The sequence below is a fragment of the Myxocyprinus asiaticus genome, chromosome 14 (genome assembly GCF_019703515.2).
Source record: "Myxocyprinus asiaticus isolate MX2 ecotype Aquarium Trade chromosome 14, UBuf_Myxa_2, whole genome shotgun sequence".
In the NCBI taxonomy this organism is placed as follows: domain Eukaryota; kingdom Metazoa; phylum Chordata; class Actinopteri; order Cypriniformes; family Catostomidae; genus Myxocyprinus; species Myxocyprinus asiaticus.
In genome coordinates, this window is record NC_059357.1 from 8,225,920 (window position 1) to 8,478,580 (window position 252,661).

The following is a 252,661-nucleotide window of genomic DNA, read 5'->3' on the forward strand; positions in this document are numbered from 1 at the left end:
ATTAAGTGAACTTCTGAGATATTATATTCCGTCACGTTCATTACGATCACAAAATTCTGGCTTGGTAATAATTCCAAGAATATCAAAATCCACAAGAGGTAGATCCTTTTCATATTTGGCTCCTAAACTATGGAATAGTCTCCCTAACAATGTTCGGGATGCAGACACACTCACTGAGTTTAGACTCATCTATTAGCCAGGAATACACCTAATTTATACATCAACTCACAATTTGGTTGCTTTAGTTAGGTCTGCCGGAACCAGAAACAGTGATCGTGATCTATAACTCTGCATAAAATTGAATGGCATCTGTGCTAATATTCTTTTATTTGTTTCCATTTGTTTCCATTCCATATCCCGAGGTAACCAGAATAGGCCAGATCCAGCTCCGTTCCTGCTTGGTGTCGGACTCCACTGCTACATGTCTCTGAGTGATGACGACAAACTACAGCTGGTGCTAGCCAGACATCACTTCAGTCTTTTGACTTCAGAGGATGAACTGATGCCAACTCCAACTGTAAGACATGGGATACTTCATATACCACTGCCTGAAACTTGGACTTATGACGGTTCCCACCGAACCTCACCGAAATGACTTGAACTGCGATGCACCTCACTGATCTCTGCCTGCATCACCTTTGTCTATTGATAGACTACACTCTTTAAATGGAATACACAGACTATCAATTAATTGCCAACAAAACTCTTCATCAGCCAACTAACAAAGGACAATGCATTTATGTGAACTTCTGCAGTTAATCCAGGATGGACTTCAAAGACATTAGTCATTAATCTTAAAGTTCATAAAAAATATATTTTCTTTTTTTTTTTAAACACTGGACCTTAATGCTTACTTAATTTACACATTTTAAACCATGACTTGCACTATACATAAGTAATATTGGCATTATATTCATGCTCTTAGCTAGGTGGGAACTGGCCCCCACAGTGAGCCTGGTTTCTCCCAAGGTTATTTTTCTCCATTAACCAACATCTTATGGAGTTTTGTGGTCCTTGCCACAGTCGCCTTCAGCTTGCTCACAGGGGTTCTAAATACAATTATTATTTAATTTTTGTACTCAATTTACAATCATATTTAATCAAACTACACAATGATGACTCTAAGACTTTATAGATATTACAGTTTCATTTATTTATTTTTTTGTTAATGCAGAATTTTCTGTAAAGCACTTTGAAACGTTGTGTGTTGTGAAAAGAGCAATACAAATAAAAATGACTTGACTTGACATGTACAATCTATTTTATGTCCAAAAATGCATAATGTGCAAAAATTAAGCTTTGAAAAAAAAGCTTGAAAAAATCCATTCCAACCAATCTAATGATACAAATAAGTAAAAACATATTCTTTAAACAACGACCAGGGTATTCATTATCTAAAATTTTCTTTACAATATGTCTAGAATGATGGCATTACAGTTAATGTGCCTGAAGCACTAAAGTGCATCTAGTAATGGTATAGCAAAAGGAACCAAAGGGTTCTGGCATATAACTCCTTCTGATTAACTTATTTTCACAACAGATTTGTCATTGTGTTTTCAATGTAATTTTTGTTTGTCAATCAGCGTACCAGTGATCAACCATAAGAACTTGCATTTTCCTAATTGATTGCAGTTTTTCTCCATTAAAAATATTATGAGCATAAAAATTGGTATATTGGAGCACACACCTTAATGAATAATGACAGCATGCACTGGACTCCACAAGTTTGTGCAAAACCTGGCAATCAATGCTATTCCAGCATGACTTGAAAATGCTCCAAAGAGCATCTTGTGTGCTTCAGAGAGAGCAAGGAAATCTGACCTATATGTCATACGTACAAAGAAGTTTGTCTAGTCAGCTGCAAATCTGCTTACTTGATTAGCTACCTAGAAATAGGGCAGAATCTTACATATTTCTTATTCATTTTGTCATTGCATTCCTTTGTTTAAAATTTTTAAAAACACTAAAACTTTGCTTACTTCCAGGTTTAAATTAGATTTTGATTCCGATTTGATTGTCAATGTGGATTAAAGACTTTTGACTGCCACTGATATCCTCCTGAGACCCAAGCGTGACTGCTGTGTCCATATTCCATTTCCCTTTTTGATTTGTAACTAGTCATACCTAATAAACTAAGTAAAATTAAAACATTATTCATTTCTAGCACAAATAGTTTTCCTAAAAATGTATGCCCTCATATGTGGACAGCGGGACTATGTTTTGAAATGTTAAATAATACCAAGCTTTAGAAAGTCATATTTAATTATTTTTTTTCAACAAATTGTTTATGTTTCCAGGAGTGTTGGTTATTCATGTTTTTGAGACATTACAGCTGATTTTCTGTAAAGCTGCTTTGGAACAATATGTATTGGGAAAAGCACAAATAAAAAAACTATATAAATAACAATTATTTGACTTGATTTTACAATGTTTTTTTTTCTACTTTGGCAAAAAAATCTCAATGTTCTCTCTTTGCACTCTCAAACAAACAAGTGAAAGCCAGTGCTGAAGCATTTTACCCATCAGAAATTGGCATAATTATTTCTGATACAAGTAATGGTCAGCATCGTCCAATCACTGCCAACCATGTTAAAATAAAATTATACATTATAAATTTTGAATCTAAGTACTGATTGTCCCAAGTCTGCCAAACATGTTAAAGGTGCACTCAGTAATTTTTTCCTCATTAAAAAAAGTTTAACTCCAAAAGACATGAATTGTAATTTTGACCACTCACATTAAAATGAAGACTCCAGTCATATCAGTAACCTTATAAAAGCTGTTTTATTCTACATGGAGAGGGTCTGCACATGGGGGCTGCCATGTTTGAATCACATGACCAGCCGAATACTACTCGCTTAATCTCAGTAACCCTCCTGTTATTTGACACTTTCACTCATTGATTATGTAATCATGGCTAGCTGTGAATACTACATTTCTACAATGGTACTGTATCTGCAACTGAAAACTATTGATTTTAAATGATGCTGCATCCAAGCCGCTAGGTGTCAGTGTAAGTCTAAGATGACACAAAGACAAACGTTACTGAGTGCACCTTTAAATGGTTCATCTGCAGCCTGAAACTTAACTTTTGTTCGGAAGTTTGGATTGAATGCACTTGGCTTCATAGGAAAGCTATAGGATTCTTCCTTGCTCCCTATTTAGTGAATGACTTGACCTCCAGTGTGCTGTCTGTCTGCACTGGTCTCAGAACAGTTTGAAATGAGCCGTATTTTTATCCTAACTCCATACAAAGCCTCTGAAAGCAAAAAAATTTTTCTCAATTTTCTTAAATGCACAGTAATATATAGGATTTCTAATGAAAACCTTATGCTATTGTACATATTAGTGTACATTGTGTTTATCAGTGTGCCGTTTTGCGATAAATCACTAAAATTTTTAAAATGGTGTATCTAATTAAACTAGAGACTCTGATCTTTAGATTCAAACAAGTTTCAATGTAAAAACATAATTAGGTTTCTTACCAGATGTAATTTTGTTGCCGTTTCTCCTCAAAACAAACTCCACTGTGATCGGCGCCATGTTGTTTTGTCATATGACTCCGTACAGTGAAAAATTAACCCTTTACTGACAGCCCAGAGTCTCCTGAACTGAGATCAGTCGGTTTTTAATTAAATTAAATTATGCGTGGCATATAGTGAAGCCAAATTACAACATCCAATCATGTGTATGTGGGGTCGCACAAGGGTATAATGCTATATTTCTCATCTTTAATCTACTACAACTGGATAAACAATCTATGACCAATGCTAAGAACGTTAAATCATTTCATTCAGAAAACAGTTTTAACTGAGTCAAAATTTCTAGGCCTACGAAACTGAGCTTTTAGTCGACACCAAGATGTGAATAAACTCTCCATAATGCGCATTAAAAACTTGCACGTTCGTTTGAGGTGGATAATGTTTTTATTGGCTAAGAAAGCGCTTAAACTACAATGGAAACACACAGAATTTATTTAAAGAATATAGATGCTCATCAAAAAAGTCATGTGACTCTGCTTCAACAAGCCATGTGAATACATAATTTGCACAGAGAATATCATCAAAATCATCATATAGCATCTCAAATGTTGCTCTGGGTATTCTGAATGCCAAAGCCAATCATCGAAATGATTTTCTACTATTACCTCCCTGAACTACCTGACACACTTTCGCTCCCAGACATTAGGCATCTGCCACTGAACGCAAGCAAACATAATGTTTTTAGAGTGTTTTATCTGCACGCTCTAAACCCTAAGTAATTCATTACATTTAATTAATTAAAGAGCCACCATGTCTTCAGCTTCCATTTTCATTTCTATTTTGGGCCAATTTCCCAAGAGGTGATGATTTTATTTTCTTAAACATATGGGATTGAAACGCTGTTTTTTTTTTTTTTTTTGCACAAATTAAATTTGTAACTTTGATGGAAACATAGGTGCATCGATTACTAATCCAGCCGATTCATATGCATCGATCTAGAAGTAGGATTTTTTTTAATCAAGAATCGTTAGTTTTGGTCATTAATCAGTTTAAAATGCTCAAAATCGATGAATCGCCATTCGGCAAAACAGTGTACAATATTTTAAAATGTATAAATATTAGTTACAGGTGCTGCATGGTTCTCTAATGCACCTCTACTGCTGCACTCTTCCTTCACCCTTCAAGGGATCGCAGCCACTCTTTGTTCTGTCCGTAACTCTAATTGAAACTTTTTCTGAGTAGCTTTCGAGCACCGATCTCTCCTTAGGCCAGCCACTGAGAATCACATCAGCAAATGTCAGCTCACAACGCTCTTGTCTCGAGTCAAATGCGCTCAAACCATTGATACAGCTGCAAGTCATTGCTTGGCCACTACTGGAATAAAATTCTGTCATTGTGGGGAAACTTAACAGTTATTCTCTATAAGATAAAATGGTGCTATTTAACTGCTTTCATTGTTTAGTTGGGGACTTGGCGTGCACAAAACATTCAAGCTTAAGTCATTTTCATTTTCAAGCTTTCCTTTAATTGCATATGAGGCCTTGAGGAAACTAAATGTAGTCAGATGATTTTACTTTAATGTTGTAATATTTGGATTTGTTTTCTGATTCAGGGTTCCCACTGACCTGGAAAACCTGGAAATATTAGGGAATTGTAAAATTTTCCAGGCCTGGAAGTGTCATGCAAATTAATAAACTCTTAAAAAATCATTGATATTCTATAAATAAAATATAGAATTCTTTCGTAGTTATGCTCAGCTCTAAATATTTTATAAGCATATTGCACTTCTTTGTTGTTTTTCAAGTAACCTGTGCATTTACTGTTTTTAATATTACTTAAGTTATAAACAATCCTTTTTTGTTTGTTGATATTTAAATTTTATTGATTCACAAAACAGGACTATCAAATTGCTTGAAACAAGAGAAGAGTATTTCTATAGGGAGAGATTGTAGCAGGTAGTTGAATTTTGGAATTCAATTCATTTTAAAAACATTAACCTTCCCAGTCAATGACAAATGTAATGAAGCCCACCTGCCCACATCGCATGAAAACCTTTTTATTAAAGGGTCAAAATTAACTAACTAAATCACACAAATTTGCTGGGAATAAAATATCCAAATACTTAATGCCCTGTTTGGGCCACTGGAAGGCGCCTGGCTGAAAAGCTTCTTACCAGGCAGTACACTGTCAGAGCCAAAGCTTCGGATTTAGACCAATTGACTCTGTATCCTGAGAATGTAGAAAAGGAATTAATAATTCTATGGAGGCAAGACATAGACCTAGTAGGGTCGGAGATGAATAATAAAATATAATCTGCGTAAAGCAAAAGCTTATGCACCACACCTCCCGCAATCACCCCTGGAAAATCATCCTCCTTTCTTATTGCGGCTGCTAATGGCTCCAGGGCAAGACAGAACAATAATGGGGAAAAAGGGCAACCCTGCCGGGTGCCCCTATTCGGAGTAAAATAATCTGAAATTAATCCATTTGTTTGTACCGTTGCTGCCGGGTGTCTATAAAGTAACTTAATCCATTGAATAAAAGTATTCCCGAACCCGTACATTTCCAAAATCTTAAAAAGATAATCCCATTCTACCATATCAAACGCCTTTTTGACATCAAGTGAGATGGCAGCGACCGGAGTCTGATCATTCGCCCCTGACTACATGATATCGATGAAACGCCTAATGTTATCAGAAGAGCTACGGCCCCGAATAAACCCCACCTGTTCTATTAGATCTATTAATTGGTTAGCCAAAATTTTTGTCAATATTTTAATGTCTAGCTGGATCAGGGAAACTGGACGGTAACTCGCTTGGATCTTTGTCCTTTTTAAGAATCACACTGATCCGGGCTTGTATCATAGTTGGCGGAAGCTTTCCATTCATTAATGATTCCGTATAAACTTCTAGCAAGAGTGGAGCCAGTTCTGTAGCATAAGATCTAAAAAAATTCAATATTCCCTTTCAATTCCACGAGTTCTTGTGTTTTGGATTTTTTTGGTGAATGAGGCATACTGTATAATCTGGCCCCTAAGAACCACCTTAAGTGCCTACCAAGCCACACCCACAGAGGATACTGAGGACCAGTTGGTCTCCATATAGACATTGATTTCAGCCTTTAGCATTTGTTGGAATTCAGGATTTTGAAAGAGGGATACATTAAAGCACCAACTATATGATTTCCTTTTCTTCATGTGGCAACACCTCTAAACACACCAGGGCATGATCTGAGTCTAAAATGTTTCCGATTGAACAATCAACAACAGATGAAATGAGGGACTTCTATTCTAGAGTAAATCTTATGGACTGATGAAAAAAATGTATAGTCCCCACTAGATGGGTTCAAAAGCCTCAAAATGTCTAAGACAAAAATTTTTATACATCCTGTGAAGCGTCAATGTTGCTCTAGGGGGCTTGCACACTTTTGCTTCACTATGATCAAGGACTGAGTCCATCAAAACATTAAAGTCTCCTCCCAATATTATATCATGAGGGGTGCCAGCGGCTTGCAACATCCCTTCGAGATCTATTAAAAAGCCCTGATCATCGATGTTAGGTGCATAAATATTAGGCAAAATAAGACTTTGTCACTGAATTTCAGCTAAAACCATAATGACTCTTCTTAATTTATCTTTACTCTGTTTGAGAGATTTGAATTGTAGATGTTTACTTATCAGTGTAATGACTCTTCTGCTCTTACTCGAGCCAGCACTATAAAAGAGAATGTCCACCCCATATCTTTCCAAATTTATCAGCTTCCTGCGGAGAAAGGTGCATTTCTTGAAGAAACACTATATCATATTTCTTACGCTTAAGAAGAGAAATAACCTTCCTTCTTTTTATGGGGTGCCCCAACCCATTCACATTCCATGTGGAGAGAGACAATCCACTCATATTAACAATTGACATTATTAGTGTAACAATCAAATCCCAAACATCCCTTAGAACAAAAAAACAAAAAAAAAAACAAAAAAAAAACAGAAAAAAGAAAATGTGTGCATTAACCCCACGCACGACAGCGCCAGCTGGCGTCCATCCCTCCAAACTCAAATAGTCCATGTACGCCTTCGAGAACCCCTGCGACAACTTCGCTGTCTGATTGCTCAAGTCTGGTGTTTCTATACACATTTAGTGAGACAGAATTATACAGCAAATGATCATCTATAAAACAAACTCCAACCAATAGGCAGAATAAACACAAAGAGCATGTAGATCATCCATAAAACTGTCCTGAAGGTGTGTTATTCTACAAAATAAACTCCAGCTGCTGGGTGGAACCAGCACAAAAAGAACACGCAGATTATTCAAACAGTCAAAAGAATGTTCAGTGAACTAGTCCACACGGCTGCAATGTGAGTAGAAGTAAATGACTTACTCCAATGACTTTGCAAGAAATACTCCACAAGATAAACTCCAGCCGATAGGCGGCACCAGCACAAAAAAAAAACATGTAGTTTCCTCTAACTGTCAAGCAGATGTTCAGTGAGCAGGCCCATTCGGCTGCAACATGATTGTAAGCAAATGACTTACTCACTCCAATGACTTTGCCAGAAATAGTCCACAAAATAAACTCTAGCCGATAGGTGGAACCAGCACAAAAAGAGCGCATAGAATCTTCAAACAGTCAAGCGAATGTTCAGTGAGCCAGTCCATTCACCCGCAACGTGAGCACCACAACACGACCCACTCACTTCATTGACTTTATGAAGGACATCGCTTGCTGTGGGCATGTGAATGTTTTACGGCCATCCTTAGCATCTATTCTCAATTTGGCCGGGAATATCAGTGCAAAAGCAACCTTCTGTTGATGTAAAAGTTTCTTGCATTCCTTGAATCGATCACATTTCTCTCGTTGAGTTTTTAAAGTCTGGGAATAAGAAAACTGTGGTTCTTCCAAGAAAGCCTTCCTTTACTCCTCGCCTCACATAACACAAGATCTTTATCGGATGATTTCAGAAATTTGGCCAGAATTCATCGGGGCCTGTCTCCCTCAGCGGATCGCCGGAACACTGTGAGCTCGCTCGATTTCCAGCATATGCACACGTCCGATCCTCGCAGGGCGTGACATGACATTTACAAATTTTGAATTTGTACAGCAGTAACTATTTTAAACGCTTGAAGTCAGTGTTACATATTGCTCCTTTAATTAGTTTGTCTTTCTTTTTCTTGCCTACTACACATTAGGGGAAGTATTTAAAGAATCCTATAAATGCATAAAAAATACAAAATCAAATTGTTAATTAAATCAGTAATTGAATCAAATAGAATTTCAATGTGTATCGAATCCAATCGTTCTGAATTTGCAAAAATAGTTTTGAATCAAAAACCTATGAATCGTAAATTGATTCGCATTCAACCCAAAGATTCACACCCTTACAAATTTGTTTTGTGTCACTTTTGCTTTGATCCAATGTGACAAGTGACAGAAACTTATCAGAATCAGAATCAGCTTTATTGCCAAGTATGCTTACACATACAAGGAATTTGTCTTGGTGACAGGAGCTTCCAGTGTACAACAATACAAAAACAATACAAAAACAGCAGCAAGACATAGATAATAATAAAAAATAATTATACACATACGTTCAGACACACACACACACACATACATACATACATACATACATACACATGGGTAGTGCAAATCTAATACAATCTGTTATGTACAGTGCAAGTTTTTTTTGTTTTTTGTTTTCTCAGAGGAATGAAATGGCGGAAGAGGTTGGATAAATATAAAAAAGACTAAACTGTGTATTGCACATAGTTATTGCTCAATGGGGCAATTTAACTGTTCATGAGATGGATAGCCTGAGGGAACAAACTGTTCCTGTGCCTGACGGTTCTGGTGCTCAGAGCTCTGAAGCGTCAGCCAGAAGGCAACAGTTCAAAAAGGTAGTGGGCAGGGTGAGTGGGGTCAAAAGTGATTTTTCCAGCCTTTTTCCTCACTCTGGAAGTGTATAGTTCTTGAAGGGGGGGCAGGGGGCAACCAATAATCCTCTCAGAAGTCTGAACTGTCCTTTGTAGTCTTCTGATGTCTGATTTCGTAGCTGAACCAAACCAGACAGTTATTGAAGTGCAGAGGACAGACTCAATGACTGCTGAGTAAAACTGTATCAGCAGCACCTGTGGCAGGTTGAATTTCCTCAGCTGGTGAAGGAAGTACAACCTCTGCTGGGCCTTTTTCACAATGTGGTCAATGTGGGTCTCCCACTCAGGTCCTGTGAGATGGTAGTGCTAGGAACCTGAATGACTCCACTGCTGCCACAGTGCTGTTTAGAATGGTGAGGAGGGTCAGTGTTGGGGTGTTCCTCCTAAAGTCCACAATCATCTCCACTGTTTTGAGCGTGTTCAGCTCAAGGTTGTTTTGACTGAACTAGACAGCCAGCTGTTCAACCTCCCTTCTATATGCAGACTCATCATCATCTCGGATGATGCAGATGACAGTGGTGTCCTCTGCAAACTTCAGGAGCTTGACAGAGGGGTCCTTGGCGATGCAGTCATTGGTGTAGAGGGAGAAGAGTAGTGGGGAGAGCATACATCCCTGGGGGGCACCAGTGCTGATTGTACAGGTGCTAGAAGTGAGTTTCCCCTGTCTCACAAGCTGCTGCCTGTCCGTCAGAAAGCTGGTAATCCACTGACAGATAGACGTGGGAACAGAGAGTTGGTGTAATTTATTCTGGAGTATAGCTGGGATGATGGTGTTGAAAGCCGAACTGAAGTCCACAAAAAGGATCCTTGCATATGTCCCTGGTCTGTCCAGATGTTGCAGGATATGATGCAATCCCGTGTTGACTGCATCATCCACAGACCTGTTTGCTCGATAAGCAAATTGAAGGGGATCTAGAAAGGGTCCAGTGATGTTCTTCAGGTGGGCCAACACTAGTCTCTCAAATGATTTCATGACCACAGACATCAGGGCGACAGGTCTGTAGTCATTTAGTCCTGTGATTTTTGGTTTCTTTGGGACAGGAATAATGATTGAGTGTTTGAAGCAGCATGGGACTTCACACTGCTCCAGTGATCTATTGAAGATCTGTGTGAAGATGGGGGCCAGCTGGTTAGCACAGGATCGAAGACACGCTGGTGAGACACCATCTGGGCCTGAAGCTTTCCTCGTCTTTTGTTTCCGAAAGACACAGCTCACATCATCTTCACAGATCTTAAGTGCAGGTTGAGTAGCAGGAGGGGGGAGGAGGGGGGTTGCAGGAGGTGTTGGTGTTTGTGTGAAGTGAAGGTCAGAGTGGGTGTGGGGTGTGAGATTGGGCCTTACAAATCTGCAGTAGAACACATTCAGGTCGTCAGCCAGTTGATGGTTCCCTACAGGGTTGGGGGTAGGAGTCCTGTAATTTGTGAGTTGTTACATGCCACTCCACACTGATGCAGGGTCGTTAGCTGAAAACTTGTTTTTCAGCTTCTCCGAGTATCTTCTTTTAGCCACTCTGATTTCCTTGTTCAGTGTGTTCCTGGCCTGATTGTTCAAGACTTTATCCCCACCCCTGTAAGCATCCTCTTTGGCCTGACGAAGCTGCCTGAGCTCTGCTGTAAACCACGGTTTGTCATTGTTGAACTTTAAATAAGTCCTAATAGGAATGCACATATCCTCACAGAAACTGATATATGATGTAACAGTATCTGTGAGCTCATCCAGGTCTGTGGCTGCAGCCTCAAAAACACTCCAATCCGTGCAATCGAAGCAGGCTTGTAGTTCCCACTCTGCTTCATTGGTCCATCTCTTTACAGTCCGTACTACTGGCTTGGTTGATTTTAATTTCTGCCTGTAGGTTGGAAGATAATGAACCAGACAGTGATCAGAGAGTCCTAAAGCTACTCTAGGGACAGAGTGATATGCATCCTTTATTGTTGTGTAACAATGATCCAGTATGTTTCTGTCTCTGTTCCTGGGGCATGTGATGTGCTGTTTTGTATTTGGGCAGTTCACGTGTGAGATTTGCTTTGTTAAAATCCCCAAGAATAATAATAACTGAGTCCGGGTATTGTTGTTCTGTGTCTGTGATTTGATCAGCCAGCTGTTGCAGCGCTGTGTTCAAACGCGTTTGGTGCGATATACAGGTGCATCTCAATAAATTAGAATGTCGTGGAAAAGTTCATTTTTTTCAGTAATTCAACTCAAATTGTGAAACTCGTGTATTAAATAAATTCAATGCACACAGACTGAAGTAGTTTAAGTCTTTGGTTCTTTTAATTGTGATGATTTTGGCTCACATTTAACAAAAACCCACCAATTCACGATCTCAAAAAATTAGAATACATCATAAGACCAATAAAAAAAACATTTTTAGTGAATTGTTGGCCTTCTGGAAAGTATGTTCATTTACTGTATATGTACTCAATACTTGGTAGGGGCTCCTTTTGCTTTAATTACTGCCTCAATTCGGCGTGGCATGGAGGTGATCAGTTTGTGGCACTGCTGAGGTGGTATGGAAGCCCAGGTTTCTTTGACAGTGGCCTTCAGCTCATCTGCATTTTTTGGTCTCTTGTTTCTCATTTTCCTCTTGACAATACCCCATAGATTCTCTATGGGGTTCAGGTCTGATGCGTTTGCTGGCCAGTCAAGCACACCAACACCATGGTCATTTAACTAACTTTTGGTGCTTTTGGCAGTGTGGGCAGGTGCAAAATCCTGCTGGAAAATGAAATCAGCATCTTTAAAAAGCTGGTCAGCAGAAGGAAGCATGAAGTGCTCCAAAAGTTCTTGGTAAACGGGTGCAGTGACTTTGGTTTTCAAAAAACACAATGGACCAACACCAGCAGATGACATTGCACCCCAAATCATCACAGACTGTGGAAACTTAACACTGGACTTCAAGCAACTTGGGCTATGAGCTTCTCCACCCTTCCTCCAGACTCTAGGACCTTGGTTTCCAAATGAAATACAAAACTTGCTCTCATCTGAAAAGAGGACTTTGGACCACTGGGCAACAGTCCAGTTCTTCTTCTCCTTAGCCCAGGTAAGACGCCTCTGACGTTGTCTGTGGTTCAGGAGTGGCTTAACAAGAGGAATACGACAACTGTAGCCAAATTCCTTGACATGTCTGTGTGTGGTGGCTCTTGATGCCTTGACCCCAGCCTCAGTCCATTCCTTGTGAAGTTCACCCAAATTCTTGAATCGATTTTGCTTGACAATCATAAGGCTGCGGTTCTCTTGGTTGGTTGTGCATCTTTTTCTTCCACACTTTTTCCTTCCACTCAACTTTCTGTTAACATGCTTGGATACAGCACTCTGTGAACAGCCAGCTTTTTTGGCAATGAATGTTTGTGGCTTACCCTCCTGGTGAAGGGTGTCAATGATTGTCTTCTGGACAACTGTCAGATCAGCAGTCTTCCCCATGATTGTGTAGCCTAGTGAACCAAACTGAGAGACCATTTTGAAGGCTCAGGAAACCTTTGCAGGTGTTTTGAGTTGATTAGCTGATTGGCATGTCACCATATTCTAATTTTTTGAGATAGTGAATTGGTGGGTTTTTGTTAAATGTGAGCCAAAATCATCACAATTAAAAGAACCAAAGACTTAAACTACATCAGTCTGTGTGCATTGAATTTATTTAATACACGAGTTTCACAATTTGAGTTGAATCACTGAAAAAAATTAACTTTTCCACGACATTCTAATTTATTGAGATGCACCTGTACACACTCACCAGAATAAACGAGGAAAACTCCCGCAGCGAGTACAAAGGCTCACAGTTAATAAAGAGCACTTCCAAATTAGGACAGCACATCCTCTTTAACGCTGTTACATTTGTACACCAACTTTCATTGATATAAAAGCATGTTCCACTGCCTCTTGTTTTCTCCGTTAATTCCGCGATGCGATCCGCTCTGAACAGCTAGAAGCCAGGCAGGTGTAACGTACTGTCCGGAATGGCTTCACTCAGCCAGGTTTCTGTGAAGCACAAGGCAGCAGAGGTTGAAAAGTCCTTGTTTGTGCGGGTGAGATGTAGTTCGTCTGTTTTGTTAGGAAGAGAGTGGAGATTTGCTAAGTGAATACTCGGCAGCGCTGTTCGAAATCCGTGCCGACGGAGTTTGACCAGCGCACCGGCTCGTCTCCCTCGCCTGCGTCTCTTCAACAGCAGAGCTGCGCCTCCAACTAAAATGTCTAGCAAAACGTCTGAATATTCGAAAACCAGGAAAAGATTGTCTGGTATATGCTGTTGAATGTTCAGCATTTCTTCTCTGTTAAAACTGACTGGAAAAAGATTACTAAACACAGGACAAACAAACAAAAACTACAAAAGAACTGAGGAGCTCCACACCGAGGCAGCCATCTGCGGCACCATCATGATGCTATCTTATACATTAACTTTGTAAACTCACACAGTATTTGAAGTCCCTTTGGACTGAGCAGCAATAGTAACAGGGTGGGTGTTATTATAACGCTTTTCTGAAATTGTGATAAGGTGTTTATTTGCTGCGGTTTTCAAAAGTGACAAATGTCAGGCTCATTTGGACACACCCTTGCCCTCCATTTCCTTCAGCAGCTTATGCAGTTGTTTCTCAAGTAAGTTCTGCTCTGTCCACTTCACTGCAGGAGAAGAGAAGAAATATGGCTTGGTTAAGTGATTTATTAAGCAAAGACAATTATTTTCTAATATTTAAAGTCTGCTTTTTAAAACTGATTTTGAAGATGTGAGTGGCATTTGCCCATTTCAAAACACACCACTATGAGGCTAGGGTGTTCAGAATGGTTGCCAGAGCGTTGCTTTAAGGTTGCTGTGTTCTGAGTTGTTACTTACAGGCCCAAGTCAAAAGAACCCACCCTCAAGTCTCAATGGCTATGTTCACAATGCAGATTAATGTGGCTCAAATCTGATTTTCTGCTAAAAGAATGTTTTTGTATGGTTGTTCACATGCTGGTGTGAGGCTTCTTAACTAGCTTAACCACCGGTCAACCAACTTCACCAGTTAGGTTTTGCCAGAGAAAAACATGGCTATGCTGGTCCACCAGCTAGACTAGCACCAAACCAGCACTAACCAGTATTAGCCATTTTAGACCAGCATGGAAATTGACCAGCAACAAAACCTGGAATGTAGATCATTATAATATTAATGATTAGCCTACTGTAAATAAATTATAATAAAAATTACAACTAACCGTAATTGCTGCTAATGTAATACAATTACAATGCCTTAGTTACATGAAAGGTTAGTAGAAGAATTATTTATAATCAGTGCTGGGTAGATTACTTCTGCACTGTAATCTGAAACCGATTACAAACTACTCGACTAAAATTGTAGTCAGTAACCTAATCTCTTGGATTTCATTTAAAATGTGATCTAATCTGATTGCTTTTAGATTACTCCTGACCTAATTCTTGTTTATTTGATGTCACATGCATTTGAGTAAGATAAGATTGTACCATTTGTACATATTTCACATAATGTTTAAGAAAAATATTTAAAAAGAAGAATTATTAGAGGGCTCAATAAATTATGAACAGTTTACTGCCTCTGACAGATTAATATGTAGTCATGTAATCGACAAAAAGAAACTGTAATCTTATTATAAGTATTTAAAAATGTAATTTAATCTAATTACAAGGACTTGAGTTTTGTAATCTGATTACATAATCCATATTACATGTAATCTGTTACTACCAAGCACTGTTTATATTTTTTTCAAATTTGCACCGACTTGCTTGTATTGATATAGTTTGAAAAATATACAAACTTAGTTTTCTGTGCGAATGACAACAGTAAGAGCACTGTTACATAAATCCACCTGTCAGGTATCTTTATATGCACATATTTTTCTATTTATGTGTAATCCAAACTAATTGCTAAACTCAACATTTATTATTTTATTTCCTTAAAAAGGAACTGAATTTATTATTTATAAAAGTTTTGATCCACAACAGGCCTACTGTATATATGGGTCAATCAAGGGCGCAAATGACAATAGCTGAGTTAGATTGATGTAAAAAAAAAAAAAAAAAAAAATCACATTAAATCTGACCTGGCTGTTCAGATTGAAAGCATATTGGAAAAAAATCAGATATGTATCCAGTTTATTTCCACAAATGATGGTGTCCCAGATCAGATTTGAAAATGTCAGAATCATTCAATGCGCTTGTGGCTGTTTACACGGTAAAGATCTTTGTCACATGTGAGGGGAAAAAAATCTGATTTGGGCCACAGTCAGCTGTGCTGTGTACGTAGCTTCTGATATTCATGCCCCTTCCTCAGTGTTAGTCGATTGGATTTTTTCTCCCATTTTATTTTCTGCCAGGTGAAAGTCGCAAATCTTGTGAACCTCTCCTCAACAAGCCACATGACTGGAGGTCTAATTCATATTGAGAAAAGAGCTGAACTACTGTAATAATTTATAATTAATTTTTTTTTTTTTATATAAGTATAATTAATAATGTTTTTATAATTATATTTATATATCACACATTATACATTTGCACATATACAGTGAAATTCTTTTTTTCACATATCCCAGCTAAGCTGGGGTCAGAGTGCAGGGTCAGCCATGATACGGTGCCCCTGGAGCAGATAGGGTCAAGGGCCTTGCTCAAGGGCCCAACAGTGGTAACTTGGCAGTGCTGGGGCTTGAACCCCCGACCTTCTGATCAGTAACCCAGAGCCTTAGCCGCTGAGACTTTTGAATCATTGTGGCAAATCTGAGAAACCACAGTAGTTCAGATCATATACCAGCTTGAGCTTCAATTCCATTTATAGAAAGAGACATAATAAGAAACATGTTGAGAGATGAGTCAGGCAAAAATCTTGAAAAACCAACCCAAGTAATCGGTTTTATGGCCGTGCCAGTGCTCTGGATCATGAACAAAGGCTGATGGGGGATGTCGAACATATGAATCCTTGACCAGAGATGACCACACCACAGGAGGCCCTGTAATAAACATACAGTGCAAATTGGCAGAATTTATACAGTGGTTAGGAGCCAATTTTGCAGTTCTGCTTGAAATAAACATATTTGGGATTTGATTTTGGTTGTGGTGAACATGTTTACGTAATACACTAAAAAAATGCGGTTTGTGCACATGTGTGACATGCACCCGGGAAGATGTTTGCACGCTGATAGTGGCCCATCATGCGATAAGATCTGTGCTTATCTGTGTAAACTGAACCTGTATCTGAGTAATGTGGAGCACAAAGCGGAGGAACCTGCGGGCAGAGCACTCTGCTCACCTAAAACACATTCACACAAAAACACAGTTACACAACCATAGAATGAGCATGCATATGTATGTATGCACAAAGATGCACTATTTCGAAAACAATTCCAATGCATCTTTGCAAACAGTTCATATATGATACAATTTGTGAACACTGCAGTATACATAATCCTGGGAAGTGCAGAACTGACCTGGTTCTTGCTGTTTACGTCCTTTGAATGGTCGTTAGTGCTCATCCTGAAATATTCCTTTGGTCCAGCCTTCTTATATCTTTAAATAAACACGATAACCAGAGATAACTAGCTAATTCAGAGGTAGCTGCATTAACCTCCGAAACAAACTTTGTGCAAGTAAACAAATAATGCAGATTCGAATCTTCGGGGTGAATGTTGTTTACAGGTTATTTCAAAAGCAAGTGACGATTAAAAACTGCGAGAAAAACAAAACAAAAACAATAGCAGACCTTTTGAAAATATAGTTCAAGTGGGAGGAAGTCCGTGCCTGCTTTGGTTGGCATGTGGGTGAGACTCAACCTGCGCTTAGCGTCGACATTAATAAATCATCGCGCCGAGACGCCGACACATACCAGCGGTTACTGACATTTCATAAACAAACTCGTGTTATTCAGCAAACAGTCTGAAGGTATTTAAAGGAATATTCCGGGTTGAATACAAGTTAAGCTCAATCGAAAGCATTTGTTGCATAATATAGATCATCACAAAAATAATTTTCACTTGTCCCTCCTTTTCTTTAGAAAAGGCAAAAATCTCGGTTCCAGTGACACACTAACAATGGAAGTGAATGGGCCAATCCGTAAATGTTAAAATACTATTTCAAAAGTATAGACAGAAGACATAATATCAACAAGACATAATCATGTGTTAACATGATTTAAGCATGATAAAATCGCATACTAACCTTATATGTGTACACTTATTCCCAATTTTACAACTTTTTTGCCATAACGATTTAATGTCAACAAACCTTAAAACTCTAAAACGACTGTTATGATGATTTAAACAAAATTATAGCTCAAACAATACATGAGATTTAACTGAAGAATTAAGGTAAGTGCTTTTATAAACTTATAAGCTTCCCATTTCTGCCTTTTAACAGTCCAAAAAGCATCCCCATTCACTTCCATTGTAAGTGCCTCACTGTAACCCACATTTTTGCTTTTTTTTTTTTTTTTTAAATGAGGGAGAAGTCCAAATACATTGTTGTGATAATGAATGTTATGCCACAAACGCTGTCGATTGAGCTTGTATTGAACCCAGAATATTCCTATAAAACATTGCTGAGATAGCGAGATAATACGATGATTGCGAAAAATATACAGTGTTTTTGGATTGTACGCATTATTAAATAAAAATGTATGCTGACATACACAAATAAGCAATGCTTGAATTAACCGCTTTTCTGTTTTATTCAAATAATTCATACACTCATCACATATATATGGCCACACATATGAAATGTCATGAAACAGTAAAAAAGTAAATAACTTTCATAATGTTTATATAGGCTATATACAAAAACCCTTTATCAATTACATCTTTGCTCTGGGTAAAAATGGTTCCATAGCGACTGAACTTTAACCAGTTTCATCAATAATAATAATAATAATAATAACCTTCACCATCACGTTATGTAACAACACTTGTAACAGATCAGTCAACATCAACATCGGTCTTCATTTTCTTTCTTTTAATTAAGTGCTGAAAACCAATCAAATCTTTATTTACACTCAACAACTGCAATTTTGGGGTTTTTATTTCGTGCTGAACAATTGGCTGGGCACAGGCTGTTAGATTGTGCATCTGCTGCTCTATGTTGGAGCGAATCTCTTAGCTTGTGCCCGCACACGCTTTTCGTAGTCCATCCTGTTTTGACTGCAGGAGAAAGAGAGAGAGAGACAGAGCGACAGAGAGAGAGAGAGAGATAAGCATGATATCAGATATGGCTTTATCAAAGTTGTGGGTTTGGTATATGTCCACATCTTTGTAGTAAAAATATTAAAGCTGTGCATGCAGGATTTGGCTATGTGTCTGTGCTTACCAGTATATCGTATAGGCCTCTGCCTGTGCTGGATCCTGAATGTTGGGCTCATTCAGGAGCTCTTGGATGCCCAGTAAAATCTACAACCACAACAATACAATATATCACAGTTTCTCAGTGAATTTGCATTCAAAAACCCCTGCTGTTTGTGTAAGTTTTATAACATATCTCCAAGTGATCCTACAATTAAAGGGATAGTTCTTTCTTTCCATTTTTAACGCCATACCAGCTTCTATGGCTATATTCATGGCGAGAGCCAACTTAGTTATTCAAGAGTAAAACTAAAAAGGTTTTAAGATTCAGTGTTCAGCAGAAGAAAGTCATACACATCTGGGATGACATGAGGGTGAGTAAATGATTAAATGAATTTTCATTTTTTGGGTGAACTATCACATTAATATTTAAGTGTGAAATTTCTGTCCCACTAGCGGTGCCAAACAGAATTGCAAAAATGATGTCTGTTTCCCCTCTGACAATCTATTTGTTGCTGCTAGTGGTGCTGCTTATTTACACAATTACACACTACGCCTTTAAAGACAGATATATGCAAATGTGTATGTGTGGGTGTATATTAGCTTACTTGTTTAATAGTGATGGCTGGCCTCCAGTCCTTTTCTTCCTCCAGAATGGAAAGACACACTGTACCTGAAGGATAAACGTTTGGGTGGAAGATCGGAGGCTCAAACTTACCTGAGAATAAATGATAAGGGGTAAAATCAACGTTCTACAAATAAAAGCTTTTATGATCTTCCAACTCAATCAGAAAAACTGTCTGTTAACACACGTTTTCTATTCTCTTAAATTAATGTAAATGTAAAACTGTATTTAAAAAGTGAAGTGAGCTGAAATTAGTAATTTGTTTAATTGCAGTAATAAGTGATTAACTTATTACATACACTTTCTGGCCGCAAAATGCCTCCTCTCGTTGAAAAAAGCAAACTTACATTTTGGTGGGGAAGATGGGTAATCATCCTTAAAGAGCATTCTCAGTTTGTACAGACCTCCTTCCCAAAGAGTCTACAGAAAACAGAAAGACATTTTCAAACAATGAACAGAAGTTTTTGCAATATTTTACAGGTAGGGATACACCAATGTATCGGCCACCGATATTTATTGGGCAATTACTGACCAAATAAAAAAAAACAATGGTTTAATATATAAATAATTACATACATTTATTTGGTCGTATAAAGTTTATAATTATTTCTGTGCGTAATATAAAGAAAAATCTACCAAAATAAATGAAATCTGAAAAAAACAAAAACATGTAAAATATGCATTATTGTTTTTTTGTAATGTTCTATCATAATGTCAACTGTTCTATTGTTCAGAAGTGCCATAATGAGTGCAAACATGTTTTAGAAATACAAAATAACCTTTTTCCCCCCATCAATTGTCCTGTCAGCATATTATTATTTTTTTTTATCTTTTTTTTTTTTTTATTATTATATTTATCTTTCATTTTGGCTGTCTAAATATTCTGGCCTGTCATGTGTTGCAAACAGATCCACTCCATGTTCAGTAGAAATTTATGATTAGGACCAGAAAATAGCTTTTGCAGCTCTTTGTACATTTTTAAAGTATAATTTCTAAGCAAAAAAAGTAAGTGACAAAATATCAGCATCGGCCTGCATTTTAAAAATTTATTTTATTTTTTTTAATTTTTTTTTAAATCGGTATCTGCCAAAAATGTTCATATCAGTGCATCCATAAAATTTTGCATAATCATAGACATTTCTGAAATAGTTTAAAGGCATACTAAAATGAAAATTCTCTCATCATTTACTCACTCTCATGCCTTCACAGATGTTTCTGACTTACTTTCTTCTGCTGAACACAAAGATTTTTAGAAGAATATTTCAGCTCTGTACGTCCATAAAATACAAGTGGATATTGATCAGGCCTTTAAAACCCCAAAAAGCACAGGCAATCATAATAAAAGTAATCCATACGACTCCAGTAGTTAAATTAATATCTTCTAAAGGGATAGGATCGCTTTGTGTGAGAAACAGATCAATATTTAAGTCCTTTTCACAAAAGTTTTGTTTACATTCTGTCGCTCTCCAAAGCGCATCCACGAGGGGGCTTCTCGCGTGAAGCAAGCGCGCTGGAATGTTCAGATGAAAGCAAAACCAATGAGGCTTATGAACAGCATTCTCTTGTAAACAAATTGATCTGCACTTCTGGTTGTATCGTGTCAGTTCTCACGTGAACATGCCAACGCGAGAGGTGGCATGAACAGAGTCCCCTTGTGGACGAGCTTAGGAGTAGAGGCCTGCCCGCAGGACCTGACGCAACAGAGTGCGACTCAGGACAAGTTTTGATTGCCGAGTGCTGGTGCGGGCGGAAAGACACCGATGTGTGTGTGGGAAAATGGAGAAATAAATTATTCATGGGACTCCCACAAAATATAAATATCTAAACATAAAATAAAAATGACTTCAATTTCATTTATGTTTTTAAGGTACAGAATGTTATTCGTGTTAATCTTCGAAGATTTTGCAGGTGGAAGTGGGACAAAAATATGATTTTTTTTGCAGAAGCAGGACAGAATCTTACAGGAGTGGGAATGAAAAAATTAGTGTAGACTTCTATCTGCGGAATTTTGCATGTGGGAGTGGGACAAAACTTGAAAGTTGCGGGTGGGAGTTTGACAAAATATAACATATTGCAGGAGCAAGATAGAATCTTACGGGAGCGGGACTGAAAAATTAATGTAGACGCCTACCTGGTGGATTTTGCAGGTGGGAGCAGGGCAAAATGTGAAAGTTGCAGGCGGGAGCTTGACAAAATATAAAATATTTTTTACGGGAGCGGTACAGAATCTTACGGGAGTGGGACTGAAACATTTGCGTAGACCTCTACCTGCGGGATTTTGCGGGCAGGAGCGGGACAAAATGTGACATTTTTTGTGGGAGCAGGACATTATCTTATGGGAGCGGAACAGAAAAATTTGCATAGACCTCTACCTGCAGGATTTCAAGGGTAGGAGTGGGTCAAAATGTGGAAGTTGTGGGTGGCAGAGGGACAAAATTAGACTTTTTTTTTTTTTTTGTGGGAGCACGATTGAATCTCTTGGGAGCGGGTCTGAAAAATCCATCCCGCACAGACCTCTACTAGTATTGATCCGTTTCTCACCCAAAGCGATTGTTTCGCTTGAGAAGACATTAACTTAACCACTTGAGCCTTATGGATTACTTTTATGCTGCTTTTATGTGCTTTTTGGAGCTTTAAAGTGTTGATCACCATTCACTTGCATTGAAAGGACCTACAGAGCTGAGATATTCTTCTAAAAATCTTTGTTTGTGTTCTGCTGAAGAAAAGAAATTTATAAACATTTGTGATGGCGTGAGAGTGAGTAAATGATGAGAGAATTTTCATTTTTTGGGTGAACTATCTCTTTAAGAGACAATCGTGGTTTGTGCAGAGGGATGTTTGAAAGTTGATATATACACTTATTTACCCCCTTTTTTCCTGGTATTGCACACTCCCAGTTCATTAGATTCATGGTGCCATCTGGGTTCTTGGTTGGTACAGCCACAAACCCCTACAGAAAAAAACAACCAAAAGTACAAGTTACATTGCACTGAATTCACACTAAAACAGACAATTTAACTTAAGACAGCCAAAGAGATTTATGACTATTTTATTCATACACATTGCAGACTAACTGAACAGTTTGCAAGCTCAGCTTTCGATCATCGTGTGTTAGTGTGTCCCTTACAAAAGGATGATCTTTTCTCCAGGCTTTGCGCTCCTGTGACAGTCTACTCAAAGCAATTCCAGACATGGTTCAACAACGCCGCCCTGTGAACAGATGTGTTTACAATCAACCATCAAACGTTTCGTTAGTGCATCCATAAAGCAAAAATAAAGATAACAATATGAATATTCTGGATGGACACAGTGTAAACACTTTTAGTGAACTAATTTCAACAGGATAAAGCGTTAACATGAAACTTGTTTTGCCAAGCTTACGCATGTTATTTTATTAGCATTATGTGGCTAGCTGTCACATTACAGTTTCTTGCTTACTTACCTTCAAACAATGTTCAGAAATACCTTTCCCAGTCAATAAAAAACGTCTTAATAAAAATAAAAACCTCACAAATAAGAAGTCGAACGCTTAAAAAGATAAAACTGTGTCACGAGAATGCGTTGCCACCCAGCTAATTATGGCTAGTGTCTGATATATCAATGTTTTGAATTTTGTGGAAAGCCCGTGAATATGCTAAACTGGTGATAAAATGTTTGCAGATCTTACAACGGGTTTAAATAGCGTCCATTTTTATGAGAGTACTAAAGAAAAACAGGTCGTGAATGTAGTAGAATGGAGAACAGCGCTTGTTTGTTATTGCTCACAGGACCCTCAGGCAGTATCCGAGGCGTCTATCAGCGTCCATCGTGTTCGGCCATTTAAAGTGTGGCAGAGGAAAACACGTTCAATGGCAGATAAAGATGGGTCATTTTCAAAAAATCTTTACATTCCGACTTACAAAATATTGACATTTTAAACTCAGTTCAGATCAGTTTTCGCCCATAAATGTTGAGTATTTTATTATTTAAAGGTGCACTCAGCAGTGTTGGGTGTAATGCATTACTAAGTAAATTACTGTAATTAAATTATTTTTAATTGAAAAAAAGTAAGGGATTAATTTACATTTTTCTGTAATTTAATTACAGTTACTTCTAATGTAATTGTGTTAAATACTTTATAGACTATAGACAGGGTTGGGAGGGTTACTTTTGAAATGTATTCCACTACAGATTACAGAATACTTGCTGTAAAATGTCATTTGTAACGTATTTCGTTAGATTACTCAAGGTCAGTAACGTATTCTAAATACTTTGGATTACTTCTTCAGCGCTGGTAGATTTTTTCACTTCTTTTGACTCTGTCAGTATAGTAAGACAAAATACACATGTTAAAAATACATTCTCTGAAAAACCTAAATATCTTATGCAGTGTTGTTTCTAAAACAAGATAAATCAAATTGATCTTGTTTTAAGGATTTTTAGATATTTTTACAGGAAAACAATACAAAAATTTACATTTACATTTATTCATTTGGCAGACGCTTTTATCCAAAGCGACTTACAAAAGAGGAAATCACAAAGTTTCAATAGCATCAGAATAGTATTCAAAACAGAATAAAGTGCAACAGGAATTTTTTTTTTTTTTTTTAATGACTGGTTAAGTGCTCATGGAAAAGATGTGTTTTTAGTCATTTTTTGAAGACAGAGAGTGAGTCAGCTTCACGGATGGAGTTGGGAAGATCGTTCCACCAATGTGGTATGATGAAGCTGAAAGTCTGGGAAAGTGTTTTGGTGCCTCTCTGTGTTGGTACAACAAGGCGACATTCCTTAGCCAACCGCAGGCTTCTAGTGGGCGCGTAGCTCTGCATAAATGATTTTAGGTGTGCTGGAGCAGATCCAGTGACTGTTCTGTATGCCAGCATCAGAGCCTTGAATTTGATACGTGCATCAACCGGCAGGCAGTGGAGAGAGACAAGGAGTGGTGTAACATGCTCTCTTTGGTTCATTAAAGACCAGACGTGCTGCTGCATTCTGGATCTTTTGCAAGGGTCTAATTGCACATGCAGGGAGGCCTGCAATGAGAGTGTTACAGTAGTCCAGTCTAGTTATGACAAGTGACTGGACAAGCAGTTGTGTGGGATGTTCAGAGAGGAAGGGTCTTATCTTCCTGATATTGTAGAGTGTAAATCTACATGATCTTGCGGTCTTTGAGATGTGGTCTGTGAAATTTAGTCTGTTGTCGATGGTTACCCCTAGATTTCTGACCGATTTGGAAGGCGTTACTGTAGTTGCACCCAGCTGCATGGTGATGTTGAGTTCAACAGCAGCGTTGGCTGGAAAGACAAGGAGTTCAGTCTTGGCTGAGTTGAGTTGCAGGTGGTGCTCCTTCATTCAGGCTGAGATGTCTGCCAGGCATGCAGAAATTTGAGCAATCACTGTGGTGTCGTTGGGCTAGAAAGACAAGTAGAGTTGCGTGTCATCAGCGTAGCAGTGGTAAGAGAAACCATGTGCCTGAATGATGGGTCCCAGTGACGTTGTGTATATAGAGAAGAGAAGTGGCCCAAGCACTGATCCCTGAGGTACCCCAGTAATTAGCTGATGTGGCTTGGATACCTCACCTCTCCAGGCTACCTTGAAGGACCTACCTGAGAGATAGGAGTTAAACCAGTCAAGCACAGTTCCTGTGATACCCAGCGAGGAGAGGGTAGAGAGTAAGATCTGATGGTTGACTGTGTCAAAGGCTGCAGAAAGGTCCAGCAGAATCAGGATGGATGATCTGGATTCAGCTTTCGCCTGTCTCAGCGTCTCAGTGACAGAGAGCAGTGCAGTCTCGGTGGAGTGTCCAATTTTGAAGCCTGACTGATTGTCATCCAGCAGCTTGTTCTGTGAGAGACAGGCAGAGATTTGATTGAAAACTGCCCTTTCAAGTGTTTTTTTCCATGAATGGGATGAGAGAGACTGGTCTGTAGTGTTCTACTTGTGTGGGGGTCACTCAAGCCTGCTTAAATGTAGTGGGAAATGTGCCTGTAAGTAGAGATGTGTTAATTATGTGTGTGAGTGCAGGTAGGATGGACAGAGAGATGGCCTGGAGAAGGTGAGAAGGAATGGGGTCAAGGGAACAGGTGGTGGGGTGGTTGGAGAGGAGGAGTTTAGAGACCTCAGTGTCAGTCAGAGGAGAGAACATAGAGACAGAAGAGTTGCATACAGGAGACAGGTGTTTGACAGGGTGTGGCGCTGAGAATATATTGCTGATGGTTGTAACCTTATTAGTAAAAAATGTGGCGAAGACATCTGCTGTCAGTGATGTGTCAGGTGGTGGAGGGGGAGGGCAGAGAAGTGTGTTGAATGTTCTAAACAAGCTGCGAGTGTCTGTGGTGCTGTTGATCTTGTTCTGGTAATAGGAGGTTTTTGCAGATTTAACGTTATCTGAAAAAGTTGCAAGCAGAGACTGATATTTACCTAGATCTGATTTCCGCCATCTCCTCTCAGATGCCCTGAGGTCAGTCCGATGTTCATGAAGGACATCAGACAGCCAGGGGCTGGGTGGTGTAGCACTTGTTGGTCTAGAGGAGATAGGACAGATGTTGTCTAGACAGGTTGTTAAAGTAGAGCTTAGTGTGTCTGTGGCAGTGTTTACATTAAGTGTGGTAAATACATTTAGTGTGGGTAGAAAAGGTAGAGACAGCAGTGGAAAGGCGTGAGGGTGAAAGAGAACGGAGGTTACAGCGAAAGGAAACCAAAAGTGGAGACTGTTTTAATGTAGATGGGAGGGTCATGTTGAATTGAACAAAGTAGTGATCAGAGACATGTAAAGGAGTAACAAGAATATTTGAGTTGGTACAGTTACGTGTAAAAATAAGGTCCAGCTGGTTGCCCGATCTGTGAGTTGCTATGGTGTGTAGTCTTTCCAAGTCAAATGAGGCCAGGAGAGTATTCAGTTCAGTTGCCTGGGGTTTGTCTTGGTGTATGTTGAAATCTCCAAGAACCACAAGTGGCCTACCATCCTCCAGCAAGGAGGACAGCAGGACATCCAACTCTTCAAGAAAGTTTGTCAGCTGACCTGGAGGGTGATAGATGACAACAACATGTATTTTTGTGGGTTGCATTGTAGTAATAGCATGGAATTCAAAACTGGTATTGTTACATAGTGAAGAGTGTGGTGAAAAAGTCCAGTTGTTATGAATGAGCAAACCTGTTCCCCCACCCCTACCTGTGTGTCGAGGGGTGTGAGAGAAGGAGAAGTTGTTGGAGAGAGCAGCAGGTGTTTCTGTCAGTGCCAGGATGCTGAGGGTGGACTGTGTGGCAAAGGCTGGAATGAAGTCAGCTTTGTTCACAGCTGACTGGCAGTTCCAGAGTCCCACTGAGAAAGAGAGCGGAGCAGGTGCTGAATTGCAAAGTGGCCGTAGGTTGATATTCTTATCAAGAATAAGATTTTGGCCCTAATATCAAAGGTCTTACTAGAAAAAAACAAAAACAAATTATGATCCAATGTGAATTTTCTTGATCAAAAAATATGATTGTGCCTGGTAACGTGCATGTAAAATGGCTAGAAATGGCATTTTAGCTTAGCATAAAGCTGACAATTTACACAAGGTTAATTTCTATTTCTTTTGCACCAAACTTCAAACTTACTTCTCTGTCTGCTCGTATGAATGTAACACATTATAAGAAAGTGTTTCACCGCTGTTCAAATGCACTTTGGATTGCATCATTCATATGTTTTCCATCTGAAAGGACTAAATATTAAATGAAACAAATGACAATAAAATGCAAAGTAATCTCTTCAGTAATCAAAATACTTTTTGATATGTGTACCAATGATTTAAATTGTAACTGTAGTGGAATACAGTTTCTTATATTTTTTATTTTAAATACGTATTCCTGTTACATGTATTCTGTTACTCCCCAACCCTGACTATAGAACAATTCTCTATAAAACAATAGTGAATTTAAAATCAAAATTTAACATCTAATGTTAAAATATGTTTTCTGGGGGGCCTGGGTAGCTCAGCGAGTATGGACACTGACTACCACCCCTGGAGTCGCCAGTTCGAATACAGGCTTAGTGACTCCAGCCTGGTCACTTTTGTCTTTGTGTCATCTTGGACTTACACTGACACCTAGTGGCTTGGATTCAGCATCATTTAAAATCAATAGTTTTCAGTTTCAGATGCCATTGTAGAAATTTAGTACACAGTCAGCCATGATTACTTTAATCAAAAAGTGTCAAATAACAGGAGGGTTACTGAGATTAAGTGAGTTGTTTTCGACTGGTCATGTGACTCTAACATGGCAGCCTCCATGTGCAGACCCTCTCCATGTAGAATAAAACAGCTTTTATAAGGTTACTGATATGACTGGAGTCTTCATTTTAATGTGAGTGGTCATGATTTCCTACAAATATTGCAAAATTACTATTCATGTCTGTAGGAGTTCCAACTTTTTTATGAGGAAAACAATTACTGAGTACACCTTTAACTTTGTTGGACGAAGCAAGCAATGGTTGTAAAACCAGTGACACATTCTCTTAAAATTTTAATTTTCTAAAGTACACAAGTGATCAGACTAAAATCAATTAATCATACCACAGAATATTTTTTTTTCAATACAAATCTTTAACATGAACATTAAACAATGTAACGACAATGACACATTTAAATGAACCATGTGACAAAATTACAGTTAAGACAGTTAACTTTTTTCAGCATGGCGGGAAAATCACTATAAGCACATTTGAGGAGCCTCTTCAGAGATTCTATTATTAAAACATCCATTACGAGAGAGAGCAACGGTCAACTACAGCGTTACGACAGTAAGTCACCGTTTGCGGATACCACACAAACAAATGGGGAGAGCCGTAAACTGACAGCTACAGGTCGCAAAATTGCCCGTGGCTTCTCTTACAAAACAGCAATTTTATCGTAGTAAACTCCACAAGGCTTTGTGTGTGTAAAACTGTTGAAGATTGGCGTACAGGTGGTAAATTCATTAAGTGATGAGCTGTTTCCTCACAAAAGCTGTTTATTCAGCATACTGAAGCATCTCCTCCATAGACATCCATTAGAAAAACGGCCTTTTGTCTCACCAGTGTACTGCCCACAGAATGACTATGGGACCGCAGCGTTATGCTGTTCTATGTAGAAAGATTCTGACCTCTTCTTCCTCTGACCTTGGAAGTTCTTTTCCACACAAAGTTTTTAACATTGATAACAGCAATGACATGACATGTCATCAAGGGACAAACATTCTTTTTTAATTATTTAAATGATTAAGTACTTATTTTGCTTTGCATTTTTGCACACTTTGGTCTTGCACTAATGCATGACCTGAGAAAGTTAAATGAGTACAAAATAAACACCTAAATAACTGAAAATGTCACAGAAGTGGTGTACCAGATGAAGTGTTTTTGAGGGCAATTGCCTGAAATTGAAAAAAAAAAAAAAGGTTAAAAGTTTATAGAATGATACCTTTTAAATGGAGTTTCTTGACTATTTCATGACTGAAAAGTCAAGTGACATGTTTGTCATCATATTCTGATAATGACCCAGGTTGTGATTAATATTTGTCGTTAATAATTATAAATATCTGTACATTCTATAAGATGGCAGTGAGAACAGTATTCCCAATGAATAAGTTGAGACAAATGCTTTTTCATGTGGGATGTGTTGGGAAATTTGTATATTTAAAGAACATTGCATTCAGAAATATACAGTAGAAAATTAAGTGTCGAATTCAGAACTTTGCATGCTAATCCTTTATTAGTTAAGATGAATACAGTGACAGATCAAATGCTTAATTTGTCAAAGTTGGGTAGTTTATACATTTCTCCTACATGGGTATGTATGCAATATCAAATTAATATTGTGTCTATTACATTCATATAAAAATATCAAATAAACTGCATATTGATTCTCATTGTATGTGGTTTTAATTGCATTTTAGAAGCTTCATGAAAATATTTAAAATGGCTGAGTTTGGAATGGCATACTACCATACTACTCTTTATGGCAGAAATGGTACGAATAGTATGTTAGTATGCCATTCTGAACTCACCCACTATCTCTAGGGAACATGCAGGGCTATTGGCAGCTCATGGCTGTTTTCCTTTTCCCTCAGAAATTACATGTTCTGGTGCAGCCTTGGTGAACCACTCAGCCCACGCCCCATCGTACAAACACACGCCCGGGTGGCCGCACAGATGAGCAGCGAGGGCGATGTGACAGGCGGTCACACCTGAGCCACAGGTAACCCAGAATGGCTTCTGCAGGTCAACCCCAGCCTGTTGGAAGAGCTTGGTGAGTTCCTCTACAGGAAGTTCCAGACCTGATGTTGAGTCCATGAAGCTGGTAAAGGGCATGTTAACAGAGCCAGGGATATGACCAGGCTCTGTGTCTGGGATAAAAAGAAAGGGAGATAAAAGACCTGAAGGGTTAGTTCACCCAAATATTTAAATTCTCTCATAATTTACCCACCCTCATGCCATCCCAGATATGTATGACTTTCTTTCTTCTGCTGAACACAAACGGAAATGTTTAGAAGAATACAGTATCTCAGCTCTGTAGGTCCATAAAATGTAAGTGAATGGTGGCCAGAACTGTGAAGGTCCAGAAAGCACGTAAAGGCAGCATAAAAGTAATCCATATGACTCCAGTGGTTAAATCCATATCTTCAGAAGCGATGTGATAGTTGTAGATGAGAAACAGATCAATATTTAAGTCCTTTTTACTATCAATCTCCACTTTCACATTCTTCTTTTGTTTTTGGCAATTTGCATTCTTTGTGCATATCGCCCTCTACTGGGCAGGCAGGAGAATTTATAGTAAAAAAGGACTTAAGGCCGAAACATACTCTACGCAAGTACGTTAATGTTGATGCGATCACTTGGCCAATGCATTGTCAATAAGCATTCTGGCTGAACATGCGTTCTTGCTTTACAATGGTGGGAATAAACCTCAGTGCTCAAGGGGGCTATACAGTTACCTTCAAACATCTGTGCCATTAAACTGGATGTGTAGTTATGCAGGTAAGTTGCTATAAATATTTTGACTTTAACTTACTTGCTCAGCATTATTCTCTACAAACTGTTGCTCAGTCATGACAGTAGTTGAGCTTAAAGAGAAAACTCAACATAGAAGTGGACAATCTTGCTATAGCGCCCCTTGCGGCAACATTCAGAATGCAATGCGTACTTGCGTTGAGTTATGAATTGTGCTTTGACACATTTCAGAATGCAACGACATGTGAAATCGAGCTTGCGTTGCATGATGCATCTGCGTTCACGTACTTGCATAGAGTATGTTTTGGCTCTTAAATATTGATCTGTTTCTCACCAACACCTATCATATCGCTTCTGACGATATGGATTTAACCACTGGAGTCTTATGGATTACTTTTATGCTGTCTTTATGTGCTTTTTGGAGTTTCAAATTTTTGGTGCATTCACTTGCATTGTGAGGAACTACAGAGCTGAGATATTTTTCTAAAAATCTCCATTTGTGTTCAGCAAAAGAAAGAAAGTCATACACATCAGGGTGAGTAAAAGATCATTTTTGGGTGATCTATGCCTTTAAATAGTTCTGCGGTATGCTTTTTATGAACTATCAGGTCATAAAATATAGGTGCATAATAATCATAAATTGTGATAATACATTTGTACAAATTTCATAATTTGTAAAATAATAATAATTACAAATACAAGAATTAGAAACTTTTTGTTTAAAATGGTTTAAGATTAAGTATAGCATGTCACACTGCAGAAATCAGCTACTACTACTTGAAATGTCAAGTAAACTACCCATTGTGCTGTATTACTGCAAAGAATAAAAAAGGCTATCACTAGTTCAACTAGAAAAAGATGAGTATGCACTGTTTGTTAACAGTGCAAAGTCCTTGCAAAAGAGGAAAAAGGGGTAAAGTGCATGTTTTCCCAGACTAAAGAAACAACTTTATTAAGAATTAAATATCTTGATGGCCATTTTTGCTGCAAGTATGGAAAATATCAATCCATACTTACTTGCCCTTGGCTCAGGTTCAACTCCACGAAATCTCCCATTAGCTCTAGCGTCAACAACTTGACATTTCTGGGTTTTTATGTTGTTCAGAACGTCCTCGTAAGTTTTGACCCATGACCCGTTTAAGCACGCCTTGAACTCGGTGCGCTCTGGTTTAGTGTACTGCTCGGTAACGGGATGACCATCCCGCAGCCAGTTCTTGAACCCTCCGTCCAGAACTGACACCGAATTGTGTCCAAAGACCCTAAACATCCACCATACCCGTGGTGCAGAAAACGAGCCAAAATCGCTGGCATCGTAAACGACCACATGCGTGTTGTTCCCTATGCCCAAATTACCGACGTAGTCTGCAAACTCGCCCTCGGTGGGCATCATGTGATCAAACTCGGAGCTTTTGTCACAGCACCCGTCGATGTCGAAAAACGAGGCTCCGGGGATGTGGGTTTGTTGAAACTCGGCCCTTGCATTACGTTTCATTTTAGGTAAATACCAAGACGTGTCTAATATTCGCAAATTTGGTCCCACTCGGTTGTTTCTGACGGCGTCTGCGAGCCATCGCGCTGCTACGAGAGCTCGTGCCTGGGCAGCCATGGCACTTACCCGCTCCCCTCCGGTACAACCGGGTTACAGCAGTTCAGGTTGCAAAAAGAGTTAAATAAACCAGCCTTCTGTCCAGATAGATCCCGCTAGTGTGGTATTTCGCGATTCAAAAAATGAAACCACAAACGTTTGTTTTTAGCAATTGAAATTAACATTTATGCTCTTCGATATAAATAGTGTGAATAACTTGTAAATGTCATGATTATTATATATCGTGAAGTTCATCTACGCTTCCGCATGGGGGTATAGCTCAGTGGTAGAGCATTTGAGTGCAGCTAAAGCGGTCAATAACGTTTTCTGTGTCAGGTAATAGCCAATATGGCATAATGTCAACAAACCCTTAATCTCTAAAATGACAATTCAAACAACTTTACAGCTCAACTAATACATGAGTTTTAACAGAAGAATTAATGCAAGTGCTTTTATAAAATTATAAGCTTAACTTTTCTGCCTTTAAACCCTCCAAAAATTGGCCCCCATTCACTTCCATCATAAGTGCCTCACTGGAACCCAGATGAGTCAAAATTATATTTTGTGCTAATCAACATTATGCCATAAATGCTGTCGATTGACCTTAACTTGTATTGAACTGGAATGTTCCTTTAAGCGTGAACTTGAAAATATTAAGAAGAATCAAAAACACAGGACGAGATGTTAGAACTGTCCCGTGTGCCAGTAGGTGGTGAGCACTTTTCTGAGATTTGCCTTGCTGTTGGGAGTGGTAGACGATCAACTGGTGGGGATTCTCCGAGTTGTGTGGGAGGTAAATCTTGGCCAGGGTACCATTTCGGGTCAATTAAATTCTACAATGAAACATGTAAAAATTAATGCTCTTGTCTGGCTGATAAATAAATACAATTTATGATTGTTTGTTATCTTTTGTTGAAAACCTTGTCATATTTATTTGCTATTTTGAGTAAATTGCACTGGTAAATAAAATAAGTAAATTGTACTTAACTTTTTTAAGGTTGGTGTTCCCAGCATGCACTGGGCTTGCATAATGAATAAGTTTGCCTGATTTCACTTTTTGCAAGTTTATTTACACCATTTTTATTGTAAATTTTGTTGTTTGGTAAATTCCTTTTTTTTTTTTTTTGTCTGAAATTCATTTTCTACTTAAATTTGCCTGTTCATGATCAACTTGATCATGTTTTGTGCACCAAGTGTTGAGTAACTCTTGTTTCTATCACCAGTTTTGCAAGAGAATGTTGTCTCATAGACCACATAGCATGCATTAAGATTCTCTGTGGGAGAGTTCTTTGTGTCATATTATACATGATTAAACATGTGTTTGAAGGGGAAGTTAATAATGTGACCAAGCTTTACAAAGTTAATTTAAGTACCATGTAAATCATTCAAGTAAATCAAGAAAGTCACTTTGGATAAAAGCATCTGCCAAATGAATAAATGTAAATGTCATGTAAATGTAAGTCATATTTGTAAGTAAAAGTTACTGTTTTACTAAAATGTTTAAATTAAATTTACTCACTTTAATCAATTTTATGTCATGAAGTAGATTTTACTTAATTTTGTACCATTAAGATTTGCTTAAAAACAATTGTGAGCAAAAACGGAAAAAAAATAAAAAATCTTTTTTTTTTTTTTTTTATTTATTTATTTATTTATTTTTTTGTCTCAGTGTAGAGCAGATTGACAACAAAATGTAACTCAGTTCACAGCACCCACAGAATTCAGTTCTCCCCAGTAGAACTTACCTTAAGGGGATTCTTGCAACGAGCTGCTAGTAAATTTTTTTGTTGAATTTATCAAAAGCAGTCTTGATGGTCCTGGGTAGCTCAGCGAATATTGACGCTGACTACCACCCCTGGAGTCGCAAGTTCAAATCCAGGGTGGGCTGAGTGACTCCAGTCAGGTCTCCTAAGCAACCAAATTGGTCCGGTTGCTAGGGAGTGTCCTCCCCCACCCAGATTAAGGTCAGTAACCGTGCCACCACGAGGACCTACTAAGTAGTGGGAACTGGGCATTCCAAATTGGGAGAATAAATTAATTTTTTCTCTCCAGAGCTCTCATGTTACCACTACAAGGGCTATGAGTTTATGTGAGATTTGTCTACATGGTGGTTGTGTATGAATATGTGATTATTTATGGGCAATATTTATACACTTATATCTAAAATATATTGAAATATGGCATGTCTAGGCTTAAATTTGGGATGGTTGAATAGTGTTAATGAAATGAATCATCAAAATATATCCTAAACATCAATTTAGGAAGTGGCCCCTTTACCTGAAATTAGTGCTCCTTATCTACTATTTCCTGGTAAAATGGTCCAGCAACTAAATAGCCTATATATAAATGTCAATTAGGTTACTTTGCAAATCACAGCTAATTTTCTTATAGAGACCATTAAATTATAATTCATTATACATCATTATACATATTTGTCTTATTTAAACCTTATTGAAAATTAGCCTGTATAATGTCAGGTCACTTATTTACAATTTTCTCATCCAACCTCTGTAAAATAAATTGGTAATGCCAAAGTTCCTACATGTCAAGTTTAAAATTATTTACCATGATTGGCTGTTCTTACAGGACCTTATCTGGCCCATTTTACCTGATGGCCCAATTTAACTGATTCACCCTACATTAATGCTCTATTTAGTAAAGCACTGAAAATGAATGAATGAAATATATGAGCTAATCTTTTACACATTTTTACTGGGCTGGATGGGTTCTTTGATCGCTGGCACCTCTCAGTAGATCAGACATGACAATAGAACTTTTCAACAGACCTCTGTTTCATCCATTTATCTGAGCATTATAGCAAAATCTGGCCTCTAAAACAGGAGAGATGTCTGCTATGTTGAAGAAAGAGACAATGTTTTTGTCAGTTTGTGAAATATTTTTTAAGTAGCTTGTCCCACGTTATTGTATTCTATGAGAGTGTTTGTTCTGGTCATGAGAATAAAATGACATAGTCAATGCTGAATATTTTTGCCCAGCCCAATGATTTGATTTTCATGCTGTTATGAATTAGGTTTTTCATGGCAACCTCAGTGCTAATGTTGATGATAAACAAATTAAAAGACATTCAAGGTCATTTATTCTGCATTTTATTATTATATTTTGAAAAACATGTATTGAAGTAATAATGAAAAAGGATCTTATAATTAGATTTTTAAATATTAGCAAGACTATTTGAATTCATATAATGTTCAAAGAAAAAGTGTTAAAAAAAGAAGAAGTAAAGAAATAGAGAGAGAAAAAGAAAGGCAACAATGTTTTGATGAGTGCAGTATTTAAACTCAGTAATACTCCCAAAAGACTATCTGTTCCTACAAAATGTTTTCTCTTAAGCCAAAGCAAAGAATAAAGAATAATAACTGTAATAGATACTAATTTACACCAAACAGTGTATCAATCAAATCTATATCAAGGCCAGCTCAAATCTAGGCAAACTGTAATCGTCAGACAATTATAAAACATTTAACCATCTTTAGTGTAGCTAAAATTATTTACACAATATCAAAACTGATATATCCTTATGATTACTAAAACTTCTTGATTTTATTTGGTATTGACTCCATACATTATATGTCAAGCTATAACCCTGCAAGTATTTCAAAATATAAATACCTTGGGCCTCATTTATAAAACGTATGTACGATCAGATTCGATCCTAAATTCAATAGATATGATCCTACATCAAATTGAGGAAAAAATCAGGATTTATAAAGGCAATAATTGATGTAAAAATGTCCTTATGCGTACATCAACTGACAATCGTGCGTATGAAAGTTTTTTTGTGCTCATGCTCCGGTGTGCTAACTTGATTTTTTTTTACTTTTAGTGATGAAAATACAAATAGTCAGTGACTTAATGAATTTATTAATAAATGAGTGAGAACAATTTACATGAACAAGAACGTTCCAATATGAGTCAGAATGTGGTCATATTTAGATTATGCATGCGTAATGTATTTTTATTGTGGATATCTGCTGTAACAGAATATGTATTCAAAATAGCCCTTTCTGCACGTTTCCATACTAAATACATTTTGAGACCTACGAGATAACAGGTGGGTGTAATATATGGTATGTGTCAAGCACATTTTTGGACCGAGGAGGGGGAGAGATTAGAGTTAACAGCCCTTTAAACATATCTAAATCAGTATACAAAGATGGGGGGAAAACACCACAATAGTCTGAAATTTAAAACTTGCCTACATTTTTTAATCAATTCATCCCTCAGTTTACTGTTGTTGAGGACATACTGTAAATAAAAATGAATGATTTGACTATAATACTAAAATGCAGTGTAATCAATGGCAAGAGTAAGCCGAGGAGAATAGCGGGAAAAGAATGTGAATGTTGTTTATACAGAATGTATAATTGAGGCCCCTTGTTTTTGTAGAATGTCCTTGTACATTATATAAAATATGACCAAGACCCTTTAAGGCATGTACTTTTTGGCCTTTAGTCTGGGTATAATTTGCATGTCCCTGACATCACTGTGCTGCAGAAGCCAGCATAAGTATCTCTCTGTGCCCATACCCCATCCACTTGTTGAAAGAGGGATGACTTTACGCATGTTGATGTACCATTTGTATGAGTCTTCAGGTACTGCATGATGATGTAAGGCCTCTCGAACCATGTCAGGTGTGGAGTGACGTTCTCCAAGTCCTACTGTCTCCCCTAATCCAAAGAGAAGGTCAGCTGCCTTGGCTTTGCTCCTGCTTGAACCTTCTACATATGCCTGGTAGAAGGGCACTCCAAGATGATCCATTTCTGTCAGCCAAACAGCACCTCCATACTTCTCAATCAGGACTTTTTCTCCTTTACGGGTTAGTTTTCTGCCAAAATGGGGTTGTCCCTCCTGAACCCACTCGAGGCAATCAGATGAAGGCATTATGTGAATGGCTTGGTCCAGGGTTACTCTTGGAAGGGGTCTATCTAAACTCCTCAGCAGTTCTTGAGCATGGGATAGTGTACCAGCTGCATTTAAGATAATGTTGGAATGTTCCTTTAGCATTGCCTGAGTCAAATGGGCAACATAGTTTTCAGCTATACTCATAGCAGCATCCATGTCACCAAGGAGCTCACACTCAACATGGTAGAACTGGTTGAGATGAGTAGCATCAGGATCCTCCCCTCTGAAACTGGGTGACACATAGTAAGCCCCGGGAAGACCATCCTGAAACCTCAGAAAGTACTCTAATACAAATTGCATCGAGTCAGCCAAATATACATTCTGGCCCAGCATGTTGACAAACACAGGCTCAGAATCTGACCCCAGGCCCATTGGAGAGGAAATTGTGTCAGTTGTGATTGGTGTCAATGCATAAGCATACTTGCATTTATTGTGGAAATACTCTACTGTGCTATGAAACAGAGTGTTTTGGATTTGAAAGAGATTGCGATACCATTTGCTCTTGATGGCTGATGTAGCGTGAGTCTGGGGGTTTTCCCAGGACCGAGAGGGAGTAATTTTTGTGATCTTCATGTAGATCTCTGTAAGGTCCTCTGTGCTGGCAGGGGGACCATCTATAGATGTTACATATCCTGTATAAGTTGAGCAGAACTGAGAAGCCACAGCTGGAGGCTTTAGGCCATTGGACTGAGGTACTAATGGAATCAATTTAGCATGGGCATAGTCGATTTCAAAGCCTTCAAAAATGAGAGCTACACCACGAGCATTTATTCCTCCTTGCACAAGATGAGCAACCTTTCGTGTTGCCACAATTAGGGCTGTGTAATCACTCTCATCCAGACGAAAGATGTCACTGGTAAGTGGTTTTCTTGGTACTAGAACAGTAAGGCCTGGTGCATTTGGAAATGGAGTAAGGAATGCTACATGTTCACTGTCTTCCCAAACACGCCACTGTTGCTCTTCACCGCGGATGATGCGGGGGAAAAGGCCACTATTAGAGGGTTCTCCATGGAAATCAAAGCAAGAAGGGGCATTGGGTGTTGGGAGTCGAGAGCGAATCTTTGCCTGCAACTGGTCAAGATAGGTATCTTCACAACGTGGACCACTTTTGGAGCTACAGTAACCAGGGTCATAAGAATTGAACTCTATTTCCTCTGCTAGGTGAGGCTTCCAGTTGGGTTCTAGGCCATGTAGAGGCAAGACTTTGATGTAAGCAGGCTTGTCAAGTTCTGGCATGGACACAAGGGCACAGCGATGCACACCAAGCTTCTCACATAGTAGATTAGAAACTGTCTTTGCCCCCTGCATCATTGTTATGTAGTCAGGTACCACTAACTGAAAGATGCTACTAGGCCCATTTAGGGTCTTTCGAGTGAGGACCGTGGCTCCTGGGGTCCAAGGATTAGACTGTAAGTGAGCTACCAATTCATCTGTCTCCCAAATTACATTTGAAAAGCTCTTCATAGGCCTCAAAACCTCAGTTCGAGGAATGCCATTGACCATTGAACCAACAAACATCACCCCAGCATTGGTTTCAATAACGGCCTCACCTTGATGTTCAACTGCAATAATTCCAGCACACTTGTTTTCAAGATCATCATGGATTACTTCCCGACAAGCCTGTCTGAGACTGTAACCTCTGAGGTTGTATAAACTGGCTACCTTGTGAGCAACTGTTTGGCGCAAGAATGCATCACCATCGCCAGAGCATGTTACTGCAAGTTTCTCATCAGCATATATTCCTGCCCCCACTATAGCCGTGTCACCTACTCTGCCTTTCCACTTGCCAACTAAACCTCCAGTGGATGTGGCTGCTGCTAACTTGCCCCACTTATCCAGTGCAACTGCACCAACAGTTTGAGGATGGTTATTTTTGCCAGCACCTGACTTCATAATCAACTCCTTGTATCTCATATCAGTGTCAAAGTACTCGGATTTCAGTGTCGTTTCTTTCTCTCCAAGACTGTCCAGAAACTCCTCTGCACCTTCTCCCATCAGTAATGAGTGCATGCTCTTTTCCATAACACAACGGGCTGCTTTTATTGGGTTTTTCACTTTACGAAGGCAAGCAACTGATCCAGAGTTCTTCCCATGTCCATCAACAATAGTGGCTTCCATTTCGTGCTCTCCATCCTTGTTATATACTGATCCCTTGCCAGCATTGAACAAAAAGCAGTCCTCCAATGCAACCACACTTCTTTGAACTGCATCCAGACTACTACCTCCATGACTAAGCACTTGTGCTCCAAGAGTTAGAGCTGTTTGAAGGGCAAATTCGATGACCCCAGTCACCTTGTGATTCAACATCATTTCCTCACCTGCCCCACCATGAATCACCAAAATGAAATCTGGCTTGATTTCATGAGTACTGTCTGAAGCCAGAGAGGCTTGGACCATTGTTTTGTTTTGTTTTTGTCTTTGTTTTTGCTCTGCAACTCTTGCTACATCTTCCACTGGAGATCTGTCTTCGTTGTCTTGCAGTAGACATTCAATGGCTCCCATCTGACCAGCAATGGCGTACCTTAATGCCAGGAGCAATACTACTTTTAGATTGAGCTCAAGTCTTTCTTTGAGGTTTTCCAAGACATTTGCAAAAGTACCCTTTCCATTAAGCACAAGACGTACTTTGTCCTTCCTGCCTAGGTATGTGACAGCCAGCTGATCTGTAGCGTACACGTTACCAACAGCACACTCAACTCCCTCCATCAGATCGGATCCAGTCAAGTAGATGGATGGGCATCCAAAAGGATCCAGAAATTTCTTGAGTGGGTTGTCTTGAGACATACGTCTGCGCAGTGCTGCTATATGAGGCCCTACACCAAGGCCAACTTTTGTGGCTTTTATGAGATTTTTGTGCTCTAAAAAAGCTAGATGAAAGAGATGAAAAAGCTTGTTTGTGTACAGCGGAATGTTGTCTGGACCAATGCAGGATGCCAAAGCTGTAACAAGCTGGAAAGATCCCACAGTGGTTGAGTAAGTGGGATCACAGCGACCATGTTTGAAGTGACGCATGTGAGTTGGTGTCACCATGATAAGGCTAGTAGCTACTTCCCCAAGTGTTTGCCTGAGGGACAGCTGCAAAGTGAAATTAATCCATGCATCATATAAACCTCTGTGACCCCTTAAGGTGGTGAACACATCTGGATAAGATGAAACTTCAAAAGTCAGGACAGATTGGGTTGTATGTAGTAAGCTAGAAGGAGACTGATCTGGTAAGGTTATGCCTTCAAGTGGAATTTTCAGAGGCTTAGGATGAAGCGAACCAGCATTTGAAGGGGGAGATAACTCATTGGTCTGGGTTTTAATTGTTTCTATGTTTTGGGATTCTGAAAGCTGCCATAGACGTTCAACCACAAGTCCAGCTACCATTCCATCCAGGGCACTATGCTCGAACAACATTCCTGCTTGACCATCTTTGAAAACCACCAAGTTTACCACCTGTTGATGAAGAAGTTCAATAGTTTTGTCATCCTGCCATTCTTATCTGAATATTACAGTCAATTGTTTTTTAATCTATAAATCTTGATTTGTTTTTATCTTATTTAAAAAGCATACAAGTATTTTTTGACAAATTCACAAATTATGACGGCAACCTATCAGCAACTTCTAAATGGGGACAGTTCACCCAAAAATAAATGTGCTTTTTCTCATTTACACACCCTCATGTTCCAAATGAAAGTCACCTGTAAATCACTAAAGGAAATGTTAGGCCAATTGTTAGCCACATAGGAAATGATGCAATGAAACTGAATGGAAAGTGAATGGTGAATTAAAAGTGAATCCATTTGTAAGTTGCTTTAGATAAAAGCATCTGCTAAATGACTAAATATAAATGAATGGTGACTGAGGTTAACATTCATTCGAGATTGAAATAACATGAGTACATGATGATAGAATTTTCATTTTTGGATGAACAATTCAGATATAACTACACTGTAATAATTTTCAAAGTGCTAATCATAAAAATCCCCCTTTTTACATACCTTATCATAGTATCTCAAACATTTGCCTTCTCCTTCTCCTAGGCGGACAGCATTGAGTATATCTGCAAGATTAGCTGGTGCTGGGCAATCTTCCAGGGACAGGGCCAGAACTGCGCTCTCCAATATTTGCAGCGATGCTGCTGCTTCGCCCTTTTCTTTTAAGATATTCATTCTTACAGCATGCCAGGCTTGACGATGAAGAGAAGACAGACCACAAATAATAGATGGGTCTTGATCAGGGCTTGCTGCTGGGTGACTCAGTGCATGGACCAATTGGGCATAGATGTTATTGAGAGGTAAAGGAGACAGAGATTCCCCTGAACTTGGTTGCCTTAAAATTTGGATTGGAAATATACCCCCTTGACAAGTCAATATGGCATGAAGGCTGTCTTGGTATATCTGGAACATGAAGGTAAGTAAACATTTCATTAAGGTGAGCAAGTACATCTAAAAATGACTTCATCCTATTGGGAAACAAGTTTACATTTACATTAATGCATTTGGCAGATGGCTTCATCCAAAGCAACTTACAGTGCATTCAGAGTATGCATTAGTTCAGGAGTTTTCAATCTTTTTAATGCCAAGGACCCTCATTTATGATGTTTCCTTTGCGAGGGACCCCTTTTCTAAACTATAAAAGCAGCTACAGTATAAATTTTTATGTACACTGACCCATTTTTACTCTCTGAGGAAAAGTTTTTTTTTCTTTCTTTTTCTTTCTTTCTTTCTTTTTCAAAATTTTTTATTTTATTTTGTAAAATCTTTTAATATTCCCTTTAAAATGTTCTGCAAACCCCATATCATCTTGCGGGGGTGATCCCAGTTTGAAAGCCCTTCCATTAGTTAATAGTTAACAGTTGCATGTGTTGTTGTACACTGTTACATTTACAATAGAGCTGTTTATAAAATCATTACATCAATTTTTAGGCCAACCAAGAAGGCTAATTCACCATGGGTTCTCTCTGGAATTTCCATTGGGCTTTAGAATAGTGTTTTTTAGGTAAAGTTTTTAATGTTAAATGAGACAAAAAAAAAGGTTTGTGGTTAACATTAAATTAAAAGTCATATGGTCATACTTAAGATGTGAATTTTGAAGCTGTTGTGTGCTTTTTAAATGTTATTTGCTAACAAGGTGGTACAAAAGACTACAATGACTACAGCGAATCTCAGATTCGACAATCACGTAAACTTACATCACTGTGGTAGTTGCAATCATTATTTAGTAATTTGTTAGCAACTTAAAAAAAGCTAAGCGGTTTGGAAATTTTAGGTATGACTGTGTATAATTTATGTTGCAGAACAACAACGTGAAAGTCTCAAGTGGCTTGAATTAGAATTATTTTTCAGGTTTAAGAATTACAAACTTAACAGCTCTACTGAAAAAAAAGAAAAAAAAAAAGAAAAAAATCAGGAACATAGTTTCACCTTTAGCTCATCTTGGCTCTTGCCTGGTAGGCGACTAGCCGCGAAAGCCTGTGACTGTTGTGTTCGCTCAGTTGGGACATCACCTTCCACCAGCCAAGGTTCACTGTACAGCTTACCGACCGCCCACAGTAGAGCTGTAGCCCTCTCTATCTGTATGCACTCCCCCTTTAGATTAGTGGAGGGCAGGACGGAAGGGATAGCTGTGGAAGTAGGCAGGGGATCATAGCAGGAAAGCAGTCGCTTTTTGAAATCCTCAGTCACCCAGTTCTCACGTCCAGAGGCATGTGCCTTCAGATGTTCTTGGGCTTGCTCGAGTGCATCTCTCTGCTGATAGAGGGCATATTTAAAGTGTTGGTACTGCTCGGGAATTAAAGTGAGCTGAAGCACCCGGCTAGCCTCTTGCAGAGTAACATCCAGTTCTGGAATGGGATAATCAAGTAGCACCATCCTGAAAAAAAAGAGGACAAGATACAAAAATTTAGTCAATATGATAAAGCTGAATAGACTGTTTTCGAAGACAGTATATGCACATGTTGTTAGTGTATAATACAATGAATAAATGCAAGTGGTATAACTTTAAGCTAAGACTGAAAGATCTCAAACACAAATGTTTATACAGTGTATTGCATTGGATGGGTGTGTAGTGCAGTTCATAAGTCATGTGCAGGGGTGTAAAGTAATTGAGTAAAATACTTAAGTACTATACTTAAGTATTATTATTATTAATTTTTTTGGATTTGTACTTTACTCGAGTGCAATTTAAATGGAATACTTGTACTTATACTTAATTACATTTCCAAAGAAAAAATAGTACTTTTTACTCCTTACAATTTTATTTAAACTTGAAAAGTACTCACTACATTTTTGCAGATAATTTTTTTCATCTTACTGGACTGAAGCTGTCTTTTCACTGCATCCAACAAACGACAGATGACAGACCAAAGGTCAGTCATTTCAAATGGAGTGGGTTCATTTCTGTGTGGAGTTCCGACCATCTGCAGAGGCAGAATTTCGGATCTGATTTGAGCTTCGGATATGTTGAAATATTTGTGCGACTAGACCGTTTGTGACTGACCGACTGAATGTGATGTATTCATTCAAAACTATGAGCACGAACTGAGAAACACTAATGGTTTTTGTCCTAAACTTTATTCTAAACACCTGCTACAGATTGGACAGTTATGAAGTCAAAAATGATCATTCACATAGCAAATATACATATATATAAAACAAAAGGCTTTTGTAATCAAATATGTACATGTCATTTATTTCCTATTTGACTTAATATTTAAATCATCTCTATGAATTTCTACTCCCTATTTGCTGAATTATTATTGTTGTTGTTGTAGTTGTTAGGCAACTATTAATTATAATAATAACTACAAAACCAGCAATGATGATGATGATAATAATAATAATAATAATGGAATCTGAGTAAATATGAATTATTTTATTGAACAGCAAGGTTTGGTAGCAAACCTCAGAAAACAATTCACAAAACCAGCAACATTACTAGCTTTCTCCAAATCTTATTTTGATATTTATTTATTTTTTATTTATTTTTTTATCTTTCTCTATGTCTCAAGGGGCTGGGTGCTCTAACATTGCAATTCGTGAGTGCATTCTTCCATGCAACGAACTTTGCGTGACTGGCAACATTTTTCGAAAATAACATTATGTGGTTCATTACGCGTCTCAGGGCATTTCAGAAGTAAAATTTCCACTGTGTGGCACTAAAAGCGAATGAAATGTTCTCCCAAACAGATGAGGTTTTTAAGGTTAATGTTCTATCAAGATTTAAATCAACAAAGCCGACCTCCCTACCCTAAACCTTAAACATAAACCTAACAAATGTGAGATGAAAAACACAATTTCTGAAGCAACTATGTGATTTTGTGGTGCTTGTATAACACTTTCGGCTCACGTGTGGACTTGTGTGCTCTTCAGGACTCATACCCCAGTGCTTTGTATCGCATATGCAACACTATCAGTTGAGCTACCGTGCAATTTGATCACACTTAAACAAGCTTGTAAAAGTAGTTGGTTTTGTAATGCAATCGTTAAAATGAGTCATGCGCTATAGTAAAAGTGTTTATATGTTTTAAGATAGCATTGTGTGAGGAACAGAGCAAAAAGTAAGTGTTTATGAACGGATAATCTGCCGTTTTACTTGTGATTTGAGTTAAAGGGGATAAAAGTAATTGTTGCTTTAGCGCCTCTAGTGTTCATTTCACCAGGAAATTCATTTAGCAAAAGTGTAGTTATTGTAACATGATTCTTTGACCAGGTTGCGAATGCCACTGGGGGAGAAATATGACAGTCGTTGGAGACAGTAAAAAGGCGACTTAACAAACCAATCGAATTTAACAACATCCTCTCTCACACAGTCTCTTCTCTTGATTTCATTGTAGATGGGAAAAAATTTACTTTTTATTTTTTTAATACTTTTATGTATCTATGTAAAATCCAGGGCCGATTTCTCTTCCCAATCCGCCCCTGTTTAGTACTATGTTTGAATGATTACCACCAGTGCATTGTGGCACATGATTTTTTTTTTTTTTTTTTAAGTTGTAATCAAATAACTTCATTACGTTTCCTTTTCCAGCACAAAAAGTAAGTGGTGATGGAGTGGACTTTGACTTTGCAATCATGTTTCAAAGGAATACAATATATCTAAGGATGAGCACCATGATGTCCCATGCACATACTCCAAATTAACTTCTGTCTCGCTACTTTTTACCATGTGGCCATAATGAGTATAGCATGGTATTTCTAATGCCAGTTGTCATGGGAGTATGTCTCATGCTGCATGACCCTAGTTGTATAATTTGATTTTGGCTAATTTAACCACATCATGCCTCTGTAATTCTGGCCTTTCTTTCTTACATTTATGGGCCCTGATCAAATGGAAGTTCACCCTAAGTAGCTACCTTGATTAGGTGATTAGTGGTCTGCTGAATTTGTTCACTTTGAATTGGTGCAACACCTAAGCAAATAGGTTTTCCAGACAGATAGTCTTTAAAATAAATTCAATGAATAGTGTTACACACAGGTCTGGACTCTGGAGTAATAATATAACACAAAATAAAAAATATGAGATAAAAAAACACAATATCTGTCTTTGCAGATTTACATAATGACATTTTTTTTTTATTTTTGCATTATTAATGACCTGAGAAACATAACTGCTTAGAAATAATACATGGTACATGGACAGCCTCTCCAAAAATATTTTAAGAAATGTTATATTTAGAAATACAACTTTTTTTTATCCCTTTCACTGAGGCAAGGGTTTATTTTTATTAAACTGTATTTGTAAAATGTTCTTTAACAAGTTTTACAGCATTTAATTTTTTTTTTTTTAACAAAAATATAGAGAAAAACAATACAACAACATAATATGTGTATGTATTCTGTTTCTGCTGCATATGTTGAGATTTTAAAATATTTGTGGACCAAAAAAAAAAAATATTTTTTTTAAAAAGTGCTATTATTTTCAGTGTAGCTCTTAGAAAAATCCATTACATTTTCATCTTGAAAATACTGAGTTGGGAGGTGAATGTACTGTTTAAAAAAAAAAAAAAACATAAATTGGAAATATTTACTAAAAGCAAAGGGTAAAATCGTTATATAACTTTATTAGGTGTTAACGACATAGACATAGGCTTACACAACTGTCTGTATCTGATTCATAGTGGAAATGTTCAGGCCATTATCCAATAATATATATTTTACTATACATAGTACTTTTGTTGTACACTAACAAACTAGTGCATTTCTGTGAGTGGTACACTGATTTACAGTAAAAACCTTTTTACTTCATTTCAATGCTATAAAAATAATCATAAAAAAGGTATTTATGTGATATTTTTATTTATCAATACTGTACAAGCCACCGAGTTATTCAAAGTTGAACTGCTTTGGCAGTCAGGTACATATGGTTACACCATTTAATCCATATCAAACAAACATTACATATAAGTTATGAAATATTAAACAACATGAAATTACCAGTATGGAAAATGTTCAACTTACCTCAGGGCTGTAAAGACTTCTGAAGTATGTGTAGATTGGTCAATGTGGTGAGAGCTAGAGTGCAGCAGGTTTTTGTTGCAGTGAATAAACAAGAGGGCAGTAATCTGGACCTAGTGATTCCAATTAAGGAATTTAATTTCCTGTCTCCCAATAGAGGTTGACTGTGTAACAGGCAGATTGCCACACTGACATTCCTTTTCTTTACATGCTAGAAATTAATTACAAAACTTAGTTCAAGACCTGTGATACTACAAGTGTACTTATCTTATTGCTTAGTAAAATCATTAATTCTTTCAAATTTCAGATTTTTGATAATTCTATTTAATTCTAAATATTTGTTCCTAGCATACTTATTTTAGAGCCATTTCTGTATAAGTTGAGCTTTCTAGACTCTCTACATGGAGGCTGCATTTGATTCTTACTAGTATCCTCTTAACATTTTTTGAAACTGTGCATAAAAATGTTCTTGTTATCTACAGTATATTTATCTTCCCAAAAGGAAACTGCAAAATTATTAATTCAATGTATCTCGTGATATCATGCGTTAGTCATGCACATCTTCTTTCTGAATTCACTTCCTAAAATCATTCAAATACCTGCTTCATGTGAATCTTGTCCTTGCACTGCCAGTTGTTAGGCTTAAAGTTGAATTAGCACATTATTGCTTTATAATCTCAAGCATTAGTTTAGGATATCAAAGTATAACAGTTTAGTGTAACTGAAGCATTTGGGTTACTTGTAATGTTTCTGGTGCTCACTGTTATCAGGTTACCTGTAAAGGCTGACATCAGTTGGTGGGAGAGTAATGAGGATGAGTAGTTCACTGACATGGGAACCTACAAAATGTCATGTGACTTATTGTGTGGTGTGGATGTCACTTAGCCTTTGCTTGAGCTTTTGTCATATGTGAGTGTCTCATGGTATCTGAACAAAGAGTGTATTGAGTGTGTTATTCATATGTATCACGTGAGCAAGGTCTAATTGTTTTTAGTGAAATTGCATGTGCTCTTGGTGAACAATAACTGTGATTTATATAGTGCTGCTGGTCACACGTGATCTCAGTGGATGATGCTATAATATACTGTATGTATATATATATGTGTGTGTGTGTGTGTGTGTGTGTGTGAGAGAGAGAGGAACATCTTTTTTAATGGTTTTCAACCAGAGGTCTGTGGATCTGTTAAGATACTGTAGGGGTCCCTGGAAGGATGTAGTTTACACTGGAAAAATGATTTTGTGATGAAGTAAATATAGCAGAAAAGATTAAGTAGGCCTACTTTCTACATTGAATAAGTTAGTTTTAGTGTGAACTTGAAAACATTTCTACAATTGTACTCAATTCAAACATGTGAAAATTAATTCTCTAGTTTATAAGTAAATATTATTTATGATTGTTTGTTATCTTCACAATGCATAATCATGTACCAATCCTAAAGTAGAAAACCATGTCATATGTATTTGCTGTCTGAGTAAATTTCACAGGTAAATGAAATCTTTTTCAAAGCTGGTGTTCCCAGCATGAATAATTAATGAATAATTAATGAGCTTGCATGGTTTCACTTTTTGCAGGTTTATTTACAGCGTTTTTATTGTTAGTTTTGTTGTTATGTTTAAGAACTTCTCGTTTTGTGAATTCTGAAGTTCATTTTCTTCTCAAAATGAACCATTCATGATCAAAAAAATTATCTGTTGATTCTTGCTGTCATTGTGTTTTGTGCAACGTGCGTGCGCAGCTCTGGATCTTTATTCTATCACATTAAAGCAAGGTGATGTTGTCTAATAGATTAAATCTACTGCTACCTAGCATGCATTAAGCTTTGCTGTGGAAGGCTTCTTTGTGTCATGTGCTACATTACTAAGTAGCCTACGTTAAAGGTGTACTAAGTAATTTCTTCCTCATTAAAAAGGTTTAACTCCTAAAAACATGAATTGTAATTTTGCAATATATGTAGGAAATCATGACCACTCACATTAAAATGAAGACTCCAGTCATATCAGTAATCTTATAAAAGCTGTTTTATTCTACATGGAGAGGGTCCGCACATGGGGGCGGCCATGTTAGAATCACATGATCTCAGTAATCCTCCTGTTACTTGACACTTTCACTCATTGATTAAAGTATCTCATGGGTAAATATTATTTTTTCATATAGCTTTATTTAAATTATTCATATTGTTGAAAGAAACAACCTCTTATTATTTTTGGTTTAATACAATTGCTTCTATAGTGTTAAACCATCATTAAACCAATGTAAATAATAATAATAAAAAAAAAGATTAAAGATATTATACAGATTTTACAGAGCATTTTAAACCCTTCGGGACATTTTTGTCTTTTTCATTTTTGTTTTTTTGATCATTTTGTCTGTGTTAATGCCAACAGCATAAATTTAGCAAAAGGTGTGTATTTTGGGGGGATTTTTGATTTTTCAACCTCAGTTCCTATAATACATCTTAATACACTGTGTACACAAAATAGTTACACTCAGGACCTTCAGGACAAAAATGTCCCCATTGAAACCCATTAAAAGTGCAATATTTGATCCCAGTGTCATTAAAGCATAAAATCAAATTCGATGATATTATGCTTTCTTTCTGGAGTCCTGGCTTCAAAATTAAATTTTTTTAAATATTTTCCACAAGATGGCGCCATTTTTCTCATGTTTAGCCTATGGAGCAAATACATGCTTTTTCCCTGTTATCTGTTTGCTGTATTAATAGAGCACTGCAGGCCAATTGAATAAATGGTATGGATGTCAGAGTGTGTTTTGTGTGTGTGTGTGTAAAAAACAACAGTGGCATTATGTAAACAAACTGGGATTTAAAGTGATAAAATCCTGAAAATGAATGAATATTTGGTAGTTATGGTCAGGACTGATGTTGGTTAAAATATCTAAGTCAGTGAAAGTGGAAAATAATATTAATAAATAATATTTTTATGGCCGTTTTTTGACGGGGACATTTTTGTCCTCTGAGTAACTTTTTTTTAAATTATTATTATTGACGCACAAGTGTTAAACACCCTGGCAGTGTCTCGAAACCAAACGAGGTTTCTAGCTGTCTAGACAACATTAGTATAGGAAAGCTTGGAAATATAAGTGCTCAAATATGCTGTCTAGGTAGATAGCTTACTAGTGAATGAACGCTTTGATAGTGCGTGTGAGAGTAAAGTTTAAAATATGTCTTGAATGGCCTTTCATATACTAGACTTCCTTAATACAAACTGAAGGGCGGTCAGTCCGGAAGTAAATTACGTTCTGTTCCGGAGCGCCGTTGAGTGTTCTGCACTGAAGGCTAATCAACCTCCACCCTTGAACTGCTACACACATTCAAACGTGAGTTATGGTGTTTATTAAACATTAGCATGAGTTTATAAAGCCTTTGGGACTCCAGAGGTTTAGAGTATTCAAATATATCCACATTTATAAAAGGTCATTGGAGATGTGGCTAGCTAACCGGTAGCATGTCAATAGCTGCAGCTCTTTTTCATGAATGTCTCTTTTTTATTTATTTATTTTTTTTAATTTTTTTTTTTTTTTACCGATTTACTTGAACTGTTCCCTGTTGGGCATGTTATAAGTCCAAAGTGTAATATATATTCATTTAGACTGATTTGTATAAACATTAGCTGTGGAATAGGCTTTATTGAAGAGAAAATCAGTCGCAGGTGGTGTATTGAAAGCAACTGTCTCCTCAGTGCATCCATTTATGCCAAAAAAAAAAAAAAAAAAAAAAACGTCATGTGTGTTTAAGACTTGAATAAACCACGTGGTCTATACTAAACAGTGGTTTACCCTTGACACCTTTCACAGAGGGACATGAGACATTATTGGTTCAAATAACTTAGTATATTCTGAAGAAAGCAGACTTGCATGCATTGGTTTTGTTAAATTTGTGGTTTTATTTGTATTGTAATAGACACATGTATATGTGGATCATTCCTTGTTTAAAGAGAATTGAAAGGAATTTGGGTGTGACAGCTTTTTTGTGTGTGCTATTTACATATTTGATAACATTAAGACATCATTAATAACCAGAGCACTCACTGCTGTCAATCTCCTTGGTTTCTTATTAGACTTTTTTTTTAAAATAATTATTATTAATAACTGAAAGACATGGATCATGGATTTGCTGGGAAACTACATGGAAACTAGATGGTGACTAAAGACTATTGACTATTTAAAAAAGAAAAAGAACAAGCCCTTTGATATACTGTACCTCGTCCCAACATCCTGATCCCTATACGTCATCTTATAAGCCATTTAATCACATTTAGTTTGTTAGCTATGTAATCCTAACAGTGATGTTGCCTGTCATATTTGGTATTTTTTAATTGGTAAGACATTGTCTTTTTCCAGGTGTGTGCGAGACGTCTTTCTCTGTCTGCTCTGAGCTCTCCCTGATGGGCGTCTGGTCCCGTAGTGCCGTGCTGCAGCTGTACAGAGCGCTGCTCCGTGCAGGGCGACACCTACAGTACACCGACCGCGACTACTACCGGCGCGCTGTGACTCGTGAGTTTCGCCGCTGTCAGACCTTCAACGCCCTGGAAGAGAGGGAGGACGCGCTGAAGAGAGGCCAATTTTTCCTCAGCAGCGGGCTGGGGGGTTTGGTGTAGAAGAGGAGGTGGGTCAAGGCCTTCTGCGTTCATCGTTACCGGACGGTTTGACCACTAGCGGGTACAGAGTGTTGTCTAGGGATGTGGTTTTACTAATTATTTTGTAGTCGAGGACTCTAACCCACAAAAAATGAGTAATTGATTTTCATAAATTAAAAGCTTAGAAACATAGAAACCAATGCTGAAATACTTCCATTTTGACACGAACGCTCAGCGTCTCATACAGTCGAACGCGAGCCTGACAAAATATACTCCATATAACTGTGCACGTATACACAGGTGGTTGGCGCATGCACGCTACTACTGCTACGAGACACCGTACTTTCTCTTCAGGAGTTTCGACCCATAAAGATGTCTTTATATTCCTTCAGACTCGAGTTATACAAATGCAAGTATCTCCAGACCTCCTCATACAAGAGCGCGTGCTCTTGACTTGCACATCCACTGTGGTTGTTTAGAAAGAAAGTCATACACATCTGGGATGGCATGAGGGTGAGTAAATTATGGGAGAATTTTCATTTTTGGGTGAACTATCCTACACACACACACACTGGTCTGATAAGCTTCTGAGTTTCTCGTACTGCTTCGCAGTTTCTTTCCAGCATAAAAGCAGATCCTCGTCCACTGGTTTGCATGACTCCAACAAGAACCGAATATCAATAGAGTAGAATTAAAAAAGAATCAAAATATTACAAGTATTGCTAGTGGAACACTTGGCTTTGCTTTCAAAAGCATATTTTAGCATATCATCTTCTCTCATCTAACACCTCTATGACACACATTAACAGCGCCCCCCACTGGACTCAATTGTAACTGAGATTTGGTTAGAGATTCAGAGGGAAAGTACAGTATTCAGCACTGCTCACGGCCGGCAAATGCATAAAGAAAAATCTATTTGCTTTATTCGAGTAGTGTTTTTAATAGTCGACTAGCTGGTGCAGAATGAGTACTCGTTGATTACTTGTGCAGATCCCAAGTCTTGTCTGTCTTATTTTGTTGTCTAGTTTTTGAGAAATGGTGATCGGTTGGTTTGTGTACCTTGATATTTTATATAAAACTAGGGAATATACACTCACTGAGCACTTTATTAGGAACACCGTGGTCCCAATAAAGTGCCCGACGTGGTGTTCTGCTGTTGTAGCCCATCCGCCTCTAGGTTTGACATGTTGTGCATTCTGAAATGCTATTCTGCTCACTACAATTGTACAGAGGGGTTACCAGAGTTACAGTAGCCTTTCTATTCAGCTCGAAACATTCTGGCCATTTTCTGTTGACCTCTCATCAAGGTGTTTTAGTCCACAAAACAGCTGCTCACTGGATGTTTTTTGTTTTTGTCACCATTCTGAGTAAACTCTAGAGACTGTTGTACTTGAAAATCCCAGGAGATACAGAAATACTCAAACCAGCCCATCTGGCACTAACAATCATACCACGGTCAAACACTGAGATCACATTTTTTTCTCCATTCTGATGGTTGATGTGAATATTAACTGAAGCTCCTGACCAGTATCTGCATGATTTTATGCATTGCAATGCTGCCAAACTATTGGCTGATTAGATAATCACATGAATACGTTTGTGTACTGGTGTTCCTAATAAAGTGCTCAGTGAGTGTATATATAGGGTTCAGTTCAGGATGTTTTGACAGTTGATATGTGATAATATCAAGTGGATTAAGGTAAGCTGTTTGTTGATATAACGTGTTATGGGACTCAGTATGCTGCAGATAAGCTCCATTGGTTACCAGTTTTAGGTGATGAGAAAATCAATTTCTCTCTCTTCCCCCTTTCTTGCTCTTTAGTGAGGGATTGAAAGATCGATGGCAGGAGTGAACGGAGATCGTAAGGGGAAGAAAGATGATAATGGGCTTGGCACGGCGATTGACTTTGTTCTCTCCAATGCAAAGCTGGTGCTGGGAGTCGGGGGTGCAGCCATGCTTGGTATCGCCACTCTGGCAGTCAAAAGAGTGAGTACTGGAACATGTTTAAGCCCGATGGCTCAGTGGGTAGCACTGTCACCTCACAGCAAGAAGTTCCCTGGTTTGAGTCCCAGCTCACCCAGGGCCTTTCTGTGTGGAGTTTGCATGTTCTCCCTGTGTTTGCCTGGGATTCCTCCGGGTGCTCTGGTTCCCCCACAGTCCAAAAACATGCAGGTCAAGTGAATTGGAAACTATAAATTGCCCGTAGGTGAGAGTGTGAATGTGTATGTCTGTGTGTGTTAGCCCTGTGATGGATTGGCCACCTGTCCAGGGTGTTTCACTGCCTTCGGCCCGAGACAGCTGGGATAGGCTCCAGCTCTACCCACGACCCTACATAGGACAAGCGGCCACAGAAGATGGATGGATGAATGTTTTAGTGCAAATAAACTTTACTAACATTATAACTAAATTCTTTGTTAACAGCACTGTAGCTGTAGTTATGTTATTAGTGTATATTTGAGTATGGTTTGTTTTAGATGTACGACAGAGCTCTTAGTGCTCCATCCAGCCCCACTAAAGCCGACCAATCAGGACGGAGAAGTTGGGAGGAGCCGAGCTGGCTGGGGTCATCACCACGAACACTGAACCATGACATGAAGCAGAACGTCAGCCGTTCTCTCCAGACGCTCCCCACCTCCTCCAGCTCCTTCAAGCCAGGTAATGAATCTCTGATGACCTGTTGCCAAAACATTCTGTGCTTTTGGATTAATTGTATTCTGCATTAATTGATCTCAAATATTCGACATGCTGTCCTGTTCTGTCTCTGATATTTACGATCTCTGTGCTTGTCTTTGGAAAGAGGGGGGTGCGTCTAATTAAACGGCTAAGTCTAGTGGAAGTTCTAGAGCAGCTATCATCGCTTACATCACCTTTAAATATCACTGTTGAAACCAATAATTATTTTAAAGAACCATTATTTTCGGGGGGCCTGGGTAGCTCAGTGAGTATTGACGCTGACTATCCAGGGTGTGCTGAGTGACTCCAGCCAGACTTGTCCTCCGCCACCCGGATTGAGGTGAGTAACCGCGCCACCGCGAGGACCTACTAAGTAGTGGGAATTGGGCATTCCAAATTGGGAGAAAAGGGGATTAAAAAAAGAAAAAATAACCATTATTTTCCCTTACTTCAATGATGTCTTTGAGGGATTATTATTTGTACACATTATTGTTTTACGTTATTGTTATATTCATCCTGGGCCACAATGGACATGGTTTATCCCTTGTTGATCCTAACCTGTGTCCTATTCTATTACCAGGCTTGTTCATAACGGAGTGTCTGTTCTACTTGCTCAGTGCGTATTTAAACCCTTCATGTTCTAACACACCGTAGGTTTCTGTAGCCTTCCTGTGAATGTATTTACATGTACCAGTAGTGTGAGATTTTGGGCATTAGGAATGTGCAAAGCTGTGCATTTTTAAGTTGACTCAAGGTGGTTTAGGATTATGTCTACTAGTGGTCGACTAGTATGGGTTTTTTAATGGCCGATGTCAAGAGAGCAATCAAATCAAATCACTTTTATTGTCACACAACCATATACACAAGTGCAATAGTGTGTGAAATTCTTGGGTGCAGTTCCGAGCAACATAGCAGTCATGACAGTGATGAGACATATACCAATTTACAATAAACTTCAGATTTACACAACACAATTTAAAATCTAATATAGACATAATTACACACAACACAATATACAAATAATAACATACAAAAAGGGATGGCTACAAATCCCTCCCCCGCCCACCATTTGGAAAATCGGACCACTCTTCCATTCTGCTTCTGCCCGCTTACAGGCAGAAACTGAAACAGGAAGCACCCACCCTCAGAACGATCCAGTGCTGGTCGGACCAATCAGACTCTACGCTACAAGACTGTTTTGATCGCACGGACTGGGAGATGTTCCGGTCCGCCTCTGATGACGACATCGAGCTTTACGCTGATAGCGTAATGTGCTTCATCAGAACGTGTGTAGAGGAAGTGATTCCGACCAGAACTGTGCGAATCTATCCGAATCAGAAGCCGTGGATCAACAGCGATGTTCGCGCAGCACTTAATGTGCGGACCTCCGCTTTTAATTCCGGGAACGCGGAGGAGCATAAACAAGCCAGTTATGCCCTCCGAAAAACTATCAAAACAGCAAAACGCCAGTACAGGAGTAAGATTGAGGGACAGTTTAACACCACCAACTCTAGAAGCATGTGGCAGGGAATTAACATCATCACGGACTTTAAAGGGAATAAAAACTCCGCCATGAACACCGCTGCCTCTCTCCCAGATGAGCTAAATACTTTTTATGCTCGCTTCGAGGGAAATAACACCGCCCTCGCGGAGAGAGCTCTCACGGCCGAAGCTACAGAGGTTAGTTCACTCTCCGTCTCTGTAGCGGATGTAACCCGATCATTCCGACGGGTGAATATCCGCAAAGCCGCGGGTCCAGACGGCATTCCGGGCCGCGTCATCAGAGCGTGCGCGAACCAGCTGGCTGGTGTTTTTACGGACATTTTCAACCTCTCCCTCTCTTTGTCTGTAGTCCCCACATGCTTTAAAACATCCACCATTGTGCCTGTTCCAAAACAATCGAAAATAACTTGTTTAAATGACTGGCGTCCTGTTGCTCTGACCCCCATCATCAGCAAATGTTTTGAGAGACTAATCAGAGATTACATCTGCTCTGTATTACCACTCAATCTTGACCCGCTGCAGTTTGCTTACCGTAACAACCGCTCCACTGATGATGCCATTGCATCTACAATACACACTGCTCTCTCCCACCTGGAAAAAAAGAACACTTATGTGAGAATGCTGTTTGTAGACTACAGCTCAGCATTCAACACCATAGTGCCCTCCAAGCTAGATGAGAAACTCCGGGCTCTGGGCTTAAACAGCTCGCTGTGCAGCTGGATCCTGGACTTCCTGTCAAGCAGACGCCAGGTGGTTAGAATAGGCAGCAACATCTCCTCATCACTGACCCTCAACACTGGAGCCCCGCAGGGCTGTGTTCTCAGCCCACTACTGTATTCCCTGTACACACATGACTGTGTGGCAACACATAACTCCAATGCCATCATTAAGTTTGCTGATGACACGACGGTGGTAGGTCTGATCACTGACAATGATGAAACAGCCTACAGAGAGGAGGTGCACACTCTGACACACTGGTGTCAGGAGCACAACCTCTCCCTCAACGTCAGTAAGACAAAGGAGCTTGTGGTGGACTTCAGAAGAAAAGACAGAGAACACAGTCCCATCACCATCAATGGGGCACCAGTGGAGAGAGTCAGCAGCTTCAAGTTCCTGGGTGTCCACATCACAGAGGAACTCACATGGTCCGTCCACACTGAAGTCGTTGTGAAGAAGGCTCATCAGCGCCTTTTCTTCCTGAGACGGCTGAGGAAGTTTGGAATGAACCGCCACATCCTCACACGGTTCTACACCTGCACTGTGGAGAGCATCCTGACTGGCTGCATCTCCGCCTGGTACGGCAATAGCACTGCCCACAACCGCAAAGCACTGCAAAGGGTGGTGCGAACTGCCAAACACATCATCGGAGGTGAGCTTCCCTCCCTCCAGGAAATATATACAAGGCGGTGTGTGAAAAAAGCTCGGAGGATCATCAGAGACTCCAGCCACCCGAGCCATGGGCTGTTCTCACTGCTACCATCAGGTAGGCGGTATCGCAGCATCAGGACACGCACCAGCCGACTCCATGATAGCTTCTTCCCCCAAGCAATCAGACTTCTGAACTCTTGATCTCCCACGATCAAAATACATCATCCCTGCACTTTATTACTCTTTTATCTCACACCGGACTGTCATAAATTATATTACTGTCATTATATTATGTCTCTCTTAACAACTGACTATCAACCGACAGCCTGAATGTCAATACAGTACAATACTGTACATTCTATATATATACTTTTTTCATATATATTTTAATTTTTATTGAATAATGTGTATCTATATAGTATCTATATAGTAAAAAACAAAACAAAAAAAAAACAAAAAACAAAAACAGCATATTGTATACTGTGCAATGTATGTTATTATTGTATATTGTTGAGTGTAATTGTGTATAACAGATGTTTAAATTGTGTTGTGTTAATTTGATGTTTTAAGTTGTGTAATTATGTATAACAGATGTTTAAATTGTGCTGTGTTAATTTGATGTTTTAAGTCGAGTTTAATTATGTATAACAGATGTTTAAATTGTGCTGTGTTAATTTGATGTTTTAAGTCGAGTTTAATTATGTATAACAGATGTTTAAATTGTGTTGTGTTAATTTTATGTTTATTGTAGATTGGCGTATGTCTCATCACTGTCACGACTGCTATGTTGATCGGAACTGCACCCAAGAATTTCACACACCATTGCACTTGTGTATATGGCTGTGTGACAATAAAGTGATTTGATTTGATTTGATTTGACAATGCACAGTAAACAATACACACAATATAGAATACACATTATACAACAAAAAATAGTATATATAGTATATATAAAATGTACAGTAGTTTGTATTGTACTGTATTGACATTCAGGCTGTCGGTTGATAGTCAGTTGCTAGTGTGATGTTAAGAGAGAATATAATTTGTGACAGTCCAGTGTGAGATAACAGGGTGGTGGGCCAATATAAAACCGATATATCACACAATTTAATATAATAAATTACATGTACAGTTGAAGTCAAAAGTTTACATTAATTTAGGTTGAAGTCATTAAAACTCATTTTTTTAACCACTCCACAGATATTAGCAAACTATAGTTTTGGCAAGTAGTTTAGGATATCTACTCTGTGCATGACATGAGTAATTTTTCCAACAATTGTTTACAGACAGATTGTTTCACTTTGAACTGACTATAATCACAATTCCAGTGGCTCAGAAGTTTACTTACACTAAGTTAACTGTGCCTTTAAGCAGCTTGGAAAATTCCAGAAAATGATGTCAAGCTTTTAGACAATTATGCAATTAGCTTCTGATAGGAGGTGTACTGAATTGGAGGTGTACCTGTGGATGTATTTTAAGGCCTACCTTCAAACTCAGTGCCTCTTTGTTTGACAGCATGGGAAAATCAAAAGAAATCAGCCAAGACCTCAGAAAAAAAATTGTGGACCTCCACAAGTCTGGTTCATCCTTGGGAGTAATTTCCAAATCCTGAAGGTCCCACGTTCATCTGTACACACAATAGTACGCAGTTATAAACATCATGGGACCACGCAGCCATCATACCACTCAGGAAGGAGACGCATTCTGTCTCCTAGGGATGAACGTACTTTGGAACAAATCAATCCCAGAACAACAGCAAAGGACCTTGTGAAGATGCTGGAGGAAACAGGTAGACAAGTATCTATATCCACAGTAAAACAAGTCCTATATCGACATGACCTGAAAGGCTGCTCAGCAAGGAAGAAGCCACTGCTCCAAAACTGCCATAAAAAAGCCAGACTACAGTTTGCAAGTGCACATGGGGACAAAGATCTTACTTTTGGAGAAATTTCCTCTGGTCTGATGAATCAAAAATGTAACTGTTTGGCCATAATGACCATTGTTATGTTTGAAGGAAAAAGGGTGAGGCTTGCAAGCTGAAGAACACCATCCCAACCGTGAAGCATGGGGGTGGCAGCATCATGTTGTGGGAGGGACTGGTGCACTTCACAAAATAGATGGCATCATGAGGAAGGAAAATTATTGAAGCAACATCTCATGACATCAGGCAGGAAGTTAAATCTCGGTCGCAGATGGGTCTTCCAAATTGACAGTGACCCCAAGTATACCTCCAAAGTTGTGGCAAAATGGCTTAAGAACAACAAAGTCAAGGTATTGGAGTGGCCATCACAAAGCCCTGATCTCAATCTGATAGAAAATTTGTGGGCAGAACTGAAAAAGCATGTGCGAGCAAGGAGGCCTACAAACCTGACTCAGTTACACCAGTTCTGTCTGGAGGAATGGGCCAGAATTCCTTACTGACCTAAGACATGGAATGTTTTCTAGGATTAAATGTCAGGAATTGTGAAAAACTGAGTTTAAATGTATTTGGCTAAGGTGTATGTAAACTTCTGACTTCAACTGTACATAAAATTGCTAAAAAAAATGTTTTAACTTTTATTTAGCATTATATTTACTAATAATTTTACACAGAACTTTAACTTTGAAAATAAAAAGCATGTTTAAGGTAGCAGTCTCTCCTGGTTTTTGATTGGTAATCCAATTTTAGTCATTTTATTGTACATAAAGAAATTGTTAATATATTAGGAAGAAGGAAATAACATTTGCGCATTAGCAATCACTTTTTCTCACCGAAGACCGAATCAAACTAATTATACATGCAGTTTACAGTGAATATGAAGTTTACTTGTGAAGTGAAACGCTTTTACTTTGAAATTGTTCTCACACGCTTGTGCGAATCCTGCGAGAGCAGCAATCTGCTGACTGCTTTCAGATTACACAGCCTGGATCACCTGCTTGGAGTGTCACGGACTGAATGTCATGCACCCATTCGTGAAACAGATGAACAGAATTTCTCAGACTGATAGAATACATGCTTCATAGGAAGATTTACTATATGAGCGCTCCACAGGAAGAAAACTAAAGTTTTGTGAGTTTTGTGAATTAGATCTGTTTAAACAAGGTATCTGCATATTTTCAGACAGAATATGATAGAAGTATTTTTTATATTTGCCTTTTTATCATTAGACAAGACAGTTATCAGTTACAGGAAACTGTTGAGGAAAGAGAGAGAATGAAACATGCAAGCACTTTAAACGTTATGAGCTCCTGCACTTCTGTCTCTGATACACTGGACAGATTAAATGAGATGCAAGCTGGTCTATTATTGTAGTAACAAGATGGTTCGTAACAACAAACAAACTGTAATTGGTCACATACCTGTCTCAGATGGCTCCTTCACATTCAAGCAGGTGATTAATCAGTGCCCTTAAAGTTTGAAATACTGATCGGCCAAATGCGAAAATTTATCGGCAGATTTATCGCCCTCTGTGATATATCGGCTGAACACTAATGTCCACTCGACACTGATCAGACTACTTCTAAATAATTAATAATCGCAAATAATAAAAATCTGCCTAGTGAACTAGTTAACCATCCTGTGACATCCTTGCTGGAAATGGCAGCTCTCCTTCTCCATAGTCCACAACTAGGGTTCATCTGTGTTTGGAAAACTCTACATTGTGTTTTAGACTGTGTGGTTTCTATTTGTAAGTAGAATTATTCTAAAGAGTGTTGTAAGGAAGGTCTTTGAATTTTGCTCTCTTGAAACACATGCTAAATAATTGCCTTAATATCTATTTTTCTGTTTGATTCTGCTTACTGTCAGATTCTTTGCGTCGTGTGATGTGTCGTGGCAGTGGTAAGGCTGAGCTCCAGAGGGCACGGATGCGTCTGTCACTACAGGAACACCTCTGGGCCTTCTTTCATGAGCGAGTGATGATCCCCTCTGAAGAGCAGGCTGTGGCTCGACGTGCTGCATTGGATATCTGTGCCGAGCTCCGAGTCTTCCTCCATGCCAAATTACCTGATATGCCCTTACGAGAAATGTACCTCAGCGGCAGTCTTTATGACGACCTCCAGGTAAGGACAAGGGATTTTTCTAACCACGTGTACTCTGAACGAGCAGTATGCGCATGTGCATAGAATTATTTGCACTAATTAGTGGGTCCACAACGTGGCAACACTCACATTTAAGCCACTGCTGTGATGAAGAAGCACTAGAAGATGTAATCGCCGGTAAACAAAAGGAGACAAGGTGGAAACAACAACAACGGTGGATGTGCACTGTTTACGTGCGCACAGTCAAATTGTAATTTGAAAGGCTAGCGTTTGACTGTATGCAAATGCCAAGAATTTGCGGCAAAACCAAAATATTCTTTGGGCTTTAGGCCATGTGCACATGTTCATATTATCCTTTGAAAACACATGAATTTCGCTATGTTTACTCCTCTTGTCCACACTAGAACATAATGTTCCTCCACCAAAAGTTTCGAAAACGCTCTCCATTACCGCATACTTTTGAAAATGATGACGTTTAGAAGCTGAAAATGGAGTTTTTAAACTTAAAAAGGATTCGTGTGGACGTGGCCTCAGTGTTCAATGCAGTCACTTATAAGGTTCCATTTTGTTAGGATCTTGCCTTGGAAGGTAGCTGCCTAAGTAAACAGAAAGCACTGGGGTTTGGAATAGAGACTTTTTTGGAATTTTGAAGTGTTGTTAGCATCTCAATGTAGAGAATACAGGAAAGAAAGTGCTTCAGGTATATTTCATCGCTACAGGGCTGACCAGACAGAACAAGTTAGAATGAAAAGAAAAGAATGCAGGTGTCTCGAGACATGTTTTTGAAAGTTTACATTCTTTTTAACCTGACAAAGTGCCTAAAAAAATGCTGCGCTCCTGCGCGAGATGCTAAAAACACAGCTAGACACGTCGCAACGGTCAAAGATGTCTGTCAAGCGCATGTTTGCATGGAAAAATGATTGAAAAATGGTGATCGGGAACGTGTTTGGTGCGAACGACTTGTAATTCTTCATTTTTCATGCTTATTTTTAGGTAGTGACTGCAGACCATGCCCAGCTGATGGTACCCATGATTCTTGAGAAGAATCTCTGGTCATCTATTCCTGGTGAGGACACCATCATGAATGTTCCCGGCTTCTGGCTGGTCCGTCGGGAAAACCTTGAATACTTCCCTCGTGGGAGCAGCTACTGGGACCGTTGCATGGTGGGCGGCTACCTTTCCCCAAAGAGTGTTCTGGAAGTCTTTGAGAAGCTTGTTGCTGGCTCCATTAACTGGCCCGCAATCGGTAGCGTTTTAGACTACATAATTCGTCCCATGGTTCCATCGGAAACGCTAACGTTGGAAGTGCAGTACGAAACAGACCGTCACCTTTACGTAGACTTCCTCCCGTTGCTTGTTATGGAAGATGGAGCCTCGCTGATCGCCAAACCGCATCGATTGGCCGCCGAACGCCACGAGAATTTATGGCGGCAGAGTTTTCGAGTGGCAGAGACGGCAAAGTTACGTGCTCTCGATCAGGAAGATGGTGGGTGTCGTAGCGCTTGTCTCAAAGTTGTTAAAGCGGTGTGTAAACTAAATCCCGCGCTGGCACGATTAAACGCAAGCCAGCTCACTAATGCAATCCTTCTCCTAAGTGAACAGGAGGGCGATTGGACTCAGGAAGCGCTGGCTGACCGTTTTCTGCAGCTGCTTCGTGCACTAGTGGGACACCTAGAGGCTGGGAGGCTACCCTGCACCCTAAATCACAAAGTCAATCTATTCTGTGAGCTTACTCCACAGGAAATCGATGAACTGGGATACACACTATACTGTGCATTGTCCGACCCAGAGAACCTGCTGAGAACTGTTTAACAAATATACGTATGCTCACACACTACCGTTTGGCCCCTGTGCAAAGCCAAGACCTGTGGTTCCCAACCCTTTTCCTGGAGGCCCCCCCAACACTACACATTTTGGATATCTCCCTAATCAAACACACCTGTTTCAACTCATCAGCTCATTAGTGGAGACTCCAAGACCTGAATTGGGTGTGTCAGAAAAGGGAGATATACAAAATGTGCAGTGTTGGGGGGCCTCCAGGAACAGGTTTGGGAACCACTGGCCTAAACAAACATACAAAAAAATATTTTCTGATGTGTCCTGGTAATACCTGCAAGTAATACCACCGAATCTTCTTCGTCATATTATATATGACCCTTCGTATATCATTAAGGTATATGTGGCTCTCCTAGGGATGTTTTGAAGTATCAATCAATTTATTTAGTTGAGAATCAGAGACCATCAGTGCTCCAAACACTCAAATTTTTAAGATTTACACAACTTAATCTCATAATACATTTTTGTTTTATTATATATATATATATATATATATATATATATATATATATATATATATATATATATATATATTATTAATATGTTTTTGTATTTTTTTTGTAAAAGATTACTCAATTCAATTTGATCGAATTTTGTGATGAAATTTAAATGCGTAAATCTTTAAATAATTGTTTTGATTGTCAGTATTTTTTAATGTTACGTTCTGAAGTTATTTGTTGTGTGAAACATGGTTCAGTATTTCTTCAGGTTTAGCTCCTGGATTCATTTAAAATACTTGCATCTGAGTAAGCTGCCTTTGGGTTACTTATGTGACAGAAATTTCAGATTATTCAAATTGTTTGGTTGGGTAAGCAAATGCCTCTGACCATCAAAACAGAATGTTACTCTTAGTTACCTTTTAAATTTCAAGTGATGTTTAGGCACATAATTGAATCTCTTTTAAGAACTAAGTTTCTGAAATATATATATATAAAGATTGAAATACTTCACAAAAAATTGATATTTTGTAATTTGTTAAAAAATGTACAATTATTTCTCTGAAACCTTGTTCTTTCCAGTTTGTCTGTCTATTAATCAAAATTGGAGTTAGTGAATGCGAAGAAAAACATTAATAAAGTAAAAACAAAAACATGTTTTACCATCCGTGCTGTTAAAACATGCAAATGACCTAGAATTGAAGCTGTGCTAATGGAGTAACATTATACTTTTTTGTTTGTTGAAATTATTGCAAACATTGCTTGTTTTCAGCTACATTCTGATCTTTCTAAAGTTGGTCATACAGATGTTTCAGGAGAGAGTGGTGGATGTTAATTGTTAAAACGGGTTACTATCACTCTGAGTACTAAGTATTTATCTGAATTAATGCATCTTATTTAAATGGCTAAACAAAGATTAGAATACTGTATGTATTAAAGATGGCTAATAAACCCAAACAGCCCATGCAGTCCTCTAGGAAGACTTTGTTTCCATGTAAACCGTAAATGTAAAACCGGTTCCCATCTCTTATTTTTCAGTGGATGTGTGGGTTTTAAAGTATGTTTGAATGAACTGAGTGTGCAAAGACATGTAAATGAGCTTAATAAAACATGCTTCATAAAAATCATAGAGACATTGTAGTATTTTTCTATTGATTGTACAGATGTAACCAAAAAACAGTAGAGAGTGTCGATTGATAGAACAAAATATCAAATAGGCTAGGTCTCTATAATGCCAAACCTTGCAGGAGATGATGTGTTTAATTGAAGCATTTATTTAGCTTGAATAACCGGAACACCTGTGTCCACCTGTGTTATGTCGCAGATACACATTTACCCTGCAAATTATATTTATACGTCTGAGCAGCAACAAATCCAAAGTACTGTAGACTTCAACTTCTATCTTGTGGGTTTATAGCTTGGCCTAGTACTTTGCATGATGTTTGTGTATTTGTTTCTTCATTTGCAGGTGATTATTTTTATTAAAGAGCACTTTGTATCATTTATAAATGTTCTAAAGAGTTTTTCTGTGCTGCTATACAGAGCACAGTGTGGAAATAAAATAGAATGGAGTGAAAATGGTATCGTTGTTTTGGTTTATTTATAAATGTGTTTTTCTGAATCTGTTTGTAGTCATTGTATTCAAATCTATGCTGTTATGATTTTTTTTTTTTTGTCAGTCCCCTCTGTCAAAACACAGCAAAAACATGCACATAGTATTGCACTTACAGTGGAAGTCTACGGTATGCAATTGGGTAAATTAAAATAGACAGTTTCAAAAGTATAGCTAGCCTACAAGAACAGTAGTCCAACTGCTAAAGTGTCAATTTATACAACTTATCAGTTCAAATATTGCTAATTTGATTTTAAACCCTCAAATGCCTTGCCCCATTGACTTGCATTAAATTTGCATACAGTAAACACATTTGTTTGTCCATAGAGCTTAGCTTTTATTGAAGTTGGAACAATATATTTGAGATAAAATACAATGTACAGTGACATCTCTGATTTGAATTACATACCTTCATAGCTTTTTTTATATTAAATTACAGAGTTTTCTACAAATCCAATCAGTTTTGCTGATGTCAAAAATTAGATCTTTATTTGGGTGAAAGGCAAATCTAATTTGTTTAAATGATATGCCGTTAAAGTTCATCCAAAGGTAAATATATTAGCACCATTTGGTGCAATCTATTTGAAATTTGTTTAATATTGACATGTCTGATTGGTCAAATTAAATGAACAGGAGACTAAACTGACCCAAAGTCTAAGTCCATTGGGGGCCATCACTGGAACGCTCTAAGCCATCTATTTTTCTGTTTAAACAAGCAGCATGCAAGAGCAGCTCCTATCTCCATGAATGGGGAAAAGACCAAAATCTCCAAAACAGTTGGTCAAGATAATGATCAAAGAACATATTTTAAATCAGTAGTAAAATCTGACAACACTGGAATCATAAAATGTGCTTCTCTACCTCCAGTAAAAAAAAATGTAAAAATTACCGTAAAAAGTTTACAGCTCAAATAATACGAGTTTTAACAGATTAATGTTGTAAGAGCTTTTGAAAATTATAAGCTTCACATTTCTACCTTTTAAACCCTCCAAAAATTGGCCCCATTCACTTCCATTGTAAATGCCTCACTGCGACATCAATTTTAGCTTTTTTTAAAGAAAAAGCAGGACGACTCAATTTATCGGGGTACTTCATAAATGGCTTCAGCGACAACCAATGGACACTTATTAGATTAGGTTATTCACCTATGTTCTTACTGGCTTATCCAATGTGCGCAAGTGTTGTGCGCATGCCCGTTTATGTTTTGACGTAAAGCAGTGAATAATCCAAAGATGTACAATCGCATGTAAATGCGGGTTTCTTGCGTCGTTGGATTTGATGTGCAGGCTAAACATAAGCACAAACAAGCTACAAAGAAAACTTTTTATCTCAAGCTTTGAAAGCCTTCATACAAATCCTAGTACCATTGTTCAAAATTACATAGATAGTAAAGAAACAGTAAAGTAGTCATGATAAAGTTGGAGTTCCCTAGTAACAGAAACCCCATTAACTGACTAGAATACACCAGTGATCAGAATGGTTCAACCATACATTCAAAGTCAAACACAGCAACACAACCACAGTAATACATATAGACCAGTAATAATTCTTCTTTCAAAAACTAACTTCAATCTTTATTAAATGTATTACAAAATAATTAATAGCTTAAAGTATAAAATAAAAAAGCATAACTATTTAAACTCAGTGCAAAATAAAAACCACACATATTTCAAGGCTTCAACCAAGTACAGAGAAACCCCAGCTAAACAATATGTTCCCAGTTCGGTTTAACTTTTGTACTTTGGAAAATCCCACTTAAGGCATATTGTTAACTTCCCCAGTATATCTATCTTGCATATTTCAACTGTGAATTAATTGAACAACTTCAATGAAAACAGTGGTTTCTTTACTACTAACAACTGTCCACTATGTCCAGATACAATAGGACGATTCACTCTCTCTTCACTTAGCTGGAGCAAAGCCCACCCTATCAGCATCCCTGTCAAACACAGTGTAATAGCGGCCGATGAACACATCTCCCAGAATCCACAGGGGACCAGCGGGGGGCGGGACATCCAAAGCCATAAAGCCAGACAGACAAACGCTCATGCCCATTTGAGTCACCTGAGAACAAATTGAAATGAGATGAACTTCAATCACTAAATGACTCAAGTCAATGCTGCATTCTCTGCTGACAGTTTGGTTCAGTCCAGAAATACTGGTAGACTTATAGCCTTGCTATCCTATTGAGGTTCTAGATTATGAGGTTCTACTTTGTACCAAGTTCCTCTACACTGTTATATAAAAAAAAAAAAAAAAAAAAAAAAAACACACTTAAAATGAAGGCAGCATGAACACTTAAGTTGTGTCAACATAAGAGGGAAAGTTTAAACAATTTTTACATGGATCAATACAAGTTGTTAAAATGATCTTAATGTCTTAAGTGAACTTGACTTTATTGGTTCAATCAACTTCATTCTAATTAAATTCAAACTGAATATAGAAGTTCAATTACTTCTATTATAATGTCAAATTATTGATAACCATAGAAGCAGTTAGGACTTTCCCATTATCAAAGGTCAAATAATCTGCCACGTGATGTTAAATGGCCAGTTGATGATCATAGACTATCATCTGATCTTATTTTACTCAGACTTAAGCAAGAAGACATGCATGGTCCACAACACTTCACACGCAAATCACAATAATGGTGACGATCAACAAACACATAATTTAGTAAAAAGACGAGTAGTGCGGTCACGATTATGATATTTGGCTGACGATTAATTGTCAAACAATAATTGTGATTATGGCGATTAATTGACTTTTAGGGCTTTCACGATTTAATTGTTATATAAATTGTCATATTTCTTAAGGTCCATGTGTGCTTCATGCACCTTAAGAAGTCATTTTTACATATTTAACTTCAAATATATAAATTAAATAATAAAATAGGGATGTAGGATTTCCTTTTAGGGCTTTAAAAACGTGTGAAAGACAAGAAAATAATGTTTTAAATATCAAAACATTTCCAAATACTCAATTTTACATTTACACTGTTTCTGGAACTCATCTGATGTATTAAAAAAAATAATAATAATAATAATAATAATAATAATATATATATATATATATATATATATATATATATATATATATATATTATGCAAAAGTAAAATATTTCTGTCCTAATTTCTTCACTTTGACAAATTAATGCTCTTTGATTTAATGAGCCATTATTTCTCACAAAGCAAATCTTTTGAGACTTCGTTTCATAATTTTATCACTCCAAAGAAATAGAGTAAGCGTGCGTGCGTGTCCTCTGTCACTGCGTGTCATTAACACTGCGTATATGAACCCGTTATGACCAGGAACATTTACCATTACACGACTATTTAAAGTGAAGTCGGATCGCTTTGCGTTCACTATCAAAAGTTTATATTTGTTTGTTTATATTTTCTTGGGAGTTTGGCGCAAGTCTCTGCTGATGGCGCACACATCCGAGTGCTTCACGTGCTCTTCAGGACAGCAGCTGCTCTGGTTGACATCCGCAGTGCGGCTCAGTGACACTTGGAGTTCAACTGAATGACACACAAACGTTCCGTTGATGGCATTTATATATTTGCTTACAATTCCCTTATTTGGGCATAATAAATGTGATTAGAATTTGATGTGCACAATAATTAGATCAATAGTTAAATCAAATAACCACGATCAAATGACTATTTAATAATCACGACAGGCCTAAAGATGCGTATTAAATTATTACAACAAACACAACAACCAACAGCATAAATAAAAGCAGCAAACAGTAAAAAATGTAATACAGTAACACTGCAATTTGCATACTTTACTCATGCTGCAGTGTATGTTGGGAATCCAAATACTTCAGCGTGATGCGTGTTGTTCTCTTGAGATTTTTTTTATTTCAGCTGAATAGTTTTTTTTAAAGTTCAGTAACTTACAATTTCAGCCAACAACAACTTGGATAATTGAGTTGTCTCAACATCAATCCATGGCAGTTATTTTAACTCTACAATTTAAGTTAACTGAGTAACTTAAAGGCAAAATCATTTTTTACAGTGCATAATGTCCCTCTCTAACCTCTCCAGACTGAAAAGGAAACTCCACAAGACTGCAAAGAGAAGGACAAACCTTCATAACATATTCTTCTCCAGTTAGGTTGAATATCTTCCCTCCCAGGTTGAAAGAAACAACAGGAAGTGACGGAATCTTCTTACAGTCAATCCAGTACTGCAGAGATAAATTTTACAAGATTATTCACTTTATGGCAGAAAACTAAACACAGTAAGAGGGTCTTCACAGAACATCCATAGCATCTTTCTTGGTAGTGCATGCAGGTACAAATTGAATACCATGAACACATGAACAACTACAATAACAGGCAAGATAAGAAGTTATTTTAGCTGGAGTTCTCCTACCTCTCCCATAAGCAGTGGAATTGCTCCGATGGCTTTCTGCAGTGCTCTAACCTCTTGAACAGGCCCAGTGATCAGTGATGTTCCCGTGTCAACAATTGCCTGGCAACCACTTTTGCACAGGGTAAGAGTGCCACCCACTTGAACTCTGTAGAAAATTGAGACAAATCCTTCATAACTTTTTTTGCATACATTGATCAGATACCAAAATGTTTGGTGATTAAAGTAATAAGCCACAAGAGACCATTTTACCTCAATTAAGGGGTGTAAAACCTTCTTACCCAGGGTAAAATCACTGTAATGCATGGAATTGAGTGGCTTATTGCTTTTGTAAAATGGAGGCAACCACTACACCAATGTTAAAAGACACCAATGTTCTAATAACTTTGTTACATTTATTAACACAGTTGCAATCGAAATTATTCAACCCCCCCAAGACAGTAAGGATTTACAAAGGTAAGCTTTTCTGATGACCCAGAATTTTTTAACTTTACATCTATATCAGTTGAGTGACACATTCAAAGTCATAGTGTGAATATATAAGCTAATATTTCTAAACAGCAGGTTTTTTTTTTTTTTTTTTTTTTAAATACAGCCATGTCATAATTATTCAACCCCTATTGCTTGTAGCTGTTCCTTAAATATGTAAGGCTACACAAGTAATTGTTTTAAAACAAAATTAAGTCATCAATCTGCAATGGCACTTATTTATGTTTTAAAATGTAAGTTTAGCGTTGTAAGCAAAAATGTATTTCTATGCAGAAAGTGCAATTAAAAATAAGCGGTCTCAAAAGCTAATAAGAGGAGATTATTTCATTACACAAGAAAGGTCATGGCTAAAAGTACATTTCCAAGGCACTTCAATTTCCAGTAGACAGAGTTGGCAGCACCATTCATACATTTTTTTAAATATGGTACAACAGCAACCTTCTTGGGGTGTGGAAGAAAGCAAAACTTCACGAAGGGAAATGTTGACTTGAATATTCAAGAAGTAATTAGAAAAGACCTGTGGAGTCCTGGAAGAAGGATTTAGAGACGTATGACACTAAACTGAAAATGAGTTTTAGACCCATGGGTCAGCAGTATGTCTGGAGTAAGATGACAAGGTGATGACAAGAACGATACCATCCCCACAATCAAGCATGGAGGTAGGTCAGTCCTGTTATGGGGGTGTTTTGCGGCTGCAGGAAACGGCTATCCTGACAACGTGACTGACACCATTGATTCTTTCAGGTATCAGGCCATTTTGGCATGAACAATGAGATGGCTTCAGTGTGTAAATTGAAGCTCGGTGATCACTGGACTTTCCAGCAAGACAATAACACCAAGGATACATCCAAGTTGTCCAAAATCTGGTTCAGGGATAGGTCGTGGAATGTCCTTAAAACGGCCCTTTCAGTCCATCATTAAAATCCCATTGCAACCCTTTGTTGGGATTTCAAGGAAGCCGTGGCAGCACAGAAACCAAAGAATGTCAATGAGCTGGAAGCTTTTGCTCTTGAGAAACGTGTAAAAAAAAATTCTAATAGAGAGGTGTCCGAAGCCTGAGAACACTTACCTGAAACATTTATTTGCTGTTATTAAGGATAAAGGATGCTCCACAAATGATTGACTTTGGGGGTTGAATATTTTTGACATGACATTTGTGGAGGGAATTAGTTTTTTTATCTCAAAATCACTCAAATGTGTATTAAAAACTTACTTTGTTTACTGAGGTTTTAGTTGATGTGTTTTAATTCACATCACCAGAATGTATTGCTGGTCAGGGGGGTTGAATAATTTTGATTGCAACTGTATATATTAGAGCTAAGAATAGATTAAAAATTAACTAATTAAATTGCATGGTTTTCTGTGATTAATCGCGATGAATCGTAGTACATGGTACATTAAAATACTGTATAATTGCACTGCAACATGACACCATAAGACAAAATGTTCAATAAACAGTTACATTTATTATTAATAAATATTAGGGCTATGAATAGATTAAATTAACTAATTAGTCACACAGTTTTCTGCGATTAATCGCGATTAATCATGGTACATTAAAACAAACATTGAAATACTGTATAATCAAATATATTTTAATTTGTCTCTTGAAAAAGAACTTGCAAGAATCATCATTTATTTTAATTATTTAAATATGTACATGTTAAATGTTCAGTTTTTTGTGGATAGTTAAATAAGAAATTTTTATTGGTATAAATCTTTGATACAAGTATATGTATACATGCCACAAAATTAGTGGACATGCTGTAATTAATAGTTTAACAAACTCTTCTAGTGTTTTCCAGTGGACTTTTTTTAATATGATAAAATGGACGGATTCAATTCATATCAAGCTTCATTTCCAAGATAAACTAAAATGTAGATTACCAATGCATTAAAACAGATACAAACCAAATCGAATGCTGAATTTTAATTGGCTGAAGTTTCAAATCTCAAAACTATTATTTACTCTGGCTGCCACTCAGTCTCTATCACCACATGCTGGGGCTCTCTCGTGCGGTTTCAGTTTTAACACTTGTTCAGATGACTGTGAATGAGCTTTGTTTGGGCGATTAAAGAAATATGACAGCTTGCCTGCATCTCTCCCACACCTGGCTCACCACTTACGATTGGATCCAGTAAATCTTCTCCCGTGTTTATTATGCCCGGGACATGTGTCGAGTGTTATGAATAAGCATGCACTGCTCCACACAATCAGTTTCTGTACTAAGATGTGCAGTTGAGTCAAGAGTGTACCTCCTGGAAATGTATATTTATGCCAACTTTAGCAACAGGAAGTGGGGAAAAACATTAGTGAAGTTTTAGGAAGTGAAAAAAACAAATTCTGCAATAATTGCGTAAATTCTATTAATGCAATAAATTTCCCAGCCCTAATAATTATCACATGGAACAAGTAATATAGTTCATTTTCACAGCTCATCAAGTCAGAATTTAGAGTCTGAACTAGAGGTCTTCACATGTCCACTCGGATCCAAAAACCCGAGGTCCGACCCGAAACCCACACAGGTTCGGGCCCAAAACTTTGACAAGTGCATCGGGACACGGGTCAGGACATATATTGGTAGCCTCGGGTCTTGGGTAATTTTAAATAAATGTGCTTTTACTGAATGTACCTAAGACCAAAATTAGTTTCAAATATGCCAACTTTCCATTATTCGTTTCAGGTGTTTAATAATTTAAAGGTGCAGTATGTAACATTTTTCATGTAATATTCACCTTTTTTTGCCAATGTGTGAACGGCTTGTAACGCAACTTAAAAAATGAGCCCTTCCCAGACTTCCTAGTTGCCTATTAAAGCCTGTAGACTGATTTTCATGCGAAGGTTGCAGGTCGCTTTTGCCGGGAAAATCCAAAGGATGTGACGTTTATGTGCGCTCCCGAGAGCCTTGCCCCAGTGCTGGCTTCTCTTACGCTATTCAACAGCGACAACAAACTGCAACACTAGGTAACGTTATCTTCGAGGTGGAATCCAGCAAACGTCCGCCTCCCAGCACAACACCGACTCCTACATAAACTCTGAGTAAGTCAAAAAATAAAAATAAAAATAAAACATTTACTGAATCCCGTCTGGCTAAGCGGGAACGTGATCGTGATCGAGCGAAAACTAGAGTGAACTTCGGCAGGACATTTGATTACTGGAGGGACCTTCGTTTGGTTTTGGGGATCAAAACAGACCCTGAATTGGCGTTCTTCTTATTGGACAGGTAAGATTAAATAACTGCAAAGCATGTGAAATATAGTGCCATAAGGATTGATCGGTGTAATTTTAGCTAACTTGATCTTGCCTGCTAACGCTGACGAATGGCAAGCTACCTTGCTTCGTAACTTTCAAATAATTTCAACAATCTTCTCTTTATACTAAAAGTCAGGTATGGTGATTCACAGTAACTGACATAATGTTAATATGTAATTATTCAGCAAGGTAAACTACAATAATACATTAAATGAATGCTAGACGATGTTCAAGATAATGCAAAATGCTCTATTCATTAGTGTAACGTAACTTGGTTATACAGAAAATATATACAATCTATTATTATAAAACAATAGTGCATCGATATAGCAAAATGACAGTGTGATGGAATCACATAAATACTGAATTGTGTCAACATATTTATAATGTACAGTCTATTTTATAAACAGCTACTGTCATCATCCACCAAATTTAGCTAACAGCTATTGATAAAGCTGGCTAGCTAGCTAGCACCGATATAGGCTATCGTATAAATGCAGTCAATGTATCATGCAAAGAAAAGTGATTACTTTAATCTACATTCTCGCAGGATATAGTCAGACCTATATCCACACTTTGTTTTAGCCCTGTTCCAGCACTGGAGAGTCAAATATAATATACAGTCTCAAAGTTTGTAGTAAAACAATCATAACTGTGTAATTTTAATTATGCTACCTCATCTGTCATCATGATGTTGGTGAATCACGTTCAGTCTCGCTTCCCTATGGAGTCATGCTCGCTCGCATCCCTATAGAGTGTGTGTGCGCGATCACGAGCAACAGGTAGCTAGCTGTAGTTCACTTAACGGCCACAAGTGTCATTAATAACAAGGGTTTCTGAATCTTACATACTGCACCTTTTAAACAAATACAGTACATATTAAATAATTCTATGGCAATCTGATTCTCACTTTTTCTCTATCCTCTGACAATCCGCACTCCTACGTGCAATTTACCAAATCCCCTGCTTATGCCAAGAACTCTTGCACCACTGTGTGATTGTAAAAACAAAGACATTGCACTTCAGTAGGGTTTAACAGTCAGTCATTTTAATACAAAATCACAAACGCTATTATCCCCCCTCTTCTCCGTCAATCCATACTTCTATGTGTAAATTACCAAACCCTCCTGGATACTGGTGCGTGCAGGCAGTGCAGATGTCACCGCCTTTTACATTGGGGTCCAGCTGGGTTCGAAAAAAATTGCCGTCGGCTAGGACTCGGGACTAATTTGATCAGGTCTGTCTCAGGTCAGGTTTTTCCTTTTTTTTTTATTCTTTTTTTTTTTTTTTTTTTAATGCACGCCGGGTTTGGGTAAAAAGTGATTTGGGTCGATTCGGGTCGGGTACAGATCTTAGAACCTGAGAAAACCTCTAGCCTGAACCATCTGTTTTACAAAGCTTGGTAAATCGAAATCACTCGATCCATCCATCTTCTATAGCCGCTTATCCTATGTAGGGTCACGGGTAGTGCTGGAGCCTATCCCAGCTGTCTCGGGCCGGAGTCAGGGAAATGACTCAATCGATTATTGTAAAAAGAGATCATTACACAAATCACTATAAAGCCACAATTTATACTGCTAAAAGATGGCTTCTATAGAAGTTGCACAAACAATTTAGTACATACTCATCCATCTTGATCTGCCAGTAGGCTTTCCTCGTAACATTAACATAATGCAGATCACCGTCGAAATACTGCTGGTCGAAACCTCCCAGCATCAGCTCACCTCCAACCCCACCTGCAGGGTCCCTACAGACAGCACACACACATGTTCATTTCTCTATAAATGATGGGAACTTTCCATTGACTGCTACTGTATTTATACTGAGCTAATATAATATTCCCTAACCCAACCCCTTAGCACTTTTACATTTTCATCATTTAATATGTTTATTAAGCATTTTTCCCTGTGGGGACCGTTGGCTAGTACCCACGATGCTGGTGATTTCAGGGTTTTTTTTACCCAATAAAAGTCTTTTATATATTAGTTAGAACAGAATAATTTTAGTCACAAATCAGTCAGCCCATGTAAGAGGCTTTCTCCACAGACAGTACGATTCACTATAATATGATAAATTGGCCATAAAATGCACATACATTTAGCAAAAATAGAAGCCATTGAGCTGTGCAAGCAGTAATCTAAGTCATGCGTTACTGTTTAACACAAAAACAAGTAATTCTTTCATGGTTAAGGTCACAGACCAACTTTCTACATTCTTAGCCACATTCTTCAACTTTAGAAACTGAAAAGCAGCAAATAATAAACTTCAGATAAGGGGAAACAATGGCATTTCCCAGTTCTTTAGGGGACAAATGACTTCAATGCAAGAACAATTTTCTTAATCAGTATTTTTGCCTTGTTCACCAGTAAAAATAAATAAAAACATCCTTTAAACAAGATACATGTACTAGAGTAGGAAAACTGCAGATTTAAAGACTTGTTTTCAGAAACTCTTGAATTAATTTTTTTTTTTTTCCTTACACATTGGATTTTATATATATATATATATATAAAAAGGCATAAATTCAACAAAATTTAGTGAGGTTTATACTTATAAATAATAGCCAATGCGGCAAGAAAAACATTTAATTAATATATTCTCTGAAAATGACTGTAGTATTGCATTTTATGCTTTTGCCATTTTGAGTCAAATACATTTATCTTGTTTTAAGGATGCTTAGATATTTTTTACCTGAACATAAGACAAAAGTACTGATCAAGAAACTGATTTTTTGCATTGTTGAGAAAAAGTGAGCAAGTTATTGCTTTAAGTAGAGACATTACACCTGTTATGTGTGTATATCAGAGAGATGGCACTCTGCAAAAATAAAAATATATATATATTTTTTTGCCTAAATCTGAAAAATCTGTCAAATAAACCTTGAAATTGAGTAACGCAAAGAAGAGAGAAGAAGAGTCTTTAAACTCACCTGTTGATGTAAAAGGAGAAGATATTCTGGGGCAAGATTCTGGCAGCCATGGCAGTGTCAAACACTGGTGTGATGCCATCTACAGAGATTGCAGGATATCCCATACCCAATACGCCATCGAAACGCGCCACCGCAAACACAATCCCAGGCTGCTTAACAGCCTCACCAAACTGCTGGTCTGTAACCTTTAGCCCTGCCAACTACAGACAGCAACAAATATTTGACTCTTCTGATTGAAAACTGAGCGTAAAATGAAATCATGCTAATATTACTGATTTATAGGAAGAAATTTAGAGAAACAACCTGTAAGCACACATTTTAAAACACATTTGTTGTTTATTTGATAATCAATAATGTATTATGATTGATTCCTTCTAATCTTTTCTGACTACAGTTACAGGCACGCAAACAGTTGAGCTTCATATAAGCATACGAGTTGAAGTCATCATGAAGACATCATTCACAGGATATTCAATTGGAAAATAGTAGTGTGGACCAACACGATCACACAGGAAGACGGCAAGTTTCCGAGTGTTTCAGTACCCTAGGATTGGCCACATTATGCCGACTCACTGAAAAGCACCAACACCCCTCAGACAATTTTGCATCGGCTCATGCATGTTCACTTTCCCTTGTGGCGGGACCGGAAATGTATTGCATCAGCCGCGTGGGAGACCCGTGTTCATATCCCGCGTTAAAACTAGGAAATAACTGCGTTCACATAATCAGTGATAAGTGCTTTTCGGAGGTTGCATTTTTTTCTCAAAAATTACATTTTTACTCCACTGATGGTTAGGTTTGGGTGTTGAGTTAATAAAATATGAATTCCTCTTCACTGTATTTCAGTCTGTTCAGATAAAACAACTCACTTCAGAACTCGCTTTTGGCGCCCCCCTGTGGACATTTCACCTCATACCTGCCCATACTCATACGCACAACAACACTTAATGCTTTGGCCACTGGAAGCAGTGTTTGGAATTTCAGTGAGCACAGACCAATTTTAGCTAAAGAAAAGTAATCCTGCGGTTTCAGATTTCACTGTGAGATCAGTCTGGTGGGACTTCATTTCATCCATCTGGAATATGACATGTGATTAGAGGGGAAGGATTGAAAAATAAGAGGGCTTGGTGACCTCAGCCAAAAAGGAAAATTGTTTCAGGGGTGGATGGAGCAAATTATTGCATTTTGATGAAACAAATAAATTTGATTTTGTTTCATAATGTGTAATACATAGGTAAATGGGGTCAATTTTTATTCCATGTTGACTTTCAGCTTTGACAGAACAACGTGTTTCACAATAAGTTATTAATGGAGGTCTGGTGTCTTTACTCACAGTGACTGTATCCTGACTGATAAAGCCAGAAAGACTCCCTCTACCATACTGGATTGAGAACTTGGTGCCATTCTGAACATAAGTGCTCGATTTCTTTGAGTTGTAGCGATGGTGCATCCCTGAGAAACAGAAAGCCAGAAAATGCATTTAAGAGACAAAAATAATTTTAAAAAAATGTTAAAAAAAAAAAATACATTCGAGATGTCATGCATGGATTAATTAAAGTTTAATGCGTAAATTTTAAGATTAACGGATTTACCATTAATACAGCATAAACCAGCATAAACACTGGTTGGGAGGGAGGAACCTTTGCAGTGTGTAGATGTGTCCACCTGGAGTCATTACACTGACGCACACACAACAGTGATTCAGTGGCTGTGTCTCGTTTCAAAGGCTGTGTCCTCCGGAGGTCGCATTTGTTGGCCGCATACGTCATCGAGGCTGTCTCATTTCAGAAAAGCAAGGAGGACACTCTGAATGCAGCATTCAAATGCAACCTTGTTTCACGGGAATTCGGAGGATGCATGAGGTGTATCCTTCATGGGCAATCACAACCCACAATTCTTTGCTTCAACAAAAATTGACATCATTTGTCTGAAAAAAATTACGCCAATTTGCCCGAAAATATGATGTTCAAACGCAAGTAATGCTAATTGCTAAGTTGAATTATCTCAGTAGAATATGGGTGCAGAGTATATAATATGTATAATTATAGAAAAATATAATTATTATTGACTAAACATGAACCTGTAAAATTCATTTTCTTTTCTCTCTACATCATTATAACTCTCCTAAAATTTACCTCATGCATTCCCTTCCAAAGGGACTTTGTTCCCTTTTCACTCAAAGCGCTCGTGCTTGTTAAAGAGTGGCGTGCTGTCATAGCAACCATGATAAGTTCTGTTTCCGTTTGTCCTATGAAGGCCGTTTCGTTAACAAGTCTTGTTTAAAGGAGGACCCTCAGTATACCGCTGCCTTCAAAGGACGTGTCCTAGCTAGCACGCAGCCTTCGAAATGAGACACAGCTAGTGTCAGTGATAGTGATGGAGAAAGGAGCTCTTAACACTATCTGATGTACAAAACAAGCCCAGATGGGACTTCTGATAGAAATCAAGTATTTTTCAGCCCAAGTAAGGTGCATTTGAATCACCACAGAAGCACAGCAAGGCTTAACTATAACCAAAATGAGACATTTTTGTCTGCAAGTGCTTTTCATGTGGAGTTTAAAGCGGTGCTTGATGCTGGCGTTAACGCAAATCATGAACGCGGCTTCACGATGGCTGTAACAAAGTGGATAGCCACAGTCTGCCAGCAGATTAATATTGTGGAGGATGAGAATTTGAGATTTAATGCCCATTGCAATGAATATTCAACCTATGGGGAGACTAGATCTTTCAATTAGTCAATCTCCCACTTAGACTTTGGAAAACATTTAATGTTACTTGAATTGGTGCCATTTTAGTGTATTTCTATCTTTTTACTGTGGAAGGCTTTGTTTGGAAAATGTTAAAGCACTATATTGTTACATGTTGTTTTGTTTTTCTTTCCCAAGTAGGAAATAAATGCATTTTGACAGGAAAAGCAGTACATTTAGAATAGATATAAAAAAATGTTATATTTACATTACATACGGCTGCTGGGGTGTTGTGGGTTGCTTACTGGTCCAAGTCAAAATTCTCAGCAAACACCACTAATTAGACCATGGCCAGATTTCTACACTTTTTGAATAATTTGTGATTTTAGAGAAATCGCTCTCACAACGGTCAGTTTTTAGCCTAATAAATACTTAGCCTTGCATAACTAAAAAAATTATGCAATAATTTTATTTACACAACTCTTACAGGTTATCACAATTTAAAAATTCCCAAATTTTTCCAGGTTTTCAGTGACTGTGCAAACCCTCTATTTCACAGTATCTAGTGTTGGCCTTTAAATAAGTAAAATTCAGAAGCACAGTAGATTGTCATTAGATTGTGTGTTTAAAACAAACCAGTGCTTCCTTAAAAGCTATCCTTATGCCAAACCGCACTTTACAGCTCCGCACTGACCACATCATTACAATACATCTTTACTCACAGCAGGCAATATCCAGGTAGGAGCAATGGACAGATGGAACCCAGAGGTTGGATGATCCAGTGTCGAACAGCACAGTGAAGTCCTGAGGAGGGGTACCAATACTGATCACTCCAAAATACTGGGCCTGGAGAAACAGACAGACCTTTGTAGACCTTGGTAACCACGTATGCCATGCGAGTCATTCCTTTTGCAAGAACCAAAGAGCAAAAAACAAGGGATTTGATGCCACATGCTTACATCCATGAAGTTGGTGAGTTTCTCCACAGGTGGTGGTTGATTGGGGAATGCAGTTGTGTGGGCTGTCTGTCCAGATAACTTGGCCATAGATTTGATCTCTTCAATAGTCATGCCATTGTCTGCCAACATGCGGCGCACAGTGCGTATCTTGTGCAGAGGAATTCTAGACAAACAAGCGTTTAATAAAGCGATATGCCACCTGAGGCCGTGCTTTACAGCTGTTACACAGGTAAAAGATTATTTTGTTGCATTCAAGTCATGTCGGAATTATCGTATTTACGAGTTAAGTGCACATGAATGTCACTGCAAAATCATATTTGAGTGGGATTTTCTTTGAGCCACGACTTTCCGAGTTGGGGACGAGTCAATTTAAGAATCATGGCGGAAGCTAATTGTTATTGGAAATAATTTAGTTTTACTTGAGGAATTTGACTGTGCAGTTTAGTTTGTGCGCATTTTTGAACTGTTAATGAAGAATAACGACAAAACCTGCCAGAAGATAAGACTCATTTAGCTAGTTAATGCAGTGACAAGCATTTGCAACAAAACTACATTTCCCATCATTATATGCGGCCACACAAGAATGATAAAATAGGTAGATAAAGCATTATCCCTAATGCGTGGCTTTGCTCTTCATTTTGTTGCACTGGTGCTAAAAAAAGCTTTCTACCTACGCTAGTATGTGAAAAACAGAGAAAGAGATCTGACCTTGCAAAACGGGTCTATTCATTCTGACTAAAACCACTTGATTGAGGGGCCTGGGTAGCTCAGCGAGTATTGACGCTGACTACCACCCCTGGAGTCATGAGTTCGAATCCATGGCGTGCTGAGTGACTCCAGCCAGGTCTCCTAAGCAACCACATTGGCCCGGTTGCAAGGGAGGGTAGTCACATGGGTTAACCTCCTCGTGGTCGCTATAATGTTGTTCTTGCTCTCGGTGGGGTGCGTGGCGAGTTGTGCGTGGATGCCGTGGAGAATAGCGTGCCACACACGCTACATCTCCACGGTAACACACTCAAGCCACATGATAAGTTGCGCGGATTGACGGTCTCAGACGCGGAGGCAACTGGAATTCGTCCACCGCCACCCGGATTGAGGCGAGTCACTACGCCACCACGAGGACCAAGAGCGCATTGGGAATTGGGCATTCCAAATTGGGGAGAAAATAAAATTAAAAAAAACACTTGATATCACATCGTATTTATAATTTCCAACCTCATAAATATGAAATTTTCAGGAGGACTTGAATGCATCATTTGGCACAACACAAAGCTCTGCCTTAAAGAAATAGTTCATCCTAAATGAAAGTTAATAAATTAAATAATTTATACCAGAATGTCCAAGTTGGCTCTTTTCCAACTGTCAAGCAAGAAAAGTGATCGATGACTTGGGCTACGTCCACATTAATCTGGATACATTTGAAAACTGCATTTTCGAAACACTCTCGGTCCACACTGCCATTTTCAAGCATTTTCCAAAAGCTGCTCATCCACACTGAAATGTATGAAAATGCTTAAATCCCCTTACTGCGCATGTGAAAAAAAATTGCTGTTCCACGTACGGTATCTAAAAAGCAATTGTCCTCGTGTTCCGTCGCCGGACCGCAATTCCGAGTTAACTTCCGGTCGCCTTTGAAGGATTGCAATGTGAAGGTTGCAGTAAGTAACATTTATCTTTAACAACATTATCAAAGTGGACAAAAGGCACAACAATGCCGCTCCAACATGGGCCATCATGTTGAATGACTGAATCGCATGACTGCATCACATGGCAAATACATATTCATAGTTTTCAGATATCTCGGTTTTCCCTGTCCACACTAGAACGCGAAGACGGCATTTTCAAATTTATCCACTTGGGAGAGCGTTTTCAAAAAGCTCAGTCTTCTGTCAAAAACGCTTTCTCAGTGTGGACGGATGGCCAAAACGTAGAGAAAAGGATGCGTTTTCAAACGAAAACGTATTAGTGTGGACGTGGCCTTAAATTTTAGTCCACACCTCAAACAAACCTATTGTATGGCTTCAGAAGACATGGAATATAGTGCATGAGTCCTATTGACTACTTTAATGACGCTTTTATGGTGCTTTTTGTCCTTTTGGGAGTTTGACATCCACTTTCATTGGATCTAAGAAAGCAGCACAGAGATTCTGCTAAAGTTTCCTTTGGTGTTCAACAGAAGAAGAAAATAATCATGTGGCTCTGGAACAGCATGAGGATCAGTAAAGGATTGCAAGATTATATTTGAGTAAACGGCTCCTTTAACCAGTAAAAATGACTGTAACACACGGCCTTGAGTGTCGTTTGCTTCTGCAAAACGCACCTTTACAATAAAAGTTATATAAAAAGTTGCATTTATTTAAAGTAGCCAAATAATCTGAACAAACAATTATTCCACCAATTAAAATAGCTCATTAGCGTAACTGTGAGACAAACAACGTAGCAGAATTCATTCAAACGATGTGCGACGGCACCGAAGACGCCTCATCCAATCGGACCTTTAAGGGGCCGTTCACACAAAAAACGTTTTTGCGTTTATCTGCGCTCGGTTATAATCGTTTTTTCTCAGTAAACATGCGCTAGACGGATTTTTCTTAGACTGTTGCGCCACGTCTCACGTAGGAGTTTTTAGACGCCGTGTCAGGTTAAAACGTACATTTTTTAAATCGCGTTTAGAGACATGCGTAATATCGTTGCGCTGCTTATTTATAGGCTAAGAACGCGTTAGGTCTGAACGGCCCCTTAGCCGCGACGCGACAAAATATTCAACAAAGCTGCCTACACTGCAAGCGTGCGTCAACTTCGTTAATTATAATAACAGGAGCGTTTTATCGTTGCATTGTAGATGGGGCGAGTTTCACAATGTCGCACTTCAACCACAGCAGTTCACACAAGCAACTGTTTACTAGCAAGACTCGCAGTCAGTTGGTGCGATGCGTACTTCCTGAACAACAACACCAATTAATGCTGTAATAAGCTTTTACGCATGAATAAATGTGTGTTGCAACCGGTCAATATTATGAGAGATTGAGCCTGATTTGTTCAGTGAAGAACAGATTTGTGATCAACTGCCATAAACGCTGAAACAATTCATACATAGTAAAAGACATCGTGTAAAATTATAAAATGGGGATAATTTAAGATTTGGTATGCTCACTGCGTAATGAATACACACATTTAAAAAAAAAAAAAAAAAAATTCGTTGATAAATAACATAATTGATGCATTTTACCTGATTATTGCTTTGCTGTCCGCAATTAAATACCAAATTAAAAACGCAAACAGGTGAAAGCGATTCATGCTGCGACGCTTAAAAACAAAACAAATTGATTTATTTCTGATCCAAAACAAGATTCACTACTTGCAGGCTCAATTCAAAAGTAAAACTGCCATAAACGCCTCTCATGCGCACTTTATATATCCGGAACAAAATGCGTTTCGGAGAGCTTTGTGACGTTTCGTCCTACTTAAAACTGATTGGCTGAAAAAATTGATGCAGCAATTCGATTGGTTGTAGAAAAAGTCAATCAATTTAAATTTTACGCTTGCTTCCTCAACAACTGGCTTCTGAATTGTGATATAACGGGTATGACAGACTGTCTGTATGTGTGTTAGTAAATTTACACATTTAAATTTACATATATATATATATATATATATATATATATATATATATATATATATATATATGTGTGTGTGTGTGTGTGTGTGTGTGTGTGTGTCCTTTTATAAATTAAAATAACTTAATACATTTATGTGCAATCAAGCACTTCGCAGTGAACACATTTATTTACCTGTAACCATCAGAAATGTCAACAACAAACACATTACCTATGTTTTCCACCATATGTCAGGTAAACGTAATGAAGTAAATTAAAACTATTAAGTAAAGTCAAATAAAATATAAAGTCTTCCTGCTTTTGTTTAGCAGAAAAGCCATTGAGGAAAAGTGCAATGCACATAGGAGGAAGTCGAGCAACAAAATCTCCTCTATACCTGTGGAAAGATTCTCCAAGTTAAAGGGATAGTTCAACCAAAACTGAAATTCTCTCATCATTGACTCATCTTAATGCCATCCTATGTGTATGACTTTCTTTCTTCTGCTGAACACAAACAAAGATTTTTAGAAGAATATCTCAGATCTGTAGGTCCATACAATGCAAGTGAATGGTGGGCAGAACTTTGAAGCTCCAAAAAGCATGTAAAGGCAGCATAAAAGTAATCCATAAGACTCCTGTGGTTAAATCCAAATCTTCAGAAGCGATATAATAAGTGTGGGTGATAAACAGATTAATATTTAAGTCCTTTTTTTACTCTAAATCTCCACTTTCACTTTCACATCTGAAAGACACATGTGCCTTTTTAGTTTCACTTTCACATCTGAAACTGAAAGTGGAGATTTATAGTTAAAAAACGACTTAAATATTGATCTGTTTCTTACCACAGCTATCATATTGCTTCTGAAGACATGGATTTAACCACTGGAGTCATATGGATTACTTTTTGCTTCTTTTATCTGCTTTTTCAAAGTTCTGGCCACCATTCACTTGCATTTTATGGACCTATATAAGTCTGAAGTTCATTGTCTACTCAAAATTACCTTTTCATGATCAAAAAAATGTCCTTTTTATTGTTAACCATCAGTGTTGAGGTCTGTGTGCACAACAGTCTGTCTTGTTTCTATCGCCAGTAATGCAAGGAGATGTTGTCTAATAGACTAAATAGCATGCATTAAGCTTCCCTGTGAAAAGCTGTCATATGCCATTTGATACATGATTAAAAATGTGTTTACAAGGAATATAAAAAATGAAATGGTCCAATAAAATTCAATTTTATTAAATTTAAATACCTTGTAAATTAGTATTGTAAGTAAAAGTTACTTAACTCTATTAACTGAAATTTTTACTGACTTTAATCAATATTATGTCATTATGTAGATTTTACTTAATTTTATACCATTAAAATGTACTTAGAAAAACTGTGTGCAAAAACTTGTGAAGTAAAAAATTAAGTAAACCTTACTAGTCTTTTTTTATTTTTTATTTTTATTTTTTTTAATTCAGGGAGAGAGAGAGAGTGGGGTACAAACTTAAGTGGGCTATAGTTGTAACACACATGGTTTAAGGGTTTCCACAAAAACTGGCATGACTAACCTTAATTTGTTTATTGCAATATCAATACTGTGTATAAAGAAAAAACTGTGCCAAAATTCAAAAGCCTTAGGAGAAATCGCAAAAAGTTCATTTAAGAGTAACAAAGATAAAATTTCACATGAAATTTAATTTTCATCTCTGTTTTTGTGCTTATTTAAAATGAAGCAAACTTGGTATCATTTTATTCTCCAATCTGTTAGCTAGCATCTTGCATAGACCCATTTATGCTTAGCTAGCCAATTAAGTGGCTAGCCAGGTTTAAATTTCAGTTACGTCGCATAATTTGTTCTAATAGGGGCTCGCCAAATTAGAACAAACAATGCATTCCATGCAGTCATTTATGTGTGTGCTGTGTTGAGTCTTCATCTATTTGCTTGCTTCAGTTTGGCCTATTCTGTGGCTTTGTTGTGTGTTCACTATTAAGTGTCAAAATTAAGTCATATTTTATATGGCAATGTTAATAAGTGAGTAAGAGAATTGTGTAAAGGTGTTTGTTGTTTATTTTTTATTGTCATTTCTAAAACTGCAACTGGACCATTTGATCCAACTTGTTCTTTTTCCAAACACTTGAGCTTGGGAAATCTATATAAATATTGTCTTGTCAGGATTTTTGGTTTGTTTGTGTTGTTCAAAATTCTGTTCTTCACTGCATGTACAACAATAATTTTCTCACCCAGAACAGAAGGTTAGCTGTGGTCATACAGTATTATCAAGACCTTACAGTTTGTATAGAGATTTAAAGTTTCATTTGACTTTTGTTGTGATAGTGCAACACCGCCCCATAAAAATCACAGTTCTCTGAATGTAGATCCATTCTTTCAATCTCCAAATTTTGCTTTTGAGAATGAGCATTATGTTGGACAGTGATAAACAGAAAGCCACATGCTATTGCCAACAAATATAACTTTTTAAAGTATTTATCATACTGTATGTTTCTTAAAGAATTCTTATAATAGTGTTCTTATTATATAGTGTAATGTTCTTCAAATTACCATATGCCCATAAGTTAACCCTAAACACACACCCCGGGTCTTTAGAGACCCGGGACCTCATTCCACACCCTGTACCTCATCCATTTTTTGGAGTTGTGCCCACACCTCTTTAGTATTCCTCAATCTATCTCTTATAGTGTGACACACACAAAAAATGCCAAAATTGCAAAAAATATATATACAGTATACATATATATATATTATAATGGTTTAAGTACCAGAAGTGTATAGGGTCTCTAGAGACCCGAGGTATGTAAGAGTGTCGTTTTTTAAAAATAATTATTTAATATCTATTTAAGTTTACTATCACAGGATATCTATTTCTTTGTGTATTACAAGAGAAATGAGTACTATATTCATACAAATAAAAATTGTATCACACTGACTTTCTGTGCAACAATGAACTATCATTAATGGTGAATTATCAGTATTTCACTGTATATGCATGTACACATACATAATATACATGTTATTTCTTTCTCAAGGTGGCACTGATGTTTCAGTGATTGACTTGATTTACATTTGACATTGCTATTTGATGAAGTAACAACATCGAAGTAAACTTATAGCAAGTACAACACATGAAAAGTATGATATGACTATTGACATTTGGGTGTACTACTGAAATTATGTAAGTTGTGAATGTATTTAGACTCAACAAGTGCCTGAGATAATACACATAAGATACACATAAGCTACACAGTACATTACACGTGTAGATTATGTGTTATGTGTAGTTCAATATGTGTTTGACAGCCAGTTGCATCTCATGAAATTTTAGTGAGAAAATAATGAATGCTGTTCTTGATTTGTCCTGATTTGTTGCATTATCTCTTTCATTTATGAAAAATAAAACATCAAAATATATTTTATTTTATTCTTTTCTAATTGACTTGAAAATAGTTGTAAAATTTTACACTATCTGTGCATTTTGTACATCAATTTTTAATAGATATAAGTGCCCGGTCTCTAAAGACCCGAATATGTAAGAGTGTTTGGGAAAATCTATTTAAGGTTTAATTTATAAAATATTCAAATAATAATTTCTTATTTAAAATTAAAGCAATATAGTAAACTTTATTATTAGTTTGTATTAGTAGAATTAGTAAAATTAGAAGTAGAAACAACAAATAATTATAACATAACAACTCTGTTTAATGAGAAATCAAAGAAATTGGACTTAAGCCTGAGTTGGATTCATTCATTTGAATTTTACGCCAAAACTTTGTTGAGATAACACACCGGCCCTTCAAGAAAACTATTTGTCTTTCAGCAATCATTGCGTCACAATGCGATGAGAGTTTGTTCTGTTGTCATACCGCCAGCCTATTGGAATTGTTACGTCATAAACACGAAGTTCCATCGCCCGCCTACAAGCCACAGCGAGTTCCAGAACTCTTATTTGCAGTTTACTGATCGCATGCTTTTCGCAAAGGTGAGTACATTTATATCTTTTTACCGCAGCTACTTTTCACAATATATACGGTAATATAATCAGATTATATGGAATAATGGGAAAAGGCCATATTTATATTTAATTTGAACCTGTAGTAAAATAATGCACGAAATTTACAATCAAACTGCTTTGCCAAGTCCGTTCATTAGACAGTAATTTCGGTAAAGCTTTAAGTAGCCTAATATTTTAAATGGTCCCGTTTGCATTAGGCTACTGAAGACTAACGAAACATATCCATCATCATTTTTCATTATCTTTTAGATTATTCTTATTTTATAACTATTTATTAGAACAGACTGAGTACAGTTGTAACATTATTTTGCTATACTGCACAAATATTGACCAGAATGAGCATGTCAATTTTTTCACATGTCTTTTTATGTCTAACAATAAAATAAATGTCTAAAATCTACATACATAGTTCCTACAACTATCTATCTATCTATCTATCTATCTATCTATCTATCTATCTATCTATCTATCTATCTCTCTATCTATCTATCTATCTATCTATCTATCTATCTAATCAATATGTATAATGTATATCTGTCTATTTGGCTTTTTCAATTCATGTCTTTGTCATGCTTACTTATTTAAGCATTTCTTTTTTATTATTATTTAGTTAAAGATTACTCAATTCAAATGTGTTATGAAATTGAAATGTGTAGGCTAAAAGAGTGTAATAGTTACAAAGAAAAGTGACAACAATAGTATTATCTCTCTCAGTTCTGTTATTAACCATTAGAAATATTTTACGTTTTTCAGATAGCAGCTACAATGTCTGAAATTGAAATGGAGGTGATGAAGATTGTTGCAGAGACACTCAAACTTGTGAGAGAATGTCCAAGTCCTGATATCCAAAGCAATCCTGATATGTCAGACTGGCTTTCCATCATTGAGGCTTGGCCCAAGTATAGAGAGGTCTCGACACCAACAGATGAAGTGAAAGAAATATACATTACCACTCCCCGAGTGACCCCCGTTGCAAATGACCTTGTAGAAGAGGCCTTGAGTAAAGTTGTCTCTGCTTTGTGCAGTGAGGGTATTTTGCCCTCAGACCGTGCAAGTGTGAGCCAATGCTCAAGTGTGGATTCTTGGGAGCTAATACCACAACAAGCCAAAAGAGTCATTAGCGAATTACTTCTGGGGATCCAGAGTAAAATTGCCAGTGGGAATCTTGAGGTCGAGCGGGGAATCTCATCAGAGGACCAAGACCTCATGCAGGATATAATAACAGATATGCGGAGACACATGGAGTCTTCCAGCCCCATATCCTGCGCCTCACCTGAAGGTATTGCTGTGGTGCATAAAGACACAATGAAAGATATAATCAGCATCACCCTCTGCCATATCCTGCAGATGGATTTCACAGCTGACCTGGAAGATCATTCTTTCATAGAGGATCTGCTAAAACAGCTCCCTGAAAACGTCCAGGTGAGAGTCACCGACAGGTGGGAAGAAGTCAGTTCCCACCATGATTCTGAAGAAATGTCTGACGTGGCACTGTCCGTTTTTTCAAAGCTCCAGTTGCTCTACGGTGACTGCAAGACTATGGAGAGTGAGATAAGTGCACAGTCCAACACGTTCCTGCGGGATTTTTCAGACTTTCTGTCCTTGGAGATCCTCAAGGCAGAGTCAAAAAAAGAGAGCTATGAGAATCGGACTCCAGAAGATGAGCCCAAAGAAACAGCGGAAATCTCCAATAGTCCTTCAAAAACAAAGAAGAAGAAAGGAATAAAGACCTTTCTGAGAAGAACCTGGAGGGCCATAAAAAGAACATTTACCTGCTGCTGTCGATCCAAAGTTGCCCCCGAACTCTGAATGCACTGCTTGTGCACTCTCTGTTCTCAAACATGCATACACACATTCTCTTTGAGAGAAAAAAAATAATAATCTGTGTGCAAAAAAAAAAAAAAAAAAAAACTCCCCAAATAAATCAAAACTCCGATATTCCTCCAAAAACAGAGAAGAACGGAATAAAGACCTTTCTGAGAAGAACCTGGAGGGCCATAAAAAGAACATTTACCTGCTGCTGTCAACACAAAGTTGCCCTGAACTCTAAATGCACGTCTTGTGCATTCTCTGTTTTCAAAAATGCATACACACATTCTCTTTGAGAGAAAAAAATGTATCTGTGAGCAATGAAAAAAAAACCCCTCCCCAAATAAATCAATAAATCTCTGCGCAAAACAAATTCTGTGTGAAAATATTTATGAATGCATTATTAATAAATACAAGTCTCATTCCAGTCATGCTTGACTTTTTTACTTTGTATCTTTGTATCATAGGATGTGATAGGATTTGATGACCCAGTACTTTTGCCTTGTTCATAAACTGTGCATCATCATTTTACAGGACACATCTGACTCTTTTGCACTGCTATTCATTGCACTACTGACAATATAACATTCATACTATCATACTAGCTACTTTATGGTGCTTTTAAGCTGATCTGTTCACAACAAAACGTCCTCCTCATTTACATTTTCTATTTTAAGCCTGGCCTATAATAAAATGTGTATAGTAACAAATTCATGTAGCCTATTTATATAGCCTGAATACAGGTAAAGCAAAATCTCCAGGTTCAAAAGAAGTTAAGCTCAATTTTGTTGATTACCACAAATATATTTTCAACTCGTCCCCCCCAAAAAATCGAGGTTATAGAGAGGCACTTACAATGTAAGTGAATGGGGACAATTTTAAGCATTTAAAGGCAGAAATTGGAAGCCTATAATTTCATAAAAGCACTTACATGAATTCTTCTGTTAAAACTTGTGTATTATTTGAGCTGTAAAGTTGTTTACCAGGATTACAGGATTCAGACATTACATAAAATTGGATATAATTTTACACAGAAAAGGTTAGTAAGCAATTATATCACACTACAATCATGTTACTTTACACAAATTTTTTTTACGTCTTGTGTTAATATTTAAGTCCTTTTTTTAACTCTAAATCTCCACTTTCACATCTGAATGTGAAAGTGGAGATTTAAATATTGATCTGTTTCTTACCACAGCTATCATATTGTTTCTGAAAACATTAATTTAACCACTTTAGTCATATGGATTACTTTTTGCTTCTTTTATCTGCTTTTTAGAGCTTCAAAGTTCTGGCCACCATTCACTTGCATTTTATGGACCTATATAAGTCTGAAGTTCATTGTCTACTCAAAATTACTTTTTCATGATAAAAAAAAAAAATGTCCTTTTTATTGTTACTGTCAGAGTTGAGGTCTGTGTGCACAACAGTCTGTCTTGTTTTTATCGCCAGTAATGCAAGAAGATGTTGTCTAATAGACTAAATAGCATGCATTAAGCTTCCCTGTGAAAAGCTGTCATTTGATACATGATTAAAAATGTGTTTACAAGGAATGTAAAAAATGAAATGGTCCAATACTCTTTTGTTGCAGAAAGTGGAGTTTTGGTTATTCAAGGCAAGACAGTCATACTTTGAGTCGGGGGACAAAGCAGGGAAACTTTTGGCTAGATATAGATAAAGCAGAGAGAGTCTTTTTCTACCATTCCTTCAGTAAAATCTGCTGGGGGTGAAATTTTTACCTCAGCCATTAATATTAATAACGCTTTTAAAGAGTTCTATCTTGATCTTTATAGTTCTACATCTTCGTCTACTGATGAAGATATTTAGAAACTTTGTGGTACCATTAGAACTCCCCAAATTGACAACTGAGCAAAAAAATTATCTTGATTCTGAGATAACCTTGGAGGAGCTTGACGAGGTAATTAAGGCCTTGCCTACAGGGTTTATTCGGGGCTGTAGCTCTTCTGAAAACATTAGGCGTTTCATCAATATTATGTGGTCAGGGGCGAATGATCAGACTCCGGTCGCTGCCATCTCACTTGATGCCGAAAAGGCGTTTGATATGGTAGAATGGGATTATCTTTTTAAGATTTTGGAAATATACAGATTCGGGAAGACTTTTATTGGATGGATTAAGTTACTTTATAGACACCCGGAAGCGGAGGTACAAACAAATGGATTCATTTCAGATTATTTTACTCTAGGGGCACCCGGCAGGGTTGCCCTTTTTCCCCATTATTTTTCTGTCTTGCCCTGGAACCATTAGCAGCCACGATAAGAAAGGAGAATGATTTTCCAGGGGTGACGGTGGGAGGTGTGGCGCATAAGCTTTTACTTTACACAGATGATATTTTATTATTCGTCTCCGACCCTACAAGATCTATGCCTTGCCTCCACAGAATTATCAATTCCTTTTCTAAATTTTCGGGATACAGAGTTAATTGGTCTAAATCCAAAGCTTTAGCTCTGACTGCGTACTGCCCAGTAACGGCTTTTCAACCAGGCGCCTTTCAATGGCCCAAGCAGGGCATTAAGTATTTGGGCATTTTATTCCAAGCAAATTTATGTGATTTAGTCAGAGTTAATTTTGACCCTTTAATAAAAAGGTTTTTGAGTGATGTGAGCAAGTGGACTTCTTTACATTTAACTATGATTGGGAAGGTTATGTTGTTAAAATGAATTGTATTCCAAAATTCAACTACCTACTACAATCTCTTCCTGTAGAGGTCCCCCTCTCTTATTTCAAGCAATTTGATAGTACAGTGAATTCCTTCATTTGGAATGGAAAGCGTCCCAGATTAATTTCAACAAGTTACATAGGCCGATTGACATGGGTGGGCTAGGCCTACCCAAGATTTTGGTTTATTATTATGCATTCGGTCTCAGATATTTGGCTCATTGGTCGCTTCCACCTGAGAGAGGCCCTCCCTGGATTGGAATTGAACAGAAAGAAAACAGAACCCTTTTTTACTATTACAATGCCTTTCTATTAAACTAATTGGAGAAGTTAAGTCGCACCCCATTATCTCGCATCTGCATGCACTATGGACAAAAGTGTCCAGAGTGTTTAATTCAGACATTCATTTAAATGTTGCTTCAAGCATATGGCTAAACCCAAAATTGCGTATTGGTGAGTCCGCTTTCTGCTGGTCAGAGTGGATTGTGAGGGGTGTTGATATGCTCGGTGACCTACGTATATGGTAGTGGTGGGTTGAGATCATTTGAAAATTTAGTCCAACATTTCAGGATTCCTAGATCCCAGTTCTTCAGGTACTTACAGCTGTGCCACCTGCTCTGTACTATTTTTGGTAGTAGCATACACCCCCTTAAAAGGGCAGATACTCTAGAAGTGGTGATTACTGCTTTTGGAAAAGTATCAGTGTATTACTCCCTGCTAATACATATGCATCGGTAACACTTTACAATATGGTTCCATTTGTTAACAACATTAGATGCATGAACTAACAATGAACAATACTTTTACATAATTTATCATTCTTAATTTCATACCAAAACATTTCTTTTTGAAATCAAAAGTTGTATGTTAACATTAGTTAATGCACTATGAGCAACAATGAACAATTCTATTTTTATTATTATAGCATTACATATAACATAGGTTTAATAAATGCAGTAAAAAATAAAAAATAAATAAAAAAACTATATGGTTCATTCATGATACCTAATGCATTAACTAATGTTAATGAATGGAACTTTATTGTAAAGTGTTACCTATGTATCAGAGGTGCATTATGGAATGTTTACAATCAACATGAAAATTCAAGAAATGGAAAAGATCAAGATAATTGTTGCATTGAACATTTTTATAACAAAAAAATACATTTTCTACATTAGAAAATATGGACTAATTGCATCACATAACATTTCTTTACATTACTGTAGACAGTCTTATCTGACATGGTATTTTTCATCACTCCACCTGTAAAAAACAAATATATGTCTTAGAATATAATGGTCTGAAATGTCAAGCATTATCTTTGACTACACAATGTCAATATTTATATAATAAAAAAATAAATAAATAAAAAACCCTGTAGAATGTAACCCCAAAAAACAAAGGCAGCAATTTGCAATCACTTGCTTTAAGTAAATTTGATTGTTTTTGTAGTCAAGTTTACCCCATTATATTGAGAAAATGTATTTTTAGCATGCAATATAGGTTAAGTATATCAGGTAACGTCTACCTAATATTAATTAGATTGTAAGTGCAGTTTACCTTTGTAAAATAGGTAGTTTATGTTTAAAAAGATTTGGTAATATGAACTCTGAATTGTAAGTATATTTCTTTACCCAATTTCTTCATTTTAATTATTTTACATTTTTTAGACTACACTTACAAAATGTATTTAATCACTCACAGTATACACAACATTAATTGTAAAAATACAAATTAAAAAAGTGACACACTGAATTTGTATTGCCCGAAAGCTGATATCATGTTGAAAACCCCGACAGAATCGAATTGAAGAGACCTGCCCTATCGTAAATTGTATACCCTTATAAATTAATTGAACACATACCAGACAGTCTTGGAAAATGTCATGGTTACTTGCATAACCTCCGTTCCCTGATGGAGGGAATGAGATGTTGTGTCGATGTAGTAACACTAGGGGTCACACTTGGGAGCCCGAGACACCTCTGGTCTTTGATAAAAGGCCAATGAAAATTGGCGAGTGGAATTTGCATGCCACTCCCCCGGACATACGGGTATAAAAGGAGCTGATATGCAACCACTCATTCAGGTTTTATGCTGAGGAGCCGAGACAAGGTCCGGCCATTTCAGCGGGTAGTTCAGCGTTGTGGCAGGATGGACACAACGTCTCGTTCCCTCCATCAGGGAACGGAGGTTACGCAAGTAACCATGACATTCCTTATCTGTCACTCACTCGACGTTGTGTCGATGTAGTGACACTAGGGGTCGCTATATGAAATGCCACAACTGGCTGAACTGTGTTATGTGAACTGTCGATGTGTGATGGGCAGACTACCGGGGGCGGCATGTCCTGGACGTGATATGCCATAGCTATGGCGTCAATGAGCCAGTGGGTGATCCTCTGCTTGGAGACAGCGCTTCCTTTCTGCTGTGCACCAAAGCAGACAAAGAGCTGCTCAGAGATTCTAAAGCTCTGCGTGCAATCCAAATAGATGCGTAAAGCGCGCACCGGACACAGCAACGATAGGGCTGGGTCTGCCTGCTCCTGGGGCAGCGCTCGCAGGTTCACCACCTGATCCCTAAAAGGGATCGTGGGAACCTTAGGCACATAGCCCAGTCGGGGTCTCAGGATCACGTGAGAGTAACCCAGACCGAACTCCAGGCACGTTTCGCTGACAGAGAACATTTGCAGGTCTCCTATCCTTTTGATGGAAGTGAGCGGAGTCAGGAGGGCAGTCTTCAAGGAGAGTGCCTTAAGCTCAGCTGACTGCAAAGGCTCAAAGGGGGCTCTCTGTAGACCCTGAAGAACTACAGAGAGGTCCCATGAGGGAACGAGGCACGGTCTGGAGGGATTCAGCCTCCTGCGCCTCTTAGGAACCTAATGATCAGGTCGTGCTTCCCTAAGGACTTACTGTCGACTGCGTCGTGGTGTGCTGCTATGGCGGCAATATACACCTTCAAGGTGGAAGGGGACAGCCTCCCTTCCAACTTCTCCTGCAGGAAGGAAAGCACTGATCCGACTGCGCATCTCTGGGGGTCTTCCCGTCGGGAAGAACACCACTTAGTGAACAGACGCCACTTAAAGGCATACAGGCGCCTCATAGAGGGGGCCCTAGCCTGAGTGATCATGTCTACCACCATGGGTGGTAGACCGCTTAGGTCTTCCGCGTCCTGTCCAGGGGCCAGACATGGAGATTCCAGAGGTCTGGTCGTGGGTGCCAGATGGTGCCCCGTCCCTGAGAAAGAAGGTCCTTCCTCAGGGGAATTCGCGGGGGGGGGGCTGTCGCGAGGAGCGTGAGGTCCGAGAACCACGTCTGGTTGGGCCAGTAGGGTGCTACCAGGATGACCTGCTCCTCGTCCTCCCTGACCTTTCACAGGGTCTGAACAAGTAGGCTCACTGGGGGAAACATATATTTGTGCAGGCCAGGGGGCCAGCTGTGTGCCAGCACGTCTATGCCGAGGGGGGCCTCGGTCAGGGCATACCAGAGCGGGCAGTGGGAGGATTCTTGGGAGGTGAACAAATCAGCTGGACCACCTGAGGGTGGAGTCTCCACTCTCCCCTGAGGGTAACCTGCCGTGACAGCGTGTCCGCTGTAGTGTTGAGGTTGCCCGGGATGTGAGTGGCTCGCAGCGACTTGAAGTGCTGCTGACTCCAGAGGAGGAGATGGCAGGCGAGTTGTGACATACAACGAGAGCGCAGACCACCTTGGTGGTTGACATATGCTACCGTCGCTGTGTTGTCTGTCCGAACTAACACGTGCTTGCCCTGGATCAACGGCCAAAACCTCCGCAGGGCGAGTAGAATTGCCAACAACTCGAGGCAGTTGATATGCCAATGCAGTCGCGGGCCCTTCCACAGGCTGGCGGCTGCATTCCCATTGCAAACAGAGCCCCAGCCCATTTTGGAGGCGTCTTTCATGACCACAATGCACCTGGAGACCAGTTCTAGGGGAACACCTGCCCGTAGAAACAAGAGGTCGGTCCAAGGGCTGAAAAGACGGTGACAGACCGGCGTGATGACCACGCGATGTGTCCCGCGGTGCCATGCCCATCTCGGGACTCGAGTCTGAAGCCAGTGCTGAAGCGGTCTCATATGCATCAACCCGAGCGGGGTGGCTACCGCTGAGGATGCCATATGCCCCAGGAGCCTCTGCAAAAGTTTCAGTGGAACCGCTGTTTCAGTGAACGCCTTCAAACAGGCCAGCACCGACTGGGCACGCTCGTTTGTGAGGCGCGCTGTCAAAGAGACTGAGTCCAACTCCAAACCAAGGAAAGAGATGCTCTGAACCGGGAGGAGCCAGTTGACCCGAAGCCCTAGTCGGCTGAGGTGTGAGAGTCCCTGTGTGTCCCTGTGTGTGCACAACATGTCCCGAGAGTGAGCTAGGATTAGCCAGTCGTCGAGATAGTTGAGAATGCGAATGCCCACTTCCCTTAACGGGGAAACCAATCCTCAAGCCGCGAGGGTTCAGGGGAGAGCGGAGGGTTCCACTCTAACCCGACGCTCACGGCCGCCCGAGAAAGCATGTCCATCATCTCTGCATCAGCCTGTGACTGGGCAATCATCCCCGAGGGGGGGAGCCCAGCTGAGGCTTCTGCGTCCAACTGGACAAGCCCACTCTCCGATGCTGCGCTCGAGAGCTCATCATCTTCGCGGGCTCCGAACAAGAGGCCAGACTCGCCGTGAGACGAGCCGGCGGACTCATCCGGAAGCCCGATTGGGGCAGACGAGCGTGCTGGGGAAAGGGAGGTCCGCGGGGGGATACCCAGTGGAGGCGATCCCATTGGGGTCCCTAAATCGCCCCCAGTGCTAGCCGCACTGGCCTCAAACCCATAGGTAGAAGGACCAAGGCGGGGAGCCGCTGGGGTGGCTTGCTTTTCGTTGCGACCACAACGTTGCCATGGTCATATTCTCGCAGTGAGAATATGAACCATCCACGAACGCTGCCTCCGTGTGGGACGCGCCCAGACACGAAAGACAGCGATTATGACCGTCCGAAGTTGAGAGATAATGACCGCAACCAGGAATAACACACAATCGGAAAGGCATTTTTAAAAAGACGTTCCGTGTGTGCCGCTCTTTTAGAGAAATAAACTCTTTCAGAAAATATACTCTCTTTTTCTGCCGAAGCACCCAGGGGCGTTCTCTGCAGTGCACCAGTGCAGAGGAGGGAGAAGCCGCTGAAATGTGCCGTCAGATCCAGCAGAGGTGAATGAACAGTAGTAATTCAGCTCAGTGAGCATGACCATTCGGCTCCGAAGAGAAAGTCTGAATGAGTGGTTGCATACCAGCTCCTTTTATACCCGTATGTCCGGGGGAGTGGCATGCCAATACCACTCACCAATTTTCATTGGCGTTTTATCAAAGACCAGAGGTCTACATCGACACAACGTCGAGTGAGTGACAGATAGGGAAGCTCCTCTCTCTTTTCCCCATGGTACTCAACGAGGTATGTCAAAGCATCCCTTCTGCTCTCAACATCGCTGCCCTGTTAGGACATCTGAACAACAAGTTTTAAAGATAAAATATATTAAATATATATACTCAACATCAACAGATATAATAATCGACATTATGAAACTACCAAGTGAATTATGTGCTCAGTCAAAACATACCTGATTTTGAGTGTCCAGTATTGGTCTTGGTGCCAGTCACTCCTTCCAGGTGTGTGTAATGCAGGTGTGTGTAATGGTCTATTTCTTTATAAATGTTTGGTCCAGATGGCTGTTACTATTCTGCTCCTATTGAATCTAGCGAGTAAAGAGCTGTGATTAGAATAGTGGAGTGGTGATGGTGTAGTGGACTAAAGCACTGACCTGATAAGTGGAAGTTGTTGGTTCAATCCCCACAGCCACCACCATTGTGTCCTTGAGGAAAGCATTTAACTCCAGGTTGCTCCAGGGGGATTGTCCCTGTAATCAGGGCACTGTAAGTTGCTTTGGATAAAAGTTTTTCTACTTACCAGTGACAACAAAAAGCATCTCATCTGTCAATATTTCTGGTCTCACTTGATCTGAATTCCAAATGGCAGCAAAATCTGAAATACTCTGATTCAAAATGTGCATCTCACAATAATGTAAAGCTTAGTCACACTTCAATAACAAAAACAAATTTAATATTAAAGGAGTAGTTTGCCCAAAAAATGAAAATTCTCTCATTATTCACTTACCCTGATGTCATCTCAGATGTGTATGACTGTCTTTCTTCGGCAGAACACAAATGAAGATTTTTAGAAGAAGACAGAGCCCTGTCAGTTCCTTATAATAGCAGTACATGGGTGCCAGCACTTTGACGGTCCAAAAGTCCCATTTAGGCAGCATAAAAGTAATCCATACGACTCCAGTCGATCAATGAATGTCTTCTGAAGCAATTCAATAAGTATATGTAAGAAACAAATCGATAATTAAAAAGTTTTTAACTTTAAATCGGCACTTTAATCCAGGGCTCTGTTGGTGTTTAAAATGGTCGAACTCTCGCATGACTTATATTCTTATGTAGGAAATAAGCCCCACTTCCGAATTCTCGCTTGAACTCGCCGAAGTACTTACGTCACATGACAGCTACGTGATGCATCTACTACTGGCAAGAATCGCTTTTTAAAAGTTAAAAATGTTTTAATTATCAATTTATTTTTTACACAAACTTAGTGATTTGCTTCAGAAGACAGTAATTGATCGTCTGGAGTCATGTGGATTACTTTCATGCTCCCTAGATGTGACTTTTGGATTGTCAAACTTTCGTAAAGTTGAAGTCAGAAGTTTACATACACTTAGGCTGAAGTCATTAAAACACATTTTTTAACCACTCCACAGATTTCATATTAGCAACCTATAGTTTTGGCAAGTCATTTAGGACATCTACTTTGTGAATGACAAATACATTTTTGAGTAATTTTTGAGTGAGTAATTTTTCCAACAATGTTTTCAGACAGACTGTTTCACTTTTAATTGACTATATCACAATTCCAGTGGGTCAGAAGTTTACATACACAAAGTTAACTGTGCCTTTAAGCAGCTTGGAAAATTTCAGAAAATGATCTCAAGCTTTTAGACAATTAGACAATTAGCTTCTAATAGGAGGCATACTGAATTGGAGGTGTACCTGTGGATGTATTTTAAGGCCTACCTTCAAACTTAGTGCCTCTGGCCATGGCAGGCATGGGCGCTGACAATTTGTGAGGTAGGGCCTTCATGGCCCTATGCAACGACATCAATGGCAGATCATTCAACTTGGAGACAGGGGCTGTGGAAGGCTTCGAGCAAGGAGTCGCGGAAGGCTTGGCTGTGACACGGCATGGAGCAGACTCAGATTTGGCTGTGACATGATGTGGAGCAGACTCAGGCGTGGCTGTGACATGGTGTGGAGCAGACTCAGGCTTGGCTGTGACATGGTGTGGAGCAGACTCAGGCGTGGCTGTGACATGGCTTGGAGCAGACTCAGGCGTGGTTGTGACATGCCGTGGAGCAGACTCAGGCATGGCTGTGACATGGTGTGGAGCAGACTCAGGCGTGGCTGTGGCATGGTGTGGAGCAGACTCAGTCGTGGCTGTGACATGGCTTGGAGCAGACTCAGGCGTGGTTGTGACATGCTGTGGAGCAGACTCAGGCACGTCATGTCACAGCCAAATCTGAGTCTGCTCCATGTCATGTCACAGCCAAGCCTTCTGTGACTCCTTGCTCGAAGCCTTCCACGGCCCCTGTCTCCAAGTTGAATGATCTGCCACTGATGTCGGGCCATGAAGACCCTACCTCACAAATTGTCAACGACAAAACACGGCCAACGAGTCAACGGCCACGGCTGCCTAAGCCAACAAGCCAATGGCCACGCCTGCCACGGCCAACGAGCCAACGGCCACGCCTGCCACGGCCAATGAGCTAGAAGCCTCGTCCGTCCCAGAGCCTGCATTGCCAGACTCGTCCGTCCCAGAGCCTGCGTTGCCAGCCTCGTCCATCCCAGAGCCAGCGTTGCCAGCCTCGTCCGTCCCAGAGCCAGCGTTGCCAGCCTCATCCATCCCAGAGCCAGTGTTGCCAGCCTCGTCCATCCCAGAGCCAGCGTTGCCAACTTTGACCGTCTGGAGTAGGAGGAGGAAAAGAATGGCTTCCGTTCCCAAATCTCTACCCATGTTCACGACCACAGAGGTTGTCCAGTGCTCTTTGTCTCAAGCCTTCCACAGCTCCGCCTTCCACGGCTTCGTCCCTCGAGCCTCTCACGGCTCCGCCTTCCACGGCTTTGCTCCTTGAGCCTGCCACGGCTCCGGCTTCCACAGCTTCACCCCTTGAGCCTCTCACAGCTCCACCTGCCACGGCTTTGCCCCTCGAGCCTCCCACGGCTCCGCCTGCCATGGCTTCACCCCTCGAGCCTACCACGGCTTCACCCCTCGAGCCTCCTATGGCTCCGCATTCCATGGCTCCACTCTCAGAGTCTTCCACGGTTCCAGTCTCTAGTCTGTGGCTGCCTCCTAGGCCTCCTGACCCTATCTTGATCCTGTGGACGCCACCCAGGCCTACTGACCCTGTTTCAGCCCTGTGGCCGCCAACTAGGCCTCCTGATCCAGTTCCTACCCTGAGGTGGTCTTCTGGGTCTCCTGGCCATCTGCCTGATCTGCTCTGGTCTTCTGGGTATCTTAACCATCCGCCTGATCTACTCTGGTCTCCTTGGTCCCATGGCCGTCTGCCTGATCTGCTCTGGTGTCCTTGGTCTCCCGGACTTCCGCTTGATCTGCTCTGGCCTCTTTGGTCTCTGGCTCCATCTTGGCCCTGCCTCCCTTACCAGCCTTCCTTGGGCATCAGGAGCCACCCATTGGGGGGGGGGGGTTATGTTATGATTCACTGTTGTTTTGCCTTGTGTTTTGCCCCTGTCATCTGTTTCCCCTGTACTACACTTCCCATAGTTCCCTGCCCTCATCACTGCCAGCTGTTCCCTATTGTTCTCACCTGTGTTGCATTCACTCATTAACCCCTGTGTGTATATAATGCCCTGATTTCTACCCAGTCGTTGTCAGTTGTTTTGTGTTTCTCTCCCGTTCTTTTGTACCGAGTTCCCATCCTGGATGTTTTGTTTGTTTATTCCCCAGTTCTTTGTTCTACCATTTTCCAGAGTTTTCTGTGTTTATTATTGTGGCACACTTTGTTTCTTTATTAAACTTTTTAAGCCGCACCTAGATCCTGCTCTTGTGATTCCCTTCAAAACGTTACAGATGCTATCTATTTTGTGAAGTGCACCAGTCCCTCCTGCAGCAAAACACCTCCACAACATAATGCTGCCACACCCATTCTTCAAGGTTGGAATGGTGTTCTTCGGCTTGCAAGCCTCACCCTTATTCCTCCAAACATAATGATGGTCATTATGGCCAAACACTTCAATATTTGTTTTTAATAGACCAGAGGACATTTCTCCAAAAAGTAAGATCTTTGTCCCCATGTGCACTTGCGAATTGTAGTAAGGCTTTTTTATGGCGATTTTGGAGCAGTGGCTTCTTCCTTGCTGAGCAGCCTTTCAGGTTATGTCAATATAGGACTTTCTTTTATTGTGGATATAGATACTTGTCTACCTGTTTCCTCCAGCATCTTCACAAGGTCCTTTGCTGTTGTTCTGGGATTGATTTGCACTTTTCGCACCACAGTACGTTCATCTCTAGGAGATGTGTCTCCTTCATGAGTGGTATGATAGCTGCATGGTCCCATGGTGTTTATACTTGCATACTATTGTTTGTACAGATGAATGTGGTACCATCAGGCATTTGGAAATTGCTCCAAAGGATGAACCAGACTTGTGGAGCTCCACAATTTTTTTTCTGAGGTCTTGGCTGATTTCTTTTGATTTTCCCATGATGTCAAGCAAAGAGGCACTGAGTTTGAAGGTACTCGGCGTGGCTGTGACATGGCGTGGAGCAGACTCAGGTGTGGGAGGCTCGGATGCCGGGATGGGGACAGAGAGAGGAGGATCCTCAGAAGCGAGAGTTTCGTAGGTTACCCTCATATACTCCCTCCATTTGTGGTCTCCCATCTAAGGCAGTTCCTTCCATCGGTGAGCTGTTAAACCAATCCAGGTATATTGCCTTGAGATGGGAGTCCCCAAAGGCAGGCAATGGTGCAGAAATGGCGGGAATACTCCATAATGGGTAAGTCTTCCCGGCTCAATTGAATGTACATAGCCGCTATATCCATTTGTGCAGTCAGTTGTTCTGTAACATTTCGAAGGGAATCACAAGAGCAGGATCTTGATGTGGCTTAAAATGTTTAATAAAGAAACAAAGAGTGGCACAATAATAAACATAGAAAACTCTGGAAAACGGTAGAACAAAGAACTGGGGAATAAACAAACAAAACATCCATGATGGGAACTCAAAAAAGAGCAAAAGAATGGGAGAGAAACACATAACAACTGACAACAACTGGGTAGAAATCAGGGCATTATATACACACAGGGGTTAATGAGTGAATGAAACACAGGTGAGAGAAGTAGGGAACAGCTGGCAGTGATGAGGGCAGGGAATTATGGGAAGTGTAGTCCAGGGGAAACAGATGACAGGGGCAAAACACAAGGCAAAACAACAGTGAATCAAGACAGCATCATGAAGAAAGACAATTATGTGTATATATTGAAGCAACATCTCAAGACATCAGCCAGGAAGATAAAGCTTGGTCACAAATGGGTCTTCCAAATGGACAAAGACACCAAGCATACCTTTAGAGTTGTGGCAAAATGGCTTAAGGACAGCAAAGTCAAGGTATTGGTGTGGCCATCACTAAGCCCTGACCTCAATCCGACAGAAAATTTGTGGGCAGAACTGAAAAAGCATGTGCGAGCAAGGAGGCCTACAAACCTGACTCAGTTACACCAGTTCTGTCTGGAGGAATGGGCCAAAATTCCAGCAACTTATTGTGAGAAGCTTGTGGAAGGCTATCAAAAATGTTTGACTCAAGTTAAACAATTTAAAGGCAATGCTACCAAACACTAACAAAGCGTATGTAAACTTCTGACTCACTGGGAATGTGATGAAAGAAATAAAAGCTGAAATAAATCATTCTCTCTACTATTATTCTGACATTTCACATTCTTAAAATAAAGTAGTGATCCTAACTGACCTAAGACAGGCAATGTTTTCTGTGATTAAATGTCAGGAATTTTGAAAAATTGAGTTTAAATGTATTTGGCTAAGGTGTATGTAAACTTCTGACTTCAACTGTATATACATATTATATATACACTATATGGCCAAAAGTTTGTGGACACCATATGTGCTTGATGAACATTTGATTTCAAAACCTTAGGCATAAATTTCCCCCTTTGCTGTAATAACAGCTTCCACTCTTTTGGGAAGGCTTGCCACTATACTGTATGTAGTAACATGGCTGCAGGGATTTGCACTCATTCAGACACAAGGCTATCAGTGAGGTCAGGAACTGATGTTGGTCGATGGGGCCTGACTTACATTTGCTGTTCCAGTTTACACCAAAAGTGATCAGTGGGGTTCAGGTCTGGGCTTTGTGCAGGCCAGTCAATTTCTTCCATGCCAGACACAGTAAACCATTTCTTTATGCAGCTGGAACAGAAAAGGGCTATCCTCAAACAGTTGCCACAAATTTGGAAGCACACAAAGCCCAAGCCATTGCATAAAGAAACATTAAGATTTTTCTTTACTGGATTTAATGGAGTAATCAAACTCTTTAATAAGAAGGGGGTGTCCACAAACGTTTGGCCATATAGTGTATATATATATATATATATATATACTAATGAAGACCTTTTTAAATGAAATGATTGAAAGAGGTTGTGTATATTTTCCAGTGCAACACAAAGAACAGACAATAGAGTCTGTTTCATGTTCGCATGTGGTACTAAGCTATTAGTCCTATAGTCATAGCCTGTTTACAAAATGAGCCAGAAATAAAGAGTGAAGCAGAATAATCACACCTAAAGTTATGAAAATTGTATTAATCACAGATACTTCTGCAGGTTTAATTTAGTCGTTGTTGTTAATGATAAAAGATATGAAAGAAATTAAAGATATGAAAGAAAAACAATGCATGATATCTGTAGACTTTTCTAATTTAGCCTAATACCTACTTCAGTAAATGCTGTATTCAGTAACACAAATCTAATCAAAACATATATTGTCCTTATAAACTGCAAACTGTTACGAAAATCTGAATATTGTAATTATTACATACTTCGTTCGATGCTGAAACTTAAATATCTTTTCATAATAATTAAAGTTGAACTTTAATCATGATGGTGGTGCGCTAACATTTCCCATACAGTACAACAACATGGGCAAGCCTATGTGGTACCCACATTACTTAACCAATATGACACCCGCATAATATGCCCAGTTTCAGCCCATGCCCACTCGGAGCCCATGCAGCCTGGATATAACCCACATGGGGCCCAGATATACATGCTGGCTGGGATTCTGTGACTTTGTTGTGTGTTCACTATTAAATGTCAAAATTAAGTCATATTTTATATGGCAATGTTAATAAGTAAGAGAAATGTGTAAAGGTGTTTGTTGTTTATTTATTTATTGTCATTTCTAAAACTACAATTGGACCATTTGATCCAACTTGTTCTTTTTCCAAACACTTGAGCTTGGGAAATCTATATAAATATTGTCTTTGTGGTTTGTTTGTGTTGTTCAAAATTCTGAAAATTCTGAAATTGATGACTTTGACCAAATAATAAAGAAAAGCAGTCAACAAGTGCTCAACATAGATGGGAACTCCTTCAATACTGTTTAAAAATCATCCCAGGGTGATACCTCAAGAAGTTGGTTGAGAAAATGTCAAGAGTACATGTCTGCAAATTCTAGGCAAAGGATGACTGCTTTGAAGATGCTAAAATATAACACAGTTTTGATTTATTTTGGATTTTGTTTAGTCACAACATAATTCCCATAGTTCCATTTATGTTATTCCATAGTTTTGATGACTTTACTATTATTTTAAACTGTGAAAATAATAATAATAATAATAATAATAATAATAATAATAATAATAATAATAATACAAATTATAATAAAGAATGAGTAAGTGTTTCAAAACTTGAAAAGTGCCCGGTCTCTAAAGACCCGAATATTTAAGAGTGTTTGGGAAAATTACCATGCATTTAAGGCTTAAATTATCAAATATTAAAATAATAATTTCTTAGTTAAAATTAAAGCAATATTTTAAACTTCATTATTAGTTTGTAGTAGTAGAATTAGTAAAATTAGTAGTAGAAACAACAAATAATAATAACATAACAACTCTGTTTAATGAGAAATCAAAGAAATTGGACTTAAGCCTGAGTTGGATTCATTCATTTGAATTTTACGCCAAAACTTTGTTGAGATAACACACCGGCCCTTCAAGAAAACTATTTGTCTTTCAGCAATCATTGCGTCACAATGCGATGAGAGTTTGTTCTGTTGTCATACCGCCAGCCTATTGGAATTGTTACGTCATAAACACGAAGTTCCATCGCCCGCCTACAAGCCACAGCGAGTTCCAGAACTCTTATTTGCAGTTTACTGATCGCATGCTTTTCGCAAAGGTGAGTACATTTATATCTTTTTACCGCAGCTACTTTTCACAATATATACGGTAATATAATCAGATTATATGGAATAATGGGAAAAGGCCATATTTATATTTAATTTGAACCTGTAGTAAAATAATGCACGAAATTTACAATCAAACTGCTTTGCCAAGTCCGTTCATTAGACAGTAATTTCGGTAAAGCTTTAAGTAGCCTAATATTTTAAATGGTCCCGTTTGCATTAGGCTACTGAAGACTAACGAAACATATCCATCATCATTTTTCATTATCTTTTAGATTATTCTTATTTTATAACTATTTATTAGAACAGACTGAGTACAGTTGTAACATTATTTTGCTATACTGCACAAATATTGACCAGAATGAGCATGTCAATTTTTTCACATGTCTTTTTATGTCTAACAATAAAATAAATGTCTAAAATCTACATACATAGTTCCTACAACTATCTATCTATCTATCTATCTATCTCTCTCTCTCTCTATCTATCTATCTATCTATCTATGTATCTATCTATCTATCATCTAACTGTCTGTCTGTCTGTCTGTCTGTCTGTCTATCATCTAACTGTCTGTCTGTCTGTCTGTCTGTCTATCATCTAACTGTCTGTCTGTCTGTCTGTCTGTCTGTCTGTCTATCTATCTCTCTATCTATCATCTAATTGTCTGTCTGTCTGTCTGTCTGTCTATCTATCATCTAACTGTCTGTCTGTCTATCTATCTATCATCTAACTGTCTGTCTGTCTGTCTGTGTCTATCTATCTAATCAATATGTATAATGTATGTCTGTCTATTTGGCTTTATCAATTCATGTCTTTGTCATGCTTACTTATTTAATATTTCTGACTGAATAAAAGCTAATAAAAATCTATAAGGAGCATTTGTTACCATGTTTCTTATGGATACATTTGTAACACAGTTTTGGTAAATCAAAAATTTGATTAACCTAATATTATAAATAGTCCCAATAGCGATTATGGACGTATCCATTCATTACATTTCCTTTAAACTGAATTTTGTAGCCTAATCTCAAACAAAATGAAATGAATAAAACTTTTTAAATGTACTTTTTTTATTATTATTTAGTTAAAGATTACTCGATTCAATCTGATGCGAATGTATTATGAAATTGAAATGTGTAGGCTAAAAGTGTAATAGTTACAAAGAAAAGTGACAACAATAGTATTATCTCTCTCTGTTCTGTTATTAACCATTAGAAATATTTTATATTTTTCAGATAGCAGCTACAATGTCTGAAATTGAAACGGAAGTGATGAAGATTGTCGCAGAGACACTCAAACTTGTGAGAGAATGTCCAAGTCCTGATATCCAAAGCAATTCTGATATGTCAGACTGGCTGTCCATCATTGAGGCTTGGCCCAAGTATAGAGAGGTCTCAACACCAACAGATGAGGTGAAAGAAATATATATTACCACTCCCCGAGTGACCCCCGTTGCAAATGACCTTGTAGAAGAGGCCTTGAGTAAAGTTGTCTCTGCTTTGTGCAGTGAGGGTATTTTGCCCACAGACCGTGCAAGTGTGAGCCAATGCTCAAGTGTGGATTCTTGGGAGCTAATACCACAACAAGCCAAAAGAGTCATTAGCGAATTACTTCTGGGGATCCAGAGTAAAATTGCCAGTGGGAATCTTGAGGTCAAGCGGGGAATCTCACCAGAGGACCAAGACCTCATGCAGGATATAATAACAGATATGCGGAGACACATGGAGTCTTCCAGCCCCATATCCTGCGCCTCACCTGAAGGTATTGCTGTGGTGCATAAAGACACAATGAAAGATATAATCAGCATCACCCTCTGCCATATCCTGCAGATGGATTTCACAGCTGACCTGGAAGATCATTCTTTCATAGAGGATCTGCTAAAACAGCTCCCTGAAAACGTCCAGGTGAGAGTCACCGACAGGTGGGAAGAAGTCAGTTCCCACCATGATTCTGAAGAAATGTCTGTCGTGGCACTGTCCGTTTTTTCAAAGCTCCAGTTGCTCTACGGTGACTGCAAGACTATGGAGAGTGAGATAAGTGCACAGTCCAACACATTCTTGCGGGATTTTTCAGACTTTCTGTCCTTGGAGATCCTCAAGGCAGAGTCAAAAAAAGAGAGCTATGAGAATCGGACTCCAGAAGATGAGCCCGAAGAAACAGCGGAAAACTCCAATATTCCTCCAAAAACAAAGAAGAAGAAAGGAATAAAGACCTTTCTGAGAAGAACCTGGAGGGCCATAAAAAGAACGTTTACCTGCTGCTGTCGATCCAAAGTTGCCCCCGAACTCTAAATGCACTTCTTGTGCATTCTCTGTTCTCAAACATGCATACACACATTCTCTTTGAGAGAAAAAAAAAAATCTGTGTGCAAAAAAAAAAAAAAAACTCCCCAAATAAATAAAACCAATATTCCTCCAAAAACAGAGAAGAACGGAATAAAGACCTTTCTGAGAAGAACCTGGAGGGCCATAAAAAAAAAGTTTACCTGCTGCTGTCAACACAAAGTTGCCCTGAACTCTAAATGCACATCTTGTGCATTCTCTGTTCTCAAACATGCATACACATTCTATAAAAATAATCTGTGAGCAACGAAAAAAAAACCCTCCCCAAATAAATCAATAAATCTCTGCTCAAAACAAATTCTGTGTGAAAATATTTATGAATGCATTATTAATAAATACAAGTCTCATTCCAGTCATGCTTGACTTTTTTACTTTGTATCTTTGTACCAGAGGATGTGATAGCTGGTTATTCGTAAAGGTTTGTCAAGGATTTGTTGACCCAGTACTTTTGCCTTGATCATAAACTGTGCATCATCATTTTACAGGACACAATTGACTCTTTTGCACTGCTATTCATTGCACTACTGACAATATAACATTCATACTATCATACTAGGTACTTTATGGTGCTTTTAAGCTGATCTGTTCACAACAAAACGTCCTCCTCATTTACATTTTCTATTTTAAGCCTGGCCTATAATAAAATGTGTATAGTAACAAATTCATGTAGCCTATTTATATAGCCTGAATACAGGTAAAGCGAAATCTCCAGGTTCAAAAGAAGTTAAGCTCAATTTTGTTGATTACCACAAACATATTTTCAACTTGTCCTTTCTTTTCTTTAAAAAATCGAGGTTATATTGAGGCACTTGCAATGGAAGTGAATGGGGACAATTTTAAGGAATTAAAGGCAGAAATGGGAAGCCTATAATTTTATAAAAGTACTTACATTAATTCTTCTGTTAAAACTTCTGTATTATTTGAGCTGTAAAGTTGTTTAATTGTTGTAATTTTAAACAGAAATGGTTAGTAAGCAATTATATCACACTACAATCATGTTACTTAACACGCATTTTGTTTACGTCTTGTGGCGATACTTTTGAGTTTTGAAACTGTGTGTATTTTAACATTTACAGATTGACCCCATTCACTTCCATTATAACACTGGTGGGAAAAACTGTGTTAAGTAAAATGAACAAATGTTCATGTTATAAATGTTATAAAAATGGGTAGTTTGTGATTGCGATATATTTTGATCTAGGATAACATAGTGAATCAGATTTTTCTTAGATGCGACCTTGACACTGTCCCAGTTTGCCAAGAGTGGTAGCCATTGAGGTTAATTTAATAGAGGTAGGGGGTAATAGAATAAATTATATTATAATATAATACATTCTATTTGTATTTGCTGATTATACATGTAAATTGTTGCACTAATGTTGGAATGTGGTCTTTATAGTCTTGTTTTTGACACACTTTATTTTTTTCTATTATATCAAAATGTCAGATGTTAATATGAGTGGATTATCTCTCCCCACGTGAAATGTGAATGGGTTGGTGCACCCCATAAAAAGAAGGAAGGTTATTTCTTTTCTTAAACATAAGAAATATGATATTGTGTTTCTTCAAGAAACTCATCTTTCCCCGCAGGAAGCTGAAAAATTTGGGAAGATATGGGGTGGACAAGTTTTTTTAGTGTGGGCTCAAGTAAGAGCCGGGGAGTCATTACATTGATAAGTAAACATCTACAATTCAAATGTCTCAAACAAAGTAAAGATAAATTAGGAAGAGTCATTATTGTTTTAGCAGAAATTCAGGTTGATTTTGGCTAATATTTACGCACCTAATGCTGATGATCAAGGCTTTTTTATAGATCTTGAAGGGATGTTGCAAACCGCTGGCATCCCTCATGATATAATATTGGGAGGATTCCCCATTATTGTTCTGTCTTGCCCTGGAACCATTAGCAGCCACGATAAGAAAGGAGGATGATTTTCCGGGGGTGGTGGCAGGAGGTGTGGCACATAAGCTTTTGCTTTACGCATATGATATTGTATTATTCGTCTCTGACCCCACTTGATCTTTGCTTTGCCTCCACAGAATTATTAATTCCTTTTCCAAGTTCTCAGGATACAAAGTCAATTGGTCTAAATCCGAAGCTTTGGCTCTGACAGCATACTGCCCAGTAACAGCTTTTCAGCCAGGCACCTTCCAGTGGCCTAAACAGGGCATTAAATATTTGGGTATTTTATTCCCAGCAAATTTGTCTGATTAAGTTAGAGTTAATTTTGACCCTTTAATAAAAAGGTCTTCAAACGATGTGGGCAAGTGGGCTTCATTACATTTATCAATGATCGGGAAGGTTAATGTTATTCAAATTAACTGTATTCAAAAATTCAACTACCTGCTACAGTCACTACTTATAGATGTCCCCCTCTCTTATTTCAAGCAATTTGAGAGCATAGCGAAGTCTTTCATTTGGAATGGTAAGCATCCCAGTTTACATTTTAGTAAGCTGCATAGGCCGATTGACAAAGGTGGGCTAGGCCTACCCAAGATTTTGTTTCATTATTATGCGTTCGGTCTCAGACATTTGCACATTGGTTGCTTCCACCCGAAAGAGCCCCTCCCTGGTTCTGTATTGAAAAGGAATTTCTTGCCCTTATTTCGCCACTGCAAAGCCTTTCTATCAAACTAACCGGAGAAGTTAAATCACACCCCGTTATTTTGCATTTGCGCTTGTTATGAACAAAAGTGTCCAGAGTGTTTAATTCGGATAGTTATCTAAATATTGCCTCAAGCTTATGGCTAAACCTCTATAACTATATTATTAATATAGTTAATAAACTAAACTATGCATTAATAAGTCCCCTTTCTGCTGGTCAGAGTGGATTGTGAGGGGGGTTAATACACTATTCAATGTGACCTATATGAGAGTAGTGTGATGAGATCCTTTGAAAATTTGGTTCAACATTTTGGGATCCCCAGATCTCAGTTTTTTAGGTATCTACAGCTGCGCCGCTAGCTCTGTACTATTTTTGGGAATAGCATACACCCCCCTAAAGCAGAAGATACTATGAGAGTGGTGATTACTGCTTTTGAAAAAGGTCATGGGGCATCAGTGTATTACTCCTTGTTAATTCAGAGTCTGGGGGACGGAGCCTCAACCACTCTCAAGAGATTATGGGAGAAAGATTTAAACTTGGAATTGGAGGAGGGAGTGTGGGCTAGGATTCTAAAAAACATCAAAACTGCATCTAGAGATGCAAGGGTGCGCCTTATGCAATTCAAGAAGGATCAGCTAGACTGTAAGGTGTGTGAGAAGTGCCCAACAAGACAGCCACATCTATGGCAAGTGCTACAGGAAGTGTGGGGTGAAATGTCACCTGAGCATCTGGACAAACTGACAGCTAGAATGCCAAGGATCTGCAAAGCTGTCATTGCTGCACGTGGAGGATGTTTTGAATGAGAATGAGAGTAGTTTAAGAAGTTCTGAACATTTGTTTCAAATTGTAATAGTAATTTTTCACGTTATTAATGTCCTGGCTATACATTGTGATCAGTTAAATGCCACTTTGGTGAATAAAAGTACCAATTTCTTTCCATAAGAGCAAAATCTGTACATTATTCCAAACTTTTGGCCACCGGTGTATATAAATATATTATAATTTTGAAGCTTGACAGCCCCAGTCCCCATTCACCTTTTTATGTAAATTTAAATAAAAATTGCAATTAATAAATCTTGAATTTGTCTTAGACTTAAAAGTGTTTAAAAGTACTCATTTGTGTACACTGTTCCTAGTTACACTGTTACAGGCAGATGCACAGTCTTTGACACTCACAGCTCCATACAGTCCTGATGGACCTTCGTCTGAAGGTTTGTCCTAAATTCCTACAGTTCCTCTGTTTTAGCTTTTAGAATTAAGCTTTGGAGAGGGGAGGATGGAAAAACTGAGAGCTCTGCATAGGTGCTGACTGTCATAGTCTCTCCTTGTCTTTTAGAATTTGCTATCTGAAAAGCTCAAATACCGAAGTGTCTAGAGGTATAAAGGACAGTATATCTTGGTGCACCTCAAATGTTTGTGTTTTGGATTGCTTAACTCATGAGGATTTGAGGAAACCAATAAAAGAATTGTTGTGTCAGAGGTAAGTTATATTTTATGTGTTTCTACATCTGTTTCTATGTAAATACGTAATGACAAATGTAAAAGGTCATAGTTGCCTAATCACAAAATAATGGTTTTAACAATTTCCTCTAATGCACCCTTATGTAAAACACTTAACACTTCGAATTTTGGAGTCTGTTTAATTTCTCATCTCTCATCATTTTCCATTTTAAAATAAGACTTTGTTGTTCTTTTCTGAATGTTTTTCATTCAGTAGCAATGAACTCCCTGGAGAAGCATGGTTATTTATAAAAATGTAAATAATTATTAAGTTCTCTGCCTTTCCCCATTCATGTACAAAAAGTCTCCAGTGTTAATTTGTATGGCACTGAATGGGATCAGAGGTCAAAAAGCAAGAATTTAACAAATCTGTTTGTGACGAGGAAGAGGGCGTGGCCTAGCTGTGAGGATGCATGCCTGGCCCTGAATTGTTCTTATCAGCTGGGAGGGGGATATAGACAAGCTGGAGGTGCCAGTTCGAGAGAGAAAGAGACACACGTGGTCGCTGTGTGTGTTTGTCTGTGTGTTTAAGTTGATTTATGTCATTAAAAGTTTTGTTGACTACTCTGCCGGTTCCCACCTCCTCCTTGCCCATCCTTACCCATTACATTGGTGCCGAAACCCAGGAAGGAGGAGAGATGTGCTGTCGTGGAGTCCTCGCCACTGCCGTCCGCCAGGGGAGGAGCCGCGGCTGTCCGCCAGGGGACGGAGGAGTCACTGCAGGGAGTCGGAGGAAATGCTGCTGTCCGCCAGGAAGGGGAGGAGCCATTCCGTCCACCAGGGTTTGAAGGACTCACTGCCATCCACCAGCGGAGGAGCGGCTGTCATCCGCCAGAGGGTGGAGGAGTGGCTGAGGACCAGGCAATGGCGTGTCTGGGTCCGGCCAGCAAGTTTTTCTCTCTCTCTCTATCTCTCCTCCTTACTCTTTCCCTCTCCCCTCTCCCTCCCTTCCTTTCTCCCAGGGCTCTAGAGAGGCGGGGAAGACCTACCGGCAGAAGGACAGCCGGAAGGGCAACACGGAACAAGGGAGTAAGGAACAAGGGAGTACGTCATGCTGGAGGTTTCCCCAGCCTGGGTCAGGCTGTGGAGGAGTGTGACGAGGAGGACGGCGTGGCCGGGCCGTGAGGACGCACACCCGACCCTGAATTGTTCTAATCACCCGGGAGGGGGATAAAGATGAGCCAGAGGCGCCGGTTAGAGAGAGAGAGAGACACATGTGGCCGCTGTGTGTGTCTGTGTGTTTAAGTTGATTTATGTCATTAAAAGTTTTGTTGACTGCTCACTCCTCCTTCTTACCTATCCTTTCCTGTTACACTGTTCTAAGTAAAATCTCTGCAAACTGTTGTGTTTCAAGAATAAAAAATTTCTAAAATAATTCTTTATTGCTCATTCGTTAATTTTGTTTACAGAATATTAACCATGTTTACTAGTCAATATAGTTGTAATATTAACTGTTATTGTTCATTTATGATTTCAAGGAATTTTCATAAACATATAAAGAAATGGGCAGACCCTAGGCGATATTTGACTCACTATTGGCCATTATATAGCCCTTTCTGTTATGTTCAGTGGCAAATAATAATAATTTTTCATTGCAGCTTTTTAGTTAGAGGAGGTCACAGCCATGAGGCTGATAGTATTGCTGTTCGTAATTACCTCTGTGCCTGCAGGTCAGACTGCGAAGCGCCCGTGTGCCTGCGTCTGTGATGACACAAAGCTCACTGTGACATGCGTAGGGAAGAATCTCACGCACATTCCACCTACCATAAATAAGGTGAGAGAAAGATAAAAAAAACCACAATATACACCAATAAAATGTATGACACAAAACAAAGGCATCAAAGTGTATTCTTAAAGGTAGAATTTGGCATTCTAGGCTGTGATAACTCTAGCATCTCATGCTGCCATTCAAAAAAACTACAGCACACTGAATTAAGTGATAATGCTTTGGAAATTACTCAAACAAGAAATTTTCAAACATGCAGTATATGATCTCTTTGGTAGTGTTGTTATGATAATCAGGATCAACAATACATCTTTATTTGCAGTTTTCTTTCTGTCTCTCAGGTCACATCGAAATTGGACCTCAAGAGGAATAATCTTGGGCAACTGCTTAGAGGTGATTTTAAGCACAGCCCCTACCTGACCCAACTAAACCTGCAGGGATGCAAGATCCGCTCTGTTCGGGAGGGTGTTCCCGTTTGGTGCAGCTTGACCTCACCAACAATAACACTGACCTCCTCTATCAAGTATGTCCCAGGCATCCACTTGCTGATTCTGTGTGGCTGTCTTAATTGTAGATGAATAGAGCGACAGTCTTTTTAAATCTTTCCAAATCTGACTGTTTAAAATTTTGTGCAGGATCTCATTTCTATTCTTTTACCATCTTCCCCCAACCATTTGATGGTTTGAAGAGATCCATCCTGGAGCTTTTGCACCATTGAACTGTTTAAATCTGTTCTCCCTCTCTCATAACCAGCTTGTCTACCTTCCCAACATGCCATTCCAAGTACAGATCATCACTTTCCTGTGAAGATTCCCCAGCACTTTTGATAGTTATTCAATTTTGAGCTGGTTTTGTTGGTTGTTTTGGAAGCGTAATATGACTCTCTCTTTAAGCCATGTTATTTATGTTGACATATGAATCTTATTCCTCTTGAATATTCCTCAAATCCCCCAAATCTGTCTCTCAGGAAATGCTGAATATCCAGTGGTTGCATTTGAGTCATAACTCCTTGAATAATTTGGCAACGGAGGCCTTTCCTGGTCTTCTCGCACTTACTCACTTAAACCTGGACCACAATGAACTCCAGTTCTTTCCTACCAAACTATGACCAGATAACATATTCAAAACTCCCCAAAACAGTATTAAATAGGCCTACTGTTTTAATCATTAATCACTGATGTTTGATTAAAAAGAAAAATTATAATAATAACTATGAATATTCCAGACACTTTTTATATTGAGAGTCAAAGAGGATCAGGCTGCTAATCTAGTTTTTGTTTCAAAAGTATATAAAATCTATTTCTGTTCTTTCTAATTCTCACTTTCCCTCAGGTTATTGGAACTGACTCACCTCATCATGAGTTTTAACCCCACGACGTATCTAGTGGACGAGAGTGTGGCATTGCCAAAACTCACACATCTGTCCTTGAACCACATGGCCTTGCAGGACATTTGTGAGTTGGCGTTGTCTCTCTGTCCCTCCATATCTCACCTGGATCTGAGCTATAACCAGATCCCTTACATACAGGCCCTCACAGCATGAAATACAACATTACCAATGTTCTCAGAGAATTTAGTTTGTTTGTTCCTAACCTGTTCTGTCAACTGCACCCATGTGACCTAAATTATTTTTAAAAATCCCCTGAAAAGTTTAAATAATGTTAGCATTACAATAAATATAATATATTTAACAAAAAACTGTTAATTTTCATCACAAATAATTAAAACAGCTTTTTTATGATCAGTGTTCTATTTTAATTGTTTTACTTTTACTTACTATTTTATTCTTGAATAATTTATAATAATAATACAATGATATTAATACATTTTTCATATTTAATACTATGTTTTATTGAATATATTGATTACGTAATATATTTGTTAAAAATATTATAAAACATATTTAAGTTTGTGTTATTATCATCACAGTTAGTTAATAATGATAATAATAATAATTTAAGTTTAAATATTAAACAACTAATTTTATTATTTCTTAAAGTATGCTTTTTATTTTATTTTTGCTTTTACTTGCACTTTTATTTTTGAATAATAATAATGACACTAATACATTTTTCATATTAAATTTGTCATTTTCCTGAATATATTAATATATGAAAATATTTAATGGTTAGTATATTATTTAACATATTAAGTTTTATATTATTATTATCTTCAATTTTATTTATCATCATAATAATAATTTTTTAGATATTTAATTTTACATTTACACTCACTGTGCACTTTATTAGGAACACCTGTACACCTACTCATTCATGAGATTATCTAATCAGTCAATCCTGTGGCAGCAGTGCGATGCATAAAAGCTTGCACATACTGGTCAGGAGCTTCAGTTAATGTTCACATCAACCATCAGAATGGGGAAAAATTGTGATCTCAGTGATTTTGACTGTGGCATGATTGTTGGTGCCAGACGGGCTGGTTTGAGTATTTAAGAATAGCATCTCAGAATGCAGAAGGTTGGCACTGTTTTGGCAGCATGAGGGGGACCTACACAATATTAGGCAGGTGGTTGTAATGGTGTGGCTGATTGGTGTATATATCGTTTGTCTGTCTTAGCTGGCAAATAGCGGTTCCCTGCCAAACAATTACTGTGGTTGACGCTTTAAAAGTGCACGCTCATAAAACTTGACATCATCAGTAGCAACGAGGTCAACTCCACCTTACTCTAACCTTAAGATTTCCTTCCTAAAACTTGCTCTTAGCAGTTTTGAGAATAGGTTTTAAGCAAAAACTCCTAGTGGTAAGATAAAAATCTTTGTGAATACAGGCCCAAATCTGTGGAGACTGGAGATACCTCAAAATTGCTGTCCATTGCCAATCCCCAACTAACTTGGTACAGCTTTAACAATTTTGCAAGGAGGAATGGGCTAATATTGCTTCATGTTGTGCAAAGTTGACCGAGACTTACCCAAAAAGACTGATGACTGTGGTTCAACCAAGTATTGAAGTAGGGGATGAATACTTATTAATTCTTGACATTTCGGTTTTTGTTTTTTATTGTTATTTAATTTTAATTTTTTTGGGCTGCACTGTTGCAGTTGAGTGATTCACAAATTTAAAAAAAAAAACAGTTTAATTACGCAATCTCAGGTTATGCAAATCAATTGTGTGAAATAATGGTTGGGGGCAGAGTACTTTTTCAAGGCACTGTATGTTAATTAACATTAACCAAGATTAATAAATACTGTAAAAGTATTACACATTGTTAGTTCATGTTAACTAATGTAGTTAACAAGTTAACGAATGTTACTGAATTCTCTCTACTTTTATTTTAACTTTTTAACAGTGTAATGAAACACTTAAGCACATGCTTTGAGATTAAGCAGCGCCCTTTTTAATTCTTATAAAGAACAAATTTGATTTCTAGTAAACAGCAAATATTTGAGTTTGAAATATTCTGTTACTAATTCCATGCATATTATAGTAATATAGGAGCTTACTGTTAATCTTGAAAAATGAACCAAACCAGCTGGACACAGAGGAACTTTATTCATAATTTACAGCTTTGTATGCTGCACAGCACAGAAATAAAATAAAAAAAATGTATAACTAACATTTAACAATTCAACGGTGATCACATTGGTCTCAAAAGGGGAAGGGTAGTGGCATCTAATAGAAAGTAGCTCAGAAAAGAAAATCCTGAATCCAACGCATAATCACTGGGCAATCCAGATGTCGCTAATGGCCGTACCTGAAAAACAGAGCAATAACAGATCAGCAATAACAGAAGCGTGAGTATAAACAAGCAACAAATATCAGAACCAACCAATTAAACAAATAACAAATAATTTAAGCATTTTTTTTAACCCTCAATTAACGAGTCAACACATTTAACTTGGATTAAAAATGCAAAATACTTATTTCAAAGATTATTCCACATAATTAAACAATTAAACGGGTGAGAACAATGTAGCATTAATTCAAATGTACCATTTGAAATAACATGAGTCAGAAATGGAGTCCAAGAGACCTAGACTAAATGGTTAAAACTAAACTGGGATTCTTTAATAATATATTTTCTTAACCTAAACAGGCCTACAGTCTCTTGGTCTAACTTTTCACTTCAACAATCAGCAGCACAAGCCACTTACTTCTGAAACTCCCACTCTCTGTTGTCCAGGGGACACACCTGTCTGGTCTTCAACCAGCGAGAGATGCAGTGGAAATGAAAAGCATGCTGCAGAACCAAACACACAGTTACAAACACCATTCTACAGACCCGGAGCTCAGATTGTGTGTGGTCATACTCACATTGCAGACTCCCCAGGCCACTGTGCACTCTTCTGATGTAGCTGAAGCCTGATTGGCCTGACACTCTATACCTGAAGGAAATAAAGGAGTTCAACGTTCAGATGGACAAACCAATATTTAAATGACAATGAGAGCTCATACCAAATAATGATAAAATAACATCTGAAAACATTCAGGGTAGATTCAATTCAGATAATGTGTTACAAAACAGAGAACTGTGAAAATTGTGAACAAAATGTGCAAAAAGATTAGGCCACGTTAAAAGATAATGAAGACTAAATGAGAGTCGATACTTACAGAGGTCCATAATGTGATTTCTGCAAATAGCACAGTTGTCTACAACAATGTCCCAAGCCCACAGCGCCACGGCATTCCACTGCAAGACAAAGAGAGCTCTAGGCTTAATTCAAACACCAGATATCCCTATCAACATCACCTTGTTTTTCAGAACTAAAACTATCACAGATTAGCACTCTATATGTATTTAATGGGGTTCTGGGTGTTACAGAATGTATAATGTTATTAAGGGAGACAATTTAATGACTTCATAAAAAAGTACTACTGTGGCACTCAAAAGTCACCAAAACAACAAGGTGCTACATACATTTTAACGGTCTCATCCCATGTCAATTAAATTGCAAAATGACCGAGTTGTTTCACAAAACTTTGTGAACTACCTAGATCGCATTTTGAGCAGTTCAAAAATATTGAAACGTTCAGAAAAAAATCTAGTTTGCTAATATTAAATCTGTGGAGTGTTTAAAAAATGAGTTTTAATGACTTCAATCTAAGTGTATGTAAACTTCTGACTTCAACTGTAAATAAAACATGGTAAGACCTGTGGCTTGGACTCCAATGTGTTTTTAGGTTGTGACAAGGACAGTGTCATATAGGCCTATTTTTAATAAGAATACTATTTGCAAATAATTTACAATAGATTAAAAACTATTTTCTTTATGACTTTAATTGATTCTGACATTTGGACAGCAATCTTCTAATTAGACCAGGGTTCATGAACTGCAACCATTTTTTTTTAGTTCACCTCAGATTTGAAAAATGTGTAATTTAAATGCCATTTACATCCTAATTCTTTTTTCTATCACAATACATACATTTTTCAGTTATTGCCGTATTGTTTATCTCAGGTTATTTGGTGATTACCATTTTAGGCACTGCTTAAATCTAGTTTGTGGCAAAGAATGTGTGAAGTGTGGACATTTCCTGTTATTTTATACAAGTTAGCTGAATGTACCAAAATGCTGTCTAGTTAGGCAGGTTTGAAGATATCTAGACTTCCTTTCTCTAATGGCCTGCTTTAATCTCTCGGATTACGCTGCAGAATTTACCAGAAGCAACGAAAACAACTAGGTTATATTATCTCCCTGATCTACGATTACAGATATTACTGGGGCATATTAAAAGCAGTATGTAATAATAATATTAAAAAATAAAAAAAAGTTAATGGGCAGGTGATTTAACCAAAAAACGATGTGAAGGAGCAGCACAGCTAATGCTAACTGGGGATTATAACAAACCATTCTAAAGAGTCTACATTTTAAAGAGACTGCGCGATGTATAATTATAATTTATTTATACTCATTTTACAACCGATTACCTTTTTCACTTCAAAACGCTTCTTACTGGCTCCACTGTTGGCTCCACCTGGGGTGTCCACATCCATCGCGGCCGCCATGACTGCTGATGATCTGATCTCGCGAGAATGATCGAGATTACAGCACACAGCGTCATCCATGTAATAAAGCAGGCTGAAGTGTTGGCTGCCATTCTACGTTTTAGTTGTTTATTTTGAAAAAGTCGGCAAGCTGTTGACAGTTTTTCCGCAACATATTGATAGAAAATTCAATTGAGCTAATTTGCCTTCGAAAGAAGAAAAAAAAGCAGGTTCCACCGAGATTTGAACTCGGATCGCTGGATTCAGAGTCCAGAGTGCTAACCATTACACCATGGAACCAGTTGACTATTCGTTGAAATAGTACGGTATATAAAGCTCTAAAAATATATATTATATAAAGTTTTCTTGATGATTTCTGCCTCAACACTAGGAAGTGTAACCGAGCCTGAAATCATGATTGTGACTACAATGGCAAGGTATACAGTAAAAAAAAAATTACATTTTGGTCTATTCTCACCCAAAACTGATTGGATCGCTTCAAAAGACTAGGATTAAACCACTGGAGTCACACAGATTATTTTTATGATGCATGTATGTGCTTTTTGGAGCTTCAAAGTTTTGGTCACCATTCACTTGCATTGTATGGATCTACAGAGCTGAGATATTCTTTAAAAAATCTTAGATTGTGTTCTGCAGAAGAAATAAAGTCATAGACATCTGGGATGTTATGAGGATGAGTAAATGATGAGAGAATTTTAATTTTTGGGTGATTTATTCCTTTAATGTGGTATACTGAACTGTTTGCAATACCAAAATCTGAACAAAATATTTTCACTCAAGTTCTGCATATTACAATTATAAGTTTGGCAAAACAGCAGTACAGGCCTATTTTATCTTACAGTACAAGAAAAGGTCTTAACCATCATTGTAATAAATAAATAAATAAATAAATAAAAGACTTACTGTAAAATTTCAATTTGTGCACCTGACACATTTAGCAGATTATACACTTTGAAAGCTCCATGGCTCTTGTCTCAATTCTTGGCCTTCTTTTTCTTGGTTTTTTTGTTTGATCTGGTTGTTTTCAGGGCTCGCACTGATTTGAGTCCATCACAAGGTTTGTGTTCCATCTGTCCCATTGTCCATTTGGCCTTTGCTGGTTTAGGACGAGGTTTGGTTTGTGCAGGCCTGTCTTTAGCTGTGCTCTGTGTGGGTTTGAGTTTGTTGGGTTTAGGGGCATTTATTGGGATGAAGGACTATTTAAATGAATCAGCATTTTCTCCAGAGCAGTTTTTGAAGTTACCTGCCTCCATCACGGTCTGACCTTGCAGCTCATATGGGTAACCACACACATCTTTAACTGTAAGACTTGTGTTTTCCAACCATCTGAATGAATGAATGCTACATTTACATTTGAATGAATCTGAAAGAGAGAGAGTTGGGACATTGCGAGATATTTTGTCATGTAAAACAGAATAACATCTTCTCTACCTTTTGAAGACCCATTCTATCTACACTACCGGTCAAAAGTTTTGAAACACTTGACTGAAATGTTTCTCATGATCTTAAAAATCTTTTGATCTGAAGGCGTATGCTTAAATGTTTGAAATTAGTTTTGTAGACAACAATTTAATTGTGCCACCATATTCATTTATTTCATTATAAAACTAAAATGTAATAAAAAAAAAAAAAAAAGTTTTTGAAATTGATGACTTGGACCAAATAATAAAGAAAAGCAGCCAATAAGTGCCCAGCATATAGATGGGAACTCCTTCAATACTGTTTAAAAAGCATCCCAGGGTGATACCTCAAGAAGTTGGTTGAGAAAATGTCAAGAGTACATGTCTGCAAATTCTAGGCAAAGGATGACTACTTTGAAGATGCTAAAATATAACACAGTTTTGATTTATTTTGGATTTTATTTAGTCACAACATAATTCCCATAGTTCCATTTATGTTATTCCATAGTTCTGATTACTATTATTCTAAATGTGGGAAAAAAAATTATAATAAAGAATGAGTAAGTGTTTCAAAACTTTTGACTGGTAGTGTATATACAGATGCTTTAGACTCCCAGCCACCACCCGAAATGCTCTTGGCCCAATCCAGCGAATTGGATTGCCTGATAGGCGGACCTTAGTCAATAAATAGGTGTGGCCTATTGTATAACTCGTCACTTCTGTTCATTTATTGGCTCCAATATAAATGATGTCCAGCTTTTGGGCAGGATGCAGAGCTTTTGACGCTATGGTTTCAATGGTGTTACTGGTGAGATAGAGGCCTGTCAGCTGAGGGATAGGGAAAAGAAGCCCTGCAGGTTCTAGTTTAGCTATAAAGTTTCTCTCCAGATTCAGCTCAAGGAGATTGGGGATGTGGTCCAGCATAGCTGCAGAAGGACACTGGGAGAGTTTATTGTCTTCTAGGTGAAGGTACATTATCTCCTGGGCACCTGAGAAGGCTTTTGTGTTCAGGGAGGAAAGCTGGTTGTCAGAAAGGTAGAGGTACATTAGCCCCTTCATGCCCTGGAAAGCTCCACCCTCGATCTCATGGATCTTACAGCTGTCCAGGTGAAGGGAAACCACCGCTGGGACCCCCAGAAAACTGTTGCTAGTGAGATAGTGGAAGTGGTTGCCATGCATGTCCAGCAGGAGAGTGTTGTCAGGGAAACTAGTTGGCACTTTAGTGTGGCCACACTCCTTGCAGGTAGTGTGCTAAGCTTCAGGCTAGAGAAGAGAGGGAGAGGGAAACAATAGAAAAGGGAAAGAATAAGGAAATTAGAAAATAAGGAAGAGAATAAGGAAGAATAACTACATCTTTACATAAAAAAAAATAAATAATCATTTTCAGAAGGTCGCATGTCATATGTCGTAGATGTTCTAAGTGTTTTTTTATCATGTTGCTATGCGGTTTCTACGGTATTCACTAGAGAGTTGCTATATTGATTATTGGCCCAAGTCAAAACAGCCCATCCCCAAGTCTCGATGTTCTGGTCCCTAGATAGTGTATGACTCGGGTATTTCCTTCAGTGTAAGTCTTTGAGATTTTTTGTTCATTTTTGGTCCATCAGGTGAAAATTGCTTGTAAAATTCAGGGCCTCCTCAACAAGCTACATGATTTGAAATATCATTCTTGCAGCACAAAAATACAAGATGAATTAAATGTTGAAATTTAACACCTATAGGGGACACCTAGAGGTTTATTCAAATAACTTGGCAAGCATCACAAATAAATACACGTACAAAAAAGTACAAAAAAGTACCATGATACTACCATTTTGGACATGGTACCATAGTACTACCGTTGTTTTTTTAACATGTACAATGGTAGTACCACACACACACAAAAGGATTTTTGCTGCTTGTTCAGTTTACTTAATTAAAATGAACTAAAACAACACAACATCTTGAACATTTTGTCACAACTTGATTTTATTGCGTTCTATCCATTTAAATGTGTGAAACTGAAGTTTACTTAATCCGTTTGAGTTGGGACTACATGAATACTTTTTGTAGCATTGATAAAACTGGGCAGGGGATTTCCATTTCACAGCATGCTTTGCATGGGAGAACAAGTGTTGAAATTAAGTGTTAGTTTAGGCTTTTTTGAGCAAGATTAGAACAGGAGGAAAATTGTTAATGTTGAATGTTCTTTTATATTGGTATTTAAAAAGAGAGTGTGTTAGGCATGAGTTTTTGGGGTTACCGTTTGGGTAAAGATTGGGCTTGTGCTTAGGTTGAAGATGGACTTTAATTTTCAAGTGATAAGTGATTCAAGTTCTTCTTATCTCCATAAGCGATTGCTATCAAATTGACAGTGCAACAATTTCACAGTCCTAACACTTGTTCACCTGGCATATACTAATGATTAATAAAATAAATTAAGTTGGACCAACATAAGAAAATTAATTAAATTAAAGGTGCTGTAAGCGATTTTAGCCATTCTAGAATTTCCACAAACTGAGCCATTGGATAAGCCACGACCCCTCTTTCCAAAACCCTGCACTCCAAAGATACCAAATTAGCTTTATTGAGACCGACACGAGCAGAAACGGTTGTCAAAAACAACAGCAGCAAAATAGCTTTCTCAGCTGACAACTGTTATGAGCAACATACAATACTATGAGAATGTGCAAAATAATTGACAGGTAGAAATCGTCATTAAAATTTTAGTAAAATTGTTTGCATAAATTTCCATGAAAAAAATCGCTTACAGCACCATTAAACATTATTAAATTGAGTTTGACAAACAAGTTAAGACTACTATAATACACTGATTTGGCCTAATCGAACTAAATTATGTTAGGTCAATGAAACTGACTTAATATGAATGAAAGACATTAAATAGCTTGTAAAAACTTTCTCAAATTCATTTAAGTAAGGGTATTCTTTGAAGTACCTTGGAGTACCATGTAAATATATGGTACAAGAATTTCAGTACCATGGTATAGAGCAATGTACCATAATATTATCATCATTGTCCTGTAGTACCATAGTACAATTAAACTCAACTCTATCAACCTGTTTCATTCAATCTGTCCTTCTCCACTCCTCCAACCTGTTCTCACTTCACACAGGCAATTTTTCCTTTTCTTTGGCTTGGATGTTCGCACAGTCTTTTCTTCCTCTCCACCTTCTTCCTCTCCTTTCTCTGTCACTTCTGGCATCATCTCATCCTGTGGTCTGCAGCGGAGGTCTTGTTCCTCAACATTCTCTAGAGGTTCATCTGACAGATGTGGTGGCCAAGCACACGCCCCATGGAGCTTGATTGCCGAGCTCTTTGTCCAGAGCTTCAGCCCATGTAGAGAACATGTACATTTGATGGGATTCCCTGAAGAACAATGAATGAGAGAGATCACATCACGGTCTAATTTGAAAATCCATGGGTTTTAAGACAGTTTTAAGACATAAATCGTATTTATTTGTATATATGTCCAGATATGAAACTATACAGATAAAATATATTTTTTAAAGATTGCGGCAGTAATTCTAATGCTAAATGAAATATACACTCATTGAGCACTTTATTAGGAACAATATGGTCCTAATAAAGTGCCTGACGTAGTCTACTGCTGTTGTTGCCCATCCGCCTCAAGGTTCAACATGTTGTGTATTCTGAGATGCTATTCTGCTCACTACAATTGTACAGAGTGATTATCTGAGTTATGACCTCTCTCATCAACAAGGTGTTTCCATCCACAGAACTGCCGCTCACTGTTAAACTGCTGATCTCCTGGGATTTTCACACAAAACAGAATTCTCTAGAATTTACTCTGAATGGTGCCAAAAACAAAAAACATCCAGTGAGCGGCAGTTCTGTGGATGGAAACGCCTTGTTGATGAGAGAGGTCAACAGAGAATTGCCAGACTGGTTCGAACTGACAAAGTCTACAGTAACTCAGATAACCGCTCTGTACAATTGTGGTGAGAAGAATAACATCTCAGAATGCTATTCTGAGATGCGGGTTGGTGCTATTTTGGCGGCACGAGGGGGACCTACACAATATTAGGCAGATGGTTTTAATGTTGTGGCTGATCGGTGTATATATGTATGTATTTGCCACATACTGATTTCTATGTTTTTGTGTATATGTCATACTAAATTGTTTCAAAAATTCAAAAAAAAAAAAATCTAACATAAAACAAAGGCAATCTGAGTAAACACAAAATACAGTTTTTAAATGATAGTGTTATTTATTGAAGCAAAAAAGTTATCCAATACCAGCTGAGCCTGTTTGAAAAAGTATTTGCCCCCTTAGTTACTAAATCACCAAATCTATGAAACTACATTTATAATGGGGTTCAGCTGGACTTGACACACCCAGGCCTGATTACTGCCCGCCCTCTTCAATCAAATCAACACCTAAATAGAACTTTTTCAGCAGCATGAAATTGGCTAAAAGTTCTCACCCAGTAGCACACTATGCCAAGGTCGAAAGTAATTCCAGAAATGATGAGGAAAAGGGTGATTTAAATCGTCAAAACATCAGTCTGGAAAGGGTTACAAAGCTATTTCAAAGGCTCTGGGACTCCAAAGAACCACAGTGAGAGCCATTATCTCCAAATGGAGAAAACTTGGCACAGTAGTGAACCTTCCCGGAAGTAGTCGACCTCCCAAAATTCCTCCAAGAGCACAGCGACGACTCATCTAGGAAGTCACAAAAAAGCCAAGGACAACATCCAAGGAACTGCAGGCCTCTCTCGCATCAGTAATGGTCACTGTTGAACAGAGGCGATTTTGGGTGGACGCCATGCAAGGAGCAGATGTGTGAGCGACGAGCTCTGCGCACTTTGCTGAATTTTCGATTATTTTCATATTATAATCTGGTGAAATTTGTTACACCCAGTTACACATTTGCCCTTTGTTGCAAAACATGGCAAAGAAGTCAAAATCCTCGGGCTCGGGAGACATTAAAAGACACTTATGTGTTCAGGATGAAAGCCCCGACAGGCCTACAGACCGGGGACTCGATTTGGATGGCACGGCGAGAGAGAAGATCCAGCGTCAGTTGTCCAACATGTCGGTGATGTTGACGAAGATTCTTGCTGACTTGGAGGATCTCGCTGTAATACGTCGATCGATCACGGCAATGGAAGTAAAATTCTCTGAGTTAGGTACAAGAGTGACTGATGTTGAAAAACAAATCGATTTTCTGGAATCTTCGGAGAGGGAATTAACCGCTAATCCACCCGCGACCAAAGTTGATCTGGAACATCTCCTTGAAAAGCTTGAAGATCTTGAAAATAGAAGCCGCAGGAATAACGTTCGAATTGTTGGAATTCCTGAGCTTGAGGAGGGCAGAGATATGGTGAAATTCCTAGACGAGTTTTTCCCGAGTCTGCTCGACATAACAGGCCACAAGCTGGAAATTGAGCGAGCTCACAGAGTCCCGTCTCACAGATCTGCTGAGGGAGACAGGCCGAGATCGATTCTGGCCAGATTTCTGAGATCATCCGATAAAGATCTTGTGTTGCGCCAGGCGAGGATCAAAGGGAAGCTTTCTTGGAAGAACCATAATATTTTCTTGTTCCCGGACTTTGCGAGTTCGACAAGAGAGAAACGCGATTGGTTCAAGGAATGTAAGAAACTCTTACATCAGAAAAACATCTCGTTTGCTCTGATGTTTCCTGCCAAACTGAGAATAGAAACGACGGTCAGTCGCAAAGTATTCACATGTCCAAATCTGGCAATGTCTTTTATAGAATCAATGACTGAGTAAACCATTGGATGTTTCTCATGTGAGTGGGCCTGACTCGCTGTACTAACTCTTGAGGATGCTGGGCAACATTTTGGATTTTTTGCGTTGGCTCCGCCGAGCGGCTGGAGCTTGTTTTGTGATTAACACTTTTCCTTAAAGAAACTTTTGCATTGATGAAATATTACTTTTGCATTGAAGTTCCCGGACAGTTTGAGAGTGGACACTAAGGATGACCGCAAAATATCTACATGCTGCTCACACAAAGGATGTTTTTTATGAAGCCGACGGATTATGTAAGTCATGGTATATACTTTTATACAGCCTCCGAGTGAAGTGACTCGACCATCCGGGGAACCGGGATGCCGGTGTTGTTTCTTTTTGTATTGGTTCCGCCTAGCGGCTGGAGCTTGTTCTTTTGAATAACACTCCTTGGAACAGCTGTGGATTAATCTGTTCGTTCTTCGTGCTTATTCCTCCTGCTGGATGTAGTTTGTTTTGTTGAGTTTTTTTTATTTTTTTTATGGGACATTGGAATGATTACGTCATCCGCTGAACTCATAACAGCCGGCTCACTGAACATTCGTTTGTCTGTCCGAGGAATGTGAACGGTTTTATATCAGCTGGAATTTGTCTTGTGGAAGATCACACCTTTAAAACAGTTCTGTGAATGAATCTACACGTTCTTAGTGTTCATTCTTCCTATTGACTGGGTTTATTTTACAAAGTATTTTCTGTTATGTAATTTTGCCTCACAAATTTGTGAGGCAAAATTGAGCAATCCGATGGCAAAGTTGTCGTGGGGACTCGTGGGCGTTCATGGACCTTTTGAGTTTAGAGGGATTGACGCCGGTTGGCGCTGTCGTGCGCGGGGTTAATGCGCACGTTTTTCTTTTTTCTGTTTGTTTTGTTCGGGGGTTGATTGTTTCACTATTGGGGAATGTGGTCTATATAATTTTGTTTTTGACACACAATTTATTTTTTTTACTATATCAAAATGTCAAATGTTAATATGAGTGTACTATCTCTCTCCACGTGGAATGTGAATGGGTTGGGGCACCCCATAAAAAGAAGGAAGGTTATTACTTTTCTTAAACGTAAGAAATATGATATAGTGTTTCTTCAAGAAACACATCTCTCCCCGCAGGAAGCTGAAAAATTTGGGAAGATATGGGGTGGACATGTTTTCTTTAGTGTTGGCTCAAGTAAGAGCAAGGGAGTCATTATATTGATTAATAAACATCTACAATTCAAATGTCTCAAACAGAGCAAAGATAAATTAGGAAGAGTAATTATTGTTTTAGCTGAAATTCAAGGGCAAAGGTTGATTTTGGCTAATATTTACGCACCTAACGCTGATGATCATGGCTTTTTTATAGATCTTGAAGGGATGTTGCAAACCGTTGGCACCCCTCATGATATAATATTGGGAGGAGACTTTAATCTTTTGATGACTCAGTGCTTGATCATAGTGAAGCAAAAGTGTGCAAATCCCCTAGAGCAACATTGATGCTTCACAGGATGTGTAAAAATCTTGGTCTTACAGACATTTGGAGACTTCTGAACCTATCTGGTAGGGACTATACATTTTTTTCATCAGTCCACAAGATTTATTCTAGAACAGATTTTTTTTTTAATATCCAAATCCCTTATTTCATCTGTTGTTGATTGCTCAGTTGGAAATATCTTAGTCTCAGATCACACCCTGGTGAGTTTAGAGGTGATGCCACATATAGAGAAAAATAAATCTTATAGTTGGCGCCTTAATGTGTCCCTTTTGCAAAATCCTGATTTCCAACAAATGTTAAAGATTGAAATCAGTGTTTATATGGAGACCAACTGGTCCTCGGTATCCTCTGTGGGCGTGGCTTGGGAGGCACTTACGGCGGTTCTTAGGGGTCGGATCATACAGTTTGCCTCATTCATCAAAAAATCCAAAGCACAAGAACTTGTGGAGTTGGAAGGAAATATTAAAAGTGCAGAGGCAGAGCTGAAGCACCATATGTCATCTGATGGCCTCAGAGAATTGACTCATTTGAAATACAGATATAATACTATTCTGTCGCAGAAAGTGGAGTTTTGGTTATTCAGGGCAAGACAGTCATCCTTTGAGTCAGGTGATAAAGCAGGAAAACTTTTGGCTAGATATATAAAGCAGAGAGAGTCTTTTTCTATCATTCCCTCAGTGAAATCTGCTTGTGGTGAAATATTTACCTCGGCTATTGATATTAATAATGCTTTTAAAGAGTTCTATCTTGATCTCTATAGGTCCACGTCTTCATCTACTGATGAAGATATTAGGAACTTTGTGGAACCATTAGATCTCCCTAAACTGACGAATGAGCAAAAAAACTCTCTTGATTCTGAGATAACCTTGGAGGAGCTTGATGAGGTAATTAAGTCCCTGCCTACAGGCAAGGCTCCAGGCCCTGACGGCTTTGCCGCTGAGTTTTTCAAATCTTATGCTACAGAACTGGCACCACTTTTGTTAGAAGTTTATACTGATTCATTAAAGAATGGAAAGCTTCCGCCAACCATGACACAAGCCCGGATCAGTCTGATTCTAAAAAAGGATAAAGATCCAAGCGAGTGTAAAAGTTACCGCCCAGTTTCGCTGATCCAGTTAGATGTAAAAATTTTGTCCAAAATTCTGGCTAATCAATTAAGTTATGACATCTCTTATACATATAGATCAGGTGGGGTTTATTCGAGGCCGTAGTTCTTCTGATAATATTAGGCGTTTCATCAATATCATGTGGTCAGTAGCAATGAACAATCTCCGGTTGCTGCCATCTCTCTTGACGCTGAAAAGGCGTTTGATATGGTAGAATGGGATTATCTTTTCAAGATTTTGGAAAGGTATGGGTTCGGGAATACATTTATTGGTTGGATTAAGTTACTTTATAGACACCCTGTAGCAGCGGTACAAACAAATGGGTTAATTTCAGATTATTTTACTCTGGATAGGGGCACCCGGCAGGGTTGCCCTCTTTCCCCATTATTGTTCTGTCTTGCCCTGGAACCATTAGCCGCCGCGATAAGAAAGGAGGATGATTTTCCAAGGGTGACGGCGGGAGGTGTAGCGCATAAGCTTCTGCTTTACGCAGATGATATTTTATTATTCGTCTCTGACCCCACTAGATCCATGCCTTGCCTCCACAAAATTATTAACTCCTTTTCCAAGTTCTCAGGATACAGAGTCAATTGGTCTAAATCCGAAGCTTTGGCTCTGACAGTGTACTGTCCAGTAACGGCTTTCCAGCCAGGCGCCTTCATGTGGTCCAAACAGGGAATTAAGTATTTGGGAATTTTATTCCCAGCAAATTTGTCTGATTTAGTCAGAGTTAATTTTGATCCCTTAATAAAAAGGTTTTCGAATGATGTGGACAGGTGGGCTTCATTACACTTATCGATGATTGGGAAGGTTAATGTTATTAAAATGAATTGCATTCCAAAATTTAACTATCTGCTACAATCTCTCCCTGTAGATCTCCCTCTCTCTTATTTTAAGCAATTTGATAGCATAGTGAAGTCCTTTATTTGGAATGGTAAGCATCCCAGGTTAAATTTCAGTAAATTACATAGGCCGATTGACAAAGGTGGGTTAGGCCTACCCAAGATTTTATTTTATTATTATGCATTCAGTCTTAGACATTTGGTTCATTGGTTGCTTCCACCTGAGAGAGCTCCTCCCTGGTTTTGTATTGAAAAGGAAGTTCTTGCCCCTATCTCGCCACTGCAAAGCCTTTCGATTAAACTAGCTGGAGAGGTTAAGTCGCACCCCGTTATTTTGCATTTACACTCGATATGGACAAAAGTGTCCAGAATGTTTAATTCTGATATTTATTTAAATGTTGCCTCGAGCATATGGCAGAACCCTAAACTATGCATTAATAAGTCCCCTTTCTGTTGGTCAGATTGGATTGTGAGGGGGTTAATGCACTTGGTGACCTATATGAGGGTGGAGTATTGAGATCTTTTGAAAATTTGATTCAACATTTTGGGATTCCCAGATCTCAGTTTTATAAGTATTTACAGCTGCGCCACCTGCTCTGCTCTGTTTTTGGGAGTAGCATACACCCCCCTAGAGCGGCAGATACTCTGGAAGTGGTGATTGCTGCTTTTGGGAAGGGTCATGAGGCATCAGTGTATTACTCCTTGTTAATTCAGAGTCTGGGGGACCGAGCTTTAAATTCTCTTAAAAGATTATGGGAGAAAGATTTAAACTTGGTATTGGAGGAGGGAGTGTGGGCAAGGATTCTAAAAAACATAAAGTCTGCATCTAGAGATGCAAGGGTTCGCGTTATGCAATTTAAGATTTTACATAGATTTTATTGGACCCCCTCTAGATTGTATAGGCTTGGTCTTAAGGACACACCCATCTGCTGGCGATGCCATACTGAAGATGGAGACACCATCCATGTTTTTTGGGGGTGCCTTAAGATCCAAGAATTTTGGCTGAAGGTGCAAAGTTTTGTGTGTGATGTGTTGGGCACTCAAGTCTTGTTCTGCCCCAGACTCTGTATTTTGGGTGATAGGGAGGTCATGGATTTGGTAGATAAGCACATGAAGGACTGGGTTTTGACCGGTGTAATGATTGGTAGACAGGTTATTTTGAGGAGTTGGAAGTCGGATGGAGCACCCTCGTTCCCGGAGTGGTGCGCGGAGATGGGGAGGGTGGCTGCCTTCGAGGAGGGGTCGAGTATTAGGATGGGGGTTAGGGAAACTTACAATAAGAAATGGGGCAATTATTTAGCATTTTTGAGGGAATCTCGAGGTGGGGCGGTGGAGGGAGTAATTTAAAAAAAAAAATTTTTATTATTATTATTATATTTGATTATGTTATTTTATGTTGTTGTTTTAGTTTTCTGTGTGTGTGTGTGTCTATATTCTATTGACCACAGGGGTGTTCGTGGGGGGGGCAGGGTGGTTTGAGAGTTTGGTAGGGGGAGGGGATATAGTGGGGGTTTAATGTTAAAAGTTTTTGATTCATTATATAGATGTTGTTGTATTTCTTGTGTTAATTTATGAATCAATAAAAAATGTTAATAACAAAAAAAATAAAATAATGGTCACTGTTCATTACTCCACTATCAGAAAGACACTGGCCAAAAATGCCATCCATGGAAGAGTGGCGAGGCAAAAACCACTGCTAACCGAGAAGAACATTAAGCTCATCTGAATTTTGCCAAAACACACCTTGATGATCCTCAAACCTTTTGGGAGAATGTTCTGTGGACTGATGAGTTGAAAGTGGAACTGTTTGGAAGACAGCAGCCCCATTACATCTGGCATAAATCAAACACAGAATTCCACAAAAAGAACATCATACCTACGGTCAAGCATGGTGGTGGTAGTGTGATGGTGTGGGGATGATTTGCTGCTTCAGGGCCAGGGTGACTTGCAATTATCAGTCCGTAAGTTGAAATTCAAGCACAACTGAATTATGCAGCAAGACAATGATCCAAAGCATAGGAGTAAGTTTTGAACTAAAGTGAATTAAATGCAGAATTAAAGTTTTGGAGTGGCCTAGTCAAAGTCCTGACTTGAACCCGATTGAGATGCTGTGACAGGACCTTAAACAGGCAGTTCATGCTTGAAACCCCTTCAGTGTGGCTGAACTAAAGCAGTTCTGCAAAGAAGAGGGAGCCAAAATTCCACCACAGCATTGTGAAAGACCGATCTCCAGTTATCGGACACGATGGTTGTATTTGTTGCTGCTAAAGGTGGCACAAACGGCTATTACATTTAAGGTGGCAGTTAGTTTTTCACATGGGTGATATAGGTGTTGGATAAATTGTTTTGCTTCAATAAAAAAAAAAAAAAAAAAAAATATATATATATATATTAAAACTGTATTTTGTGTTTACTCAAGTTGCCTTTGTTTTATTTTATATCTTGTTTGAAGATCTAAAGCAATTTAGTATGAAAAATACACAAAAATAGAAGAAATCAGAAAGTGGGCAAATAATTTTTCACAGCACTGTATATAGATAGATAGATAGATAGATGCCGTCATTCACCATGAATGCCCCCTTTTTTCTCTGCAGGCGATACTTTTTTTAAAGGTCAATGTCAACATTATATTTAAAATATTAGAATATGATATTATTAAAATACATCGACTCAATTGTGATTCAGGCAATACCTTTTTAAATGGTCAATGTCACAATAATATTCTATATAATGTGGATTGACAACAGCTGTCATGCTTCGGATCGTGTGTGTCACTCTTTAGAAATCCTCAGGATGACTTCTAAGCTGTCGTGGGTTTAGGAGCTACTTTTAGCATTAAAATGCTTCATGAATTACTCTTAGATGGAAATTTTACAACTCCTAAAATTAGGAGTGATATGCCCCTAATTTTTAAGAGTTGCTCCTAAATTTCCACACTAGGAGCTAATTTTAGCCTTAAGATTTTTTTGTGAATACGGGCCCAGAGGTCAGGACTCTGACTGGGCCACTCAAGAACATACATTTTCTTCATTTTATACTACTCCAGTGTTTCTTTGTGCTTTGGGTCATTGTCCATCTATAGAGCAGGCCATTTTCCTCCAGAATTGGATTCCACTACCACAGGAAACACTAAAGATCCCCTGGGAGTTTTTACTGCTCTTCTTTACTTGGTGGCTGCCCCCTCCTCCAGAATGACAGTAATGATCCCAGAAAGGGGTCAGCGCATTGCAGGGTTGTTAAGTCAGCCCTTTATCGACTAGGGAACACCCCAGTCTGCTGTAGTGTTGCCACATCAGATTCTCCAGAACCTCAGGATATGCGTGGAGTATTACTATCCTGATGGTCGACCCCTGCATCATCTTTTCCTGCCTGACCACTGTACTGGCGTGAAAGGGAATCAGCATTTCCTTTGATCTGTTCTGGATGATACTGCACTGTGAAATCAAAAGCTGCTAATTGAGCTACCCACCGTTGTTCAGTAGCACCTAGTTTAATGGACTGAAAATGGCTAAGGGGGATGTTATCCGTATACACGGTGCACTTGCTTCCAAGCAAAGACTCACGGAATTTCTCAGATATAGCCCACTTCAGTGCCAAAAACTCCGGTTTCATGGAGCTATAATTCTCCATGTTTCGCTCCGCTTCCCACAGCGATCGACTAGCATAAGTAACTGGCTTTAATTTGGCATGATGCTCTTGAGACAGGATTGCACCTAAGCCCTGATAGCTAGCATCAACTTCTAAAACAAATGGCTTGGTGAAATCAGCAAAAGCCAAAACAGCAGCAATAGTATTCAGAGTCTAGGGGATGGGGTTTTGACATCTCTCAAGAAGTTATGGGAGAAAGACTTGAATTTAGTACTGGAGGATGAAGAATGGGGTAGGATTTTAAAAAATGCCAAGTCTATGTCTAGGGATGCAAGGATGTGCCTCATTCAATTTAAGATTCTGCATCGTTTTTATTGGACTCCCTCTAGATTGCATAGGCTTGGTCTTAAAGGTACACCCACCTGTTGGCGATGCCAATCAGAGGATGGGAACATAGCCCATGTTTTTTGGTATTGTACTAAGATTCAAGAGTTTTGGTCGAGGGTTTAGAGTTATGTCTGTGAGATCCTGAGCACTCAGATTTCATTCTGCCCCAGACTTTGTATTTTGGGTGATGGGGCAGGGGTTAACTTAGCAAACACACACATTAAAAACTGGGTTCTTACCAGTATGATGATCGGCAGGAGAGTGATCCTTGGGGGATGGAAGTCGGCTGGTGCACCCTCATTTCATGACTGGTGCACCGAATTGGGCACAGTGGCGGCCTTTGAAAAGATGTCGCATAGGCGGCTGGGCAGCTTGGGTGCCTTTGAGAAGAAGTGGGGCACTTAGGAGGGAGGGAGGGAGGGAGGGAGCGTCAAATCAAAATCAAATCAAATCACTTTATTGTCACACAGCCATATACACAAGTGCAATGGTGTGTGAAATTCTTGGGTGCAGTTCCGATCAACATAGCAGTCGTGACAGTGATGATACCAATTTACAATAACATCAAATTAACACAGTATTGTACTGTATTGACATTCAGGCTGTCGGTTGATAGTCAGTTGTTAAGAGAGAATATAATATAATAATAATATAATTTATGACAGTCCGGTGTGAGATATAAGAGTAATGGTAATAAAGTGCAATGCTGATGTATTTTGATCATGGGAGATCAAGAGTTCAGAAGTCTGATTGCTTGGGGGAAGAAGCTATCATGGAGTCAGCTGGTGCGGGTCCTGATGCTGCAATACCGCCTGCCTGATGGTAGCAGTGAGAACAGCCCATGGCTCGGGTGGCTGGAGTCTCTGATGATCCTCCGAGCTTTTTTCACACACAGCCTTGTATATATTTCCTGGAGGGAGGGAAGCTCACCTCCGATGATGTGTCTGGCAGTTCGCACCACCCTTTGCAGTGCTTTGCGGTTGTGGGCGGTGCTATTGCTATACCAGGCGGAGATGCAGCCAGTCAGGATGCTCTCTACAGTGCAGGTGTAGAACCATGTGAGGATGTGGCAGTTCATTCCAAACTTCCTCAGCCATCTCAGGAAGAAGAGGCGCCGATGAGCCTTCTTCACAACGAATTCAGTGTGGATGGACCATGTGAGTTCCTCAGTGATGTGGACACCCAGGAACTTGAAGCTGCTGACTCTCTCCACCGGTGCACCATTGATGGTGATGGGGCTGTGTTCGCTGTCTTTTCTTCTGAAGTCCACCACAAGCTCCTTTGTCTTACTGACGTTGAGGGAGAGGTTGTGCTCCTGACACCAGTGTGTCAGAGTGTGCACCTCCTCTCTGTAGGCTGTTTCAACATTGTCAGTGATCAGACCTACCACCGTCGTGTCATCAGCAAACTTTCCCGGAATTAAAAGCGGAGGTCCGCACATTAAGTGCCGCGCGAACATCGTTATTTATCCATGGTTTCTGATTCAGATAGATCCATATTGTTCTGGTCGGAACCACGTCCTCCACACACTTTTTGATGATACACATTACGCTATCAGTGTAAAGCTCGATGTCATCATCAGAGGCGGACCGGAACATCTCCCAGTCCGCGTGATCAAAATAGTCTTGTAGCATGGAATCTGATTGGTCCGACCAGCACTGGATCGTTCTGAGGGTGGGTGCTTCCTGTTTCAGTTTCTGCCTGTAAGCGGGCAGAAGCAGAATGGAAGAGTGATCCGATTTGCCAAATGGTGGGCAGGGGAGGGATTTGTAGCCATCCCGGAAGGGAGAGTAGCAATGGTCCAAAACCCAGTCCCCTCATGTGTTGAAACTAATGTGCTGGTGGTATTTTGGTGCGACTGATTTTAAACTGGCTTTATTAAAGTCCCTGGTCACAATGAACGCAGCCTCAGGGTGCGCGGTTTCCTGCTCACTTATACTCCCATACAGTTCCTTGAGTGCCCCGTCTGTGTAGGCTTGTGGGGGAATGTACACAGCTGTGATAATGACCGCTGTGAATTCCCTCGGTAGCCAGAATGGTCGACACAGAAGCATGAGAAATTCCAGATCAGAAAAGCAGAAAGACTTGATAGAATGTACGTTCCTCTGATCACACCAGGATTTGTTGATCATAAAACATACCCCACCTCCTCTGCTTTTACCTGAGAGGTCTTTCGCTCTGTCCGCTCGGTGCACAGAGAACCCCGCGGGTTCAATGGCTGAGTCTGGAATCTCTGCAGACATCCAAGTTTCCATAAGGCAGATAATGCAGCAGTCCCTTGTATCTCGTTGGAAAGAGATCCGTGCTTTCAGCTTGCAGAGCTTGTTATCCAGAGACTGAACATTTGCCAGTAGAATAGTGGGTAGCGGGGGTCGATTTGCACGGCGTCTTACTCTGATGAGAACGCCGGCTCTGTTTCCCCTTTTCCTTTTGCATTTCCGCAGCCGTGCTGCCCAGACAAAGGGCTCCGCTTGCGTGTTTGTAAATAGTGGGTCGACATTGAGAAATTTGAAGTCCGGTTTACGGTGTGAAATTGCTGAACCAATGTCCAAAAGTGTTTGTCTGTCATAGACAATAAGGCAGACAACATCCAAGACAAAAAACATAAGAATTGTGAACAAAACTAACAAAACACTACTATGTTGTGTCGGAGCTCGCAACGCAGCAGCCATACTCGGTGCCATCTTGAGTGGTATATTTTGTTGAAAATTGATTCCGTGTTTTCATGTGCTGTTTATGTTGATTTGAGTGTGGAATCAATAACAATTGTTAATGACAAAACAGAGGCAATAGTATGCATTCTCTTTAATTCCCTAAAACTTCAATCACATTCATCAGTCCACATACTAGGCAGGAACACACTGGGTTTGGTTCTACTCATTTTGGCTGCTTTGATGACGTCAGCAACCAGCTGATGGAGAGGGGCTGCTGACTGGCAAATCCCCTTTACAAATGGCAGTAATAGCTGAAAAACCAGAGAAAGGACTTGACTTCTGTAACATCACAGGGCTGCCTCCAATTTGCCACAGCAGAATTTTTTTCTGGATCGGTCACCACATCTTTTCTGGACACACAATGTCCCAAATATTGCACCTCTGATCTGAAGAAATGCCACTTACTTAACTTGGCTTTTAATCCCTTCTTTTGGAATCTGCTAAGATCCATCTCCAATCTCTGTAAATGCTATTCTATGGAAGATGAAAAAACAATGACATCATCGAGATGCAAGACCGAATGCAAGCTTTGGTCACCAAATATCCTTTACATGAGCCGCTGAAAAGTCCCAGAGGCATTACATAATCCAAATGGCATCCTTTCATATTCCAAAAGGCCAAAAGGAGTACAAAAAGCAGTCTTTATCACTTTCAGCTACTGGGATGTGATTATTGCCACTCGACAACTTGAGCATAGAAAACCATTGTGCACCTGCCAAGGCATCCAATGATTCTTCAATATGGGGCAACGGATAGGCATCCTTTTGCATTTTAGCGTTGAGTTGCTGATAATCTACGCACATTCTTAGCTCCCTATTTTTCTTCTGTATCAGAACAATGTGTGATGCGTAAGGGCTGCTGCTTTCCCTAATTACTTTATTATCCAAAAGCTGCTTAATGTGGTCCTTTACAGCCTGCCACTGTGTAGGGGGTATTCGCCTATATCTTTGACGAATTTGGGCATCATTAGTAAGTGGTATTTCATGCACAATTTCATCAGTGCACCCTAAGTCTCCTTCATATTTGGCAAAACATGATTGTACGTCTCTAACAACTCTTTTGCTTTTCTTTCCTCCGCAGGTGAAAGGCCTGGCCAGTGTAAAGCTGCAATGGTCTCTGAAATAGAAACTGAGGATCCCTTAGTAGTATGGACACTAACTGTCACCTGTGCAACCTCATCACCCTCCCCTTCAAAATTCAGCTGTTGTCCCTCAATTCCCTGAATCTGATGTAGCGTTCCCAGCACCTGTTTTGAATAAACTGTAGTCCCTGTAACTTCCACATTCACTTTTGGCACATAGGTCACACCATTAACAACAGTCACTAACGAGGGGGACACTAACAAGCCTGGCGCAAGATCTGAGCCCCCAGGCTCTAACAATGTAGTGGTGGGGGAATGTGTGGAACTTTTTGGCAAGTAGCCTTCACAAATTTCAATGACCCAGCTGGTATAAAGTCCCCTGATCTTTCAAGTATATGGGCCCTACCCTCATGAACTAATGGGCAGACTTCTAGTCTATGACAGTAGCGGAGAGCCTTCTCCCACTTTGCCTCTGCCTGATTAGTAGTCAAAGAGGCAAACAGAGTTTCCCCTTGTTGTGCAAATAGCTCCTTATAACATTCACCAATTACATTCATACCCAATAATCCTGGTACAGCCTGTTGTGGTACTACCCCATGAGTATCTTTTACCACTAAAACCCCACGACCTTGAATGGTTCTACCCAGAAATTCTACCTACCAATTTTTAATACTGCTACTAGTGACCATACTAGTATTGACCCTTTCCCCATATTCCATACTTGAGGGTCCAGCAGCAGTTGGGGCAGCACTTGATTCATTAGATCCATAAGAACAAATCATACTAACAATTCATGCCTCAAATGACCCTGCCAACTTACACCAAAATTCATTATCCCATCAGTCTTCACATGATTGCCAGCCTTGCAGCTGAAAAGCACCCCCATAACATGATGCTACCACTAGTGTGTTTCACTGTAGGGATGGTGTTATTTGGCTGATGTGCAGTGTTGTCTTTGCACCACACATACTGTTTATTGTTTAAGCCAAAAAGTTCCACTTTAGTCTAATCAGACCAGAAGACCTTCTGTCACATCTTCCAAGTGACGAATTGCAAAGTCTTTACAGGCAAGCATGTGCTTTTTTTTCAGCAAAGGCTTTTTCCTAGCCACTCTCCCATACAGCCCCTTTTTGTGCAATAGAGCGCAAGTCTGGTTCCAGAAATAAAAATCCCATTCATTTATCCCAAATCCCACTCAACCTGCCCTAGGCAGAGTGGCTGTAGCTGCATATTTCTTCCACTTCTGTATGATAGACTGCACTGAGCTCCGAGGTATGTTCAGTGCCTTTGAAGTGGCCTTGTATCTTTCCCCTTATTTGTGCTTCTCTGCAGTTATATCCCTCACTTGTTTTGAAAGATCTTTTGTCTTCATTTTTGTTTGTTCAAAGGAAAATCCAACCATACTGTTTGATCGTATAGACAGGAAAGGTATTTATGCTCATGAAAAGGAAGACTGTAGATAAGTGCATAAATGGAAAAAAGTGCCCAATACACTGCCAGTTTCTGTCCATGTACATTTAATCACAGACTGGATCTTACTAGTAAATGTGCTATGTATATGTAAGAAAAATCATTACTATTATAGTTCATATTTAGGATTGGGGGTTTGAACAAACTTGCACAGAAAAGTAAAAGCACATCTCTCCAACAAACTAAGCAATTAGACATAAAATTTTCACCTGGCAGATAATAAAATAGGCAAAAATCTCTGAGATATACATCAGAGGGACTGGAGCCACATCTAGAGACTTGTGGGTTGTCTCTCATGACTTTCCACCAGCAACCACTCAGAATGTTTTAGCATTGTGGTGGTGAGTTTTGTATGGGCAAGCACCACTTACGTTTTCTTCAGAAAAAGTGTAAATGTATTATCAGACTCAAGAATTTACTTGAAATTGTAATGATTGTTAGTTAATTTTTTACAACAGGAGCAGCCAAATCTGAACCTAATGTTAAAATACTGTTCAAACATCAAATATAGATGCAATTTTTTATATATATATATTTCTTATTCGTCAAAAATCTTAATTTAACTGGTCTAAAACACTGCAACCAGTAAGTTGTATTGTCCAAATTAAGGCAAATAGCCTTGAGTCATCCATCAATGTTCTTAATTTTTGTTAAATTATTTTTCTTTCTTTTTCTTTTTTAAAACTTATTTGGAACAATATGAATTGTAAAAAAACACTATACAAAATAAAAATGAATTGAAATGAAATAATTTAGGGTGTTTGCATTGCATCCCTTTTAAACTAAATAAAATAGCAAGCTAGTAAATAACCAGAGTTCGTACATTTGCAAAAACCAAAAAGTTTGAGTTATATCATCATGAAATTCATATAATAGATGACAAATATTTCACAATAAGAAAGCGTGCATTTCATAACTGAATATTCTCTTTTTTGCATTGACGAGAGACAGAAAACTCTCTATTTTCCATAAGGCTTCTTTGGAACAATATGTACTGTAAAAAGTGATGTAGATAATATTGAACTGAAATTGAATAATTTACGGTGTCAGTTTGCATTGCATCCCTTTTAAACTATCTTAAATTTCAAGCAGGTAAATGAACAGATGACTTGAGTTTGCAACAACCAAAATGTTTATTGAGTTAAATCAACATGAAATTCAATGTTAGATGCAAAATTTTCACAAAAGGAAAGAGTGCCTTTCAAAATTGAATTTGTCACTGATTTTTTGCAATTGATGAGAGACAGAAAAAAATGTTAGGTTACATTGAGGGCAAGGATAAAAAACAACAACAAATGTATTAATCATAAACCTTTAAAAATAACACCTATGAAATCTAACAGAAAGTGATTGACTGCTTGCTTTAGACTGGAAATATGTAATCACGTTACACCATCTTGATCTAGAGAATGATTAAGCCACATTGAGTTTCCCACTAGACCAAATCAATCTTGTAGAAGTGCACAATGTTTGATGTTTGACTGAATCGAATCAAGAAGGGTTTAGGAGAAAACGTCACCACAACCATATATACCTTAACCCCTATTACAGTTCTAATAACTGAATAGATGACATTGATCATTAAAATTATACTAAATCCCCTGGAATGGTTGGCTGTTAAGTGCACACTTTTGTTAATTTCAGTTAGTCTACGCAGCAACTAGAGCAGTGCTTATCAAATTCAGCACTGAGGACATCTGCGTTGTACATTTTTAAATGTGAGGAGATTAAGATCATGGTCTTAAAGGGATAGCTCACCCAAAAATAAAAATTCTGTCATTATTTACCTAACCTGGATGACTTTCTTCCATGGAACACAAGATATGTTAGTGTTATACAGTATATTATGTCACCATTTACTTTCATTGCATCTCTTTTCCATACAATGAAAATGAATGGTGACTGAGACTAACATACTGCCAGAAAAACAGAAGTTATACGGATTCAGAAAAAACATGAGGGTGAGTAAATGATGACAGAATTTTTATTTTTGGGTAAACTATCCCTTATAGTGCTAACTGTGTTGAGCTCAGTGAAGCCCACAAAGTAGTTCACCCCCCCCAAAAAAACTTCAAGAAAACAAACCAAATTCTTGCAATTCAGGGCCCACATCAGTGACTCCAGCCCCATTAGTTATGACTCTGGTAAAACAGCATCTCTACTTCAACTGCTTGTGGAAACCAGAGAGAAAAAGCTACCTCAGAGTATTAGAACTTGACCCCCCCCCCATTCACTCATTCTCATTAACACATGCTGCCCTTTAGGGCTGCTGGCCACCAAACTTGGAGCTGAGTTTGTTGATTAGGGCCATGACCTTGGGGTTGCTCTGGTACTTGGAGATGTTGGCGGGGTTTTGCGCCACATCCTGGAATGCTGCCATCACTTCAGGATCCTAGACAATAATTGCAGCACATTAGAGTTCAATAGATTCTCAGAATTTACATTATAATTATGATTATAAATCAGGGCCAATAATATATAACAAATAGATTTTTACATTTGATGAAAAAAACGTGCACACATTTTTCAGACAACTGATATATCGGTCAGGCTGTAGAACATTTACATTTATTCATTTAGCAGACGCTTTATCTAAAGCGACTTAAAAATGAGGAACATAACCGAAACGATTCATCCTAAGGAGGTAGTACAACAAAAAGTGCTGTAATACAAAATTGCTCGGAGAACCACAAGTAGAGAGGAAGGTGAGAGAGAGTGGTAAAAGAATGGATTGAGATTTTTTTTTTTTTTAAGAAAGAAAGAAAGAATACAGTTATTGCATTAGAAGGATTGGGTCAAATGCTCGCGAAATAGATGCATCTTTAGAGGTTTCTTGAATATGGCTAGAGAATTAGCTGCTCAGGTGGAGTTTGGTCGTTTCACCAGCGAGAAACAGTTGAAGTGAATGTTCAGGACAGTGCATTTGTGCCTCTGAGAGATGGTACCACAATGCGCCCCTCACACGCTGATCTTAAGCTTCTGGAGGGTACATAAACTTGAAGTAGCGAGTGTAACCATTAGCTGTGTTTCCACTATCGGGCCAAATAAGGCCATGCTAGTGCATGCCATGGCCAGTTGCGTTCTCACTGTCACTTCCGAGGATTCATCATGCCTCCTCGGGGCTTCCTCTGGGCCATCGGTCAAAGGCGGCCAACTGGGGATTAAGGTGGGGTTAAAGACAGAGTTTCGCCAAGTCAGGTCAGAGGTTTCAGCAGCAAGATACTAATTTCCCAATTTTTCATATCTAGCTTCCAGTTTACCTCAACAGATCAACGGAGAATAGAAAATCATCAGTACTGGTCAGTCGACGAAATCTGGGCTCTTCTGAATATTTGGACTGATGAAAATGTTTAACATCAGATTGATGCGCCGTCTGCTGAACGAAGATGTGATTACGCTTATTGTCAAAGAACTTGCAGAAATTGTGTATCCAGCGCTCAATATTACAGGTTTGAAAAAATAAATTATGGGCACAGTACAAATCAGTGTTAATTTCGAGGGCTAGCTAGTCTCCAGAGTCTGATACCTCAGCTTGAGCTTTCCTCTTGCTTGTGAAATGGGCAGGGTGTGTGACGTTGGCACCAGGGCCACAACGTATTAAGGGCGGATTTTAGGGCAACGCTGAGGTGCTGCTGGTCCGATGTTGGGAATGCAGATTGATTTTGGTCTCGCTGCTCGAGGTCAGAGGCTATTGACCCCAGCTGACCAGTTCATAGCATTGGCTCACACTGGCCAGATGGTGAAAAAACGAGCTATAGACAACCAGTTGGCAACCAGTGCACAGTTTGATGAAGACAGGCGTGAGATATGCTCTCTTTGGCTCGTTGAAAAACAATCGTGCTGCAGCGTTCTGGATCAATTGTAGAGGTTTACCTGTACATGCTGGAAGTCCTGACAGAAGTGCACTGGAGTAGTCCAGTCTATATATATATATTATATTATATAATATATATATATATATATATATATATATATATATATATATATATATATATATATATATATATATACACAGGTGCATCTCAATAAATTAGAATGTCGTGGAAAAGTTCATTTATTTCAGTAATTCAACTCAAATTGTGAAACTCGTGTATTAAATAAATTCAGTGCACACAGACTGAAGTAGTTTAAGTCTTTGGTTCTTTTAATTGTGATGATTTTGGCTCACATTTAACAAAAACCCACCAATTCACTATCTCAAAAAATTAGAATATGGTGACATGCCAATCAGCTAATCAACTCAAAACACCTGCAAAGATTTCCTGAGCCTTCAAAATGGTCTCTCAGTTTGGTTCACTAGGCTACACAATCATGGGGAAGACTGCTGATCTGACAGTTGTCCAGAAGACAATCATTGAAACCCTTCACAAGGAGGGTAAGCCTCAAACATTCATTGCCAAAGAAGCTGGCTGTTCACAGAGTGCTGTATCCAAGCATGTTAACAGAAAGTTGAGTGGAAGGAAAAAAGTGTGGAAGAAATAGATGCACAACCAACCGAGAGAACCGCAGCTTTATGAGGATTGTCAAGCAAAATCGATTCAAGAATTTGGGTGAACTTCACAAGGAATGGACTGAGGCTGGGGTCAAGGCATCAAGAGCCACCACACACAGACATGTCAAGGAATTTGGCTACAGTTGTCGTATTCCTCTTGTTAAGCCACTCCTGAACCACAGACAACGTCAGAGGCATCTTACCTGGGCTAAGGAGAAGAAGAACTGGACTGCTGCCCAGTGGTCCAAAGTCCTCTTTTCAGCTGAGAGCAAGTTTTGTATTTCATTTGGAAACCAAGGTCCTAGAGTCTGGAGGAAGGGTGGAGAAGCTCATAGCCCAAGTTGCTTGAAGTCCAGTGTTAAGTTTCCACAGTCTGTGATGATTTGGGGTGCAATGTCATCTGCTGGTGTTGGTCCATTGTGTTTTTTGAAAACCAAAGTCACTGCACCCGTTTACCAAGAAAATTTGGAGCACTTCATGCTTCCTTCTGCTGACCAGCTTTTTAAAGATGCTGATTTCATTTTCCAGCAGGATTTGGCACCTGCCCACACTGCCAAAAGCACCAAAAGTTGGTTAAATGACCATGGTGTTGGTGTGCTTGACTGGCCAGCAAACTCACCAGACCTGAACCCCATAGAGAATCTATGGGGTATTGTCAAGAGGAAAATGAGAAACAAGAGACCAAAAAATGCAGATGAGCTGAAGGCCACTGTCAAAGAAACCTGGGCTTCCATACCACCTCAGCAGTGCCACAAATTGATCACCTCCATGCCACGCCAAATTGAGGCAGTAATTAAAGCAAAAGGAGCCCCTACCAAGTATTGAGTACATATACAGTAAATGAACATACTTTCCAGAAGGCCAACAATTCACTAAAAATGTTTTTTTTATTGGTCTTATGATGTATTCTAATTTTTTGAGATAGTGAATTGGTGGGTTTTTGTTAAATGTGAGCCAAAATCATCACAATTAAAAGAACCAAAGACTTAAACTACTTCAGTCTGTGTGCATTGAATTTATTTAATACACGAGTTTCACAATTTGAGTTGAATTACTGAAATAAATGAACTTTTCCACGACATTCTAATTTATTGAGATGCACCTGTGTATATATATATATATATATATATATATATATATATATATATATATATATATATATATAACAAGAGCCTGGACAAGGAAGGGTCTAATCTTCCTAATGCTATATACAGCAAATCTGCATGATCGGACTGTTCTTGCGATGTGGTCTATAAATATAAACTGATCGTCAAACACAACATTAAGATTTCTGGCTGTCCTGGATTGTCCTGTTATTGTTGACAAGTCTGGTTGAATGTTAAAGTTATGATGAACTGCTGGGCTCACAGATGGGCTTGAAGAAAGCTCATCTAATTTATGACTGCTAACATTTCAAATCAATCATTCTGGTGCTCAGTGGTATAATTGTACCTGCATAGCCATGAGAACCTCTGGGTCATTAAATAGCTCATTAAGTCCAGGCATTCCAAATGGAGGAGCTCCACCAGGGAAACCAGCACCTCCTAAAGAGTCAGAGGAAATGTCAACGCAATTTATACAAAACAATTTCAAACTATGTGACAAAGAAGCGTTTAAACTCATGCCTCAAGAGATCTGAGGTTTCATGTTAATTTCAATCTTGATGCGTTATGAACATTATACTTGAAATAAACGTAGACTTTAAACACTCATCTGCAAGGATTAATAGTATTTTTATAGAGATACCTGGGAATCCTGGGAACCCTCCATGTGCACCTCCAGCTTGTTGTCTGGCCTCCTCTTCCTACACACACACACACACACATTAACAGGTCTGACTCTGAATCAAGACACTCCATTTTTTTCTTCCATCCATCCCTTTCTTACCCTTTGTGCTCTCTCATGCTCCTCCCTTGCTTTCTTCACTCGTTCTTGTCTTGCTCTAAGCTCCCGTTCTTCACGCTTGCGTTCGTATTTGCGCCGGTGCTCTATGATTTTGTTGGCCTATGATGGACAGGTGAGGTCAGATGAGATGAATGGGTTATTAAACATTATTTCCTTTTTTAGTGATTTCAGTCGATTAAATAATTAAACGCATGATTTTTCAGAGTTAATCGCAATTAATCACAGATTTTTGAAAGAGCTGAAATTTGACTCTACATATATACTTCTTTTACTGTCCAAATAAATGTAGTTCCTTCTTTGAAACAGAATGTAATTCTGTAATATATAAATGTATGCAAAAATAATGTTTATCAAGATTTTCCAGGCAAAACTTTCTACAGTATAAAGACAGAAATGTACTAAAATAGTACCAATTCAAGTAACATTAAATGTTATGTAAAATTCACAATGTGTGTCAGGGCGTCAAGCGCCGCTTTGAAGTTTGAACTTCAATGACAAGTGCTGCAGAGAACGGCCAAGTCGCTATATTTTTGGTGTCATCATACACACCAGAGTGAACGACACTTGCAACTGATGAAGTCATCATGCTTGGCAAAAATTCAAGCGCATGTTATTTTACCTCCTGAACAAGTGCAGACACGAGTACAGGTTGCTTTCACACTCATGCGAACTGTGCCACTGTTCCATTGCAACTGATCTCATACCATCTTCTACAGATAGTAGTAGTCATATTACCAGTTTTTTTTTTATGGGAACCATGCTCTGTTTCGGAATAAACTGCCAGTGTGAAAGCCCCCTAAGGGTCACATAACAGTGTTAGAGTTTAGCAAATACCTTGGGCTGGACTTCTTTCAGCATGGCACTGGCTTCGTCATCGTAGTCTAGTTTGCAGGCCATTGCCAAGTCTCGAGCTGCCTCCTCCCAATGCCCAAGCAACCTGTGTGAGAGAGAGAGATCTTTAACAGGACAGCAAAATAATAATGACTCTAAAACACAGCAAATCAGAGCTAAATGTGAACTAAGTGCAATGTAAATAAAGCATCAATGGTTAATCTCTTAAATGTTAATGAGTTTTTTGTCCCAAACAGGTGTGCCTGCAAGAAGTGTCCCAAATGCAACACTATTTGATGTACAAAACAAGCCTAGATGGAACTTGTAACAGAAAGTAAGTATTTTTCAGCATATTTAAGGCACATTTTAATTAAAACAGAAGCACTTCAAGTTCAAAAGCGGCACTTAATGCTGGCGCTGACACCCTGAGGAGAATCATGAACACAGCTTCACGATTGTTGTAAAAAAGCGTATAGCCTGGAGTCACATGGCACCATGCCAGGGTCAGATGTGTGAACGGCGAGCTCTGCGCACTTTGTGTCAAAAACCAGTGAGATTCGATACACCCTGTTCTAACTTTTCTATGAAGACAACATGTCAAAGAATTAAAAATTCTCAGGCTCTGGAGACATTAAAAGACACTTACATGCTCAAGCTGATACCCCAGACAGGGCCTCAGACCAGGGACTCGGGGTGCGGCGGGAGAGATTCAGCGTCAACTGTCGAGCATGTCGGCAATGCTGGCGAAAGTCGTAGCTGACTTGGAGGATCTTGCTGTAATTAGTCGATTGATCTCTGCCAAGGAGACTAAATTCTCTGAGGTGGTTACAAGAGTGTCGGACATCGAGAAACGGATCGATTATCTGGAGTCATCAGAGAATCGTAGCTGGCGAAACAACGTCCGAATTGTTGGAATTCCTGAGAGCGAAGAATGCTGAGATATTGTGAAATTCCTAGACGAGCTCTTCCCAAGTCTGCTCAAAATAACAGGCCATAAGCTGGAAATCGAGTGAGCTCACAGAGCTCCGGCTCGGAGATCCGCTGAGGGAGACAGGCCCCGATCAATTCTGGCCAAATTTCTGAGATCATCCGATAAAGATCTCGTGTTACGCGAGGCGAGGAGTAAAGGAAGGCTTTCTTGGAAGAACCACAGCATTTTCTTGGTCCCAGACTTTGCGAACTTTGAGAAATGAGATCGATTCAAGGAATGCAAGAAACTCTTACATCAACAGAAGGTTGCTTTTGCACTGATGTTCCCAGCCAAATTAAGAATAGATGCTAAGGATGGCCGCAAAATATTTACATGCCCACAGCAATCGACGTCCTTCATAAAGTCAATGGAATGAGTAAGTTATTGTGTGACACTGTCTATGCAGCCGAGTGGACCTGACTCACTGAACATTCACTTGACTGTCTGAGGAAACTGGGCGCCTTCTTTGTTTCTTTTTGTGCTGGTTCCGCCTAGCGGCTGGAGTTTGTTTTGTGGAGTAGCACTCCTTCGGGACGGTTTGTGGATGAATCTGCACATTCTTTGTGTTTATGCCTCCTACTGGTTGGAGTTTGTTCTGTGGAATATTTCTTGCAAAGCATTGGAGTGATTAGGGCTTTATTTTTTTTTGCACTCATGTAACAGCCAAGTGGACCTGACTCACTGAACATTCACTTGACTGTCTGAGGAAACTGAGCGCCTTTTTCGTTTCTTTTTGTGCTGGTTCCGCCTAGCGGCTGGAGTTTGTTTTGTAGAAGAAGACACCTTCGTGTCTTAGGTGGATGAATCTACACATCTTTGTGTTTATCCCGCCTATTGGCAGGAGTTTGTTTTATAGATTATCATTTGTTGTGTAATTCTGTCTCAAAAAATTTGTATAGAAGCACCAGACTTGAGCAGTGTGTGCAAACTCGTAATGTGCAAAAGCGTACATGGACTGTTTGAGTTTAGAGGGATGGACGGCAGTTGGCGCTGTCATGCACGGGGTTAATGCGCACATTTTTCTTTTTGCTGTTTGTTTGGTTCGGGGGGAAGTTCGGGGTTTGATTGTTGCACTAATGTTGGAATGTGGTCTTAATTTTATTTTTGACACACAATCTATTTTTTCTTATATGTCAATGTCAAATGTTAATGAGCGGACTGTCTCTCTCCACGTGGAATGTGAATGGGTTGGGGCACCCCATAAAAAGAAAGAAGGTTATTTCTTTTCTTAAACGCAAGAAATATGATATAGTGTTTCTTCAAGAAACGCAGCTTTCTCCACAGGAAGCTGAAAAATTTGGGAAGATATGGGGTGGACATGTTTTCTTTAGTGCTGGCTCAAGTAACAGCAGAGGAGCATTACATTGATAAGTAAACATCTACAATTCAAATGTCTCAAACAGATTAAAGATAAATTAGGAAGAGTATTGTTGGTCTCCATATAAACAATAAAGTGTTTATATGGAGACCAACTGGTCCTCAGTATCCTCTGTGGGCGTGGCTTGGGAGGCACTTAAGGCAGTTCTTAGGGGTCGGATCATACAGTATGCCTCATTCATCAAAAAATCCAAAGCACAAGAACTCGTGGAATTGGAAGGGAATATTAAAAATGCTGAGGCAGAGCTGAAGTGCCGCATGTTGTCTGATGGCTTCAGAGAATTGACCCGATTGAAATACAGATATAATACTATTTTGTCGGTAGAATTTTGGCTGTTCAGGGCAAGACAGTCATACTTTGAGTCAAGGGATAAAGCAGGGAAGCTTTTGGCTAGATATATAAAGCAGAGAGTGTCTTTTTCTACCATTCCCTCAGTGAAAACTGCTAGTGGTGAAATATTTACCTCGGCCATTGATACTAATAATGCTTTTAAAGAATTCTACCTTGATCTTTATAGTTCCACGTCTTTGTCTACTGATGAAGATATTAGGAACTTTGTGGAACCATTAGAACTCCCTAAACTGACAAATGAGCAAAAAAATTCTCTTGATTCTGAGATAACCTCGGAGGAGCTTGATGAGGTAATTAAGGCCTTACCTACAGGCAAGTGCTCCAGGGCCAGATGGCTTTGCCACTGAATTTTTTAGATCTTATACTACAGAACTGGCTCTAATTTTGTTAGAAGTTTATACGTAATCACTGAAGAATGGAAAGCTTCCGCCAACCATGACACAAACCCGGATCAGTCTGATTCTTAAAAAGGACAAAGATCCAAACGAGTGTAAGAGATACCGTCCAATTTCCCTGATCCAGCTAAATGTTAAAATTGTCAAAAATGTTGGCTAACCAATTAAGTTATGACATCTCTTACAAATACAGATCAGGTGGGGTTTATTCGGGGCTGTATCTCTTCTGATAACGTTAGGCGTTTCATCAATATCATGTGGTCAGTGGCGAATGATCAGCCTCCGGTCACTGCCATCTCATTTAACGCCGAAAAGGCATTTGATATTGTAGAATGGGATAATCTTTATAAGGTTTTGGAAATATACGGGTTCGGAAATACTTTTATTGAATGGATTAAGTTACTTTATAGACACCCGGTAGTGGTACAAACAAATTGATTAATTTCAGATTATTTTACTCTGGATAGGGGCACCCGGCTGGGTTGCCCTCTTTCCCCATTATTGTTCTATCTTGCCCTGGAACCATTAGCAGCTGCAATAAGAAAGGAGGATGATTTTCCAGCGGTGATGATGGGAGATGTGGTGCATAAGCTTTTGCTTTACGCAGATGATATTTTATTATTCGTCTCTGACCCCATTAGATCTATGCCTTGCCTCCACAGGATTATTAATTCCTTCTCTAAATTCTCAGGTTACAGAGTCAACTGGTCTAAATCTGAAGCTTTGGCTCTGACAGCATACTACCCAGTAACGGCTTTAACCGGGCACCTTCCAGTGGCCCAAACAAGGCAATAAGTATTTGGGCATTTTATTCCCAGCAAATTTGTGTGATTTAGTTAATTTTAACCCTTTAATAAAAAGGTTTGAGTGATGAGAGTAGGTGGGCTTCATTTCATTTATCTATGACTGGGAAGGTTAATGTTATTAAAATGAATTGTATTCCAAAATTTAACTACCTGTTACAATCTCTCCTTTTAGATGTTCCCCTCTCCAATTTCAAGCAATTTGATAGCATAGCGAAGTATTTCATTTGGAATGGTAAGCGCCCCAGATTACATTTCAATAAGTTACATAGGCGACTGACAAAGGTGGGCTAGGCCTACCCAAAATTTGTTTTATTATTATGCATTCGGTTGCAGACATTTGGCTCATTGGTCGCTTCCACCTCGGAGAGCCCCTCCCTGGTTTTGTATTGAACAGGAAGTCCTTGCCCCCATTTCGCCACTGCAAAGCCTTTCTATTAAACTAATCGGAGAAGTTAAGTCACACCTTGTTATCTTGCATGCGGTTTGGATAAAAGTGTCCAGAGTGTTTAATTCAGACATTAATTTAAACGTAGTCTCGAGCATATGGCTGAACCCTAAATTATGTATTAATAAATCCCCGTTCTGTTGATCAGAGTGGATTGTGAGGGGGGTTACTACACTCGGTGATCTATATGAGAGTGGAGTGTTGAGATCTTTTGAAAATTTGGTTCAACATTTTAAGATTCCAAGACCTAAGTTCTTTACATATTTACAGCTGCGCCACCTGTTCTGTACTATTTTGGGAGTAGTATACACCCCCCTAAAGCGGCAGATACTCTGGGAGTGGTGATTACTGCTTTTGGAAAAGGTCATGAGGCATCGGTGTATTACTTCCTGTTAATTCAGAGTCTGGAGGACGGAGCTTCGTTTTGTCTCAAGAGATTATAGGAGAAAGATTTAAACATGGTATTGGAGGAGGGAGTGAGGGCTAGGATTCTAAAAAATGTCAAGTTTACATCTAGAGATGCAAGGGTCTGTCTGATGCAATTTATGATTTTGCATCGTTTCTATTGGACCCCCTCTAGATTGTATAGGTTGGGTCTTAAAGACACACCCACCTGCTGGTGGTGCCAATCAGAACACATGTTTTTTGGGGATGTGTTAAGATCCAAGTATCCTGGGTGATGGGATGGTTGTTAACATTGGGGATAGATATTTAAAAAGTTGGGTCCTAGCCTGAGTCATGATTGGCAGAAAAGTCATCCTCAGGAGGTGGAAGCCGGCTGGGGCACCGTCGATTAGGGAGTGGTGCGAGGAGACGGGAGAGGTGGAGGCGTTTGAGGAGATGATTTTTAGAAGGCTGGGGAAATGGGATTTGTTTGTCAGGAAGTGGGGGGGTAATCTGGCTTTTTTGGAGAGTTCTCAGGGAGGGGCTGTGGAGAGGGATTTGTAGTGTAGTTGGGTATGTGTTTTATTGATGTTGTTTGAAAGTATATCTTTTTTTTTTATTATTGTATTTTTTTATTTTTATGTTCTAGTTGTTGGTGACCACAGTAGTGCGTGTTTGTGTTGGGTGGTGGGGTGGGATGTTCGGGGGGAGGGGTTTAATGTGAATAATTGATTCTGTATTTTATGTTGTGTTTGTATGTTTTATGATTGGAATGAATAAATAATTGTTAATAACAAAATAGCGTATAGCCACAGTCTGCCAGCTCATTAATATGGTGAAGGATGAGAGTTTAAGAGATTTAATGCCCATTGCAATGAATATGCAGCCTATGTGGGGACTAGTTCTTTCAATTTGTCAAACTCCCACTTAGACTTTGGGAATATTTAATGTTACTTGAATTGGTGCAATTTTACTGCATTTTACATTTAGTGCACTCTCTTTATACTGTGGAAGTTTGTTTGAAAAATGTTAGTAAAGCATTACGTTGTTACATATTGTTTTGTTTTCTTTCCTAAGAAGGAAATAAATGCATTTTGACAAGAATAGAAGTATATTTAGAGTAAAATTTCAGCACTTTCAATTTCGGCAATTAATTGTGATTAACTTCAAAAAATTTATGCGATTAATAAATGTAATCAACTGACAGCACTAATACAAATACATTTTGTTGATCACTTGGTTTCTATTTCTGCCGTGTCGTGCTGGTAGCTCCACCCATGGTGAAATCTCATTGGTCCAACATCCTGCTCAACAGCACTTTATATTCCTTGTGGGATATGCTTTCAATGAGGACAGAAACATTATAGCTGGAAATGTGTCTGGTTAGGACACTGTGTGATGTAAAAAAAAAAGGTCTGGTATTTGTTCCACATTGAAAGAGTAGTTTCTCTTCTATAACAGTGAAATGAATTAAACTTGTTACCTGTGTGCTTTCCCCCTCCATTTATAAGGCTGGGCTGAGTCTGGGTTGATATCAATGGCTCTGTCACAGTCTCTGATTGCAGCATTGGGTTTCTGCATCTTTAAAAACACACTGAAAGAAAACACACACACACACACACATACCAGTCATGATCAACACCATAACCACTCAGAAATCATGCAGCTAAAAAAGCAAGGCCAGGATTGGTTGATACCTGGCTCTTTTGGCGTAAAGTATGGCCAGTTTTGGGTTGAGTTTGATGGCCTCTGTGAAGAGGTCAAGAGCTTTCTGTAGATCACCTGAAAAGACCAGAATAGTTTTTTGGTTTCCACTTAAACCTCATGATGGACTGCTACAACAACTAAAGTAATGTAAAGGATGATTAAACAATTTCAGATTTCAGAATTTCAAGTTGTGACTTACCATCTCCTAACATTCCAATGGCCTCAATCTTTTTCTCATTGGCCTGGTCCATCATCTCATCAGTAACCTGACATAAAGAAAACGATTTCATTATCCTGTTTGTATAACAAAAATCACAAGCAGATACATTATGTCATCTGTCATTTACTGGAATAGTTTTTTAAAAAGTCTTATAATAACTAACATAGAACCGAGCAGGAAAGGCAAGGCTGTATCTTTTAAGTGGAAATCTGCACATTGTTCGTGCACTGAATTTACCTCCAGGTTCTCGTAATCGCCCATCTCCTGAGGATCATCTGTTTCGGGCTCAATCACACCTTCCATGTCGATTTCTGTTTAAATTAATTCCAGCAAATTCATATAATGTTTGCATGACTGCATTATGTTTCACAATTTCAAGCCTAAGGGCCAAAACATACTCTACCAAGTACGTGAACGCAGAACGCAAGCTCTATTTCACACGTCGTTGCGTTCTGAAATGCGTTAGACTGCAATTATTAACCCAAGGCAAGCATGCATTGCCGTAAGAGGTGCTATAGCTAGATTATTGTGAACTGTCCACTTCTATAATGAGTTTTCTCTTTTAAGTCAACTACTGTCATGGTTGAGCAACAGTTTAAAGAGAATACTGCTGAGCAAGTCAATACAACAGTGGCCATGCGACTGCATCAGTGTTCACGTGCTTGCGTAGAGTATGTTTCGGCCCCAACAAACTTCCTTTGGTAAAATTTTGTGGTATCTTTAAAATAAATGACACTTGGATTTATATTTTGTTACATAATGCAATTACATTTCTGCATTTAAGTGTGACTTACAAAAAATGTAATCCAAATACTTAATGGGACCACTGTCGTTTACATCTTTAACAGAATAATGGAAAGGGAAAGGTCCTTCACTCTAGCTAGGATTAGAATATCAAGAAGAAAAAATAAACAAAACAATTAAAGTAAATGGACTGATTGTAGGAAGAGCTTCGAAATGGCTATTGTAGCACGCTGCTGTAAAGTGGGAAATGAGACAGATGACGGCAGCAATAACTGAAAAAATGTTTAGGGAAACTTCAGAGCTTTTATCAGTCCATAAACAGACATAGCAATGAGCCTTCCTCAAGATGGCATATGTGGAGCAAACAATAGATACTAAAGGAGATATTAGAGTCAACAAATGACACACACCTACTTCACTCTCTTCACTCTCAGATGGAGGGGCTGGTTCAGGTTCTGGCGCTGGTTTGCGAGCTCCATCACATGGACAGCTTCCCTGTAAGCAAATGAAAACATGTAAAATTGACAGACTTAATTTGAACAATATCATGATATCATACTAAAACTGAGTAGCACCAATCTTTTAAAGGGATTGTTCACCCAAATATTTTAATTCTCTCATCATTTACTCACCCTCATGCCATCCCAGATGTGTATGACTTTCTTCTGCTGAACTCAAACAAAGATTTTTAGAAGAATATCTCAGCGCTGTTGGTCCATACAATGCAAGTGAATGGTGACCAGAACTTTGAAGCTCCAAAAGGCACATAAATGCAGCATAAAAGTAATCCATATGACTCAAGTGATTTAATCCATATCTTCAGAAGCGATATGATAGGTGTAGGTGAGAAACAGATCCAACTTTAATCCCTATTATGCTATAAATTCTCCTCCTTGCCCAGTAGGTGGTGATACACATGAAACATGTGAAACGCCAAAAACAAAAGACGAATGTGGAAGTGAAAGTGGAGATTTAAATATTGATCTGTTTCTCACCCAAACCTATCATATCGCTCCAGAAGACATTGATTAAACCACTGGAGTCTTATAGATGACTTTTATGTTTCCTTTATGTGCATTTTGGAACTTAGAAATTCTGGCCACCATTCACTTGTATTTTATGGACCAACAGAGCTGAAATATTCTTCTAAAAATCTTAATTTGTGTTCAGCAGAAGTCACACACATCTGGGATGGCATGAGGGTGAGTAAATGATGAGGATTTAAATTTTTGTTTGAATTATCCCTTTAATGATTTTGTGCTCTAAATGTTGTCATGCTGTTGATTACAGTGGAAAATACATTTGACCAATCTCTCAGTTTTTTTCATATTTACAGTACACAATAGTAGTCTATAAAGCATTCTGGAAGGTTTAAAGGGAGAAACGTGAAGCTCATGTTTTAGTTAGTGCTTATATTTATTCTTTGGTCCAAACAATTTTCTTACTTGAGCTGCAAAGTTGGCACTACTTTTCTATTTTGTAGTTATGTGTTACTGATGTAATTCATGGGGTGGATATTTTCTACTTGAGTCCATTTTTGGTATCCTGGCGTCATCTAAGGTATGATTATGACAGGAGCTGAAATACTGGATTAGAACTTTGCACAGATAAGGTTAGTAAGTGATTTTAACTAGTCTCATGTTAACATGTATAAATGTTTCGGTCATGTGGCTATACTTTGGAAAAGTGTTATGTTAAAGGATTAGTTCACCCAAAAATGAAAATTCTCTCATGATTTATTTACCTTTAATCCATCCCAGATGTGTCTTTCCCTCTTCAGTAGAACCAAAATGAAGATTTTTATGAACACATTTCAGCTCTGTATGTCGATACAATGCAGGTGAATGGGTGCCAACAGGCTGCTGGCTATTTGACGGTCCAAAAGGCATATTTAGGCAGCATAAAAGTAATCCACACGACTCCAGTCGATCAATTAAATGTCTTCTGAAGCAAATTCCGGCCAGCCCTGGAATGCTGCTTGAAATTACCTAACTCTTGTGTGATGTTCGTTCCTCTGTTTTAAAGTTATTAAAGTTTTAATTATCTATTTATTTTTTACACAAACCTACCGATTTGCTTCAGAAGACATTAATTGATCGACTGGAGTCATGTGGATTACTTTTATGCTGCCTAAATATGCCTTTTGGACCGTCAAATAGCCAGCAGCCTGATGGCACCCATTCACTTGCATTGTATGGACATACAGAGCTGAAATGTGCTTATAAAAATCTTCATTTCCAGGGCTCCAGACAAATGTAACCAAATATAATTTATTGCAACTATAATTTAAAATCTAGTCACCACTGGCGACAGTCGGGTTGTGTGTGTTCATATGCGGTTTCATCAGATATCATCTTGTGAGTTATTGAATACATCTACAGTGCACCAGTGTGTCTCACGCCGCTTTTCACCCATTCTGTTGTGATGACGAGCTTGTGGCACAGCACGCAACAACAACAACAACAACAAATCCAGCATGAGAGAGTCGTGCCCAAATGACTCTTTTGAACCGGATCTTTTTCATGAATCACCCGAAAAGAACTGAGGGTTTGAACCCAGGAGCTCAGGTTAGCAATTTGAATCAGATTCACTTTCTCAGCAAATAAGCCGTCAGTGAGCTCACAACTGGGATTGCAAACATTTCAAAATAAGATTCCCATGCTTATTTCGTGCTTCTTTATAATTAAAAGTCCCGTATTGTGTACCACTTTTTTTCACCTGGTAATTATTGATTGGGACTGGAGTAGCACAGTAAACTGTATCTGGGATTTCATTCAATTTGCACTCTTGTAGTCTCTGTGTCTGGGCCATCCAGTAACAGTAAAGACTAAGGCAATATTCTAAACAATTTATATACTGTATGTGTATGTATATATATATATATATATATATATATATATGAGATCAAGCTTTTGAAACTTAGGACAATTGAGGGACTTGTACACAACTATTACTCAAGGTGCAAACATTCATTGATGCACAAGAAGTCAACAAACTACTATATGCATACTATACTTTATGTAATTATCTGTAATGTAGACTGTGAAGAGCAATATTAAATAAATAAAAAATCTTTTATCTCTTATATTTGTATAAATTATGAAAGGGGTGTGAACATTTATGAGACAAAAGGGAATACAAACTTATCTTCTCAACTATATTTACTGTTTATGAAACCTTCGATGAATGGGTTATCAGCTGACTTCCTTTTCTTCTGCTTTCAATCTTGTTTCTGAACAGCAATCTAAATCGAGCAATTCTGTGATTTGGTGACTATAAACAGCCATTTAGCTCCTTAATGTTTCAGTTTAGGAGACAATGGCTCCTTAGTATTTATTTTAGTCTGGAGCCCTGATTTCAGTTCAGCTGAAGAAGACATACACATCTGGGATGTCTTAAAGGTGAGTCAATCATGAGAGAATTTTCATTTTTGGGTGAACTATCCCTTTAACTTATTACACAGTGCACTAGAATACTTGAGTCTGAGTGGTCAATGATGCCATCTAGTGGTCTGATATCTCTGAGTAACAACTGCACATCTGCATATTAAGACGTATCAGACCGGTCATTCAGGTATCGTGGGTCGTCTTTCCTGCTTCTCGGATCACTGTGCGATCTCTACATGTAAGCTAATAAAATTATTTTAACCCAAATCAATGTTTCATGTCCATTTACTTGGCAAGTAGTCTTGTAATAGGCTAGATAATGAGCAGCCAGATGGTCATTTTCACAAAATAATCACCAACAGTACTCCGACGCAAACAGCAGGTGCATTTCAGCTGTTCAGTGATTTATTTCTTCTCACATAATTACATAATTTCAACGCAAATCGATATTTTATGTCCATTTATTTATTTATTTGGTTAGTAGCCATGTAATAAGCAGGATAATGTACATTATCCCTTACATGTATCCCAGCACATTGCCTTGTTCCATAGACTTCAACTGTAAGTGCATTACTGTAAACGTATTAAAACTGATGAGTTGATATTTTTTTCTGTGGTCAAGTTTAGGTTGTATTGAGCCTGGAACATTCCATCAATAATGACTATGCAATTGCTGATTTCACTTCTTACCTTGCATGATGAACCGTTATTCTTTGTTGGTGTTGGTATAGCGGCTCCCATTCTACAACAAAGTAACACATATTTACAATTTACAGCTAAACAAAACTCATAACTGCACAGCTTTATTTGTAATTCAAAAATGGGATGGTACTGGAACTTTCTGGAAGGCACATGTTTTGCAGTATGTGGGCGTGACTGCTCACACCAGCACACTAAACTTAGGCTTGGAAACTGCTACGCAATTCATATTGGAGTTTATCATTATTATCATGTAGACTGTTACATTGAAAAGCAATACTGGATTCAAAACTGTAAACAACACAAACAACAACAATCCAGATTCATACGGCACTGACCCCTGCAGCCAGGTCTTAAAGAAGCCCATCTCTGGGAGATGCAGCACAGCTGGATTATCTTTGCACATCTGCACGAAGGCCTTTAACTCCGTCACTTTCTGCGGGTCCATATTCCACTACATGCGCTGGATCAAACTCAACCAGAGGAAACGCGCGCGCGCTGTAAAAATAAGGAAGCATGCATTATTATTCCCATCGTAGGACGGGTCCGATCACTGCACGCCAAAACATATCTTGCGTGGCATGACAGTGCTTTCAAAAGACATGAAAGATGTGCAACAGTGCACTAAATTATCCGTAATTAGTGGTGCAAGGGATTAACGCACGCGCTGCATAGAAGCTTCTGGAAATAATTGGCGAGGAAGCGCCAACTGTAAAATCAACAGTAGTACTAAAATATTAATTGACTTAGCTGTCTCTATATGTGCTAATTCAACCAATAAACCATCAATAAAGTACCTGTAACAGCGAAGATTCTAAACCTCGCTTCCCCAGTAGCGATTTGAGGGTCGCGAGACTGAACTCGCTCTGCACGCGCCAGTAAAGTGAACGCGAGACTGCGAGTTCTGCGCAGGCGGAGATTGAACTACTCACAGAAAACAAAACAAGAGCCGTCCATGTAGGTTTATGAAAGTACAAGTGAATGTAGTCCAAAATTTATCAATTGTACTGCTTCATTGTTTTGGACTTTATTTTTTTATTTTATTTTCTAATTTAATTAATTTCTAAACAGCCCTATTTAATTCATTTCTATTTTGAGTTTATCAAATTTTATAAAAGCAAGAAAGCCAGGAAGGCTGAGTCTTCTTTTTCCAGAAAGATTTTGTGTCTAAATGTTTTGTCCCAATAAATAAATAAACATTAATTAGTCTTCAGTACATATTATCCCTTTAACTATTACCTGGGCTAAAATAATGTAACTGATATTGTTGTATCTTGTTCATTTTATGATTCACATCCAGAAACACTTTTTCATTTATTCTTGAATTTTCATTCATGTGGTTATATTATATTTATTTAGGTCAGAATGCTACTCATTTATTGACAAACATCTTATCTCAGATGTTTAGCTTTGCTTTAAATATGTATTGGGTTTTATCTATAATTATGAAGCAAGGCAATAAGTATTGTTTGTTTAATTTGCTTTGTTTGGGCAGAGTAAAGCACTGTTGTTGTGTTTTTAAACCTAAATACTCTGTTCTGGGTTTCCTTTGTAGGCTATGTTATGTTTGTAGTAATAATAAAAGTAATAGTAACGAATGTTAATATTTTATATAAACAATTGTATTATATTATCACATGTTTATAAATTATATATATATATAAAAGTATAATAATAATAATACATAATAAAATTGTTTATATAAAATATTAACATTCATATATATATATATATATATATATATATATATATATATATATATATATATATATATAATTTATAAAAGTATAATAATAATAATAATACATAATAAAATTGTTTATATAAAATATTAACATTCATATATATGACATACATATATATATATATATATATATATATGTTTATAAATTATATATATATATATATATATATATTTATATATATATATATAATTTATAAAAGTATAATAATAATAATAATAATAATACATAATAAAATTGTTTATATAAAATATTAACATTCATATATATATATGACATACATATATATATATATATATATATATATATATATATATATATATATATATATATAATTTATAAAAGTATAATAATAATAATACATATATCAGAATTAGAAGCAAGGAATTTGACTTGATGCAGAAGCTTCCAGTGCACAAACAATCCAACAAAAAGACAGAGATAATAATACAAAAAATAGAATAAATAATAAAAAATAAGTTAATAGAATATAAAGTTTATACAAAAATACACAATAAGACACAAAAATATACGTATATACAAATGCAATCTGTTATATACAGATAGTGAAAGGGAATGTAATGTGCAGAAGAGGCAGCAGAATATTTATATATATTTACATACAAATGAGGGGACCTCCGTTAAGCAGTGTCGCAGAATGTAACTGTCACAACAGAGCTGGCCAATCAGAGCGCTGGAAACCCTCCTCGATCAACCAATTGGCGTTTAGGGTCTTACATGTGGAGGATGACACTTGTCACCTTTCTCTGCGATCCTGCTTTGAACTGTATGATTAAGCAATGAATTATTTACCACAGTATGTTACCTTTAGGTTAGAACTCCGGAGCGTTTAATTATTTTGTCAATGTTTTTTTTTTTTTTTATGCACACAGTTGTGCGAATTTAATCTACCTCAAGGTAAAAGTTGTTACATCAGTTCACTTCACTAGGAATTACGTGAACTTGCAACGATGTTGCATTCCCCGACCAGTCTACTGAGATCCGCCGTTCAGTTTGTTACTCGGTCTCATTGGAGTCCAGGTAATACACAATAGTTTTCTTTCTTTTACTTCATTGCTAGGTAATTTACACAAGAATGTCAGAGTGCTTAAAAGCAACTTCTGAGATGATACTCAAACCTTTTCTGTTTTTGTTTATTAATTCATTTCTTTGTCCACAGCGTAAACCAGAATTAATTATAATGTGTTTTTCTTATTAGAAGGCCATAAAGAATAACATTTAAATAAATTACCAATCACTGTCCTGACCTTTCTGAGCTTTATGTTGGTCTCAGTCATTGAGTATCATTTCAAGTCCATTGGTTAGTTTCAATGCCTGTTATATGTCAGTATTAGAGGACGACCGATAGTGGATTTTGCTGATGCCGATAACCGATTAATTGGCCGATAGTTTTTAAAATCGATTTATAGAATGTTAAAAATGTTCTTAGTCTTAACTTACTTTGACCAGCACAGAAACAGATGCTACAAGAGTCCAAAATGAATAATATCCCAGATGCAGTTTATCGTTCAACAAAAATCACAATAATAAAGCTTGTATAAACAAGCCCAAAACACAGGAGGGACACTAATTTCGAAATGATTGGCTCTGTTACAATGCTCTATATTTAAGTATGAAGCTTTTTATAGCCTACTGTATATATTCACCAGATGAAGGGTTTGTGTGTGTGTGTGTGTGTGTGTGTGTATATATATATATATATATATATATATATATATATATATATATATATATATAGGGATGCACAGATATTAAAGTTTTTGACCGATACCGATTTTAACAAAAACCTATAGGCCAATAACGATACCAATATTTTGCAACTTACCTTGTTTTGTCATCAGATCACTGTTTTACTTAGGAATTATTATGAATGCTTTTAATGCTTTTTCACTGTTCTAGCAATAAATAATTTCCATTGGACATCGGATCTGTTGACATATGACAGGCCAACATTTTAAAGACAGCCACAGTGAAAGATAAAAAGATTTTAAAAAAATTACTAAATATGAAAACATGATGATTGGTTTGAAAAAAGGTTGTTTTTGCACTTCTGTTTTTGCAGTTTAAAATGCAGCCTTTTAAGGTTTAGTAATTGTACAAGGCCATATTCAAATTTCAGTCTTAATTCAATCAATCGTGCAGCATTAATGGATATCATTCCAATATCTCAGAAATCAAACTCTGCTGGTTTCAAAGCATTTTGGATGGTTTCCCTCATTATGTAGCCTATAGATAAGTGCCGCTTTTCACACAACAACCCGCTGTCACGTGGCATTTTTTTCAGCATTAACGTGAGAATTTCATATTACATGCTCTTAGGAGTGCCAATCCTTCTACATAATGTGTCTATTATTATTTCTGGATTGTGCATTTGAATTCAGTGTTTTTACGAAGTGTGTTACTAATTATAAATAAACCATCCGTGTTTCATATCAGTGTTTTCATGCTTATTACCGATATGCATGGTTTTAATTTAGTTAATAATTGGCTGATAAATATCAGCAGCCGATACATTGGTGCATTGCTAAATATCGGGATATCATATATATACACTCACTGCATACTTTATTAGGAACACTATGGTCCTAATAAAGTGCCTGACTTGGTCTTCTGCTGTTGTAGCCCATCTGCCTCAAGGTTCAATGTGTTGTGCAGTCTGAGATGCTTTTCTGCTCACTACAAATGTTCAGAGTGGTTATCTGAGTTACCGTAGCCTTTCTGTCAACTCAAACCAGTCTGGCCATTCTCCATTGACCTCTTTCATCAACAAGGCATTTCCGTCCACAGAACTGCAGCTCACTGGACGTTTTTTTGTTTTTGGTACCATTCTGAGTAAACTCTAGAGACTGTTGTGTGTGAAAATCCCAGGAGATCAGCAGTTACAGAAATACTCAAACCAGCCCGTCTGGCACCAACAATCATGCCATGGTAGAGATCACTGAGATCAAATTTTTTCCCCATTCTGATGGTTGATGTGAACATTAACTGAAGCTCCTGACCCGTATCTGCATGATTTTATGCATTGCACTGCACCAGATGAGCTTTAATGAGGAATAAGGTTTATTAATTACAAGAAATGATGTTGGAGATGGGGCACATTTCAACATGGTCACTTTTTTCTTTGCATGCCCCGCTTCAATTTAGAACATTTGATTATCTAATAAAAATAACAAAATATGCATTGAAGTGTGGATAAGAATAATGAAAGATGTAGTATACAGCAAATCCCAAATTTTTGGATAGTTTTTATTTCACCTCTAGTGGCCGCTTATATATTGTAAAACCAAGATTTTCTGCCTTAGAGAAACCAATAATTCCAAAAAGCAACTCTCGGCACAGATTAATCGGTAAAATCGATATATCGGTCTACCTTTAGTCAGTATTATAAGTTAAAATAATAAATGTGTAATATCAGTGTTCTAAGTTTATATATTAAATGCACTTACAACTTTATCAGAAGAAATTGAGCTGATCTCTGAGATTTTTTTTTTCCATCAGTGTGTTAAACATTTCATTCTCTTCTACAGGGTCTATATGGTGTCCATGCAGGAATGTGTTCGTGAAAACAGGTGAATGGAAAACCAAGAAAGTTCCTCAGCGATACCTGGGCCAGCCGAGCCCGTACACACACCCTCACCTCATCATATATGGTGAGAGAAACTGAGATTGGCAAGACCTTTTCTGTTTGGAGGACACATATGGTTACAGTAACTCCATTCTCCTTCTAGAGAACATTTGATTGGACAGAAGACTGAGTGCAAGATGAGTCATCAAAATGTTTGACTAAAAGCCACAAAATTTTGATTTCTTTTGGTCTTTAATGAAAGTAATGTGATAATGATCTCAATTTGAACTCAACTTGCCATTGTCTTCCTCTCAACCCTGCTGTTGTCTATTCTCTAAATCTTTTTCCTCTCACAGGTGAGGTGACCCCAGGTCTCACCCAGACAGAGTTTGAGTTGCGTCGACAGCGCTTGGCATCTCTGATCGAGATGCAGGCAGAGCAACTGACAGGTTCTGGAACCTCCTCAAACTCCTCCCACATTGTCATCATCCTATCACATCCTGTTCGCTACATGACCAATGACATCCCTTACCCGTTCCATCAGAACCAGGACTTCCTGTACCTGACAGGAATAATGGAACCAGACAGCGCGCTGGTGATGTATGGATCGGGTAAGCCAGACCAGGCTGTGTTGTTTGTCCCTCGGCGAGACCCAGCACGAGAGCTTTGGGACGGACCACGTTCGGGGAAAGATGGTGCAGCTGCCCTGACAGGTCTAGAGAGAGTTCACAGCACAGAGGAACTTGGCATAGTGTTAAAGAGCTTGAAAGGTAAAAAAAAAAAAAAAAAAAAAGCTAACTAACATACAGTATATTTATGTTGCAGACACTTTTATACAAAATGACTTAAAGGGATAGTTCACCCAAAAATGAAAATTCTCTCATCTCTCATCCCAGATGTGTTTGATTTTTGTTTTCTGCTGAACCCAAACAAAGATTTTTATGTATGGACTTACAGAGCTCAGATATCCTTCTAAAAATCTTCGTTTGTGTTCAGCAGAAGAAAGAAAGCCATACACATCTGGGATGGAATGAGGGTGAGTAAATGATGAGAGAATTTAAATTTTTGGTTAAACTTTCCCTTTAATGATTTTGTGCCCTAAAAGTTGTCATACTGTTGATAACCATAGAAAGTACATTTGAGTAATCCCTCAGTTTGATTCGTATTAATTCGTACTAATCAAGTAAATTATGAGATAATTTTTCTTTTTGGATGAACTATCCCTTTAAAAAATGCGTCCTATCGGGGTCAGGTGAACCCAAAACCAGCCTAATTATGCAGGGCTTCCTTAAAACCAACTAGTCATTCAGGCAACCCACTAGCTAGCTGTTTTTGTAAATATGTAGTTTTCAAGGTATGCATTTTATCAGTATGTGTGTCTGGGAATCAAACCCATGACATTAGTTGTTAGTGCGCTACTTGTTGAGCTTCAGGTATGTAAAAAAAACATCCTAGTGATGATGTTAATAATCTCTCTTTCTGTCTCTACATTTGACCTTCTTTTAGGCAGAACGATTTGGTATGACGGCTCTCAGCCTTGCCACCCATGGTTACATCAGACTCATGTGCGCCCCCTGTTGGAGGGAGGACCCATGACGCGGTCTCTTCGACCCCTCACTCACTCCCTCAGAGCCATTAAGAGTCCAGCAGAGGTCGCACTGATGAAGGAGGCTGGACGGATCACTGCCCAGGTAATAAACCCCTCATAACGGTAACATATACAGATGAGCCAAAACATTATGACTACCTGCCTAATATGCTGTTGGTCCTCCACGTGCTGCCAAAACAGCATCGACCCGCAGAGGCATAGACTCTACAAGACCCCTGAAGTTGTCCAGTGGTATCTGGCACCAAGACATTAGCAGCAGATCCTTCAAGTCCTATAAGTTGCGAGGTGGAGCCGCTGTGGATCAGACTTTTTGGTCCAGCACATCCCACATTTGGATTGAGATCTGGGGAATTTGAGGCCAGGGCAACACCTTGAACTCTTCATCATGTTCCTCAAACCATTCCTGAACAGTGTGTGCAGTGTGGTAGGCTGCATTATCCTGCTGAAAGAAGCCACTGCCATCAGGGAATACCATTGCCATGAAGGGGTGTACCTGGTCTGCAACGATGTTTAGGTAGGTGGCACGTGTTAAATTGGCATCCACATGAATGGCCGGACCCAGGGTTCCCAGCAGAACATTGTCCAGAACGTCACACTCCCTTCACCGGCTTGTCGTCTTCCCACAGTGCATCCTGGTGCCATCACTTCCCCAGGTAAACGGCATACACGTACATGGCCGTCCACGTGATGTATAAGAAAACGGGATTCATCGGACCAGGTGACCTTCTTCCACTGCTCCAAGGTCTAGGTCAGACACTCGCGTGCCCATTGTAGGCGCTTTCGATGGTGGACAGGGGTCATCCTGGCCACTCTGTCTGTGGCTCTGCAACCCCATACGCGGCAGGGTGCGATACACTGTGTGTTGTGACACATTCCACCCATAAGCATCATTAAAATTTTCGGTGACTTGTGCCACAGTAGACCTTCTGTAGCTTCAGACCAGACAGGATGGCTTTCGTTGCCCTCGCGCATCGATGAGCCTTGGGCTCCCAACACCCTTTCGCTGGTTTGTGGTTTGTCCCTCCTCTGACCCCACAAACCTTGCTGTTTCAGAGATGCTTTGACCCAGTTGTCTGGCCATAACAATTTGGCCCTTTGTCAAAGTCGCTCAGGACTTTACTCCTGCCCATTTCTTTTGCATTCAACATGTTAACTAATAGAACTGATTGTTCACTTACCATCTAATCTACCCAGACCCTTTGGCCTTGTTAGGAGATGATAAACATTATTTGCTTCACCTGTGAGTGGTCATAATGTTTTGGCTCATCAGTGTATACACCTCAATACTGAGTGTAAAAACAATTTCATGAACAGTAAAATAATCATGAAGAGTTCTAGTGAATTCAGCATTTTAGTTTTGCATTCAAGTCACTGTTGATACTGATTTGTGTGAAAAACAGATTTTTTTGAATGAGGGTTTTTAGGATGGGGAAGACAGCCAGGAGCTGTGCATACAAACACTGCATATATTTAGCCATGTGTTGATCTTCAGGCATTTAAGAAGACGATGGCCATGTCAAGAGGAGACATTGATGAGGCACTTCTCTATGCAAAGGTGAGCAGAGTGGCTACATGCGCACACTTACACTCACAAACGCGTTATGTGGGCTGTACTATGCTTGCTTACAAAAAACTTGATTAGTGAGTTCAACTAGCCTATCTAGATTTTGTTTCTTATATTTTTGTGGTGCTTTAATTACATATTCAGGCAGACATCGTTGGGCGAACTTTTAAAAACATGTCTTGAAAAAACCCTTTCTGATCCATTCCATTGCACTCTGTTTAGCCATTTTTGAATGGGAGAGAGTCTTATGTTAAGAAACTGGTTTGATCAAGGTGAACCAGCTTAAATATACTGGGATTTTTTTAACACAGATTAGTCAGTTAGTCATTCAGGCAACAAACCGATTATTTGATTTTGAAAATAAGTAGTTTTGCACATCCTTTATTTGGAGTTGTTCAACCTCATTAAAACAGTTGTTTCCAACCATATTTATTCTTCTGTGGAACAATCTTGAGGAAAATACCTTTTTAAAGCTGATATTAGCTCTGACATTGGTCTGTTTTGGTCTGTAAATTTGGCATTGTTTGGCTTTTGGGCAATGCAGTGATGATGAACTGTTTTGGAACTGAAACACAGAAACAGTCTCTTCACAAGCTGACTAATAGCCCTTTTCCACCAAAATGGCACTGATTCTCATGCCAAGCCTGTGCTCGGCTGGTTCTTGGCCGGGGAATCTGGAGCCGCAAACCGGCTAATTTTTCCATTGGGAACATCTATGCTCAAGACGACAGGTAACAAAATAACATTATTTTGTTTGAGCCTTGTAATGTGGCTTAACTAGCTAAGTACTATAAACCGTAACAGTAGAATTGTTTTAAACATTGGTTTAGCAGATGGTTATATTTAGATTTTTGCCATTGCATATAAAATTATGTTTACATTTGATTGACAGTTTCACTGGTTTAATTAACAGATAGCCGCGATCTTCCTAGCTAAGTGAGTAGCTGGACAAAAATCCCCTTACTGAGCAAAAACAATGCAGAGGACACCAGCGATTTGGTGTTTGTCTCGAGCGTGACTGTCGCTGAATTCAATGCCATGTTTAGTTAGATGGCTGGTCGGTGTCTGAGTACACTGTCCAAGACATCATGCTGAACCATTTTATTGCACTATCTACTGCTGCTTTTGCTTAGGTCTTTCTTCTTGTCCCTGTACTCCTTTTTACATTTTTTAAATTTGTTTATGATTTGGTCAATCATCCAAATGAAGCTGGCGTTCGTCATTTCTTGACGTATCTCCACGTAAACTCTTTTTTTTCTTTTGCTAGCACTCTAATTTATCTTGGATCGTCATAGAAGACCATATCATAAGTAGAGTGCTGGTTTACTCTGTGAAACACTGTGGAGCTCTTTTGATGTCCACTGTTTTTGTTGTTATTAAAGAGATAAGTACTACTCGCTGCAGACGGCAACTAGCCAAACTGTTGTTAACCTGGTACCTACACATTACTCCACCTTCCGCCCACTGATGTAATTGGCTCCTTCCTAAAGACCAGCAAGCTTTTGCGGCTGGTGCGGAACCAGTTTTTCTGTGGTCGAAACGTGCGGAACGGTTCAGGAATTTGCACCAGCCAAGGAACCAGCCTCTGAACCATGCCTTTGAAAAAGAAGGACAAGGGGCGGTTCTAGGTTTAATGGATATTCGTGGATTAGCCCAGACCTTTGTGGATACGTATGGGGCCAACCTTTGAAGAAATATCAGAATATAATACACTTCTACTAAAACTACCTTAAACTAAAATGTCCCATTTACTTTTGTCTCAGCCTCAGATACGCTCAAATATCAGAAGTTGCGTGCTTTTAACAATATTTACTTAAAAGGTGCTTCAAAAAAACACACTATTTTTGTCCTTTTTGGCTTTCCATAGTTTGATGTGCAATTGATACAGATTTTTCTATTCGGTTCCGATTCACAACCTCTCAATTTGATTTTGATTCAGTATCTATTCATATGGGTATATTTCAGTTATAATGCCCCTTTTGCTTACATACAAAATGAAGAAAAATTCTCTCCCAGCTAATGGTTTTAATTATACAGGGAACCTTCTAACTAGGAAACATTTTTTACTAATTATATTTTATTCGTTTTTCATCATTTGTCACATTCTTTTTTAAAAATGAAAAAAACCCATGTATTCAATCAATAAGTAAGATATTTCATATATATTTTTTGTTACATGTTTATTGTTTAATTGCATAATTAAAGTATTTACACTGATTTGTTGAACACTTGCTAAAACTGGTACTGTCTCTTGAACAAAACTGTAATTTATCAAAAGAGCATCTGTAATTGAGTGCATATTAATGAGACCGGACTCGAACGGCTTTACTTCATCTGTGCTTTGAGTGATTAGAATTAAATGTTTCTTTTCTTTGTTGTTTTTGATCATCAAAAACAGAAACTGTATTAAAAGAGACATTATCTAATGACAAATGGGTCACGTGAATCTCGTCTTTGGACATGCGGAACAGATTTTACTTTGCAGTGAAAGGATCTCGCTGCTGATCACTTCACCAATATACTACACAATTCATTTACTGGTGAGTGAAATGTAAACATTTCCAGCCAGTTGCCAAATATCTAAATTTTTAGTCGCATAGTGCAAAATTTGGTTACTAATGTGAGTGATTTCCTCTCATTGTAGTAGAGGGTTGCGTATAGAGTAAAATATTGATCTTTGGATTTAAGGATCGAGGTTGAGATTGTTCAAATGAAGATCACGATTCATCGGAAAAATCTATATTTTTACCCACACCTACTATTATTACTTCGTCTGGTGTTTTAAGTTAGTTTAGAAGACAGCAGGCTGTAAATGGGCATAAAATAGATGATTTTAAGAAACAATTGTTGCTAGATTTGCCATAGTTTGTGATGCACGCACATACATGAGGTCTGAATTGAGTCGGTATTTGGTATTATTGATGCTGTAGAAAGACCAGTATTATTAACTCTTAATAATAAATTATATTCAAATGTAGAATCAATTTGTTACCGAAGCACTGATATTTTTGACATCACAACAAGATGATAAAAACATTCCGGGCTTTACTGAAAACATTTGGGGCATAAGCCCCAGAAGCACCCATGCTGACTAATATACTGGGTCTCTTTCTTGCTCTTTTTTTATAGTTTGATTTTGAATGCCGTGCTCACGGTGCTAATTTTCTGGCATATCCTCCGGTGGTTGCCGGTGGAAACCGAGCCAACACACTTCATTACATCAACAACAATCAAATAGTGAAGGTAAAGTACCAAACACACTCATCATCACTTACTGGGAATTTTTCTTTCTTGGAGGGAGAGTCTGGAAAAGATAAACAAGGATGATATTGAGAGCTAAATGCTTATTGTTTTCTGTTTCAACTTCACACATATGTGATTTTGCGTGCATGTGTGTTTATTTATTTTCTTTCTTTCTCAGGATGGAGAAATGGTATTGTTGGATGGGGGTTGTGAATATTTTGGTTACGTCAGTGACGTCACACGCACTTGGCCTGTAAACGGAAAGTGAGTCTGCTGTTTTAAACAAAACTCTCATTGTTTCAGACATAATGTAGCTTTAATTGAATGCTATTAGTAAGTCATTAATTAGCATTCCAAGTGAATTGGCACTCAATATGCCTGTCTGCAGGTTCAGTCCTGCTCAGAGAGAGTTGTATGAGGCTGTGCTGGAAGTGCAGTTAGCTTGTCTGTCTCAATGCAATCCTGGGGTCAGTCTGGACTACATATACTCCACTATGCTCGCTCTGCTGGCCCGACAACTCAAAGAGCTGGGTATTGTCCCACAATCCACCAGTGATACAGATACATTGAAGGTACTCTGCATTTTGATTCATTACAACAAATCACTTTTTTGTACATGTGTCAGATGGATTCTTTTGGAGCGTTTCACTTTGGCTGCATCCTGTCATAAACAATTTATTTAGGTTGCTGTGTCAAACTTTAAAAAAATGGGGGGCCTGGGTAGCTCAGTGGTACAATATGTTGGCTACCACCCCTGGAGTTCACTAGTTCGCTAGTTCGAATCCCAGGGTGTGCTGAGTGACTCCAGCCAGGTCTCCTAAGCAACCAAATTGGCCCGGTTGCTAGGGAGGGTAGAGTCTCATGGGGTAACCTCCTCGCGTTCGCTATAATGTGGTTCGTTCTCGGTGGGGCGCGTGGTGAGTTGAGCGCAGATGCCACGGTGGATAGCGTGAAGCCTCCACACGTGCTATGTCTCCATGACAACGCGCTCAACAAGCCACGTGATAAGATGCGCGGGTTGACGGTCTCAGACGCGGAGGCAACTGGGATTCATCCTCCGCCACCCGGAGAGAGGCGAATCACTACGACTTAAAAAGCACATTGGGAATTGGGCATTCCAAATTGGGAGAAAAAGGAAAAAGAATTTTAAAAAACTATGAAAAAATGACTCGAGACCCATGCATTCGGAGTTGCGCTCCGTCCAGCTGTGATAATAAACGCAAGATCGCGTTCTCAGCTGTCGCTAGTGTCAAGCAAGCCTGAGTTTGGTTTGTTGTCTGTACAGAGCTGCAGAGTTAATCGCTCTGAATTAACATGTTAAATCGACAGCCCTATTTAAAACTTGTCTTTTCTCTCCCCCAGGCTGCTCGGCAGTTTTGCCCCCATCATGTGGGCCACTACCTGGGCATGGACGTTCATGACACACCTGAGCTGTCCCGTTCACAACCGCTGCAGCCTGGCATGGTGATCACTATAGAACCAGGTGGAAATCACAAACAATTATATCACTGAGCAAATACTCAGAACTGGTCTTAAAATTACTCATAGTCAGTTGTAGCTCAGCTGGCAGAGCAACATCAAGGTCATGTATACTCAGGGTTTCCACGGGTCCTTAAAAAGTCTTAAATTTACTTTTTAAAATTTAAGGCCATAAAAAGTCTTAAATATCTTAAATAAATTACAAGAAGTCTTAAATTTTGTTTGCTGAGGTCTTACATTTTGGGGCATGAATAGAGGAGACGCTTAAAACAGCAGAATCTCTCTCTCTCTCTCTCTCTCTCTCTCTCTCTCTCGTGCATCCGTCATTTAGCAGTTGACGCTTGAGTTTAGTGTGAGCACGCACAGTGAAGCGCATTTTTACTGAACTTACGATGTTACACATGTATAAACCTTCATAAACCTGTTAATCAGAAATGCAAATGGCGTTATTTTGCGTCTCTGTAAGCGAGTGATGCGCTAACACTGTCGCTTCTGTATATAGTCGACAAAGCCGTCAACATTTCAATTTGCAAGCACGCGAGGTTGGAGCGTCTTTTGACGCCTTTCAAATCTTAGCGCTTCCTTATTTTACACTATACCTTTGACAAGAATTGTAAAGCTAACAGAACTACTCAGCTGCAGAGTTACACCTGTTATATCTCTCATCTCCATCTCTATAGATCTCCATCTGACATGTACAGGTATTTTCTCTGCCATCTGAATCAGTCAATTAAAAATAATGTAATAATATACAAAACAATAATAATATAATTATATAAAATTATAATATTAATAATATACATAATATGAAAATATATTATCTATATTTAATATTTAGTATATAATCCATTTTCTATATACATCATAACTAATTATGCAGCACAGTTCTCTTTCATAATTTAATCTGTTAACATTTTCAATACATCTTGTCAACTTTAAATGGCCATTTTTGAGGTAACTGATGAGTTTTTACGTTTACTTGAGATATTTCACTCAAAAATGAAAATTGTCAACACTTACTTTACCTTCATGCTGTTGCAAACCTGTATGACTTTCTTATTTCAGTGGATATCAAAAGGAGATATTAGGGAGTTTCAGTCACCATTCACTTACATTGAATGAAAAACAAGATGCAGTGACAGTGAATAGTGACTGAGACTATACGTTTTGCTTAACATCTCCTTTTTTGTTCCATGGCAAAGAAACGTTCATTCAGACTTAAGGGTGAGCAGTGATGACAGAAATTACTTTTTTTAATGAACTACACTTTAACTACCTGTTAAAGTATTTGTTAAATAATATATTAAAAAAATATAAATGTTATTCAGCACATGCTAGACCTTATTCACAGCAGTGCCATATTAATTTTTGGCCGTGAGGGATAGATGTACAGTCTCTTCAATGGGCTGCACTGCAGTTTTAAGTGTTTTTGGATCATTCCTCAGACAAAACATTGGGAAAATATATTTTCAAGGACACTCAGTAGACAAAAAACTCCCGACAACATGAGTTGAAGAAAACCAGAGGGGATATTGGAGCTTTTTACAGATTTATACCATGCATGCCATGCAAGAGATGGTAAGTCTATCCCTCACAGCCTTGTTTCCATTCCCATTCAAAATCAAACATGGCGCATCTGTGAATAAGTTCTATAGACCAATCCTCTTGTTTACAAAAATGTCAGCGCATGCGCAGTAAATTGTGGAAGAAAGCCCGCTGACTGTTGTGTTAGATTTGACAGATTAGAGGATTAAATGAAAGTATGACACTAAACCATCATAAATACAAACATGTTCTTAGCGATACAATTACTATAATGATATGAGTTAATAACAAACATGTATCATGTTCGCTATACATTTTTGCTGCAAAGTTGTGAGTTGAAATGATCTCCTCAGTCTAGTCAGCTCTGTTGATGATCTTGAAGCCACAGCAGTCAACAAGAGCACTTGGAATCATTTTTCAACAACGTAATCCAATAAAAGTTTATTTTTTACGCATGGTTTTTGCCACCACTTCCGTGTTTGACATAAGCGGTGACATTGCCAAAGCATTGGTCTATTGCGTCATGTCTTGCTGGAAAGCAAGTGACTAAAGAGAAGGGTCACAGTATAGGCTGCATGCATTCTTAATGATTTCATTTAGAGTTTTAATGTTGTATTAACTTATTAACACATAAATGCACAATAAAATATAAAAAAACATTTCCAGAGACATCCAGGTAGTCTCAGTGGTTTTGTATTTACCAGCTAATGAATTATTTAATGTGTTTTTTTTTTTTATTATTATTATTGCAAAAGTGGTCTTAAATATTTCTTTTATTTGGCCTTAAAACGTCTTACATTTCATTCCTTCGAACCTGCAGAAACCCTGATACTTTGAATAATATATGTACCATTTTTAAAGAAAACATGAGTGAGCAGGCAAAACACATTTCTTTTATTTCTTATGGGATTCATATTCAATTGCATGTTATAACAGAATGGCACAATCATAAAACAAAAAAATGGCAAAAAAAAACAAAATGAAATGACCCCTGTTCAAAAGTCTGCATACTCTTAGTTCTTAATACTGTGTATTGCCCCATTTAGCATCAATGACAGCGTGCAGTCTTTTGCAACAGTTGTCTATGAGGCCCCAAATTCTTGCAGGTGGTTTAGCTGCCCATTCGTCTTGGCAAAATGCCTCCAGGTCATGCAAAGTCTTTGGTCGTCTTGCATGAACCGCACGTTTGAGATCTCCTCAGAGTGGCTCGATGATATTAAGGTCAGGAGACTGTGATGGCCACTCCAGAACCTTCACCTTTTTATGCTGAAACCACTGGAGGGTCAACTTGGCCTTGTGCTTAGGGTCATTGTCGTGCTGGAAAGTCCAAGAGCGTCCCATGCGCAGCTTTCGTGCAGAAGAATGTAAATTGTCTGCCAGTATTTTCTGATAACATGCTGCATTCATCTTGCCATCAGTTTTCACAAGATTCCCCATGCCTTTAGAGCTCACACACCCCCAAAACATCAGTGAGCCACCACCATGCTTCACAGTGGGGATGGTATTCTTTTCACTATAGGCCTTGTTGACCCCTCTCCAAACATAGCGCTTATTGTTGTGACCATAAAGCTCTATTTTGGTCTCGTCACTCCAAATTACAGTGTTCCAGAAGCTGTGAGGCGTGTCAAGGTGTTGTCGGGTATATTGTAACCGGGCTTTTTTGTGGCATTGGCGCAGTAAAGGCAGCTAATTTTTGTTGAAGTATCATCGTATTGTGCTCCTTGAAACAACCACACCGTCTTTTTCCAGAGCAGCCTGTATTTCTCCTGAGGTTACCTGGGGGTTTTGCTTTGTATCCCGAACAATTCTCTGGCAGTTGTGGCTGAAATCTTTCTTGGTCTACCTGACCTTGGCTTGGTATCAAGAGATCCCTGAATTTTCCCCTTCTTAATAAGTGATTGAACAGTACTGACTGGCATTTTTATATCCTTTTCCATCTTTATAAAGTTCCATTACCTTGTTATGCAGGTCTTTTGACAGTTCTTTTCTGCTCCCCATGGCTCAGTATCTAACCTGCTCAGTGCATCCACGTGAGAGCTAACAAACTCATTGACTATTTATACACAGGCACTAATTGCAATTTAAAAAGCCACAGGTGTGGGAAGTTAACATTTAATTGCCATTTAAACCTGTGTGTGTCACCTAGTGTGTCTGTAACAAGGCCAAACATTCAAGGGTATGTAAACTTTTGATCAGGGCCATTTGGGTGATTTCTGTTATCATTATGATTTAAAAAGGAGCCAAACAACTATGCGATAATAAATGGCTTCATATGATCACTATCCTTAAATAAAGGATTTTTTTGCATGATCAGTCATATTTTCACAATATTCAAAATTTCACAGTTTCTGCCAGGGTATGCAAACTTTTGAGCACAACTGTATATAAATGTAATTGTAAATGTTGAAGGAACAGACTTTCATTTATCTATCAAATTGAAGCCTTAAAGTAATTTTTTTGGGTTCAATACAAGTTAAGCTCAATCAACAGCATTTTTGGCATAATGTTGATTTCCACAAAAAAATATTTTGACTCATGATCGTGTAATGCCTTTAAATCCCTTTAAATAAATTTTTATCATGGAAGAATCATGTTTCCATCTTGTAGTTACAGTATACTTTTCAAACGGTTTGTATTTTAACATTTATTAGTTAGTGCCATTCTCTTCTGCTGTACTGTAAGTGCCTTTTTTATTTATTTTTTAATAAACAAGGGATGTCAATAATTTTTTTTATAATTTTTTTTTATGCCACAAATTCTGTCGATTAAGCTTAACTTTATTGAACCTGGAACAATCCTTTAAATTTTCATCTATTCCTCCCATCACACAGGGTTGTACATCAGTGAGGGCGACAACTCAAGTCCAGAGCGCTTCCGAGGTCTCGGAGTGCGAATCGAGGATGATGTGGTGATCCAAAATCAGGGGGGACCCCTTATCCTTTCTGCATACACCCCAAAAGCCATTGCTGCTGTAGAGCGAGCTTGTGCACAGATAGAAGACTGAAGGCATCTGGAGAGAGAACCAACAGAGCAAATCCTTCCAGAATGAGTCTCTGCTCCTCTCATAGGGTTTTCTTTAAATACCTCAGGGGGATCCAACTAAACTTGGGAGGTCTACATTTTACAGGACTTGCTCCAGTTAAGTATTAAATCTAGAGGATTAAGAGCAAGACGAGTCTGGGCAGAGTGCACCGTCTCCCTGATAGCCAGTTCACTCCTATGCCAGCAGTGAACTGGAAATTGGAGGGTCTAGTTTTGTTGGATCATGTTATGTGTTTAACCTGCACTCCTAAGATCTAAGAAACAGGTTTATAGAAGACTTTAAATAGGGTCAGACATTGGGATAAGGAGACAATGATCTAATGAACATGGTTAACAAATATGTTGTTTCACAGTTAGAAGCTTTACTTGTGCTAGAGTGTGACTTGAGTACGTTTGTCTGCTAATGTTTTTATTGTCATACATGCGGATGTTTTTTTTTTTTTTTTTTTTTTTTTTACTACTGTCAAAATAAATATCTATTTCTGGAATTTGCTATCATGTTTTATTAAAACCCTTTTTATAAACAGATTTTAATAAATCCATGACACATAAATGGAGTCTGGTGTACTGTAACAAATAACTTGAAATATTCCAGGTTCAATACAAGTTAATGGAATGTTTCACCCAAAAATTTAAATACTCATTTACTCACCCTCATGCCATCCCAGATGTGTATGACTTTCTTTCTTCTGCTGAACACAAATGAAGATTTTTAAAGAATATTTCAGCTCTGTAGGTCCATTCAATGCAAGTGAATGGTGGCCAGAACTTTGAAGCTCCAACAAGCACATAAAGGCAGCATAAAAGTAATCCATCAAACTCCAGTGGTTTAATCAATGTCTTCTGAAGCGATCCAATTGGTTTTGAGTGAGAACAGACCAAAATATATCTCCTTTTTACATCTTTATATCTTGCCATTGCAGTCTCTAGGCACGATGATGATATCAAACTAGATTACACTTCCTAGTGCTTGACACATGCACAGAGCACTAGGAAGTGTAATAAAGCTTGAAACCATGATCACCAAGAAGACCGCTGATGTCAATATGGATTTAATCACTGGAGTCACATGGGATATTTTATGCTGCATTTATGTGCTTTTTGGAGCTTCAAAGTTCTGGCCACCATTCACTTGCATTGTATGGACCTACAGAGCTGAAATATTCTTCTCAAAATCTTAATTTGTGTTCAGCAGAAGAAAGAAAGTCATACATATCTGGGATGGCATGAGGGTGAGTACATGATGAGAGAATTTTCATTTTTGGGTGAACTATTCCTTTAAGCTCACTCGACAGCATTTGTGGCATAATATTGATTACCACAAAAAATTTATTCGAATTTATTGCAAAAATCAAGGTTACAGTGAGGCACTTACAAGAACAGAGTGAGGCCAATTCTTGGAGAGTTTAATGGCAGAAATGTGAAGCTTATAATTTGATGAAAACAAATTTTTCTGTTAAACCTTGTGTATTATTTGAGCTGTAAAGTTGTTTAACCCTTAAATGCATGGGAATTTCACCAAACACATATTCAGGTCTTTTGATGATGATGCAACAAATCAGGACAACCCTAGAACAGGATTCATTACTTTCACACTGAAATGTCATAAGACGTAACTGCCTGTCAAACACATATTGAGCTACACATTACACATAAGATACATATATACTACAAACAAGTTAAATATAAGCTACACATTTTCTCAGGCACTTATTGAGTCTAAATAGATGCACAACTTACAGAATTTCAATAGCACACCCACATGACAATAGCCAAATCATACTGTTCATGTGTTACACTTGCTGTAGTTTACTTCCATGTTGCTTCTTCGTCAAATGTAAATCAAGTCAATCACTGAAACAACTGCACCACCTTGAGTACAAAATAGCATGTAAAATATGTATGTGTACACGCATATGGGATACAGATAATTCACCACTGTTGATAATACACTGTTGCACAGAAAGTCAACGTGATACAGTTTTTATTTGTATGAATATAGTAATTATTTCTCTTGTAATAAACAAAGAAATACATATCCTGTGATAGTAAACTTAAATATGAAATAATCATAAAAATATAATTTATGGAAGTGTAAAAAAACAAAAAACAAAAAAACAACAAAAAAAAAACACAACACTATTACATACCTAGGGTCTCTAATGACCCTATAAACTTTTGATACCAGAATGAGTCTCTGCTCCTCTCATAGGGTTTTCTTTAAATACCTCAGGGTGATCCAACTAAACTTGGGAGGTCTACATTTTACAGGACTTGCTCCAGTTAAGTATTACATTTTAAACTGCAATTTTTTCTTTTTGTGTGATACACTATTTATAAGAGAGAGGCTGAGTTCTGAATGGCATATTACCCATACTACTACTACTACTTCTACCATATCTATCTATGGCAGAAATAGTAAGAGTAGTATGGTAGTATGCCATTCCGAACTCAGCCAGAGATTGAGGAATACTAAAAAGGTGTGGGCACAACTCCAGTGGATGGGGTACAGGGGGTAGAATGAAGGGTCACTAAAGTCCTGAGGTATGCGTTTAAGGGTTAAATCTGCAATTTTATGGTTGTTTTAGGATTACGGCATAATGTCGTAATAGTAGCGAAGTTGTAAAATTGGCTATCACTTTACACAGGAAAAGTTAGTAAGCGATTTTACCACACTAAAATCATATTAACACACATACTGTTTTCATCTTGTGGCTATACTTTTAAACCAGTATTTTAATGTTTACGGATTGGCCCCATTCACTTTCATTGTAAGTGCCTCACTGTAACCTCGATTTTTGCTTTTTTTTTTTTTTTTTAGAAAAGAAGGGACAAGTTTAAATTAATTTTTGTGCTTATCAACATTATGCCACGAATGCTGCCAATTGATCTTAACTTGTATTTATTTTATTTTTTTTTCACATTTTAGAAAAATAATAGTAATCAAAACTATGGAATAACATAAATGGAACAATGGGAATTATGTGGTGACTAAACAAAATCCAAAATAAATCAAAACTGTGTTATATTTTAGCATCTTCTAAGTAGTCACCCTTTGCCTAGAATTTGCAGACATGTACTCTTGACATTTTCTCAACCAACTTCTTGAGGTATCACCCTGGGATGCTTTTTAAACAGTATTGAAGGAGTTCCATCTATGCTGGGCACATAGTGGCTGCTTTTCTTTATTATTTGGTCCAAGTCATCAATTTCAAAAACTTAAAAAAAAAAAAAAATTTTTATTAAATTTTAGATTTATAATGAAATTAATTAATATGTTGGCACAATTATATTTTTGTCTACAAAACTAATTTAAACATTTAAGCATACGCCTTCAGATCAAAAGATTTTTAAGATCATGAGAAACATTTCAGTCAAGTGTTTCAAAACTTTTGACCGGTAGTGTATATATATATATATATATATATATATATATATATATATATATATATATATAAAGCTGTATGGACTCAGAACACCCCCAAAATGCTGTCTATGTTGGCAACTCACTAGGTTTTGATGCCAATGATACCCAGAAATTCAGTCTAAGTAGCTCTCTAGGTCCGAAGTTTTTTATGCATATATGACGCCCAAAAAGGTAGTCTAGGTAGGCAGCTAACTAGGTTTGAGGTTTTTGAGTTCAACTGACTCAAAACTATGATTCCCAAAAATATTGTCTATGTAGGCAGCTACACTTAAAAAAGTATTTTTGCTGCTTGTTCAATTTACTTAATTAAAATAAACTAAAGCAACACAATTCTAGAACATTTTGTCACAACTTGATTTCATTGCGTTCTATCCATTTAAATTTGCAAAATAAAAGTTTACTTAATCCATTTGAGTTGGGACTACATAAACACTACTTGCGGTGTTAATGTATCATTGATGAAATGGGATTTCCATTTCCAAATGATTAATAAAATGATGTTGGGCCAACATAAGAAAATATATTATATAAACATTAGTTAATTGAGTTTGACGAACCTAATAAAGTTGAGTAAATAATACTTAAGTACATTAATTTGACCTAATCCAACTAAATTATGTTGGCTCAATGGAACTGAATTGAGTTGAACTGACTCAGAACATGCCTATGATGACCAAAAATGTTGTCTATGTAGGCAGCCAGGTTTTGAGGTTTTTGAACTGAGCAGGCCATGGCCGGGTCATTGCCCTCCTAGATTTTCCTCAAGCCCCCCCCCAACTTCTTATGCCCCCGCCCTGACTGACATGAACATCAAGGATCACTTGGCCCCCACCCCCCCAAATGTACAAGTGCCCCACCAAAGATTGCATCTTAGTACCGGGACTGGAGCTAGCACTGAATATGCTTATGATGCCTAAAAATGCTGTCTAGGTGGTTAGTTTGCTGTTTTGACATTTTTGAGCTGAGCTGACTAGGAACATACCTATGATGCCCCAAAAATGCTGTCTATGTAGGAAGCTCACTAGGTTTTGAGGCACTGCCGCTGCTTGTTCTTGCTTCTATAGCTAATGAGCCCTTGAACAAGGCACTTGACCCCCAGGTCTCTCAAAGGGGAACCCAAGTCCCTTTAAATGAGATGCCAAGTAACATTTTCCTAATCAACTGACAGTACTACTCTGTGAGCATCATTTAACTATCGACTCCATCATCAGATGATGCCGGAGCCTCTCGTACCCGCCCAGACGAGTTGCAATTCCGAAAGAGTACGGAAACGGCACTGTCCGGGAAATCCCGATCGCCATCTCTCCCTCCACCCCCCTTTACTAATGTTACTGCACCTCCAACCTTCCCTCCCCCAAGCCAGAAGAGTAGAAACAACAAGCCGCCATTTTGTTTGTGCGGAGAGAGTGAAGAGGCACGAGCGACCGAAAAAAAGCCACTCGAGCGCCGACCACTGCGACTCTGAGCGCCGCCGGCAGCGTTGCGGCTCCGTTCTTACGGAACCACACCGGAGAAAACAGACCAGACGATTAACGAAAGAAGACGGAGGGAGATTATAGATTATCCCGTGTAAAAATCAAAGAACGGACTGGTTTTCCTTTTCTTTTTTTTTAAACGAGGCGGAGAGGCGGAAGAGGGCAATACATTTAAACGAAGAGAAGCCCATCAGGGTAAAAGGGAAATAACAGCGGCAAAAACATCCTCGAGACGAAGTGGGGAAAACGGTGAAATTGCATCGCCGGTTGCCGGTGGACGACACTGAAAGTGGGGAAAATAGCAGGAACTGTGCAGGCAAAGAGAGAAATTTAAAAGGGATGAACGCGCAGGGGGGTTCACAGCATCACAAAGCCTGTGAAAGGGGTCTGAGGACCCCCAGATTTTGGGGGGTGCAGCTGGCAATATCACCCGGATCGGCAGATGCTTCAGACCCGAAATATTACTGAAGCCCACCTCGATTCGGTTTATTCCATTTTCGACTCCACTGCTGGTGGATTTGTAATGCTCTGCAAGCCTTGCTGGATCTTAATGCAGTGACACATACTTATATTTGCTCGATTTGTCTGTGCATTTCAGTACATGCATATGCATTGAGCAGAAAATCTACAACTTTACTTAATTCTCATTTTGTGCACACGCAAACTGCACGATTGCAAGAAAACATCCCCAATTGGATACACGTTCTTCTGTGCATCAGACACCCACTTTTGACTTATTTCTTTGCATTTTGCATGCACAAGCCTATCGAAAATATGGACTATACAGTGTGCGCAGTGCATAGTGGTCGTGCTCTCTTGAAGCAATGGTCAGAGATTTTCTGCAAACAGTTTTAACCCCCCCTGAGCTCGTGCACTGGACAAATTCACGCAGAAGGGCGCACGAGCCGTATTCAGATGTGAATGCACGCGTGCACGAACGCAATAAAAAAATTAACTGGTCACCTTTCACTTTGAAAGAAAAAAACAAACATTGGACACTATTGAGGAAATATGCAAATTCTTTGTGATAACCTAAATTATTAACTCGCGCTTGCAAACTCGTTTCAATCTCGTTTGTGCACATTTTCTCTCAAGTGTTTGCACCTATGTTATTTATTCTGCAAAGAGTTTGTGCACAAGACTTCTTTTGGGCTATTTCAAGGATGAAAGGATACACTAACGCTTACATGCATACGATTGCTTACATTTAAAAAGTCCTTTGCAATTGACCATTCTTCAAGTATTTATTGTTATCTACCCCATTTTCATTATTTGAGAGGAAATAAAGACATTGATGAAGGAGATTAATACATTTATGTCCATTTTAAGGAGTCTGATGGACTTTTAATCTTCCTTCCTATAAGTAAGAGTGATGCACGGTGACAATTGCACATACTATAAAGCAAAGAGAGACATACTGCTGAATCTTAGTGTTTTCTCATAAACATTGCATGAAGTCACACCGGAGAGAGTTCCTCATCGTCTCGTACACAACGCCTTAAAAAAAGCCCAACACTTCAGTTCGCCGCCGACAATGGCGGAAAAGACGGATGCAAGCAACGAGGATAAATCTCGGGAATATTGCTCAGTCGCCCAGGAGTCTACGTGAGTTTGCGGCGAGCTTGCATGACCGTCTGTCCCTCCCTTTAGCCTCCTACATTCTGAAATATAGGCTACTTTGAGGAACTGAAGCGAAGGGAAAAAAAATCGAAAAGACAGAAAGAAAGGAGGGCTGAATATCGAATCGAGAGAATTTTGTGGACGAGTCTGGCATTGCATTGCACGCATCGTTCCATGAAAAGGAAACGGGAATCCGTCCGGAGCTCGTGAACGTTTACACATCGGCTTGAGACTCCACAGGAAGGGCTATATGCTTGAACATTAACATTGGAGGAAAACTATGGCCGATAATGTGCTGGACTCCGGTCCGCCTACAGCTAAGAGGCCTAAATTGTCTTCCCCGGCTCTGTCGGTCTCCGCGAGCGATGGAAACGGTAAATAACAATGTTCACGCGCTACGGTGTGCGGCGAGTGTCGCGCCTGCGGCACACTGCCACCGTTCGCGTGCATGCATGAGACACACACACACACATTCACACATACACAAACACACACACACACACATAAACACTCGACTTGCGTTTTAGACCTTTCTTTTGTTTTTTGTTTGTTTGCATCATTGCCCGGCATTGTATTAACTTAGCAAGATAGCTAGCTGGCTAATTAGCTCCTTGTTTTCATTTGAAGTTGATGAGGTGTGTTACATTACTGATTGTGCGAGGGCATTTTGATTTGCATCGTTTTCCGGGTGTGTGTTACACAAAAACTTTTGTCTTGTTTAGTGCGTCGTTGTGAGATGTCGAGAGCTTGCCTTACAGACTGAGATTGGCGTCAAAGGTTTACGAAGTGATGCATTTTTAACTTGTCAGGAGTTGGTGCATACAAGGAAAACTCGATATGCACACGTTATAAATCACGTCGCTTTGCGGACATGGTTGAGAATGAAGTCTGGAACACTTTGATACTTTTAAGCATGCAAAATGTGTACTGGTTTAGCACTAAACAGTAGACAAACAAGTGGTCTTTATTTTGTCTCTTTAACTCCGCTACCTATCTGTCTTTAGTGGCTAGTAAGCAGAATATGGTGATATTGCTACATTAATTAAGTGGCGCTGGCGCATTACCGATATCTGTTTTCAATGGTTAATACCGATATCTAGAGAGCAGAGTGACCAGTGACCTGTATATTTCTTAATGATGGCAAAAAAAAAAAAAAAATTACATAAGATTGCTAAATCTAAATAAATCCTTATTTTGTACAATATTTACTCCATATTAAGGGGGAAAAAATATTTGAAAACCGATAATGTGCTCTATCCATTGTCAAGGTGGTCATTTTGAATTTTGTAATGGACGCTGGCATCATTGTCACCGTTAATCAGTCAAGCGGGCACAGTTATCGGCTAATGCAGATAATCTCAAAATAGACAAATATCAGATGATTAACTGGCCGATATATCGGTTTATCACTACTATGTAGACCACACATAAAAGTTTGCTTTCTTGCTTCATATTTAGAGTACGTTGCATTTATAAGGACCTGTCATTGCATCATAAATGCCCCCATTTTGTCCCACCATTTGTCTATTGTTAACATGTGCCATGTGTTTTTTATTAGTAAGAACCATTGGACATGCACACCGATTCTACTGCATATAGCTCTCCTGTAAGCTTCTGCATTAACCGATAATCTCAGTGTCTCACTCGTCATGAGAACTGCGCACATCAGGTGCAAAATTCTGTAGTAGAGGTGACAATTGCCCAATTTCACTTTGGTCAGTGTAGTGCCGTAGAGTCTAGTGAAGAACCGATATATCGATCTGACCAGCAAATTGGCAGATGTTTAGCCATTTTGAGATTATCGGCATTGGTAACCATACCCGCTTGGCTGTTTGTTTATCCTTGTGTCTGTTTCAAAACCTACAGACAGCCGTGTCAATAAAAAAATAGCATTTTAAAATAATTGTTGCGAATTTGGAGTAAATATTGTGTATATGTTATAAATATTTAGATACATTTCCTTCAGAATTATTTTTTTGCAGTGTGGAAGCGTGTTTTTTGTTTTAAATTAAAGTACCATTTATCGCAACAAAACTTTGTGAATGTGTACAGATTCGGATGGATCTGACAGATTCAGTGAGTAATTCTTTAGACTATTTCAAAACTATAACTTGAGTCTTTTTGACTGATTCATTAAAAGAACTGGTTAAAAGAATAATTTGTTTACGAATCGGACTACACTGATTGCGATGCATGTTTTTTCTTGTGTGCAGCAAGTTAAGACAACGTAATAGAAAGGTGTGTCTATTTATCATCTTGTTTTGTATAATTTTGACTAGGCCATTTATATGGAATGACTGTAAACTCACAGATTCTCTAAAATAGAATTTCTTTTACCCTGCCATTGTATATATTTAGAATAGTGGCGCAGGAAATAGTGATGTATATTTGACATTTTCCATCAGCAACATTACTCTACTTTAGATATTGCATCAGCCATTGAAAAACCCATATCAGTCGACCACTAGTAGTGTTTGGGAGAGGTCTGTCTCTTTTTGTTTTTGTTTTGTGGATGGTGTGTTGAGTCACCTTGGGCAGTTCATCATTATTCTGTTATACAGCTAATTATGTGTAATTTTTTTTCAGTCACACTCTAATTTAAGTCTCTTTTTCTCTGTCTTAGATTTTGGCTCTCTGTTTGACCTGGAGCATGATCTCCCTGACGAGCTCATTAACTCCTCCGACCTGGGCCTTCCTAATGGCATGGACCAGTTGCACACCAGTCTGGGTGGAGGGATGTCGGGACCCCTGGGCAGCTCAGGCCAGGACACTGCAGCCAAACACAAGCACCTCTCTGAGCTCCTCCGCCCTGGCGGCCCTCCGTCCACCTCCACCCCCGGAAACACGCCCTCCCTGGGGATGATGGGAGGTCTGGGAGGCAGCCCTGTCACCCAAGGACTGGGTGGCCCACAGCAGCAGCAGCCTGGCATGATGCCACAGCCTGGCATGGTGAGCATGAACCGGGTCATGATGGGAGCCCAGAAAGGAAACGGACAGCCACAAAGCATGATGGGTGGGCAAGTGATGAACGGTGCCCCCAGAATGGGCTATGCTAATGTGAACATGAACACGGGCATGGCTGGTAATGGGAACATGTTGCCGGATTCCCTGCAGCAACAGAATGCGGGGCAGCAGATGGCACAGGCGGCAATGAGACCTCAGCAACCAGGAGTAGTGAACAAGGTAATGCATAAAATGGGCCTGTTACATATCAGTATAATAACAATGAAAGTGATTCTGTGTGTTCGTATGAGGAATACTTCACCCCCCCCAAAAAGCCACCCAGTAGATAATCCACTCGCTTGTTTGCTGTTTCGTGCCTGTTTGTGATTATATTTTTAAATTTTTACTGTCGGGGCTCACTTGGCTTTTTGAACATTAAAATAACTGTCAACATAATTGTGTTTGGCAGACGTTGGCTTTCATGCATCCTGTGAACTCTCCACATTTCAAAGCTCGTAGATCACATCTTTTTTTTCCCCTCAATTAATGTTTTTTGGAGTTTTGTGTCAACTGAAATTTCTTGGAAAACATTTTTTGTCAGCGCAATGATCCAAAACACTTTAAACAACAGTACAACCCATTGAAGAGAGTGTATGTCTATCCTTCACAGTCTCGTTTTTATTAAAATCAAAAATCAAATATGGCACTACTGTCTCCTGTGACCATTTGTGATCAGATTTCAAGGGGAGCATCTCTGATTTCATGACAACATACATCAGTCACTATGTCAGTGTGCTACTGCATGATGATAAACTGCAAAAAAAGTGGTGAAAGAATAAAACCAGCATGCTGTTTCTACCAGATGCATTTGAAATTCAGTCTGCTGTCCGGGATGCATTCAGGACAGATGGAGTTTACACCACAAATTTGATGTGATGTCACATGCGTTTTTGACTATTTCCCGTATGTGGTTTTTGTGATCTGATCACAAAACATTTTTAACCCCATTCACACCTGTATCTAACACTGGCCACTTGTGATCAAATCACCCGAAATCTTAATACCAGGTTTAAATGGGGTCTAAAAGCATAGAACAAAGTGTTGATGTCTTGAGGCTTTCATACACCTGTCAGTCACGTGGACCCAGACTTAAAGGTTTAGCTGCTTTGGAGGGAATTTTAGTGAAAGTTCTCAGAATTTATGAATTTTTTGTGAGATTTTTTTCCATAAGGACATTTAGGGTGTCACTGTCCTGATACATGAAGCAGTTTTGTGTGACGGCATTCCATTCCACTCTATTAGAAATGCAATTATTTGATGTCCTGTTTTTCTTTTCCTCATAGGGCTGTTGTAGATATCAAGTAGTGTAGTAGACTAATAAGGGGAAATATACCATTGAGGTGAATACATAAAAATATGAGTGAACTTGGTGTTTCTGTGGCTGTTCGGATGTGAGATGTGTTTCTCTATTTTGAAACTGATCTCCATTTGAAAAACCTTCTCTTACGAGGAACTGTGCGCACCATTTTGTTGATTCAAAGGCGATTGCACAACCTGGACAGCAGGAAATGGGCAGAAAAAAGAGGGAATGAGTTTTTTTTTTTTTTTTTTTTGCTGGGTCCTTCTTGACAGCGCTGTTTTGCAGTTGTTTGTGTTTTTGAGGAATAGATACTTTGCTGTGATACCACAGTTCCAATAATAATGTATAGGCCTATATAAGATGAATTCAAAATAGTAACATGAATGTCAAATAGTCAGAATGAAGTTAGGCTACTGATGTTTACTGTCTTGTTTTTTTATTTATTTATTTATTTTTTTTGTAGCCTTTAGTTTACACCATGAACCTCCATTTAGGCTACAGCTACTTGCTAATCGGTTGCAGGTGGTATTAGGACGTTCTCTTTGTAGAGTATCTGATTGGACAGAAATCTGTATAGTGCAAGATGAGCCATCAATATGTTTGGTCTGTGATCCCAGAGATTGTAACATTTTAGATAGGACTGTCCCTATATAGGGTATACAGTATACTGATACTGGTTTTGGAATCGGGTCCGATACCACGCTCATCTACTTGTACTTGAGCTTGTAAAAATGCTCCGAGACCAAAAACCGATACAGTCTGATGTGCGAATGTCATTCAGTAACCATTCAGCGCACAAATTAAGATCACATTATGTCCTAGTGTTATTATTAAACTGCAAATTTTGTGTGATTTAAAGAGATAAATATATAGTTTGCATGTGCTGCGCACTTCAAATGTGAGTGAATGCGTGGAGGCGGTGTTGTGCTGACATAAAGACACAAAGTACTCCAACCTTTTAGAGCTCCTTGGCTCATACACGGAACACACCATCATTAGCATCACACTTTCTGTTTGCTGCAGATGACAGCGAGCAGAGCGCTAATTCACTTTGTAGCACAAGGCACATACAGACTACATATTTATTTAATTAAAAAGCAGCCTTGTGCAGTTTAAGGATAACTTTAGGGGAGTTTCCCATTCAGAAGTGATCCTCCCTTTGCCCTATTCCCTTCAAAGACTTTACCATCCACTGTGAGATCTTAGGATGGCTGAAAGGTGTGTAGCTCAAAAATAACGTTCATTCGGAACTCACTTTTTAAGTAATTTTATTTCTGTTTGAAGCGATCTTACAGTATGGCTATCATTGTTCTCCCTTTTAAGTGCCCTTCGGAGGCTGATTTATCCCGATTGGAATGCAGGGTTTGTCACACAGTGACCTGCTTTTCCGGAGGTGAGAAGCTACCGTTAAAAACACACAGAAATAGAAAGAGCTTCTCTCCAAAATAAAAGCTTCTGCCAAAATAAAAGCACAATTTAAATGAAAAAAGGACAACAGAAATATAGCACTTCTAGCGTCTAATATTCACTACTACTACTACTACTACTACTAATAATGACAAATCAATAGTATATGTATTAGATTTAAGCAATATCTCACATCTGTGATGCTCTGTTATATAGCACTTTATTTTACAAAAATAACTCCACAGCACAATCCAAAAACAACATTGGAGTTCTGTATAAAAGCGCTTCATTTGTTAAAAATAATACAATATTATGTTGAAAATTAATTTTTCAATTTTCATTTAAGTTTTGATGAATTTAATTTATTTAGACACTGTTTCAGAGGTAGCAACCTTTTTGACATGTAGTGCCATTTTTTATTTTCCTGGTCAATGGCTGCGCCATTAGCGCTAGTACGCAAGCAACAGTGAGAGAGGAGCAGGCTATTTTATTTATATGAAGTTTTTCGCACCTGCATTCCAATCTACATCTTGATGTAATCCTTCCTCATGATCATGCAGTGTGTTTTCATCAGTGAATAGGAGGCTAAACACTATTAAAATGTGACGAGACTCTCGCTGCGTGTGCAAGCCATTCACGCGTCACAAGCCGATCGACTATTTAGCCCTTTTCGATGAATCGCACCTGCAAAATCTTAAAACTTTATTTCCAGGTTTAATTTATATTTTGAATAGATTCAGATTTTTATGTTTTATGTTTTCTCTTTTAATCGTTTAATGTAGTTTTGAATGTGACCATGGTTTAAGGAGGGTGTACCTGTATGCTGGGTTGGAAATCTCAAGGATTAATAGTGGTGTTTTCCTTATTACATGACGTGTTGTTCTGAAAGCAAAAAGAAACAAATGAAACACTGAATGTAGGCTGTCATCTGCGTAGCCTGACCAAAGCAAAGCGGGTGCGTTTACTCGCGCGATTAACTGAACGTGAAGTGCTGCCGGCTCATGATGTGCGAGTCTGTTGTGTATACTGCAGTCTCGTCACATTTTAACTTTTTGTTTAGCCTCCCATTCAGCTGATGAAAACACGCTGCGTGATCATGAGGAAGGGTTACATCAAGATGTAGATTGGAATGCAAGTGTGGAATTTATTTAAATAAAATAGTCTCCTTCTCTCTCGCCGTTGCTGGCGTGCCAGTGATTACCCTTCCGCGTGCCATAGGTTGTCGGCCCCTGCACTATTTTGATGAATAAAATTGAAATAACTTGTTCATATGGAATTCAGAAAAACATTTAAAAAACCAGGTATCGGTCTCGTACTCGTTCTCAAAAAAATGGTATTGCGACATCCCTACTTTTAGGAGTAAACTAGAAAATAAAGCTTCAGAGCTCATAGATATAGGCTAAAAGCCACAAAACTCCCAATTATGATTTCTTTGGGTCTTCACAACACTTGTTCTGTCATACTTTTAAACTCAGTCTTTTAATCACGTTGCAAACCTGGCCCGCTATGTGATCGAATGGATTTCTTACTTCTCTCTTTCTCAGATGGGAATGATGGGGGCTCCGAGCCCCTACAGCAGTTCGTATGCTCAGTGCGGGAGTCAGTCTCTGGGACCCCAGCTCCAAAATAAAGCAGCTCAACCCAACAGCATTAACCAGTTCAACATGGACAAGAAACCTCAGCACGGGCAGAACATGGGGGGCATGGTGAGAGAACTACAGGGAAAACATCATAGCAAACCACACCCACGCTTGCTCTCTAAATCTTTCTTCCTTCAACAAGAAGTTTTTTTCTTTTCCCTCAGATATCCAGCAGCTTTATTTTGGTTGGTCGATTGGTTATAAGTTTGCCCACAGAGAATTTTTGACCACAAAACATGAATGCCATCGTTCACAGAGTTGTACACATCCCCCACCCATCGTGTTTTGAATGAGTTTAGAATAAATGTAGAATAAGAAAAAGCTAAAATGTAAATGTTTTGGCTACTTCGATCATTTTCAACAAATAAGAGTGTAGCTAATACTCTCAGCTCAATTTCATTCTGTTTAAATGTTTTAATTAATTCTGCAGAATTCTGTATATATTCTCCCACAATCAATGCAGAAAATCATAAATGTGCACATTATGTGTGCACCCATGGATGGGTATAAATCACCAAGGATGTGATTTTAAGGCCTGGAAAAGTAATTGAAATGTATAAAATCTTGATAGAAATGTTCCAGGTTCAGTACAAGTTAAAGAAATAGTTCACCAAAATTCTCATCATTTACTCACCCTCGTGCCATCCCAAGATGTGTGTGACTTTCTGTCCTCTGCTGAACAAAAAGATTTTTAGAGGAATATAGGTCCATGCAATGCAAGTGAATGGTGACCAACATTTTGAAGCTCCAAAAAGAACAAAGGCAGCATAAAACTCCAGTGGTTTAATCAGTGTCTTCTGAAGCGAACCAATTGGTTTTGGGTGAGAACAGACCAAAATAAAACTCCTTTTCCACAGTGCATTTTGACAGCAGTCTCCTTGGTGATCATGATTTCAAGCTTGATTACACTTCCTAGCACCATCTAGTGCTCTGTGTATGTGTGAAGCACTAGGAAGTGTAATCAAGCTTGAAATCATAATCGTGCCTAGAGAATGCAATGGCAAGATGTACAGTGAAAAAGGAGTCACATTTTGGTCTGTTCTCACCCAAAACTGATTAGATAGCTTCTGAAGACATAGGGCGAATTCCAATTGAAAGTGATCATCCCTATGCCCAACTCCCTTTGAAGGACAGATCTCTTGATGTGGGCACTCTAAAGGGAGCATGAAAGTACTGTATGAATGTACCCTTCACTAATAGTTATGTAAAAGGACTCTTCTTCTGTTTGGAACGAACTTTCAAGTGGCCTCCCCTTCCCGCAGTGCCCTTCAAGGGCGTAAATCTGCTGTATGGAAAATGGCCGTGGATTAAACCACTGGAGTTTTATGGATTACTTCTGTGCTGCCTTTATGTGCTTTTTGGAACTTCAAAGTTCTGGTCATCATTCACTTGCATTGAATGGACATACAGGGTCAAGATATTCTTTTATACTTTTTTGTTTGTATTCAGCAGAAGAAAGAAAGTCATACACATCTGGGACGACATGAAGTAAATGAGATAATTTTCATTTTTGAGTGAACTATCCCTTTAAACTCAATCAACAACATTTGTAGCATAATGTTGATTACCACAAAAATAATTTCGACTCGTCCCTTGTTTATTAAAAAAAAAAAAAAAATGCAAAAATCGCAGTTACAGTGAGGCACTTAGAATGAAAGCGAATGGGGCAAGTCCATAAACATTAAAATACACCTCAAAAGTATATCCACAAGAGGTAAACATTAAATGTGTTAACGTGATAAATGAAATTGTTTTAAATGATTTTAGTGTGATAAAAAAGTATGAAAATAAGTTTTTCTAGTAATATTAAGCCCAAAGTATACTTTGGTCAGAAGCGAACGCTCAGGACGCATGACGCAAATCTCGTCATCAGCAGAGTGCTCGAGCACGAACGTGTGCAGCCAGATTTTTTCTAACGCGCGTCTTTGAACGCGCAGTCTGCGCATGCGCCTGGAATTATTTTAATGAATTGGTGGATCCACAAAGTTTCAATAATACATTTGAGCCGTTGCTGTCACGAAGAAACGTTAGAAGAAGACATAATCGCCGGTAAATAACAGGAAGGTAAACGAAACGAAGGTAAAAACAAAAACAGTAGATATGCACGTTAAGAGCGCGTGAGTGAAGAGGTCAGGAACCTGCATTTGTACAACTCGAGTCTTAAGGAATATATAGACATCTTGATGGGTCTAAACACCTGAAGAGAAATTGTCCGGCGTCTCATAGCAGTCGTAGCGCGCATGCGCCAAACGCCTGTATATAGGCGTATCGTCAACTGGAGTATAATTTGACAGGCTCACGTTCGACTGTACGCAGACGCTGTGCGTTCGCGTCAAAATCGAAGTATACTTTGGGCTTACATCTTAAAAAGATTTAATCGGCTTGACAGTGCAATCTCTAAAACTACTGCAAAATCATGGATTCTGTCTCTATAGCAGAGCTCAGGTGTAGTGGGTGGTGTATCGGGGCCGGGTGGGGCAGCAGCGCCACCTGCAGCAGACCCAGAGAAACGTAAACTAATCCAGCAGCAGCTGGTGCTGTTACTGCACGCGCACAAGTGCCATCGCAGGGAGCAGACCAACGGGGAGGTTCGACAGTGCAACCTGCCCCACTGCAGAACCATGAAGAACGTCCTCAATCACATGACACACTGTCAGGCTGGCAAATCATGTCAGGGTGAGTGTGGCCATTAAATGCCATTTCAGAATGGCATACTAGTACTGTTACTGAATACTGTGCACATTATGCAAATTTTCTCAATAGCTTGCCTCCTACATTTACCAGAGCACACCCCTTGAGATACTATATCCCATAATACAGTGCTCTCAATAGCCCCGTTCACACATGCAACTAGGTAAATAACAGGAAATTTGTTGGGTTGCCTTTACTGGAAAATGTACCAAATGTGCTGTTCACACATACCATCAAGGAAATGTATGATACAACTTCACATTTAGGAAAATTGACAGTGCAGAATTGACCAGTATTATCAAATGGGTCGTGTTCACACATGACCTCTAAACTGGAAATTGTAGGTCATTTTCTGGAAAAGGCTGTATGTGTGAACGCGACTAATGTCACTTTCAGTGTCCAGTGTAACAAATGACAATGATATCATCCTCCTTGACTCAATATTTGATTTAGAAGTAACATTTTAAAATACACAGAATTGTATTCAAAAGGTATTTAAGTGTGAGCTGTGATGAAACTCACCACTTTCTGAATTATGTATGTAATGTAGTGAGGTCATGTGACAACACTGAAAATGTTGTTTGAATCAGTTATTATTACATACTGTATATTTTCAAGTTACATACAAAAAACAGTAGCCTTTTTACACTGTTTATATTTTATCTTCCCTCACTGACATGGCATCTTACTAGTGTGTGTGTTCCTCTGCAGTGGCTCACTGTGCCTCCTCCAGGCAGATCATCTCTCACTGGAAGAACTGCACGCGACACGACTGTCCCGTCTGCTTGCCGCTCAAGAGTGCCGGGGACAAAAGGAACCAGCAATGTGAGTTCACACTCAGAAACACTTAAGGGCTTTGTTCACACTGCACATAAATCCAATTTGTTTTTCATATCTGATCTTTGTTCTTTCTGAAACTGTTCGAACTGTCATTTTGTAAATAATGACATTGGATCAGTTACTTCAGACACTGTAGTTAATGTTTGGTATATGTTCATCAGTTACATATAGTATTGACTTAAGCGTCAGCACAGCGCCAAGAGACATGAATCCATCATAACAAGTCGTGCTAAACTTATGAGCTGCATAAGACATTACAAGCATCAAACCAAGTGTGAAAATAGCCTTGATGGTTCTCTTTAACCTATAGGTTCACATGAATCTTAAAGGAATATTCTGATTTCAATACAAGTTGAGCTCAATTTCCAGCATTTGTGGCATTATGTTGATTTACCACAAAAAAAGTAGTTTCGACTCATCCATCCATTTCTTTAAAAATAGCAAAAATCGAAGTTACAGTGAGGCACTTACAATGGAAGTGAATGGGGCCAGTCTATAAACGTTACAATACTCAATTTTTCAAAAGTATAACCACAAGACATGAACAATATGAGTGTTAACATTATTTTAGTGTGATAAAATCGCTCTCTAACCTTCTGTTACATCCAATTTTACAACATCGTTGCCATGACAACTTAACGCCGTAAACCCTGAAGCCACCGTAAAAATGGCAATTTAAACATTAAAGCTCAAATAATAGATCATTTTAACAGAACAATTAATGTAAGTGCTTTTATAAAATTATAAGCTTCACATTTCTGCCTTTAAACCCTCTAGAAATTGGTCCCATTCACTTCCATTGTAAGTGCTTCACTGTGACCTTGATTTTTGCTTTCTTTAAAGAAAATGAGGAACGAGTCTAAATTATTTATGGTGGTAATTAACATTATGCCACATATGCTTTCGACTGAGCTCATTCCTTTAAAGCTAGATTACACCACACGACTTGAACACAGATTTGAGCCCCGATTTGCAAAGCAGGCAAAGTCAGTGCCCGTCACCTCCAGTTTGCAGATTTTGGGCCAGTCGGAGTTCACAGATTTCACAGAATATCACTCCTGGCCATTAGCTAACACTATTCTCAGACTTATTTTCATTGGATTTGAATACGGTTGTTGGATGATATCCTTTTTTTAAGCCTCTCTCTTTCTCTAGCCCTTTTGGCCGGAGCTGGTATGAGTATAGGTGGTCCATTAGGGGGGTCATTGCCCGGTGGCCAGCCTTCAGCTCCAAATTTGAACCCGCCCAGTCAGATCGACCCAAGCTCCATCGAAAGGGCGTATGCTGCACTTGGACTCACCTACCAGGGCAACCAGGCAGCCAATCAGAATCAGCAGAGCTCTGTGCCCACTCAACCTGGCATGAGAACGCTCAACAACATGGGTGAGATATTCTGCAAACTTCAAGTCTCCGATACTGATCTTTTGGGAGAATAAAAGTCTCCACTGACATTAATTTGAAAACTGTTTTTATACATAATTGTTTGTGTATCTTGTATAGAACTAGAAATGTACATGTTCATTGAAACACCAGATCAATTAAAAAAATAATCATCTACCAAGCTTTATAGTTGTTGGAGTTGCATAGTGGTTAAATATGGTAATGGTGACCAAAAAGTTTTAGGTTCAGACCCTGCAAGGGACATTCAAAACACTTCATAAGGATTTGTCCTGTAACGAGTGTATTATAGGTTGCTTTGGTTAAGTGTCTGCTAAATGACTACTTGCAGTATGTAAAGTCTTATACCGTGTGTCCCAGCAGGTGGGAATCCAATGGGAGTGAACGGTGGTGTTGGTACGATGTCAAACCAGCATCCTGGAATGCTGCCAGATGGCATGATGCACCGAAACATGACAGCACAGAGGTATTGAACATCACTGGAGCTTGGTGGACCAACACTGCAGCCATGATTGTTCTGTCTGGAGTCAGACCAACTTTTTTAACACTCTGATCTCTCTCTCTCTGTCAGTCTGATGAATGATAGCTCAGGTGTTGGTAATATGGCTTCTGGAGCGACGGCCACTCCCCCTTCTGCAGGAATGAGGAAGAGTTGGCATGAAGACATCACACAAGACCTTCGCAATCACCTTGTACACAAACTGTGAGTGCAGGTTTATGTAGGAGCTGTGATGATGTCTGTTGTTTATTCCAAACCATGTTTGTTTGCGCTGTCATTCACATGTGTCCTGTTTGTGTGTGTGAGTAGTGTGCAGGCTATCTTTCCCACTCCAGACCTTGCAGCACTGAAGGATCGGCGGATGGAGAATCTTGTAGCTTATGCACGCAAGGTGGAGGGTGACATGTACGAATCTGCCAACAGCAGGGTAAGAACACACTCATGCACACTTCATGTTTTTATATTTCGGTCAAAATCTGTGGAAATATAATAACCATTTTAAAAAGCATCTTAAAATCGTGGTCCATCTTTTCAGCACAATGGCAGTGGATAGTGCAACACTTTAAAGCTTAAAAAGGGCTCAAAAGGATCATAAATGTAGCCCATGCAGCTTGTGCGTCATATTCCTAGTCTCTGGAAGCCCCGTTCACACTTGCAGCAACATTATTGCTTGATGTCACTAGTTTTTGTACTGTAAGTTGCTACTTGGCATTCCTGCTGTCGCTCTAATTTATTGGTGGACTGCACGTCTGGCTATATCTTTTGAAACTCTGATCACAAACACTGAGATGAGACATATTGCCGGTAAAATTAAGATATCATTCTAATCTGACATGGAATTCGTTTTCTTGTTGCTAAAATGAACATTGTGCAGGGGAGAGTGTTTTTATGTAAACTGCAGCAGTGCTCAATGCATCATAGCATGAACAAGATGAGCGATCTATTAATGTATGACTCAAACTCACTCAGACTGCAGACAATTTCTTTTCCACAAATAACTTTTTTATTATATCATTTGTGATTACAGTCAAATCTTATAAAACAGTGGCATTTCTCACAGAAACATTAAACTTCTCCATCTTGCCTGTACTTGTCTCCAGTATCTCACAAGAGACTGATAATGTGAGCTCCACTGACACCGTCTTCACTCCTATTAGTAATCGCTGCTGAAAGTTGCTCTTCGTTTGTATAAAGTAAAACTTTTCTCAGCTTTCTGAAGTCGCTGAACACGCCCACAGCTAGTCAACGTCGCTCATGTCACCAGATGTCGCAAACTGTCATTAAAAATGAATGAGCTCATGTTGCTACGTGTGTGAAATATTAATCGAATTTAAGATAAAAATGCACATTCAAATGCTAAAATGAGCATCCGAGTTTTGGATGTGTGCCAAGCACTGATGATGACTCAAGGCCCCGATATACTTCCAGAGAAGTTCTTTTTAGTTCTTCGTTCAGGGGGAAAAAGAAGTTCTAAACAGCCGAACAACGGTATACTGTTTGCGAACATTCAGACATCGGACGCACCGCTGTGGGAGGCATTTAGAGGAGCATTTAAATATGAGGATACTACATGTAAAACCTTAGAAATGTGTTATCAATGACTTAATGCCTCAGTCTAGGAGTAGAATACACATGAGGTCAATAAAAGCTCTTTAAACAACTCGATGATGATTTGAAGTAATATATAAACTGTAGATGATAAGAGAGGCGTATCTTACTTTGGTCAGATGTGTGATTGGCTTTCGCTGCAGATGGCACATGAGTGAATGGGCACTTGAGAGTATTTGAGTAGATTTGATTCCTTTTGTAGGCTAATTAAACAAAGTCTTGCACGCTGGGGTGTTCATATTGAATACTGACTGAAAATGTAAACAAAGTAGTAGGTGAAGCTTCAGGTCACACTTACAGATGACGTGGACCAATGGCAGCAAGGTTTTTAGCAGTCGGTTAGAAGTTTATGAAAGTTCACCCAGGCGAGCTGTTAAGAACCACTGAAATGAACTCAAAAACACCTTCTTTTTGGCCAGATTTAGTTCTAAATGATGTTATACCTGTTCGTTCTCCAATTTCGTATGATTTATTCATGGGCCTTTAGGTGGTTTTCATACTATGCACATTTGCTGCTGTCTGATACTTAGTGCGGTTGTTCCTGGCGGCCCCTACAGCGTTGGTCTGGTTTTAGACTCTCTCAGATTCTGTCGAAACCTGGTGCTATTCTGTCATCACAAACAAGCACATGATGGAGAACACAACGCGGGTCAATGTATTTCTATGTTTTGTATTAATTTGGTGGCATTATGCACACCAGAGTGACACTTGCATCTCTGTGTGTTGCATGCCGTAATTTAGCAGATATGCATGTCCAGGAGACATGCACATCTGTTTTTGTGCAACTGGTGATGTTGTCATGGTTAAATCTTTAAAAAAGCATTTGCAGGTTATTATACTTCCTGAACAAGTGCGGACCCGAGTACAGGTTGCTTTCTCTTATGCGAACCGTGCCACAGTTCCATTGCAACCAAGCTCGGACCAGCTCTGACAGTTAGTCTCGTGTTCGGTACCACAGTCTGCTCCTTAGTCCGCAAAACAGCTTTCATATTACCAATTTTACATTCTTGGGCTAAAACGACACAGTGCGATGAATAAAACCGAACACGGGTGTCTCGAGACACGTTTTAAAGGCTGAATTTCCATTTAAAATTGACACAGCGTCTAAAAAATGCACCGTTACTGCATGAGACGCTGACAAAAACAGCAAGACATGATGCAATAGTTAAAGATGTCCTTCTAGCGCTTTAATGTAAAAAAAAAAAAAAAAGATGGAAGTGTTTCGAGTTAACAGTTGCATCTTGACCTTGCCTTGCTCTGTTATCAGCGTCTCGCTGCATAAGCATTTGGTACATACGTGCAACTGTATTAAATGAAACATACTGCTACCGCCGGTATTATGAAGATTGAGTTTGTGGTAGTTTCATTTTATATTTAATGTTTTGAGCATATGAACTTGCTAAATCTTTTTACTTTATCATTTTACGCACGTTTAAAGCCAGATATGTTCTTTGCAATAAACAGTCGCTGCAACACGGTGCTGATTGGTTAATATTAATTTGCTGCGCCCTCTTGTGGACATAGGAGACAAACATCGATTTTAAAAATCAGATGTCTTGTTGATTTTTTTTTTTTTTTTTTCCTCCACCTAAAATAATGTCTTTAAAATTCGAATACAATTTGAAATACGATTTATGCGAGAATTTGAGTTGTTTAGTGCTACAACAACACAAGTTCTTGTCTGAATGGGGGTGTCCTACTTGGACGAAGTGTGGTTCACACATTTTATGTGTTACTTCACATAACTCATACAAGGCTGAGCCTTAACATCCCTCTTTTATGAATGCGTAAGTCTTTGCCTCATAAGTGTGTGCATCTCTTTCAGGCGGAGTATTACCACTTGTTAGCAGAGAAGATTTATAAGATTCAGAAGGAGCTGGAGGAGAAGAGGAAAACCAGACTGCAGAAGCAGGGTATGCCTAACATGCCCAACAGTGCCCTACCTCAAGCACCAGCCGGCATGAATCAGGCACAGCTGCCCAGTATGTATACTTGCACACCTCTGACCTCAAAGTATTTGGACACTTAAATCACACTTAAATGTACTCACAATAATTTCGTTGTACTTGTACAATGACAATAAAGAGCTTGAAAAAAGCTGTATGAAAGACTTTGCATTAGATGATAAGATATCAAGTCAAGTGACATTTTTATTTCAAAGACTGGTGACCCACATTTCAAGCAAATCTCAGTATTTTCTTTGCTTTATGTAATCTTGGACTGACACCTAGGGGCTTGGATGCAGCATTATTGAAAAACAATAGTTTTCAGTTACAGATGCCATTCAGAATGTCCAATAACAGGCTGGTTACTGAGATTAAAGGGATAATTAACCCAAAAATGAATATTCTCTTATCCTTCACTCACCCTCAAGCCATCCCAGATGTGTATGATTTTTGTTTCTTCTGCTGAACACAAATATAGATTTTTAGAAAGAAGCAATATGATAGGTGTGGATGAGAAACAAAACAATATTTAAGTCCTTTTTTACTATAAATCTCCTTTTACTTTCACTTCCACATTCATTTGTTTTAGGTGATTCGCATTCTTTGTGGATTCAGCCACCTCCTGGGCAGGGAGGAGAATTTATAGTAAAAAGGCCTTTGATCTGTTTAAAAACATTTAACTGTTTCGCACCCACACCTATCATATTGATTCTGAAAATATGGATTTAACCACTGGAGTCGTGTGGATTACTTTTGTGCTGCCTTTATATGCTTTTTGAACCTTCAAAGTTCTGGCCACCATTCACTTTTTTGTGTGGAACTACAGAGCTGAGATATTCTTCTGAAAATCTTCATTTGTGTTCAGCAGAAGTAAGTCAGTCATACACATCTATAATGACGTGGGTGAGTAAAGGATGAGAGAACTTTCATTTTTGAGTGGACTATCCCTTTAAGTGAGTAGTGTTCGGCTGGTAATGTGATTCTAACATAAACGGCTTTTGTAAGGTTACAAATATGACTTGAGTCTTCATTTTACGTGAGTGCTCATGATTTATTCATTTTTGTTAATTGCAATTAATTTCTTGGTGAAAAACATTTTTTAGTGAGGAAGAAAATACTGAGTGCAATTTTCAATTATAAAACAACCGATATACTGTTTAGACACCTGGTTGTCAAACATTGGTGGAACATGTTCATAGTTAATGTCATGAACTACACCTGTGGTTACTCTGCTTGGACACCTGTGTGAACTTGAGGGGAAATGACTTCATACATCCACTAAAATCACCTTGACACCAGCTGGTTAGAAGTAATTGTGAAAATGACTAAGAAAAGTGTCTAGCATATGTTTGCAGATGCCACTTGGTATGATATTTTGTTGTCTTAATGCAATGAAATTCATAAATTTCAAGTGTGTCTAAAATGTCCATTTACTTTTGTAGCCACTGTATGTGTAACTCCTTATTCTCCTCAATGTTGGAAACAAGCCATTTAAAATTTCATTGTAATGCACACACAGTTGTAATCTGTTGCTGCTGTTTGTTATTGCGTGGAGTAGTAGTAATTAATTGTCTTGTAAATAAATCTCTCTTAGATGGTCCCCATTCAGATCTGTCCCTCCTTCAAGCCCCTGGACCAAACCAGATGGTCAACAGAATGCAGAATCCTGCTGGTATGACACACTTATCACTTAATGGCTTGTAGTTAAAGCAAACATACAGACACTCTGTAAATGAATAAATAGTAGGGTGTTTTTGTCTCAGTGTCAAAATCTCTTTCTCACCTATGCAGGGATGAATCAGTTTTCTCAGGTGGGGATGCAGCAGCAAATGGTTCAAAGGGCAACGCCGCCTCTGCCCATGGGAGCAAATCTCAATCAGGTAAACTTATGCATGACCTGGGTGTGAGACATTGAGGGCAAATTCGTTAGTGATAACACTACTGTGTAATATAGATACTTTTAATCGATTGGAAGACGCAAAAGTATTTTAAAAGCTTTAACGCAAGTGTAAATGTGAACTTTCCTTGTCTGTGAAGATTCTTGGTTATTCAGGTTATCATAGAATCAGCATTTAATTTCTGCTAGTTTTTTAGATCCAATATCAAGTGTTTATTTGGCATTTTTATTCTGTATTTTTAGATGGGTATGCAGGGAACACCTCGAATGGCTCAACCCAGTGTGACCCAGTCACAAAACCAGTACATGCAGAACCAGTTTCCAGGCACAGGTGCTGGACTGGGCCAGGGTGCGGTCAGCCTGAACCAGACTGCAGGACAGGGAGCCATGCCACAGGTCAGCTATTACTACACATTTATATACAGTGTTTATGTGACTCAGCATGGTTTTATGTCTCCAGTATAATGGCAGTCTGATTACACTGTAATAGATTATAGTTCTAGTTTTGCCACACTGAAATGCTTACCCACGACACCTTATGTAAGTACAGTTATGAGTTGTATAATACTTTTTCTAAGGGGTGCACTTATATGAAAGTTTTTGGCCAAAACTGATTTTAACAAAAACCTATAAGCAGATACCGATATTTTGCCACTTACCTTATTTTGTCATCAGATCAATGTTTTACTTTGTATTTATGCTTTAAAATGTGTCAAAATAGCTTTTTTTTTTACTGTTCTAACACTGAATGATGAACATGAACATGAATTGGATCTGTTGAACACAGGCCAAAATTTAAAAGAGAACCACAATGAAAGATTAAATAATGATACAAAACAAAATGTATATGATAACATGATGATTGATATGAAAAAATGTTATTTTGTACTTCTAAAACATTTTTGCACTTCTGTTTTTACAGTTCAAAACAACAGAACTCACATTTTACATGTATGTACTGTATATGATGGAACATTACAAATTCATACTATGCATATGTTGTGCAATTCCACGGAAATGACAATCGCATCATGGAAAGAAAAAAGTTTTAACCAAAGGAACAAAACCCCCTTTTAAATTCTGGATTATAGTTTTATAATGGATAATGCCATCCAGACTGCTAGAGGGCGCCGCTTGCTCACACAGTGCTGACTGAAGCATTTAATGCAGACTAGAACTGTGTTCCAATTCGCAGGGGCCCTAAGCAGTGTTCACAGCTCCCTACTCGCTGAGCATGGGGATATCTGTTGAAGTTCACTTGACAAAATTAGTTCATTTGGAATGCCCTGCAACATCAAACACAGACAACGCTTGAGTTGCGCAGATTTCGGGTTTCAAGTAATATACATATAAATGTAATATAAATTACCTAACATCCATCTATATAAATGTTTATAATACACGCATGTATATTCTTACGATTTTTTTAAATTATTGTTAATTGTTATTGTTATATATTTAAATCAATATATTTCTCTAAACTTGTAACCCATAAGTTAAATGACAGTTGCTGTTTAAAATAAAAAATGAAATGTTATTTGGTTATTTTATAATATGCACATCTTAAGCATTATATGACCTATTGTTATAAAAATGGATGTAACGGTCGCTATTCGTGTGCTTTTCACTTGCGCACAACTCGTAGAAAGCACACCTCAGTTAAATTAGGCTTAATTAAAATGCCAGTGTCTTAAACACCTTTTTTTTTTAGCCAAACTACGTCAGTACTCTGATGGTTCGCAATTACTGTTGGGTAAATTTCCCTCTCAGCTTCGTGTGAAGTGATGTATTGATGTACATGTTTAGTGCCCTTCCAACTGAACATGTACGCTTCCTTCGGATTGGAATCTCACTTATGATGGCTGAATATCCTGTGATGTCCACTTCGCTGGCCACTATCGGTCGATTGAAACGCACCTTAAGCCTTTATTTTAATACGCAGCCGTTAAAGGACATATTGCTATTTTAATCTTAATTCAATTAATCATGCAGCATTAATGGATAGGATACCGATGTCTCAGGTCAAAGTTTGCTGGTTTTAAAGCGTTTTGGATGGTTTCGCTCATGTAGCCTATAGGTAAATACCGCTTTCATAACTGTCAGGTCCAATTGATGTGAGAATGAGAGAGAATAAAAAATAAATAGTTCTTAGGAGTGCCAACTCTTCTACATACTGTGGCTATTAATATTTCTGGATTGTGCTTTTTCACAGAGTTTTTACAAAGTGTGTTACTAATTAATTAGAAACATTTCCATACCAGCGTTTTCATGCTTATAACCTATATGCCAATGGTTTTCATTTGGTCAATAATTGTCCGATAAATCTCGGCAGCCGATAAATCGGTGCATCCCTGATCTTTCTGTTGAAAGACAATAAAAATGTCAAAAAAAGAAAAGCAAAGTTTTAAGAAGAATTATGTTTCATTTGTGCTTTGTGTTACTTCTGAGTATTCTCGTAAACATTCATAAAACGTAATGTTCAGTTAGGATGTAAATAGGTCTGGGTGATAAATGGCTGAAATGTTGTTGTTGTTTTTAATCAGGGGAACCATCATTGGAAGCAAACCGTCATTGTCTAGTAAATAAACATTTTTTAATGCAAGAACTAAAATACAGTAGAAATATAGTTATAATAAACGCATGGTTTTCCACCGACTTTTTTTGTGCCAATATGTACAAAAGGGAATATTTAAGTACATATATTCTAAAACATTATAACAACATTCTAAAAACATAAAATGCCATATGAGGACGTCCGTTAACACTGTATGTGATGACTCAAATGAATTGCTGAATCTGTGTTTGAAACATTGAAAAGGACAATTCAAAATAACTGATTTGAGGATATGATTCAGACTTCCCAAATTCCCATGTACCTGTTAACTGTTTTGCTAATGAGGTTTAATCCATAGACCCTACTAAAATAATTTTGTCATAACGCTGTCATGCTTGCAAGTCATGAACTTAACTGGCCAAATAAGTACCTTAAGATCACCATGGTATTCATGACCATTATTTTGCCAACAAAATCATTGCAAAAACATAAATATTCAATGTATTACCCAGCCTTAAAGTATTACTACCCAGTTAAGTATTTCTTTGTTTCTTTTTCTGCCTCAGAATCAGATGTCCACTCCGCCATCGCTGGGAGTGAGTAGTCCCATAGCTCAGTCCCAGTCAGTCGTCTCGGGCCCTGGAGCTGCTGTTGGCCCTCAAGGGCCTCCTTCCAACCACCCTCCACCTGTTCAACAGCCAGGCTTGCACTCACACTGTCCTCCTTTACGTCAAAACTCCCCTTCTCCAGCATGCAGCCGCACCCCTACCCCTGCCCCGCACCAAACGCCCCCGCAGTTGCCGGGTAACCAGACCCCCCAGCCCCACACCCCCACTTCTTCGACCACTATGGCCCCACCTGCTACACAGCTGCCCTCCGTGGCACAGGGGGTGGGCTCAGAAAAAGCCAATCAGCTACAGCAGTCACCGCACGGGGGCGGAGCCCCTGGAGGCCCTCATACAGGACTAGCGTCGTCTGTGCCTTCCCAGAATGGCCACGGGCTTTGTGCACACCCACACACTCCTGTGAGTATTCTGCAATCAAGCATGTGTTTGTTTAGGCTTTTGCGCTTGTTGTACACACTCATTACTTTTTCATAATACTGAGATTGACGCAGCTTGTGGCTGTTCTGAAGTCTACACTATCTTCATTCATCTTTCATTTACTGTTTTTGTTTGGATCTGCTGTAAAATTGTTCTTTTTTTGGTGACTGCTTCCCTCTGTTGTTCCTCAAACTTTTCTGTTTTGCTGTTCTTTATTAGCTGTTCTTTCTGACGCTTTGTTTCTTATTTGGCTGTTCTTGCTTTGCTGTTCTTTATTGGGTGTTCTTTCAAACTGTTTCTCATTGGCTGTTTACAAGCAAATAAATAATCTGACTGATAGTTCAATCGTAATGAAAAGACTTCATGTAAACTCCTCAGTTGGGAAAAAATTATCTGATTGAGCTCTATCCGAATAAAATTTATATCCGATTGAAAGGGGTGGTGTAGATCTTAAATATGTTAAATAGAAGAATAACAGCCATGTAAACCTTTGAATCCAACTACTTTTCAATTGAATACAAAAATTCCTTGTGCACATGCGCAGTGTAGAGGTGTGTATGTTTATTTATTACACGATACTCATCGCAGCTACCTAATTTACACCGTTCTGTGTGTCAATATGTGCGCTACTTCACTCTGACATTGTAACCGTAATTTCTCAAGATTTTCTACTTTGCCGTAGTCGATACTGTCACAGATTAGTAAAGTAAATGTTAAATCTTATTTTGGGTCATCTTCTTTTTCAAGAGATGACCCAAAATAAGCACAGTAAGTATCTTAAACCCCTTGCACATGTTACGAGTCAGTTTATCTGATAATCGTACAGTCAGTGGTAAACGACACAACTTAATGACCTGGCGGATTCCGAAGCAGTCGCACAAATGTTTGTGCTATTTATCCTTATAAGACATAAAGCTAGAGGAGGACATTGCTTACATTCCTTGTAGCTGGCATGGCCAGGGGCTGCATTAGCTGAAAACCCATCTGCAGATTTAAAAAAAAAAACAAAAAAAAACATTTTTATATATATATATATATATATATATATATATATATATATATATATATATATATATATATATATATATATATATATTATTACAAATGCTGTCCGACATTTGACAGATTCAGATTTCAAAGGGAGCCTGTGTGATTTCATGACTGCGTACATCAATCTTAACGACAGTGTGTTGCTGCCAGTACTGCATGATAATAAAGTGCACAAAATTTGTGCACCGTTTCTGATGGTTATACTTTGATTTAATCTAAGCACAAACATGATGTTTAGTGTAGAATTCTGAGTTATTTTAGTGGAGTAGGCTACCTGTATTATTCAGCTTTAGATGTAGGCTACGTCCTTCTCATCTGTGTCACACTGTCACTGCTTGCATGTTGATAGCAGACATGCTGAAGTAGTCTTGTCCATGTAAATGCGCTTTAAAGCCGCACGTAGCAAAGTTTAAAAATCTTGTTTTAGCGCTGCTGTTGATTGACGGGTAGAACTTTCAACCTAGAAGTTCTTTGTTTCACCAGACTCGCGCTTGGGTAGTTGAAAAATCTCTCTCACATATCCACTATCATTTATATACAGTTATAACAGATGCTATACCCCACTAAATTTCGCCCTAGAACCGAAACGAATGCAAGTATGACGAATAAAAATGGACCATGACGGACATTTTACAAGTTTTTTCATCAGATTGACAATGATTGTTTTCTAGTGCAACCCGTATGGCAAATTATTTGTTTGAAGAGCAGAGAACAGCATGGCATTTCTGTAGAATCTTTCCCAGTGATATGGTCATGACTAATATGGGAAAACCACAGATTTAACATGACCATTTTCTCAATGTGTAAAAGCTTCATGAACTCTCATTTTTCATTGATCTTGTGAGTTGTAACACTTTCTACTGATTGGTCAATTTAAGGTGGTTTGCCAAATTGGCTCGTTCAACCGCACACCCCTCACGAATTCAAGCTGACAGCGGCCAAATTTTTTAGACAGTTTTAAAAATTATCGGGAGGTCGTGAGCTGCTCGTAAGCCGCTCGGCTCTGCTCGTAATTCCTCTCACACGATGTGAGCCGTAACCACACGAGCACCAACGATTTCCACGTGAGCTCTCCCGACTGGAAAAAATTGGTCGGGAGCTCGCACGACAGACGAAAATCGCACCGTGTACTAGGGATGGGCACGAGTACTCGGGAACTCGGACGTGGCAGCAATGATCAATCGTGAAAACGATTATCGATGGTGATCATTCATGATGTGACTTCACTTAATTTGAAATTCAGTGACCATTACGTGACAACTAAACACAAATGTGTCAAAGAGGGAGCTTATTTTTAATTTTGAGATTGATTACGTTGTGATTTTGAGGGGTACATTGATTGTCAGATGTCTCATAGCAACCAAACTGATATACGATGCTGAAATGCTATCATTACCATCAAAAGAGAGTGTAATTGACTGTGTAATGTAAGATCTTTGACTCGTTAATGGATATTATTTAATAAAAGTGAATGTTTGTCACTGACTGTAACCCTCCCGGCCCTGGGTGTCGAAATGTTTGCATGACGGAACACGCACACCTGCATCTCGACAAAATGGGAGTTGAAGATTTCTGCACGAGTTTTCCAAGTTAGAAGTCCGACATAAAGTGTCATTCTGTTGCACTTTCCCCAGTTGAAAGGTGGAAATTCCAACTCTCCTAGTTGAATGGAACGCTTCATGAATCATCACAGAAACAACATGGAGCATCGCAGCTTTCCTAACAGGAGCGAACACTTCAACTTAACACGCATATTAAAAATGCGATGGTTGTCAGAGCGAGCTGCGCTCGTGACGTGGTGCTGATGCATTGCGGGTGACCCTAGTTCGAGTCCCGGCTCGTGAGGTCCTTTCCTAATCCTATTCCCACTCTTCTCCCTCTCATTTCCTATCACCTCTCTACTTTCCCTATCCCAGTAAAAAGCCAAAAGACCATAAAAAAATAGTGATGATTATGGCGTCTCCTGTTATGGTTACCGCGATTTGAAAATAGACGGTTCAGACAGTCACAAAAAAAAACTGGTGCACGCTTACTAAGATAGACAGACACGTGTTGTGCACATTCTTTCACTGAGTTGGGCAGCGAATCTTCACAGTGACAAAATATGATGCATTATATTTTGATTATGCAATCTTTTGTACATTTTGTAACAGATTATTTTATAACAGCCTATAATAATGAATAGATGATACACTGGAAGAACAAGACGCAATGCAGCAGCCAAAGATGTTTGTCAGATATATTATATAAATACAGTTATGTACATGTCATTGCCCCTTGAGTACTGGAAGAGTCTTATTTCTTATTTGGCTGTTCCCTCTTGCTCTGCTCTTCATTATTGGATGTTCCTTTTGACTTTTGTTTGCCTTTTGGTTGTTTGCCGTTACGGTTCCTTCTGACTCTTTGTTTCTCATTGGCTGTTTTCTCTTACTCTGCATTTTATTGGCTATTCTTTTTTTACCCTTTATTTGGCTGTTCACTCTCTCTGCTGTTTATTTATGGCTGTTCCTGTTAATGTTTGTTTGCCATAAGCAGTCCTTTCTTACAGACCATTAACCTGCTCTTTATTAGCTGTTCTTTCGGACTCTTGTTTCTTATTTGGCTGTTCTTTTTTTGCAGTTACTTCTTTGCTGTTCCTTCTGAGCTGTTTCTTATTTGGCTGTTCTCCCATGTTCTGCTGTTCTGTTTTTGACTGTTTCTTATTACTTCTTATTTGGCTGTTCTCTCTCTTTGTTTATTATTGGCTGTTCCTTTTGATGTTGTTTTCCATAGGCAGTCCTTTCTTTTCTGTTCATTGTCTGTTCCTTCTGACTCTGTTTCATGTTAGTGATTTTCTCTTACACTGCAATTTATTGGCTGTTCTTTCTGACTCTTGTTTCTCATTGGCTGTTCTCACTTACTCTGCTGTTCTGTCCCACACATTAGCTGTCTCAGAAATCAGCACTGACTGCAGATGGTCAGGCATCGACCCCTGCCTCAGTCAGCAGTGCTGACCCTAGCTCGCAGCTGACATCATCTGAACCCACTGCTCAACTTGACCTCAAAACTGAAGCTAAGGAAGAAGAGGATGAAAATGAGACCGAAGAAAAATCCTCAGGGAAAATGGCCGCCATGCAGAGTGAGATTAAGAAAGAGGAGAAATCAGAGGTGAGTTGGAAAACTCAAATTTACAAAAAAAGACTGACAGCCTCAGACAAACATAAATATATATTTTTGCAATAAAAGTAAAGGGGTCATATCATGAGGAATCAAATTTTCCTTGATATTTTGATATTCAAGAGGTCATTGTACTATAAAAACATACTGTAAGTTTCAGAACTCAAAAGTCAAGATATCCACTCTGAAAAGGGCATTTATTGTTTTAACTGCAAACACTACTAGTTTTCAAATCGGCCCTGTAGTGAAGTAGGAATGGGGTATTCATTTTAATTTCCCCGCCTACACAACATGCGTAATTGTCGTGGTAAACTGGTAGAGAGAGCACCTGAGGCACTCCAACTCTGAAAGTGGTACTATTGTTACAGTAGTTTGCTTTTAACCAATGAAAAGATTAAGATGGTGAGTAAGGTCCTCAGATGATGATGTGTTCCTGGTTGTGAAAAAAGTGCATCTCTGCATAGCATTCTGAGAGATACCAACATTAGGAATGAGTTGCTTGATTCCATCACTAACTTCATTTTAATTGGTCTGATACATAAAGGAGGAGGAGTCTGCAGGTGATGAATGTAAGACTGAGCCAATGGAAACATCAGACGGGTCGACAGCAGAAGATAAGAAGCCGGAGGTGAAAACCGAGCCCAAAGAGGAAGAGGTGACAGGGGGACCGAACAGCACCCCCTCAAGCACACAAAGCAAGAAGAAAGGTAGAGTTGAAACAAGCGCATGCCTTTTATTCAAACATTCATTCAAAACCTGCGAATTTTAGTGACAACCATAGTTCTATTCATAGGCTTTTTTTTTATTTTTTATGTAAATACACGTGAATGTCTGCTAATCTGCTGATTCCTCTTTTTCCTTCCACTACATCAGTCTTTAAGCCCGATGAGCTCCGCCAGGCATTAATGCCAACTTTGGAAGCTCTGTATAGACAGGATCCTGAGTCGCTGCCCTTCCGGCAGCCGGTGGACCCCCAGTTACTGGGAATACCCGTACGTATTCGAACTAGTAACAAAACTAACCTGGTAAGGGCCTGCGCTGACACGCATTATGCTACAACAACCTAGCGCTTTTTAGTTCTAGTCTCATTACTCTTTACCTTTATTCCTTTCTCTCTCTCTCTCTCTCTCTCTCTCTCTCTCTCTCTCCCTCCCTCTTCTGTCTGCTGTGGTTTGTCTGTGTTTGTGTGTTGATATGAGAGAGATGTTGCCAGCTTGCTTCTGTAGCATTTCTGTCAACCGAGTTCGAAAAGAAGGCAGTGCTGTCAATGAACATCTTTTCTTGCAGTCAATTCCTGCCAAATAGAAGGACAATTATAATCCAAAGCATAAGACTTGCTTTAACTAGTCATTTAATTACTATTACCATGACTCCACAAGATATTAGCTTAAACTTGTTTATGTAAGGAATTTACCTGAACTGAATGTGGTTTGAAGGTATGAAACTGCAAATCAATTGGCAACAAATATTAAATGGTTGTGGTTGTTTGGCATCAAGATTTCTGGTCAGTGAAACACTCAATAAAATAAAACTTCTCAACAGTTTCATAGCCGACTGCCTTATTTTCTCCTTTTTTTTATTTTTACATCACCTTTCTTTCACTTGTTTTCATCTGCCTGATCTCAGGACTGTGACTGCAATTCATTAGCCATGAACTCTTAGCCATTGTAGTTTTGAACAATTTAAAATATATTTTAATGTGTCTCATAAAAGCCTCTTCCTAAGCCCATCTGTTGTCACCAGTTATTTCAAACCCAGAGTCACAGCCAACCAAATTTTATATAACCAGCATAGCAGATTATAATTTACTTATTGATCTATGTATTACATTTGTATGAAGTACAATTGAATTTCATTCAGTATTTAGTAAATAGCTGCTAATCAGCACTAAGTGTTGCATGATTGGATCAATTGGCTACTTCTGTTTCCAAAAAGTGCAAGAAATGAAAATGACTTTCCTGCTGTTCGTGTTATTTTGCTGCTTTAAACCAGTTTGGTTGAATGAGGCTCTGGATGCATTTGAGGTGGGACAAGCAAACATTACAGACAAAAAGATTTGTTTGATGATAAAATCAAATGAACAGAACGGGTCAGAGAGATTCAAATCCGTTTGGGTCACACATTGAATTTCAGGTGACTAATGCCAAGATATAGAATAACTCTTTGGTCCTAGCTATAGAATTTTTATCATATTTAGTGGCTCGTTCAGTCTGATCATTGATTCAGTCACTTCCTATTATATTTCATAATTCCTCACTGATCCCAGATCAATGTTTGTTTGAAACACCTCAGTCTGTCCTGGCATTGGCGTATTCCCCATCGTAGGATTTGTATAATATGGTTGTGTGAACATAGATGAAGTCACCATCTTTGTAAAAGCCTTGTAAATTTAATAGACCAGTTTGATAGATGGTTTTGTAGCACTGACAGATGAAGGTGGTGGTTATAAGATGCCTGCAGTCCAGATCTGTTTTTCTGATTGACATGTCTCAAAATCTAAACCCATATTAAGATGACCCAAACTCTTCTTTAAAACCTCAAACTACTTTTCTCAAAATATGATATCACAAGTAGCTCTGAGCTAAAAAATTACTTATTTTTATTTATTTTAGCATTTTTATCTCTATTTCTTATCTATTTATTCTGAATTTTCTTAAAAGCATTATTCATTTTAATATGAATTAATTATTTTGACAACAGCCATTGTTGCCAAGTAGAATCAGACAGTATAGATGCAGTAAAATACAGTAAAAATCTAGTTTAAAATGATCAAGGCATGTTTTACACATTGTGTTCACTAAATGAACAAAATATTTAATCTTTTTTATTTTTTAAGGGCATGTAAAATATCTCACCAGGACTTCTGTCTAATGAATAATTGAATCAGTGCTTTGAACTGGTTCACTGAAACAAGCAGTTCATGAGAAGTGATTTGCAGAACTGATTTTGCATCAAATAAACCAACTCCGAGGATGTTTGTTAATGAGATTTATAGGAATATTCCAGGTTCAATTGAAGTTATGCTCAATCGACAGCATTTGTGGCATAATGTTGACTACCACAAACATTAAATTTGTCCCCTTGTCCCTCCTTTTCTTTAAAAAAAAAAAAGAAGCAAAAATCTGGGTTCTAGTGAGGCACTTACAATAGAAGTGAATGGGGCCAATCTGTAAACGTTAAAATACTCATTGTTTCAAAAGTATAACCACAAGACTTAAACAATTTGCACGTTAACATGATTTGTGTGATAAAATCACTTGCTAACATTTTCTGTGTAAAGTTATAGCCAGTTTTACAACTTATTTTTACGACGTAATGCCATAAGCCCTAAAACCCTAATATGACTGTAAAAAATAATTTTTTAATTACTTTACAGCTCAAATAATACATGAGTTTTAACAGAAGAATTAATGTAAGTGCTTTTATAAAATTATAAGCTTCAAATTTCTGCCTTTAAACACTCCAAAAATTGGCCCCATTCACTTCCATTGTAAGTGACTCATTGTAACAGTGATTTTTGCTTTTTTTTTTAGAAGAAAAGGAGGGATGAGTTGAAAATAAATTTTTGTTAATATAAACACCTTTTTATAATGATTAAATGAATGCCTTTTAAATGACTCTCTATGCTTCTCACAATCTGAATACTGTGGGGTCAACGCCTGAATTCAGGGCTGTATTTATACTGTTTTGTTGACTTGTGCCATTGGACATGCACTCTCAGAGTACTGAGTCCAGCTGTAAATTGTGGAGTAAATGTTCATAGCTATGCTTATGTATTTAACATCTCTGTGATGATATCACCCAGCTTGCACTCACCTCAGCTTACTGTATCCTAAACCCTTACCCTGCTATCCTCACTCTAGTAGACTGCAATTTTAAAAGCAAATTAATTTTAGTTGGCCAAATAAATTAATTCTGCATCCAGGTCACCTTCCAGATGTGAAACTTATCCACCAGACCTGGGATATTCTTTTTCTGCTCCCAAATTACATCATAAATGATGACTTGGCAATGAATGACAATCCTAATGATTACAGGGTGAAGAAATGTCTGGGGTCATAAAACACAAATTAATTTTTGCATAAAGAAAATGAACCCTTTTAAAAGACACTTATGTGTTGTGACACTATTTTCAGGACATTTCGCACATTTCTCTAAAGTATATTTACTGTAATGCAAAATAATGCAGTAATGACAGCGTTTGAAATTTGTGTTAAAATCAGCATAAATTAAAGGGATAGTTCACCCAAAAATGAAATTTATTATTTACTCACCCTCGTGCCATCCCAGATGTGTTCTTTCTTCTGCAGAACAGAAAGACTTTTAGAAGAATATCTCACGTCTGTAGGTCCATACAATGCAAGTGAATGGTGACCAGAACTTTAAAGGTCCAAAAGGCACGTAAAGGCAGCATAAAAGTAAACCATAAAACTCCATGGTTTATTCCATGTTTTAAGAAGTGAAATGACAAGTGTGGGTGAGAAACTGATCAATATTTAAGTCCTCTTTTAAAAAATTATAAGTCTTCACTTACACATAGTGAAAGTGGAGATTTATAGTAAAGGATTTTAATATTGATCTATTTATCACCCAAAGTGATTGCATTGCTTCAGAAGCCATGGATTAAACCACTGGAGTCTAATGGATTACTTTTATGCTGCCTTTGTGCCTTTTGGACCTTTAAAGTTCTGGTCACCATTCACTTGCATTGTATGGACTTGCAGAGGTGAGATATTCTTCTAAAAATTGTAATTTGTGTTCAGCAGAAAAAAAAGTCATACACATCTTGGATGGCATGAGGGTGAGTAAATGATGAGAGAATTTTCAACTTTGGGTGAACTACTTTTAGTGCAACAAATATTGCAATTATGTCATGATACTTCAAATTGTACTCAAAAAATTTAAATAATCTGATTCTGTTTATGCTATAGTTGAAGGTTTAAATGTACTTTGTTATCATATAAATAATGTCCCAATGCAAATCGTCTTTATGGTCTTAAAAATTGGCTTCATTTTAATGCAAAATATAATTTCTCAGGCATTTCTGAACTTTCCTTGAGATTCACCCTACTATCTGACTGTACTGTGTCCAGATATCACCCCTGTCCCTCGGTCCGCCATCATTGCTCCTGGCCCAGAGAGTTATTTGTTTGTTTTTGTGTGTGTATGGAAGAATAAGAGAAAAATGGGGTACAGATTTGAGTGAGGCAGTGGGAGTCTGTTACGGTTTTCTCTGTGCATGTGAACCTTTTCTACAGTGCTCAACATTGTCCCCCCGCACCCTCTTCTCTCCCCCTGATTCTCAACGCACTGGGCGGTCCCTCCTCCACAACATCCATCACTACATCCAACTTGAACTTCTTCCTTTGACCTAATGATCATGATCTTCATTCTTAAATTTGCCACCTTCTCGACCATGATGATGTTGATGACAACATGGATGATCTTCCTCCTGCAATCCTCCAGGACTATTTTGACATAGTGAAGAACCCAATGGACTTGTCCACTATCAAGCGTAAGCTGGACACGGGTCAGTACCAGGAGCCCTGGCAGTACGTGGACGATGTGTGGCTGATGTTCAATAATGCCTGGCTGTACAACAGAAAGACGTCGCGGGTGTATAAATACTGCTCCAAACTGGCAGAGGTGTTTGAACAGGAAATCGACCCTGTTATGCAGCAACTGGGGTATTGTTGTGGAAGAAAGGTGAGTTGTGTGTTACAAAATGCATGTTTAAATGGATTTAAGAAAATGGATACTTCCATTTCTGAAAATTGGATTGGATGAATCGCGTTCGAAGTGTCATTGGATTTTAATAAGAAATCGGTTTTCTTTTAAATTAGGGCTGGGTATCGGCAACCACCTCACGATACGTATCACGATATGTCACAATTCAATGTACCGCTAATCATCACAACATCATGGTTATATCACGATTGAATCTGTGCCAGACTCATAAGAGAGACCCTGCACATCTGCGAGAGAAGAGTTAAACATGCAAATTCAGTTTCATTCTGCACCTCATAGAAGTGGTTCTGAACGCACAGAAAAACACTGATCTTAGAGTTTGTGCTTATTTAGATGACCTGCTTCTTTATTATTGGAATGTTGCACATAATATAAATATACAAATAAATCAATAAAAATATTGATACAGCAAGGGCTGGGTGATGTGTAGAATATTCACAATATGATTGCGACGATTTTGCTGACAATATAAAATTAAGCAATATTATGAATATCATGATAATGTTAAAGCACCTTTTATTTGACCACTGCATTTCCTAAAGAGCGCATCGCTTTTAGAAAACATTACAAATGACTTTTAAGCCAATTCAGAGAAAATACATAATTATAATAAAAATAAAGATATATATTGAATAGAGTCAACTGGCCAAAAAATAGAGGTATAATTTTTGAAGCCATATTGCCCAGTCCTTGACACATTTATCGAATATATCGATACAAAACCATGGGAAGAAGAATCGCAATATATATTGATATGTGATTGTATCGGCACAGCCCTACAAAAAAAATTGCATTCTAGAAAAGTGTTTGTACATAATGCCAGGGCTGCCGGTAGGAATTCTTGCGTTCATCGGGCTCATCTGTGGACCCCCCTCTACTCCGGGTCCCCGTCAAGCCCGGGCCCAGGACAAAAGGTCCAGTTATACCCCCTAGCGGTCCTGCATAATGCATTATATGATGATCAAGATGAATATCTATCCAAGCATGAATCAAATTTTATTTTTTTTTTTTTTTTTTTTCGATTTAGGTAGAATTACAAGGAATGTAACTATTCAGATTCCTCTTAACGATTCACGTTCCTTAACGGTTCCATTAACTATTCTTTAAGTAATTTTGAGCATTTGAAAAAAAAAAAAAAATTCAATTCTTACTGCATTTTCTCCCCTCTGCAGCCGGTTACCAAATTACAAGATTAATTTATATTTTTAACGGAACAAATTCTTGCTAAAGGTGTTTACACAGACTTTTTAATTAAAATATTTAATCTTTTTTTTTTTTTTTTTTTAAATTGAAGGCTCATAACATGTATCAACAACCATCCAGTAATTACTCTGAACATATTGACAATTCTCGGTTTCAAATCGGGCATGACCAAATGAAAAACTCTCGGTTTGGTAAGTTTTTGATTCACTAAAGAATCGGCTCATAAGAGTTATTCATTCGGAAGGTAGCACTGAATGTTTCTCACTGCAGATTCAAAAGAACCAGCTCAGAAGAGTCATTTGTTCGGAAAATGGACAACACCTAGTATATAAATACAGTGTTCCATCCACATCGGCAGAAAAATGCATTTTCGAGAACCGTTAACAGAACCCAACGTCATAAAACAAAGTGGTGGTCTCAGAGTTTGCATTTATTTAGGGGGCCTACTTCTTCATTGTTGAACTGTAGGACATGATATAAATACCTAAAGAGATGATACTTTAGATCAGGGGTATTTAATTAAAGTTTCAAGAGGTCCAGTCTCTACATTTCCTTCCCAACTTGCATGGTGTCAGTAATCAGTATGGCTTTGAATTTTGTTTTTTGTTTTTGAAATAGTTATTATAACTTTCTATGTTGGCAGCAACATCAGTTTTCACAAAATTAAAACAAAAAACTGTCATTTACATTTATGCATTTGGCAGACGCTTTTATCCAAAGCGACTTACAGTGCCCTGATTACAGGCACAATCCCCTTGGAGCAACCTGGAGTTAAGTGCCTTGCTCAAGGACACAATGGTGGTGGCTGTGGGGATTGAACCAACAACCTTCCGCTTATCAGTTCAGTGCTTTAGTCCACTACACCACCACCACTCCACCACTCCTGTCATAAAAGTCACGTAACATGCTGAGTAATAAAGCTAAATTTAGATGGAAAAAGATGTTAGTCTAAAAAGGTGACACGTGAACTTGTCCTGTCACACCTGCTTTAGCTGAACCGTCCAAGTCATTTATCAGACAGATGGGATATTTTCACTTTGCTTTATTCTCATTTTCTAGCGAAAGCTGCCAGTCTCTGTCTACATTGCTGCTCACCGTGTCTCCGCTGCTTTTGTTAAAATAACCGTGCCTGGAACTCTACGTAGCCTAATCAGGCTTATGCGACGCCTCTTGTATACCGCGAGGGAGAGAGGCAACACGCACAGAGCAGGAAATGATCCGTGTTCGGCTCTTGAGAAAAAGATGATATAGCGCTGATCGCCCCTGAGTGTTTGTGGTGTGTATAGCTCCGTTGATTTGATGCACTGCTCACTAAAACTATAGAAACGTTAAGATAGGACAACCGTTGACATTATCTGGCAGTCCAGATGGAAACAAGCCGGGGTCCAGACTCGGACAGCGGTCCGCTAATTTGTGACCGCTGCTTTAGATCCTTCTACAATATTGTATTGTCAATAAAGTATTGCAATATATCAATATTGTATCAGCACAGCCCTATTGTGACTTATTACTAACAAATGTAATTATTTATTGAACATGGAGTGTTATAGGCACGCTGCTTCACATGCTTTCAATATGATTGAAAAATGAATTGGTTCCCTCTCTTTTAATCTCTGTCTCTCTTTCACTCTCATTCTCTTTCTTTGTCTCTCAGTTGGAGTTTTCTCCCCAGACTCTCTGCTGCTATGGCAAACAGCTGTGTACTATCCCTCGAGACGCTGCATACTACAGCTACCAGAATAGGTCAGTATCATACGCTATATTAACACTGTAGATATAATCAATTACACCCTTATTAAAACCCAGTATACAAACCCCACCCCTCAAAAAAAATCTTTCTCAAATCTTCTTTTGAGAGAAACCATCTTTAAGTTTAAAGATGGTTTAACACACACACACTCTCATCGTACATTGTGTATTTGTATGTTAAACGATCCAGGTAAGTATTTTAAAAGTTATTCAATCTCAATGTGATAAGATTCCTTTCATATGCTTCATAAAATGTGAATGCCGTTCTGCTATGAGCACATATTTCCCACCTCAGGGTGTTGTTGAATTTCAGGCCTGTTGATTTGACTTTCCGTGGCACAATAGACCACCTTTCACACTTCTGCTCTCTTTCTGATTTTCAAACGGCCATTTTAAAGAGGGTCTGCTTTAAATGATTGTCTCAACATCTGTCCTGTTTTGATGTTTACATTCATGTTCTTATAGTTAAAGGGATAGTTCACCCAAAAATGAAAATTTTCTCATCATTTATTCACTCACCCTCATGCCATCCCAGATGTGTATGACTTTCTTCTGCTGAACACAAACAGCTCTGTAGGTCCTCACAATGCAAGTGAAAGGTGACCAAAACTTTGAAGTCTCAAAAAACACAAAGGCAGCATAAAAGTAATCCATAAGACTCCAGTGGTAAAAATCTGTGTCTTCAGAAGCAACATAAGTGTGGGTGAAAAACAGATCAAAATTTAAGTCCTTTTTTACTATAAATTCTCCTCCCTGACCAGTAGCTGGCAATACACACTAAGAATGCGAATTGCCAAAATCAAAAGATGAAGAATGTGAAAATAGAGATTGAAAGTAAAAAGAACTTAAATATTGATCTGTTCCTCACCCACACCTATCGCTTCTAAAGACAGATTTAATCACTGGAGTCTTATGGATTACTTTTATGTGACCTTTATATGCTTTTGGAGCTTCAAAATTTTGGTCACCATTCACTTGCATTGTGAGGACCTACAGAGCTGAAATATTATTTGAAAAATCTATGTTTGTGTTGAGCAGAAGAAAGTCTGCTCAAATCTGGGATGGCATGAGGATGAGTAAATGATGAGAATTTTCATTTTTGGGTGAACTATTTCTTAACTTTTCATTGGCAGATGGATTCGTTGGAGTGTTTGTGATGCCAGTTGGTAGCAATGAACACGAAACAGCAAAGTTCTAATACAAACTAAGTACCGAAACAATTAATTTGCTCTTCCTCTAATGTGTTAGTGAAAAGCATTAAAAAATTCCCCAGTTAAATTATGCATTTTATAGCCTTTGTACATTTTTCTGCTGTTATGTTTTGGCAGAATTTTGCCATTGATAAACATTGGCTAGTGCCTACTGCCCAGCATAATTTCTTAAACATTTGACTGAATCATTCTGGACATTATACTTCCATTTTAAAGAAGTGTTATAGAAATATTAAGGGTTGCTTTTCACCACTAAATCAAAAATAAATATAAATTAAAATATTAAACAATGAATATTTTAAAATATTTTAAAGATATTTAACAAAATAAATAATAATAATTAAAGGTGCATTGTCATTTCTATGACTGTTGTCTTGGACTTACAGTGACACCTAGAAGCTTGGATGCAGCATCATTCAAACAGAATAGTTTTCAGTTTCAGATGCCATTATAGAAGTTCACTATTCACAGTCATATACAGTTGTGCTCAAAAGTTTGCATACCCTTGGAGAATTGGTAATATATGTACAATTTTTAAAGAAAACATGAGTGAGCAGGCAAAACACATTTCTTTTATTTCTCATGGGATTCATATTCAACTGTAGGTTATAACAGAATGGCACAATCATTAAACAAAACATGGCAACAAAGAAAAAAATGAAATGACCCCTGTTCAAAAGTCTGCATACCCTTAGTTCTTAATACTGTGTATTGCCCCATTTAGCATCAATGACAACATGCAGTCTTTTGTAGTAGTTGTCTATGAGGCCCCAAATTCTTGCAGGTGGTATAGCTGCCCATTTGTCTTGGCAAAATCCTCCAGGTCATGGTCAGGACTTTGGTCGTCTTGCATGAACCACACGATTGAGATCTCCTCAGGGTGGCTCGATGATATTAAGGTCAGGAGACCGTGATGGCCACTCCAGAACCTTCACCTTTTTCTGCTGAAACCACTGGAGGGTCAACTTGGCCTTGTGCTTAGGGTCATTGTCGTGCTGGAAAGTCCAAGAGCGTCCCATGTGCAGCTTTCGTGCAGAAGAATGTAAATTGTCTACCAGTATTTTCTGATAACATGCTGCATTCATCTTGCCATCAATTTTCACAAGATTCCCCGTGCCTTTAGAGCTCACACACCCCCAAAACATCAGTGAGCCACCACCATGCTTCACAGTGGGGATGGTATTCTTTTCACTATAGGCCTTGTTGACCCCTCTCCAAACATAGCGCTTATTGTTGTGACCATAAAGCTCTATTTTGGTCTTGTCACTCCAAATTACAGTGTGCCAGAAGCTGTGAGGCGTGTCAAGGTGTTGTCGGGTATATTGTAACCGGGCTTTTTTGTGGCATTGGTGCAGTAAAGGCAGCTAATTTTTGTTGAAGTATCATCGTATTGTGCTCCTTGAAACAACCACACCGTCTTTTTCCAGAGCAGCCTGTATTTCTCCTGAGGTTACCTGTGGGTTTTGCTTTGTATCCCGAACAATTCTCTGGCAGTTGTGGCTGAAATCTTTCTTGGTCTACCTGACCTTGGCTTGTTATCAAGAGATCCCTGAATTTTCCACTTCTTAATAAGTGATTGAACAGTACTGACTGGCATTTTCCAAGGCTTTGGATATCTTTTTATATCCTTGTCCATCTTTATAAAGTTCCATTTACCTTGTTACGCAGGTCTTTTGACAGTTCTTTTCTGCTCCCCATGGCTCAGTATCTAGCCTGCTCAGTGCATCCCTGTGAGAGCTAACAAACTCATTGACTGTTTATACAAAGACACTAATTGCAATTTAAAAAGCCACAGGTATGGTGAAATTAACCTTTAATTGCCATTTAAACCTGTGTGTCACCTTGTATGTCTGTAACAAGGCCAAACATTCAAGGGTATGTAAACTTATGATCAGGGCCATTTGGGTGATTTCTGTTACCATTATGATTTAAAAAGGAGCCAAACAACTATGTGATAATAAATGGCTTCATATGATCACTATCCTTAAATAAAATAGTTTTTTTGCCTGATCAGTCATATTTTCAAAATCAATGCCAAAATTTCACAATTTCTGCCAGGGTATGCAAACTTTTGAGCACAACTGTAAGATTACTTTAATCAATGAATGAAAGTGTCCAATAACAGGACGGTTACTGAGATTAAGCGAGTAGTATTCGGCTGGTCATGTGATTCAAACATGGTGGCTCCCATGAGGGGACCCTCTAAATGTAGAATAAAACAGCTTTTATAAGATTACTGATATGACTGAAGTCTTTATTTTAATGTGACAATTTATTTCTGTGTTAAAGAAAATTACTGATTGCACCTTTAAATATTCACCCAAAAGTTGAGACATTTAAATTCTAAAACCACAATTGGCAAAGACCTTTCACAAAACTTCATGCTGCCAACTTCAGGGCTTACTAACTGTTGTTTTGTCATAAATTTAGTTTGCACTAAATTTTGGGTGTGAACCTCTTTAAAATGTCCTAAAAGGATGATGGGTCTCTGCTCCTGTTCTCGTTCCTTCACATCAACTCGTGTATCCCTCACTCCAATGCTCAGTGGATGTGAGGGAGACTGTCTGTGCTTAGCCTCAGCTTCCTGCTCTCTCTCTTTTGGTTTCTTTTTCTTCTACATCGGATCCACGCCTCCAGCTTTCCATCATGTAGCTCTTTTCCCTCATAACAGTTTTGTTTTTCTCACTTTTTAAAATATTCATTCTGCCCTCCCCCCTCCCTCTTCCCTTTCTCTCCCTCGTTTTTTAACGCTTGTGATGTCTGCATTGGCCTGCTTTGATGTGACCAATCATCCGCTCCGAAATTTACACGCAACCAATCAATCAATCTGCCCACACAAAAACCCTGCTTCATGATTGGCTGCTCCCGGTGACGAACCTGCCTTCTCCTGTGTGCCTGTCTCCTGGCCTGCCCTGCCCTGATTGGTGGCTGCTTCCACGTGCCCTCACTGTGATTGGCTGTGCTCTTGGCGAACGCTGTAGTTCACCCAAATATGGGCTTCTTGCTGACAGGTACCACTTCTGCGAGAAGTGCTTCAATGAAATCCAGGGCGAGAATGTATCCCTAGGAGATGATCCCACCCAGCCTCAAACGTGAGTACCCTTTCTAAAATTTAAATAAAGCTTACAGTCAAAAGTTTGGGAGCATGTACTCATCTTTATCATTACTATTATTCTAAAGTAAAAAAATAGTAATGTTATCAAAACTGTGGTTGATTATTTGGAACCGGTTCCTTTTAAAATAAATAAATAAATACCAGAACCGTATGAGCTTTGACTTTTGTTTCTGTTAACGATTCCTGAACATGCACTTTTTTCTTTTTAATGAACAGCAAGCAACATACAGCGCTGCCGGTGTAGTCCGATTCCTGAAGGAATGACTCAAATGAGTTGGTTCTTTAGAATCTACAGTGCGAAATATACAGTGTTACCATTGTAGTCCGTTTCTTGAACGAATGACTCATATGAGTCGGTTCTTTAGAATCTACAGTGCGAAACATACAGCACAACCAATGTATTCCAATTCCTGAACGAATGACTCTTATCAGTTGGTTCTTTAGAATCTACAGTTTGAAACATACAGTGCTACCAATGTAGTAGTACAGAGTTTAACGTACTCCTTTCTCTCTCTCCATCCTTCAGGTCCATCAACAAAGATCAGTTTCAAAAGAAAAAGAATGACACCCTCGACCCTGAACTGTATGTTGACTCACATTTATTTACCTCAGATTAATTAGACCAACTGTTTCCTCTTTGTTTCATGGTGTGGATTTGTTTTGCTGTGTCTGAGCCTTGTTTTCCTCCACAGACTGCTGGAATGTTCTGACTGTGGACGAAAAATGCATCAGATATGTGTTTTGCACAATGAAACGATATGGCCATCAGGGTGAGCTAGATTTAATTTGATCAAATTTTGACACTTTGCAGAAAGGTAATTATTTTGCAACTCTGTAAGCAAAAATGTAATTAAACCCCTGATTTGTGTGATTTATATTTGTTTTGTAATAAATGTTAAATTGGGGGGCCCGGGTATCTCAGCAAGGAAAGATGCTGATTACCACCCCTGGAGTTGCAAGTTCGAATCCAGGACGTGCTGAGTGACTCCAGCCAGGTCTCCTAAGCAACCAAATTGGCCCGGTTGCTAGGAAGGGTAGAGTCACATGGGGTAACCTCCTCATGGTCGCTATAATGTGTGGGGGTTAAATAATGAGAATTAAATAAAACTAATATATATATATACATATATATATTACACATACAGGTGCATCTCAATAAATTAGAATGTCGTGGAAAAGTTCATTTATTTCAGTAATTCAACTCAAATTGTGAAACTCGTGTATTAAATAAATTCAGTGCACACAGACTGAAGTAGTTTAAGTCTTTGGTTCTTTTAATTGTGATGATTTTGGCTCACATTTAACAAAAACCCACCAATTCACTATCTCAAAAAATTAGAATACATCATAAAACCAATAAAAAAAAACATTTTTAGTGAATTGTTGGCCTTCAGGAAAGTATGTTCATTTACTGTATATGTACTCAATACTTGATAGGGGCTCCTTTTGTTTTAATTACTGCCTCAATTCGGCATGGCATGGAGACGATCAGTTTGTGGCACTGCTGAGGTGGTATGGAAGCCCAGGTTTCTTTGACAGTGGCCTTCAGCTCATCTGCATTTTTTGGTCTCTTGTTTCTCATTTTCCTCTTGACAATACCCCATAGATTCTCTATGGGGTTCAGGTCTGGTGAGTTTGCTGGCCAGTCAAGCACACCAACACCATGGTCATTTAACCAACTTTTGGTGCTTTTGGCAGTGTGGGCAGGTGCCAAATCCTGCTGGAAAATGAAATCAGCATCTTTAAAAAGCTGGTCAGCAGAAGGAAGCATGAAGTGCTCCAAAATGTCTTGGTAAACGGGTGCAGTGACTTTAGTTTTCAAAAAACACAATGGACCAACACCAGCAGATGACATTGCACCCTAAATCATCACAGACTGTGGAAACTTAACACTTGGACTTCAAGCAACTTGGGCTATGAGCTTCTCCACCCTTCCTCCAGACTCTAGGACCTTGGTTTCCAAATGAAATACAAAACTTGCTCTCATCTGAAAAGAGAATTTGGAACACTGGGCAACAGTCCAGTTCTTCTTCTCCTTAGCCCAGGTAAGACGCCTCTGACGTTGTCTGTGGTTCAGGAGTGGCTTAACAAGAGGAATACAACTGTAGCCAAATTCCTTGACATGTCTGTGTGTGGTAGCTCTTGATGCCTTGACCCCAGCCTCAGTCCATTCCTTGTGAAGTTCACCCAAATTCTTGAATCGATTTTGCTTGACAATCATAAGGCTGCGGTTCTCTCGGTTGGTTGTGCATCTTTTTCTTCCACACTTTTTCCTTCCACTCAACTTTCTGTTAACATGCTTGGATACAGCACTCTGTGAACAGCCAGCTTCTTTGGCAATGAATGTTTGTGGCTTACCCTCCTTGTGAAGGGTGTCAATGATTGTCTTCTGGACAACTGTCAGATCAGCAGTCTTCCCCATGATTGTGTAGCCTAGTGAACCAAACTGAGAGACCATTTTGAAGGCTCAGGAAACCTTTGCAGGTGTTTTGAGCTGATTAGCTGATTGGCATGTCACCATATTCTAATTTTTTGAGAGAGTGAATTGGTGGGTTTTTGTTAAATGTGAGCCAAAATCAACACAATTAAAAGAACCAAAGACTTAAACTACTTCAGTCTGTGTGCATTGAATTTATTTAATACACGAGTTTCACAATTTAAGTTGAATTACTGAAATAAATGAACTTTTCCACGACATTCTAATTTATTGAGATGCACCTGTGTGTATATATATATATATATATATATAGGTCATATGAAAAATGTATTGAATACCTTTTTAAAGATGAGCTACATTAAAAAGGTTCTCATTGTTTCATATTTGTCAATCTTCAAGTTAGCAATAGAATTTTTACAGGTTTGTAGATACAATACTGAGCACTGATAATAATAAAATCTAATTTAGCAGCATATCCAGAGATCTTACACAGTTATCTCCATTCCTGCTCATACCTGCCCCTCTCTTTCTCTATTTCTACCATCCAATCAGCTTTGTGTGTGACGGCTGTCTGAAAAAAGTCAATGCAACAAGGAAAGAGAATAAATATGCTGCAAAGAGTAAGTGGATAAGAGTGGCTTTATTTGCTCTGTTTTTCTTATTTTACAAGTCTACCAATAAAACATAAATAGAAGAGATATGCAGAAATACAGAAGAATATGTTGGGTTTAATGTACAGTCGGTCAGTCATTATCACAAAATAAACACAGACGGGGTGATCATGGGGCCTTGCATCACCCAGTAGGTGTTTATTTTGCAGTAATGACTGACTGCTTTTACATTATCCACTGATTACACAGCTACTTAGCCACTTGGAAATTATTTTATTATGTGAGAGGAAAGAGACCGCAAATACGAGAGACATGAAAGTAGCACTGCTATGTTGTAAAGCTAAAGTAACTCATATTTTTCCTGCTTCTTGTCCTAGGGCTACCTCAGACAAAGCTGGGTAACTTCCTCGAGACACGAGTGAATGACTTCATCAAGCGCCAGAGTCATCCAGAATCTGGTGATGTCACCATCCGTGTGGTGCACGTCTCTGATAAGGTGGTGGAGGTCAAACCTGGCATGAAGTCCAGGTGAGAGACCTTGAAGTTATAGAGACTGCATAGTGATGTCGGTGGCGAAGATTTTCTTTACACAGCGCTAACACAAAATGAATTGATAATGAAATTGGCCCAACCAGTAGTGTGGGTGTGGGACTATCTGTTTGCACAACCAATGCTAGTGGCACAGAAATCACACACTTAATCAGTTTAAAATTCCTGAGTTTGTAAATGTCCTTATTCTTTTAATGCAATGCCAGTTCTTTTGTGAGAAAACAATTTTAATGGCCAACAGTAAAAGATCCAAAAACTGACTGACTTTTCATAGGTTTGTAGACAGCGGTGAGATGTGCGAGTCGTTCCCATACAGGACAAAAGCTCTGTTTGCATTTGAGGAGATAGACGGAACAGATGTCTGCTTCTTTGGAATGCATGTTCAGGAATATGGCTCTGACTGCCCTCTGCCCAATCAAAGGTTAGAAAAAATAGCAACACCGAAGTTGCTCACTTCATCTTTAATGCCAGGTGTAAACTGAGTCAAAAGGTTTTGAGAAACATTACTAACATAGCAATTTCCTGTCTCTCCATGCAGACGTGTGTACATCTCCTACCTAGACAGTGTCCACTTTTTCCAGCCTCGTCACCTGAGAACAGGAGTCTATCATGAGATCCTCATTGGATACCTGGAGTATGTAAAAAGAATGGGCTATGTCACTGGCCACATATGGGCTTGCCCACCCAGTGAAGGAGACGACTACATCTTCCATTGCCACCCGTCGGACCAAAAGATTCCAAAACCCAAACGCTTACAAGAGTGGTACAAGAAAATGCTTGACAAAGCAGTTGCTGAGAGAATTATACATGACTACAAGGTACTGCCATGACTGAAAAAGATTCTTGATTTTACTTTCTAAAGTTTAAAATATTTTAAAAAAAATTCCCTGACATCTTATTAATTATATAATCTTTTGAAATAGAGGAACCCTAATTTTGCAAGACAATAGTTGAATTGTTGTTTGAACCAAGAATCAATACATTTGAAATGGAAAGTTTGAACTGATTCACACAAATTAATTAAACCTTACAACCTTTTGCAATTTTTTTTATACTAATTTTTAAATTGCAGACACTATTAAAACAATCTCTGTCTTAATGCTCACATACTCATAAATCGCAACACAAAGAGGGATCGTGAAATTAGTCTAATGACACGCTCTAATGGACAAGTAAAAGCTTATTAAAATCTGTCTATTCACTGTATTGCTGAATTTTATATTTCCAGCAAAATCATTGCAGATTTATTGTGAATATTAAATATATCACGATATGGCTACAAAAGGTATATCTTGATATTTTTCAGCCTATTGACTATATTCGTAATTCATCTAGATAATTATGTATTTGTTCTGAAATGGCTTGTGATTTTTTTTTTATTGGAGGAACCATAATTTTATCCAAACGGCCATTGTGTTCAAGTGGATTCAATATTTTAAAGGCACTGAATAAAAATCTGTTTAAAGATAATGAGGGCATGGTTCCCAGTTTTCACTAAATGAACATGAGAGAATTAGATTTAATTATTGTTCACTTTTATATTTATATTTTATATTCAATGATATATAGTAGCTTAATAAAAATTTACCTTCATACTTGAACGTTTTTTGTGAATGACCAAGGTATTGCATAATACTAAATTATTACTGTCAAGTTTATTTATATAATATAATACTGAATTAACATTATTATTTTGAGGATTAGATTTGTTGTATTTGTAGTAATATATTTCTGTCATATTTACTTCACCTAGAGCTTTTATTTTGACACTGAAGGTAAAGCAGTGTTTGTTTGACAATTTACAATGTTCCGCATCTTGTTTACTACTTTACTGCTAAACCTGCAGTACAATGATTTCACAATACACGTGAACTGCTCTAAAAGTGCTAAAAACACAAGCCCATGAGCCCCACGCGTGCACAGAACAGTGCGTCGCCCGATTATTCTGAAGCACATACCGATCATGTTGGTCTTTAATCGCATTCTTTTGGTCATAATCACATATAAAATAAAAAGCACATTAAAATCATTCAGATATTCACGATGTTGCTTAATTTGATATCATCAGCTAAATCATTGTGACTGTTTCGGGAATATATTGCCCAGCCCTAGTACCTATAGTCTTTTCCCTTTTAAAGTCTAAAATATTTCACGTTTCTAGTCGTGTTTTGCCAGTTAAATTTGAAGTCCCTTTAATAACTCCTCTCTTTTTTCCTTACCCAGGACATTTTTAAGCAGGCAACAGAGGACCGACTGACCAGTGCGAAGGAGCTCCCATATTTTGAGGGTGATTTTTGGCCTAATGTGTTGGAGGAGAGCATTAAAGAGCTACAACAGGAAGAGGAAGAACGGAAGAGAGAGGAGAACAACACCTCTAGTGAAAGCATTGATGTATGTGAAAGTTTGTGGAAGCATCACTCATACACTCAAAATCGAAGGAAATCTTTTATTCTGTATAATTCTATCAAAATACTAGGTTCCTATTCTGCTGTCTAAATAATCCTACCATAGGCAAACTGGGGAACCTGTATAAAAATGTTAAGCACATCCTTGGGCTTTTTAGGTAATGACTGTCCTCCCTAATGTTTGATACGAGGTAGAATTCATTCCAGTGCAGCTACTTCAATCAAAATATTTTCTTGGCCATTTAGGTGGCCAATGGTGACAGCAAGACTGCCAAAAAGAAGAACAGCAAGAAGACTAGTAAGAACAAGAGCAGCTTGAGCCGAGCCAATAAAAAGAAACCAGGCATGCCAAATGTCTCCAATGATCTGTCCCAGAAACTCTATGCCACCATGGAGAAACACAAAGAGGTATGTAGCTCCCTAAACTATTTAAACCCTTTGCAATTTATGTTTTTGGTCTGACTTCACATGCATTGACACTGTGCTTAATTTCAAGGTCTTCTTTGTCATCCGTCTCATCGCTGGCCCCACAGCCAATTCCCTTCCGCCCATTTGTGACTCTGACCCCTTGATGGCCTGTGATCTGATGGACGGGCGAGACGCTTTCCTAACACTGGCTCGAGACAAGCACCTTGAATTCAGCTCTCTGCGACGGGCAAAATGGAGCTCCATGTGTATGCTAGTAGAACTGCACAATCAGAGCCAAGACCGCTTTGTCTACACCTGCAATGAATGCAAGCACCATGTCGAGACCAGGTTCCACTGCACCGTTTGTGAGGTAAGAAACCGTGGCAGGTGGGATGGTATACTTGAAACTGTGGTGAAAAATATGATGCAGTAAAGGTAGTATTTTGTTAGAATTCTAAAACACTTTTGAAATTCTTTCTATCTCCTTTTGTAGGATTATGATCTCTGTATAACTTGCTACAACACTAAAGGCCATGAGCACAAGATGGAGAAACTTGGTCTTGGTCTTGATGACGAGAGCAACAGTCAAGCTGTAGCCTCCACTCAGAACCCTGGCGACTCACGACGTCTCAGTATCCAGCGCTGCATCCAGTCACTGGTGCATGCGTGCCAGTGCCGCAATGCCAACTGCTCTCTGCCGTCCTGCCAGAAGATGAAGAGAGTGGTTCAACACACCAAGGGCTGCAAGCGCAAGACCAATGGTGGATGTCCCATCTGCAAGCAACTCATTGCACTGTGCTGCTATCATGCCAAGCACTGCCAGGAAAACAAGTGCCCTGTGCCATTCTGTCTCAACATCAAGCACAAGCTTCGTCAGCAGCAGCTGCAGCACAGGCTACAACAAGCGCAAATGCTGCGTAGACGTATGGCCACCATGCAGCGAGTAGGGCAGCCACCTCCATGTGGAGGTGGGCCTCCTGGAGGTCTTCCATCACCAGGAAACAATGGAGCCACAGGTCCTAGCACTCCTATGTCTGTTGGTACACAGCCTGCAACCCCTCAGACACCCACACAGTTGACACCAAACCATCCATCTATGCCACAGCCTGGTGTGGGTGGAGTCCCAGCTGGAACGCCTCAGCAGCCTCCACATCATCCCGTCCACCAGTTTCAGCAGATGGGAGGTGCAAGTGGAATGATGACCTCACCACAACAGCAAATGGTTCCTCAGCAGCAGACAGGACAACTGCCCCATCCCCACCCTCAATATGGTCCCCGTCCCACTGGTCCTTCCCCCAATCCACAGTCCCAGGGTAAACCAGGCCTTGGCCCTGCAACTCCTCCTCAACTCCCCAGCAACCCAGGCACAGCTCCTTTGTCTCAGCAACAGCAACCCACAGGTCCTCCGGCTGCTGCTGTGGAGATTGCCATGAAGATCCAGCAAGTGGCAGATGCACAGCGAAAGATGGCACAGGTTCAGTTGCTACAAAGACAGGCTGCACAAGCTGGCATGATGCCACAGCACCATCAGCAGCCACAGGGACAGATAGGAGTAGCCCACCCTGGGATGGGCATGGTAGGGGCGCCAGGCTTAGGCCTGCAGGCACAACCATCAGTGAACAGGGTGCAGATGGAACAGCAGCAACAGCAAGGACCTCAGGGAATGATGGTGGGAGCTGGGCCCATGCAGCAGCAGTCTCAGCAGGCAGGTGTGCAAGGCCAGATGCAGCCACAAATGCAGCTACAGCAGCAGAGAATGAACCCACCACTCCAGCCTCAGCAGCCACAGTGGGCAGGGCAGGGCATGCCACCCCAGCAGAGGCCTGCAATGATGGGTCAGCCAGGAATGGTTGCGATACAGCCCCAATCACAGCAGCAACAACCACAACCAATGCTTCAGCAGCAACCACAAATACCTAATCAAAATGCCTTGATGAGTATGGTGCAGGCTGGTCTACAGAGTTGTGTAGCAAGTGGGGCGGCAGGGAGCAATCTGCCACAGGGAGCCTTGCAGGAACTTTTGCGGACACTGCGATCTCCCAGTTCTCCTCTCCAGCAGCAGCAAGTCCTTAACATTCTTCGCTCTAACCCACAACTTATGGCAGCATTTATCAAGCAACGGGTTCACAAGTATAAAGGAGGCACAGGTGGCCCTGCTGGACCACAGGGAGGGCCAGGATCTTTGGGAGGCCAACCAGTTGGAGTCAATCCTGGGGCACCTCAGCCTGGCATGCACCTTGGACAGGGTGTTAACATGCAGAGCCAACTTTCTCAGCTTCAACAGCAGCAGCAAATGCAGCAGCAGCAACAAATGCAACAGCAGCAGCAGCAGCAACAAATGCAACAGCAGCAGCAGCAGCAACAAATGCAACAGCAGCAGCAGCAGCAACAAATGCAGCAGCAGCAACAAATGCAACAGCAGCAGCAGCAGACAAATGCAACAGCAGCAGCAGCAGCAAATGCAGCAGCAAAGGCAACAGCAGCAGCAAATACAACAGCAGCAGCAGCAAATACAACAACGGCCCCGACTGCAGCAACAGCAAGTTGCTACCTTACAGCAGCAGCAGCAACAACAACAGCAAGGAATGCAGAGCCAGGGGGCTCCAAACATGGCCAACCTGAACCCACAGTTCAGAGATCAGGTAATAAGACGGCAACAGCACCTACAATTTCAGCAGCAGCAACAGCAACAACAGCGTCAGATGGCCAACCATGCCGGGATTCAGCAGCAGCAAGGTTACATGGGTCAGCAGGGTAGCATGCAAGTACCCTCAGGAGGCCAGCCACTACCAGGGGGACAACCTGGCCCACAGCAGAATTTTACAGGCAACCCTACGCAACAGCAAGCTGCAGCTGTCTTGCAACAGAGGCTTCAACAGCAACACCATCTACAGATGCAGCAGAATATGGCATCGCAAGGTCCCGACATGGGCCCTGGAGGAGGAGGTCCGCAGCCCATGCAGGGAGGTCCCGGGCCTCAGACAACACAGGCATTATTGCAGCAGGCCTTGCATCAGCGTATGCTTCAACAGCAGCAACACCTCAGCAGCACCTCACCGGCACAACAGAACAACCCCATGAGCCCGCAGCAACAGATGTCTCAGTCGCCCCACCTTCAGAGCCAACAGCACCAGTCCTCCCTCAGCAATCAGGTCTGTTCACCTCAGCCCTCCCCACGACCCCAGTCCCAGCCACCACACTCGAGTCCATCCCCACGGCTGCAACCACAGCCCTCACCTCACCACATCTCACCTCAGACAGGTTCTCCACATCCCAGTCACATACAGCAGCACCACTCTGGCATGGCTCCACCGCCTCCTCCCCAACAGCCACAGCACAACTCTAAGGACCCAGGCGTGTTTGGGGCAGATCAGAACGCCATGCTGTCTCAGCTTGGTGGCATGGTGGGACTCCACGGACCCGGAGCTAATGATATACTGCCCTCAAGTGGCCAAGACCTTGGCATTAACATGAATCATAACCCTTTAGACATATAGTTATTACACAATTCACAAAACCTCACAAGAGACAGTGTTAGTTTTTTTATACTACAGGGATGAATTATTAGTGTTTTCAGTATAAATGAATTGAAAGTGGACCCTCCACGAGAGACAAATAAGTATGGGGGTGAAAGAAGTAATGGTAGTTTTTGTTTTTATTTTATTTTTTTTACCTTTGCCAGTTGTGTACAAAGAATTGTTTCTCAGCCTCAGATAACAAACCACAAGTAATATTTTCGATGTCAGGTCCAGGGGAGTACTTACCTTTTTCAAGAGATATTTTTTAAGATTTTAAAAGTGGTATAAAGTTAAAGCGCAAATGATTTAATTCTAAGGACTTTTTAAATATTATCTCACGGCGTACCAGTCTCTGTTACATGTTTTACAGAGCGATGTGGAACATTTCAAACATTGTTGTGATTCCTATATTGTTACTATAATTATTCATACAAACATCATGCATATCTTCCTTGTAAATTTTGAGTTTTGCATTTTATTTATTCTAGCATTTTCATTCGTCATCATGATGGATTTTGTTCATGTGTGTTCCCAGAGACTGCTACAGTTCACATAGAATATATTTTTGTTGATACCTATTAAAATGGGGATCTATTCCTTTACTTAAGCTGGAGATTTAGGTTATTGAGTATAATATAAATTACAGTGTTGGGGGATTGGGTTATGGTGTGTGCGCTGCTGCCCAGTGGATCTTATTTCATGCCATATTGGAAATGTCTAACCATTGGACATCACCGTTTTTGAAAACAGGACAAGTTCTTGGACGCACACACCAACCCTCAGAATGTGTGTGCACTCCTTTTTAAGACTTACTGGATAGTGGTGGTGTATCTCTACAGGTTGGACGAGAGAAAGTTGTGTGTGTGTGTGTGTGTGTGTGTGTGTGTGTGCGTGCGTGCGACCATGTGGATGTGGTGCTGGAGTTTATCTGCTCATGCCAATGTCCTATTGAGCAGCATTTCACATATGAACTAAATGACTGTGAAACAATTGAGAAGGAGATTGTGCCACTGATTTCACTTTGTTTTCGTACTTCTCTCTCCAGTTCTGCTCCTAATTGTCCTCCACTTCCAGAATTTTGTTTGCTCTGAACTTTGGGACTTTCATTTGAATATTTTGTACTGTACAAAGGAAACACAAACTGTGGACTTCATACTTTTTTTTTTTTTTTAATAAAATGAAGCTAAATTTCATTTATTTGTCCTTTTAATTGAACTTTTTTATGTTGAACCTTTCATTTTCAGAAATACACTTGTTTTTGGCTAGGAAAGGGTCATTTGAAAATTACAATTTGTAATGTAATTTGTTGTAATTGCTTGTTTTTAACCACTTGGCTTATGTGCTTTGATCTTCATCTCTTCATTTGGCAGATACTCTAAATTTTGGCAGAATGGTTTTGAGTTTGGTTGGCTAAATGTGTGTTAATAAGAGCTGTTAGACTGGTCATAGTTGACTCATCAGGCAGCTGTCAAAACTGGTTGACGTTTAGCCCAATGCTCGGGCCGAGTGGTTCTGAGCACAGTGAGTAACGATTCCAGTAGCATTTCCACTTGAGCATGTTTCGGTATGATTACAAAATGTTACTGGCCCGGACTTCTCAGCATGGTCAGCTCACCATACTCGGGACAGAGAACAGTTGCAGTGGAGATACTTTAGCAACCTGGCGACTCACGACTGGCTGCTTGCTCAGTCAGTCCATTCTAATCCATAATGAAGGATCACAATTGAAAAAGGAACCGGGCCATTGAGCCAGAATTGGTACGGAACTAGAACCATTCGGCCCGATCAGGGGTGCAACTACACATTTGTTGAGGGGTATGCAACATCAGTGTTGGTCGACCACACCAAATACACACACTACAACACAGATACATTTTTTTTTTTTTAAAACATTGGCAAATTACTTGGCCTTTGGAGCCCTTTTAACTTTATATTAAATAGTCATGTGAAGGTGACAAAAAAATTTGACACCTAGAATGGAACCATTATTAACTGCTTAGAAATGTAACAAATATTACAATTTGGAACACAAAATTTTATTATATATATATTTTTTTAAATCAAGAATTCAATAAAAAAGCCAATTACTTAATTCGAACATTTATATTTAGAATTTTTATATGAACAGTCATGTACATAACAATGAAATTGTTTCGTTATTAAAAAAAATATATTAATAAAATTTTATCTGCATCCTTATTTTCCATCAAAACAGAAAAGGAAAGAAAATAAAGAAGCTTAATTGTTCAACATGATTGCTTCTGAAGCAAGCCTCTCCATCACATATTTCTTTGCCCAATCTTTTGGATTTAGTCAATAATTGATCCAGGTGGGGGCCTGGGTTGCTCAGCGAGTATTGATGTTGACTACCACCCCTGAAGTCGCAAGTTTGAATCCAGGGTGTGCTGAGTGACTCCAGCCCGGTCTCCTAAGCAACCAAATTGGCCTGGTTGCTAGGGAGGGTACAGTCACATGGGGTAACTTCCTCGTGGTCGCGATTAAGTGGTTTGCTCTCAATGGGGCGCGTAGTAAGTTGTGCGTGGATCGTGGAGAGTAGCATGAGCCTCCACATGCTGGGAGTTTCCACGGTGTCATGCACAACAAGCCACGTGATAAGATGTGCGGATTGAGGGTCTCAGAAGCGGAGGCAACTGAGACTTGTCCACCGCCACCCGGATTGAGGTGAGTAACCGCGCCACCACGAGGACCTAGTAAGTAGTAGGAATTGGGTATTCCAAAATTGGGGAGAAAAAGGGGATAAAAATGATAATAATAATAATAATTGATCCAGGTGTTGTTTAATAATTCCTGAGGTAATTTACTCACAACACATCTAATGGTTTGTCACGTCATGTTTGATAGCGAGACAACAACAGGCGAAAGTAGGAAAGCACAGCAACATTAGTAATGGTTAGTAAGAGGAGGCCAAGTATAGATTGGACATGTCGGAGGGTCAGTTAGGTTTTTTAACAAGCTTTCTCTCTAAATGTAAGGGATTGAATGCCCATTCACACACATATGGCGCCTTTTTGCATAACCGAGACAGAAAAGATACTCGGAAATGAACATATTTATATTAGCAAGCCATCTGTACCTCTCGGCATTGTTAAATGTCGGTTAATTTCAAGACTTTTTTCAAGATATTCAGTGATAAGTTACGCATACCAGTCTCTCTTTATCCACTTGGGCATTGTTTTCTTTATTTTAGTTTTTCTGTTCTGCAGCTCAGACCAGAACGCATCCCCCCTCTGACCATTTTTTGTCATGTGACAGTCAGAACAACATTGGTAGACAGAAGGTGAGCAGTAGCTATGAATAAATTGATAAAAAAAAAATTTTTTGTAAAAAAAAAAAAATGCATATTTGAACACATTTAAAATGCTAAGAAAATTTTAAGTTCAATAAAATTAAATCAAATAAAAGTGAATTAAAATACATCCTTTGATTATTGTTTAAAATTGTGCTTTGTATGGCATTAGAGGAGATTTAAAAAGTATGATTTTGGTGCCCCCCTCGTGTGGCGCCCCATGCGTTGTATATGTTGCATACCCCATTTTGCGCCCCTGGGCCCGATAGTGGAAAGCGCCAATAGTTGACCATTACCTGCTTTGACTAACCGGAGAATACTAACCTACTTATTTTGCAATAATGACCAGCTCACTACAATATCTCTCTTATTACATGACTACTTAACAAAGAAAATAAATATTAATTTGAGCTGATTTTTTTTCTGACAGACAATTATGACCATTTGCATGACAAAATTATTATATAATCAATGAAGAAAGCCTACATTGATGTCTCCTATCTCTGTGTAGGAAGGTGGTTGCCTGGGACAAAAGTCAATTATACAGTTTAGTGAACAAAAATATTTGACAGCAGAATGCAGTGATTGACCAATCAGAATAAAATATTTCAGAGCGTGTAATAAGGATATATTTACCTTCATTCTAGTTGGGCAGCACCTGTACTGGATTTGTGGCTGACTGGAATTTATTTTTAATTTTATAATTATTATTATTATTTTTGGCTTAAAGGTGCACTCAGTAATAACTCCTAAAGACATGAATTGTAATTTTGCAATATATGTAGGAAATCATGACCACTCACATTAAAATGAAGACTTCAGTCATATCAGTAACCTTATAAAAGCTGTTTTATTCTACATGGAGAGTGTCCGCACATGGGGGCTGCCATGTTAGAATCACATGACCAGCAGAATACAACTCGCTTAATCTCAGTAACCCTCCTGTTATTTGACACTTTCACTCACTGATTAAAGTAATCATGGCTGACTGTGAATACTAAATTTCTACAATGGCATCTGACACTGAAAACTATTAATTTTAAATGATGCTGCATCCAAGCCACTAGGTGTCAGTGTAAGTCCAAGATGACACTAAGACAAACGTCACTGAGTGCACCTTTAAGTGGCAGAAAAATTGGTAATTATAAAAGAACCAGCAGGAACTTGGTTTGAGTTCACATCTCATAGTTCCAGTGGTCATCAGTGGTTAATATGTGACAATATATTGATCCATTATTTAAAATATTGCCTACTCTCAGGACCTGCTGTCATTTCTGGAACTCACAAATGAATGACAAAATGAACTGAAGTCACCCACAAAAAATTTTCAATTTTATTTACTGTACATACAAGCAAAAAAGTGTAGTTGTCACAGGTGAGGAACAACAGAGATGACAAGCGATGTTCAACTATCACCACATGACCCAAACATGTAATTTAGGCTCGGCTTTGATTTCTGCCATGCTAAAAGCAACACCTAAAGCACATGTGTTCAGATGAACAGGTTCTACCCCTACAAAAGCGTTAACTGTAGCAGTTGTGAATGTAAACCAATACTGTCTCTAAAAATACACAAAGGCCTCAGAACAGAGTGAACAGAGCTCGGCTCAGATACGGAAGCAAAGCCAGGTGCCCTTTCCTTTTCCCACCTGGTTGGTTACAGGACAAAAGAAGCTTTGTAACAGTAGTTTTGTCAGAACTTAAATAGATAAGTCATTTACTCACATATCACTGTCATTGTATGGAAGAAGATGCAATGAAAGTGAATGGTGACTGAGACTGTCATGTCAGTCCCTAACTTTCTACCTAACATCTCTCCTTTTTTTTTTTTTTTTTTGTGTGTGTTCCATGGAAGAAAGGTTTATTTTTGGGTGAACTATCCCTTTAAAATGAATTCTTCTCACTGTTATTGCAATGACTGCTGCGGATGGAAAGTGTAGCGGTTCAGACATGTATATTTTCATTACATGCTTTAAAAGTCTTCGATTAAAGCATTACTGAATATACTCAGAAATGTCGTCCTTCAATGATTGTTTGATCACAATGACACAAGGACAAACTTAAAGAAGAATAAAAAAACCTTTTAGTTCTCCTTACCTTGCTTAGAAAGACAATATCTGCTTCACTACTGCAAATTGTATTATTCAGAAGACACTTGGTCCTGACTAGTTACAGAAGTTACAGAAAACTATTGTAATGTTCTTGTGTTCCTTTGTCGACTTACACCGTAAGACCATAGCCACTGAAAAAGCCATCTGCACTAACGGCCTCTTTAAAGGTAATGGTCAAGGAATCAATAGTCACCTCAGTTACAATTACCTTCCCAGGATGCGCTGTGGATGTGGAGAGAGCCTGTGATTGGTCAGTTTGGACCTGTAATGTTGTGCATTCTGCTGTGACATCAACATTCATTTCTTCCTTGTCTTTATCTTTGGTCTCTGAACTGTCTAACTGACCTTCTTTGACCTGGTTCTGTCCACATCTAGCACTCAAATGTACCTCAATAACCGAAGGTCTGTTCTGTATTTTGTCAAATATAACTTCCTCATTAGTTTCTTTTTTGGTGCTGTTTTGCAGTGGCTGGTCAGTGTTTGTTGTGTCATGTAATACTCGTACAGAGTCTTCATCCCCTGTGTTGTTTGTGTCTGACTTGTTATTTTGTGTGTTTGTGATTGGACTGTTTTCTGGTCTTTCTGTTGCTCCTAAAACTAGACCTATCATGAGGCAGGTATCCTCACATGGCTTCTCAGCGTAGTCAAAAATGGAAGAGCAGTTCTCAGTTTCCTGGGCAGTAAATACAGGTTCCTGTTCTGTAGAAGAGTTGTAGCCTTCAGACATCTCATTTCCTGACAAAGACAAAAAACAAAAAAAAAAAACTCACAATAAGGAATCTTTTGCATACAAGTGATTATTTACACACACTTGTGTCAGTCCAAATAGCTATGACTTTCTTCTGTGGAACACTACAGGAGATATTTTGCATAACTTCTTGGTCTCTCTTTTTCTTACAATGAAAGTGAATGGTGATGGGGCTGTCAAGCTCTAAAAATGCACATAAATGCACAATAAAAGTAGTCTACAACGTATGTGCTATTTTTACATTAAACCTGGTGTGACGCATCTTAAAGCAACAAGTTTGAATGTACGCAAAAGAGATTTGTGGGCTACGGCAGTGGGGAAGATTTTCAGTGAATAACAATTTAAATTTCAGCTATTTTATGGCTTCAGAAGACTTTTTTTTGTTAATGTTTTGAGCTTGACAGCTCTTAAAGAAAAACTAGGGAATTTATTTTCTGATATAGTTTTACGTCCCCTTACAAAAAGTTTACCCAATCCTTATGAAAATTAACCATGGTTTTACTTGAGTAACCATAGTTGAACTATGGTGTTGGTAAGGTTAATTTGTATTTTATGGTTAATTTTTTGTAAACAAAGCTAATGCGAGGGAACCCAAAATGATCACGAGAATATCCAAAACAGTTTGTGAGGAAACGCAAAACTATTTCATAAAATAAATTCCCTCCCTGCCCTTTAAAGTTCACCCAAAAATGAAAATTCTCTCATAATTTACTCACCCTAATGCCATCCCAGATGTGAATAACTTTCTTTCTTCTGCTGAACACTAACAAAGATTTTTAGAAGAATATTTCAGTTCTGTAGGTCCTCACAATGCAAGTGAATGGTGACCAGAACTTTGAAGGTCCAAAAAGCACATAAAGGCAGCATAAAAGTAATCCATATGACTCCAGTTGTTTAATCCGTGTCTTCAGAAGTAATATGATATGTGTGGGTGAAATACAGATCAATATTTAAGTCCTTTTTTACTATAAATACTTCTCCCTGCCCAATAGGTGGCAATATGCACAAAGAATACAAATCACCAAAAACAAAAGAGAAGAATGTGAAAGTGGAGATTTATAGTAAAAAAAGACTTAAATATTGATCTGTTTCTCACCCACACCAATCATATCACTTCTGAAGATATTAATTTAACCACTGGAGTCAGCATACTTTTATGCTGCCTTTATGTGATTTTTGGACCTTCAAAGTTCTGCTCACCATTCACTTGCATGGTATGGACCTACAGAGCTGAGATATTTTTCTAAAACTCTTCATTTGTGTTCAGCAAATTGATGTCAAACCACGAAGAGGCAAGCACAAAACACTTGCGCACTATGGATAAGCTAGTAAAAATGATAATGTTGGTTAAGATGTTTACATGCAATGCAAAATCAGGGTTTAATGCAAAAATCTACCCGAGTCAATAGGTTTATTCTTAAGCGGTTTATGCCCGTTCACTGATAAAGGAAAGCCATTACATGCGTTTACATGAACACATGTTGTTGTCTTATTACGCATAATCGTAATAAACCATACATCATCATATGGTCTCTGTTTAAACACTATAAAAATATAATATATAAAAATATAAAAATACCCCCCCGGCAGGTCATCCCTGCCTCTTCGGACCTGGGAGGGTGACAAGGGGAGGGAAAAACAACAACAACAAAAAAACGAGAGGGAAAGGCCAACATGGAGTGACAGCGGGAGAGAGAGAGGAGAGAGCGAGAAAAAAAAACGTACTCGATGGTTCTCCGATACGCCATAGCCTGGTCCTCGGCCACTCCTCCACCCTCTAGTGGATGACAGCCACGCCTCCCCGGGCGGATTGGAGGCAGTCCTCCAGCCCCTGGCGGACGGGAAGCCCCACCGCATTTTCGGTGGACGGTAGGGGTCTCCCCCGCCCCTGGTAGCGGTTCTCCCGCTCCAGACGGTCGGCCAGGAGCCCCTCTCCGCTCGCGGTTGGCGGTCCTCTCTTGACCCCGCCGCATGTTAGTGGCCAGTAGGGGTCTCCTCCGCCCCTGGCAGCGTAGGGGTCTCCTCCGCCCCTGGCAGCGGCCCTGACCGCTCCAGGCGGTCGGCTAGGAGCCCCTCCTCCCATCGCGGTTGGCGGCTGTTCCTCCGCTCTCAGGCAGCCGGGCTCCTCCGTCCCCCGGCAGATGGCCACGGCTGCTCCGTTGGGGTGGATGGTAGTGGTGAGGACTCTACTATGGCGCATCCCTCCTCCTTCCTGGGTTTCGGCACCAGTGTAACAAAGTTCAATGGAAAGGAGGAGGAGAGAACTGGCTTGACAATATAAATAATCTTTTAATAAAACAAAAAGACACAAACATAAACACATGCAGGGCAGCTGTTCGTAACTCTCTCTCCCTCGAACTGCCGCCTCCGGTCGCCTTTATCCCTCTCGAGGGCTTGATTAGCCTGATTAGGGGCCGGGTGTGCAGCATCACGACCTGGCCCCGCCCTACTCCCTGCCACACACATGTTAACCTGTTGTCGTTGTGATTCAGAAATTGTATAATATGGTTTCCCTAACAATATTTTTCAGAATGGCCCCCATGACCCCTGAATATGCTACATGCAGAGTATCTTAGCAACAGTTGTCATACTGATGTGATGCAACACCTACCACTTGGAATGTCTTGGTGCTCGTTCGTGTTCTCTTCATTTTCCCACATCTTCTGCCTCTTATTCGTCTGCTCCTCTTCCTCGTCTCCACCCCACTCTTTCTCTTTAGAGTCTTTTGAAGGAACTGGACTTCTTCGTTGCTGGGATGGTTTGATGTCATCTCGGAGTTTGGACCTGCACAGCCTATTCTTACGTTTCATTATGCGACGAAAGCCGATTTCTGTCCCCTGCATGGAACGGGTGAGTGACAGGCGGATTCTAGGGACGGCCTTTTCTGGAACCTTGTGGGCACTTCGTAGGTCCATAGGATAGAGGTTCTGTAAGGGGGTTGAAGTTATGCTGTTTATCAGAAGATACCAATATTGGTCAGGCCACAAGTTGTTTCTAAAATACTGAAGTGTCTTCACAACTGTTGCAGTTGATCGTGCAACTCTAGAAGGCTCTGTTGATGTGCTTACAGAGGACTGCTGTGGACCATTCCAGGAGGAAAGAGTCAGCCCGCTGTGGATGCTATGCCAAATTTGGACACTGAAGCCAATAATGGACAAACACATTCAGACTAAAATTCCCAAAGCATTCTGGATTCACTGCAGCAGTTTTGGGACACATCAGCACATCAGATATTAAATGTGCACTCAGTCATTTTTTTGTTTAAGTTACGCTGGCTGATATTTCATTCAACTTGGACTTATACTGACCGCTATTGGTGTGAATGTAAAATTAAACAAAAGAAAAAGTTTTAAGTTATTGATGCCACTGTAGAAATGTGCTAGTCTCAGTTAGCAATTATTAATTTATTCAGTGAGTGAAAGGGAGGTGACCGAGATAAACTGAGTAGTTTTTGGGTGGTGATTGTCTGGTCATGTGATCTCAACATGTTGGCCCCCATGAGGCCCCCCCTTAACTTTTTAAAATGCATCTCAAAACACCTGCTTTTTTTAGCGCAAGAAGCATTAGCATTTAACGGCCCCCTACGGCTTCAAACTTTGTCTTGAAAAAATAATTCCAAGAGCATTTGTGCATTGTGCATTACAGTTCATAATATCCACTTTAATATCATATGAACTGCTACTGGACATCAAAAAATAAAAAAATGGAAACATAACATACCCGCAAGATAACTCGACGGGGTCTCAGGCCTTTCCTCTTATAAGCCAATGCTCTATCCTTCTCCTCTCTGTTAAATAGAAAGAGAGAGATGTAAAGAAATAGAGAGAAGGAAACATAGAGAACATCCCTCTGCTTCTATTCATTTCCAGTCAATAACCGGTGGTCCCCAGAGATAGACTTACTTTTCTTCATAGGCAAGGACAAGACGAGGGTCCAATATGTTGTCTTCTGGCTCCCAGGTGCTGTATCTGAAATTCACACAGATAATCCCAAATAGGTCATTGATCTGGCACACTTTCAACACAATTTCAAGCGTAGATGATTTTTTTTTTATTTGATTGCTATAGATTAAATCTCACAGTGTGCAGCAATTTTCATTTAATAATGGTTTTATGAATAGTTTGAGGATACTTTTATTTGCTTTCCAACTAAAAAGTTTTATAAACTGTAAAAAACTATTCTTGTGGAACATGTCACGAATAAAAAGAAAGAAAGAAAGAAATCTAAATATTATTTTCATAACAATGAAGCACGTCTCAACTAAATGCAAAAATGCAAAAGCAATAAGGATATACTGTAGAGACTACAATATTAGTATATTATGAACTTTTAATTTTGCATTTGCTACAATGTACTTATTATGTACATACGTGTTGTTGCATTGTACGTACATTTAACCCTTTTAGATCTGAAGGTGTTTTTAATGATTTTTGTTCTTATTTTTCTTTTTTTAAATAATAATAATATGACCAATATATATTTATTAATATAAATATAAATATATTAATTTAATAATATATGAAAAACTTTATTTTTATTAGAAATCTTTATTGGATATTTTCAGGGATGCAAAGATGAGAAAGTCATACAAGATGTAAAATTTCTGTTGATTTGTTGTAAGTGTTTAAGCTTACAGTAACCATAGCAAATGATTTTAATAAGGAAAATGTAGAACATTTTACCAAACAATTTGGGCAAATTAGCTTCAGAAAAGTTGACTTTAACTGAAAGGTGAGTAGTTTGCATCCCTGTAAATATTTATTAGATATTTGATTAGAAATCTTTGTTCTTATTTTTTAAAGATTTCCTGTAATGCAGTACCTGCACTTAATTACATATGCAATTACACTGGTAAACCTACCTCTATCCCTAAATCTAACCCTAAGCCTAACCCTACTCCAACCATTACCCTACTCTTAAACCTATGTGTACATCAACCTCAGCAGCAGCAAATCTGAATCTTGTGAGAATTTTGCAGAATAACATATAAATACACTGTATGTATTATAATGTTAGTACTTAATAGTTAAAGACACCTAATATAAAATACTGTCTTGAAGTAATGAGAATCTAATGATAATAAACACTGAGAATAATTAATCTGTAGGCCTACACTGTGTTGCAGTTATAGGAGGTATTTCGTCTTTTACAAAACAACTAATTTGCATTTTTCTCATTTGATAATAATACTTACTTAGGGGACCACCCTTGCCACTTTAGCAGATATTCCACATTTCCCTGAAACGAGAGAAAAAGAAACAAATTGACAGAAGTAGTTTCACTTTGAAAGCTCAGATGAAGACATACACCTTAAGAAATGTATACAGAACAGAATATAATTTTATATTATAGTACATAATAGTTCAGAATATAATTCTGATCCCAACAAATCAATTACACAGATTTTGCAAAAGCACGCCTGTCTCTTTAAAATGTGAATGCTGGGAGGGTAGTATTTTGACATGGAAGCTGCAGGATGAAAGGCGCTGCGCTCGCATCTGTTCCAGCACGTGATGTTCCAAAAAGGCGAGTTTCAGGAACATTCATGGGATGGAAATAGGTGGAGCCATGGAGACGCGTAAACAACTCACATTGGCTGCATCCGAAAACGTTGGGAGCCGACTTGCTGCCATGCTGCCTTGTCAGTTATTGGCTTAACCAACAGCGATTTTGAATGAATGGAAACAGATCTCAGAACAGTTTTAAAGGCACCTTATCTTCATCCAACCTCCGTATACAGCCTCCAAAGGCAGCATTTTCCAGTTTTCGACCGCAGCCATTGTGCAACGTGTGGAGCGGGTGAGGTCTCCCCCCTCCTTCTTGCTCAAGCGTACAAAACGAAACCCACGTGCAGATGCAGCGTTAGTCATGATCTTAGTCATCATCAACATCACTAGCTATTACTGTGCCTTACGACATCTGGCTTTATTCCTCATACAAAATAATAAATAACACAAACACCTACCAAAGGGATATTTGTTTGCGCGTGCTCTAATAATAATAATAATAATAAGCATGACCTATTTTTATTGACTGCTGTTTAAATATCTTAAACCTTGTTTATTATTCCATTGCATTTAAGTGGTCCAATTATTTTGACAACTGCGCGGATGTTACACACAGGTGCATAATCCTCTTTCCCTCTCCTTGACCCTCGTGAGCGTGTAAATAAACTGCGTAGCCACTAAACGCGGCGGTTTTCCGAGCGAAACGCGCATCTATGGCGATGATGAAGCGCGCTCTGTTCTCACACACCCCTGTCCATCTATCGCATTGGCAATTTCAGCTTGAGATGTTACAAAAATGCACAAACGTAGGAGAATATGTAAAAATAAATAATAAATAAATATACATTAAGTTATGCACAATGCAATGTTTTGCACGCGTAAATTCATGCAACGAAAAAGTTCAGAAATGTTAGGCACGCTTAGATATTAGTCACTCGTGAGTCATTCCTGAACTGGCAAAAGAAGAAAACTGTCATCTCAAAAGGGAAAGTAAACAGTGCGTGTAGAATACATTACAAAATGCATGCGTTAAATGAGCGCAATTATATATGCATGCTTGCATCATTATTACCTTCCTTATCCTCTTCTTCGTAATTGACTCCACAGCAAACACTTGCTCTCCAATTGATACCAGCTCCATGTTCATGAGATTGTCCAGTGCAGAGAACGCAAATAGAGTTTGTCCTTTCTTCCTCTTTCAGGTATGAAATGTCACTATTGCGCGTAATTATAATAACTATTGCGCGTAGAGTCAGGGAGCGCTTTTACTGGCTTAACGGTACTCTTGGTGTAGGTCTGTCGCTGTCCCAGCTCTTTCTGAGTTTTAAAATGTGCGACACATGCACTCTATGGCTTGGCTCGGCGCGTGCACGCTGTACGCGAGTGCGCGCCCACCCACTTCTCCGTCCGTCAGTCCCTTTAGTAGCAGCTGCATCGCGCACGAGTCGCCACAAGAGCACGCGCTCGCCCGAGCAAGGAGCGCGACTGTGTTTGCCAAGAAATGGAAATGAAAGACGGGAAAAGGTGGTCTCTCTGTGTGCGATAAAGGCGTATTAGTGCGATGAGTCACTTTTGAGCCATACGGGAACGTGGGTGACCTCTACTTCATTGCAGTTCATTACAGAGTTATGCGGGTGAGGCAAAACCATATGTATAGAAAGTACAACAATACAACAACAGAATGAAAGCATTTACAAGTGCTGTTTTCCGAGAAATAGCTACAATGAGTTGTAGTAAACTCTCCTAACGGCTGATAATTAAGCCTGCCAGGAAACCGAAGGTTTCCACGGAATTCCGGGGAAAAAAAAGAATTCCACAGAAAGCTCAGCAGATTTCCACAGAATTCAGAACGCTCTTCCCATCTTCCACCCCTTAAGGAATAAATTTTTTCTATATTTTGGTTAATTTAATATTGCGTTCAGCTACCAATATGTGTTTTGAATACCTATCTAGTCCACCCACCTAACTATCTATCTATCTGTCTGTCTGTCTGTCTGTCTGTCTGATCCCTTATTTTTCCGACCCTTTAGTTCAGATTGATAATTTTCCGGGAGCCACGTTTTATCATATGACTGGGGTTCTGAAAAAAATGAATACATAATGAATAAATGTAACTCTTTAACAGATATTAATCAACTGCTTTTTCGTACTATTCCAGGTGATCCTGTACACTGGTCAAAGGTGAAAGGTCTTACATTTGTACCTATACGCCCAAAAGGGTCGACTATGCAGAACTCAGAGGGAACTTATACCAATATTATAGAAAACTAAAACTTTTAGATCACTTTGGTTTTAATGATTAATCTTATTCAGTCCATTTTATTGAAAAATCTATGTGGGAACCACCAGAGAAAAATGTGTCTCATTTTAATCAGAAAATTATTCAAAGAGATAGACATTTTCTTTTTAGACATTATAATAATCAGGATTCTATGGATAACTTAAAGATGAAACAACGCAGGGCCTTAAAGTTTTTTTTAAAAACAAACCGGAATATTGTTATAAAAACAGCGGACAAAGGTTCAGCCATAGTGATTATGGATAGTCCAGATTGCATGTAATGCCTAAAATCTCTAGCAGTTTTCCAGTTTTTGAACAAAGAGGTGAGTACCCTCAACACAGTGCCTCAATTTCTCCAAGGTCACCAAGTCAACAACCAGAGATTTCCACAATGGAACTGAGGGAGGATCATTCCCAACCCACTTCACCATGATGGCCTTTCTGGCCAGAATCAACAGTGATTGAATGACGTCCTCATGCCCTTTGAGATGATCAGGTATTTTCCCGAGCAAGCATAAGAGAGGGTTTTCTGGCAATTGTTGATCTAATGCTTTTGTGATTAAATTTTTTCTTATTGATTCATATATTAAACAAAGAAAAGTGAAACATATACAAACAGAATCAATACTTAACCCCCACTATTACCCCCCCCCCCAACAACGCCCCAGTGGTCACACGTTATTATAGACACACAAAAAAACTAAAACAAAACAAAAAAATATATAATAATCACACACATTAACAACTACACCTCTCTCTCCACTGCCCTTCCCCGAGAGCCCTCCAAAAACACCAGATATTTGCCCCATTTCCCCACAAACAAGTCCAAATTCCCCAGTCTTCTAGATGACCCTTCTTCAAAAGCCGCCACCCTCCCCATCTCCAAGCACCACTCCTGAAATGGGGGTGCTCCAGCCGACTTCCATCCCTTTAAAACGATTTGTCTGGCGATCATGACGCTGGTTAGGACCCAATTTTTTATGTGCTTATTCTCTACATTGATGACCACCCCATCGCCTAAAATACAGAGTCTGGGGCAAAATTAAATTTGAGTGCCCAATACATCACACATAAAACCAAAATTCTTGGATCTTAACTCACCACCAAAAGACATGGGTTGTGTCTCCATCTTCTGATTGACATCGCCAGCAGGTGGGTGTGTCTTTAAGACCAAGCCTATACAATCTAGAGGGGGTCCAATAGAATCGATGTAAAATCTTGAATTGCATAAGGCGCACCCTTGCATCTCTAGATGCAGACTTAATGTTTTTTAGAATCCTAGTCCACACTCCCTCCTCCAATACCAAGTTTAAATCTTTCTCCCATAATATCTTGACAGATGTTAAAGCTCTGTCCCCCAGACTCTGATTTAGCAGGGAGTAATACACTGATGCCTCATGACCTTTTCCAAAAGCAGTACTCACCACTCCCAGAGTGTCTGCCGCTTTAGGGGGGTGTATGCTTCTCCCAAAAATAATACAGAGCAGGTTGTGCAGCTGTAAATACCTAAAGAACTAAGATCTGAGAATCCAAAAATGTTGAACCAAATTTTCAAAGGATCTCAACACTCCACTCTCATATAGGTCACCGAGTGTAGTAACCTTTAATATTCCCTTCCAACTCCACGAGTTCTCGTGCTTTGGATTTTTTGATGAATGAGGCATACTGTATGATCCGACCCCTAAGAACCGCCACAAGCCACGCCCACAGAGGATACTGAGGACCAGTTGGTTTCCATATAAACATTGATTTCAGCCTTTAACATTTGTTGAAATTCAGGATTTTGCAAAAGGGATACATTAAAGCACCAACTGTATGATTTCTTTTTCTCCATATGTGGCAACACCTCTAAACTCACCAGGGCGTGATCTGAGACTAAGATGTTTCCAATTGAACAATCAACAACAGATGAAATGAGGGACTTAGATGTAAAAAAAAAAAATCTATTCTAGAATAAATCTTATTGACTGATGAAAAAATGTATTGTCCCTACCAGATGGGTTAAAAAGTCGCCAAATATCTGCAAGACCAAGATTTTTACACATCCTGTGAAGTATCAGTGTTGCTTTAGGGGGCTTGCACACTTTTGCTTCACTATGATCAAGGATTGAATCCATCAAAAGATTAAAATATCCTCTCAATATTATATCATGAGGGGTACCAGTGGCTTGCAACATCCCTTCAAGATCTATAAAAAAGCCCTGATCATCAACGTTAGGTGCGTAAATATTAGCCAAATTAAGACTTTGCCCCTGAATTTCTGCTAAAACAATAATGACTCTTCCTAATTTATCTTTAATCTGTTTGAGACATTTGAATTGTAGATGTTTACTTAGTGTAATGACTTCTCTGCTCTTACATTGAGCCAGCACTAAAGAAAACCTGTCCACCACGTATCTTCCCAAATTTTTCAGCTTCCTGCAGGGAAAGATGCTTTCTTGAAGAAACACTATATCATATTTCTTATGCTTAAGAAGAGAAATAACCTTCCTTCTTTTTATGGGGTGCCCTAATCCATTAACATTCCATGTGGAGAGAGACAATCCACTCATATTAACGTTTGACATTTTGACATATGAGAAAAAATAGATTGTGTGTCAAAAACAAAATTATAAAGACCACATTCCAACATTAGTGCAAGAGTCAAACCCCAACTTCCTTCAGAACCAAATAAACAGGAAAAAGAAAAACGTGTGAATTAACCCCGTGCACGACAGCGCCAACTGGCTTCCATCCCTCTAGACTCAAACAGTCCATGTACACCTACGAGAGTCCCCGCAACAACTTTGCCTTTCAGAATGCTCAAGTCTGGTGTTTCTATACAACTTTTGTGAGAGAGAATTACACAAAAATGATAATCTATAAAACAAACTCCAGCCAATAGGCAGAATAAACACAAAGAACATGTACATTTATCCACATAACTGTCCCGAAGGTGTGTTCCTCAACAAAACAAACTCCAGCCGCTAGGCGGAACCAGCACACACACACAAAAAAAGGTGCTCAGTTTCCTCACACAGTCAAACGAATGTTCAGTGAGCTGGCCCATTCTACTGCTACATGAGTGCAACAAATGACCTAATCACTCCAATGCCCTGCAAGAAATACTCCAATCAAGTCCGGTGTTTCTATACAACTTTTGTGTGACAGAATTACACAAAAATGATAATCTATAAAATAAACTCCAGCCAATAGGAGGCATAAGCACAAAGAACGTGAAGATTCATCCACAACACTGTCCTGAAGGAGTGTTATTCCACAAAACAAACTCCAGCTGCCAGGCGGAACCAGCACAAAAAGAAACAAAAAAGGCGCTCAGTTCCTCGAACAGTCAAGTGAATGTTCAGTGAGTCAGGCCCACTTGGCTGCAATGTGAGTACCACAAAATAACTTACTCCATTGACTTTATGAAGGACAATGCTTGCTGTGGGCATGTGAATGTTTTACGGCCATCCTTAGCATCTATTCTCAATTTGGCCGGGAACATCAGTGCAAAAGTGACCTTCCGTTGATGTAAGAGTTTCTTGCATTCCTTGAATCGATCACGTATCTCTCTTGTTGAATACGCAAAGTCTCGGAACAAGAAAATGCTGTGGGTTTTCCAAGAAAGCCTTCCTTTACTCCTTGCCTCGCATAACACGAGATCTTTATTGGATGATCTCAGAAATTTGGCCAGTATTGATCGGGGCCTGTCTCCCTCAGCGGATCGCTGAGCCGGAACCCTGTGAGCTTGCTCGATTTCCAGCTTATGGCTGGAAATCGAGCAGACTCGGAAAGAGCCCGTCCAGGAATTCCACCATATTCCGACCCTCAGCTCCCTCAGGAATTCCAACAATAAGGACGTTATTTAGCAGACTACGATTCTCCATATCCTCCAGCTTCTCCCAGACATGCTCCAAATACACTTTGGTCGCTAGCGGATTAGCGGCTAATTCCCTCTCCAATGTCTCCAGATAATCGATCTGTTTCTCGACGTCCCCCACTCTTGTAACCACCTCAGTGAATTTCGTCTCCATGGCAGTGATCGATCGACGTATTACAGCAAGATCCTCCAAGTCAGCAACGACCTTCGTCACCAAATTTCCCGCACTTCACCGGCCAAACCTGCTCCCTGGTTTGTGGTCTTGTCAGGGGCATCAGCTTGAGAACATAAGTGTCTTTTAATGTCTCCAGAGCCTGAAGATTTTGAATTCTTTGACATATTGTCTTCCTAGAACAGTTAAGGAACAGAGTGTATCGAATCTCACTGGTTTATGACAATAATAGTTAAAACTAGCAAAGTGTGCAGAGCTCGCTGTTCACACGTCCGAACCTCATAAGGATAAGGATATAAAAATACATAAGGTTCCAACAACATGGACGGTTCCCTTTGAAGTTCCATGTGGTTGACCCATAGTATCGGTCTATGGCTCGGAGTCATGTCAGGTGGCAGAATATATTGATTATTTTTTAAATCCTCTATCACAGATGCATCCCAGTTACATAAAGGATACATATCATTTTGTACAAAGACTTAGAAATATTGTAGTAACTGAAAAGACGTTTTTGTTTTCTATTGATATTGATAGCCTCTATACAAATATTGATACAGCCTTGGGACTCAAGCAGAGGTGGGTAGAGTAGCCAAAAACTGTACTCAATTAAAAGTACAATTACTTTAAAAAAAATTACTCAAGTACAAGTAAAAGTACTAACATAAATAATTACTTGAGTAAGAGTAAGAAAGTATCCGATTAAAAGAGAACTCAAGTATTGAGTAACTCGTTACTTTCACAAATGACATAATGGACATTAACTCCCCTATATTCGATTACATAATACACATTTAATGTATTACAGAATCATTTTTACTATTATTATTGTTATTAATGGAAATTCTATCATCATTCACCATCATGTTGTTACAAACCCATATGACTTTCTTTCTCCCATACAACACAAGGAAGAATTTGACAGAATGTTTGTCACTATTTACTTACAGTGAATGTGTTTTTTTTTCTATATATTTTGAAAGTGAATGGTGACCGAGACGGTCAGTCCCTAACATTCTGTCTAACATCTTTTGTGTTCCACAGAATACAGAAGATCACACAGGTTTGTAATAACATGAGGGTTGGGAAATAATGTCAGAATATTAAATTATGGCTGAGCTATCACTTTAAAGGGATAGTTCACCCAAAAATGAAACTTCTCTCATAATTTCCTCACCCTCATGCCATCCCAGATGTGTATGACTTCCTTTCTTCTGCAGAACACAAATTAAGATTTTTAGAAGAATATCTCAGCTCTGTAGGTCCATACAATGCAAGTGAATGGGTGCCAAAAATTGTATGATCCAAAAAGCACATAAAGGCAGCATAAAAGTAATCCATAAGACCCCAGTAGTTAAATCCATATCTTCAGAAGTGATATGGTGTGGGTGAGAAACAGATCAATATTTGTCATTTTTTGCTAGACATTCTTCTCCCTGCCCAGCAGGGGGCGATATGCAGTGAAGAATGTGAATCACCAAAAACACAAGAAGAATGTGAAAGTGATTTGTTTCTCTGTTTCTCATCCACACATTCTCAGATCACGTCGCTTCTGAAGATATTGATTTAACAACTGGAGTCTTATGAATTACTTTTATGCTGACTTATTTGATTTTTTTTTAGCTTTAAAATGTTGGCACCCATTCATTTGCATTTTATGGACCAAAAGAGCTGAGAAAGTCTTCTAAAAATCTTAAACTGTGTTGATGAAAGAAAGTCATACACATCTGTGATGGCATGAGTAAATGATGAGAGAATTTTCATTTTTGGGTGAACTATTGCTTTAAGGGCTCTTGTCAGATCTGGATGAATTTGTCAATAAGAAGAGAGGTTTGGAAACCTTTCTAGTAATTATTACAGTGAAAACGTGAAAATGTCCCACAGGGACATTATATATAATGCTGAAATATAAACCAAAGCAAGATCACGTTTTATTAATGCATACTTTCGCTATTTCATAGCTTTTCCCCCCCCCTTTTTCTCCCAATTTGGAATGCCCAATTCCCAATGCGCTCTAAGTCCTCGTGGTCGCGTAGTGATTCGCCTCAGTTCGGGTGGCGGAGGACGAATCCCAGTTGCCTCCGCATCTGAGACCGTCAACCTGCACATCTTATCACGTGGCTTGTTGAGCGCGTTGCCACGGAGACATGTCGAGGCTTCACGCCATCCACCGCGGCAACCATGCTCAACTCACCACGTGCCCCACTGAGAACGAACCACATTATAGTGACCACGAGGAGGTTACCCCATTCATTCTTAGGAGACCTGGCTGGAGTCACTCAGCACACCCTGGGATTTGAACTAGCGAACTCCAGGGGTGGAAGCCAGCGTATTTTACCACTGAGTTACCCAGGCCCCTATTTCATAGCTTTTAAAGTCCTGTGTGGATTCTTATTTCAGTGTAGTTACAGTTTTCAGTGTTGAAAGAAATTAGATCATTAGTTCTGTACAGCAGTACTGCCGCTCTCTAAATGCAGAGTACGCTGCCTGTGTAGGGCACCAACCCTGGTCACGGAACACTCGCTGTGTCTGAAACTGCCTCCTATCCACTATATAGTGCACTATTTCTGAAGTCCGCCATTTTGTAGGAGTGTCTGAATTCTGAGTGAGCCACTCATTCCCTACTTTTGTTCACTCATTCTCAACCACAATGCACTCTAATTTTGAGTGTATATTCGATGTACACATGATGATGGTTAATTGCCCATTATCCACCGCGGGGAAGACTTACGAGCTGGGAGTTTACTGCTTCCTTCACTCCTGCAATGTGTTATTTCATGCTGAATGCATTAAATTACTTTTTGACAAATCATTACTTGATTAACATAATAACATATAGAGAAGCAAAACATACAGATACATTTTAAAATGTACTCTTTATTTATATTTATACAGAATTTTGCCATTAAGCTGAAGAATTATTTATTTACTAAATAATTCACTGAGGTGATATTATTTTAACTCAGGAGACTGCACACAGTGGAAATGACAATTCTGTGGATGATTTAAATACTCAGTTAAAACATGTAGGTTATGACAACTTTAGTGCTGTTTATGGTCGGATGAGAAACGCTACCCAGCTTGTATTGGAGTTTAAAGATACTAAAGTATAACAAATAAATACAATCATGTACATTTGATCAAATGTGTTTATATATTAACATGTATATTAAAAATGACAAACAATGACGATCTATTGTTTTAATATATTATTTAATAAGAATAACAAGTAAGGCCCAAGTATTTTAAAGTTCATATGTGACGTTGTTTCTGTGACAGCCCCAGACCTCCGACGCTCGGTGTATACGTCAGCGTCTGAATTCACTCACTTATTTCGTTCACTCACTGCTGAGATATAGTGCACTCACTGCCATTCACTATATAGGGAATGAGTGAATGAGTGAATGATTTCAGACATAGCCACTCCCTTCGCCATACGAGTGCCATAGTGTCCGCACATCTCTGACGTGCACGCCTCACGCCCCTCGCTGTTCACAAGCGTAGAAATGCTGTCTGTTCGCTCTCCAGTTGTCAATCACGCAAACGGCAGAGCAAAAGGCATTTACACTTACACTGGCAGCCAAAAGTTTGGAATAATGTACAGACTTTGCTGTTTTGGAAGGAAATTGGTACTTTAATTCACCAAAGTGGCATTCAACTGATCACAAAGTATAGTTAGGACATTATTAATAATTTTTTAATAACTTTATTTATCACACATTATACATTTGCACATACATCTTTTTATTTACCAAGCATCTTGGCAGTGCTGGGGCTTGAACCCCCAACCTTCTGATCAGTAACCCAGAGCCTTAACCACTGAGCCACCACTGCCCCATTACTGATATATTATCAGGGGGGGGACATTTTATCCCCTTTTCTCCCAATTTGGAATGCCCAGTTGCCACTACTTGGTAGGTCCTTGTGGTGGCACAGTTACTCACCACAACCTGGGTGGTGGAGGACAAGTCTCAGTTGCCTCTGCTTCTGAGACCATCAATCAGTGCATCTTATCACATGGCAAGACACCACGGAGACTCACAGCATGTGGAGGCTCAGACTACTCTACACAATCCATGCACAACTTACCACACACCCCATTGAGAGCGAGAACCACTAATCA

General features: G+C 38.9%; 12 protein-coding genes, 1 non-coding gene and 1 pseudogene across 23 annotated transcripts; 4 read left to right on the forward strand and 10 right to left on the reverse strand.

Annotated features, from left to right (window-relative positions):
- Positions 1–13,127: 13,127 nt before the first annotated feature.
- Positions 13,128–17,248, reverse strand: LOC127452335 (testis-expressed protein 33-like). 3 transcript variants are annotated; one of them, XM_051717746.1, is made up of 5 exons: positions 17,108–17,244; positions 16,836–16,914; positions 16,525–16,657; positions 16,248–16,358; positions 13,128–14,027 (listed from the first exon to the last, which is right to left on the reverse strand). In XM_051717746.1, exons 2-5 carry the CDS (start codon positions 16,878–16,880, stop codon positions 13,945–13,947), a joined length of 372 nt encoding a protein of 123 aa, XP_051573706.1. In that variant the 5' UTR covers positions 16,881–16,914; positions 17,108–17,244; the 3' UTR covers positions 13,128–13,944. The 3 variants fall into 3 exon arrangements, with proteins under 3 accessions (XP_051573706.1, XP_051573707.1, XP_051573705.1); XM_051717747.1 differs by having other exon boundaries at positions 16,597–16,657; positions 16,836–17,248; XM_051717745.1 differs by having other exon boundaries at positions 16,836–17,248.
- Positions 17,249–18,046: 798 nt separating this feature from the next.
- Positions 18,047–23,100, reverse strand: LOC127452334 (SUMO-conjugating enzyme UBC9-like). Its single transcript, XM_051717744.1, has 7 exons — positions 22,742–23,100; positions 22,427–22,509; positions 22,166–22,249; positions 19,647–19,719; positions 19,283–19,392; positions 18,703–18,782; positions 18,047–18,536 (listed from the first exon to the last, which is right to left on the reverse strand). The coding sequence occupies exons 2-7, from the start codon at positions 22,490–22,492 to the stop codon at positions 18,473–18,475; spliced, it is 477 nt and encodes a 158-aa protein (XP_051573704.1). The 5' UTR covers positions 22,493–22,509; positions 22,742–23,100; the 3' UTR covers positions 18,047–18,472.
- Positions 23,101–28,978: 5,878 nt separating this feature from the next.
- mpst (mercaptopyruvate sulfurtransferase) lies at positions 28,979–32,068 on the reverse strand. The gene is made up of 2 exons (XM_051717740.1): positions 31,253–32,068; positions 28,979–29,631 (listed from the first exon to the last, which is right to left on the reverse strand). Exons 1-2 carry the CDS (start codon positions 31,839–31,841, stop codon positions 29,330–29,332), a joined length of 891 nt encoding a protein of 296 aa, XP_051573700.1. The 5' UTR covers positions 31,842–32,068; the 3' UTR covers positions 28,979–29,329.
- Positions 32,069–34,919: 2,851 nt separating this feature from the next.
- si:ch211-256m1.8 (uncharacterized) lies at positions 34,920–46,236 on the reverse strand. Its single transcript, XM_051717726.1, has 4 exons — positions 46,187–46,236; positions 42,152–42,599; positions 40,727–41,125; positions 34,920–40,181 (listed from the first exon to the last, which is right to left on the reverse strand). The coding sequence occupies exons 2-4, from the start codon at positions 42,596–42,598 to the stop codon at positions 36,267–36,269; spliced, it is 4,761 nt and encodes a 1,586-aa protein (XP_051573686.1). The 5' UTR covers position 42,599; positions 46,187–46,236; the 3' UTR covers positions 34,920–36,266.
- A 3,188-nt stretch (positions 46,237–49,424) lies between these two features.
- Positions 49,425–50,800, forward strand: LOC127452337 (MIEF1 upstream open reading frame protein-like). The gene is made up of 2 exons (XM_051717749.1): positions 49,425–49,520; positions 50,544–50,800. The coding sequence occupies exon 2, from the start codon at positions 50,588–50,590 to the stop codon at positions 50,798–50,800; it is 213 nt and encodes a 70-aa protein (XP_051573709.1). The 5' UTR covers positions 49,425–49,520; positions 50,544–50,587.
- A 1,819-nt stretch (positions 50,801–52,619) lies between these two features.
- Positions 52,620–64,198, forward strand: mief1 (mitochondrial elongation factor 1). The gene is made up of 4 exons (XM_051717738.1): positions 52,620–52,766; positions 53,255–53,435; positions 60,112–60,365; positions 61,338–64,198. The coding sequence occupies exons 1-4, from the start codon at positions 52,620–52,622 to the stop codon at positions 62,154–62,156; spliced, it is 1,401 nt and encodes a 466-aa protein (XP_051573698.1). The 3' UTR covers positions 62,157–64,198.
- Positions 64,199–65,538: 1,340 nt separating this feature from the next.
- napsa (napsin A aspartic peptidase) lies at positions 65,539–82,352 on the reverse strand. Its single transcript, XM_051717739.1, has 9 exons — positions 82,155–82,352; positions 78,926–79,088; positions 78,689–78,812; positions 76,613–76,731; positions 75,280–75,479; positions 73,975–74,097; positions 68,612–68,756; positions 68,325–68,423; positions 65,539–66,293 (listed from the first exon to the last, which is right to left on the reverse strand). The coding sequence occupies exons 1-9, from the start codon at positions 82,220–82,222 to the stop codon at positions 66,132–66,134; spliced, it is 1,203 nt and encodes a 400-aa protein (XP_051573699.1). The 5' UTR covers positions 82,223–82,352; the 3' UTR covers positions 65,539–66,131.
- A 33,869-nt stretch (positions 82,353–116,221) lies between these two features.
- On the reverse strand, positions 116,222–118,718 carry LOC127452336 (RING-box protein 1-like). Its single transcript, XM_051717748.1, has 5 exons — positions 118,618–118,718; positions 117,300–117,378; positions 117,003–117,073; positions 116,843–116,928; positions 116,222–116,442 (listed from the first exon to the last, which is right to left on the reverse strand). The coding sequence occupies exons 1-5, from the start codon at positions 118,693–118,695 to the stop codon at positions 116,430–116,432; spliced, it is 327 nt and encodes a 108-aa protein (XP_051573708.1). The 5' UTR covers positions 118,696–118,718; the 3' UTR covers positions 116,222–116,429.
- Positions 118,719–118,902: 184 nt separating this feature from the next.
- On the reverse strand, positions 118,903–118,974 carry trnaq-cug (transfer RNA glutamine (anticodon CUG)). The gene has a single exon. It is a non-coding gene; the product is annotated as a tRNA-Gln (tRNA).
- Positions 118,975–119,891: 917 nt separating this feature from the next.
- LOC127451499 (chondroadherin-like) lies at positions 119,892–132,913 on the reverse strand (annotated as a pseudogene).
- Positions 132,914–139,637: 6,724 nt separating this feature from the next.
- Positions 139,638–158,161, reverse strand: LOC127451627 (hsc70-interacting protein-like). Its single transcript, XM_051716448.1, has 13 exons — positions 158,034–158,161; positions 157,575–157,734; positions 157,228–157,279; positions 153,562–153,646; positions 152,645–152,718; positions 152,387–152,453; positions 152,178–152,262; positions 151,964–152,074; positions 145,755–145,857; positions 144,903–145,019; positions 144,762–144,819; positions 144,468–144,559; positions 139,638–140,915 (listed from the first exon to the last, which is right to left on the reverse strand). The coding sequence occupies exons 2-13, from the start codon at positions 157,682–157,684 to the stop codon at positions 140,784–140,786; spliced, it is 1,086 nt and encodes a 361-aa protein (XP_051572408.1). The 5' UTR covers positions 157,685–157,734; positions 158,034–158,161; the 3' UTR covers positions 139,638–140,783.
- Positions 158,162–159,717: 1,556 nt separating this feature from the next.
- LOC127451400 (xaa-Pro aminopeptidase 3-like) lies at positions 159,718–175,530 on the forward strand. The gene is made up of 10 exons (XM_051716089.1): positions 159,718–160,019; positions 162,527–162,649; positions 162,921–163,334; positions 164,071–164,255; positions 165,666–165,728; positions 168,867–168,980; positions 169,159–169,244; positions 169,369–169,552; positions 170,343–170,463; positions 174,836–175,530. Exons 1-10 carry the CDS (start codon positions 159,950–159,952, stop codon positions 175,006–175,008), a joined length of 1,533 nt encoding a protein of 510 aa, XP_051572049.1. The 5' UTR covers positions 159,718–159,949; the 3' UTR covers positions 175,009–175,530.
- Positions 175,531–179,774: 4,244 nt separating this feature from the next.
- Positions 179,775–231,747, forward strand: LOC127451390 (histone acetyltransferase p300-like). 9 transcript variants are annotated; one of them, XM_051716064.1, is made up of 31 exons: positions 179,775–181,942; positions 184,192–184,751; positions 188,823–188,984; positions 191,354–191,594; positions 192,321–192,434; positions 193,605–193,832; positions 194,208–194,313; positions 194,419–194,550; positions 194,656–194,773; positions 197,780–197,936; positions 199,495–199,572; positions 199,692–199,780; positions 200,041–200,193; positions 202,918–203,376; positions 207,370–207,591; positions 208,145–208,307; positions 208,474–208,625; positions 213,067–213,306; positions 216,206–216,294; positions 220,493–220,603; positions 221,153–221,209; positions 221,319–221,396; positions 223,616–223,683; positions 224,052–224,202; positions 224,498–224,644; positions 224,762–225,041; positions 226,447–226,614; positions 226,875–227,036; positions 227,125–227,406; positions 227,530–229,421; positions 229,468–231,747. In XM_051716064.1, exons 1-31 carry the CDS (start codon positions 181,849–181,851, stop codon positions 230,531–230,533), a joined length of 8,019 nt encoding a protein of 2,672 aa, XP_051572024.1. In that variant the 5' UTR covers positions 179,775–181,848; the 3' UTR covers positions 230,534–231,747. The 9 variants fall into 9 exon arrangements, with proteins under 9 accessions (XP_051572024.1, XP_051572029.1, XP_051572027.1 ...); XM_051716069.1 differs by having other exon boundaries at positions 227,530–229,367; XM_051716067.1 differs by having other exon boundaries at positions 220,523–220,603.
- A 3,424-nt stretch (positions 231,748–235,171) lies between these two features.
- On the reverse strand, positions 235,172–243,547 carry LOC127451408 (chromobox protein homolog 8-like). The gene is made up of 6 exons (XM_051716109.1): positions 243,300–243,547; positions 241,915–241,958; positions 240,623–240,688; positions 240,441–240,507; positions 239,332–239,647; positions 235,172–236,707 (listed from the first exon to the last, which is right to left on the reverse strand). Exons 1-6 carry the CDS (start codon positions 243,372–243,374, stop codon positions 236,082–236,084), a joined length of 1,194 nt encoding a protein of 397 aa, XP_051572069.1. The 5' UTR covers positions 243,375–243,547; the 3' UTR covers positions 235,172–236,081.
- Positions 243,548–252,661: the final 9,114 nt, after the last annotated feature.

What these genes read in the sequence shown, in the direction of transcription:
- LOC127451400 (XM_051716089.1), top strand. Translation starts at nt 159,950, where the DNA reads ATGTTGCATTCCCCGACCAGTCTACTGAGATCCGCCGTTCAGTTTGTT. An exon ending in AGGCACTTCTCTATGCAAAG is followed by an intron (nt 165,729 to 168,866) that starts GTGAGCAGAGTG and finishes CTTTTTTTATAG; the next exon opens with TTTGATTTTGAATGCCGTGC. An exon ending in GGTGATCACTATAGAACCAG is followed by an intron (nt 170,464 to 174,835) that starts GTGGAAATCACA and finishes CCCATCACACAG; the next exon opens with GGTTGTACATCAGTGAGGGC.
- mpst (XM_051717740.1), bottom strand. Translation starts at nt 31,841, where the DNA reads ATGGCTGCCCAGGCACGAGCTCTCGTAGCAGCGCGATGGCTCGCAGAC. An exon ending in TGAACCTGAGCCAAGGGCAA is followed by an intron (nt 29,632 to 31,252) that starts GTAAGTATGGAT and finishes TTTTTATCCCAG; the next exon opens with ACACAGAGCCTGGTCATATC.
- LOC127452335 (XM_051717745.1), bottom strand. Translation starts at nt 16,880, where the DNA reads ATGAGCACTAACGACCATTCAAAGGACGTAAACAGCAAGAACCAG. An exon ending in ACGTAAACAGCAAGAACCAG is followed by an intron (nt 16,658 to 16,835) that starts GTCAGTTCTGCA and finishes AATGTGTTTTAG; the next exon opens with GTGAGCAGAGTGCTCTGCCC. An exon ending in CCATAAAACCGATTACTTGG is followed by an intron (nt 14,028 to 16,247) that starts GTTGGTTTTTCA and finishes CTTCTCCTGCAG; the next exon opens with TGAAGTGGACAGAGCAGAAC.
- si:ch211-256m1.8 (XM_051717726.1), bottom strand. Translation starts at nt 42,598, where the DNA reads ATGGTGCTACTTGATTATCCCATTCCAGAACTGGATGTTACTCTGCAA. An exon ending in AGAGCCAAGATGAGCTAAAG is followed by an intron (nt 41,126 to 42,151) that starts GTGAAACTATGT and finishes TTCATGTTCCAG; the next exon opens with ATATACCAAGACAGCCTTCA. An exon ending in GTTTGAGATACTATGATAAG is followed by an intron (nt 40,182 to 40,726) that starts GTATGTAAAAAG and finishes CTTCATCAACAG; the next exon opens with GTGGTAAACTTGGTGGTTTT.
- LOC127451408 (XM_051716109.1), bottom strand. Translation starts at nt 243,374, where the DNA reads ATGAACATGGAGCTGGTATCAATTGGAGAGCAAGTGTTTGCTGTGGAG. An exon ending in TGGCAAGGGTGGTCCCCTAA is followed by an intron (nt 240,689 to 241,914) that starts GTAAGTATTATT and finishes TGTGAATTTCAG; the next exon opens with ATACAGCACCTGGGAGCCAG. An exon ending in CCCGTCGAGTTATCTTGCGG is followed by an intron (nt 239,648 to 240,440) that starts GTATGTTATGTT and finishes ACCCCCTTACAG; the next exon opens with AACCTCTATCCTATGGACCT.
- napsa (XM_051717739.1), bottom strand. Translation starts at nt 82,222, where the DNA reads ATGAATCGCTTTCACCTGTTTGCGTTTTTAATTTGGTATTTAATTGCG. An exon ending in TTCTCCTTTTACATCAACAG is followed by an intron (nt 74,098 to 75,279) that starts GTGAGTTTAAAG and finishes TGCTGTCTGTAG; the next exon opens with GGACCCTGCAGGTGGGGTTG. An exon ending in TGGCAGATCAAGATGGATGA is followed by an intron (nt 68,757 to 73,974) that starts GTATGTACTAAA and finishes AATTTTCTACAG; the next exon opens with AGTTCAAGTGGGTGGCACTC.
- LOC127452337 (XM_051717749.1), top strand. Translation starts at nt 50,588, where the DNA reads ATGGGCGTCTGGTCCCGTAGTGCCGTGCTGCAGCTGTACAGAGCGCTG.
- LOC127452334 (XM_051717744.1), bottom strand. Translation starts at nt 22,492, where the DNA reads ATGTCTGGAATTGCTTTGAGTAGACTGTCACAGGAGCGCAAAGCCTGG. An exon ending in CCCATCTTCCCCACCAAAAT is followed by an intron (nt 19,393 to 19,646) that starts GTAAGTTTGCTT and finishes ATTTATTCTCAG; the next exon opens with GTAAGTTTGAGCCTCCGATC. An exon ending in GAGGCCTATACGATATACTG is followed by an intron (nt 18,537 to 18,702) that starts GTAAGCACAGAC and finishes TTTCTCCTGCAG; the next exon opens with TCAAAACAGGATGGACTACG.
- LOC127452336 (XM_051717748.1), bottom strand. Translation starts at nt 118,695, where the DNA reads ATGGCGGCCGCGATGGATGTGGACACCCCAGGTGGAGCCAACAGTGGA. An exon ending in AGCGTTTTGAAGTGAAAAAG is followed by an intron (nt 117,379 to 118,617) that starts GTAATCGGTTGT and finishes TTTGTCTTGCAG; the next exon opens with TGGAATGCCGTGGCGCTGTG. An exon ending in TGGCCTGGGGAGTCTGCAAT is followed by an intron (nt 116,929 to 117,002) that starts GTGAGTATGACC and finishes TTGGTTCTGCAG; the next exon opens with CATGCTTTTCATTTCCACTG.
- LOC127451390 (XM_051716064.1), top strand. Translation starts at nt 181,849, where the DNA reads ATGGCCGATAATGTGCTGGACTCCGGTCCGCCTACAGCTAAGAGGCCT. An exon ending in GACAGGGAGCCATGCCACAG is followed by an intron (nt 200,194 to 202,917) that starts GTCAGCTATTAC and finishes TTTCTGCCTCAG; the next exon opens with AATCAGATGTCCACTCCGCC. An exon ending in CCATGGAGAAACACAAAGAG is followed by an intron (nt 227,037 to 227,124) that starts GTATGTAGCTCC and finishes CTTAATTTCAAG; the next exon opens with GTCTTCTTTGTCATCCGTCT.
- LOC127451627 (XM_051716448.1), bottom strand. Translation starts at nt 157,684, where the DNA reads ATGGACCCGCAGAAAGTGACGGAGTTAAAGGCCTTCGTGCAGATGTGC. An exon ending in TGGAGGGGGAAAGCACACAG is followed by an intron (nt 145,858 to 151,963) that starts GTAACAAGTTTA and finishes TCTCTCACACAG; the next exon opens with GTTGCTTGGGCATTGGGAGG. An exon ending in AGGTTCTCATGGCTATGCAG is followed by an intron (nt 140,916 to 144,467) that starts GTACAATTATAC and finishes ATTATTGTCTAG; the next exon opens with GATCCTGAAGTGATGGCAGC.
- mief1 (XM_051717738.1), top strand. Translation starts at nt 52,620, where the DNA reads ATGGCAGGAGTGAACGGAGATCGTAAGGGGAAGAAAGATGATAATGGG. An exon ending in CTCCAGCTCCTTCAAGCCAG is followed by an intron (nt 53,436 to 60,111) that starts GTAATGAATCTC and finishes GCTTACTGTCAG; the next exon opens with ATTCTTTGCGTCGTGTGATG. An exon ending in GTCTTTATGACGACCTCCAG is followed by an intron (nt 60,366 to 61,337) that starts GTAAGGACAAGG and finishes GCTTATTTTTAG; the next exon opens with GTAGTGACTGCAGACCATGC.